Here is a 288,358-nt window from a genome sequence, read left to right as displayed (position 1 = left end):
CAGTGCTAGCTGGGGCCTGATATTATGCCAGCGGTAAATGTGAACCTGTGCACCTTGCACTGACAGGTTGTTTTGCCCAGCAGCGGCCTGTGGGTTGCAAAAGCCTGACTTTTGTCTGTTGGCAGCGGTTTTAGTTTGAAATTAGAACGAATAAAGCTCATCATTTGGGCACTCTGCTCCTTGTTCAGGCTAATTGGTGTGGCTGACAACCTCAACACCATGCATACTCTTTGACAGGGACCAATAGGGAATAGATTACATGTCATGAGTCATGATGCAGTAAATTATTTAGTTTTAAATTATTTAAAAATTTTCAAAGCAAGAGCATAGCTGGAGCAGAAGGCTCCACATAGATCTCTTCAGGAATGGAGCTTTTCAAACTCCTAATAATAAGTCCACTGCCATCATTTCAATATCAGTAATAGAAAGAAGCATGCAACAAGAGTTTAGTTATTTCTCATTAGCTCCCGGAGCTCCACAAGCCTTTCCATTCCCACATCTGCCTCTAAGTGCCAGTATGATTCATGATAATTCTCTTGAATATGCCAGGTCTGAGTGCATGTCGGAGATATCCCTGTAAAGTCACGTGCCATGTTAACATTAATCTCCACAGTCTAATATAAAACCTTCAGTCCAGTAAGATTTCTGGAATGGCACTGTGCATGTAACCAGTAAATCTGCTGTAAACCAAATGGATATTGCACAATAATAATAATCTATTCTTAATCTTAATCTTTTTTCTCAATATGACGTACCCAGAGGATTCAGTATTATGCTGCATCATATTTAACACGTTGGAGTGGAGCAAATTATAGCGCTCCTCAACCTCAGGATGGTCTTTTTGACTAAAAATCTATTTCATGTCAAATTAGCCTGATTAAACTCTCCATGAAAAACTGTCCCATGTTCTGAAACCTGTTCTCTCCAAAAAAAGCAGAACACACTTACATACAAAAGAGAAATATGAAAAAGCATAATTTGATAAATAGTTGGCATAAAAAATTGTTTTCCTCCTAATATCAAAAAAAAAATGTTTTCCTCCTAATATCAAATTATATACTTTAACATGTCACGTTTATGTTTGTATGTGTGTGTGTGTGTGTGTGTGTGTTGATAGTGACCTTTAAAGTTGATAATACAATCAAAAGCTCTGGAGAAAAAAGAAGCATTTTGAGATATGCTGCCAACAATGATGGGCACTGGCATAGTGCCAGTGCTGTGGGTATCCCACACAGCAAAAAAGTCTGAATTTCCTCAAATCAAGCTTCACCTCCTCTCTTGAGGGAGAAGGTTTATAAATAGCAAGAGCTGTCATCTTTGGATTAATCACAGATGCCAGCTGGATTCTGGGTGGATGTAGGACATGGGTAGAGTTCATGTGTTCTCAGGAACAGTGCTCTCCACTTAGTCACCACATCTATCAAGAGGAGTCTATCGTGCGTCGTTAATCTCTTTCAAGCTTTTGACATTTCCCAAGAAATCCTGTGACGCCTTTGACATTTCTAAATGAGCATATTTGCATTTGTCTCAACTGACATTTATTTCTCACAAATCTTCACACATATTGTTGTCACCTATAGGAGTAATTCATGATAAATTAAGGTATTTAGATACTGTAGGTAAGGATTATTTATTTATTTATTTATTTATGAATACAATCCCAGACACCTTCAAACCACAGTAACAAATGTAAACAGCCATCAGCCATTGCTAACAGGTAAAGTTGGGGTCAGTTCCACAGTTTCAGATCAGTTCTCTCTTCAAATCAGTTCCTTCAGTTCAGTTCAAAATCCCTTACAGTAATTTCCATCCAAATCCAATTACAGTTGTTTCAAATCAAGATGACCTATGCCAATTCCGCTTAAATTTCGATCAATACAAGTGTACAGACAGGTATGAGTGGGCTGTACTGCTTTAGCAACTTGCATGTATAAAAAGTAATGCTATTATCTTTTTCTCTCTTTTTAAACTATTTTTGTGTGTGAAAGTGTATGTGATGTTTTGTATGTTTTGGACCCAGAGAGGAAGGTGCATGCAGAGAACATTTCATAGGCGGGAATTCAGAGATATGGAAGGGTATCTCTAGAGGTTCTGGTGAATAAGTTTTTCCATTTTTTTAAATAAAACAGGAGGATGCTGAATTCTGATAAGGAGGAAATGTGAAGGTATGTGTTTAATTAGGTGTGTGTTTCTGTTCTTCCATGCTCACTACTGAGATACATTATATGGACAAAAGTATTTGGCCACACCTGTTTTTCAGGGTTTGGGCTAGGCCCCTTATCTCCAGTGAAGGGCCATCTTAATGCTTCAGCATACCAAGACATTCTGGACAATGCTATGCTTCCAACTTTGAGGCAACAGTTTGGGGAAGGCCCTTTTCTATTCCAACAAGCCTGTGCCCCAGTGCACAAAGCAAGGACAAAGCGTTCCAAGAAGAGTGGAAGCAGTTGTAGCTGCAAAAGGGGGACTAACTCCATATTAAAGTATATGTATTTGCATACAATGTCATTACAATGTCATGGTCTGGCGTCTGAATTCTTTTGTCCATATAGTGTACATGCTTTACAAAGTAGAGCAAAACCTTTATATTACTGGGAATTGACTATTATGCTAATTTTAAACTCTACCCAAAATTTGATACTCACTCACACATACACACACACACTCTCTCTCTCTCACACACACACACACACACATACAATTAAGTCCATGCTTCTGCACTACAAATGTTCCAGTTCAGGTTGGAATTGATACTTAAGTTTGCACAAAGAAGACAGATCAAAGCAAAGATCATGTCAACCTGAGTTTCTGAATACACTTAATACACACAAATTCAGACAACCACTGGCCACAATTTTAGAACTGTGTAATGCTGTTCATCACAATCATAGTCCTTTTCTCAAGGACTGGAATTGGCACAATACAGTGAGAAATACACAGTCACCAAAAGATGCCACAACAAATAGCCAAGCGTCCATGGCAAGTTTTTATTTTTAGTAGAACAACATTATATTTTTTGTGGATCTAAAGGATGAAAGTAGAAAAAAAAAGTAGAAAACGTTCCATGGAAACATGGACCGTGTATTTGGTGTAAGTTAGGATCTAAAAATGTTTCACTTTGGCAAAATAAGTAATTCAGCAATTTTATATGATGATGTAAAAGTTCCTAAATCTCATGCAAAGGTCATTTTCTTCACACATACAATAAACACTCTGCTAGGTCAAAAAACCCATGTGCAATGTCTGGGTCAGCCACCTATTAGAGTACACTGCATTAGAAATGCATTCTATCTTTCATAATCATATTTCATAGACAAAAGAATTACATGATATCAGTGCAAATAAGAAATAATTAAAACTGTTAAATACTATACACGTCACAATTTAAACTCCAAGTTTTAGGACAGCTTCAGATGTAATTTTTGTCCAAATTTAATGTGTTTACGACTGAAAAAAGAGAAAATGTTTTAGAAAGGAAATGTTTTAAAGCTCCATTTTATGAAACATCTCAGTGTTCTATGGCATTTTATTTGATACGTGTGATAATATCTGATTGGTAGCTACAATCCACATCTCATCCCACAGGTCCAGGCAAAGGCCTTGGCGTTCAGTGAGCGTGAGGTGGCTGGTGATCCAGGGGCCTCTCAGGGACAGCACTTACAGTGCTGACGACTATCTATGTAAACACCGTGGTTCGCCAGTTCTCTCTGGGCCTTGGGCAAGACACCATCACACAACACATTGGAGCAACAAGGGTCACCGCACAATCGCATTAGGGTTCGGACATAATGCATTTCCTTAAATGATACAAGGCAAGGAGGCAACCAGATGCACAAATCTCATAAGGCCAAGGCACTGTTAACAGAATGCTAAATTCCTTTCGACTTTGCTCAATTACTGAGGGAGAATGCAGTTTTCTTTTAGGATTAATGTCCATAAGTAAATTCTCAAACAAGGGAAAGAATGTGTCTGGTGTATATTTGTACAATTCTTAAGTATAAAACAATAACATGACTCATGGTAATTTGGAATGTGGTCATTTTGCCATGAGTTACTGCCGCTTTGAAGGCTACAATGCACGGATGCAGTCAATATACTTGACTAAATTGTTTCAACCAAATAGTAGTAATGGCGGGCTACATAAACTCTACCGCAAACATGTCCTGGGGAACAAGTGGCACCTCAAGCACAGGTGCCTTGTGGCTTCGCATTTTGCTTTCCTTTCATTTGTTCTTTATGACGTTCTCCTTGGAATGCCCACTTTCTCAGATTGGTTTTAAATTGCTCTCCCTCAATTTTGTTTTTTATTGGACTTAAGGAGTCCTATGGCTCAAGAGAGCATCTTTTTCATCAGCAGAAAGTGTCTCTCTTTTTTTCCTGCCCTGTCAGCTTATATCCAAGCACTTAGCTAAACTACATGTTTTTTTGTTTTTTGTTTTTTGTTTTTTTCTAAAAAATATGTGCTAGGTGCATTGGTGATAAATGTGAGATCAGACATTCACTGCATTCTAAATGCGCATAAATTTCGCTTATAAGCTGATTGCTTGACTCTTAAATGTGGAATATTTAAGATCAGCTATTACAGGATTGATTTTTTTCCAGGTGTTATTGACCACTATTTGTGGTTGATTCTTGTAAATCGATTGCATTGTAATCGATGTTTCAGTATTTGGTCTCAATCTATGCAAGTACAGAGAGAGAATGGCACAGCTCATTCATGAGGAAAGCATCCAATACTGTTTTGCCGGCCATCCAATGTAATATAATTTCCACTGACAAGGCTGGAGGGCATCTGTCAGCTGATATCAGGGGTCTTTCTGTCATGATCTAAGTAGTGGCATACGCACAGGTAATGGCTATAAAATAAGCTCATGTACATCAAAGCTGATACACAACAGTTGGTTGAACCTGCAGATTTTATGCAAAATTCAAATCCCAATAAGTTACATGGAGGAGAGCCAATACTAAAGATAAGAAGCAACAAGAAGCTCCCAGCTACACTTCCCTCGCATTCTCCCAGAAAAAAAAATAATAATAATCAGATCAGAATGGCTGCTTGAGCACATGAGAAAGCCCAGACTTCATTTTGTAAAACAAATCTGCAGATAGATCATTTTATCCTAATCAAACAGACAGATGGTATTGTTTTTCCCCCCAAAGTAATGTGTTTGCATATCCATGCTATGTCTTACGTATTGGCCAAATTCCAATGCGGAATCTGAGAGATAAGAAAAAACATAAATATAACATTCTGCCAACAGCAATCAGAGCCAAAGTCTGAAACTGCTCTCATCTTGGTATTACATTCAGGAACAGGTGAACCACTCTGGTAATCCAACGGGATTCTTTGATTGTTTGTTTCATATTACTATGCAAATTCTCATATCCTCTGATGGAACATGTTCTGTGCAATGTAGTATTGGAACATGTATAATGAAGAGGCTTGCAATGGAAGCTAATAACGCAGTAGCTGCATAAGGAATCACAAGTGTTTTTGTGTATGACATCAATGCAACAGAATCAAACTTTGATTCTTTTTAATATATCTGAAAAATCTGCACTATTTTATACAATAAATAATACATGAACAAAAAAGAAAGGTACACAGAGCACCGCTGCCACCTGCTGCCCTGAAGAGTGATCTACGAGTAATGTCAGTAATGTCATGGAAGTGTATGGAAGTGATGTATAGCTGCAGTAGGTACCAATCAGACTTTCTGTTGACCATGCTATTAAAAGGGCTCACATAAAAGATGATGTCGCATGAAAAGTGTTTTCCAAAAATTATTTTTAAGAGGGACGGAATATTCAGAAATGGAATTTTAACACTTCCAGCCAGGGTTTGCACTCTGAAGCATGTCACAGATCGTTTTACATTGCCTAAGCGGTTGCAGCGCAATATGTTCCCAAGCTTGTGAGCCACTGTCTCATTTCTTTCATATAACCATTCTTTTCACTGAAAATATATTTGTGCCTAAATAATTTATTTTTCTATATATACCATTCTTTTCACTGAAAATATATTTGTGCCTAAGTAATTTATTTTTCTACATATATTTTCATTTTTATCTTTGCTGCATTTCAGATTTTTCTTTTGATGACTTACAAAATATGTATAGTTTCTATTAACCAGATTTCTGGTCCCAAAGAATCACACAGTCGAAATAATGCACTTCCCCCAGGTCCGGTGCCACACATTCTGCAGCTCTGTGGAGCTCAGCAAACCAGGGAATGCAGTCTGGAGGAAAAACAAAGGTGTGACCTAGTTTGATGTTGTGAAAACTTCAACTTAGAGAGCCATCCAGCCCCAGAAATATGGCAGTCTGTATTCACAACACCTCACTCTGTTACACTACCCACTGAGTAGTGAGTTTTTTTCTGAGTTTTGCACTCAGAAATGAACTAATTGTCTGTTATCTAGGGAGTTTTCTCTCTGAGGACCATTTTTCAAATGAGGAGCACCTGTTCTTCCTCAGAAAATGACTTTGCATAGAGCCTTACATGGAGGAAATGGCCACGGGGACCTCAGCTTTAAGAAGCTACAGATGAAAGAAAGATTCAGTTGAACAGTTCATATGAAGTTCTCCTTTATGGCACTTTCCTTTACCAATAGGTTCCACTTTCTATTCTTCAGACTTGTTAGACTTGTCTATACTTTATGTAACTGGGTTGGCCAATCCACTGCACACGAAAAAATCAAGGAGGAGTAAAAATGCCGTTTTAAAATAATGTAAAGAACCTGTCTCAAGCACAGCCACAGCATGAATTGTTCAGTTCAAAGCTTGCCTTCCTGCCACACACACACACCAGTATTTCACAGGCTTCTAATCAAGCAGGTGGGGCTTAATAGGCAATGGCTAGATTAATACAATTAGACACAGACAATGACAATGACATGACTGTTTGAAATGAGAATAATGGAGGTCTGTGATCAGCAAGGTTTAACTGGTGATTTGGGAACGCTTTAACATATTTACACAAACATCTAACAGTGTAAAATACAATTAGCAAGTTATCAAAAAAAAATCTTCATTTGAGGACACATTGTCTCAGCTGAAATAACACACGTAATTTCAAGGAGGCGCCGGCTGAGGCTCTGACAGCAGATGCCAAATTCAGGCTTTCAGAAACAGGAAGAAGTGTCAACTATCCAGAGCAAGAGAAAAATACCTGGTGTGAAGTCGAGAAGCTCTCAAATGCAAATATCATCTGAGCGTGTACTTACTCGTTTAATTTTATGCTTGTACAATGACAATGTAGCTATGTAAACTATGATTTCTCACACAATTATTCACTTTTTGTGGCCACTAAAGTCATACAAGTAAGGAATAAACTAACACATGCATTTATTCTGAATGCAAGCTCAAAACAGATCAAAAAAGCTCACATTCAAAATGACTGCAGTGTGCTTTATTCTTACCTGTGAATTGGGAAATTACTCCATTTTTACACAGCTTGAATGCACAAGCTCAAAATTTGGGCACTTATGGAGCTAGCAATAGACCATGAGTTCAAAACTACTTCAGTTATAACAGTAATGTACTGAAAATTTTGTGCAATATAAGGATTGCTCGTTTTTCTCCTAGAAAACTGTTTTCTAGACAATCAAGGTACCATCCTTAATGCGTAATATGTTTTTATATATGCTCATACACACACCCAGCACTCAGTCAAAAACTGTTGCGGCCATATAGTCATGCCATACTGAGGGAGCTATTCTCTTACCTTAATTGTAACATTTTGACCTAGCTGTCTGAGTGTACTGTAACTATACAGGCCTCATTTTCCTCACAGCAAAACGCTGATTAAAACATCCCAAATGATCCCTCTCCTTCCTTCCTCCAAATGCAGCCAGTGAGCTTTTTTAAAATGCTTGAGCTGAGTGCTAGTCAGTCAAATACAGGTGGCAGCCATTTTCTTCTCCAGGAGTAGAATGCATGTAGCCAGGAGACGATAGTTTCAGACACACTCCACCAACTCCACTTGACAAGCCACCCTAATACACATAATTTATATGTATATATAATAATATTATTATATGTATAAGAGAGATGGGAACAGAAGAGAGAGAGATGGGGGGCACACCTTTCTTTAAGCACAAAGTCTCATGTTACATGCAAGGTCCGTGATTTTCATTTATCTCCTTCTACTGACAATGGGACATCAGAATGCAGCGCATGACTTAAAAAAGCATCTCAAAGCATCCTATGCTCCAGTGCATGCTTACACATAATAAGTGAGGTGTCTTGTCATGTGTTAAGGTTAGGAGTTTTGTCATGTGTAAAGCTTAGGAGATGTGAGGAAAACGTGCACATGACAGAGAGACACTCTGGCTCCCAACTCTCTGGAGTTCAACTTTTAAAAGGCAGAGCCAACAGTCTTTTGTCAACGTTCTTCTTTATTTAGAGCAAATGGGATAACGTGGGTTCTCATCTGTCATGGTGACGGATGTGTCCAATTTTTATCCGTCAAAGCTTACACATGTTGGTAGATTGCATTTACAGGGATTGTCAGGTAACTGAAACCCAGATAGAAAACAGTAACCCAGCAACAGTGGCCACCTTATACAGAAGCCTGAGAATGGGAGGGGTTTTTGTTTTAAGTAGAGGAACATGCTTAGCTAAACTATGCACATTCTCATTAGGGGCATTTTTCACCCTCAGTTTAAAATACTTCCAGGCCTTGATGTGTTAAAAATACCTACCGCTGAATTTCAGTCAAAACCACTAAGTCATCTTATGAGAAAATGCCTTTCAATCAAAAGACTCCAAAACACACTGTACAGGATAAACCCACCACAGTATTCAAATAAAGAATGCAGGAAGCTCTCCTTAAAACCAATGACCTTTCCCCTAGCATTTTGAGAGCAATATGAATATAAAAATAATATGATGACATGAACAATATGTTACCATAAAGAAAACATTAATTTTAGTCTAGAACCCCCTAGTAATGCATACCATGGTAGCACACCTTTCCTTGGAGAAACTTTGCTAATCTCTCCTAAATTAGCTTGACATAGGCATATTTGGTGGTCATATTCTCATACTCATATAAGTTTTTGAATCTGTTTTTCTTGGTACATTTAAACCAGATACATCGCAAAGTGTCTTCACTCAATGGCTTAATGTCATACCTACATTTGTTTTACTTAATCAGGCACTCTAATGGTTCGTCAAAACAGTAAGTGGAGTAAACAGTAGAATGGATGTAGAGCATATCAATAAAAATCCCATGCTGGCCAGATCAGGGATGCAAAAATATGCTTTGTCAATGATCACATCTGAACTATAGTTAAGATGTCCATATCTATGTCCATATGTTATGATTTTCTAGCATAACTTGACATATCATTTGCTGCACTCAACCCAACACCATACTAACCTAAGTCAGGACATGAATTGCACTTTGTTTATGCATTCTGACATATGGAGCAACTGACTGATTAATTCTGAGTAATTCATATGTAAACCGCTGCAAATTGTAGCATACCTGTATTCTTGTGATGTGAACTCTGGTTTGAGTTGCCATTAAGTTTTATAATGTGACTCGCTTGCCAGCTACCTACCTTGCCTTATCACCTTACAGCGACAATGGCAAATCACGCTTTCCTTGTTCATAGAGTAAAATACTGTATGTTAGACATACCACATTACCACCAAATCCGTAAAATCCGTTTATCAGTCTCACCTGTATTGCTTTCAATCAGAAATTCTACTGCTTATAGTTGTTAAACCTGTCTATGAACATCTGCTTTTGAATTATCAACAGCCTTCCTTTTAATTATTGGATCAAAACAATTGTCTGCATATTATACACATGAAGTATTACAGACAAAAGAAAGAGAAAAAGTACATAAGTTGCCTTGTAAATGCTGTATTCTCACAGACTATATGAACTAGGTATGACATTCCTCAGTGTATTGCACTTTCCCTTCTTTGTGAGTGCCTGACACATTTTATTAAGGAGTTAAAACAATGGGGACTGAAAATTGGAGAAAGCCAAACTGACTCTTTGGACAGAAGCAGTTACTATTTCTTCTTTCTCTTGAGATTGTTGAAACTGAAAAATATCAGACATTTCTAATAATTTTCTAACATACACAGTCTGCTACCTGCCTTGGAAGACAATACATCTGTTCCAGCAGAAAAATTGGCATTTGATTTGAACATCAGCAATCAACCCCCTGTCTGGAGAACCTTCTGTAAAGATTCTACATCTGACAATTCCAAAATTCATTTAACTCATTATGATATTACACACACACTTCTCAAAACAAGGCCTCTGACTCCTGCCCACAATGTTTAATGCCACCAGAGACAATTACCTCCACACACAATGGCTTGATTATCCCTTCTGGAAAAATATCCCTACTGAATGAAATAAGGTCCTTGGCATTCCTTTCACACTCTCCACCTGGCTATTGGGTAATCTCTCAAAAACATGATATCAATATCCCAAACTCCTGCTTCTTGTCTAACCATAGCTAAAAAAGTTCTTCATTGTCTCTATAACAATAATGAACATATAATTAACGTATAAATAGAGAAAAAAGATGACAGAAATACATATGTAATTCAGTATTTTTGTTAATTAAACAGATTAATTGTTAATTAGCCTTCAGAGAAGCTAAGCTTCTCTACATAGTTTTAATTAACGTGTAACCTGTTTAACTTTACCTTGTGATCCTGCCTGCCATCCAATTCACATAGAACCACAAATAGGCTAAACTCATGACTCATAGGATATGATTGGTTTGTGTGACGCAGAAAGAGGTGGAAGTCTAAGCGTCACACAGCCTGCAGCAGAGTTCTGATGTCTCTGCAAACACGCCGTACCCCCTGTCACCGCAAAAGTACACTGGGGAGTGGTAAAGCTAAAGTTGCTAGAAATCTGAAATGGAGCTGCCTAGGGCGCCCTCTGACATCCAAGACCTTGCAAGGACTCTGATTCATCAGGTTCTCAGCCCTCTCCATGAATGCTTGAAGTCATAGAGTGAGGAATGAGGTCAGATTAGCACTAATTGGGGTCAAACCTTGGACTCTATTTTGACTTTTTTTGGTGCAGATACTGGTGTATCAACACTAGCAGGTATCTTCTTGCTTCAAGAGACAGGGTAGTTTCCTTTCAAACAGGACTGAAATACAGGTCAATTGCATCCCAATTAAGCTTCTCTCCACACAAAACATCTGAAATTAGTTTATCAGTTTATCATAAGACCAGGGTTAAGGCATAAATGTTATACTGTTTTTCCTAGATCAGACTGAACTGAAGTGTCTTTGCAGGGGACATATTTAATAGCTGTATCTTCTTTTTCAGCTTGAGGCTTATTTGCTGTGTAGCTGACTAGTCTGTATGTACAGGTATGCTGTAATGTAATCTAATGTATCCTGCTGTGATAATCTTGTAAGTCATTGCAGGTCAAAGTGACTGCCAAATTAATACAAATGAAACCAACGATGGCTTAAACATTTTAGATCTGTCATTCACTGATATGCCAATTTAACACTGGCCACTGTGGCAGTGGCAATGGAAGCTGTTAGTTAAATCAAAGGTTTCATTCTCTGTGTGCAGAGAAAAAAAATACTTTAGGCATTGTACAAAAACAATTTCTAATGGCAAAAGTCAGTTTGAAGTCAAATTTACAACACTGCAAAAACTTGTTTTTTCCCCAGTACAGTTTGGCTGCAAAGGGACAGATGTTCACTTGAGAAAAAATGAGCATTGGATTGAAAGGGGAACAAAAGTTAAGTGGGGAAAAATACAGCAAACAGATTGAGAAGAACTACTTCAGTTTGTTGTCTACTTAATACAAACAGACGAGATAACCCTTCTCTCAGCGGCTGCCTGAATGCATTTCATCAACGTGCACTCATAACACTCCACTATTACAATAACTGTGTGCTATGTACTGAAATTATGCAAAGCATAAGCAATTCAAACCATTGTTCAGGCTCAGGCCATAGACACATTCCTCAAAAGCCTCACCAAGGGACATTTGGAAGGTAGTGTAAGATAATATTCCCTCTGCAAAAAGAAGCTATACTGCAATGGCAAAAATATAAATGATTCATAAACAAGAGCGTCATTTTCAAAGCTTTCTTTTGATTTCAGCCGGCAGGGCATGTCATATTTGATCCACAGTTAAACACATTACACAGAGCAACAAAGTGCAAGCTATCCGAGCCTAAATAAAATACAAGACACAGATGGATAATTCAGTGCAGGCATGAAGAGGAAAGTACATGCATGAATGAGATGCATTTTGCAGGTAGTCACTTGTTTTTATTTTTTTGGCCCAGATGACTGCAGTTTTTTTTGTTGTTGTTTTTAATAAAGCTCAACTTGTCAATCAGACTCCTCAGGCAGGCTTGCAAGGGTGTCTGGATGTCAAAAGTGTGTCAGTGCACTCATCCATATGACATAGAAAGCAGTTGACCTGCTCAGTAACTGCTGAGAACTGATGTCCATACCGGCTTTGAAGTTTAATATCTTTCTTATTACCATCACTGGGCCCTCCCACCCCAACGATCGCCATTTACATTATTTATAGTTGTTTTAATCTAGTGTGATTGCAATTCAATGGTAGAAGCAAAGGAATTGCATTGATATGCCCAGTCAACTATTCTTCATTCTCCAGCTTGTTAAGACACCTGGTTAAGACTGTGATGTGTCACTTTACTGACATGGATTTTGGCATTTTGGACAGTATTCCTACCATTGCCAACAAATGCCAAAGCAGCCAGAAAATCTCCTGGCATTCATCTTCATGCACCCCTAAACAGTGGTGGTATCTGTATTTCCCCCAGATTTAAACTTGTTAAACTTTAATGCATGCACACCAAAGTGACATGGATGCCCCCAAAGTAATCTATCCACTTCAGTGGTCAGCAGCTAGACCCTCAGAAAATATTAAAACCTCCTGCTTATTAAGATTGCACTGCATCTATTTTTTTCTGACTTTTAATACCTTACTGGTATAGAGCTTAGCAATAACATGGGAACGTTATTTTTTTAAGAAGAGTGCAGGCCTCGGCAGAAGCCAGTAACACACATGAACATCCTCCTTTCTTGAAGGATTAAGGCTGTACGGTATCTCTGCTTTTTCCTCCTGCTAGTTTGAATAAAATAGAGGAAAAGAAACACATAGTTCTACCCAATAACAAAATGTTCCTGTTCTGCTTCCAAGTGTAATGAGATCTGCAAAACACAACAAAACAGGGTCATATGACCTATAAAACTAAATACAGCATATGCAGAGTAAGACAAGAAGAATTAAATGTTCTCACTGTTCACAAAAGACCACCTTCAGAAATATTAGTCTCTGCTTCTTCAAGTGAAGGTCGATATAGAAGCTTGTAGACGAAACAACATTCAAACCTGAGCAGAGAAAATGTCTGCACTGTCCAAAAACTTTACAGTATCTTTTATTAGCTCACCAAAAGGAACCAATTATTGTTTTATAGCTGTACTATTTACATTAAGCTTACTTACAGGTTATGAATCATTACTGCAGGGATGGGCAATATCAGTCCTTATGACCCAAACCCTTCCTTTGCAATGGTTTGGTAATGGCTCAAATTAAATAATAAAGAGTAGAATCAGAACCAACATAATGTGTATCCCAATAAAGCGTGGAATTACCCACTCCTGAGTCAAAAGAGTTTCACATATTTGTATGAGGCATTATTTTATTATTATTTTATCTATGTTATTTCATTATATTAATATGTGTGTGTGTGTGTGTGTGTGTGTGTGCATTAAAGAAATGCAAATTGTTTGCTCAAATCAGTTTTATAGACATACTGTGTACCAGGTTTTTGATCTCATTTTAAACCACTGACAAGAGCCAGCGGCAAAAATATACAGAGCTCTATTCATGCTGATCAGCCAATACAGCAATGAGCCATTAGCTCAGCACCAGAAAGTATTCAGGCTCTGAAGTTTTCCATCCAGTTTCACCAGATTCTGAAAGCCCTGAATACAGTCGGTGTGAAATGGCTGTGTGTCATCCTTAGGAGCTGTAGATTTAACAATGGACATAGTGTCATTACAGAGTAATTACACATGTGTTAGGACCATTTAAAGTAAAGTGGAACAGAAATACAAGAGGTGGGAACGGGGAAATGGGGTGTAATTACACGTTCACCTTTACTGCCCGCATATTACTTTAACTATGGCATGTTCTTTATTTTGCTATGCAGAAAACTCCTCCCAGCTTTTACAATACATTCTCATTAGCTCCGAGAGAATTTCACTGTGGAAGTAGCAGAAATGGGAAGGTAATTACATTATTGCCTTGTCAATGCATTAGCGGGCAAAATGGCTGGAACTACCACATCAGGAGATAGTGATTTTATTCTAATGGGGCTGCAAATGAGGCCCGGGCAATCATTACCGATCATTTGCACCGATAAACTGCCTATCACTGTGCAAAGAGAAGCCTCTGTTCCACTGTTTGGGCAGCAAAATAAATAGGTTTGATTTAAGTCATAAAGCCTGGCTTGCAACCTCACCACAGAGTGCATTTATTGTCCCCATCACTTTCCCAAAACATTTCTCCAGTCATCTGCTGCTTAAACAATGCTGCAAATATTATTGCTTTCATGCAGGCCTCGCTCGCTACAGTTATTGCCACAGCGTAGCCGAGCCTCTGGTTAAAATGTGCATATTTGTCATGTGAACACTCAGTCCTGAGACAAGGAAAAAGATGCTGAATGCCTCCTTGTATTGAGTAATTTCACTGTAAAAATGTAAAGAAGGCTATCAAAATGTATTGTTGCTGTATTTGTATTTATTTTTCTGCCAAAGGGTATGAATGCACTGGAAGCTAATACAGCCAAGGGATGGGGAAAGGGAGATTCACTAGATAAATATGTATTGACTCCTTCTTCTCCAGAGACAAACACTGAAGGAAACTGCAGCCCAAAGCACTGACTTCTGACATTTATCTGTAAGAGACTATGAGCGGTGGCACAAAACCAGAGGTCAAAGGTCAGGCAAGATGGCTGTAGCGAGGCTGTAGTGATACTGATATGAATATGCAGGAGGATATTTGTTTAGCATCCTGATATCGCACCACAGTCCCTCCTAATTCCCATATTAGTTTGCTTTGCATTCAAGCTGATTCACCTCAGACAAAAAGAACACCTTCAGTACCATGCAGGATCATAATTCAAACTCACCTAAGCATCCTTGTGTCTCTGTATGACCTCCACATAGACAGCTATGAATGATAAATGTCTCTTTAAATCAGATGGGTAAACATCCTTTTATACATGCACAATAACCATGAATTTAGCATTTTATAGTAGGTGCTCTGGACCAGGAAGGAAGCTCTGTCAGAATGCCCCCTTAAAATATGGTAAAACGTGGCTGTTTGTTGGTCGGTCAATTCCATGCTCCACGTCAGGCCAGTGAGGGGGAAGACCCATTATGGGTGGAGGTACATCTGTGACTTATCTGAACCACTCAAATGGCATTTTGCTCTCCACATCAAAACCATTTGATCCATGCATTTTCAATTGTCGTTTATATTATTGTTAAAATGTGCAATGTATTAAATTATTTTAAACTAAACTATTGTTAAAATCTCTGTCATGACAAATTACCACGTATAATTAGGTATAATTAGTATACATCTGAAATATTAGAACAGTTTTGTAACTCCACATGTAACGCTGCATCAATTGTGTATTGGTGATAATGTCAACAGCTGCCACACCTTACCTGGAGCTGGGAGGTGGGATGGGGGTCTGCGGGGCCCGACACGTGAAATTAAACAAGGTGTACCGGTTCCCAATTATGAGTTAGCAGGGCAGGGAGGATGAAAATAGTAGTCTGGGGAGAATAAAGCAAAGTGCAGTTAGGGTTTGGAAGCTGAGTCTCTGACAGCACTGGGGGAATGTTCCTGTGTTATTCTGAACATCAGCTCAAAATTGTCTCATGTACAGATCCTCAATTTGATTGTCAAATTATTGCACAGTTTGTAAATGGGCCTAGTATTTTTCCAAGTAATCCTACCGCAGTGCCCTGGCAAAGCATTCTTTTTTCTTTTTTAAGACAACTTCATGAACAATAGCATAATAATAGTGTTTAAGCTTGCCAAAGAAGGGGGAGAGGGTGTGGGTGGGAATTTAAATCTGAGAGAGACATGTTTGTTAAGTCTTTCAGGGAAGAAAACACATTTTTAATCCAGACCCGTGGGTATCTGCTATTGTCTACACATTTTAAAAGACCAGTATTTGTTCCTCATCTTAAATAATCTGTTGTCTTTCCCCCATGCCCTGAATCTATCCTGTTACCTCAGAGTGACCTCTCTTTACTCTCTCTCCATATTTGCACAATGTATCCGCAATAGCACTGTTTTCATTAGATTTATGTGTTGCTAAAATGAAATGTGAAGGGCAAGCACTCTGGTATGAAGTTAAATAATGAGTGAAAAAAGTTGTTTTTTTTTTCTAAATTTTGAAATGGTCGGATGTATTCAACAGTCAAGGTCCATCGAGCAAATAAAAAGATCTGGAAAGTCCATTTCTGAGTAACTGAGTGTGAGGGAAGATAACAGAATGGCGTATGCCAACAGTACTGTTACTTAGCTACAATAAAAACTCATGGTTTAGAGGATACAAATGTAAATGTTACATGACTTAGCATGAAAGTGACACAGCCTAGATCTGGACTGGCAGTACAGGTTTCATGAAAAAAGTATTTCTGGATAATGATTTACTACTTATGCTTGTTAGCAATGATAGCTAGCTAGCAATAAGGCTACACAGAGATATAAGTATGCATACTTAGACACAGCTGATTGTGTCAAGCTCATAAATTTGTGCACGAATAGCAATCATCATGATCATCATCATCATCATAAAAAATAAGACACTTTATAGTAGCAAGATTGTGAGGTAGCTCCAGTCCGTTCTGACATGCCAGACCTACCCCAGGAGGGCAAAGTAAAACCTTGATGTCTCCTACCTCCACGTTTTTGTCTGGGGCCATGCATCACAGACATAATTTGTGGCCTGAACTCCAGCTACAGCTCACAGGATGGTGCCTAATCTCTTTACCAAAGGCTTTTGATGTCCTTGCATCCAGTTTGTGGTCCCAGGATGGGTTTGAGACATGAAAGCACACATAACGACTACTTTAAAGGTTAGGAATATCATATCAAATAATGTATCATGCATTGTTTCATACTGTAATATGTATAATACTTTCATACTGTAATATACCTTTCATTTTTATCTCCATATCAAAGTGCCTCTTTAATGTGCCATTTACTGTCCATTCTGCCAGACACATCTATCATTTTTGGTTGAGCATGTGAGTATGCCCTTATAAGAACACATGCTGTTGTGTGATCTGATCTGAAACGCTAAACCACACACACACACACACACACAGAGAAGGGGGGGGGCATGAAAAGGTACCTGCTGTCTTTTTAGGCATTTTAGTATAAAAATGTAGATTCCCAGGCAAGGCCTTTGTTTCAAAAGTCGAGGAAGGAATCATTTTAGAGAGAAATTGCAAATGAGACCACACAGTACATAGTACATTTCCACAATCAGAATAAAGGTAGCAGATTTTTTTATATCTGTTATATTTTTACTTTTATTTCTATTCTTAAACTTGCTTCAGTGCATTTTGTTATACTGTTTTAATTGTTGTCTAACGCTTCAGGAGCAGACATTGTGAATCTGGTAATAACTCTCCAGGGGAGCTTTGTGAGCTGATGCTTACATACAGATGACTTATTGCTGGTCTCCCTAGCAACAATTTTTTGCCTCTGTATTGATCTGAAAATACATGTGACCCATGCTTTCGTCCACCCTGAGAGAAATGTTTCTTAAATCATTTTACCCACTTCAATGATGACAGAGGTTCCCCTTTTTTCACCCTCAGGGTCTGAACCCTACCACACCCACAAAGTCAAATTTGGTTCAATTTTTTATGAAAGTTTTGGTTTTGGTATTTTAAGACAAGGTGTTTTGAAAGTACCAGTGTGCTAACGGTAAACAGGGAAAGATGAGCCTTTTCTGCTACAGTTAAATTCGAAACTTGAGATGAGGCATTTATTAAAGTATAGGGATAGATTTTATTACAATAGTCAACTCACAATGCAAATAGGTATCTGTAAAATATTAAAACCAAAAGCAGTAACATATGATTTGATAAGCTGCCAGCATGCTCCTGATAACCTGAGGATTAATTCAGACAGGACAATGCCTGGGAAAGAGAGGAGGGGAAGCACCCACAGACACATTGTAACTTTCGGACAACATTGGATTACTCAGAATTTCATCACAGAGTCAAGTGAGCATTATGGTGTAAACAAAGCATACCCTGAACAAAAGATGTTACCCCCTACACAACATAAAGCCCAGCAGCAGCAAAACATCAGTAGTACACCTCCAAAGCTAAGTGACAAGACATTTAAAAACGCCTATTGCCTATTCACACCGCATTAAGCAGTTTAAGGTTGAGAACAGGCCATTCAGACCAGCTAGGTTCATCATTCTGCCTACATCCTGAGTCTTGGACACTGTAATGGTCTCTGCTTCCACTAACAATCCTGCTAAGCTATTCCAAGCGTTTATAATTCTGACTGAAAAATACTTCCTCATATCAGTATGAAACTCATCTTTAATTAATCTCTACCTATGCCCTCTTGTTCCGCTGACAGAACCAATCTTAAATAGAATCTTAAATAGCATCTATAGCCCACTTTATTTAGCCTTTATAAAGATGTAAAAACCTTGATTCAAATCTCCCCCTGACTTTCTCTTTGTTGAGACAAAAAAGATTAAATCTCTTCAGCATCTCTTAAAAAACGTAAAACGTTTTTTGATACCTGGAACCAGTCTTGGTTTCTTTCTCTGCAAATTTCCATCAGCTTCTATGTACTATTCATAGTGTGATGTCCAAGGCAAGAACAGCAAATGGTTGAAGACTGCAATACCTGGATTAGTTGCCACCTCCTTTGGCACAGGTCTCTCATTGTGGCTGCTCCAAAGACTCCCTCCTCCCCTTTTGTGGTGTAAAAATGATCTCCACAATGGTTGAATGAACCAGTTCCTGGAACTCACATTTATTGTCAAGGCCAGGATCAAGGATCGAGAATGTTGCTCTCTGGGTGCTCAGCCAGCCATAAATAGTCACAAATTAATTTGTCATAGATGTCTCCATTCAGACATTCTGTAGCTCATACACTGCATTTGCCACATTTTATTTTAAAGTAGAGAACTTTCCCTGAACCTATTATGTATAATGCCCAGACAGCGATACCAAGGTTATCTGCTGGTGCAGATTGGTAGCTGACTAGATGGATAGCTAGGACCTAGCTTGCCAAAGTAAACTAATGCTTCTCTGTCGACCTAATCTACCTAAGACTGAAGATTTACTCTTGAGAGGGTGAAAACCCACCAAAAACCGTTCCTCAGCTGGATATCTGACCGCCAAATTCATTAATTTGCGGAACGTGAGGGTAAAATGGAAAATGGCAATGAAAGATTACGTTAAGACCAAATCCAGGTTATGTGGTACACCCAAACTAACATAAGCCATATTAATGAACAACAGGAAAAAACACACAAGCACTTTCTGCCACAGAAACTCTTAACAAGGAGGATGTGACAGATGGAAAACAATATACTCATTTTGATTCTTTCACACAAGATACTTGTGAAATCACTACTTTGCAACAACGCTTTGATTAACAGCAATTCAATGAAGCTTATCTGAGATAAATATGAAAATCAGCTGTGGATTTCATTCTTTAAATCAGACAGACAGTACAGTGGAAGCAAACGTTCCCCACGTGGGCCAGGTCTTGTTTTCTGATGAACTGAGTGACCTTATGTGAAGTCAGAAGTCTCAAGTGCACATGAACTTGTGATCCAGCAGAGCACAACAACCACAGGCTGTGTATGCCAAACGCCTGCGGATCTCCAGCAGAGCTCCGCCACTAATTAATTTAATTAGCATCCCATAGCCAGGAAGGGATTCATTAAGGTGATTGGTCTGCAGCAGATGAGTATTAGTGGCTGATGTGAGTCACTGGCGAAAGCGACCTTTTCCATTCACGCTGTGGCAGATAAATGAAACCGTAATGCGACTGACAAGGGAAGCCATGTAATGAGCTTTAACAGGATACATACCTACTGTACAAAAAGCCTGAAACAGAATAGCCTTTTTTCCCCCAACAGTCCCTTTCACTCTTTCAATGTCACACCAATTTCGAGGTCAATAAAGGAAAGTCTACATTCAGTACTGTTAAACATTCAGTACTGTTATTATTGTTAGTCACTGTACTATTAACCAGATATGTAAAGATTACATATTAGGTGATTATTATTGCAGCAAGCAAACAATGTTAAATGAAAAAAGGTCAACATGAAAACAATGTGAAGTGAAATAAGGTCTAGAACAGTTCCAAACCATCTTGCTCAACTATTACTTTCAGTAGTCACACACCAGAGGCCTATGTACACTATTTCCTCTACCAAAACTGTTGGACAGTGTTCATGAAGTATATCGTCAGCCAATAAACAATACAGGTTGAAGTGACAAAATGTTTGAAGGATGAATAAAGCACTAAAAATTCAAAAGCTACAGATGAGCATGAAAGGGACATCAATTTATACATCAGAATGTAAATATTCTAAAAAGAAATATGTGAGGGGATAACAAGTAAACAATTTGGAGTAATATAATCAGATCATACTAAATTTTTGCTAAATTAATTTCAAACAAATAAAACTAACACAATTTAAGTAAAAGTTCTAGCCAAAGGGAAATATGTGTTTTATATGCCTGGAAGCATTGCTAGTGAAAGTGTTCATCCAGTACTACATAAATTGCTGAGATGAGCAAAATATATCATAGAAAATCTATTAGCAGGCTACCTCAATGGTCCCAAGTCCTGGATACCCAGTGTGTGCAATATGCTTTGCTTTCTTCAAACTGCCTTTAAATAATTTGGCCCAACTGAGCCATTAACTGAATGCTGATCTGGAATGCAGCTCATTTCAGAATTAGCTGCTCAAAATCCTGTGGGCTGTTTTGTTATGACAAGTCTATAAATGCATTTTGTCAGTTTATTTTAAAATCTGCCCTTCAAACAATCGTGGGGTGGCTGTCTCAATTAATTAAGCTTAATTATTTACATAAATTGTTCTAGACAAGAAAACAACTAATTGCACACTGATTTGTCTTAAGCTGAAATCTAATTGGGAATTTTAACTCGGGAGGGAAATTTATAGACAACTCCATATGCAATTACCTCAGCCTGCTAAACCAGTTTTCTTTACATGTCTAAAAAATGGCAAAAAAAAATGTGGTACCTTCAACCTCTCATGAGTTGTTCCAGTTATTCTAGGCTCTTTCTGATCTTCCCTCACAAATTTGTTGCACTCCCTCTGTACCAGTTATGGATCTCCTGCTCCATGTTTATAAAGACTGTCTCACCCATGCATGTTTTTGACTGTGGCCCCTTCACAGCATCCAATTTGGCCTGTGGTCATTATGTCTTTCGGTGATCATCTTTTCCCTCCATCCTCTGTAACGTCACCCACCAAGATCTCTCAATCATAGTCACTTGTTTATAGAACCTCCTTACTCTGGTTCCTCACCACTGTAGTCTGGTCTCTACAGATATCACCTCTGCATCAGAAATGTGCTAATGTCTCCTTCTGCCTCTTCCGCCCAGCCCAGCCCTGACAAATCTGGTTGTAAGAGTGATTTTTGTCTGCCCAATCCAATCTGTTCTGCCATTAATGGCCGAATGGACCTTTGTCTGTCTCCAGAAGACCCTCTCGCCATCGTGTGCACGCTGCCTGCCGAGGACATTCTACAGATGAAGGAGTGTGCTCGTGCCCACGCTCATTTCTCATCATTATCTCTGCTTTCCCCAGTTTGGCTCTTTTCTGACCTGCTTTTAGCACCCAAGCATCCATGTCTCCTGTCATTTTCTTCTTTCCCTTCTCCAACATCCTACTTTGTGCTGGCCGTTCCTTGTCTGCTCCTTTAAAGTTTGCCACAGTACACTTTCATCATACTAACACCATCATCGCTTGCATTTCTCTCATTCTCTAAACAACCCCCTATTTAATACAAATTTTGCTGAGCAATCACACTCTAGTCATTGATAATTGCCTTCAGTTTCCCAGCAAAACAAAATTCATCCCAGTCCTTGAGAATCAGTGGTGACACCACAAGAGCTCAAAGTGTGCTCCTGGAACACACAACCAAACAGCTTGGCTTCTGGTCTTTCAACACATACTGTACCACATCTAGATGCAGCTATATTCCCAAAAGATCAAACATACTCATGCCACTCTAAATCACAAAAAGATCCAATCAATGAACTTCCTTTGTTCCCTGTACAGCTGAAGGAGCTGTACTCAATTTTAATAATGCAGAACAGTTATTAAATCAGTACTGCTGAACACTAACTTCTTGTCTTAGCAGTCAGGTTGGTAGACATACACTCCTCATCATAATAGCCAGACAGATCTTTGCAGTTATAATTTGGTCGACAACCTTGTACCTGTCCTGGATTCCAAGCCCAAGTCAAATGTATATGGGGTCATCATTTGTTAATATTGAATCCATATTAAAGAAGTGACTGGACACAGAAATCGAAAGAAAATGTTTCAAGGATAAAAAGCTTTGCTTTGAACTTTTTACAGCACAGACACATTTCAGACAACATTATTTCATAAAGGACTCAGCAACAGTCAGGAGATGTAACATAAAGAACATTTATTCACTTAACAGCTCAATCAAACCAAGTTAATTGAGTTCATTTGGAAAGAGCACAGTGGGTGTCCAGGATCAGGACTGAGAAGCATCTGTTGGGGTAGGTTAAATGACTTATTCAATCAGACAGTCACGACTATTGAACACTGTGTATTCATTTCCATTTGTATTAGACCCGAAGTTCACAGAGGCAAGGCGTGGCATCTGAAGAGATCAAGGTTTCAATTTCCCTTTGAGAAACAGTAGTGAAGTGAAAGTTCCACTTTAATAAACAGTAAGAGTATAGCTGTGTAAATTTGTTTCATAAAAAAAAAAAAAACACTTAAGGCTGTTGTATTGACGAGTGAGGCATCATGAACCCCAAAATGAGTGCTGCTATTGTGTTTGTAGTGATAATAGTGAGAAATGATGATTGTGTTGTGCCGTTCTTTGATTGGTAGAAGCAAGTCAGGGATGGGCCATATGTGGTGCAGTAGCTCCACTCATTTGGGGCTCATGAAGCCTCACTTTTCCATGTCTACTTGCAAGGGCTCAACTTTAATGTAAAAACACCCCTTTCTGCGCCAATATTCATAAAGTAATTAAAAAAAAATGAAATAGCCTCTCCCATCTCAATGCATCACTCTAACATTTTATTTTCTTATTGGCTAGCAAATTTCAAAGAGAATGTGTATTGTATGTTAGCAATATTACATTAAGATAAACACTGCTATCATGCATACATAGCTAAAATGAATGTACTGAGCTAGTATAGGACACTGACCTGCTTGCAAGGAACATTCTGTCCACGTCTATCAGCAAACATCGTTTAATAGAACCCTTACCAAACTACTCTTCTCTCATACCAGTTGTAAAAAGCCTGCTCTAACGCATGGCAGGGTAGTTGCCCATAACATCACTTTGGACGAGCACAGAGGTGTGTTAGACAGCAAGACTTTGTGTTATTTGATGTCATCAGTACTACAAATATCATCTATCTGAGCTCAAATATTAATCAAATGAGGAAAGGAGAAAATCCAGTTAATTCCTGATTTTTTAATTGCCATATTGAGTCAATGGTGGACTATATCTCCTTTCATTTTGTAGTTTGCATAGCCCGCAGGGATGAGCAATTCCAGATATAAATGTGTTGGGAGGGTTGCAGGCACCTTTCAGCTAGCTGCCCACGTGCACCTGGAGCGCTTAGCAAGTCAACTCCTGCTCTAACAAGGACTTCAACTCGACAATTAAGAGCCGAGGCAGAAGGAACGCCCAATGAGTCTGCGGTCTTCGAGGACCAGTAATACACCTGTTTGCGCCGCATCGTCAGTTCCACACCAATCCTCACGGCTCCTTCCCATCTCAGCTCTAGAGTCTCTGGCCTCTAACAGTGGTGGAGAGAGAGCTCTCCCCCTCACAATCAGAGCAACGCTCACAGTAATGGGTACAGGCCGGTGCAGCTGCCGAGCCTTTACAATGTCCTGGACATGCAACATTAACTTGGCTCAAAGCAAAGTGGTTTGTCTCGGTAATGAAGTGTCAAAATGAGAGGGAATTTAATTCTGTAAACAAGCCGCAGAAGACGAGCGCTGGATGCATCCGCCAAAAATTTCGACGCTGCATCCAATGACATATTGGGAAAGTGACTTCACAGGTGTGCAGAAAAGTGTGTTTTTTTTTTACAAATTGATGTAAATGGACTCTGCCTGTGCTTCTTGTGTTATTCATTAGCATACAGTTAAATGGATTAATGGGGTCCTGTTTTAATAAGGCTCATCAGCTGTAATTATGCAAACACAATTTTTGAGTTGCACTCACAAGTGGAAATCAAAATTGATTCCTTATGAAAGGAATCTTTAAAAGCCTGATTATCTAAACCCCGTAGCTAGATTAACGGTAATTATGTGCATTTTCCGTACAGAAAAGTAAATATGTAAAATGGCCGCCTTTGTGGCTAAGTAAGAACAATAATGCTTGTTTTCTCCTCAAACAACAAAATGTCCGTCATCCAAATTTCAAAGGAGGGGATACACACTAGTGAACGAAGTATAACGGGACATTGAGTGGGATGAATAATTTACAGTGACCTTTATGAATTTTAATATAATTATCATCTGGGGAGCGATGGCCAGACGTGGCCAATGGGGGGGGGGGGGCGCGGGGTATTGATCTTGGTGATGGATGGCGGGAGTCGCGCTCCAGACAGTTACGGCGATGCGGCAGATGGTTGCTGCGTTGATAGAGTGCTTCTGTGGGGCGGAGGGAACGCGGAGGGAAGGACAGGGGCCCTAGGGGCCGTGTCATGCCGTCCCGTGTCGGTCGCAGACAAATGTCCCAACATGCAAAGGACGTTTTTCTAGGCACTCTGAACACAGGAGGGAGGCGAACAGGTGCTCCAAGCTGGACTCTTAAACTGCCCCCACTCCAGCTGGCTATAACAAGCCAGATAAACACATTTATGTAGTGTTACCGGCCTCGCTGCGCTCATCCTTATAAACAAACGAATGTCCTGCAAAAAGCCTTGAGAAGGTTTTTTTTTTTTTTTGTTCTCGTTAAGAGACCTTCATGATGTTACTGTTCTTCTGTTCTTAGCTTACCAATAAAAGAACCATTCACAATTTGAATGCTCTCAAAACTCCCTGGTGTCTTAACTTTGGTCGCCATGTCATGTCCCATGCCCAATGTCTAAAGAACATAACAACTCTGCTCAGAAGCAAGAATGAAAAATATGCATGAACCTATTTTATATAAGCAGATGAGTCATTTTGCCCTTTGCAAAGGTTTTTTTTTCTCATTTCTGAACTCAAAAGGAGGCAGCTGTCCCCTCAAATTTTTCTCCTCAGTATGTCTTCATTTTGATGCTTAAAAGCATTATCAGTTCAAGACAGTGAATGATATTAATTGTTATTGCATTTCAAAGGTTTGTCTGCTCTTTAGCATGTGTGTCTTCAGATATTTTACTCGGTTTACCTGTTCAAAACGATACAGCCATTCAAATTCAATACATGAGAAACCGATATATCAACAACTTCAAAAAATAGGGTTTTTTCCTTCTTGTCATAATGGAATGGATATTTACCAGATTTACAAAAGTTGTTTGTGTGTGGGTGTTTTTGCTCTGGAACAGAAATCTCCAGAGTGAAAGCTTTGGTAAAGAACACTGGGGTTACACTGAGAACATTAATATAACCTTGTAAACACTATAACAAAGCCTATGTGTCACTCTGCATCATTTTTGTATGTTTGGTGAAGTACCTTGTGGATTTTGAGGGCAGTATGTTTGTGAAACATGAGCCAGCTCTGTTGCAACCAAAAAAAGTATCTTTATGACTATAGATTTGATTTTGCAACTCTTGCAGTGTGCAATTATGTATATGTTTATCATGATCACCTAATTAATTGTGCTCTTATAGATTCATTTGTATACAAGTCTTTTTCTCATTCGCAACATGCATGCTGCAGCCTCCCTGGATGTTCAGTAATTTATCTACATGAGTCACATAAGCTATAGGCTTCTCCATGACCTCCTGTCCCCCATCTCAAGACAGTCCAAGACACACATGGACATGGAAAATGGGGGTAAATAATACAAATGTTGTAAATAGGGCTGTCACCGTTAACGCGTTAACGCTCGTTCGCGATTAATCGCGAAACTTTAACGCTTTAATGTTTTAACGCAAATTAATCATATTATCAAGTTTGACCGCAATTTCCTTCCGTAATTCCAGCACGGATATTTACCTGGCTGAATTACTGAAAGGCGTGGTAAACGCAGATATGCTGAACGGCAAATTTCGTATTAACCCTTTCATATGTAATTTATTTGTTATGGTATGTAGTGCGCGTGTTACCTTATATGGTTCGTTATGTTTTCAATTGCGTTATTAAGTTTCTTATAGATTTCAGTTAGAATTTGCTATATTTTTAGAGTTAAATTGCTGTTTCCTCAATGCTAAAATTAGCTAGAATTTCTCCAATCTAGTGTTCTAATCGCACCAGTTTTAGCATATGCCCTTAAACAGCTAATTACACAGGTGTGACCGTATGAGCGAAAGGGTTAAAACGAAATTTGCTGTTCAGCACATCTGCGTTTGCCACGCCTTTCAGTAATTCCGCCAGGTAAATATCCGCGCTGGAATTACGGAAGAAAGTTGCGGTCAAACTTAATTTGCGTTAAAACACTAACACATTAAATTTTTTGCGATTAATCGCCAACAAGCGTTAACGCGTTAACGGTGACAGTCCTAGTTGTAAATTCATGAATAGGTACACATCAATCATTCATGCTTTTGACTACTTAAGTCTCTGGCATGATTGTCCAACAGAGCTCCCAGCCTGTCGCAATTCATTCCCAATTAAGTCTTCTACAGGTGTGTAACTCATTTCCACCACACAAACATATTATATATATATTATTCCATTACACCCCATTTGGGTTAAAGTATTCCAATTTCCAAGCTGAATTTTACACTGTACACAACTGTGAAGGAGAGCCTTCATCTCCCCTAGAATTGATCAATTATTAAAAATGTTAAATGTTCAAGGGTCCTTTGTTGTCAATCAAATTCAAACCTACCAATAAAAGATCATTCCAGCAATTGCATTGAAACCTGTTAATTGTTTGCATGAACCAGCGTTACAAATGATTAATGAGAAGAATTAATGAGCCACACCCACCTAATTGAAGGCCTATTAAATAAAGGTGTGCGGCACATTTTTGTCTCTGGTGATTGTGCAGGCTGGTTCTTTTGTTTGTTTGTTTTGTAATTTTTTTTTTTTTTAGTTTTTGTTCATCTGTTCTGCTCATTTTTGTGAGAAGTGTTGACCCGCTCCCATGGCCGGTTCAAAGAGGCACACCTGTAACCTGTTTATAGTCAGTGCAGTTGTAGCCCCACCCCCTTCCTCACTCCCCCAGGTAAGCTCCTCTGTGTTGGAGACAGCAGTGTACACCAGCCCAAAGATCATTGCCTAAACACGGAAATGAGGCAGTTCACCAAAGTGAACGATGCAAACAGTTCAATCTGTGTTTTCCCAGACATGTGCCTCTCTCCTCCTCTGTGCACTGAGAATCTCACGCACACACACGGACTTGCAAATGAGGTCGCACTCCACTTCGAAGGGAGAGGAGCTTGTTGAGTCGCAAGCAGCGTAGCAAGGCACAGAGTTCAATCTCTACATATTAGGTGTTCAATATTTCTGACATATCGTGGGCGGCTTACAAATGTTAGCCTAATTGTTGTTGGAAGCAATTAGGGCTGGAGGTGTTTGTGGATTGCCCTGCTCTCCTAGCAGTGTTTTATCAATTTTGACTTGCGGAGAATTAGCTGTGAAAAACTCAGCAAGACAGTCTGTCAGGCCACATTGTTGTAGCCACCACCGCCACTGTTTGACAAAGCAAAAATATGACTCACTCCAAAAGGTACTTAATAAAATCAAATGTCAGGTGAATTGTGGATTACTAATAAAGAGGAAAGGCAGGCTATGAATTCCATGTGTGAGAGTCAGTTTTGTGTTGACTCAAGCATGATTTTTCTCTAAGTTTATTGTGTCAGCAGAGGCAGTTCTAAGCACAGCAGAGAAACTGAGATGTATCAAATTGAAATTGATACATTACAATTGAAATTTAGAAGACTAAATTCAATATTGACAAAACGATTCAGCATAATGTTAATGTGAAACATACCCTGACTTTTTTTTAGACTGAGATCTGTATTTAATCATGTTAAAATGTCTCCCTTTACCAGAAGTAAAGATCCTCTGACCTGCGTCAAATTCAGCTGCCTAGAGAGTTTATGAGACCTGGAGATGCTGGTTCCACCAATTTATCTCTCAAACACTGGAAGAATGGTGAGTTCTGCATGTGTCTTCTGAAAGCAATTTCTTGCATTACCTATACTTTGGTCACTGAACCATGTGAATTACATCTCGAGAATACATCTATATCTGTATATTTATATCTAAACAATACAATTTTTCTGCTATAACGCTAAAGGATCGATCACAAGCTCCATCTCAGCAAAACACCACTGACCTTGTTAAAACTAATCGTTCAAGAATTGATTCATAAATCACCACACAATCGAAAAATAACTGATGGAAATGTCTGAAGAGGCTCAAGCTGTTTGCAAGACATGTGTCTCACAACCTAAGTGAAAACCTATACGATATCAGACTGTGAAACTGGAGTGACAGAAATGATGACGCAGATGAGGAGCAGATGTGTACTGTACCTGTTGGAAAAAGACACCGAAAATTGAGTGTTAAAATCAGACTTTATTTATATGGGCTCCTGGTGGCTTGGGTCGATCCCAGCGTTGTCATCAACTGACAATGCCCAGGAGCCAGAGCGGCAGGACAAATTGGCTTCATTCTGCTGGTGGTAGGGGTGGGTATCTCAGTGGATATCCCTCATTTCTCTAATGCGCTGCCCCTAATGCCTCATAAAGTGCCTGTGATGTCCCTTGGTGAGGTCAGTGGGGAGCCTCCCATCTGCCTGCCCCACTGGTGCATTGTGGGACTTGTAGTATAAAAAAAGTAGCCATTGGCCTGCATGTGAGTGTATCCGAGGATTATATTCGGCTTGCTTCGATGTTCCTTCCCAAGCATAGCAGGTGTGCAAAGAGTGGAGGTGAGTGTACAACTGGCCATTTCAAACTTTGTGTGAAAAAGGAAGAAGCATTTCAAACTTATTTCAACATTGCCTTCCTTCTTTTGAAAGGACTTTTCACAGACTGCTTCACAGCCTTTCACATAAACAATACTTACTGAGAATGATTCTGGTGCCGGATCATTGTGTTACCAATTTCTTACTAAGCTGTTCTAAATACAGACTGAGTTATTACTTAAGTGTTAAAATTATACAGCAAAGAGCATTATGACACACACACCTGAATTTTACCTAATGCCTACAGCACAGGATCCCACACGATGTAGCGACAGGTAAACCTGACATGGTTTCCTAATGCACTGTCTGATTCTCTCTGCGCAGAGCTGAAGCCAAAAGCCTGCTGCAGAATGATTCCACTGCTCACGTTTCCTCTCCCCAGGCTTAGCGACAAGCTCCTCCACAGTACTGGGAGACACTTTTCATTATCAAAACAAACGGATTTGATTGGCTAGGGCCAACAATCACAATATATGCCAGCATTTTATAATTCAATGAAAAAAATCAATGTAAACAATGAGTGTGAAATGACAAACATCAGGCGTTGTGCATTTCAAAACACAGTAATTACCGACTAGGATGGGAACGCAGCAGAAAATAGACAACAGGGTTGTGTTAGCAAGTCCTGACGGATGGGCTCTTTTCAAACCAAAGAACAAAGGATTTGATGGATGCCAGGTGCTGTGCCCTGTACCACGGGGCAATGGACCAAAAAGCGCGGGGTGCTATGTTGCAAAATAAATGGACAGAATTTGTGAGACTTGACAGACAGTCAATTAAATGACAGCTGTAATTTTAATAGCTCTTGGCTGCTTGAGGAAACCATGTTTTCATATTTTCCTCATTTACAAAATCCTGATTTTGAAGTGACGTGAGGATGTTACTTATTCATATTGACAATGTTAATGCCTTCAAACTAGCAGTAGTTGTTCCAGTGTCAATAATAGCAGCCAGTAGCCACTCTCCACCCACCTAAAAATCACTGTGCCTTTTTCCATAGACAATTACAAAAGTAGTGCTTTAAAATAAATAACTTGAACCTTGGCAGGACATTCTTTCTGGAATATATTAAGTAACATGATATAAACTGTGATGTAAAAATCTGTTGCAAATTTGTCTAAGGTAAAAGACTTGTGCACTTTTCTTCACCAAAAAAGCTATACCTACTGCCAAAATGGGGATATTCCAGCACTTCTGGCCAACATCACTTCCAATTACAGCCAACTAACTCCTGGCTTCCAACATACCTACCTATGAACTATATACAAGAGAGAATCAAATATACACAGCATGAAAATATATGGGGAGATACAGTATATACAACACAGTCTACTGTGCTATGCATTGGCATTTTTTTTTTAAATTTCTTTCAGGTGCTGCTATATAAAACACTACCCTACTCTTACCAGCAAGTTTTCAAGCTATGTTCTTCCAAAGCATATTGAAGTGATGTCACTGGCAAAAAACCTTTTGTAATAAATTCATTATCGATGAGTGACTCGTAGAAAATGAAAATAGAGCATTGCCAGGGGTCATGGACCATAGATTTTCAAATAAACATGAATAATTTCCATATTGGAAAATGAAATTACAATCCTCTAGGGTGAAACGTTGCTGCTAGATGGCAATAGCACAACTCCCCTTCCCTATAGTTTACAAATAAAACAAGTTTCTGTTACTCTACTTAATTTTGTGCAATAGCTGGCTAGCTGCTGTGTGCTTCTGTTTAGTCTCTAATAGTGTGTTTTCTAACCTTTTTTTGGGTCACGGACCCCTTTGAGAATGCGATTAAAGTTATGGACCTCATCTTCAGAAAAATGTACAAAAACACATGCACACAATTTTGAATGCATTTTATTTGAATGCACTGGAAATTGATTTCCTTGTCATAAACAGATCTTCACATAGACACATTTTCACAAAAATTTTAGGCCTTTGTCTGAAACAAAAATTAAATAAATCCAAATTTTAGAAATTAAACACATAAAATAAATATTAATTCTGCTCAACAGTAAATTTTAATGAGAAGGCTGCTGTTTGGCTTGAATGAGCTGAAGTTGTGGAGTGGTCTATGACATGGCAATGGAGTGAAACATCAGTTTATTAACATAATTTGACATTTTCTTCCACAAAGGATATTTTCAAAGGAAGGAAATCAAAGAATAGTCTTTTAATCTTTACTTCACGGACCTTCCTGGAGCCCATCCAATGACCTCCTAGGGGTCCATGGATCACAGGTTAAGAACCACTACTGTAATGGGATTTTTTTATTGGCACCAGACCTCAAATTCAAGAAATATCAGTTTTTGAAATAAAGCAGGCAGAACTCAAATGACAGAAACACATCAACGATGTAACAAAAAGGTAGATTTCCAATGATGAACATTTTGATGAAACAAAGTTTTAGATTTTAACTATGTTCAACGTCTACATTTACATCAAGTTGTATTCAAGACTGTTGATGTTAGTGCAGCAAAGCTCACTGAAGTGAGACTCACCCAGCCCCCAAAAGAAATTGTACGCCTGTGTGTTTGTATGTGTGTGTGTATGCATGCATGTGCATGTCTGAATGTGCATGTGCAAATGTGGCCCCTCCATTACAGCCACTATTATCCCCTATGAACTGAAGTGGTAAGACAGCAGGGAGACCAGGAGGAGCTGAATGGCCTAATTCTAGGAACTTTATGGACTTCTCTGAGTTCATGGTTCACACAGAGAAGCATGTGTAAGGACAGCATGAATATATGGCACAATCTAGTGTGTGAATACAGCTGGATGGCTGCCATTGCTATATTTTTTTAAAATGTCTTTCTGTTCCACGGCTTGCCTCTTTGCCAGAGGGATGCTGGGAAGGGGGAGGTGCTCGGCTGGGTACCTGTAGATGGATTCTGGAGGGGAAGTGTGGGTGCAACTATCTTTGTTTTTAGTGAATAATTTAGAACTAAAACCTTGGCCACCACAAATTACCTGCATTGGTGTTGCTGGTGTTGACTGCATTAAGATGACTAGGGGCATTTCATAGGAGGGTGTCACCAGCAACCAGCAACCTCAAGGCCCTTTATTGTCTTTAAAATTTAATTCAGCTTTGTGCACAGGACTTGAAGCAATATTAGTCAGCCAGCTCTCAGGCTGAAAAGCAAGGTTACTAAAAAAAAAAGAAATGAAAAGAAAATCAACCCAGCCTGGGATAAGGTGTATTTTGAATGTTGAATCATGAGAACTGTTGGATTCATGCCAGTCTGCAGATAGCACCTAGAACAAGCAGTGTGAAGGGATGTATATAATACAAGGTCAGAGCAACATTTTGAGAAGTATCTAGCTGCAGAAAAAAAACACTTCTCTAAAAAAAAAAAAAAACATTCTATTTGAGCAAAGGATTGTGACACTTGCCTCCACTGCATGCAGCCTGAGACTGCATTCGACTATTGGATATCAGTTGCTGTTATGGAACAAATATGATGCTTTCCAGGTCCCCTGGTAAGACTCGTATTTCTGAAGGTATCACCATATTAAATGTATGCACAACTGTAATGGCGTCATGCAGACTATCACCTTCCTTCCTGTCGAACGCTGAGGCACTTTTTCTTACAAAAAGTGTAATCAAAGATCAGTGTACCCCACCCATTACCTCAATCTCAACATAAGAGAAAATAGTAGACTGGTCTGGGGTGAGTGTTTGTCATTAAAATGTAACATTATGCTTCATGCCAAGTGCCTTGACTGATGTCCCTTGAATTTCTTCTTTCATTTATTTGGCAGATAATCTTATCAAGAGCAACTTAATAATGTGTGCATACATAAGATGTTTAATGACAGTGTAGGTTTGCAAGATGTTCTGAGCTAGGTTTGTCATTTTGGCCATCAAATATATACAGCTACAAGGCACTGTCTGTACATTAAAATTCACTTTACTTCAGGGTGGATGTAATGATATCAATGTCAGTGGAGGTGGTGGCATAATGAGTTCAGATCAATAAACACAAACAAAAGCGTGGGGTTGGAATTGTGCATTCAGTTACACCCCAGATGCATAAATATTCCCGGGGACCTCGTTTATAAGTAATTTGCTAGGCTTGATTCTAAATTAACCATGTGACTGGACATGTGGCGAACATTCAAACGTGTTTATCGATCACGTCTCAGATACACAAGATTTCAGCATTTTCATTAATGGATGACAGATTGTCCTATCGCTGTGCTTGTGAAGATTAGCATTTGAAGATTAGCATAAAGCGATAATGATTCGTTTTTAAATGTCCCATACAGCCTGAGGGAAAGATGGGGGATTTCCTGTGCAGGCAGTTTTGTCCATTATATCATTTGACACTGACAACAAACGAACTGTCCAGCAAGCACACCACGTTCATCCCACCCCCACATCATCTTGACTGGGTTGTTTATGCTCCCTGCTGTGCTGCCACTGAACCATAAGAAAATGGTCAGGAGCATGCGTGATAAGCGGCAAATGTCTGTGCGACTTTTTCCTCTATGGATCACATATTTTCTGAGACCATGAGCATATGTGCAGCTTCAGATTCCTGGTTGCTGATGACACCCTGCCACGCCCCATCTTGCGCGTATGAGCAATCGATGAAGCCTCTGATTTTAGCGCAGTGCGATCTTTGTAGGTCGCTCTGTATTAGGATCGCAGCTACAGAAACAAACAAACGCAGCTATGGAAGTCTGACCTTTATGGGGATCTGAACTCTCTCTGAACCCCTCGGGAGAATATCAGCCGTCAGAAGACAGCCTCGGTGTCCATGGCCCAGTTTCTTAACTGGCTTTTTGTGAGCCAAAGACATATTTGTCTTGGGCAAGAATTTTCAGATATGGAGAAAAATAGTTTATGACTGTCCAGAATTTTTTCCAATTCGCTATTTTTGTTGGTCAGTCAACCAGAAGTTTGGTCTTATTAGGTATCCTCCTGTTATGCTATTAACCAATTCATGAATTCAATGAACTATGTACATTTAAATGTCATTAGTTTGTCTCAATAAGAGTCTGACTTACATTATAACATCCGAAAAATATGTAAATACTGACAATGTTTTTTTTTTTGATGAACATAAACTGCTTAAAGAGTACTCAGGACAACTCTAATGCACAGAAAAATGGGAGGTTGAAATGCTATTGGAATATGTCCATTAGCAAGAGCAATTCTACAAATGAGTCACTAACTCATTTGTGGATAGAGGTCTTAACATAATGATAAAGATAAAGATTAAGACATAGAATTCAGTCTTAACTTTGTCAGGCATTCATTTTCTGTACAGTTGTGTGAGGCAGTAGGGAGGAGGATTTTCCTGTGTTATTTTCCCAATTTTGTTGTTTTAAACATAGGGAGCATCCGAAGAACAAAGTTACAAAGCCCCTCTTTTGCAACTTATAAATTTGCTTCCTTTATTACAAATAAGGGAGCCCTCTGGACTGACCCTCAGACTGTCTCCTTTGGCACGGCACATCAAAGACTGTCCTTAAATCACCGATGCAGCAGGAGGCCGTCTGATTTACAACCCAGGCCCTCGCTATCCTTGAATTTACAGCCCGGAGGTAATTATAATGATAAATAAGAAGGGGTGAATAAATAAGGCCACCGTTTCAATGAGGAACTACCACAGAGGCCTTATCTGTGCATCCCGGTCAGTTGCTCTGGCTGCCTGGCCTCCCCACACACACCCCCCCACCCTCTCCTTCCCCAAACCTACACCCCGATGATCAATACAGATTTAGTGAGGACAGATTAATAAAAAATGTGTTGCCAGAATCTGAATTACACCCACCGAAATTGAATCTGATAACCTTAAAGGTCACTTTTCAGGGAGGAGAAAGGCGGGAGGGAGGGGAAAGGAAGGGGGGGGGTGGAGATGAGGGGAGGCTGAATGGAAGGAGAAGCAGGGGTGTATTAAATCAGGGGAGGAGACAGTCTCGTTACAAAATGCAAGAGACGCAGCCCACTGCCGCCATAAAATCCGTTTCGGCTGATGCATGCATCCCCCTTGCATTTTTCTGCTTCCCTTCCCGCACAATGATCAATATTTTCCCCTGAAAGAAAATACTGCCTCTGGATAAGAATCATGCAACACAAATGCCATCAGTAATGTTGTAACACCATAAGTAATACGTTGTGAACAACCCTCAATTACTATTTGCAGGGCTGAGGACTGGCTTTAGAGAAAATAGACAGTTGTGGCTCCAGGATAGAGCTGGTCCCAGAGGTCTTCTCCGTACAACCGCTCCAGGTTAACCCCACCTGTAGTTGTGATCAAAGGGTGACTTTACGGGGGTGAGTAATGTGCCTTTGCATTCTACCCATCCCTTTCTCCATCTCTGCATCACAGCCTGGATAAATAATGGATACACCGCAGCCATGACGCACAAAGAGCTGGGTGTGGGCTCAGGCAAAACGTGACAAATCACAGCTCCACATTAACACTCAGTAGAAGACTCTGCACAAGGATTCATCTCATCAGCTGACTGTCGACATAGTTACAGCAGCGCTCGCAATGCATTTAATGGCATCTAGCCAATTATGAAATGAGAATTTTTAAATATTTTATTCGACTTGTTAGGAGACGAGAGATGAGCAGGCTGTGCAAAGCCCCTCTTCAGAGCTGAGAAGAGGAGGATTCAAACTTACCAGCCCCACATGATTCAATAATACAAGAATATACAGTAGTTGGAGATGACAAGATGGACAAGGACATCGGCTGCAACGGAGTCCTGGTCCGTCCAGTAGTGGACAGGGTTGTGCATAGCGATGCAGACAATGTGCTGGATGCATGACTGATGTATTGGAACACTGATGGTCACACTCAAAGGTCACTGGATCCGCTTGCAGTCCAGAGTACAGTGTACAGATTAGAAGTATTCGGTTGAGCAAGTAAGTCCCTTGTCATTGTCAAGCGGCAGACTGCAAAAAGAGGTGGAAAGTGCCCAGAGCTGTGGGATATGATGACAGAGCTCAATGCCAAAATTTCACAGAGAGAGGGTGTGCTCACTGCGGTAAGCAACAAACCTCTTGTGCTGTAAATGCTGAGTAGCCCTATGTATTGAATGCTTCAAACCCTTAGGCACATTACAGCTTGCAGTGCTACAATATGATGGAAAAATATATGTATTAGCTTGATCAAACCATTCGAAACGTACACAACATGTTAAAATAGTGTGCCAATCAATCAAATTTGACAGTTGCCATGTTTCTATAATGATTGTCAAAAATTTGCAAAATGGACATGTGAAGTATATCTTTCTTTGCGAGTTTCCCAGAATGTCTCTCACACATAGCTGAAACCTCAAACAGTATGTCTCACCCTTTTGAATATAACAATAGCAATGTTCACAAATTCTGATATGAAATATAATATGCAGTATCACTGTAACCCATTAATAATTTTCACCCTCTGCTTGCTATTTTACCAGAGAGTTCATTTCCTCAGTGTCATGTGAATCTTTTATATGTAGGGTCAAAACAAAGTCCCAAAGTAAAATTCTGTTGTCATATTGTGTGCTAAATTAATTCATTCATCCTTCAACATCTTAACATCTGTTTACACTGATCAAAGCTGCCTTTGATAGGCATGATTGGAGGAAAGCAGCATTAGCATGATAGACAATCTGGCAGGAACGCTGACAGAGGACAAACACAATGCAACCAACATAATGTTTCCAAAGGGTCATAGGAAAATAATATAAAATGTAAAAGATGAAAATGATTGATGCTTGCGTAAGCGATACTATTATCCATACATATACACACAATGCACACAACAGTAGAGGAAGTGTTACATGGCTGACAGCTCATTCTTAATGCTGGCTTGCCTGGTAGCTTGGTTACCCTCCCACCTCGAATGTGAATGCAAATTGACTGTGCTACCTTTTCCCTCACGTGGATGTGCATGTGCTCCGCTGTGTGATGCGCCTGATAACAGTCCTTCTCGCGCTCTGCTCCCTGCAACCGCGGCGTTGCTGATGTCATATTTTTATCTTTAGAGTGGAGAATGGATCTGCCCTTTGTGATTTTTTTTTTTTCCAGCTGCAGGTTTGCAAACTGCAAACCAAGCTGCACACAGGCTGCACTCTCCTTCGTGTTCCCCCAGTCAATTTCACGTCGCATGCTTTTACCTTTTTACAACCTGGTAATTCGGGCCTTTATGAACAGAGTGGCTATTGTTCACAAGAGCCGCAATTTTGCACCATTGGTGTTTCTTTTTTTTTTTCAGTGTAAAAATTGTGATTGATTCCCCATGACGCACTACAGCCAGCATTCGGCCCTCCTCTCAAAAGCCTCTAGCTTCTGAATCTGAAGGTGACTCCATCGGCTAATTAATTCCCACCTTATCTGCCATGGGATAAAACAATAAACAAATGCTTCTAATTAATATGGAATATCTGATTCAGGGCCTTACCTGCTCAGCAAACATTTCACACAGGCACGCCAACGGAGCAAGCTGCGAAGGCGTCCGCCGTGCAGCTGTCTGATCAAAACATCTGACAGGAATTCAATTTTTGCATCATGGCAGAGATTGCGTTTGCACGGGGGCCAAACTATAACAGCGACTCACAGAAGCCAGACAACCCCTAAAGGCTGGACTCCTCCCCTTATCACTTCGTAAGCAGTCGCCTGCATTATTAAAAGCTCTCTTGGCTGTGCAGTGAGACAGAGGATTACGCCAAGGCTTGTTAAATCCGTCCAAGTATCTGCTAATGTTGCCGTCCAATCCCGGGAAGCACAATGGCAAACCGGCTCGCCCCGATCTCCTCCTCACTTTCTTAAGCCTTTAATTACCGATGCAGAGCATCGATCGTGCCATAATCCTTTTATAATTATGTACGTTATCGTCCGTGACATCTTCAGCGGGCGCGCGATATTCGGAAAACGCGCGGCACAGGGGTGCAAAGTGCGGTCAAGCGTTCATAAAAGCTACAGTGCGTTACAAAGAGACGTTTTGCTGCTGTTGTTGTTGTCCTGATGTTCCTTTGTGCCCGTGCTGTTTATTTTCAATATTTTTTTTTTCCCGCCGTTTCTTCTTGATGTGAAAAATATGGCACAGATCATGTGGAGCCCTTTCGGAACGCCCCGCATGAGGGGCTAGTCTTTATTGAAGAGGCCCTCCAAAGATTTACCGCTTAATTGAAGGTTATTTATGAACAAATGAGGTCTCTGCTGACAGGTTATGTTTTATACTTTGGACAGCAAAAATTGAAATGAGTTTTAAACCCTGGACTTACTAGAGCTTTCACTAGCAATTAGGCAGACCGGGCCTGTGCGCTGATGAGCTGCATTTAATCAGCCGGCTTGAAGAGAAGGTTGTTTCGAGCCAGAGCTGTAAAGGCGGTAATTTGAATAGCCAAGCGCAGGCATGCTAAATAGCCATAACGGTTTCATTTCCCTCTGTCTGGTTTTTATGGGGCTCTGGGCACAGTGAGTAGGGGGCTTTCACTCGGAATGACACTCGCCGTCCCGCGTTTTTCCTGCCCACATTTGGAGTAAGGCAGCGGCGCCGAGCGTGCTAAATCTTCTTCCAAAGTTGTGCCTTGAGCGCTCACCTAATCTGAATAATGTGCCCCGCTCATCTGCACATTTGCAGCCCCGGTCACGGATTTGGGAAATGGGAGATCTCTTTTTTTTTTCAGCGGGCTGAGATACCGGAGATGAAAGACGAGGACTCAGCCAGCAAAAAAAGGAATAAAAAAAGAGGTCAGCTCTCCTCATACTTTCCGTGAGGGGTTCAGGGTTCCCTCTGCAGCTCCGGGCTCGAGCAGAAGGAAGCTGAAATTAAGGCTTGTATACAGAGCAGGGGGTCACGCTTAGTTATTGAGAGAGAGCCAGTCACGTGACCTGCCAGGCCCCAGTAAACATAACCTGCCACTGTGCACAAAACCCCTCTGCTCATTTGGAGCTCACAGTTTTGTTTATGCAGTTCTTCCCGGGCTAAACTTTGAAAGGATGCCTGCCCCACGAGGCTGGATTGTGCAGTTCGACAGCAAGGCCTCAAGAATCTGGCAAAGCCACAAAATCTTATGTGGGCAATTGAAAAATGTCACTGATTTCCTCTGTCAATGACTGCAGTCACTCTGGCGAGGAGATAGACAGAACACTATGCAGATATCTGTCAGCCATTTTGTTCTGTTAACAGCCAGCAGTCCATCTCATTTCCAGTTCATCAGCTTGCATAATCCTGTTTGCAAATGCAAATACTAAACACAATCCCAGTGAACTTGTATGGTCTAGACCACAGTGAGCTCCAGGATCACAAAGGCATTGTTCATTTATTGTAATAACTACATGCTTTTAAGGAAAAAAGGAAGAGGTTGGGACTATTACTGTGTGGAGATGCGCTCCACATTCAAGCTTACTAGCTTCTTATAATCACTTATTTTAAAAATTGGCATAGAAGTGAATCATCTCCCTCAGTGCTCCGTGTGAAGAAAAGGCCCAAACGGCTCCAGTGGCTGTAAGCACGCGTGGCCAATCCGCTTCTCTCTTTCTTGCTGGCGCCTGGCATCCCTTTGGGAGCGATGATCCCCCTGCTTGAAAGTCTTCCTTTCCCCCTGAAGCTTCTAATACCTGCATTATGGGAGCCAGGGCTCCGGTAGCTGCAGTCACGCACAAGCATCTCTGGAGCCCCCACCCGTCCCTTCCGCTGAGTTTGGGGGAAAATGCTGCTGCCGCTGCTGCTCACACATGGCTCTCCAGAGCCCTCTTGTGGCTGAAAACATAAACTGCAGGCACTGACCACATTGCGTTTGCAGCCCTTCCAAAGGACTGCGTGGCTCTTTGGGGAGGTGTCTGGTTTTTCCTCCTGCTGGGCTCTTATTGACCTATTAATTGATTAATTGTTGGATGAGAGGATGCCATTAAAGTGCCATTGTGTGGCTGTAGATAAAGAGGACACAAGAGGACCACCACTTGCAGGCATGGGGTTTATGTTGTACCTGTAAATCTGTAGAGCTGTGGACCCTGGACTGACAGACTGACACCACTATCATTTTGGTATTGTGAATCATAAAGGCATAGAATACGTACGTGGTTGAGGCCCTTAGATTCTGCATATGTTAGAGTGTGTCTGTGTATGTATTATATTGTATTCAATTCAATTGTAGTTCAAATATATTATATATATATAATATATATATAACTGAACCAATGAGCTGAGATGTGCTGAAATGTAATGTTATATTCTTACTATGTGAACAGGCTCTTTTCAGAAAAAAGTGAAAGTCATCATATTTACTGAATTTGAGTTCATTTGAACTGAAGAGGAGAATCAGGAAATCCAGGAACATCGATATGAAAAAAGAGAGCAAAGCACTGCAATGCTTTGTGGGGTCAGAAGCCCAATCTGGCTGTAGCCATGGTTCTCTGAACAGCCTTCTGCAATGGCTGGAGGGCAAGCCACATGAGGCCAGAGTCCAGACCCCCCCTCCACACGGCTTCCGGGTCTGCAAATGACAGGGCTCAACATCAAAAATGTTGAATTTTCTTCTTCAGGGGGTCCTCGCCTTACAAGAACGGCATCAGTGGCGGATTTGAGGAATCACATTCCGACTGCCTTTTTCGGCATGCCCTCCACCTGCAGCAAATGCATTATGGATGGGCGGATGGCGGTGCCAACAGAATTTAGATTCGCAGGCAAAAATGTGCGACCCCCCTCCGGCGCACATCCCTCTGCTCTCCTGAGGATCCTGGCTGCTTCTATCCGTTTACCGGCGGGGGAGGGGCGACGGGCGGCCATCGGGAATAGGCTGAATCGCTCGAGGAGCATGAAAATGAATCCTAAAATGAGCCGGGGCTGTGCTTGAGTTGACGCGGAAAGGGGACATTCTCGGAGTCGGCCATTGGAAGTGTGCAATCTCCCACTGTCCCATGAGAGAGGGTCATGACGTTACTGAACGGGCAAAACAAGGCAGCAGGACCTCTCTCACCATCCTCCTCCTCCTCCTCCTCCTCCTCCTCCTCCTCCTTCCATCTCTCTGCTCCCATTTTACTTGATAAAATGTCATTTACAAGGCAAATCTCGTTATGCAGAGTGAATCACGGTCCATTCACTTGATGCATGCCCAGTGTGCAGCACGCAACACCGAGTTCAGTGGCCTGCCTATTGTTTCACATCAACGGCGCACAAAATCACTGACACTTCAGGTTAGGCTGCCATTGCAGTGAAATAAAATTAATATGACAGGCCAGTCCAAACATTGGAGATTTCAGGGAAGTACTGGTGAAAGTTTTAATCAAAATTAAAACTCCTGATAATCCTCCCCCACTTCCTCCACCCTCACTGTCATCCTTCCCTGACATAACGCAGTCAGCTCGGTGTCTGGTATCTGCGAATCTAGGAAGCTTAGCTGAGGGGTGTGGTGATGGCTGCCGTATGGGAGAGTGTGATGTCTGTAATGTGGGAATGCCATGCACCCTCTCCCATTTGTATAATTGTTCCCTGCTGGCTGCATAGAGCTTAAACTCCTCCCAAAGCCCATAGCATCTCATTCATGTTTACATGAGCCAATGGTAATTTTCTAACCGCAGTTTGCTTATCAAACCACTTGTGTTTTCCTCATGATTAAATCACTTACCAGGGGAGATCTCCTGGGAGGGCTGAGGTATGGCTCTACGGGATGTAGGATCAAAGCGCAATCTAAGCTGCATGGTCCCACATCTCTGTGAAGTCAAGGAGGCTGGGAGTTTTTTAGGACGGTGACATCCAACCCCAGGGGAAACTGTCAGCTCAGCTCCTTTACTTCAGGAGCAATCAACCCATGTCCTGGAGTGCTGTAGACAAGGTTTCCCAGCTGTCTGAATCCGCAAGGCCAGGAACGGGTGGCGAATCGGGGCTTGTCCAAACAATGATTCCTTTAATCACATGGTTCAGTGGTTTGGTTGAATAAAGACCTCCGGGTCCACAGTTGGAAACCTGGACATGCAGGGAGATGGATAACATGCACAGAGCTCTCCTTGTGTATTTGGACACCTTTTCACTTTTTTGGGCTTGACCCGTGGCCAGACTTTTCATTTTCTCCTCTAATAGAATGTCTTCCTGGTCTTCAGTTTAACTCTCCCTCACTGCTTCCTGAAGAACCGGCTGTGACACATAATTTGAACATCTTTGTTTAGTGTTTTCTTCTGCCAGAAAGTCCCTCAATTTTGTTTGGGCAAAACTCAAGGCAGTGGTATATTGCAGCTGCCTTCTTCTGTGTGGCCCAGACAAGGAGATGCAGGAAACATTGATTGCAAAGAGTGTGATGCTTGCTTCGATGCTGAAGGTTTGCTTGCTTAATGCAGGTTTTGGAGTCTTTCCAAAACACAGCTCCTTACTTTTAGCTACCTTATTCGTCAAAAAGAGTTTGCATGAGTTGTTCTTTTGCCCTGCCATCAATCGAGAAAAACCGGCTTCTCCCTGAATGTCCAGGATCAACGTCAATGCCGGATAGAACAGAATAAATCGGCACAATAAATGTGACCTACAGAGATAGAGAACTGCAGATTTTGCCGTTTCTTCTCTGCGTAAATCAGTTGACATCCTATAAAAATACATGAAAAGAAAACGAAGTGAAAGGAGTGAGCCGCAGAGTTTCCGGGATCGTGAGTGCTCCCGCTGGTCTGAGGCCAACGCAGGCTCAGAGGCGTGCTTCCGCGAGGGCGGAAGAGCGACACTCACATCCACAGCAGAGAGAGAGAGAGCGAGGGGGAGCAACGAGAGGGTCTCGTTGAGATTCATGGCCACGACCGGCGCTGTTATTAAGAGTAGCTTTGTTCTGGGCTCCCGGTGGAGGGATCATACATATTCACCAGGCCCACAAGTGGAGATGGCAAAGGGGGGAGACTTCCCGCTGCCGGGCCACGTAACTCTGCGTCTCTCCCTTCTCCCTTTCCTCCTCATTTTCTCTCTCTCTCTCTCTATCTCTCTGTCACTTCATCTCTTCCAGCCCCTGTCTCACTGAACAGCGCCCTTTCTTGCCTGAAACACACTTTTCACCCAGACTGTCTTAAGCGCAGTCGGGGCCGGTCTTATCCCCAGCGGTTAACCTCGGGTTCAACTTGTCCCAGGATTCAGCTGTTACAGCATGATTCAGCACAGATTCCTGGGCGTGAAATGGATTGTTAACACATTTTGAGTCCCTCTACATGCTGTTCTGTGTGTCCATGCACAAGCGATGATACACAGCTGTGTGTACGGATCTATGGGTGTGTAGATATACATACGTGTGTGTCTGTGTGTGTGTGCGTGTGTGTATACACATCTCATTACATGTTCAATGTCAGCTTTAACCCATAAGATCTAAGAACAGCCTCACTTGAAATACATTATTCCTACATTATAGGAAAATGAATTCACAATGTCTCTAACGCAGCTCTTTCAGCACCTGTAAGCTTATTATGTACATTTGAAGTGGACGACGAGGCTGTGTAAATTCAAATGTAGGCTTTTACAGAACGCAGCATTTTGACACACTACGACGAGCAATTCCCGGATTAGCCCAGACAGAGGGGCAAGGCAGCAAGGCAAACGAGAGAAACAAAACTGCTTTCGTGGCATAATCTAAAGGAGGATTATCCTCCTGAAAGGAGAGGACCGCAGAAAGGAAACCGGCAGGTCTCTAATTGTGTTCTGTAAACACCACTTCATGTATCTTGTAAAGTGCAGCCTCTTTCTGGAGCAGGACCCGGGGCATGGGGTGAACTACAATATATTCCACGTTCTTCAATCGCTAAAGGATAGGCTGGTCCTTCCCCCTTTTTTCCTCATTCCTCTCTCCCACCGTTGCTCGCCACGCACAGCAATTAGCATGCAGATTTCTCTTTGTGTGTGTGTGTGTGTGTGTGAGTGTGTTTATTTATTAGCTCCTAACGTAATACAGGCGGCTCTTGGCAGTCTATCATCCTGTTGCATGGGAAAAAAAAATACAATTACTCCTTGAATAGGTGCCTGATACCCAATGCAATTTGCCTCTCCTTGGCTGGGGATTGCATTTCCCCTGTTAACCCCATTAAATGCAATTTTCTCATGATCAGAAATCCTTTTAAAATTCCAAGTGTAAACACCCCCTGATTTGTATGCAAATGGGCTAGCCTCTATTAACTACCATAAATCACAATACCGGATCCAGGGGCCAAAATAATTTCCTGAAACAATGATGCCAGGGTGGGGCCTAGCGGTGCAGTCCTTTGCAGGGTCTGGCCTGCCCCTCGCAGGCCTCTGTAGGTTACTTATCATAACACATACAGCAATGTCTTGCAAGTGAACACTTACCTGCTCCTTTACGAGAAGAGAATTATGTCACTTTATTTTATGGAAGGGGTCATTAGACTGTCCCTAAATGTGCGTGAAAATGGCACAGGTCTGTTAAATGGTCTGTTAGCAAATAAACTGCAGTATTAGAACGTCTTTCTTTCTCCCTTTAGGACTGCGTTGAAAGTACAGTGATGAATGTAGGAAGGAGAAGCAATAAAGCAAGCTTATTGTATGTTATTATAAGAATCAGGGAAGAAAATAACATGACATTAGGACAACTGCAATTCTATCGAATTAAATAACTAGACACAATCCAATATAAGGATGGTACAAACAGCAGGTGGAAACAAGAACAGAAAAAAACAGAATCATAACAACGTAGCACAATAATGGCAGCGAAGCAGCATTAGAAAGTGTATAACGTGACACTGAGATAAATATTCTGAAGGCATGAGTCTGATGTGAATAACATGGAATAGTGTCATGTAGGGAAAATCAGATTAGACTAGGTTTGGTCATTCCAGATAATCTCACTGTGAACATATGCTGTGCAAGTAGATAGCAAGAGGCCTTTCAGGATGAAACCTGGTGTCTCACAAAGTGCCCAACTGCCCATACCATCTACTGTATGTACTAGATCCCTTTTCCATTATCCTGCTGTTACTGGTGCATCATGCCAGTGACAGCGATTGCCCTGTTATATCAGTGACAGTGACAAGTCGCTGTCAGCACAGAGTGCACAAGCAGGATGCCTGTACAACCCGAAGTGTAAAAACAGACTGCCCACTGAAACAGATCTTATAAAGTACGTTCCTTAAGGGTTTTAAGGGAGGAGACACTGTGTGCTGTGTCTCCCTATGAAGAGCATGTCATACTCGGAGTGCAGTGTGAATGTAATGTTAACAGCAGGAATGACATGAATTGGCCCATGCCGTTTGTTTGTTTTTTCATTTTCACCCTGTCCGCAGATGGTTAGTTGGTATGCGGTTTGCAGCGCAGTGCTTGTCAACATGTTACTTAATTTATTGCTTGGTCTGCGCTGCAGATGTAATTATCACCCGTGTAGCCTCTGGCGTTTGGAAAATCAATACGGGAATCATTGGCTATGTTTGATTATATTTTAAGAGCGTCCATTTCCCCCAATTTGAAACTTGACCCTCGGAGGGCTGTAAGCATTTAAATGGCACCTTGAATGTTTCTCGTTGGTCTGAGGTAGTAATTAGAGGTAGCAATTAGAGGTAGCATGTGGTCATTTGAGGTAGCTGATTGTGGTAATGTGAGACAGTTTGAGGTAGCAGTTTGTGGTAATGTGTGGTAGTGTGTGGTCATTTGAGGCAGCTGTTTGTGGTAATGTGAGCTTGTGTGTGGTCAGCTGAAGTCACATTTTGTGGCAGAGTGGTAGATTTGGGTGGCAGTTTTAGTTGTTGATACTACATTCTAGTGCTGGGTAATTCACTGTGTATGAATATTACTGAATATTAGTAGTGTACTGAAAAATGAGAAATAGATGTAACAGCAGGTAGCCTGTATCTCTCTCGTGTTCTTGTAAAAGTAATGTGTCAATATGTAGCAAAATATGAAACCTAAAAAATCAATGATTTAATAGCTCTGAATACATCAATTATTTGCAGAATTATATGCGCAAGTACATGTAAAATGTTTTTAGCTTTATACTGCGTGCATTTTTGCAAGGCAGTTACAAGAAAATTTACTGACATGACAGTTTTGATAATTGATATATTTCCTATTATCCCCAATTTGGCAATATGTTATTCCATTAGCTGGGTATAATGGAAAACATATCCATTTTATTGCAACTGTCATATCTGTCTTAATACATATTATAGTACTCATAAACATCCCATAAAATTGCATTACATAAAATATACTCTACTGCATGTTCTTAATAAGTCTATAATATGCTTCATAAAGATTGGTTTAATGCTGGTTGGTTTCTTTTTGTAGATTGCATTGAAATTTACATTTTTATCTATTCAGACAGAATATTCCTGGACAAGGAGGATAATGCCATGGTTAAATTAAAATAATAATTTAGAATTTTATTACAAATTAACATCTCATAATAATGTATTTTACAAGGGAAAAAACAGGTGAGACTCATACCGTTAATTGCCACCCTCACTAAATTTAAAATTATACCATGGGGAGATTACTTTCTTTCTCATTTGTAGTTACTGCCATTTTCAAGCCCCATCTAGTGTTCAAGAGCGGTAAATGGATTAACAGAAACCAAAAAGGGTGCTTCTCTAAAAATATTGCATGAGTTGGTTTTATTTGTATTGCTCATTGATGCAATATTTATTAATTTATGTTATTGGGCTGTTTTATTTAAAAATATATCTTGAAGTATTCTAGTAAAAAATGTTATGAAACATCTTTGAGAAAGTACAGACACATGGTGCTGTATCCTTTGACTCCAATGTGCTCTTGACCACATCCACAAAATGTAAAAAATAACAGGTCTCTTTAGACGCATACCCATAACCACCTCTAAGTAAGAGGAAAGTGAACTCAATTTGAAGTCACTGACCATGAGCCAAACGATATGAGGATTTTGCTAGGGAGTCCACTAAACATCCTGGCATTACCCTGCTTACAAATCAAAGTAACTAGAGAGATGCTGTCAGCTGAGAAAATGCAGCAATCAGTATCTTCTTTACTTTACAGGTGTTGTGGTGTATACTGATATATCACTCTTCAAAACTGCTTCATGATAATACAGTATAGTCTGACTATGCATTCTTACACCTTTTGATATATGTCTAAAGATCTGATAAATTTATTGTGTCAATATCCAGCACTTGTTAGTGTCATGATGATATATACCACCAGTAACAATTTTGTGCTATATGTGCATGTAGAAAATTGAAAATAGTTTGAAAAGGAAGCATCTACATTATAGCTCTCTGAGAAATATGCTGTTAACAATATATGGCTGTATTACAAATAGTTTCTCTTTTATTACCTAAAGGTTTGTTCACATGTTACTTTGAAAACTGATTTTAACAGCTGCTGATTAGGGCAGGTGTGGCTCATTATCCAATAGCTGTCAACCAGATAGACAATTACAATAATAACCAATTACAACAACAACCAGTTCACAAACAAGTTGATGGGAAAAGATATACTATTGTTAAAACTACATTTGAGATGTGGAGGGATTCTTCTCATATACTCACACAAACATTTAACACAGTTGGAAATACAATTAAACACCCGGCTTACAAATCGTTAATTTTATCATTACTGTTCGAATGCATTTGTTCCCAGAAAATAGGCATAGGTGACCAATTCTATCCTGGAAAAAAACAGTTGTGTTCAAAGGGAAAAACATCTCTATAGTGGTCCTACGGGAATAGAAAAATGGATCAACAAGACACACAGGGAAAACAAAGGGCATTTAAGTTCTGAGTTCCAGTTTTAAAATATCTTTTTTTTTTAGCAATTGCAGTATAGCATCTAACTTCATTAGAGATGCAACATCATTTGATACCAGTAAAATATTTTATGATAGTGTGCAGTAATCCATGTCAAGATGTTGTCTGATCCATTTCCAATACTAGTGTGCACAAGCTTGATGTGTGTCATGGTCGTCAATCTAGCTTCATTGCTGTCAGCCATTTACCTCACAAGAGTTACACATATGTACATATATTATAGGAATGTACTGTTTGATAGTTAAAGACACCTAGCTGCTGACGGTTGCTTCTCATTTTAATTTGTATAGCTTTTCTTTGACAAGGTTTTTTTTTTTTACTCTGACAAGGTCATATTCTCATTACTTGAGTAGGACGGATATGATGTGAAAATATCCACTGTGAACCACACTCGGATGTCATTATCCCATTGGTGATCTTGTCAGACGTCCTTGTTTTCTGCCAGTGTGATTTGATTGATCTCTGCTGGTTTGTTTGTGTTGCTGAGAAAATAGTTTCACAATAATGGCTAATAATGGGCACTATTGCAGTTGTGTGGACATATGTTCAAGTTCTACTCCCTTCATGTAAGTTGTTACATACTAAGTTTAAAAGTATCTCTGGAGTTCTGTTATTGTCATTGCCACCTATACTGCACTTCAATTGAAAACATGACTCTAAGAAGTAAATTGTAGTAAAATAAATTACACATGCTCAATCTTACTATGCCGTTATGATTGATATTAAGGCTAGCTGCAGCCTAATCTTTCACCAATGGAATGTGTGATCGTGTGCTTCACAGTTATCACAGTAAACATGCGACCAACATCGGTCATGTGATCTGCAGCATCAGTGACCTCGGTAGCATGTTTCCTCTGGTTACAGCCCTGGAGGCTACATGTACACATAGCATGGTATTTTACAATGCTATACACTAGACTGAATCCCTGGACAGAGATGAAGGTACAGCAACCAAAGCAATGCTGAGATGGCGCTAATAATTTTAATTTGGGGAAGAAAAAAAATTGTATAACCCTCCAAGATTGTGCACAACCAGATCTAAGAGCTAAATCTAAATGAGTATTTCATCTCTGCAGTTATCATTTTAATGCATGTAAACAAGGACTGTATTTAAAAAAAAAAAAAAACCAACAAGATGTGCATTAACATTTTCAAATGAGGTAACAAAGCAGATTGAATGGAGGAATCTCATCAACTCTCTTCCCAGAAGTAGATCTCATCCATATAATGTACATTAGTTGTATCTGTGTGCATTTAACTTCACTGCTGATTAAGCTGCATGACATTAAAACTCAAGCACATTAGAGAATGGAAGGAGAAGGGAGAGACGCAAATATGAATTTTAATACCTTTCTTCCCCTAGATTCCTCTAGTGACTATTAAAGTTTCATAAAATTCCTTATATGCTGAACCTTGTAAACAGATAAAGGTATTACCAGTGAAAACATTCTCTCTGCGTCAAAATCTGAAAGTAAACAAGGAGAACTGAGAAAGTCAAAAGTGCAGCTCCTTCGACTGAGGGGAATCCCTTCTGTTTCTAGATGCTCAGCCATGACTTGCAGTAAGAGACTGCAAATAGTCAATCTTCTCCCCCGGCCCTGACCTCCCTGTTGCCCTCCTCTTCCTCATCCCTGCCTCCTTCTCTGCAGACCAAAAAAAAAATTTTCAATTGCAGTAATATCAAGGCTGCTCCAGTCCCAATAACCTCCTCCTCGAACAGAGGAACTTCCTTCCTACAAAACTGATAACACCAACAAACACTACACTCTGACTGTTCTCACTTCTCACCCTCTTTCTCACACGAGTCGCCCGCACTCCAGACATCCTCCACAGGCAAACACTGCATCCGTCCTTGCGCTGCACCGGGCAGTTGGCATTTGTATGTAAACTGACCACTGATGCAATGAGGCTATTATTAGGTGTATGGAATATAGCTGAATTGCTTCAGCAATTGTAAAATGTGCTCCTGTTTTCTGTGTGCACTTTTTGATTTTTTTTTTTCTTGAGCCCTGCAGTTTTATCTACTAATACTATGGAAAAACACTAGATGAGCTTTTAATGTGACTTCTAATACTATTATTATTAATAATCACAATGGCAATACATTTTAACTGAATTTGACAGCCAAATATGTTTTATACCTTCATTGTAAGGCGAAATTTAATTTTAGAACTTATTTTAAAGTTGGACTCTGCCCCTTTCTTCCTCTAGATTGTATGGAAAATGGTGACTCATCTTTGCATTTAATTGAAAAGTCTCACTTGATTAATTAGAGGTTTGGACTCCTAATGAATCAGTGTAACTAGTTTATTTATTTAATCTCTCTGTGCAGAGTTTTTAATTCCATACCATTACCACAAGGCAGCATAAATCTATAAAAAAAATTATTTATGCATTTTTTAGGCAAACAGAACATTAATAACTGCCCTTTTGTCTTGTTACGTCCATACATTTTCTATCAAGATGATTTTGGAGTTCTCTACATTTTCAAACTTGGATATAAAAAGTTATCTTTATTTTACTTTTTCATTTGGGCACCTTGACATATTTGTTTTATAAGGTTTAGAGGTTAGATTTAGGTTTATTTTATTTCATTTATTTTTTATTGTATTGAAATGCACTCAGTAGTGATACTGTCTGTGCTTTGACAATATTCTCTAGGCAACATCTTCATTGCCACTTCCATCAGTAATAAGGGTGATGTTTCAACTTCCCATGGTGTTAAATACTTAAAGACTCACAAAATTGTTGATAAGATATATTTTCCTTTCAGTGCATTCATCAGTGTATCCAGGGAGGCTACTCTAGTACATTGCAAGAATTTAAAATATAACTTGATGATCTAACTGTAACTTCTGAAACCAAGGTGTCTTTTCTCAAGGTAAGACATGGATCTAATGTCCAGTGAGCCAAAATGTTGATAGTACTTATTATAGTACTACCCACTAATTGATATAGACTAAAAACTAAATTGAACCATGGATGATATAGTGGGGTTTTGGTGCAGGTTAAAACCTACAGCTAGAAGCCCTAGTTACACATACTGTATACTACTATACATTCTGAAATGTATTGTAACAGGGGTATTTGACCAGGCAGTATGTGCTACAGAAAGGGTTATCTGTGAACGACTGTGTTTCAATATATTACATCTAAATGCAATCACCCAAATATAAACCAGGCTCCAGAAAATGAATCAATAAAACTGTACGAAGAAGAGCACATGGAATTATATATATGTTAGTAACCACATTATTAAATAGTTTAAACCACAACCCCATCAAATCAGCAGTTTAGTCCAAGCAAGACAAGCAGTCAGCAACATCAGAACTGCTGATACCCTGCTTCCAACAATAATGGCCCAATAGCCGCGTGCTGTTTTTACTCAGCTATCGATGGGGGAAATGAAATTAAATCACTCGGGGCGACTCATCAGTCTGTGTCCCAAACCTTTCACGGGGTCAGCCCAGGGCGTCCTCCGCCGAGATCATCTTTGAAAATGAAGCCGCTACATGCTGCATGCTAATGGTGTAAGCGTTAGGCCTTTTTTTTCACATCTCCCGCTGATTTTATGGAATGGGGATCTGCAAACTCGGGGGCATGTTGGAAAATGAGGAAGCGTGTGCGTGTGTGTGTGTGTGTGCCTGTGTGTGTATTTGTATGCTAGGGGAAATCTAACAGGAGGTCATGGTTATCATGGCCAGTGGCAGGAGGCATCAAACTTTACCAGTTTATTACCCTCATTACAACAGATCCTTAAATCCCCATTCTTGACAGCTTTGCAGAAAGCCCCTATGCCGGGACATACAGTACCAGCCAAAGGTTTGGACACACCTCATTAAGATAATGGGAAACATGCGTTCAGACATTTTGACCTAAAATTTATGCTTAAATGCTTGAAATTTGTTTCTTAGACGAATATAACTATGAAGTTAGTGCCTATGCATGAATTTCTTTCCCCAAATTTTTTTTTTTTTTAAATTTAAATATTTTTTGGCTACTTAAATCTAAACTATAAGATAGATTTGATTTGCACTTTTTTTGGTCACTGCATAATCCCATTTGTGTTATTGTGTTATTTGATGTCTTTAAAATGTGGAAAATAGTAAAAATAAAGAAATACCCTATGAGTAGGTGTGTCCTGGCACTGTAGGTCACTGGTCTTTGTCACATTTCCAAAGCAACAGCTTTGTCCAATGCCTAACCCACCATAACCCCCCAGGGCTCCCAAACTACCTGGAAGTTTCTGCTATGTTATCAATCTACTACCTGTGCAAGGCAAAGCAGGGTCAGCTTGGTCTGCGCTTTGTAGCTGAAACAGGACTGTGCCAGATGGAATGAGTCTGGTAGCAGGCCCAGCAGACAGGTGCGTGGTATAAGATAATTAGTTCTCAGTCTGGAAAGGATCATTCTATTTCGGTTCGGTCAACTGCATCACGATGTGTCAGCCTTGGGCGTTGCTTTACCCAGAACTGGATGCCCTTTCTGAATTACAGTCCAATCACAACAGGTAAAATTTGCCCATTTTTTGCCTTTCACCGCCCTTGCCCAAAGGCGAGTGTGATTGACAGGACAATTACGAATCAGACACCTCCCATACCAAATAAAACAGGTGTGAAGGAAGCTGAATGATGGAGGTGCCGTTATATAGGATGTCAGCGAGACAGGATAGGTGTGTGGAAGGGGGATGGGGGATGGTGGCTGGGGAGGAGGGTAATCTAGAGTAAGAACGCCTACTCTAGATTAATCATCATCTCACTGTTACCAGTGAACATCATGTATTATCTAAGGCATCGGTGACTTGCTCATGCTATATTTACATTACATTATATGTGTGCACAAATAGTTTGGGTGCCATTACAGATCTAAAATGTGGGGTTGAAAAATTCAGGTGTTTATCCTTTCCCATACTGATTCAAACTCTCCTCCTCCCAAACCTAAATCAAATAAAACATGGAGACCTACACTGGTATGACATGTAAACAATTAATATTCTAACAACAGTAACATGCAAACATGTAAATATAACATGTACAAACTGTAATCTATATAAAACACTCTGGATAAGATGTAAAGTAATGTATGTGTGCAGAACCGCCATATGATTTTTCTTGCCCTGGCATAACACCAGCAGAGTTGGCATGATCAGAGGCTTTTGGGAATGGCTGACTAGTCAGCTTGGACTGTCCACCAAAAAATGACTTTGTCTGTCATTATTGGCCAAAGATATACTGGCACTTTCCTTCAGGATCTTTCCATATGTGTGTGTGTGTGTGTGTGTGTGTGTGTGTGTGTGTGTGTGTGTGTACATCTGTATTGTTCAGGCCTTATCATGGTGGGGTTGCCCTTAAGCGTTTGCCAACTAGAGAACCAATTCAGCCAATGTTGTTAATGCTGAGCACAGCAGATTCATGTATCAAAATCCAATTTTTTAGTCATAGGCACTGTGAAACTCTCTTCATACAAGCTTTGGTGAATATGGCTCATCGGTATGTACACACACTGTATAATCTCCTTGCCAGCACCATCAGTGCCTCTTTTAGTAGTGCCTCTCCCAAGAGGCTTCACGGATGAGTCTCCTCCAGCAGACAGCCGTGGAAGTTCCAAAACGGGACAAATGGGTCACCGGGGTCCTCTCAGAAACACTCACATCTCCTGGGGGAAATTGGTTTGACCTTCTACTGCTCTAACTCCTCTTTCCCGATGCAGTTCCCCTTAAGGCACTTATAAAAGGGTTGGAAGAGGAGCCCTCATAACCCGCGGCCCTCCACTGAGGGCTCTGTGTTTGCAGATTGTGTCCCCAGACCTAGCAGAGTTATTCTTCGATGCCGGGTGCCTTTGAGGCCTGTTCAAACGCAGCTCCTCTGCCAGCCGGTTCTGAAACCAAAGCCGGGATCTCTGGTATGTTGAGTGGAATACCGCGGGAGCTGCGACACGGCTAACTTCCCGCCGCAGAGCGAGACTCAAAGAACAAGCCATACCACTAGTGGACGCTGAGCCATTTCAGCTAACACCCCACACTGAGATAACCCCCCCATTCAAAGTTCCTTTACAGCAGCAGCCTAAAATCAAAATGAATCGATTCACCTTTTTTCACAGCTGCAACACTGGAGACTTTCAGAACCTTCAGGAAAGGCCCAGGAAATCTTCATGGCTGTTAGTTTTTGTTTGTTTTGTTTTGTTTTTTTCAGTGGGACACATGTTGAATAACAGTAGTCTTGCTCTTTCAACAACGCACTTTAACAGCAAGGCTAAATTGATTTGCTTCTGTACCAGAAGGAGGCTTTTTCAAGCCGGAGGACGTGGCAGTCAAAATATCACGGGATCAAAATGGGATCTATGCAGCCAAAATATTTGAGCTGGATGACCGTCTGCTCAAATTCAGAACAACTAAAAGAATTGTTCTCTTTTCATCAGGTACACGCCTGAATGTCAAACCCTGCCAAAAAAAACGATGTCTCCATTATACTGGGGAAAAAGCTTTTGCGCTGCAGCCTGGACTTGCTGACCGCAGCTGTTTTGTTAGCAGCGAGCTTCGTCTGACGCTGCCCCGAGGTTTTCAGCTGGGACATTGGGTCTTCGGATGACATGGAAAATCAAAAGTGATTATAATACAAACTGGCAGTTAAGTCTGTGATGGGGTCACGCAGCTTGCAACAGAATCCAAAATATAGACAAAATTGGAAATTGAATGCAATGGATGAAGTTTGTATTTACATATTGGGAGCGCAGCAATATTTCCTGCACACGTAGCATGTTTTGCCTGGAGGGTGCCCCGCCCCCCGCTGTTGCTGTCATTCAGTGCACAGGCATTGGGTCACCAAAAAGTTGAAAACCTGATAGCTCTAGAAAATCTGTTTGGAGTAGGCAGGTCAGAGTACATGTATGGAAAAATGCTACAGTGTGTCTGATCTGGCCAGGGCTGTTGCTGTTTCTTCTGTCCTGATAAATCTAGTGGTGGGTGCAGTTATAATGTATTTTTGTTACATTGTTGTTGTTGGACTGACACTAAAATATGTACACTTGACTCGGTACTCCCATGACATGCCCCAATTTATGAGCAAACAAATGTTTGTTTTAATTGCTGTTTTGTGAGGAGTTGCAGTAATATAATTATGACATTGCTGAATTGTTTAATGCTCTCACATATGTAAATCCGTGACTGTGCCTTATATAGAAAAACAAAAGCAAAAAACTAAGAAAAAACAGTATTCCAAAATTCACTTGAGCATCATCACAACATAGATCATGATTCCCTGGTATTTGTCTCTCTTTGTGCTGAACTCATAAGAAAAGATCATGATTATGGTTGGTTATACTCTTCTTGGTGCTAAGTCCCTGTATAAACCTGGGACCTTTCAGAGCCCATATGCGGTTAAAATTCACTTCACACATTTATATAATGAGGTCATGTGATTTGATAATAATTGGTAAATGCAAACAATGTTCACTTGCCAATCAACCAAGCATCATAAAGGTGTATTTCAAGTAAGATTTTCAACAAATATTTTTGTAATTTTAATATTTTTCCAAATCAAATTAACTACATATCAGCCAATATATTAATTTTTGATTAACTGTTCTGCATTGGTTCAAACCTTAAAAAATAAGTGTACACAATGTGTCCACAAAACTGAAGACAGATGTATATAACATGTGGCCCCAATTTAATAATCAGCAGTTTGTTCTGTGTTGAAATGGGAATTATAACAGTAAGAGTACTGTTGCTGCTGCATGTGTATGTGGTGCTGATAGTAGAGCTGGTAAGTTCTACAAGGAACTAGATCTGCGTTACATCCTACATCACACTCACTGGTCTGGGAATGGTGTTGGCCTGGTTAGTCTCTCTGTTAGTCATTCAGCTTGAATGGATACACTTCTGTTCTGTTGTGCTGGAAGTTGCTCTGGATAAGAACATCTGCTAAATTAATGCATTGTAATGTAATCTAAAACAAAGAAAAAGGAAAAAAATATTTGCTGAAATTGACAAAAAAAAATGCACACAGCAAATCAGCAGTTGATGACTTTTTCCATGTCATTTGCAAGAAATAGTTTTCAAACAGATTACCATTCAGCATTTCAAAGGCGTCTCACTAGAGGACAACCACCCCCCCCCCCCCCCCCCCAATGGACGTCAGGCAGCATCAGTGAAACAGCAGACCCGCAGACGCACCGCTAATGCTCAAGGAAGTGGAGGTGTTATCACCCATTAGCGGCGAACCGATAACAATAACATGGAAACACCGAGCATCAGCCAGCGAATTGGATGGCCCCTAATGCGGTTAATGCAGCTCACATTTATCTCAATCAGTGGCTGTCCAAGGCAGCACACAAGCACAGATCTTACAGTGCACCGAGGATCTGATTATCTTCCTCTACATAAAAGCTGGCTGACAATGCAGAACAATGATCAGTACAAACATTCCCCCCCCAATTCCTCACAGGTCAAACATGCCAAGACTGCACTGCGGGGAAAGGCGGGAAATAAGAATGTTTACTCTTGTTTGTTGACATATGGCTCCAAACACAGGCAATTAAATATACTTTACACATTGCTTATCCGAGGGTTATTCGATTTCTTCCTCAAATATGCGAGCTCGTGCTGGGAATAAATTCCGTGTTAACAATCTGCCAGAACTGCGCGATTGAGTGACAAAGTCAGTTTACACCGATAGCCCGTGTTCTGCGGCGTCCATGACCGCAGGTCATGGACGCCCGATGAACCATCTTGAGGAATGGCCAGACAGAATTCTTTACCATTGACCACTCTTTGGTCATCTCACAAAAAATGATAATTGCGTTTATGCAACATGAAAATCAGCTTCTGATAGAATGCTTCAGCACAGTAATCATCGCATTTTGCAGACCACAAGACCACACTCTACACTGCACTGCCTTCAAGTCACTGACAATAGCGTGAAAAGCTTTTAGCGAGCTTTAGCGAGAAAAGCTTTGCAGTGGTACGGTGAATACAGCAGCCAGTCTTTGTCCTCCATTGACTTGTTCTTTGATGCAAAAAGCCATAAAGTCCAGATATGTAACTATTTAATTAATTTGCTAGTTTTAAAATTAATTTTAATAAATGAAATTTAAACTTTTTCTCAATTTCCCATCTGCACAAAAAAGATTAAACGAAGTCATATCTACATTTAACTTATGCAAATATGTTAGACTTTATAGAATATTTTAGTTGACAATATCAGATGATTCACTTTGCTCTAAGGCAGTATAAATGACATACAGTCATATCAGTTTGCTTCTCTCTGGCTGTACAGGATATAATATAAAAATACTTATCATGCCTTCTCATTCTGAGAATGTGTGTAAGCTGTCAGAAGATAAACCCTACTAAGACTGGAGTAATATCAGTCTCTTCTATCATTTCAGACAGTTGTCAAACACATAAGCTGACAAACATTTCAAACATATAGAGCGTGTTGTATAGACATCAAGGGGACTGATCACAAAGCAAATATTGACCAAAAAACTAACACAAAAGCAAGACAAAAATAAGTAAATTGAAGACTGAACACTGAAGAGTATGTTTCATATGGCAGTTTGTATTTGGGAAAAAACACCAAATACAGCTACAAAGGTGTCTGACATAGTACACTGGAATTCATATCCAGCCACATCTTATTTTCTTAACCAAGCAATATATTCATGTACACATACCAGATCTACATAAATACATACAGTTGACATATCGCATACATATACCAGTCTATACCATGTGCTTAGTTTAATTCAAACCGTGTTAGCGAAATGCTGCATCAAGAGTTTGCTTATCTGGTGCCAATCCAAAAAAAAAGGTTCACGAAGATGGCTTAGAAATAGACCTTTCAAAGATTTTTAAACTTCTTGTAATTGAAAAAGTGTTCATAAAGTATACCATTTTTTTCCTCTTAAGTAGCTGACATTCTGCCAACTCATAGTGAATTTCCTGTGAAAGGGCATGTGCATATGTTGCCACATTCATATCATAGCATTAAATATCAGTATATCTGTGGAGATTATATGAGGGAGGGTTTGAATACCAAACATAACATACTCTCAACCCTCACTCCCTTTACTAATAAAAATGCTACTGATCAGAACCCTTGAGGCACAACTGATAAATGTTACTGCCATCCTAAACTTACCACCTGACAAATGAGAAAATCAGGTTGACTTTTTCAGGCAGCTAACTTGCAATAAAAGCTAATGACATAGCAACAGATGTGCAAATGTTCACGTTGGCTGACCAAGGTCCTCATTTAAGAAATACCATATGTTGTAAATATGAGACAGGATTAACAATTTCTACAATCAGGGCCCTTCAACATAAGACAAATGGCAATGGCCACAGTGCAGTGAAAACATTCTCCATCATCATGCTATTTTTAAGCACTGAATGTTGGAGGGAGTCTAGTACTGGGGTTGAGCAGAAGGCATCATTTTCCAAGCACCAATACAGAGCAGGCAAGTGAAGTAGGAATGTACAAAAAGGACTGTGAACCAATACAGAAGAGTGCAGAGACAGCGGACACTGTTAAGATGCTTCTTTAGAACAGTTCTTTCCTTGACCAAAAGCAGATGTTTGCATGCGCGGAACAGTTTGTTTGTAATGCTGATCACATGAACTGGACTGGGATAAGCACCAGGATGCAACATATAACCAGAGGTTTTAGGATTTTGTTTGCTTTTACTGGACCTTAAATGGATCTTATTGATCAACTTAGTCTTGCTGCTGAGGTCATGCCAGGATTTCTTCACTGTCTTCTCCAGTTTATATGATGCAACTGCATAAAGTGACTTAAACTTAACTAAACTTAACTAATGTATCATATGTGATTTTTCTGGTCCACATACTGGTGTAAATACTTCTAAGACAGTGCCCTCATTAAGCTGTTTTTACAGTAAGACTAATTGTATGTAGATGTTTAGTGCAATACAGGATTACCTGGTAATGACTAAGCAGGATCAAAGTACACTGCTGCCATCTGCTGCTTCAGAGAGTAAATTATAGCATCAGCAACGTACACCAGGAAATGAGGTTTGGCGATTATAAGTTTTATAGCTTTATAAACATTAAGAGGGCATCATCCACAACTACTTAAAACAGCAAAACATAAGGACTCCTTTGCAAGGGAATTCTGTTTTCTTTCCTTCACCACTCACTTACCACTCAGAATGTTTAATGTTGTCAAAAATGTGTATGTCCATTTTCACACGGGTTTAATACGAGCCCTCGTTTTGTTTACCAGTTAGCTAACTCTAAGATTACAGTGTCAAGTGGTGTCAGTAATCAGGCTTGTAGTATATCTTAATTACATCATGAAAGGTTAAATTACTTGTGAACAGTTTAAGTGCACTCTTTTGCTTCATGACTTAATCAGCCAAAACTGAATTACGGAGCCTTCCAATTCAAGTTATTCTTCTGATAAAGGTCTGAATATACTGTATGACTAAAGCATAAACCAAATGCTGGGTACCACACAAGCTGTTGGTCAGAAAGACTGAACCCTTTCCTACAGCAACTAAAATGAATTTTTAACACACCTGGGCATATCCTGGGTTTCAGCAACATTCTAATACACATGTACATAATAACATATGTCGCATGCAGTACAGTCGGTGTTTTATGTTCTTGTTTAATCTGGTTTCAACGTAATAATACAATTTTCTGCTGCCTCTACATTAAAGTCTGGATCATAACATGAAGCCATCTTTGGATTCTGTCTGTGAGATTTGTGCCTGTTTATAACATGACTTTGTCCATTACACAAGTGAGAGCAGGGAGAGTCAACCCAAATGTGAGTTAACCCAAATGAATAACTTAGGACTGCTTATACTGGAAAAACAATGTAACCATATATTCACATTTATAAATCAACCATGCATTTTGACCATGACAAAACCTTTAAATCAAATCCCAATTTTAAATAATGTGTTCATGAGTCTTTTTCCACATCCCATGGGACACTAAACATGAGTGTACTGAACAGAGTGATTAGAACTACTGTGTGAGAAAAACACCACATGGAAACAGACATGGAGCTGCCTCCCACTGCAAATGCCTACTGAAAACTCTCTCAACCCCCCAAAGTACAACTTCATAACGATGGGTTAGGTGGGAAGCTAGCTTCTGAGCTATCCTTTCAAGCAAACCCAATAAGATGGCAAGACTTCAGTTACAAGTACTAAAATTCATTAACATTGGGCACAAAATATTGTTTGTATCAGGTGTGACTGTGTGTGGATGTGTAACATAAATATATAAATGACATTTAACATCACCTTTATGAAGACTTTTTTTTCCATGAAATAAATTGAACATCTTTAGCCCTGGTGGGAAAAAAAATCATTTCCATGAGTACCCTGTGTAAATTCTTGGAATGTAATGTGCTTTCACCGAATAAGCTGGAGTTGAGTTCACAAGGTCACACAAATCAAGCTGCCTTCACAGAACTGCATTATCTGCTTTAATTGCTATAACTCAGACCAGATGATTTCAGTTAATCCAATCTGTTTTTTTCCCCCTACTCTCCCACCTTTGTGATATATAAACAAAGGCTTCACGATCCTGGTCGGGCCATTCAAACACAAGCGGCCAGTCATCACCATCATCCTGTTCAGCTGTCACCACATGTCCCCACAGTCCTGAGGTTAGTTTTGACAGCTGCAAGTGACAGATGTAGATGCAAGTGACAGCTGTAAAGACACCAGCTGTATTGCGGTCCGTGAATTCTGTACCAGGCTAGTGAAGCCCTGGACAATGCCAAACAGCGGATGCGACTCTCGACCCTCGTCAACACTGAGATTTTTTGCCTGTGCCTGCTGAATTCCACTCTCAAACGCCACCCTCTCGTTTAAATAACTTTAAAGCACATGCACAGTTTGGTGTAGCAATCATTCTTCTTTTCATCCTTTGCAAGATGGAGTGTTAAGTCACCGTTTCCGTCAATGCCGGACAGTTTCACAGAAAAAAAGGCCGCACTGGTAAGATGTTGTCATGCTGTTAACAACAAAGTATAGCCCTAAAAATAAATCCACGAACAAGCTTTTCTGTTTTATGCTCGACATCATTCAAAGCGAGCGACCAGATCCAAGATCTCTCAGCTCCTCAGAAAACAACTCTTGTAAATTGTGCTGTAAATTCTTGTCCCCAACCGCCCCCCCCCCCCTTCGGCAAACAGACAAAGCCTGTTAGGGTTCAGCTCTGATACCATGTAAAAAAAAAAACCTTAAAAAGCCACACATCGTAAAAAAAAAACCACAATTTTATGATCTGAGGAACTTCCGCTGAGATAAATTAGGCTGAAGCACTGATCCAATTAGAGGTGGAAAACAATGCAGCCTTCTGAAAGAGAGAACACACTATAGCCTTTTGTTTTAACAACTGGCAACTGTGGGTGGCTCTGAAGACAAGCAAAACAAAAGAGGAAGTAAGTGTCTCGACGTTAAGCACTGCAAAACGCCATGTTCTTACGAGCAAAAATTTTCATAATATGAGATCTTAATATGATAAAAGAAAAGAAAAATATTTTAAATACCCTTAAGCTTTTCTCTTCAGTTTTATTTCAATCAAAATACAACCAGAACATTTTCTTGAGAAGAACATTTTTTTGCAGCGTCAATAAACCATGCCCCACCTGAAAATCGAAGTAGTCAGTCACAAATCACCATAATCACTCACAGGTAAACTTGCATAAGATTTTTGGATTTTTTTTTTTTAAATAGGCAAAAGCAACACAAACATTTTCTTTCATACAGTCTCTCTCCTTAGTCTTGTCAGTGAAAAAGAGGGGGAAAAAAGGAACGCATCATTAAATAAAAACGGTACAGACAGCTTGAATGCTAACTGCGACCATCAGTAAGGATTCGGGACTCCGCTTTGAATTGGTAAACTGCCAGAAAGGACTATTGAAGCTATGTCCAGAAGGGGAATCATCTGCAGTCTGTGTCGGGTCCTGTTTAGCTGCATTAATCCGCTGGCAAGGTGGTTTCAGAAATAAGAAACTTTAAAAAAAAGGGGGCGTGAAGGAGTGTGGCACAGAGCGAATGGGACAGCGGAAGGGTGTGGAGGAGTGTGGCACAGAGCGAATGGGACGGCGGAAGGGCGTGGAGGAGTGTGGCACAGAGCGAATGGGACGGCGGAGGAGCGTGGAGGAGTGTGGCACAGAGCGAATGGGACGGCGGAGGAGCGTGGAGGTGTGTGGCACAGAGCGAATGGAAAGGCGGAGGGGGAGGGGCCTACTCCCAGCCGGTGTCCAGCCTCCGGACGCGCACCTTCTGCTTGTAGTGGTACTCCTTGAGGTGCTCCTTGAGGGCGTTGGGGATGGGCAGCAGGTCGATGCCGTCGTAGGTGGTGCGGCTGCTGATGACGGCGCGGCACACGTGCTGCAGGCTGAAAGGCCGCGTGCGGTGGATGGGGCTGGAGAGCAGCGGCTCGAAGAACATGCACGAGTTTGGGTCCTTGTAGTGCTCCAGCAGGCCCGTGACGGTGGGCGCGTGGAAGACGCTGGGGTCGTGCACGTCGAAGCTGAAGTTGTGGTTCCACTGCTCGATGCGCGCGTGCAGCGAGCGGCCGTAGCGGCGGAAGCTGACGGAGAAGAGGTAGTCCTCCTGGGCCGAGTCGCGCAGCAGGAAGGTGCCCTCGGGCTTGCCCTCCAGCAGCGTCTCCGCCTCGTAGCGGTCCATCACGCCCCAGTAGCAGGGCAGGTTGGTGATCTGCAGCAGGTCCGGCACCAGGCAGTGGATGTAGTCGATCTGTGTGTGGACCCGGTAGCCGTCCTGGGATTTGGGGCGGTCCCCCTCGGCGGTGGCCGCGTTGGCAGGGCTGGCGGCCGCGGCCCCAGAGGCCCCCGGCGGCCCCGCGTCTTGGTCAGAGGGGCCGGAGGAGGCCGGGACAGCGGCGGCGGAGGAGGCGGCCACCTCGTCCAGGGTGTCCAGGCAGCTCTGGAGAAGCAGCTGGTGCTGCTGCTGCTGCTGGAGGAGGAGCTGCTGCTGCTGCTGCTGCTGCTGTTGCTGCTGTTGCTGCTGCTGCTGCTGCTGCAGTGTGGCCCGGTCGTCCCCCGCCAGCTCGTTCATGCCATGCGCCAGCTTGGGCCCCAGCTTATAGAGCGGGTTGATCTGCGCCGTCACCTCGAAGGTGTGGATCTGGGCGTTGGGCGGCGGCTCCACGCCCTGCTCGATGCTGATCCGCCGCCGCTCCCGCAGCCGGTCATCCTCGTCCTCCACCACGGCGGCAAGAGGGGAGCCGGCGCCGCTGCCACCGCCGCCGCCGCTGCCCGCCGCCGCCCCGCCCAGAGTGTCCAGCAGGGCCGGCTGGGAGATGGGCGCCGTGTGCTGCTTGATGAGGTACCACTTCTGTGCCAGCTCCGAGCCCGCCGGGAAGGGGCAGTCGTCCAGCATGAGCTCGCTCAGGTGGATCTTGCGGCGGGAGGCGGCGCTGGAGTTGGAGGAGGAGGAGGCGGAGGGGGAGAGGCCCTGGCCCGAGGAGGCGCTGTGGGACTTGATGGGGAAGCACTGGCCCACCGCGTCCTGGATCTTCTGCCGCAGGGAGCGGCCAGCGCCGGTCTTTCCTGACCCCGCCCCCGCGCCCTCCTCACCTTCACCCACCTCCACCCCCTGCGCTAGCCGTCCGACCCCCGCCTCCTGCAGGACGGGCGTGGCGGCCCCTGGCCCCTGCCACCTCCTGGGCCCCCCCAGCGGCGAGCCCGACCCCCGGTCGCGGGACTCGCGGCCGCTCAGCAGCTCCCCGTACTCGAACCCGTCGCTGACGGGCCGCGCCAGGGCCTGCTCGTGGGACGCCCGGCCCTTCTTCTTGCCCCTCGCGCCCTTGCGGACCGCGCCCCCTTCCCGCCTCTCCTCCGAGCGGCTCTGGCGCACCTTGGGCCGCGCGCCCCGCTCCTTGTCCTTCCCGCGCTCCTCTCCCTCCTGGGGCTGGGACATGGCGGCCTGGGGAACGACCCCTGACCCGGAGCACCGCGAGGTCCCTCCTTCCGAAAACGAGGCGTGTGTGACGTCAGCACCAGGGCTCCGACACAGAGGCAGCACGCAGGTCGTCAGTTGTTGGTCCCACATCCACCCATCCCTGTCAGGATCACAGAGGAAGGTGGCTACAAGACATAGACAACAACTGTGTCAGGTTTGCTACAAAAGTACCAATCATCCAAATGCACCCCAAGCAAACACTCAGGAGTGTTAGGCTTCTACATTCACTTTACACTCTAAAGGTGATCCCTTTTAATAAAACATTTCATATAACACATACTAATAGTTGTATGCATGCATCACTTTGATGAGACTGCAAATTTAAGCAAACATCCCATAAACAGTACAGTGTACCGATTGCTTCGATCTTAGCATATTTATCCCCTCTCATCCGCGACGATGAATACATCCCATTAAGAAAAACACTTTTTAAAAGGTAACGGTCAATGTATTTTACATACCGCCTAGATGCTGCAGTATGCTCAAAAGATGGGCAGAAAGTCCATGAGTTCCGAAGAGTCAGACACTGATGTAACAAACGGCAGCAAGATTGACACGTTAATTGATTTCAGACAGTTACTGTATCACATATTCGCTAACAATTAGCTCATCCTTCATATCCTGACCCAACAGATATTTAACCCTTTAGACATTTAACCCTTTTCAGGAAACATTTTGTATCTTTCTTGTTTTTTTGTGTTTGTTTTTTTTTTTGTTGTTCTTTTTCAGACGGTGAGACTAAATAAAGTTACAAAGAAGGATTACAACAACGGTGCAACATCCTGGCTAGCTACTGTAAGAAACACTGGCTACAGTCACGCAGGGGTAGCAGGTGAAGTGACCGGCTTGCTAGCCAGCCAGCTAAAATTCAATGCGGACGTGCGTAGCTTGTAGCTAGCAGTATGGACTCATCGGAGCGACACTTCCACCCATTGTTCTAGCTCACAATGAAGACATGAAGCTAGTGTTATTTTCTTAACAAAACCAACAACATTTAATAGTAGATATCGTTTAGATGAGTTGGTAAGTCTACCATTTTCTACATAATTAGCCGACAATAGCACCTACGGAAATGTCAGTCACAGCTGCTGGATGTTAGAACTATAGCTAGCTAGCAAGCTAGCCGATACAACAATTTCAAGTCGCATTTTAGTTCAGTTGATGCTAAAAAGCTAGCTGACTATTCACACTAGATTTTACTTCTAAACTCCAAAACAGTCGTATGATGCGACGATGTCATACCACAAACGTAGACTTGTTATTAGATTCAATAATAAGACGTGCAAATTACACAAGCCTACCTTTTGTTATAAACACAACAAATAATGTCAGAAGTACAGTTTGTGGCAACGGGAAACGGACAGCGTCTACTCTTAAAGAGATACGTATACGTGGATTTAAGCTTGTTCTGACCTGATGGCACGTCGTACGACGCCCACTGTTGTGTGGCGGACCAAACTGCATCCATGCGGTTCAAAATTAATCTCTCTGGACTGAAACGGCCCTAACATTTTGCCACTCCCTCTTTGCATTGAATCGAGCAACGCAGCCACTTCGCTGACTATACTCCAACACCCTTACTTCCTTGTACACCCAGAAAGGCTGCTGAATAAACCTGCATAATAATCATTATCAAGTCATTATCAATAATCAAGTGGATATAGATGACTCAGTCATACTGCAATATAATATATAGTCATGACATAAATGTTGTAGTACTTCTTCATGTGTTGCAGTAGACTATAGCATACCTATTATTGTGTTTAGCTTCATCATTTTATCTTCAGTAGTTTCTTTTGGCAGTTTCAGTTTCAGGTAATGCTAATGTGGCTCCACATTTTATCAAATGATATAAACATGAGAGGATCTGTCACGGTTGCTCCAGTTTTGTTTTGCTTAGTTTGCATGTCAGCTGTCATGGATAATTACTGGTTACCTGTGAAAAGTGCACCAACAGGAAAGGAAATCCACTTCACTCTATTGCTTCACAGGACTTTAATGTGTAGCCAGTCATCATACAGAGTACCTTTCCAAGTGATCGACACTGGCAGTCTTGTGCTCATTACAGCATTATCACGCCTGCACTGTATGGGACTGCTACCTACAAAATGCAACAAATGTGAGCAGCTTTCACTCCCACTCCTACATTTTTAACTGACATAAAAATGCCAATGTCGTGTCTATTAATGATGCACAGAGGACCTCGTCTACACACCATACTAAGAATATTTAATTAATTGATAGGAAATTTAATCACATTGTTGAAAGGTTAATTAGTAGCTAATGGAATATATGGCTGGCCTCTGCACTGATCGTCAGCTGTGCATTTTGATTACAAGATTTAGATCTAGATTGGACTGTTCCCCTGAACATCATGGAACTTCAGATCCCCGCTGCAGGTCATTATGAAAAGTTCAGCTGACCCCTGCAGTCAACAGTCATTCAGTACTGGAACATGGAACAGATCAGGGTTTAGAGACTTGAGAACAAAATGGTGCAAGTTTGAATCCCAACGTAATGATTTAGCATCATGTCATCCACATATATACTGTAGCTAAATGAAAGGTGTTAAGATATGTTTGCTTAAAACATGTATTTGCAATAAAGCAATACTCAACACTTTCAGTAACTTTCATTCAAAAAACACACACAACCCACCTTTATCAATGGTGTCACTGGATGAAGAGGCACATGCTAAAGCTGTCCCATTTGATTATTGGTTATCCATAATTAATCATGAAAAAATGGCAGAAATTTTCATTCTGGATACACGAGTCTAAAAATTCCCCAAACTGTAGAAATGTTCTGGGAACAGGCCTTATGTGAATGGTGGCCAGACTTTGGTGTGTACCTGGGAACTACTTCATGTCTACAAATCCAGTACATATTCAAATATGTGTAAATTTTACACACACACTCAACTTCCTGCATTTGGGTGGATGTTGAAGAGGGCCAAATTTTGGTAGACATGCTGTCCCTCTCCTTTAGAAAAGTGGAACAAGACTCAACATGGGTAAATCTGCATTCGCCTATCATTTATGCCATGTTGGATATAAGATTTACTGGATTCCAATGGAGGACATATATTGCATTTCTGTTGAAAAATATTCATTTTGTTTCTTTCTACAGTTCAGTATTTCATGTGACAGATGGAATGTGGTGTTACTTTTTCCACAACCTGTGACCTGACCAGTTGTCCCAGTAAAAGTTTGGTCCATTAGCGTCATACCACCAGTTTGACTACTTTTTCTCCAGCCAGATGACAAAACCCAAGGTGAAAACAAAGTCTATCTTCCAGGCCAGCTAGTCACAAAAATGGTGAACAAGCTGTACCTGAATAAATTCAAATGTAAGATTAACAGATTTCTGAATATGTGTGATATGATTAAGAGTCCAACAGAACAAGGTGACAGGTCACAGATGGATCAAGTTCCAGCTACTCACAGTGGAAGCAGCAAGTAAATGAATGATATCTATTTTAACTGTGGGACTTCTACAGTGTGTAAAGTACTGGTGTCCACTGGAGAACTGTTGGTTCCTGATAACCACAGTAACATCAGTATTAGTACTCAACAAGAGCAACTTATTGTATGGGGATCTACAACCATGTGATATTCCAGGTATCAATCAGCTACTTGTTGAGAGGTAAAACCTTCAGGACCAAGAATGAACACCACTTATTTATGGGGACATTTTTAGGGCCCCTTTCTGACCTTAAGATTCAGCAAAACACATGGTGTACTTTAGACTTTTTTTCAAAGTGCAACTTTAAAATGGGTGAAGAAAAACAAGGAGACAAATATCTTTTTAAATGTATTATAACAAAGGTATGAATTTCCTCAAAATAATATTTCAGACTTCATAAACCAGCAAAACATGAACAATTTTAATAAAAACCTTTAGATTTTTCTTGTTTCCATTCATGTAACTAGCATATCAGGGAAGGGCAATAAAAAAAAAAGAAACAAATACATAAGTGACCCTTTCCCCTCCCTTTCAAAGTAACATATGTGTGTTAAATAATAGTAAATAATTACAACAATAACAATTATAATATTAATGACAATAATAATAAAAGGTTCCACTTCCCACTTTTCAAGGCCGGTAATGCAACCTTATGCCTCTGTCTTTAATGTGTCTCTTTCTTTAACACACAGGAGAGAAACAGCAGTACCAACTTTAAAAGGTAATGATAGGAAAGAAAAAAAAACAAATCTCGCCAACACCAAACACAAAACTGGTGCGTTCCTCTCCTGGGTGCGTAAATCACAGTTGTAGGTCTTCGCTTCTGTTCGAAAAGGCTGCCGCTCTGCAATGCTCCACCTCCCCCACCACCGGGGGGCGGAGGGGGAGGGGCACAGAAGCGGTAGCAAACCAATGAAAGGACCATAGACTTCATAGCACGGGCTGAAATGCACACCTCCAGTACCTTGCGGAGTTCTCGGGCGCCTGGCGGCCGGCGAGAAAGAGAGACGCGGGTCCGTGGAACCTCGTGGAGAGAAGAAAAGTTCTCGTTTCGGTCGCAGCGAGCGAGATCGGGGCCAGGGAAGCCGAAGCTGGGCCCGAGAGAGCACCCGGACGCTGTTCTCAGTAAATCCAGCTGTGAACAGCTCCCGGCGTGCTCCTTCCGAGGCGGGGGCTCCACCCTCCTGCCCCCCTGGTGGCAGCGGTGGCGCCGCGGTCCCGCCCGTTTTCGTATGCCGTCGTTTCGGACAAACAGATGGACGGGCGCTTTAGCTTATATCAATTAAATCGACCCGTCCCTCCGCCGCTTGCCCTTCCCCGATCACTCATTTCTTTCTTTTTTTTTTTTCCTGCGTATTTCTTTTCTTAACAGGGATCAAAACAAAAAAAAAAAATGTACAAAAACACAGGATAAAAGGCACAGCCACATTTGCATTAACAGGTTGGAATTTTTTTTCATTTTCTCTTTTTTTTTTTTTTTTTAACTCTCTCTTATGCATGCAGCAGTAAGGTATACAAATAATTATTAAAGATAGGACAGAGCTCTGCACCTGTTGCCAGTACAAAACACAAACACGTAGCTGCGTTTACACATCGGGGTTCACAATGCGGTACTCATGGTTAGCGGCAGCCCCGCCCTCACTCTACATCGTGTCATCCTGCGTCTCCAGCCCCCCCTCCAGCACAGCTTGAGAACGGGCTCTGTATTCGGGGACTCTTTGGACAGCGGAAAACCAACGGCTCTGGGAGTCCTTTCCAATTTACTCGGGATGTGGCATGAGAAAAATCCTCATGTTCGCCCTCTTCCCCTCCCTCCCAAAAGAAATCAGGCTGTGTTTTTGGCAGAAAGTGAGACTTTACATTTACCCTAAAAATATTGATGAAACGGGGATAGTGATAAGAAGAGAGATGCTAACCATGTTTAAATGAAACTTGGGAAAACATGGTGTGACTTGGTAACGAGACTTATGAATGCGTGATAGTGTGTTAAGCTTCTGTGAACAAACCTCAAACCTCAAATTCTCAATATCGGAGTGGAAAAAAAGAGGGGACAGATAGTGTGCAGTAGCGTTGAATGGTATAATCGTGACATTAACGATGAAAATCAAGGGATGATGAAGCTTGTTTACAATTAGTAAAATTAAAACTGTGCAACCAGTTGCCTGTGATTTTCAACACAACTAATGGCATAATTAATCATGTGAAAAGGCTGGGAAGAATAACTCTAAATTTGATCCCAAAGTGTACTACTACTGATAACAATAATAATGACAGGAAAGCCATTACAAGAGCTGTCCTGAAACTGTGCATCTCAGGAAGGCAATTGTCAATTGGTGGAAATGGTCAAAAGTTCTCAGTATTAGATTATTATATTACCATTTAAGCGCTTTATATTAGTTCTCATCTAATGGATCATAACCAAGTATGACTTCTTGGTAAGTATAAATGGTATATTTTGTAGGCTCGCTGTTTAACTTGTCTGAGAATGATGACATGGGGGGAACACGTACATATGAACATATGTACCAATGAGGGGGGGCAAACAAAAAGAATAGCCATTATAAAAATAAATACTCAAGGTTCCAGTTTTGATTTAACCCCATATGCAGCCACATCTATAGTCTCACAAACCTGTCAGAACACAGTGCCTCTCATGACCTTACTCGCAAACACTTTCTAGCAAATCCAAAGGTGCCAGATAATGCCGTACAAACACAGCATCAAGCTAACAGCATGATGGCGTTCTTTAAGTGATCTGTTTAGACCCCGTTACCACATGAAGCTGGTTTCTTTTTTTTCTATTTAGTAGATGCATTAGTGTCAAATGTAAAGGCAGTTTCAATGAGGGTGGTGGTTCTTTAAACTCACATTGATACAAACGTTTTAACAAAATAAAATTATAAAATAAGCACAGCTCTAAACATGAAAACACAAAAAAATAACAAATTAAACAATCACTAACAACTGTATGCTCATTTGCCTTTACAAAGCAAAGCAATAGCAAAGCGCTAACAAACCAAGCAACTACACAATAGATTTCATAATGTTCTCATGGTTACCAGCCATCGCAATAACAAATGTTATTCATAATAAAATGTATCTAAAATAACATATCTATTTTTGATAAGGGGACCCACCCTTATTTTATACTTTTTTTTCCATTTTGTAGAAATAAATAGTTTACTATAGCCTCTGTAAATAGACTGTGGATGTCCTGTGTATTGAGGCTCTTGCACGCACCGTGATTACCTGTGTCTTCAACATCGGAACGTTGAAAGCAAACAGGCAATCCCTAGCATTTCAAAGACAAAGCTAGCCACTAAGTGCCTGCATCTCTCCCACTGAGGCAGTTTTTTTTAAAAATTTTTTTAACAGGATTCCTTAGCGTTCATTACAGTTAGGTTACCTTTAGTATTTCCGCGAACGCCATCTACATAGCATGCATATATCCCAGCCATACTCCGATCCCAGCCAATGGCTACAACCTCTCCACTGTATTTGGTAGTGACCTCTCTCGGACTGCGGCCAGGTTCAGAAAGTGAAAAGTGTCATTCGAGGTAGCTCTAGTATTCTAAAGGTTCGCTTACTTCTCAGGGTCGCTTTTCGCTTCATCGAACCCACATCGTTCGGGGCGAGAAAACGTGGCAGACTTGCGATAGTACTTTACACGCTAAGTGCGGCGAAGGAATGCTGAACTTCAAAATGGGCAGTGTTTTGGGTTCGGTTTAAGTTTCAGTTCTACGTGTATTTCCAGGTTAGCACTGAGGACGCTGATCCTGCTCCTGAACTCTCTTTTGGTCATAAACAAAATCGAAACCAACAGTGGGCACCGCTGCCCCTCCAGGGCTTTGATGACCTCTCCTGCTTCAGACTAGCTTAACCGGGAGCTTCAAACTTAAACGGCTGCTGACTCAAAGAAAGTTCCAGCAATTGAACTGCCCACAAATGAGGACCATAGTGGCTCACTGCTGGTCTGCACAGTGATGGTGGATAACGGCTTTATAAAATACAAATTTCAATTTTGTTAAGTGTTGCCACACAGTCCACTGAGGGCTGATTGTGTTGATTGTGGGGCCACTGCGGACAGCATAAACTGAACAATGGAGACAAAATGCACTCCTGCTATGTATGCATTTATTCTTCTATATGCACACAAATCCTGACTGTCATAGTCAAGGCTGAAAAGTTTACCCTTTGAAAGTACAACTGGTTGGTAATTTATTCTTTCATAACTCAAATCCACTGTTTTTTTATGTGCTGTCCACTCTCATTAACATACAACTTCCTTTCAAGGAAAAAAAATCAAAACTAATAAATGAATATGCATGCATCCCTTCAGGTTGGACAGTGGAAATGGTACAGCCACTGATCAGTGGCTGGCACCTGCTCTCAAGACACCTCAGTGTTCTGACTTTGAGGGGGGAAAAAAATCAGGATGTTTCATTTATTTCACATTTTGTCTCATCTTTAACAACTTCCAAACACAATTTTGTGTACAAAATGACAAAAGTAACATTTGCTTAACTGTGCTGCTTAAAGTTAAGGTCAATGCACATTATGGTTAGACTGAAGAGAGGCCTACTACTGGAAGAGTTCAAACAATTTTCTTGCTAGTTACATCTGGCATCAGGTTTTCAAAATGCCAATGGTCTTGAAAAGTGGCCTTCTTGCACACAAAGAAAAATCTATGGACTCAAATGTTTGAAATCAAAGACAGTGCTGGATCCACTTTTATCTCCCAAATGCTTTGAAAAGACTGATTTGCAAGCACTTGACAAATAACTGCCTGGGAGTTTTTGAGTCAGACAGTTTTTGAGCCCACTGTCAGGCCAAACTTCAACTGAATATCTGACAGCGATTTTGCAACATCGTCTGTAGTGGTCACGCTTAGAGTGTCATTCATGGAGCAAAAAATGGCATCTTGTCCTAAATCGAGTGCATAGTTTCTTTTGTCAGCTGAATGCAAACAGTCTGCGTTCCAAGCTCCAAATCAAGGCAGCATGAGTGTCCAGTCCCAGGCCCATCTGATGTCATTTCACCTCAGACTCAAATTCAATGTCAGAGGTATTCAGAACAAATGAAACATCAAAGCTGCTCTGCACAAAAAAAAATCTCTAGCCACGCTACAGTCTATGGTCATGTGACTTCGGCATTACAACAAAGCAAAACTCAGAGGAGCCCCGTGGTGTTGTGAGAGGATTTACGCTAAACAGAACCCTCAAAAAAAAACTCAACCCTCACTGTGGGCCTTTAAGAGCTTCTCCATCTACAGTGGTGAGTGGAATCTGCCATGTCAGATTTAGGAGTCGAGTACCTACAGGGTTTGGTGGACAATTCTGATGATGTACCAAAGATGGAGCGATCAAAATGGCACATCTGGCGGTGTTAAAACAGGAACACTGTTTTACTGCTGGCGGAGATCTGCCAGGGCGACCCGGCCAGCAGTGTAACTGTGTCACAACAGAGAGCGACGGTCATGCAGGGAAACCAAGGAAAAGCAAGGAAGCCAATTTCGCCTCATGTTGCCTTGAGCAAATGTTTGGGAGAAGAACCCAGTAAAGAAAGACAAGGGCCATGTTCTAAAAGGACCCTTGGAACTAAATTTAAACCCTGCATGACTGCGAGAAAAAGGGGCTGCACGATTTAACAACAGGGTATTGCCATCTGTGGGGTGCTGAGATAATGGGCAAAAAAAAAACTTGTACAGGGCTCTGAGACAACCAACAAGCGCATACAGCCAAGGCGTTCAGCAGATCGCACAGTAAACACTTCAGGGCCAGACAGGGCTTCACACACCTGAAGCCACCGATCCCGCAAAAGGTACGAACTGTGCACGCAAGCACAATCGTTGCCAGCGCTGAACGGCAAACGATAGTAAAAAAATTTAAGTGCCCTGACGTACAGTGCTGTACAAACATCCCAAGAATCGCGAGCTCGCGCGCGCGGTGAAATTAGACACCCCCTTCCCGTCTCGCCACCGCTTCAGCACTTTGAGCCACCGTCGATGACCCAGTTTCTCTTCGAACTTCAAAGGAGACGCCGCTCCCTCAATTAGTTCGAGAACGAGCCCGTTTTCCCCGCTCTGTTCCGCTCTCTCCCATCAAACCGCTTCATTATTGTCTGAAGCGCACACAGCGCAATTTACATTTGATCACAGCAAATGAAGCCTGGCTTATCAGCAGGCGACAGACTGCATTTAGCGGGCCCGGAGGAGGCAGCCAGATGGCTCGCCCTCGGTGAAGTGCCAGTCCCTGGCGAGAGGGTCCCCCCACAGTCAAAGTTCTCTGTGGCCGGGGTTTGCTGAAAGGGCACCCGGGGTCGCTGGCAGAAAAAAAAAGATTCATTTCCTCTTGTATTTCATGGACAATGTTTACATTTAACTAAAGCTTGCAAATTAATTTCAAGTTCTCATGAAGAAAGGTTTTCGCGTATTTGGATATTTGAAAATAAAACCCAGAGAAGGTATCATGTTGGACATGCCAAATGCATGCCAAGTAGACAGCCTTTAAAAGGCAAAGGAGAACTTGTTCTGTCCAGCCATAGGCGCTCTTTAACACAGTACCTCTCTGATGGTTTTGTTAATGTCCCCACATTAGCTGAACGCGTATCTATTGTTTGTGTAAACAAATTTCAACTTGACGTGACCGGTTACATAGTGAATTCCTGTTGCTGAAGTCAAAAATTGTAACTGAGAGCTTACTCGCACAATAAAGAGCAGCGATTTGCTCAAACGCCTGCAAGTACATGACCACGACCCACGTTTGAGAGCAGCATTTTGCATTGGATTGGGATGGAATGAAAAGACATGAATGGAACCCTCTCGGGCTATGGCTGTATGTTCCTGTCTGCACATCAAATCTCACCTACCCGTGCCACCCGATAGCTAACCAAAAAAAAAAAAAGTCACCATCTCATTTTCAACAGATATCTACAACTGGTAAACATCATACTCTTCTTCGTTTTCTCCTTTGCGCTGTATCGAAATGAGTCAGGGCTGAAGGATAAGGGACTTCCAGTTCACCGGAGGTGGTGTTTACTTGATCAAAAATATCAGGAATTTTCAAAGGGGTAAAGGGAGGTCTCTCCAAGTTAAGCCACAGCAACATAAACTCAGGAAACATTTTCTTCCCTTCAACCCAAACACACACACACACACACACACACACACACACACACACAAAATCCAATTTATATGCACTGCACAAACTGGAAGGGTTGACTGATACCCGTTTGATCGCTGGAAGCCGGAACGCACAATTTAAAAAGACTTCTCTGTCTTATCAGACAATGGTCCCCTTTCAAGTGCACAATGAACCGGTATTCAGGCGACAGGCTGCGGAACCGGCTGCGTCCAGCTTACACCATCTGCACTTTTCTCTCTACTCTCATATCATTGGCCCAGAATGACAGACAGGCACACGCCCTCAATGCCCCCAACTACAGCTGACTGGGTCAAGGTGGGTGACGTGGAGCTCCGAGATGGGACATTCGTTCTGCGTACGCGAGAATCATCAAAAACAGGGAATGGGCCTTTAGCGCCTTTAACCTCACAACTTTTTTTCGAAGCTAGAAATTTTAAAGAAACAAGCCTACACTCGGACCTGCTGGTGTATCGCCGCTGTTGTGTCTACGCCCTTTGTGCTCAACGTTCAAACATTTTTTGGTGCCCTGCTGGTAGCTAAAAACAGCCATGAATGTGTTGCCCGAACAGTGTACTAGCCAAGATCGTTTCATAAACAAAACAAAAAAATTAAGTTCTAAACCAAAACGACAGAAATCTGAGTCGTGTGGTGTGAAATCTTGTCTACTTATGCACAAATGGAATATTAAGGCCCAATCTGTATAAATATCTGCTCTGATACGATGATGTCTTTAGGTTTTAAGACAAATTTATTTCTGATTGAAAAACCCCAATAAACAACAGTGATCTAGAATAATTGAAACAATAGCATCACATGAAAGAAGTGCCAATGAGAGTATATTAAAGCGGTCTGCTTAATCATATCTGGACACTGGGGTTTAAATGTAGGAAGAGATGTGGAAGTGGGTAATTATTCAATTCTGACCGGCAGAAACAGATTCTTAGCAATTCATTCTTAGCAATAGAGAAGGGGTCAGAAGGTATAGAATGTATTTATTTTTCTTGTTTCTCTACCAAAAAAGTGCAGGATCATTACTTTGACTTTTCAACATACCTATGGAAAATAAACCTGTCATCCCTATCAATGAGATGTCACACTCATTCCCAAAAGGTCCAAATATCACCAGCCCTTATTGATATCATGGAGGGTTCTAAATGCAAAAAATTCCTCTTTACCATTCCCCTTAAACGCTGGGTAGCTAAACCAAAAAGCTGACAAAGCTGACACTGGCTGCGTGTTTCAACTTGTTTTTTTTCCCATTTGCTATAGTTTTGACAATTATTGAGAGTTTAAATATATGTTGCCTTCCCCCCTAAAGAGAATTATAGGAGGCACAAGGAAACCTTGTGTTTCTCTGCACTGAGGAATGGAGGCAAAGGGGGTGGGGGGGGGTGAACGGGTGCAAAAGGACCTGTTTAAGCTCTTTATAAAGTCTCTCAGAATGCACCACGGCACTCTGTATCAAAACTACTCCACCCCTCCCATTCTGAGGCTACTCAAACACCTTGTGTTTTGAATTTATGCTGGGATGAAAAGGAAGGAGCAATTTGGGTACAAAAACCCTTAAGACAGCACCAGTCCTCCTCTTTTCTCACAGACCTCTGCTTCAGTGACAGCAGCTGAACCAGCAAAAAAAAAAAAAAGAATCTGACACAAGATCTCCCACCCATTTCAGACCTGCCGTCTTTCTCTCGTTATGCAATGGGCCTGCAGAGGGAGACACCGAGCAGTTTGGAAACTAAACAATTTAGCATTCAAACTCTCTTGCAAATCTTTCTTCTCTTCTCTCACATAATATCATAGTAATCTGTATTCCATTTATAATAAACCTTAGTTAAGTATAATAAAGTAGAAAAATATCAGAGAACATATACATAGTTAGTTTTTGACTTTTTGTAGTGACCATTATGTTTGTGTTCTGATTTTCGTCCTGTGCCCAACAGCCAGTCAGGATTCAGTTATAAAGTGAAGTATAGGTTTTTTGTTTTAATGGATAATTTTTTTTTTTAATTTTCATATTGTCGATGTTCTGTCCATTCCATCTGTAGGGAGGGAGGAGGGAAAAGAAGGGATAAGGGAGAAAAGAAGAGATGCCCATTTAAAACATTACCACACAGCTTTTGAGAGGCAGCCTAACACTCACTGACCCAGCAACACATAAGCACAAGACATGTTTCACACAAACTTTTGTGAGTGTTTCTTCAAAAACATTTTAATATGCTGATTAATGATCAATGGTTAATTTTTTTCCCTCAAATGATCATTTTATATATTTATACACTTCACACTAAGGTATATATATGTCTGTACTTCATGCGATATTATTGTAACAGCTTTGCAAGAATTGCATTTATTATTGATATATAATGTGCAATTGTGTGTGTAGTGAAAGTTTCCACATTTTTATTTATTTATTTATTTATTTTACTTTTATGAAACCCCTTCTCCTGGTTCAATATGGTTAGCAGTCAATATACCAATTAAAAATATGACAAGACACAGAAAGGCCAATGCCAATGTGACTATGCAATGTCCCTGAATTAGAGAATTTTTACCTTCAGTGAGGAACCAAAAGAGTGCCCTGGTATTTAACATAGTATTAGGTGTGGAAAGACGAGAATTTAACAATTTTTTTGGAAACACCTGTTATCAAACAAAAAGGTCTTGATCCAGAATCAGGGTTTCCAATTCTTTTAAACGTGAAAGGCCAGCCAATCAGATCATGCGGAACGTGACCACTGGGTGGGTCAGACAGCAGTAGGACAGCGTCAGGGCTACACTCTGACGGCCCGGTTTGCGTGAAGGTCAGTCACTGCAATGGGGGGGGGGGGGCGTGGCGCGGTGAGAGAGGGCCGGACAGGGGCCTGTTGGGTGCACTCACCCCCTAAGGCGTGCTCCGTCATACTGAGGCACAGGGACTCCAGCGTGGGGTTGATCTCCAGATCTGTCCCCGGAACTTGGCATTCTGCAGACGGTGGGAGAGAGCATCAGTGGTGCGCGCTTCGGGATGACGCGTTACATACGCGGTTTTGCCACAGCGGGGCGGGTAAAGAGGAACCGGGGGCTCACCTGGCTGCTGGAACAGGAGCATGGTCTGTGGGGATGTGTGGACGGGGAGCGAGTGGGTCCTCTGTACTGAGCTGCGGCTCTGGCTGGGCATGCTGTTGCTGCCGCCGGGGTTAGCAAACCACAGGTTCTGCAGGGAGAGAAGCAACACAGACACAGTTTTCACCCAACAATTCCCCTCCATGCCTAGTTGTATAACTGTATTCTGTCACTGTGTAACAAAGTACCCTACATTGCCCTCATAACAATTTACTGGGAACTTGTTCATATATGTACATCAGGTTTATAAAGTGTCATTACATTCTGCAAAGGTAAATAAATGAACAATATTTTTAAAAAATAAAGATAATGCTCCCCTGGATTGCCTGGGGTGACTACTGCAATCAAACAAATACTAAATCCCAAAAATGATGCTCTCATTTTCACATTACCTTACAATATAAATGTAGCAGGTTTTTGTTCCCAAGCATTTTGCAATGAGAAAAATTCATCTCCCACAGTTTTTTTTACCATATTTTAAAATAATTGCAATGTTGATTAAACCTGCCATTTCACTGGTACAACTAATTCTCATGTGGAAAGTTAAGAAAATGTACATTCTTCTTTTAGGATAATTTTGTGATAAAGTTTTTTCTAGAAGAAAAAACTAGAAAATCTAGATAAGAAGTTCTAGTGAAACAGAAAAATTCAGTTTTTGCTGAATTATCCTAAATTAACACTGAATACTGACTGAGGTTTTCCTGGGTTCTCCTGATATTAAAGATTACTGAAAAGAGTATATATATATATATATATATATATATATATATATATATATATATATATATGTATATATATATTTTTTTTTTCCCCCTCAACTGGCACTCATCTGCTGGGCTAGCTGACACCAAAGACCGCCATGGTAATGGTAGCGGTTTTCCTGGAGTGGGACTGACCTGTCGGCCCTGGCCGCCCAACGCAGGGCTGGTGAGGGTGTGGCGGGGGGAGGCGCCCCCGATGCCGCCCGGGCTCATCAGCCCCATCCTGCTCGGGGGCAGCCCGCGGGGGGGCATCTGGAACTGCCTCTGGCCCCTCCTCCCCAGCCCTCCGCCCACAGAGCCCGCTGTGGGGAGGGAGTTGGACCCATACGCCCAGCTGGAGGGGGGTGGTCAGAGAGAGGGAAGTTAAGAGTCACAAACTTAAGAGTGATCTCAGACACACAAAGAACTGGAGGGACTGGTGAAGCCACAGGGGATGAGGAGTGATGGAAACATATACAGCGACTGCCTCCCAGCATGGTAAGTGAAACTCCACTCTGTCCAAGTGAGTCGAGACAGGGCTTCGAGGGACTTCAAATGTCCTTTCATTGGTTTAGCAATTTCACTCGAGGCTGTTACTCTGTCTCAGTCACTCGTGCGCACACACACGCACGCGCGCATGCGCACACACAGACACACGATTTAATGGTACTGCTTCAGACCTGAGCTGTGGAGAAATGTTTCAATCCCACTAGGTACCCCATTTGAGACGGTTTGGGACAGGTTCGGCCCCCTCACCCTTTCTGTCGGTACACGGGCATGTCCAGCATGGATTTCCGAGGGAACAGGCGGAGCAGCTTTAGCACCTGCTGCTTCCAGGACACCAGCCTCTTCTTCTGGGTCTCTGTGAAAGCCTGTAGCAGGAGGGGAAATATCCGTGTGAAGGAGTCCTTCACTTGTCCCCTACAAACTGAACATTGTTAACTGTTCGCTTGGGTTAATTATTAAAAAGCGAAACGTTCAAGGGCTCTTTGTCTTCAACCCAGTTCAAACTTACCAACAGCAGATCTTGTTTTATCAAGTGCATCCAAATCTGTAAAATGTTAATTGTGTAGCTGTTTGTCAATGTAATTATCTGCGTGCATGTGAAGCCAGCCATTGGTTAATGGACCACACCTGCCTAATCAGAGGTGCCTGAAATACAGGTGTGTCAGTGAGGCTAGGAGCCTTTTGTGAGCAGCTTGTGGTGCTTGTGTCAAAGGCTGGGTTTCTTTGCTCACGACAGAGCAGCAATGTGGCAGGGCTTGTAACTGAAGGGTTGTCGGTTCAATTCCCTGCTAGGGCACTGCCATTGTATGCCTGAGCAAGATACCTAACACAAAAAATTGCCTCACTTAATAGCCAGCTGTATAAATGAAGACATGTAAAAACTGCAAGCTACGTAAGTCACTCTGGATAAATGACAATTTAATGCTTTGCATTTTAAAATAACTTATTTGGTTGTTTTGTAAGTTTGTTCCTTCTGTTTTGTGAGAAGTGTTGGCCAGCTTCCTCACAATCCAGGAACCAAGTGTGTTTGTGTATCCTTTTCTGGCTTTTTTACTGCTTTTAAAACAACTTTTCAGTTTGAAAAAATGTGTTCATTTTCATTCAACAAGCATTCTGGGAGGATCCAATGTTGGAACCTGACAATTTCACCTGCCATCACAGCTTAAAAGTCTGCTGCTCCAGAGGCCTGACATTATTATTTTGATAAGTATTGTCAACAAAGAAGAAATTCTTTACCAAATGGAGAAAACTAACTGCGCTGTTCAGCAAAAAGGCAAGCACAGAACCCATGCAGGGGACAGAGGACATAGTTACACTGATAAGAATGAAACCATTTAAAAAAAAATCTCCACCCTTCTAGAGAACCTTAGTAGCCTAAGCGAAATTCTCAGGACAAAGCTCCCAGCGTAGACAATGATTTGCGAAATCCATGACAGCGACAGCCTTCTGACTGACCATGAATTTAATGCTGAGGCTTTTCTAATGTACCTTTAGCATGCTAAGACTTGAACAACATGTAAATCGAAAATGTCTTGCTGTGCCAGTTGAACACCGGTCAGTTTGCTAAACCTGAGAAAGCCTATCTTGCTACTTCTGTGGGAAAGTCTCACCTCATGACTCAGACACTTCTCAATAAGCTGCAGGTAGCAGCTGATGTTCTCCTCGTCTGGCCTGGACACCAGCAGTTGAGTGCACACTATGGGACAAAGCAAGGAGGCCGCTCAGCATGATACAACAGAAATAAATATTACCAAAAGCAAGGTGTAACTCTTCTGCAACCTCTACCACACTGAGCTGAATTCGCAAGTACATGAGAATAATCAGTGAAAAATTGCAGTATGCTGTTGAACCTAGAAACCCTCTCCATCTGCCACCTGAATACACAAGAGTATAAAAACACACTAACAAGATCAAACATGCAAACAAGCACATGTTTAAACCAAAAAATAGTTTTTTCCCTGAAGAGTGTCTTGTGAGACATCTTACATGAGTCAAAGTGGGATTCTTGGAACCAATCACCTCACAGACAAAGCCAATTACAGTCAGAAGTGTGTCAGAGTGGGATGCACTGAGCTGCTCACTTTGCTGACAGTTACAGTGCCTGACAAATTTTCAGAACTGCTCTGAAAGACTTCTGAAATTTAAAATTGCATTTAAAATTTCAACATTCTGTTTGGGGGAAAAAAATCCTGACATGTCCTTACTTGTCTGAGAAGAGTGACACTAGAGCTGTGAGCACACCAGCCCCCTGCATACACATGTATTTATCAGCACATATTGAGAAGTACCCAACCTTGAGATATTACAGCTAACATCTATCTTTTTGACGTGCTTCACAGGTCTTCCGGATTGGCACAATCTGACCTCTCTGCCGGCTCACCTTTGCCCATGACACGGGTGAACTGGCCAGCAATGTCTCCATCCGAGATGGGCGCGGCCGAGGACTCCCCGTCGCAGGGCGGGGGGTTGTGTGACTGGAAGGCCTCGGCGGCTGCGCCGTCCTTGTCCTCCCCGGCCTTGGGGCTCTTCTCGGAGGGCGGGGCGCTGGGCTCCGCCTCCTTCTGGGCAGTGGCAAGATGGGAGTAGGCCTTGATAGGTGTGATGATGATCTGCTGGAGCTCCTGTAGGGCGTTCCGGAGGTTTCCTCCCTCCAGGATGTCCTGTAAAAGGCGCAAGAAGCAAGGAGAAGGAGCACAACAGCTTAAAATCTCACCCGAAGGGCCGGGGCTGGTAAACACTCTTGGCATGCATCTTTCTCAATACCTACTGATATCATGTACTAATCCAGCACATTCGTCAATGTAGGCATATCTGTCTACAGGGAAAGAAGAAAAATGTGTGTAGGATTTGCTAATCAATGAGCATGGCCCTACTTATCAACCAAAACTACTCTGCATGGCAGCTTCATGAACTAATACGGCCATACCGATCACAGTGGTCAGGGAACCTGACAGATCAGCTGTCCAAAGGTGCGTTCAAACCAGATCCTACAGATCAGTCCGGCCCCGTGAGAGCGCGGATCTGACAAGAACCTTGGAGAAACGACTGAGATTCATTTTAAGTTATGGCATCATTTAGCCTGGTCAAAACGTGCTCTGGTGCTGTGCTGAGGTGGCTGACTGCTCGGCATTCTGGGGGAAAAAGGGGCTGACCATGACGGCCTTCCACTGCTTTCCGGGCTTCTCAGACTGCATGCCCTGACATTAAGCTCCTAAAGAGCTGCCCTACACAATGTCTGCTGTCGTCAACAGTTTTAAAGTTGAGAGAGGCGTACCCTCTTAAGGATAAAACACTGGTTTATATCAATTTCCACGAAAAAACTGACCAAGACTATTTTTAGAACCATTAAGGTACAAACTCGGATCGTCTGATACACCTACGACAAGGATTTCAGTATCAAAAATTCCACAGCAATACCAGGAAAGGAAATCCCAAAATAAAACAATGTGGACTTTAAATGGGGCCAGTATACACCTGTAAGACTTTCTCCAAAAGCCCTTACATACACAGCCTCCACGCCACCTCAACTGTTCTCGGCACGCAACGCTACGAGCTCGCCCATGTTATGGTAGTCTCGCTTACCCCCCTTCCTGCCATAACTTCACACGGGGAGGAATTTTATAAGCTACATACTGAAGTGGATTTGCACAGGTGTTCCTCTGCCCAGCAATGTCTCAAGTAACACTTAGTTTGCAGTTGCCCCGCTGTTCCGAAACACGGCCTAGCGGGAAGCTTGTAGAGCAGGGTGTGGACGGAATAAGGGATTGAATGACGGGGCACGCCAGACAACACAAACTCAACCTGAATTTGTCACATATTTTCGCTCTGCATTCAATTCGGCCGCTCGTTAAGCCGCCGGCCGGAAATAAACGAAGGCCGAGCAACGATACTCTGGAATAACACGACCCGTGCTTTCCGTCGAGTGTATGGCGCTCTGAAATACCGATTAAAAAAGGAGCGGGGCTCTAGTCATGAGCATCCTGGCAAGGGCTTACCTTCTCTAAGGACTTGAGCACGCTCTGTCTCTCTCTCAGCTTCTGGATGCTCAGGGCGATCTTGTGCCGGGCCCCCTTTGTGACATTCTGAAAACAGAGGAAATTATTTCTCACTATCTCTTAGGCGGACACATCGGGCAAATATTCACAGTTGCACGTGTCTGAAATATTACTGACACTTGACCCACTTGAAAATAATGATGCTTTCTGTAAACACAGAAAATCAAACTCGTAAGTGCTGGCTGGATGTAATAAACCCCATGCTTCAAACAAGACATGACACAGCACCAGCATGATTAGTCATAAAAAAACGGGGAATGTATTTACCATATTTAATGATTTCCACAGGATCATACTACAGTTAACTCTGAACTCTATGAATATTAATTTTGTATGCAGACACAGTGAAACCCTTTGAGCAGGCAATTTTAGCCTGCTAGGTCAGGACTCAAAAACAAGGCTTCATTTGCATATGCAACAATCCTGGCTTCTTCAGCACTTCCCTCTTTTCTTGTAAAGATATTCCAGATTTATGAACAACATTCACTTCAGTCCAGCAGCTTTACTGATAAAAACCCAGTTTCTGCAAATGTTCTGCACAATAAGTAGCCAACTGCTCCATCGCAACTGAAACCAGCTACACTGCATCACTGCTAGCTAAGGTACGACAGAAAGACACTTTATTATAACTACAGATATCACCTGTGATTAGATAACTTATGAAAAAAAATAAGACGCTCTGCTAGTTAACTCTACAGTACTAGGAATAATGTATAAACACACAAAGAGGGCCTGTGTAGATCCAGGCTGTATGACGTAAGCCTTCCAAGTAATTCAAGATCTGCCTAATTGTGTGGGTTCAACTGGGCTTAACACAGCGGACAAGCTTTTGGTTTTGAAACGGTGGGCCCAATTCTAGGGACACCATTCCTGGGTGGGGGACAGAGGGGGGAGAAAGAAAAGATGCTTCCCCATACCTGCGACTCCAGGTGCTGCTCCGTCAGGATCATCATCTCCTCGTACGTCATCTGGGAGAAAAGTGCTGCGTACTTGTGTAGGCGGAGGCTCTTCAGCCACGTGGGAACATCTGCGGAGCACACGGAGCGCACGGTGACACGCGGCAACGACACGGCCAACTCACGATGGCCACACACATGCAGGCTGCACGTCCACCCTGATGCAAGGAAAAGCACTGACCACACCAGCTCCGTTTCAGCTCAACCCTGAATTACTTCTTTGGATCAATTAGTTGTCTTAATTAAACTAAATGACTCGATATAAAGGGCATTCTTTGGGAGGAGGAGAGACCCACTGAGCACAAGCAGCTGCCAGAGCTAATGACACACAGATTTTTGCCTTATGGCAGGTACAAGCCATTTCCCGCTTGTGACAAATGCATTCAAATTAGGCATGTGAATCAAGCTGTAGTTTACAGATTTAAATACCCAAAAGCTCCTTTTAGGCCCAACGGCGATCTTGTACATGAGGATAAGAGTACATTACACTTCCATGAGGACATGCACACCCTAAGAGTTTAATGTAATTCTCACAGCTTTAACTCCACTGAGGAGGTGAACCACCTCAATATTTCAGTTTATTCTCTGTGGCAGCCTGATCTTGCATGTTGAAGTTACAGCCAAGGCTATATCCCTCAATAATAACTGCTTTACAACAAAATACCCACGGCTGTAAAATGTTAACATATGCATTTGGTGCAGTTCTATAAAAAAATAAACAAAAAGTGATGCTACACAGCTGCAGTAAATCTAACTGAATGAAGGGTTTTTGACATAGTCATTTCGCTGTGACAGGCATGGCAGTTTCCTATAATGGCTAAGGCTGCGCACCCAGACATGAAGGCACTGATTAGCCTGTCAGTTTCAAAGTGAAAATTTGTAGGTAGGTCTGTATTCAACTATTTTACTGCCTTTCAAACATTCATAAGATAAACACGCAACATTGCATGTACTACAATAATTCATACTAGTCTTGCAGTATATTGCACTCAGATTTGAGAGATGAGTATGTCTACATTAAATTTATATTTTACATTTTCTTCAAAGTCCAATATATCATTTCTAAAAGAAAAGCAGACAAATACCATTTCCATTTACAACAGAGAACTTTTTAGACTTATTTCCCTTAAATCACACAAATGTAAAGAAAAAATATACGTAGTAACATAGACACTAAAGGTAAAGTCAGACTAATAATATAAAATAAAATCTCTACTAATGCAATTTTTAACTGTGCACATATATAATTTTGCATGCTTAAAACAGATCGGTTTTAAAAGGACATTTTAAACCAGCTTTGTAAAATGCAAACTTCACAAACACTTGATAAGTCTGCCCTTTAGTGATTGTGTGACCTAGATAATTTGTACAGAACATGGCTCTAAGGGCATACTGTTGCCTTGCACTTCAAGCTTACAGACTGCTAGACAGTTTGTCAGTTGAGTTGCATATTGAATAGGCCTAAACTCCAAACAATTTCGTAATTCCATAACAGATCCAGATGGCAAATTATGAGAATTCACCCAATCTGAAGGCTATTTTGGATAAGGCATTGTGACGTACACCTGATGGAACATACACTTATGTCAGGCTGTCAATGTGGTAATGAAGGTGAAGAAGTGATTTGATTCGCCTGGTTCAAGGTGCCACTTCTGCCCTCGGGTTTGAACCCATGACATGCTGATGCGTCAATCCCCCCCCAGCTCCACTGCAGACCAGATCGCTCTCACCTTTCATACCGCTTCCTTCTTCCTGGAAGGTGTTGCGGGCGGTGCCCTGGTCCTCCGTCTGCTCGCTGCCCGAGGACGCCACGCTGCTCTGGGGGGACAGGGGGGCGTGGTCCGGGGGCACGAAGGCCGGCCGCCCCCCCAGGTCCTCCTGGCTCGGCCACTCCGTGCCGCACGCCTGGGGGCTGGAGGGGATCAGCGACATCGCCCTCTTCAGGGGACTGGGGTGGATCTGACTGGACAGCACTGGACGGGGAAGGAGACAGGGAGCCAGGTGTCAGTATCACAGACCTCGTCAAGAGCCTCCAGCCACCAATCCCATGTCATCTTAGACCACAGTGCCTGCGATTTTTTTTTCCCTCTTCTGTCCGCTGATCACACCGGTACAGAGACCATTCAGTGAATGCTCCTCCATACCTGGACATCCACAGGATGATTTAGATGATATGCTCAGCCTGCAGCTACTGCACACATAAATGACTCTCATTAAATATCACGTAATTTTTAATTTGATGCACTTCATGAGTTACAGTATAACAAATGCTCTGTTCATACACTGTGAAGTTGCAGTTACTGCGGTGCTTGCGCTGTGATTTCACATGGATATCAGTCCGCTCCACTGCTGACCTTAGTTGACACTGATTGTTTAAATGTAGAACATGATCCTTTTCAATGGTATTACAGTGAAAGAAGTGAGAAAAAACAAACTTTCTTGCCAATGGCAGTGTCAGTTTAGAAGGTCAGCAGATCACTGGTTGGAGCAGACTGATATCCAACGACCTAAAACAGTTGCAACCCTTTTAAGTTTACAGGCATTACTGACAACACCATGAACTTTTAGGAGTCGGAAAACCCTCCCTTAACATTAGCGAGCTCATACTTGTCTGTTACTTACAACGTTTCAAATCAAAGTAAGTTTCTTATACTGCACTCTTCCTTAGTTAATGCAGGCCCTTTCTTCCTTCTAGAGGTGAGAGCTCTGTCATCAGAAGGTTTTCACACTTCAACATTTGAAATGCCGAACATGACAACCTATGACTTAAGCTATCTGCGGATTTGTGGCAACTGCCACCCGTTGTGGCAAATGATGGACAGTGGGGGTTAAGGTACCAACGCAAACGGCAGCACTCATGGAGAACCAGGAACCAGGACAACAGAGATCAACATTCCACTTCCCAAAGGCAACCCTGCCCAACCAGTAAGATCCAAATCAAGTGGTTGGGCAGGCTAAAAAGTAAAAAAGTATCATTTTTCCCAAATGTGCATGTGCTTTAATCTCTGAGAGGGGATACTGCACAGAGATAAGTATTTTCCCTTTTGGTTTTAAAGGTGCAAATTTCTGGGCTTTGAAACGAGCATCCAACTCACAATAAAAATGAACTCCAGAACAGGCAGAGCTAGCCTGTGTTAGTTACCCCTTGATATGAAGCAATCCTCATGTTTTGCTGTGTCGACCGAAGTCTCTTGATTTGTGCATTTAGGTCAGTGATTGACAGCACATGCTAGCTCCACGCATTACAGGGTTCATGACACATCACTGCCCCCTCACTAAGCTCTATGGTCTCTTTAATATGCAAATAATGTCCATCAAAATGCAAATGCCTGTAAATGTAACCATTTCATCTTCGTGAACTTATTGTTACCCACCTTGTTTTTTATTTTTATGTGACAGCCCTGATGACTATATCGCTACAGCAATGCCAACAAAATCCACTAATTTCATATGTCCTGTACTCTGATGTACATCACAGGTAAAATTCTGCACAAAAATTCTGCTAAAATACGAAGACTGTAGGTATTCCAGATAATAGGTTCACCGAATTGTTACTTTCTGCATATGACACAAGCTTGCCTTATGACTTATGACTTGACTAACTGACCTATGACTAAAACAAACTGTCTAACTGATTTGGGTAGACAACTGCCCACACACTACAATAACGGGAACAAAAGGCACACCCCTGAGAGTTCCAGGCACAACTGCATCTACTTCAGGACTGGCACATAATCTTTATAATATATCCCCTTGTGATTCTCTTTGCTGTATTATGAAACACACACCTATTCTATAAAACAATTTGTGAAGGTAAGGTTCTGTTTTTGCAGTCTAACAGAAAATTTCCTTTGGGTAACACTTTTCTCCTTAGCCTGGATAACAAAATGTATGCTTCAGAATTAAGTGGCGAAAATCAGTGGTGACAAATGTATGTGTTCACACTTGCAATACTTGCACTTGGATCTCTGGGGATCAACAGCACGAACAGACTAGGTCTTGAGGAGGGGAATGGTAAGGGGGGGGGGGGGGGGGGGGGGGGCAGACTGACCTGTGTTGGTGCCAGCGCCGATGCTGTTGATGGGCGAGGGCACGCCGCCAGGGCCATGGAAAGGCAGGTGCCCGTTCTGGCCTGCGGAGGAAGAGGCGGAGCCGGAGGAAGGGGGCTTGTCCTGCCAGGCATGGGCGGGGTCGGGGGCCTCGGGCGGGCCGGGCCACTCATCTGAGCCCTGCCGCGGGTGGTGGGGCCCGATGGGGGGCCGGCCGGAGGGCGCGTAGCCGCTCGACAGGTGCTCCTCCAGGTGGTTGAGCCACATGGCCAGCGAGGTGCGGTCCTCCAGGGTGGTGGCCGGGTGGATGAGGGCGTAGGACAGCAGCTGCCGGCTCTCCTCCACGAACAGGCTGCTCTCGATGGTGTGGCTCAGCACTTTCTGCAGCAGGTTCATGTACTCGCACTTGGCCTCGCTGTTGCGCGGCTGCAGCAGCGGCAGGTGGGACAGCAGCAGGGACACCGCCTTCTCCTTGGGCTCCTGGTTCCACTGGCTGACGATGGCTGAGGGTAAAGGTCAAGTCATAATCAATCCTGTGTCTGTTCATGTATATTCCTCCACCTATGATCTAAACCTAGCACACACATTATATACAATACCTAATAAACTATAGTCAGTTCTCACCAGGTAGTGCCAACAACACGCAGCCTTGTGGTGACTGAACGATACACTTGGTGTGATATCCAACACTTGATTTTCTTGTAAAACTACAATGTGTACAGTGTGTAAGTTGATGGTTCACATTTTTCAAACAAAAGGGAAAAGGGTAAACTTTGTTGTTGTTAGTGGAAGCTGTGGTCAAACCAGCAGCTTAGCATACCCAGTCATCATAACCGGTGTGTGGCTGCCAACATTAAATGGCCAAACTCACAGACATTATGGAACTCCAGAAACACTACACACTGCTGTCAGTAGCTCTGCGTTGCATATTTGAGTGGCGTGACCAGCTTTCCTTGACCCGTGAAAAGAATAAGGGAAAAATTCCATGAACTAAATTGCACTTTTATTCTGCCAGAGTGTTTGAACTGGGTCACGGTTGAGAGCTGATATATTTAGGCAGGCAGCTAAAGAACCCCAAGCTACATTTTAACTTGGGCAGAAAGATCCTGGATCTATGCAGTGCAACCACAAGAGAATTAAATAAATAAGAAAAAAGTCAGAAAGGAGCAGAAAGAAGTTTTGATGGAAAATGCTGATGAATCCTAATGGCGCAGAAAATCCTCTTCCTAATCAAGACGCTACTGAGACCTTAAAGAATCCTGATGAAGGTTTCTACCAGACCACGACGGTCATCATGAGACTTCACTGTTCCACTTCCACTGAAAACAAAGAGGAGTGGCTAAATGTAATAGGATACTATCTGAGCTGGACCTGCTTTGCTGAACAATGGGAACCGGGGGGGAAACCTGTCCACAGCATTAGTGTTGTCAAACAATTTAAAAACGGAATTACAAATACTCTTGCAATTTTTATAGTTTACTGTAATTAATCACTTATTTAATTATTTCATTGCTTATAGAATTACAGTTTGACCGTGTAGCGAAGGGCGAGAGCAAGTCACCCCACCTGGCCTCGAACCAGAGAGCCTGGCTCTTTGGCGTTGTGGTCAAAACCGCAGGTCTGGTACCCTGTAGACCTGGGTGACTGCTCTTGCCCTTCACTACAGACCAATAAATCTACACTAGCTGGCAAGAGGCCCATAAACTGCAATACTTGCTACTTAGTGATACTTGCTCCCTGTGACTAATTCAGCATGAGTCGGCACGACTACTTAGATCAGGTGATCGGCTGACCAGGGTTGAGTAACGTAGTAGTTATAAAAGTTTACAGTCTAAAAGCTGATTTTAAAAAAGGGGTTGGTTGTTAAAAAAATAACATCGATTATATTTAGAAGGACACAAGTGAACAAAATTAGAACTGTAATTGTAGAATTGTAGAATTTGAATTTAAAAAAAAAAATCCAATCCAGTGTATAAAAAAAAGCCTGTACTTCAAAGACACGTTAAATTCATGAGATGAACCGGAGGCACAGTACAAGAGGTCACCCCTTCTCCTATTTCTTTTCACTAAGACGGTTACTTAGACAAACAAGTCTGAGAACGCAGACCCAAGTGCTGAGCTGCCTTAAGTCAACTGCGATGCACTTAGCATGACTGCAGCCAACGTAGTTTGATTTATCTTCTAAGATGGTGCTCTGATTAAACAGGTCACATCTCTCAGTATTAAAGTTAGCATGCGTCTCTCGTAAGCTGTAACTCTATGTATGGCTGTAATACTGGAATTCCACTTGACAGACACTGAATATTTCGTTGCTTTCATCAACGAAATATTCAGGAAAAGAGGTGTCCAAAAATCCAGTTTAATTTCTTCTGTCCATCAGCATCTGACTAACTAGCATAAAGCCTGCAATGGGTGACTGATTAATTTATTTATTTTAACATGGGTGAGAGGTAGGGTCAAAATAACTCATCTGTGTTACTCATGTTAATAAAAAAAAAAAACTATCTATTTGTAATTTAATCGCATGCATTAATGTGTTAACATTAACGTGGAACACTGACAACCCTAAATACATATACATACACTATATGGCCAAAAGTATGCGGACCATCACACCTATATGAGCTTATTGAACATCCCATTCCAAAACCATGGGCATTAATATGGAGTTGCCCCCCCCTTTTGCAGCTATAACAGCCTACACTCTTCTGGAGTGTGTCTGTGGGAATTTGTGCCCATTCAGCCCAAAGAGCATTTGTGAGGTCAGGCACTGATGCTTGAGAAGGCCTGGCTCACAGTCAGCGTTCTAATTCATCCCAAAGGTGTTCAATGGGGTGGAGGTCAGGGCTCTGTGCAGACCACTGGAGTTCCTCCACACCAAACTCAGACAGTTTGGAACTCTGTAGCGAGCAATTCAACACAGGATAGGCGGTTTTTACATGCTACGCGCTTCAGCCCTCGGCGGCCCCGCTCTGTAAGTTTGCGTGGTCCACCACTTCGTGGCTGAGCTGTTGTTGCTCCTAGACGCTTCCACTCGACAATAATAGCACTTACAGTTGACCGGGGCAGATCTAGCAGGGCAGAAGTTTCCCAAACTGACTTGTGGCAAAGATGGCATCCTATGACAGTGCCACGTTTAAAGTCACTGAGCTCTCCAGTACGACCCATTCTACTTCCAATGTTTGTCTATGGAGATTGCATGGCTATGTGCTTGATTTTATGCACCTGTTAACAATCAATGTGGCTGAAACACCTGACCTCAATAATTAGGAGGGGTGTCCACATACTTTTGGCCATATAGTGTATATAAACAAAACAATATACAATTCTCGTCAAGTGAGTTCGAACTAAATTACTAATTACCTCAGTGATACTGTGACTGTTCAAAGAGCAGAACCAAACAGAAGAGCACAGGTGGCCAAGTAAGGTGCCATCTGGACAATTAATAATAAATTTGCCTAATGCATTTTACCTAATTTGCAAGGGGCTCAAGATGTAAAAATTTCAGCCAAAAACCTAAATTTGATATGTTTATTATTTTAACTGAATCGCTCATTACTTTTTCACCTGTGGATTTACCCATGGAACCCCTGCATGATTTTATCATGTTAGCTTATGTACTTTTTTGGGTAAATGTATTCATGTACAAACCTTTATGCACCCCAAATTGATCACTGGAACCATAGAAGTCTACTAACTGACTGACAGAAGACATACCTTGTGTACGATAGAAGGCTCAAACTTGCAAGTTTTCAAAGAATGTTTAAGCCAAAGAGTCATTTCAGACAAATGTGGGTAGGATAAAGTTAGTCATCAAAGTCATCAAAAATTCACAAGCTGATTCTGTATATTTCGAAACAAACTGAAGTATCTTAACTGTCTTGACTGCAAGCCTTTTTTGAATGTATGGTCTTCCTTCCATAAATCTGCAGATCTAATTTTTTTCAGATCCCCTCTGTTAGCTAAGTCGCAATATCTGACCAATGAGAAAGGTAAAATACAACACCTAATCTACAGATTGTTTTGTGGCCGCTTTTTATTTTCTCATCATCAGTGCCTCTAAGATCAATGCAAGGTCGTGGCCTACCGCTTGCACTTATCAAGAGCTCTAGCACTACCTCCTGGAGTTACCAACATCCATCTACACAATAACAAGCATTTCAATGGCAAGCATACAGCAGATCCACAAACTACTCATTACAACACTGACAAAGCACCAAACAACACAGCAGTTCCAATGTAGTCCACCCTCTTCAGTTGCAACACTGAACATGACTCTTCTCATGGGAACTAACCGCTGTCCCATCACTGGCGATTTAGCATGATACATGCAGGCTACACTCGAGGCTGACCAATATCCGCTGAATGTTATTACTCCCCGATAATAAGCGTAATTGGCGTTAGCCTCCAAGACTGATAATGGGCACATAATGCTCGTCCTGTCCCTTCTGCTAACGCGGTGCTCCTCCAGGCATCCTCCAGCCACGCTGCTCTGTGGATGCTCACTAATGACACTAGTCAGGTGGTCACGCTACATAAGCCATTTAACCGCACTTAGATGCTTTTGGAATTAGCTGAAGGCGACTGGGAGGAAGACACTCACATTACTCATCACACACACTTCGTTCTCAACCCATTCCATTAAGGAGCTATATTCTGATACATATCACACTTTATTTTACCTAACAGCCACAACTGGCATAGTTATCTTTCCATGTAAGGAAATGGATTGTAGATGCAATGTTAACGGCTACCAATCGAGTAAAATTCTCAAAAGACTGAGGTATGTAAGCATTCAAACATGGAGTTTTTGTGCAAAAATCTATTTTTTAACAAGCAGTGTTCTTCCTCAGTGGATATAAGAATGCCACGGCACACAGTATGCATTCGGTATACTTCTTTATGTACAAGTTTAGGCATATTTTTTACTATTTCTTTTTCTTGATATATAAATAGATAAAACTATGAATGTAAAAATTTGCAATCGTAATATTCAAGCCTATGTAGGTCATTCTGGATAACAGCATCTGCTAAATAACAGTGACATAATGGAACAGAATGTGGAATAGAATGTACTGTTTACATGACTGACAAGCAAAAGATGGTCAGCAGATGCCAGGTTCAGCATCGTTTTACCAGCATAGTATCACCCTATTCCAGCCAGCATTCTTTCGAACAGTGGCTGTCGAGCTGAACCCAACGCATCGCCTGTCACGTGAGGGTGCGGAAGACCAAGAGGCAGAACGGACGAAGACGCAACCGACGAGCAGCGAAGCAGAGGCAGCATCGGTCCCATCGTCAGCATCGGCTAGAGAACTGGGCGCTTCCACCTCCCGCCTCCCTGAGAGGCGAGCCGTTCCTCTCAAAGGTCCACAGCTCTCAGCCGGGTAAAGCTCCACCTCCCGCCTCCCTGAGAGGCGAGCCGTTCCTCTCAAAGTTCCACAGCTCTCAGCCGGGGAAAGCTCCACCTCCCGCCTCCCTGAGAGGCGAGCCGTTCCTCTCAAAGTTCCACAGCTCTCCGCCGGGGAAAGCTCCACCTCCCGCCTCCCTGAGAGGCGAGCCGTTCCTCTCAAAGTTCCACAGCTCTCAGCCGGGTAAAGCTCCACCTCCCGCCTCCCTGAGAGGCGAGCCGTTCCTCTCAAAGGTCCACAGCTCTCAGCCGGGTAAAGCTCCACCTCCCGCCTCCCTGAGAGGCGAGCCGTTCCTCTCAAAGTTCCACAGCTCTCAGCCGGGGAAAGCTCCACCTCCCGCCTCCCTGAGAGGCGAGCCGTTCCTCTCAAAGTTCCACAGCTCTCCGCCGGGGAAAGCTCCACCTCCCGCCTCCCTGAGAGGCGAGCCGTTCCTCTCAAAGTTCCACAGCTCTCCGCCGGGGAAAGCTCCACCTCCCGCCTCCCTGAGAGGCGAGCCATTCCTCTCAAAGTTCCACAGCTCTCCGCCGGGTAAAGCTCCACCTCCCGCCTCCCTGAGAGGCGAGCCGTTCCTCTCAAAGTTCCACAGCTCTCCGCCGGGGAAAGCTTACACAGGATGTCATCCTGTGGTCTAGGCAATGCTCTGCGTTTTACGGAGTCTGACGCGGGAGAAGCCAGCCGTACATCATGAGTGGAGTGGCTTGCGGTCTGACCACACAGCACCTGGCCTGGTTTCTCATCGGCCAGGCTGTTAAATTTAGAACCGTTTCAAAATAACGTGTACAGGTTGCAGGCCCTTCGATGGTTTCCTGGTTTGGCTTAGCGCCTGAGTCGCACCCCCCAGAGAATTCTACATTCTCAGTATTTTAATGTTTTTCTTTTAACCTTTTAATATCGCTACAGAGTACCTGTAGGTGCTTGTATTATTTGCGTATCCATCTGTCCCAGTTTTCTTCCATCTTCTGTCTGCATTACCATCTGGACTGTCTGGTTATTTATTTTGTGAAGAAATGAGATTATCCAGTGAAAGATGCTTTATTAATTAAACATATTAAGTGGTTCTTCTGATGTTGCAGCAAAGCCAGACAGTAAACAGCTTTAAAGGTCTCATAAAAGAGGTTACATAAGACACTAGAGGGGAAAAAAAAAAAAACACACTCCTGCATTGTAAGTAGCATTAATATAAAGCGATGACATTGCTTTGATATTAATTTGGAAATGCAGTACAGAACTACAGTCTGTTCATTATAATTCAAACTGTACTTCATGCATTAGTCCTGTCTATGGCTGCACCTCAAAAGAAAGGCCAGCTGCCTATTTTGATTAATTGTTGAGAAATACAGAAAATACAGAAATACAGATTTGAAGTAAAGTCCCTGGCCTTCTCTTTTACTATCTAGCCTAAAACTATTATCATAATGACTGGTTTTCTTTCATTTTATCCCACAATCAGTGTTCAGCTCCAGTTATTATACTGGTGGTTTTGCTATAATGTTTGGCCAAAATAACTGGATGGAAAAAATGTGCAAAGCAGTCACGGCACAGTAGAAGAATTTTCAATATGAATGTAAACACGCTCTGCCCGGTTCAAGAGGGTTATCAGTCATGGCAGGTGTCATGATGAGCCGATACCTGAAAGTGTGAACCGTCAGCCACAACAAAGCGGGGTTAATGGGGCAGCGCAGACATCACTACCCTCCCTCCCGTTTCCCTTTCTGCACGGCAGCAACCCGCAGCATCGTAAATCAGGCCTCCTCCTCCCCATGGGGTCGCAGTGAGTCAGTGCTCTCTCGTTCCTCTCACTCCCCAGCCAAACGCTCCATGCGGTGCTGCTTTCCTGAGTTCTGACGCGGGCCAGGGGGTCAGAGCGGCCCGGGCCTGTCCTCTCAGATCGCAGACAGGCTTCCGTCTGAAATGCAAAACTCGATTCTATCGTCACTTCCCCGAGCGCAAGGCCGGCTCGGGCTCAGGCAGAAACGGGGGGTTTCCTGTCGCGCATCACAGCGGAGCCAACGCGGACCGTTTTTTTTTTTTTTTTTTTACTTGTTTCATGCTGTCGGGTCACCTCTCCCAGCGGGTCGGCTCGAAAATGGGCGCGGGTGGCTGTCCGTCGCCCTTCGCCCCCAACCGTGACCCACACCGAGCCCTCCTCAGGTGGCTGAAGTAAACTGCATCAGACTCTGTGACGCGCAAAAGGTGGAAAGCGACCTGTGCGCTTCCTCTCTGAGGAGCAAGCGCTCCTGTTGATCGATGACTCGCATTACTCAGCCGCGCTAACGGCTGCTCCCTCTTTTTTGGGCGCCCGCGCTGACGCACGGGAGCCCGCGCGAGCCGTTAAGCTCTCCGGGTTTTTTTGGGGGGATGGGTAGAAACAGGCCTCCTTGGAACACTGTCAGCGTCACTGAGTCAGACAAGCGGGGTTAGCATCTTATCTGCCTGTTTGAACTTGCAAAGGGGGGGGGTAGCGCGGTGAGGGAGGACAGCCGGCGCCGTGCCACCTTGGCCTGGCACGGCTTTCCCACGCGGGCTGTTTCCTGAGGAAAAAATAAAAGCAAACAGAACGCGCAGGCCGACACGGCAATGGCGAAATAAGGGAGGAGCCCGCCGGCTTTGCGGGATGCTTAACGGCTCACGCCTCTTCCTGTTGTTTAATATCCCAGATGCGGCGCATCCCTTTGCCATGGCCGTGTGTCTGTCTGACCTTACCGTTCTTTCCAGCTTTGAACTAACAGCGTTCTCCATTAAGGGAATAATGAAATGACTTTTTCCTGTCATAATGTCTCCTGTTTCAATGAAGCAGCAGACAGGCCTGACTGCAGTGTCTCTCATCAGATCTGATTACCACCACTTAGTCCTCATTTTCGGGGGGAAAAAAAAAAATGACATGAAGTGACCTGAATAAGCAAGACTGCAGACCGTAAGCAGACAGGGGGAGACAGTTGATGTGTGACGGGTACGGTGGGGGCTGGGGGAGGGGGGGGGGTGCGTGTGCAGGATTCGGAGCGGTTAGTCATGTCGCCGGAGGGCTGGCTCGGGCGAGGCACTGCAGCGCAACGTCAGCTGTGTCTGAGGCGGCGACGCAGCCTGCTGCGAGTTTGCCCGCTGAGGGGAACCCGCCCAAAAAAGCCTGAGGTGGGAGGGAGTCAATGATCAATACACCAACGGAAAAAAGAATCAGTCCCCTGCTACAGCCACCATATATCCAGCTAGACGTTGTGATTCAGATCCATTGATATTTTCCTAAATTTAAGCAGCTGAACAGGCCCTTCTCTATAGCTAAAATAATGATGACAATATAGTGGGGGAGTCTTTGCTGCCTCTGTACCACATTTACCCAAGATTGGGTGGGTTCAACCATTCTGACAGGTGGATGGGTCAGGAAAAACTAAAGAAAGGGACTTGTGGAGAGAGGGAGAATGGAAGAAATAGAGGTAGAGGGAGAAAGAGAGAGGGGGAGAGAGAGAGGTAGAGAGAGAGAGAGACAGAGAGAGGTAGAGAGAGAGAGAGAGAGAGAGAGAGAGAGAGAGAGCTGGAGGAAGAGCTACAGAGCTGCAGGGTTCTCCTGGCTGATGGTGGAATGAGGAGGGAGCCGTGTGCCTCAGTGCAGGCGCGTGTGTGTGGAATAATAAGCAGCTTCAGCTTCGGTTCTGAGCAGCAGACACAAGCCTGTGTGGGTCTCTGTGTATGAGGCATGCCAGGATGCCAAATTTCACACGGGGGGGGTCAGAGGGGGGCACGTGGAGGCTCCCCCAGACTGCCACAGCGCAGCAGGAGCCTGTTTAGTGCCATTGAATAGCCAGTTTTGTTCTCTGAGATATCCTTCTACATGAGATGTGGACATCTTTATTCAATCTTACTGCATTGCCCAAAAATATCACTTCAGCTGTTTTTATATGATTATATTTCCAAAAGCATTAACATTTCAAAAATAACACCTCTGACCTCCTAATTAGATTTTAATGCCCATTTTTATGCACAGCCAAATTGTTCACATTTTGAAATATACGTACACAAAAGCATATCTGTGAAGCCTGTCATTCAATTAAAATAGGGTTACTTATTCTGCAATAGTTCATCTGTTGCTTATCAGTGTATTAATGTAACAATATTCCAGATCTTACAGGTTACTGACCTATATGCTAGTGCTTTAGCAATTAAGAGATCAGAATGAATAATTAATCCAAGCTTTGATTAGAAATGCAAATGCATGCAAATACATGGATGTGCTTTAGGGTTGTGGAAAAACTGGTTTGGAGTTCCTAGTGAAATATTTGTCTCTGACAGGTCCTGTCCCTCTCCATGGAGAACCTCAAGAATGTCAAAGTTTTCACCGTGATCATTTCAGAGAGTAAAGCTTAACATTCCACGCACACAGATGCTATTAATTACTCTAAATGTTCAGTGTGGACCATTGTGAAATAACCAAACCAGGCCAGGGATGCTGAGTGAAAGTTTTGCTCAGAAGATGCTGGCAAATGCAGGTAGAAACACTGTGGACAGAGTTGTGATGAGAGCGAGCCGGCAAAGGGTCTGTGGTCGGCCTTCTCTGAAATGATGCGTTTCCGAGCCGAGGGGCGAGGTCTACCACAGAGATGAACTGAGACCACGAGGCTGTGCTCCTTCTCGGTCGTCATTACTGGAAAATTACTGAATGCTGATGATATTTTTCATGAGCTGGGGGTCGCGTGCATGCGTGTGTGTGTGTGTGTGTGTGTGTGTGTGTGTGTGTGTGTGTGTGTGTGTGTGCGTGTGTTGGGGGGGTATTTCCTGGCGGAGGGCCCGGCCTCTTCGTCATCTCGGGGCGGGATGTGCGCTTTTCCACAGGGCTGCGGACACGCGGACGCAGTCAGGAAACACCACAGGCATGATATCATTGTTGCAGCTCGCTCGGCTCCCCACTGGAAGCTTCTGTAGGAATGTGCCCGGCGCGGTTCCACCTTGGGTTCCGCGGGAGATGACGCTCTCGGCATCTGGTGGGGATCCAGAGAACGCCGGCCGGGCTGGAGGGCCGCCCCTTTCGCTGGCCGAAACCGAGTCACAATGTCTCGGGTAGCTCTCTCCCCGCGAGCTGCTTAGCGGGAGACTATCCTGTACTCGCTGGTCTTAAAATATTCTCAGCACGAAAAAAAGCATGATCCAGAACCAGTTTCGTATTTGTTCACCGTTTCTAACGTCAATGTATGAAATGGTTGCCGGTCAAGATTTCAGGGCCTGTACACGGTGTCCTCAGTTAAATACCACATAGCATTCAGAGAATATATTACATCATGATATCTATTCATGAGCGAATGTGTCAACACTAGCAATTGAGCACAGCCTTCTGTGTTCACCAAATACTGAGGTTTGCGGTAGGGTGCATGGAATGATTCGTGAATCGTTACTACTTAAACATTACATTATTTATTTGCTTAGCAGTCACCCATTCCCAGAGTAACTAGAATAAACCAGCCTGGGACTCAAACTGGTAACCTTAGGATTATAAACCAAGCTCCTTCCCACTACGCCACACTGCTGCTCTAACACACCGTTAGGCCTAGGTCTGGATTACAAGCCTTATATGCAACCACATTTCCATGTACTTTTCTCGACATCTGCACAAAAAAATTATCATCAAATAAGAGCAACTTTGCTAAATTAAATCTGTTGTAATTTAAAAGAGGAAATCTAATTAAAGTTTTCTTATGAAAAAGGTCCTTTACACGTAATAGAGCTGTGACGGGGTCACAGGCCGAGTCCTTCTCAATGGGACTGTGAACACAGGCTGCACACTGACGGCGGAATGAGGACTTCCTGCGTGTTCCGTTCCGGTTTTTTTCTTTCTTTCTCCCATAATGCAGTATTTATGGAGTTAACGTGAACGGCTCGTCTGGAGCAACCCGCTGTGAGCGCGCAGCTCTTACGCTTATTAATTAATGAGTACAGCGTGAGCGGAAACTGGCTGACCCTTGGGCAGCGAGAAATGCAGAGAGCAGAAAGCGTAGCCAAACTGCGAGGTGCATGTGTATGCGTGTGTGCGCGCGCGCGCGTGTGTGTGTGTGTGTGTGTGTGTGAAGCCGTTTGTCTCTCTGTGGGGGGTTGAGGTTCTGAGAGCTGCGTTTAACCTGCGCCCCTGCGTCGCCCCTCTCTCGTTCTCCCTCTCTGGAGAGAGAGTGAAAGTGGGAGCCCCCCCCCCCCCCCCCGGGGCCTGCCCGCGCCCTGCTTCCTGTGAGCTCAGAGCGCTGAGCACATTCCTGAATGTCCGCATTCCTCCACCCCCGCACGCCGGCTCCCCGGGGAGTGGGCTGCCGTCTCATGACTCAGGGGCCGCGCGTGGCAGCCAGCCAGCGAGGCAGCCAACGGGCGGCCACGGGGGTGGGGGGGGTGGTGACGCGGGGCACCCCCCCCCCCCTCAACCCACCCCGCTGTCACGGGAGCTGACAGCGAGCGTCTGAAACCCTGCTCCTGCACATCCCCACGCCCTTGTTTGACCCGCTCTCATCTTCCCGTTCAAGGACTCCGAGCTGGTGTGAAAATGCCAATGTCATTCTTAATCTAGAGCCTGACAATTATGGCTGAGTGCGTTAACGCTTGCGATCACAGGAGATGCATGCAACAACATTACAAGCAACTGCACATGGCTGTGGATATACAGTGGAAACAAACAACTGAGCCACTCATAACACCACCTGTGAGCAGAAACTACAATCTTCATAGAACAAAAGCTTTGAAAACAACATCTGATCTATGGCCACTCCTGTACAATATCCCATGATTCCCCTGTGTACAAATATGCAAAACAAACAACTAGCATTCACGGTTTGTTAGTGTGACATAGGTAATAGCAGAATTGCTTGGTTTATCACCACTTCAAACAACGGTCATCAAGCAAATGCTTGCGGGCGTGTCCAGTACAACAATCAAAGGAAAAACTGGACCCAAGCATATCAGCAAATATATACTACTTCAGCACTCTAGCTATTCCATGCTCTCCTGAAGCATTTTTGTTTTTTCTGTAAAAGTGTATGGTAGTGTAACACGAGAAGGGTGAACGGTTGGGTCACACCTCTGTGCAGCATTTCACAAAAACACACAAAACGGCCAGCCTCGGAAAGACTCAGAAACAGCGCCCGCGCGGCGGTGTGTGTTCAATATGTAACTCTCATAAGACGGAATTAAAATGGGGCACCCCGGGGTCATAAGGACTGGATTCCGCAGGGGTGCACGCCGTCTGCTTCCGAGGTCCAGTTCCACTTGTTATTTAAGACCGCATTCTTGAATTCCAGCTCTTGGATGCGTGCCTGGGGCCCTCGCTCGAGCTCACTGGCTTGGTATGTGACAGCTTTCTGCTTCGCAGCGTTTTCCGCGGAGAATGCGTTTCCCTTGCCGCTTCGGCGGCCGCGGCGGAAAAGGGAAAAGACGCCGGGGGGGGGCCGTCCAGCAGGCAGGGGGCTCACGTCCCGCTCCTCCTGACCCGACGCGGCCGGGCCGTGGGGATTCGGCGCTGGCGGACGGCGGCGGGTTTTCTCCGGTTCTGCCCCGCGTGGAACCTCGCGCCCGCTCGCTTACGTAAACGGTGTACGATGGGGCGGACGGCTCCGGGCCAAACAGATGGCCGGGGCTGGGATCTGTGCTCTGAAGCGGACGCGCACAGAGGGAGGAACACACCCCTCGGTTTCGCCGCGCCGCGAGCCACGTCCCCCGGGGGGGGGGGGGGGGATTAAACACAGCACAGCCAACACCTTAACAAGCCACTCTGATCGTTTAATCAACCTCACCCTCCAAAAAACTCCACAATCATTTAAAATGTGACCTGCAGTGCACTGCCTCCATAAAGGACTGTTCCTAAATGGAAATCTATCCTGTCGCATCAGCTGTTTCCAGCTTTATACTCCAGCCATAAAGATAAGCATTCTGAATGAATGATAACTGCAAATCAATCCATCATTATATTGCCTCCACATCCAGGAAACACGTGTGCTCAGTATTTACTGATAATTTCTGTAATGAGTAATAGGTCCCTTCAGGTAGCCAGTTTACATGGAAATTTCAGATTCAGATTTTAAATTCAAAGGCAAAAATCTCTGTCGAACCAAACTCCTCATCACCAAACAAACCCATAAAAGATGCAATATGAAGTGCTGAAACAAAGTCTGAAAAGAATGCTTGAGTAAGAAGTCTGACTAGAAATAAATCTTGTAACTGTCGGACAGCATGTTCGTGCATTCAAATCAACATCCACTGTAAGCCACGGAATCTCCTCTCTGTGGCATGGAGGCTTGATACCAAACAAACTGGAATGTGCTGAGTGTTTCTCAAGCAAAAAGAACACAACTACAGGGGCCCTACTCTGATTAATTTGTACATATGCGTTTCAAACTAAATTGCTGGCTTACAGACACCAGATAGTGCAGTCGCGGGACTGGTAAGCTTGACCAAAGCGTTTCTGTGTTTGTTTTTTGGTAACAGATCCCCTCCCACTTCTCTATTCCATATGACAGTTAGCCACGGTGTAACCCTGCCTGTATCCACTGTGTAACCATGGGGATACAAATAGTGAGAAACACTAAGCCAAAAAATCTGGGAAACAGGATCACGAGTTTGTTTCTTCTTAGGTTAGTCTCATGTTAATGCACATCAGTGGTTGGCTGGCGACATGGAAAATGGCAAATAGCATATCTGACCGAGATTGAGCTAAAATGTCCTTCCACCATCTCAAGCACCACCTTCATCAATCTCCATCAGAGAACGCAGAGAAAATGTACAACGTTTACATTATCTGTGCAATACGATAAAAAGGCTGCGGTCTGCTAGCAACATTAATCAAAGGTACACTCCGTATGACTGCTCAAGCCCTGAACTGACCTGAACCCAACAGGACCTGATGAAACGGGTTCTCCAAGGATGCACTGTACCGTGTTAATGTTAAGCTGCTGAATGTTACACATGGCATTTATTATTCACTGAGTGTACTGTGTTTTACCGAAAAGAAGAGGGTTGGGTTTTGATATATGCAAGCTGCTGAACATGATCTTGATTTCATTTCATCATTACCTGTTTGGTAACCGCTAGATTTTTTGCACAAGCAGCAGACCCCCTGGGCCGAGTCAGGCGATACACAAGGTTACCATCTTTGGGCCGGATTTGGTTCAGCAGAGCATGGGTTAGGTTGGGTTCGGGATTCAGACTCAGGCTCATGCAGACCTTTAATGGACACCTGTGTATCCTTTGCCACATTGTTACAGCAGCATTGGGAGAATGTTTACTTTACATTATTGGCTTTTAGCACACATTCTTATCCAGAGCAACTCACAAAGGTTACAATTTTTTACATGTTACCCATTTGTACCGCTGGATATTTACTGAGGCAATTCTGGGCTGAGTTCCTTGCCCAAGGGTACAGCAGCAGTGCCCCGGCGGGGGAATCGAACCAGCGACCTCTCGGTTACAAGTCCTGCTCCTTACCACTACGCGACACTGCTGCTGAAGGTTTGGTGGAGGAAAGTCAGTGAGCGGAGCAGGCAGGGATGCCGTCTCTTACCTGCGTTGTTGGCTTCGGCCTCCAAGATGTGGATCTCGGTGCAGTCGGCCAGCGAGTGCTCCAGGCAGATCTGCAGGAAGCGGGCCTGGGTGCGCGTCACCCTCTTCAGTAGCGACAGCAGCGCCACCGTCTGCTCACACTCATTCCAGCCCTTGAACCAGTCGGTCAGGATGCCCACCTGGTCTCGGAACATCATGGTTGGTCCCCCTCGGGGAGGGGAGGGGGGGAAGGGAGAGGGGGAGGGGGAGGGGAGGGAAGGGGGCACGCAGAGAATTCGGGGGGTGGCGGAGACTCCTTGTTTTTTCCGCGCGGGACGGCGCGTCGGCTCGCTCACGCCCCACCCACCGGAGGCGGCAGCGGCTTTTCCCAAAATGACGTTCAGATCCCCTCGGCTCAGGAGGCCGGAGTCCCTCACATGGTTCAGGGGACGGGGAGGGGCGGGGGGCGAGGAGGGGAGGGGACGAAGGACGAGCCGCTCCTGTCAGATCCGGCCGGCGAAACCTCCGACGGGCTGCGCGCCCTCTCTAGAACATTCCAGCGAGACAGAGCGGTCAGAGCTCCGGCCGAACCTCCTGTTCTGTCCTGCTCCCAGGCAGGAGGGCTGCCGCTGTCGGGGAAGAAGAAGACAGGATGTCATAACCTTCCCACTCCAACACAACCCACACAACCACACACTCAGCCCAAAACAGTCAAACAGCCCTGCGCTTCTGTGAGAAGAACATCAACCATGAAGACAAGCCCTGAGTGAAACTGTAATTGGTTTCACAAAACAAAATAGAAATTATTTTTAACAGCAGCAAGCTGTTTTTTGTAATTTAGTAATGCTGTACTCACCCCTGTGATCTCGTACTGCACTTTCTCTTGGTAAATGTACCGATGAAATATGCTAAAGAACATTTAGTCTTTAGTAATTCAAAGAAGCAAAGAGATGCCTGGTCCCATAAGGCCATGGTACTCAATGCAGGCTTTCATTCCTGTTCTTACTGGTATAAAGCCCCACTGGAAATGAGAACCAGAATGACTATACAATGATTCTCAACTTTACAAAACGCCATAGTACCCCTTTATAGGATACAAAATTTTCAGACAGACCAAAAATCTCCGTCAGATGAATTAAGCTGAAAGTCTACTCAATAATATGAAAACACATTGACTGTATGAGCACCCTTAACACCAACAGCATTACACTCGAAGACGGAAAAGATTAGCAACTGACTGATGTGGTAGCTCATGCATACAGCCAGGTCTTCATTAGCTTTGGAGATGAGTAATATCTTGCTAGATTTGCTTACTGGCTATTTCACTTCGGACATGAGCTAACAAGCTGCAAGTATCAAACCTAGGTAGCTATCCATTTCAAAATGTTTACATTTTGTGTTAATCCATGCTTGACTTCTTTGTGCAGCTCTTATTTTGCCATGTTTTGTGATCATTTGAATTTATTCTTAATTTATCATAATTGTGCCATTTGAAATTGTTTATTTGATTATATGACTATTTAACTCACTAATGAAAAGCTTAAACTGTGAAGATAAATCTTTTTGATACAAAGCCAGTAATTAGCCTCTTCCTGTATTTCACTGCACTCCCATATGCCTTACAGAAAGGCCTATGTACTGAATCACACAAGTTGAGAAACCACTGTTGTAAATTATAATAATGATTTTCATTAGCTAGCATGTCTCCCTCTCCATGGCGATCTCTGCATTTCTTAAATGGCACTGACTGGTTTAATGTATGATGGGTTGAACACACAACAAAAACGATGGGATGCAATTTAGAATACACTCACAGACATCAGTGAAACCTGACCACATACTGTGGTCTTTGAGACCTCTTGTTTATATGATGATCTTTCAGTCACTGGGCCTTCATCTTATGAAAGTGTACAGACTGAAGCCCATTCTGGGCTACAGCTCGTCCCTCGGGGATGGATCAAGGGTTAATATGTACCACAGGAACACATCAGGAAAATACCTCCAGCTGCTGTGATGAGGTACCATGTTGTACAGCCTTCTACAGCTCTCACAGACCAGAAACTGCGGTGGGTCTGGACTAAAGCTAAAATTAACACTGGAGATGAGCTTTGCAGATCTCTGAAACAAAAAGCTGCTTGCTCAGACATTTTCAAATCCCTCCAATGATTTGCAAAAGGCTTCCCTCCCCCAACAATGCTGAAAGTGTCGCAATTTCAGGATCCTAACATTAGCAGAGCATTAGGGCGAGTACACAGGGCTGACAGGGGCAACAGCCAAACTGAGGCAGACACACACATTTTGCTTTTTCACTTCTGCAGAGGCACACAGCAAAAGGTATCAACCTTTTACATTACATTACATTACTGGCCAGCCTTGATGCAATAACCATTTGTTTCGAATTCTGCAAAAACATCATGTGTTAATCATATCAGAGATTGATATAATGTCATCCTAAAGGAGAACGCCTAACACCACATGAGATAACATGACTCATTCCCAACAGTTTGCCCTCCACCTCCAGACAGATCAAGATATGCTTTGTAGAAAAAGATGTCTAGAAACAAAAACAAATTTGTGAATTCATATTAGTGTATTATTCACACGGCCAAAAAAAGGTCAGCTGCCCACGAAACAGCCCAACAAACCAGACTGTAAAGTACCATCACAGTATGAAAGCCTACAATTATCAGATTTAAAAGCCTGGCAGTGGCGTGTTCTATCCAGCAGAGGAAATTATTAAAAGCAAGTTGTAAGTTTTATACGAGGTCTACCCTCACCACACAAGGTTCCCTCTGGTCTGCTGTCTCCCGAATGCAGGCGGGCTGTATATAAAACGCTACACTGGGAATTGCTCATTTTGGTGCTGGAATCTTTCCCATGTGCGCTCAAAAAGGACGTCTCGCCGGGTGCAGCGCGCATTCGTGAAACAAATCCCAGGCCCGAAGGAGACGTGACGACGGAGCCCGGCGTGCTGCCGCGGCCGCGTCCACGAGCGCGGCGGGGGCACGAGGCCGGCGCTGGTCATGTGACACATCGCCAGGCGCCGTGGGTCCCGTTAGCCGAGACGCTTTCTGTGCCGGGCTAACCCGAGAGAACTGAATGCAGTCGTAACAGAGGGAAAGGAGGCCGGGGAGCAGCCACATGTTGGTGAGTCTTGGGAATAAAAGGACTGGCCCAGAGCAGGGTTGCAACAGCCTCTCTCTGCTTTCCCAGAGCCTGACAGTGAGTAAGACCTGGGAAGGGAATGATGATGGTAATTATAAAGTAATTAGCCTTTGGCGTGTCACCATCCGTCAGCTTGTATGAAGGTTGTACTAGACTGTGAATGAATACTGTATGGCTAAGGCACTGAATGTGTCAACAACTACACATTTCAAGAGAGAATGCTTTGACTCCTATAAAAGAAAGCTAACTTTAGGTGTAGAAATAGCGCTTCTTGCCCCAGAAATATGTCCACAGATATCATTTGAATTTACAGACCAACAAAAAAGCCAATATACTAATACTGTAGCATCCTTAGCTAAGCTAAAATCATCACCCGTTTGAGCTTTTTCCTAAAAATACAACAGCATGATGTATGACACAGCATCTAGCAACTAGACATGAGGTCACCACACACTTAGAGTGAATTTGGTTAGTAAGAATCACATCAGTTCCCAAGGACTTGACTTGATTCTTCCATGCAGTTGATTCTTAAAAGCAGAATGGCAAATTAATGGGCAAAATATGGGGCAAAATATGTGCAGTTCATGTTTTTCATATTCCACTGTCTATGGCCCTTAGCTAAATTATACAAACACAGATCAAAACATATTTGACTGTACATTTCTACACAGTAAGCGCAGGAATAAATCACAGAGCATCGGCCGGCACTGCAAGAGTTTGTGATCAACTGCACTGCAGCTGAGAAGGGGAACTGAAGAGCCGTTCAGCTGTGAAGCATCTTCAGCTGGATAAACGGCTGCAACCACACAGTCAGAGGATGCAGGAATGCTGAAATTAACGGAACATGAAGTTAATCTGCAGCAGCCATTTCAGAAATGAAGATGCAGACCACCAAGCGAGTTTCGGAGAGCTCCTAGAAGGAGTGAAGGGTGCATTAAAGGAAGTTTTTGGTACTTAAAAGGTGCACAGCGCCGTATGTTGTATGCAGCATTGGCACTGCAAAGAGGGAAAAACATTAGCCAGCCTTGCATACAATGACCAACAGGTTGACATCTTGAAAACAAGGAAAAGCTTTAGAGAAAAAAAGATCAACTTACAAGGTGTCAGATGCAAGACATGGAATTTATTTTTTAATTTGAACTGCGTAACAAAGTGCACCAACCATAAACCTATTTTATTACTTTCTTTCCATGATGAGAAAGCTGAATATATGCAAAAACTATTGTACGCTGCAGACCACAAAACATGTGAAAGGGAAGACTACTCTACCACATGTCACAACTTCTCCCAGTATCGTAAATACGCATCTCTAATGCATCCTCATTGATCACATAGGCGTGACTATGCACAATTCAGTGGGCCAATCGCTACTTTAATATCCACGCAGCATATCACATTCAGGGAGTGCATGAGTCTTGCTGCCCCCCCCCCCCCCCCCTTCTGACCGACGCGTTAGTTTACAGGCACGGATCGACGTGATGTTATCCTGCGAAAACACGAGATATCATCAGAGGCCCTGGTGTAGCATTTCCCCTAAAGACACGGCCCCGTATTACAGCGGGCTGAATCAATCTCCTTTATTCAGGTCAGCTTATCTTATAATGCTGCGCTGAGATAATCTCCTTCGTAGCGTAGTGAAAGTAGAACGCCTTACTGCCAACACCAGCACTTCCCACAATTAGATTATTAACCGTCCCGGCATTGCAGGTTCACCTCGCACATCTGTTAACGGCAGGGTCGCCAATTACGTAAACGATCAGACGACCTTACGGAGATTAAAACAACGCACACGAAATGCCAGTGCCGTGAGTGGCACCGGAGCCTCAGTCTGCAGACAGCTTTGCAGGCCAGAGGTGTGGTATTTTGAACATTTATGCCTGGCTGCCTCACAGAAATTCAGATAAACTCACGATCCTTTGAGACACTGAGACAGAAGACTACAAGGAAAACATTCCCAATGCATGTGTACAGGTTATTGAACATCAAATTCAAGCAGCATTGAAGTTTTTAAATACAGACGTACTGTACCCGCTGAAACACATGCTAAGAAAATGAGAGCAGTCAGAAGTTTGAATCCAAAATAAAAATTTAATAGAAATTTTACTTAAAGTATCTAATACACGCAGCTTAAAATGCAATCCAACAACAGACGCAATTTTAAAACTTTCACAAGAAAACACAGCATTACTTTAGGTTAATGGTATATTATAGGTGAGTACTCAGCATAGAACACTTGAGCATTAAAAGCACAACTTGCCTGCTTGTAATATGCTAATTAAATAGGTCAGAAAAACTGATAGTGGCTGGTATAAACTGATAGTAACTGGTATGGTATGAAGATACAATATGTTTTGTACAAGTCATGAGAGACTGCAAATGGATTTCATTATTTCAGAGCTGGTTTATAATGAATGATGTTTCCCCAGCCACTCGAGAATGCAAACACCTACTAAATTAACTACACAGTTCAGTGGTGGTGCCAATTAGCACAGCTGTTCTCGTGCACTGCAACTATGGAATCTAGAAAACTGAGCTTGAGACACACGATACAGTTTCACAAATTTAGCTGTTGACCCAACAGTAGACCCTTAATTTCTGACAACTAGAACTAGCACAAATTTCAACCGGTTATGCACAAAGCTCCTGCTGTCCTGCTACACTAAAATGTGAATTTAAGTGAGAGTTCAGAGGTAGAATTACCTAGAATTTGAGTGTGGTAGCAGTAATAAATTACAAAACAAACGAGAGGTCAGCTAGAGGAACAGCGGCATAACCACTTTCTCTCCTTCGGTTTCAATGTTTTAGTAGTTTTCATGCCAGCTTCCACTCTGACAACTGCAACACTAGCATGTAGGTGTAAACAACTGAAATCCCCAATCGCCACTTTGCTTGGTATCTTGCTGGATCACATGAGTTGTTTTGAAAGTTTAATTTGCTGCCTTGCAAAAAAACTCGCTGATACAAATGGAAGATGAATATTTTAAATGCTGAATAACATCTGAACAAATGAAAACCATTATAAATAAATAAAACAGAAAATGTTACAGGATTTCATTTTTAGATACTTACTTTTCCCCTACTGCCTCCCATTTAATCGTCAATACCAATCAGTTCAGTGACTCTACAAGGAGCAGTTCTGTATATTTTTAGTTTGACGCGTCAGCCATCCTGAACCTGGCCCTTCGAAAGGAAGAGTGAGCCAAAATGTGAGGGACAGGTGGTTTGCAGAGGAAAGCAGGAAGCAGGGAAAGGCAAAGGAAGAACAGGCCACTAGACCAGTGGAGTCTGGACCACAGCAAGCTACATCAGACAAACTTGGAACTGTATGTTAAATCCATTGGAGGTTACACTGCATGGAACAGTGATCTTTGTAATAATACATGACAGACTGGGAATATCCAAATTACGGACATCCTTGTTCCTTTCAAGCTGCTAAAATTTAGTAAATGATGGGTGGTTCTCAGTAAATGGATACCCTGGATGTAGTTAAAATGTACCACCTGAAGTATAAAAATTGTTTTTGTAGGTTTTGTCAACATATAGCAAAAAATTACAGACAAATCTGTGTAACCAATAGTTTACCGTCTGTTACTGACAGCAACTAACAGGTGCTATAACATTTTATGCCGCATCAGTCTTAGAAGTAAAACAAATTGATTAGTGAAGAAATGTACTAGTATATAAAAACATAACCTTAACTGTCAAGATGAGCTTATTTAATAAAGACCACCTCCCTACTACGAAGTCTTACAGGCACAGCATTGCCAGCTTAAAAACTAACAACTTTTTACAGCACCAACTAAGAAATCCACCTCCAGCATATAAAGGATTGACACGTTCACACACACAGCATGGCATTTATTGTTGTTGTGATGTCACAACATGCATATCATCACGTTAGCTAGCACTTTCTAGTGTTAAATCAAGGTCTCTCTAGCGAGACTCCATGAAAAAAGCAGGAACAGTGAGCTGAGTGCAATAAGGAAAGGGCGAAACATCTGCTATGAAAACAGCAACACAGGATGTAGAGAAGCACATCACTGGGACACATCAAGCGCTCACTGACAATTATATCCCAGTGTTTCTCCGTAATGTGTAACATTTACTTTGGAGACCTTGCCACAAATGGAAATAGTAACCTCAATGGTCAAGGCTGCTTCTGTTTAGCGGAGACTATGTTTCTGCCCAAACTGTGCAGTGGTGTCCAGACCCACCTCGCTGTGCTGTGAGGTTAGTGGGCTGCACTGCAATGGTTTGCTAACACTTACGACACATCTAAAATCCAGGTATGAGCTCAGACTGAAGCTAACCTCACTGCACTCTGTCATTAAGTTTCAATAACAAAACTGAACAAGCATTTCCTTCATGCATTCCTTACGTAACATATACTATTGATTTCAGCTCTGTAACTGAAGGTTTTCAAAGAAACCAACCGGTGAGGTAGTACTTGCTTAATATTGTTATACAAGGTTAAAGGCAACATGCATATCAGTTATGCTGGCTTGATGAAGTAGTCACCTGAATCAGGCGGCAATCTTCCAAAATGCACAAAAACTTAAAATAAAGTAAAAAATTAAATAAAAATTAAATAAAAGTGAGTAAAACATACAGAATTTTAACATCCAAGTTCTGTGACATATTCAATCCTTGGGAGCCACCACCACATACAATTACCAAAATTTGACTGTCCGATGTGATCCTGAAATGTTTTGAAGCACAAAAAACTGTTGATTCCTCCCAACCCCAACAGACAGTTTGCTTTTGGAAAAATCCAAGAATCCCTTGTTTCTGCAAAGTCCCTTGAGGGATTGGCTACATCCAGGAAGTGTTGCATTATCTGTTATGGTTTATTTCCCCAAGCATAGTTGTAACTCACACTGCGGACGGCATGGAAAACAAGTGTTTTTTTTTTCCCTCATATCCAGGAAACATTACAAATGTTTTTCTAAAGTGTATTGTTACAGGAAGTGTGTCCAGCGAGCTATTGCTAAATCATATCTACAAGTTGTTAGCTAACACGGTGCAGACAGGGTTCAATGTGTCATACGATCTGTCCTAGAGATCACGTCACGCTTCTTTTCCATTTGGGTGTTTCAGGAGTGAACTCCGCAGCAGCACCGTTTTTCCGAATTGGAGCCAAAAATTTGTCAAAATCCAAAATATGAGCCTACTCCGTCAACAAAATTTGAAAAAAACTTTAATACGCAGTTTTTGGGAAAAAAAAAAACCCCACTTCCTTTTCAGAACAAGCTTTATAATATTGATGATAAGCACGACAGATTTCTGATTCAATGGAAGATGCAATTAGGATCCTCCTGGAAAATACCTATCATTTCTACTGTAATAAGTGATCTAGTCATACTGAATACCAAGGAGATCACACTTCTGTTTGTCACCATCAAAAATGCAGACAACATAATATTTATTTTGAAATTTTAACCCACAGTGATGTGTGTAAAAGTCCTCAAGTGAGTGAGAACACCTCAATGTGTAAGTCTCGGCTCTGAGTGTATAGAGACCAAAGAAAATTTAGCCTATGCACTCCATTCTTTCATCCTTCATCAGTCTTTTTCTGACTAAAAAAAAAAAGTCACCAGGAAGCAATGCTGGGGATAACAACCCTCAGAAGGTGAGAACATTTCCAGGGTCAACTACTCATTGAGAAATGACTGACAGAATGCCAATGGGCATTCAACACCTTGCACAGACAGTGCAGTTTTGGTTGTGTTTAGCCGAATGAGGCCCACGGACACAGTGTCATCACTGCAGTATGAATCTGTGCTCACAACTCCCTCGAGAGGGCCTAGAAACGCGTTCGGTAATGCAATGGTATTTTGTGTGAATATAAAATATAAAACAGCCAAATTTTTTAATAACACCCCAACTGACAGGAGCTTCACAAATCAGCAATGTGCCTTGAAATGGTAGGTACTTCCAGAGAGCAACTGTGCAAAGAAATATTAGATAAACAGATAAATGCCCTGAGACAACAGCTGAAAGGGGAAAACACTTGTGCTGTTTTGCAGGCCTGCTGCCCATCTACTGTAATCAGGAGCTCAGTCGTATACAATCCAGAAAGATACAGAATAGAGGTTTCTTCTCATTAAACGGCAAAGACGAGACACGCTGCATGTTAGTGGGAGAAAATCAGTGTGGCAGTCAATGGTCACAGGTACTGCAGCTGTGGAACTGTGCCTCAGCACAGTCCTGTCATTTCACTGATCGCTGCAATGAACTGACATCCCTTAGCACTGCAAAATGGGAATTAGAAACCTTTTACAACATCCTTAGCCCAAAAAAAGACATCTTCAAAGGAAAAAGAGAACTTCTGTTGTACATTACTAGCTAAAGCAGACCCTGCAAGGCACCAGATTCAACCATACATTCAGCCTTTTTCAGGTTTCACTGATTGCAGATGGTTCCATGACAACACAGGTGCTGAACATTTACCATAATTCCTTATATTCGGCAAAATTACAAAAATAAGGGTTAGACTGAATTCATGCTCCTTGGTTCAACATGGCACAAAAACTAAAGAGAAAACTGATAACACAAGTACAAAGGACGTTTTTCACATTCCCAGACTAACCAGCTGAAAGATTTGTCGAAACTTGCCATCTTCTTAATATACTGAAATATATATAATGAATCACAGTTTGGACACAATTCCAAATAAGCATACTACTGTTTCTAAGTGGATGCTTAAACGTGAACAATATGAGTACGAAGGAAATCAACACTTAAAACACAAAGAACTTGACATAACCATTAGTGCACTATTTGGTGCAGACTATGGACTCGTGTAGGTGTGCAGTACTGCAGTATCCCCCTGGCTTTGGACGCAAACCTTAATCAAATGAAATAAAAATTGCATTTGTATGGATATGCATTTCGTTCAGGCCAAATATTAAGTACATTAGAGCTGGATTCCAACATCATATAGCCTATCTGTAAATCTCTCTGCCACACAGCCAACGTGACAATATTCCAGTACGACGTTCTTACGTTAGCTCATCTCCAACCGAAAACTGGAAATTTTGATAAAATAAAATGTAGATGACATTAGCTTGCCTTTGATAATTAGCAGTTTCGGCTGTGCTTTTGATGCGTTGGCGTGATTGCAGAACGGACTGACCACACAGAAATTCGATTTATGGCACCGTATTCCCCTACTGTAAAAAAAGGCTTTTCAAAGATCTCGGTGCAAAATATTTCTGACCACCCCTCCCTTTTTTAACTATGCAGCGCAACGGGCTTGCCTAATACCAAGCTAACTGATGGCTAAACTGCTAGGTAGCCAGCTAGCTAGGTCTGCTGCTGTCATTTTACTTTCAACAATGTGCAACAAGGTAGCTAATTGCCAATAACAATTGCACCAAACGTACACAGAGTTGAAATAAACTTGTAGTTATGTGAAGTCTTTCACGACGGTTCCATGTAACCGGCGACAGTTTTTTTCCCCACATTTGTGTGCCGTTTTCCTTTCCCAAGCTCCCTTTGCCTGCTTAACTAATGTTAGGCAGTGGTTTGATATGGATCTTCCCTCATCCAGTTAACGTTTGCTGAATATAGCATGCTATACTAGCATTGTGTTACAACACCATCTAAATTTGTTTAGCCATCTACCTAATATTTGCTTGTCTAAATTAGCCAGCTAATAAACAAGTGTAGCAGAGATTTAGCCAGCTAACGTTAGCCAGCGAGCTAGATAGCATTCCGCTCAGCAAAACGTTTAGCTAAATCAGCTAGCTACCTATCTGGCAATGGTGTAAGGACAGCTCCGTGGACAAACATGAAAACTCATCAAAATGTGTTGAGGGAGAAACATGAGATACGATCAGCTACTTTGCAGCTAGCTAGTTCAGTAACTGCGTGTAGCACTAGTTTACGTTTCCTAGCTACCCAAACCAGTACCGTCCCTAGAATACAGCCTGGTAGCCATCCCCATTAGCAGCTAGCTAGCTCCCCATTAACTGGCTACATCCATGCACGCTTATCATTCCCAAAAAATCACGCACAGCAACCAGGCTAGCTGTTATGTTAGCTCCCTTGGAACCATTCGACTGTAACTACAGCTGTCCAGCATGTTAGCAATTAACAGCTAATTAGCTCGCAAATTAGTCAGGCATAAGGCTAACTAGATTCTTAGCTAGCCAAAATAACGTTAGATACTTTGCTACTACAGCTAAGGTTAGCTAGCTACCTATCTTTTTTCCACACTGTAAACAGTATCTAGACAGATAGCTATCAACACCATCTTTAGCTTAGTTATATGAGGTGTTGCTGCTTTGCTACGTTCACATCAGCAACAAGCAAGCAAACACTAGTTTGCAAAGATGTCTTGGCAGAGGCACGGAAAGGAGCTGCTGGCTAGCTGGGAAAACAACGAACAAACCTGGTGTGGCGTCGTGGCTTGCAAATCCAGACAGTTGCAGTGAACTGCTGGCTACGGGGTCTTACTGCTTTGTAGGCCTTCTCTGCTTCTTGTTGCTTCTCCAGTGGATGGGAGGGATTCAACGGGTCTCTCGGTATTGAATACTTTTTTTTTTCTTTCGCGATACTGTTGCTGGTGGGGTAGCTATGACCTCCTTCCCACTGTAGTGTTGGATGATTTTTCACGCTCCTCGCGGTTCAAAGTTCCTCCGTCATTTTTTTTCCAGGCTGCGTGTGTGCTTTCTGTGGTTTCCCCCGTTGATTTGTTTATACAGTATTTTATGGATATCGCTTCCTTTCAACGAAGGTATTTTTTTTTTGTTAGTGCTCAGCCAGTTTCGTGCATTCGGATTATTATGTATATTATTCTTGCTTTTTCGATTATTACAACTATACATGCAAAATAAATCCACAAAAAAGCAATTATTAAAACACAAAAAAACAGACAGGGAGAAAGCTTAAAAAAAAATCAACTCCGATTGAGACCTGACGTAGGAGACGCAAACAGACACAATACGTAATGGCGTCTAGGCGGAGTGTGGCGAGTGGGCGGACCCGAATTCTCCTTTCGGGGTTGTTATTGGCTAATACCTATATGATTGACGTACAACGAAAACTGTTGACTGAGGAGGTGTTAGGCTTGGGAGGGGTTAAGATAGATTTGAGTTATGGGCGATGGGTGCTGGAAAGCAAGTTTTTTGATTGGTAGATGATTAGTTTGATTGTCATTTGGTAAGAAAAAAATTAACATTAACGTGTTGATTAGATGAATGGAAGACTCCGACGCTGAAAAAAGACCATTTTCAATTCTTAGTTAGTAACCCACAGTTCTATAATGTGAATATGTCTGGCCAGGAAAAGAGCAAGCAATCATGCATAAATGATTGTGGGCTGTGGTATCCAAAAGTGTATAGAATAATTGCAGAGTAATTACAGTTTAGATTGTGATTACACTTACTGATGCATGTAGGGGCAGAATGTCATATATGAAGTCATTTGATTGGCCTGGACTGTGTTTCTACACATTGAAGTTAAAATGACTGGCCAGCACTGTATTTTCAGGAAATATTGCTGGCTTACATCTGGTGGTAAGCTGCTGATGTGTTGTGATGCATATTTTTGCCCCAGACAGATCTCAGCAACACTGTCCTCGAGACCCCCTGTTGGATTTGTGCCGCAAAACACAGGTTGTTCTTTGAGCTTACCACAAGCATGTGGACCTGGTATTTCTCTAGGCTTATGTGTCATGAGTCAGCCAAAAACTAGTCCATGCAAATGAATGAACGTGGTCTGTTTTGAACAGCTTTGTCTGCCTCAGTGGTAATGGCAGGATCGAATCATGCCAGAAGAGCTGACAGTGGGTTTATGAACACACTCCTGTGTGTTCTCAGATTCTGTGTGTACCAAGCCTCTCTACACCCATTTGCAAATTATGGATGGTAATATATAGTGTAATACAATAATATCAGGTGCATGAACAGGCTTCAGAAGAGACACCTAAGCTCTCTGCTACAAACAGATAATGCAGACAAGACAACATTAGAAATATTCCTCTCACAGAAAAGTAATTATACTTGACAGCACATTCATTTTGGGCAAGTGATGCATTTGAATAGAATAGTGCAATATATCGCACACCTGTGTTCAAGTATGTTTCCGAATATGGAACAATGCCTTCTGAGGGAATGTTTAGGGAATATTAAAACTGCTCCCATTTTAAGTTCCGTACCTTGGTCAGAAGATTTATGAATTAATGTAGGCAATAAGGTAAATTATACTGTGTAAATTGAACAGACATTTCCAAAAATTTCATAATCTGTTTGGCCCCAGATTTTGGTGGGAAAACTTTACATTTCTTCCTTGGAAAATTGCTGTGATGTAGTTAATTGGTGTTTTGGTGCAAACCCAGACCTTCCACTTTCCACATAGGATACAGGCACAAACTTTGTCTCACATAAAATCTCTCAGCAAATATTCTTGAACATTTTGTTCCAGCACATGTATACTTCAGACATAAACAATGGCCAGTCTTGTGGAATGACTTACAGTGCGTTTAAAAATGGCTATGTCACTGTGCAGTGTTAAATCAATGAGAATAGTGCCACCTTGTAATATGAGGGGAAAAACACTGATTGATTTGTCATTGATGTATAAACCCCTATTAAGACATATTACCTCAGAGTAAAATGTGCACATTATGTGTATAATTGTGTATGATAAAAACTGAAATGATTGAAATGATTCAGGAAATTATTTACTTCTTTAATATTGTATTTTTATGCACTTCTGCATATTGCATTGTTGCTATTGTTGGCTCTGGTTGTTGTTGGTCCCATTTCCACAACCATTGCTCTCCTCCTGGAAGCTGGCAGCTCTCTGGTGCTTACATTTGCACTGTCAGTAGGATATCTTAAAATAGGTAGTGGCGGAAATATTTTTAACTTTGTTTTGATGCATAAATTTCAAGGTCAGATCCTGAGGAAGGCAAGACGCGGTTCCCTAGGAAACGGCTCTCGGCACAAGTGATAAGCGGCAGCTACAAGTCCGTTGCAAGTCACGCTGCAGGTCTCTGGGCAGCCATGTGTACGGTCTTCTCAAAAGAGGGCAGATAGGCATCATTAAACAGGAGTATCTCCTCCTCATAGACATGGGCAAGATGATTTGCCCAGTTTGCAACCCCTGTGTTATCTGTACACCTCTCCTAATGAAAACATCAATTTCCTGTGCCCAGTGAAGAGCAGGCAGGTTTAAAATGAATTATATGCAGACTGTTTCCGGTTGAAACATTTTTCATGCTTCAGAATCCTGTCTCGCCATTTCTGACAAACGATTCCAAAAAAAAAAAAATGCAAATAAAGTGAAGAGGTAAATAAATCATCCTTTATTTAGCAATGGCCCAGGTATTTTTGTCACCTTTGTTAACATAGTGGAAGCTCGAAGTTTGCATGAGTCTTCCGTGGAGAGTGAAGATAAATGCTTGATTATCACTTCACTGTTCTCTCTTCCCTCCCTCCCCTTCCCTCCTTCTCCATCATGCCTGCTGAGTCTGCTACATCAGTCCTCAACACATGTCTGTCTCAATCTTTGGATGCTCTCTGCCCTACTGTTTCCAGACCATCGCGACCATCACCCTCATGCCCATGGCTGACCGACTCCCTCCGCTCCGACAGGACTGCGCTGCGAGCTGCTGAGAGGAAGTGGAGGAAATCCAGATCCTCTGTGGACCTGGCTGCCTATCACTCTCTGCTAACAGCATTTACCACCGCAACAACATCAGCTAAGTCCTCTTTCTTCCAATCCAAAATCAATGCCAATATAACTAACCCACGAAAACTTTTCTCCACCTTCTCCACCCTCCTCACCCCCCCTCCTCCTCCCTCCCCCTCCCACCTCTCTGCCAATGATTTCAGGGTCTACTTCGAGGAAAAGGTGACCAGCATCCGGGACTCCTTCTCTCCCTCAACAACATTCTTGACCACCACGGGCAACTCCATCAACCAGCTGTCTTCCTTCATGCCGCTCAAAGACTTGGAAGTACTACAACTCATCACAGACCACCACGCCACAACCTGCCCTCTGGACCCCATCCCCTCTACCCTGCTCCAATCCATATCTGGTGAGATCGCCCCATTTCTTTCCTCATTTATCAACTCCTCACTAACCTCTGGCACTGTCCCCACAGACTTCAAGAAAGCTCTGGTCACACCGCTCCTCAAGAAACCATCTACCGACCCATCCGATGTTACAAACTACCGACCGGTATCTCTTCTCTCATTTCTATCTAAAACCTTGGAACGTGCAGTACTTAACCAACTCTCCCCTTTTCTTCTCAGGAACAACCTCCTAGACCCCCATCAGTCAGGATTCAGAGCTGGACACTCAACAGAAACTGCACTCCTGGCTGTGACAGAGGCTCTCCACACGGCTAGAGCCTCCGGCTCGTCATCTGTCCTCATCCTCCTCGACCTCTCTGCTGCTTTCGATACAGTCAACCACCAGACACTATTATCAAAGCTGTCTGAGATGGGCATCTCTGGAACTGCCCTCTCCTGGTTCATGTCCTACCTGACTGGTAGATCTTCCCAGATCTACTGGAAAGGCTCCACCTCTGCACCCACCCCCCTCACTACAGGAGTCCCACAGGGTTCAGTACTGGGACCCCTACTCTTCTCAATTTATATTAACTCTCTTGGCTCAGTTATCAAATCGCATGGTTTCTCCTATCACTGCTATGCTGACGACATCCAACTCTTTTTCTCTTTCCCTCCCTCTACCCCCCAGGTCAACGAAAGAATCTCTGCATGCCTGGCTGACATCTCCAAATGGATGACATCCCACCACCTGAAGCTGAACCTCAGTAAAACGGATCTCCTCTTTATCCCAGCCGGCCCTTCCCCCCTGCATGACCTTTCCATCACCTTCGATGGCACCACAATACCATCCTCTCGGACAGCAAAGAGCTTGGGCATCACCCTCGACAGCAACCTGGACTTCAAGGAGTACATTGCTCGCACGTCACGGACCTGCCGATTCCTCCTCCACAACATCAGGAGGATTCGCCCGTTCCTAACCACATACGCGACGCAGCTCCTTATCCAGGCCACAGTTCTCCCTCGACTGGACTACTGCAACGCTCTCCTTGCAGGCCTCCCAGCATGCACCACCCACCCTCTCCAGCTCATCCAGAATGCAGCTGCCCGACTGATCTTCAACCTCCCCAAATTCTCCCATGTTACTCCCCTGCTGAAATCCCTCCACTGGCTTCCTGTCGCTGCCAGGATCAGATTCAAGACCCTGACCCTCGCCTTCTCTGCAGTCAACAGGACAGCCCCTGCCTACCTCCAAGAACTCATCCAGCCCTACACACCAGCCCGACCCCTACGCTCAGCAGCAACTGGACGCCTTGCTCCCTGCATGGTCAAGGCAGGAGGTGCTCGTTCTGCCAGACATCGGCGTTTCGCCTACATCGCTCCCCAGTGGTGGAACGAACTCCCGGTCTCGCTACGGACAGCTCCTTCACCCCAGTCCTTCAGACGGGGCCTGAAGACGCACCTCTTCAGACTCTACCTGGACTGACCCAGCACACAATTGCTGCCCCCCCTCCCCCGCCCATCAGTGCTGTAAATTGCTGTGCTTTTTAAAAATTGCTGTGCTTTTTAAATTGTGCTTTTAAATTTTGTCTCTTGTTGCCGCCTTAACCCTGACGCTCATTGTGCCGTTTTGAAGTTGTTGAAGTTTGCCGTTCGAAAGTATATCGTACTAGTTGCCCTTTAGGCTGTAATTGTAAAAATCTGATAGTACTGCGTCCTCAAACCGACCTTGCTCTCAGCTGAGAACTGTCTCATTGTGGAACTGTACACATCCTGTCCCCGTACTGTCGCTGTACCTACTGTATGCACTTTTGTAAGTCGCTTTGGATAAAAGCGTCTGCTAAATAAATAAATGTAAATGTAAATGTAAATGTAAATATGGGAGACTTGGATATGCTGCACAGAGAGCTAGTCCCATTGTCCTGTGTGATTGCAAAGGATGCTCATTGTCCTGCGTGATTGCAAAGGATGCAGGTTCAGTGTCTGCTAAGACAGGGTTGCATACGTTTCAGTACCTTCTTGAGTATTCTGTAACTTTTGTCAGAAGTGTTAAAGACTCTTGAAATTGCTTTTTGAATCAAACCTTTAGATAAGGAGATGAAGTCTAGAGTGACGGTGTTAAAAGCAGTAAGATGTGTTCAAACTATCATGGTCAGTGGACAGAGATACTCCTATTATCAACGACTTACTGCACCAGTCCAGTTTTCTTTTGTTCATCTTCTCCTACATGCCCCCAGCTGCCGAGTTCTGTTGAAATCCCACATCCGTGTCAGTACCTACATTATTCCAGATCTACAAATGGCAGCTCAACCTTCGATTAATACAGAAGTTGTGAGTCTCGCAATCTAACAGATCATGATGTCTGTTTTTTATAGGCAAATAAGGTGTTTCTTAAGGTGCGTAGTGAATTTGATAACTAACACATGTAGGTGTGCGCCAACACTGACCCATAGCAAATACGGCAACTTAATATGGTTTTGGTTCAAAAATTGTTAGCGTGTATGGACCAACAAGTTTTTTCAGGTGTGATTGAAGCCGCCCATTCAGAGATTTATTAATAAGGATCAGAAATTTTAAGTTTGTTCAATATTTAATGGGGAGCCAACAATAAAATGCCTTTTGTTTTGTATGGCCTAATTGCATGATGGACAACAACATCAACATACAGTTTTAGCTACAAGACAGAAAGGCATTGAAATAATCCAGTTTTCATTTTTGCTGTGTTTGAGAGATGGGGGGATCATACAGTATTCATAAGATGAAAAAGGTTACAGTTTTCTGGAGAGTAAAGGTGTATTACAGAAACTTAAATCTCTGTCCTCTGAATAAATGAAAGGCAATCCACTATCAAATCTAACACAAATCTGTTGGACCTTTCCGGGGACCAAGAAGCAACAAATTCTTGTAAGAGTTAAGTGGCAAAAAATTGATAGTCATCCAGTTTCCTTTTGTCATTACAAAACATTATTAGTTATAAAGTTAAATCATACGGTATATGCTGCATGTACCAGCATGTAGCATATAGCTGCATAATTATCTGCATAGTAGTGGAAACTGACATGTTTCCAAATAACTTTTCCAAGGGGTAATATGTTCAGGAAGAAAGGCAGAGGCCCAAGAACAGAACCATATGGGACTCCATATTTCACCGTAGAAAGACCAGAGGAAACCTCTTTGAACTGCCAAACTGCAATTTGTCTGATAGATATGAGCTGAATGAGGGCGCATCCCCGCTGGGTGTTTCATTCCAAAACGACGAGTACAAAAACATACATCAATCACAGGACAGAAGTGCTTCTATCATTTTCAGCTTTCACAAGAGCAGACTCTGTACTATGAGCCAGAAAAATGGCCTTTCAAACACCTCTCACAAACATCATGACAGCTGAGATAAGTGATGTTCAAAGTGCATTTGCAAAGAGAAAGTTCTTTTAAAACCTTTACACTGAATGCTTAAAATAAAGTTGAAATATTATCTTGTTCTCACTGAGGAAGTGGCGCTTATTTGTGCAGTGACACAACTGCATGTATTTGTTTTTCATGTCATACATTAACAAAATTAATGACGAATAAAATCATTACAAGTAACTGTGGGCGTATTAGCGAGGATGGATCGGATTGTCTATTTATGAGTCCTGTCGCTGTGTGAAGGGAGAATTCTGGAACTGTAGTCAGCGTCGATGAGGTCAGAAATAGAAAGATGGCCTTGAAGAAGAAAGAGCTTTTTGTATTTTGCAAAACTGTTTTTCCATGCCAGGAGTAAGCCCGGCAGATCGATTACTTTCTATTTGTTCACCTGTTCGCTCATGGCATCCGTATGTATGTATTGGTTTCTTTTTTTTCTTATTTTAAGTCAGGCAACCCCATCAAGAGGATCTTGTGGAATTACATTGTAATTGTTCTTGTTGAAATTGTTAACATTATAACTATCAACAAGCTGGCTGCTGGTATTTATTTATTAAGTGATCAGATTGAAAGAAAGCTGTTAAAATATGGCAATTTAAGTCACATGAAATAACCTGTTCAGTGTATGATGGTGAATATCTTGAGTTACACTGGTCAGACTTTACTGAACTGAGACTAGACTGAATGCAGTCAACAATGAATTGCAATCTGGCTGGTACTGTATGATCTTAATATAAAATGCTTTAAGCATACAGAAATGTCATTCATACATGCTAAGTATTTAGTCTCCATCAGTCAGCAGACTTGCAAAGATAGGTCTGCTATTCAAATAATTCATATCAAAATGAAGCTGCACTATACAATTTGGTTGACGTGACCTCACACAAATCACGCAAGCAGTATTCCAAGGTAATCCTACCCACTGTCCCCTATGCTCTTTTGTGTGACTTGGTCCTGTGTTTTCTCGTCTTACCATCCAGTTTTCCAGCACCCACTTTATGTGTGACATTAAATTCTCAAATTTTAAAAAACTTTCAAAGTCCAAGATGTCTTGTCTCCTGCTGTACTTTGCAGTGACATGAGCACACCATTTAAAGTCCAAGGCTCATAATCAGGTAGACATGTCTCTCCACAAGGTGAGACTGGTGACATTGCACTGTCCAAAGGCACGGCTATTATGCTGCTCCCCACTTGATGTATATATGATGTATTTAAGTGATTCACAGTCCCAGGATAAGCAAGGTCACAGCTCCGAACATCAGCATGCTGCAGACAGAAAGATGTCAGCAGACTGTACTCCTCAGAGCTACGTACCCATTTTGTGAATGATATTTTATAAAACACAACAAACAAGAAGTGTGTTGTAGAACTGTATGACACAGTCACATTGGTAAAATGTTAAATCCCACAATCCCTCATGGCTGCCTGCACCAACCAGCTCACTCACCAGCAGTTCTTGGCTATCATGAAGAGATGTGGTAATTGGCTGAGTACAGGGAGAGACCAATAGTAAGAAGTGTTGTTTGGTGCCCGGAGCTTTATTGATGATGTAATGTGACAGGAAACAGAGGATGTGCTTTTCATGCCTGCTGGCATACCGTGGGGGGTGTTTGCATTCGGTCAAACACACAATTGGTAGACACACAAGTGCAAACTCTGCCCACTCAGGGTATGCTGGCATGCAAAACAAATCTTACCCTTACCCTACAGTCACATGGACAACACAGGAGGGAAACAAAGTGACCGGCTGCCATGCAACATTTTCAATGAGAGCTGGCGATTTACAACGACAAGAGACAAAAGGCCGTTGCAAAGCCAACTAGGCGGGGCTAAAATAGACTAGAGGTCTATTTGATGCAAATACTGAGCGATGCGACACGGCGACTACCAATGGGAGTGAAGGCAGCGTGACACACGTTGCTGAAACAAATGATGCAACATTTTGATTAGTTCTGTAACCTAGTAATCACAAGCCAGGAACGCCCATGAGCGACAAGCGCCTGTGTCGTCCGTGTAACTGTAAGGTAAGAAGGGGAGGGTAAAGAAGAAAGGGAAAAAGTCCAAGTCTGTGTGTTTATTCAGGGGCCATATGAAATTGTATTCAAATTACGTAGCCTATGTTCGAATGAGTTTACAATGGAACAGATTTTAATATTTGTAAAGCTGTATAGGTATGGGGTATGCTCTGCCAACACAATACATAAATTATATTTCTCTGTAAAATGCACCTGTATGAACACCTGCTAGTCAAGCACCAGTCTAGAGAGGACGGCCTGCTGGTTTTCTCTCCTATGGTGTCAGATATAAAAAGACAAATTCTTGTTTATTACTACAGGCATATTTTCACCATAATAACTGTCTTAAACTATCTTGTGTAAATGTCAGCCAAGTAAAGTGACAGTATGTCAGTTCCTGAATTCAGGAAGTGGTGTGTTTCTAGCCCAGCGCCTTTCATGTGCAGAGAAGTACGTTATGTTTTATTTCCTGCCGCGGAGGTTGGACCTCCCCCTTTCGGCAGCGCCTGCATTCGAGGAGGAACTGAAGGGACCCTGTCAGCATCCTGTCACAAGAGCTCTGTCAGAAGGTGAACCGCTGCAACAACAAGCCGCCGCTCGGTACCAGGCAAGGGACGCACACACCTCTCTCACAGAATGGTAAGGCAACCCCTTTTGTTTGCTTGTACGTTGAACGTCTTCCCTTGCAAAACACCTCGGATCGATTTTCTACCCGACGCGAGGTAACCCCTGGTAGAGGAGGTGATCGGCACGCGTGCCCCCTACTGCCTACCTTGGTGCCCATCCCCCCCGTGCCATCTTGCGGAGGCAGCGGCCTGGCTCATTGGCGTCAAGTGTAAGCCGAGTGCCGCAGACCCCACACCCTGGCCTCAATCTGTCACTTTAAGAGCCCTTTAAGAGTTTATAATGCGTTGCAAAACTGTTCAGGCAGGGTGCACTAAAGCTCGCCTGCACCCGCAGCAGACTTCTCTGGGGCTTTGCTCTATCACTGAGAGAAACAAGTCGAAGACCAGCTCTATTTTCCTTCTGCCGAAAAGGAGAAGTGGGCTCTGTCAAGTGTTGGAGGGATGCAGCAGTTGTGAGTTTCTTGTTGAGCGTGTAGCCTCAGCCATCGTGAACTGGAGACAGGTGTTTTACATTATGACATGAATCCAAATGCTTGACTCTCCTCCACCGGAAGCACAAATAGCATTGTGAGTCACGCATCATTTCCCTGTATACATAAAATAATGTTTAATAGATTATTTTCAGTTAATTTATTATTTAGAACACCTACCAACTTTGCGATCGGTGGCATTGTCAGGTGTTTAACTAACCATTATTAAAAAGATAAATATGCAAAGTAACAATTATGATAAATATACTTCCCTTTTATACACATAAACTTGCATGGATTTCTTGATTGTTTATGTTTTAATACTTATGACATATTAACTTTTTCATGTTTTAAAACATGCATAGCATTATAGCATTACCTTACCCTAGAGTAATAAGTTTGTACATTCACCTTTGAAAAAGCAGTTCACATTCAAATGATTCCATACTTTAAACAGGATGTGATTAACATGAGTGACTACCATGATTATCTAGGCTTTACAAGCAGGTATAGATGGGGGTGTGACTTATCAGATAAAATGGATTAGACTTCAGGGATTTTCACATTTGAATCTTGGGTGGGACACTGCTGTTGTGCTCTTGCACAAGTCACTTCACATGAATTGCTTTGGTAAATATTGTGCAACATAAAATGTGAGTGATGTAAGGTGCAGATTAAAAATAAGCATGCAATTATTAATCATTATGCAATGAAATCTGTAGCCTGCCAATCTGCAAAGCGGCCACAGTTTGCCTTTATTTTAAGGGGCAGAAATGCAGAAACCACGCTTTCACACTTTGTAATACAAATTTCATCATACGTAAATACACTGTACTTATTTGGAACTTGTGTTTAGAGAAACCTAAAAGAACCTCACCCTTTGAAAAAAATTATGCTGGTATTGCTTGTTCAATAGGAAAATGGCTCAAGAACTTGGTGTGTAGTTGAAAACTGTGGACTTCCACAGCTGCAACAGCACCTGAGATGTAGGTTTGGAGTACCACTTGGAGAGGTTATACCAGGTGACAGCACCTGTTTTTCCCAGGGGAAAGCTACTTAAACCCCAGTTACTCTAACAAATGTCCACAATCTCCCCTTCTTCTACGAAAGTCAGCACCTCTTCCTTCCTTTTTTCCAGTCTGACTCCCTGGTGGTGTGCGATGTGGACGAGAGTCTGAAAGAGAAACTGAAAAAGTTCCGTTTCCGCAAAGAGACCAACAACGCCGCTATCCTGAGTGAGTATTCCGTGCCACAGAATCTCTCTGACTCATTGCTCCCTCACTGAAAGAAACAATCAGTATTCCAGTCAAAGCTGGTATTGTGGCTCCGCAGACCCAAGCTTCACCATCCTCTGCAGCCTTTATCATTATCAAACTACTTCCACAGATTGCCACGTAAAGTAAATAGCTTCTATGTCCACATCATTGATTCAGATAGAACTCACTTATAATAATATTATGATAATATTGCTAATATGCTAATATTATGAAAAATGTTAAACTCCTTATGAACAAATGACAGGGATGGAATCGTTTCAGTATAATTTTTTTCATGGCATGGTCAATTATTTATTTATTTGACATTTTCATCCAGAGCAGCTCACACAGGCATCATTGAAGGATAGAAAAGACGTAAAGCACATATCACAGGATGAACAAAACCAGTAAGAAGATACATTCGGTTCAGAATGGCAAGAAACGCACTGAATGAAAAGCAAGATGAAAAACAGCACTAAGACAGTCGTTTTAAAACAGTAAAATTAGTGTTTAGCAGTGATTAGCTCTGCAGCCCATCTATAATAAGGTCAAAAATAATTGTACTTGCTGTAATAGAGGGTTGAAGAACATGTTTAGTGTAAGTCCTTCTTCAGAGCTTTACTGTGCTTTAGATCAGGATTGGGGATGCAACCGTTCCTAAAAATCTTTGTTGATATGAAAAAAACAAATCAGAGATCACATTATGGTATAGAAATGACAAAAGTAATAAGTAACAGTTTATACAACCTCAATAATGAAAAGATTAATTACAGCTTTATCCAAGCCATCTCTATGAGCTCTGAGTAAACTGAGTCAGAGCCCCTCACTGTGTAACAAAATGAATGCATTTGTCCTTTGTAATTTTAGTGAAAATTGACAAGGATAAACAGCTTGTGATCCTGGAAGAAGAATATGAAGTAAGCGCCTTATGTCTTCTTATGTCTTGCTTTCCCTGTTGTTTACTCTAACATGGTGCATCAGCCAAGTTCATCATTAAATCAAGTACAAAAAAAATATTTCCATTGTTGTGATTTAAATTTCAAAGCAAAAAGATAAAGGCAGGTATGTAAGTTTTAGGACTGAACCTTTAATTCCTGAGAGCGGTAAGTCAGTTTAAATATCTGATTTAAACATTTGGTTGGTCACCTTGAATACCCCTGGTATTTTTGTATGAATTTGGTTTTGTCACATTCATATGGGTAATATCATGAATACACTCTACAAATGCATAGCATGTAAAAACAATGCTCTGGAAAGGAGCATCTGCTTAGCAGATGTAATGTGATGTAATAATGAATATTTTTTGAGATTTGGCATATACTGTTTATTTTGAAAAATACCATTGTAAAATATGTTCTTCATATTACCCTTTAAATTTCAGGACATCTCACTGGATGACCTGAAAAATGAACTCCCAGAGCGGCAGCCAAGATATCCTCCCTTACACTGTGAACAGTCTTCATCAGAACTGCAATAAGTGTTGAGTTCAGATACTAGGTTGTCAAAGTCCTGAACTCAGAAGGCCACAGTCCAGCCGGCTCTCCACATCTCTTTAAATCACTTTGACCGGGACCATAAAAAGGGGGACTTTGTTTTCCTTACAAAATGCCTGTATAAAGAGCTCAACTATTACCATACAGGGAAAAAGTCAAGTGACCTTGTCTTGCATTGAAGGGCAAGTGCCAGTTACTTCCCAAACTGCGGATTTAGACATACAAATCAGTTAGATTCACCGTGTTGAGAAAACAATTCTCTTCAGATAAAAAATTTTGATGCTGGACAGTACAGGATGCAGCAAGGAAAAATGATAGCTTGAAACGACTTAGACTACTTAGAAACTGCTAAAAATCAGAGAAATGTCAGGAAGTACTTACAAATAATAGCCAGTGAAAGTGTAGTTATGCGTACCAGACACAGAACAGGTTAGTGGCGACACATGAATGCTTTATGTACTTAAATGTTTCAGTAGCTTTATTTTCAAATGGGGAACACCAGGTGCCGTGTCAGCAACCTTTCTTTGGGTAATGCTTTCTTCTGTCAACAAGATCAGTGAGTTCATAAGCGCTGACAGACAGCTGGCAGCAACTACCAAACCAAGAGTAGCTAAGACTGTGCACCTGCCCAGTATCTAAACTGCAAGACTCCTTCTTTCCAAATGGTTCCTTGACAGTGCTTCACGTTCATCGTCTACAGCTACAAGTACAGCCATGCAGACGGAAGAGTATCCTACCCTCTGTGCTTCATCTTCTCCAGTCCTGTCGGTAAGTGCTGTGATCCTCTTGAATTGACCAGTAGGCTATACATTACATTACACTATTGTCATTTAGCAGACGCTCTTATCCAGAGTGACTTACACAGGTTACAGTTTCACGTGTTATCCATTTATACAGCTGGATATTTACTGAGGCAATTGTGGGTTAAGTGCCTAGCCGAAAGGTACAGCAGCAGTGCCCAAACAGGGAATTGAACTAGCAACCTTTCGGCTACGAGTACCCGCTCCTTTACCACTATGCTACACTGCCGCCCCATCTAAGAACGCTCATCTCAGCTTGTGGTTCAGATGATATCTTCATCCGCAAATGCAGATGCTCGAAATGAGATAGAAACCACAACTTTTGAACACAAGGAGCATCTTATTCTGGTGAAAAGGGGAACTATAATGAATCAAGTAAATATTGATTTTTATTCCCTCCTCATAGCAGGAGAAAAGATAAAAACACAAGTATTACTGTAACATTTATAGGTCAGTATTGATGTAAAGTGTCAAAAAGAAACTTTTTTATTAATTTTCTGACAGCTCAGGGCTGGTAGGAGACTATAGCATTGTTACTGGCTCTCTGGGTGTACAATGATATGTGAAGTAACTCAAACAACAGCTTCTTTATGCTTTACATTTGCATCTTTTTGCTTTACATTGGCCAGTTCTGTTTCTCTCAGGCTGAACCTGAAATGACCTAGTGAGGACAAGGGCTTATGAATATTCATGAGCAGCAATGCTGCTACAAAAGACGGTTCATCAGTGGCAACCAAGATGTCAGCCTCTTTTCATTTTGCAGTGAAAATTTTGTCCTTGCACTCTTGAACTTCTTGAACTTCTTTGAAGTTTCTTTCTTCTTTGTTTCATCACTGAAATCAAACTTAACCTGAACTTGAAGACCTTTGCCCAGGCTGGAAGGAAAATGTAAAATATGTAGTTTCCATAGTGACGAATGCTCTCTGCTGTTTCTGGTTTTATTCTGATTCAAATCATTATGGAAATCATTTTGCAACATCCAATCATTCAGAACCAAAATGCCTTCCAAGCCTGTCTTCTCATGAGTATTCATACAGGCAACCATCAGCAGAACTATGATATGGATGCAGAATATAGCTTTCCTCATAGTGATTGACAGGTCTGAGTTGTAACCCTTCACTTGCTGGTGTCATACACAACACTTGCTTCAGCACCTGACAAGACACTTTAGGGAACCAAAGTTCATAGCAAAAACTGATTCTTTGTGTGTGAGCACGTGAGCAGTTATGATTTTTGCAGTTCAGTGATCAAAAAACACAGCTTAGGGTCTAATTACCAAAATCCTAAACTCCTTTATCTTCCATCTCCCCTTAATTGCAAAATCCTCAAGAAAAACTTTTGACTCATATCGCCAACGTATCAATTAAAAGAAAACCTCATTGTGTTTGATCTTTAAATGCAGTCTTCTCTGAATGTGCAGGGTGCAAGCCAGAGCAGCAGATGATGTATGCCGGCAGCAAGAACCGGCTGGTCCAGGCGGCTGAACTCACCAAGGTAGAGCGCTCGGCCTTTAGCTCTCATGCGGTGAGCCGTAGACAGCCCACCCTGGAGAAGTGTGTCTGCTACAGCATGCCCATCAATAAGTAATGATGACAGGAACCATTTAGCCCGTCCTAAACGGAGTTACCCTACATTAAGTAGGTAATACATCACTGTTCCATACAGCGGTGCATGTACTTGCATGAAAAAAAACCATTCCAGGCATGTTTTAATAAAAATAGACTGCCTGAATGTGATGCTGAAACTGTATCTGTCCCTGGCAGGTGTTTGAGATCAGGAACGCAGACGACTTGTCAGAGGAATGGCTGAAGGAGAAACTGGCCTTCTTCCGCTAAAGACGTGGCTGGAGTGACCTTTTTTCGGAAACTGTGATACATTTGTGCACTGAAAATGCAACTATAAGGACTTTTAATTATTACCCAGCACTGCTACACAGTTCAACATATTCTAATGAGCAACGTGGCATAAGAGCAGTCTCAAAACACGTATAACTGAAAGTTTATTTCCCGCCCCATCTTCTGATTTCAACCAATAAAGCGCTTTGTTACACAACTCCAACAGCCATGTCTAATGAAATGCATGTTTCAGAGTGCTGTACCACTGAAAGAAAAAAAAAAAAACATAGAACCACAAGCCTTTACAAAAACACCAGAGGATTTATTTACATTGCAACATAAACATACAATGTACACAATATGCGGAGGACACTGCGGCCTTACACAAATGCTACGGAGATACAGGTATTGTATGCATCCCTTATGGAAGATTTTTCACGAGCGGCCTGTTGTAGAACTAAAACTGTGGCACCAAGAAACAAACAAAACAATGCTATTACCAGAAATCTATACAGCAAACCTTCTCTCTGTATGACTTAATTACATTTGTGTGGTTGCTCTTATTAGATTTTTTTGAAGCGTTTTTCACTTTACAATGCTGAGTATGGAGGAAAAAGCACATTTTAGATTTAGACACTGCAGAAAATGATGCTTAGATGGCAATATCTTTCCGTAAGCAGCCAACAATAACACACTTCCACACAGGCGCACATAAAAGGTAAGCAGACCTACAAAAGCCATCATTTTTTCCCCCCCAACTCTCTGGGTTTCAAGGAGGCTAGCAAAAGACTGACTGGGAAGAATTCTAGTTGCATATCGTATGTGGAACCAGATGAGTTGGCAAATAAAACTTTCAGCTGTAGCGGAGTTTTCATACCACTGTATTTCAGACTATTTCAGACCACTGCATGAACAGACAAACAGGAATCTCTGTTACATTTCTGAAGAATTCACTTACTTTGAGTTTTCATATATAAATGTGCACAGTACTATGTAAAGCAATGCAACCCCAGTTTATTGGTACACGCTAATAAGTGAAAAGGAATTGATGAAAACCAAAGGAAAGAGTTGTCAAAATAGGGCAAGGGACTAACTTATTTAAAGGAACATGTTGGAGGGACACTTTGCAGATGAAGTCTGATGCTTGTAGCTTATGAACAATGGAAGGACCCCCAATTTTAACACAGCAAAAAAAAAAAACTGCCACGAGTCAAATGGTGAAAATCTATGGAGCAGAAGCAGTTATGCACAGGTGCACACTTGCCTTGTGGCCTTCTCTCAAAAAAAAAAAAAAAAAGTTGCCCCTTTATGCACGATCCTTAATAAATGAGTGACTCCCCCAAAGGAGGCTGCAGTCTGATTATAATGGTTAGCATAGACCAACCAGAATAAGAGAGGGGCCGGACCAGGCAGGACACGCCCCTGACTCCGCCCCGCGAGCTGGGAGGGGCGGGGCACCTCACTCGCTGTCGCTGCCCTCGCTGGAGTCGGAGCCCTGCTCGCTGCCGCTGCCGCTGTGGCGCTCGCCCTCCGAGCGCTCACTGCTGCTGCGGCTCCTTCGGCCGCCGCCGCCGCCCTCCTCCTCCTCCTCTTCATCCTCCTCGTCCTCGCTGCCGCTGCCCTCCTCGCCGCTGCTGCGCTCGCCGCCGTTCTTGGCCTCGTCCTCGTCGCTGTCGTCATCGCTGCCGAAGATCTCCTCCTCGTCTCGCATCTCGCGGGCCTGCCGCTCGTCGCCGCTCTCGCTGCCGCTGCCGCTGGCCTTGCGCCGCCGCCGCTTGCCGGCCCCTTCCTCGCCGTCCTCGTCCTCCTCCTCATCCTCGTCGCCCCGCCGGCTGCCCTCCTCCTCCTCGTCGCGCTCCGACTCGCTGCCCGAGTTCTCGCTCTCGCTGCCCTTCTCCTTCTCGTCGCCTGGGGGAGGGGGAGGGGGAGGTGGGGAGGACAAGATGGAGACACCCGTCAGGCCAGCGGGCTCGAGGCGGGGCCCGTTTTGCGAATGTGAGAGGTGGGCGGGCTCCCGGGGAGGGGAGAGGGGGTACAAGGGCTTACCGGAGTCCTGGGTGTCCTTCTCCAGCTCCATGTCCTCCTCCTCGTCCTCGGGCTCGTGGTTCTCCAGCTGTGCCTTACGGGCTTCCTGTAAGTGAGAGCACATGCAGAGTTGAACAGTGAGCAACTGCTGCCAGGCAACCAACAACTGACAAGCACAACACACAGTGCCCCGAGTCCAGGAAACACAACACAGGGCCCTGAGCCCAGGACACGCAGCACAGGGCCCAGAGTCCACGACACGCAGCACAGGGCCCCGAGTCCAGGAAACACAACACAGGGCCCTGAGTCCAGGACACGCAGCACAGGGCCCCGAGTCCACGACACGCAGCACAGGGCCCCGAGTCCACGACACGCAGCACAGGGCCCCGAGTCCACGACACGCAGCACAGGGCCCTGAGCCCAGGACACGCAGCACAGGGCCCCGAGTCCACGACACGCAGCACAGAGAACAGGGAACATGTGAGGGGCTCACCTGGGCCTCCAGCTCCTTCTCGTTCATGTCGCGGTGCTTACACACCAGCACGGCGTTGGTGGTGGACTGTGCTCCGGCCTTTGCTCTCCTCTTGCTCAGACGCACTCTGAAGCACAGGACACGGCAGTCAGAACACGCGCGGTCATCGCGTCAGACCAGGACCGACACACTTTCACATCCCCATCGTAAGCGCACAAACTACACAGCGTAGGAATCGGTCCGTAGGGCTGCCCCTGTCTAAGAGGCCACACTGTAAATGCCCCTCAGTCTGGGAACTCGGTCAGTAACAGCGTGGCAATAATTGTTCTGACACACTGTGAAAGACCACCGAACACTTACAAGGACCGTTTCACCACAGAAGGGCAGTGTTTTGGTGCAGTTTCATCATTGTGCGCACTCACACCATGTGCTGACTGATTTTGCCAGTGGCCTCGCCCTGCTCACCTGGTCTCCAGCTCATTGTAGTACACCCCATCGCCGTCCCTGAAGATGAAGAAGTAGTTCTCCTCGTAGCCCTTGCTGGCCTTGTTCTTCACATTCCAGTTGTACTCCCTGGCGATCTTGTAGTCGTACCTGCCAGCACAGGAGACATCAGTTTCTGTTCTTTTCAACATTTTTCTGCCGCCCTTCAGGATTTCTTTGGGCATGCTTGCGTGTCGTAAGAAGTGCTGAAACTATTTTTTAAAAGTATAAAATATCACAATGGACAAGAACAAATGCTGCTGCATTAGCCTGTGGAAATGTGCAACAGTCTAATATAATTATATTAATATAAGCACTTACACTACATGACATATAGTAAATTCTTATTACACTCACACAATATTAAACAACATCATTCTTGCAGGGTTACGCTACCCTGCCCAGAAGTCGAGATACATAGTATGATACTTATTTTACAGTGAGTTTCAGTTGGGGATACTGTGTTATAATGTTTCAGCCTGGAGGTTGATTCTAACATTTCTGAGCTATGGTCTAACCCCAACATCTGAACTTCCAAGTGTTCCTAGTGTTTGTGCTTTTCCCCGCCTTTGCCCAGATGCATTGGTGACTGACAGGACAATAACCAATCAGATGCCTTTCGCTGAATACAAACACAGAGCGTAGCTGCCCACATCGATCAGCAAAACCTTTGCCAGGCAGCGGTGGTCAGCAAGGCGGGTTAGGATTAGGCCAATTAAAATGGATCCAACATTACTGCACAGAGGTGGCTGTGGACACTGCATAATGCAACACTGCTCAGTTAAAACATCTGACGACATCAGCCGCAAGCCTGCGTGCCGACACAACGGACAGGAAGCGTGAGGTTTCTTACACTTCCTCTGGCATGTAGTCCAGGTCCTCCTCGAAGTCTCGCTTGCGCTTCCTCATGGTTTCCTCGTTGGGCAGGAAGTAGGCCACAAACTGATTGCCCTCCTCATCCATCATGCCCCTAGGCGGAGAGTCATGAAGTTACCGATCAAAACAACACAACTGAAAATCAGCTGGACACATTTGAATGATCAGTAATGATGACTGTAACTTGTAACCTTACCGGTGTGTTGCAAATAACTGCCTTGTCTTAACTGGAACTCCGATCATTCACCCTGATTTGCATGATTACAGACACCCGTATCCAGTGTGACTTGGGTAATCATAATTCATGTTAAGTGCCGGCCTACGGCGCCAGTGCCTCTACCAGATTCAAACCTGCAACCTTTCACTCTAAAAGCTCAGCTCCCTGAAATCTACCACGTGTCCCCTTCCCTCACCTGATCATGGCCTGGGACATCATATCCACAGCAGCTGGGCCTGAGATGTCTTTAGGAGCCGGGTCTGAGTCGAAGATGACCTGAGCGCAAGGGTTGATCCACATCTGGGGGAGAGAGGTGCACACACTTGCCTTAATGGAAGAGTCTCCCAGCCTGAGCTGTAATCACTCATCGATGCAACAATCACTGTGTGTGTTGCAAAATTTAAAGAGCATTGACAACATGATTGAAGAATTTTTGCATGTTTGGAACCGCAGAATGTTGCAATTGCATTTCATTCCAGGAGTTCCCTACTGCTACCAGTAGGTGGCAGAAACGACCCTCAATTGATGCTAACTTTGAAACCAAAAAAACAATGGATGGTTTGCACATTTCAGGCTTTAACACAGAACAGCAATCCAGTGCTGTGCAGTACACATGAACAAGTGAAAAGCTTATATAATTGCATAGAGTAATGTTTCTTAACTTCCCGTGCTTTACCCATCTAGTATTAACTTTCATTTCAATTTATTTATTCATTGACATTTTGTACTCATTTTTGTAACAGAGATTATTAATGTATCTGTTACCTTTGGTGGAAAATACAACGACCAATTCAACAGATTTCAACCATAAAACTTTGACACAGAAAATGAGCAAAGTGCTACTCCTAAGTAGAGAATTTTTGTTTTACTTAAGGGATTTGCTTATTTGCACTGCTGCCATACTTTGTATGTTTTAGGTTTTCCATGCCTGATATAAATATCAAATATAACAATCAGAAATGATTGGTTAAGCTGTTGTTTGCTATTGTAAAAGGTCACTTGCCATTTCCCCCCTGTCTGCCAGTTGAAAACACTGAACGGCACTTTATTTACCCTAAGCACCTCACCTTAAAGTCAGGGAACACAGGCAGGATCTCCACTGGCGTGACTCTTGGTTTGCTGTAGTGCTGTGAGATCTGAGGAAAACAATAAAAAAAGCAGCAACAGTTTATTACCACACATCATGGGGATCAATAATTCTCTGCTTATCTGCCAGAAATTTGCTCTGTTCTATCTATAAGCGTTGAACAACATAACTAATAGTTAAATAGTAAGATACTGATTTAACAGGAACAGTGAATCTTACTTATGAAATGTATTTTCCTATGTCAGACTCAAACTAGCAAGCACAAATGTGCAAATGAAAGTGTGTTAAGGTGTTATTTCGCACACCGGTTTCTGAGCGTCCTCAAATGTCTTCTCAATGGCCGCGATCTGGCTGTCCCTGTCCTTGTAGATCTCCTCTTCTGTGAACTGCTGTTTGACAGACACGCCGATCCTGCAGAAGGTGCGGAAGAGACACGCATTGTGTTATGTCAGCTGTGCTATGTCATTCAACATGGAGACACCCTTAACTATGACTGTGAATAACTTACATTTGCCATTCAGTAATGTAGTTGGGTGTTTACTAAAGCCTCGTTCTCATATGTACATCAGTTACTGCACCCCAAGATCTGACCTACAAACATCTGGTGTCAGGCCCCTTTCCCCAAAACACTTCCGCACACCACCACCATGTGCACGCTGACCCTCTTTCCATCGTCTCTGGTATGTGGGGTGCCAGCAGTGTGGTGTAGTGGTGAGCAGCAGAGCTGGCGACCAAAAGGTTTCCGGTTCAATTCCCTGCTGGAACACTGCTGTTGTACCTTTAGGAAAGGTATGTAACCCACAACTGCCTCTGTAAATATCCAGCTGTATAAATGGATAAAACTGTCACCCATGTAGGTCACTCTGTATAAGAGCATCTGCTAAATGACAATAATGTAATGTAATGTAATGTAATGTGTGGAGCACACCCTTCCAATGTCTAATTTCACACTCACTTGACTTCCACTTTCTCATTGGAGACGCCATATCGGTTGAATTCGGTCGAGATGTACTCAGTCTTCCTCATCCAGGGGACGACCTTGGCGTGCTGCTGGGACCTACAATGGGATGAAAGGGTAAGGAAGCTCAGACAAAGCATTTATCACACCTCAGACAGATTTCTCTCGACTGATTTATATTTCCATGAATTTGAATTTTTGTCACTACGGGCCTGTTCCTACCGTTTGGAGCTGGATGGAGCCTGGATGTCCTCTTCCAGTAGCTTCTCGTCAGCAGAGTCCAAAAGAACTGAGGCAAAAAAATCACAAGCATGTGTGGTCAAAACAAATCACTTGTCAGATTATTCAAGCTAAAAACAGCCTCAGCAATTTACTCAACTATGTATTTTTCTGGAAAATATGGGCTGAGTCATGCCAAAACAAAAACTGGGGAAAAAAACTGAATCAATCTCATAAATGTCTGCATCCTTTGCAGCTTTACACACCTGAGGGATTTCTCAAAGGTAATCTAGGCTAAGACTGACAATTGTGGCTGGAAGCAATCCAAGTTCTGGTAACTTATCCACACTGAAGGCATAAAAAGTTACAGTGGAATTGCAAAAGATCTGCTGGTCTCTCATATTGATAAACTTAATTTATTTCACTACAACATCAATACGTCTGGTACACAGAAGGAGGCAGGTAGTTCTGCAATGTTGTTATCATTGTCTCTTCGCCTCCTTCTCATGCACAGCTGCGGACACTACCTGTTGCAGCTCAGCTCTGTCTCACAAGAAGACATTAGCCCTTGATGGACAATGCACAGATACATAAAACATAAAGAGTTTGGTTCCTGTTATGACTGTAGAGCCCTGCCGTTAATTCTGAGTCTTGGGGGGCCTTTTGTTCCAGCCACATACATCAAACCCAATTTACCTTGCCTTGACTGAACCATATCGGAAGCACCTAGAATGTTAGCGGCTTAAAGGACAGCCAGAAAACCCGTTTGATTCCGGCCCTCTATGACCAGAGCTGCGCAGCCCTGCTGTAGGGGATGCCTTACTGTTGGGATCTATGCGGTAGGTGTCGGGGTTGATGAGGTCTATGGTGACGCCCAGGTCAGGCTCGGTCAGCAGCTCGTGCTTGTGCTGCTTCTCCAGCGAGGTGGCCTTGTACTGCACAAACCTGCCGGGGGCAGAAACACATCGTCCACACTGAGCGCTCCTTTGGGAAACGGCGCGGTTGGATGTACAGGCACAAACGGTTTATGGATCAGCATTGCTGCAACCACAGGGCCTATTCCAAAGTCCCCTATAAAGCCCTCAAACGCTCATTGTAGGAGGCTGAAAAAACACAGCCGAAGCATTAAGGGCTGTTCCAGTCTGTAGTCACTGAGATGAGCTAGCTCAAATCAACCATGAAATAAGCCCCCATCAACAGGCTACCATTGCGTCCTGAGAGCATATAACCATCATCTCAGAAATCACCAGCCTACCAAGCAAGTAGTGGGAGTCTGGCTTCTTATTTAGGCCATGTGTTGACCTGCTACAGAAATAACGATGCAAGAAGGGGGCAAAAATGACGGGTTAATCCACTAAATGCTATGGCAGGTTGGTGCAGACGTACTTAACGAACATTTTTGTACATAGTCATAGTCTGGACTCATCAAAGTGTGCATCCTCAATAAGCTCTTTCAACTTTAAGGGTGGAGTCTGGAGTTGGCCCGCTATATTGATCTGTGTCTGGGGGCCGTCTGCATACTTTCCCTGTAAATAATTTCATATTATAAGAGGTTTTAAGAGCTACTTGTTAGGCAAACTACCGATGATTTTTCAAAACACACCATGGAGCCACTTTGTTATTACACCACTTGAATCAATTAAAAAAAAAAAAAAAACTTCAAACACCAGTTTTGCTGGGAGAGCCTAACCCTGTTTTTGAACATGAAATGGATAAACATATCTCTTAATCATATGGGCCTTTCAGTATTAGACCCGTGTACCTGGATATTGAAAACTGCTGTCTCAGCCAGTTTCGTCGTACAACAATGTGCAATCACAATAAAGGCATTCTATTCCATTTAAAGGTGTGATATCACTCCTGTTGCTGCAGTTGTTAACACAGTTGTGGGCACATGAATGGTGAGCCTACCTGTGCTGGTCAAAAGGGTAGGTGATGAACTTGGGGTCAAAAGGGATGTCCGGGAGCCCATTGCAGTATTTCACACGACAGACAACCCCAGATCTGAGAAATCATGCAGGAACATAAGGAAATGATTAGATCCATGGTCGTGTGTTCAGCGCTGAGGTCTTTATAACATCAAAAACATATACATATGACACATTCAGACCCCGTGTGAAACTACATGTTACATGCATCAGCAGTACTTTGATATTGTTTATTAATTTCTTTCTTTACATGGGACTGCACTTGTAAATCGGGTCACTGTAGTTAACAGGGCTTACCTTTCTGGGACAGTTCTGTGTGAGCTACTCCTGCAAAGAAAAAATAGACCAAGATTAATTCCTCCCCTCAACCAATCATTCAACCAATATTTGGAAACGTGCACTATCCACGCAATTACTATAATTAGTTCCCAAGACACAATAGAAGACTCACGAAAAGAATAATGCCACCGGCTTTCGTGTCAACACGTTGTAATACTGAAGCGGTTTGCTAAGTAACGTTGGCCAGTATTGCGATTAGAAAAACATTACCCCTTATATAACAAGATCTTTCAAATAATGACACTAGCAAGTTGGATAGCTACAACAGTTAGTTACCTAGGCGGCTACCACCGCAGAAGACTAGCGAATTAAGCTTGGTTAAACAAGACACATTCGTAAACTTGCAAGCTAGCTTGCGTTGGCTAAATTACCTGTGTCCGTCCTCTCGTTGAGCTTGGGTCTGGATAGTTGGCGCCATTATGGTGGGACCACAAAGCTGAACGGAGAATCAGAAATCCTCCCAAGAAAAAGACCGTATATACAAGATTGGCTGATAAATAAGATTACTTCACGATGCTCTTCTAGAGTCGGACCTCGCGTCTCCTCTGCTATCAAGACCCGTTTAGAGACGATTCATTCGTGTGGATCCTACCGAAACCGTGCTTTTCCGCTTTCGTCATTAAAGTTCCGAATTTATTCTGTAAGAGTCTACTTGAGAAGTTCCGGTAATGGTAATCTCAAATGTAATTGCGGATGAATACTCCTTTTCTACTCTGACGACTTCTCATTACGTTCGTTTCATAGATTATCTTTTACGGTATCGTTATATGGATAGCTACGGGGAATGCCTGAGTAAAAAATAAAAAAGAGTAACTATCGTAGGCTACTGTAAGCGATACATGTCCATAACATAAGGAAATGTACTGACATTAATTCTCTGTTAATTTTTGGTTGAATTGCTTTCTATTTCAAGTTCCTTATTTTTTAAAGGACACGTTTAAGGCGCCTTCTACTATAAATTTCTCATGGCGCACCAGATATTTACGGGTTAACAAAGAACTGTCTAACCCTAACCCTACTACACAAATTTATCCATAATATGCACGTGCTGGTAAATTATATACGGTACTCTATTATGCACACATTTTAAAGGATTCCAAATAACTTTCACCCACTGTCGAGTTACCCCGAGTACGAGAGGTCCACTAAAGAGTACGTCATAAAAACAACCCGTGTTACCCGGATGTTGATGTAGGCCCGGGCAGTCAGAGAGCACCTCGTCCCAAGATGGCATCGCAACAACAAATGAACCAGCCCGGTGCAGCTCAAGCCCAGGCTGGGATGCAGGCGGCCACGCTGCAGCAACAGCAGCAGCAGCAGCAACAACAACAGCAGCAGCAGCAGCTGAGTCAACAGCAAGATTTTGACCCTGTTCACCGATTCAAAATGCTCATACCGCAGCTGAAAGAAAGTCTCCAGGTACCTAGCTAACTAACGTTACAACTACGATGTCAATAAGAAGCTGCCTGGTGCGTAGCTTGGTAGCTAGCTAGGTAGGTCTAGTGTAGTTTACAGTCGCAAGACAGGATGCTAAAACGGGGAATTAGGCGTTTGATCACTGACCTAACTCCGTGTATGTCTAGCTAGCGAGCAAGATTATGTTTCGCAGCTGGCTGTTTTCCTACCACCCTGGTTTGGTGGTAGCCAGAATACCAACAATTTGTGGCTTGCCATCCCAGTGATTTTTCAGCTTCGTGGATCTCGCCGTTGAGACTTATTATGGAAGCCGACATGGATTCTGTAGGAAAGCCCTTAGCACGATCAGGACCGCCCAGAGCATGTTTTACAATATCAAAACAGACAGGCAGAGTCTGATACTCGTATTCAAAGTCTCAATCATCTGATACGGTCTGCTTAATTTTGCACCATGAGGTCACAGAAAGATGCAAGTCCCCGATGAAACGACATGATCCTCAGATTAAGAGTGATGTAGGCGCTCTCTTGGAAATAATTCTTATCTACAGTTTTATGTGTCGTTCACACATGCAAGCACACACAATTGTTGAAAACAAGTTTAGTCATGTGTGTTATATGATGGGACACCGATATCCCGTTCACTTTTGTAATGCGTATCGCACTATCACAATTTCAAATGGTGACGTCCATTTTATATTTACTTTCAGAACGTCATGAAGATTGCCTCGTTGAATTTAGGACATAATACAGCGATTGACAATGGCGTGTAAGTATGCCACATTTACCAGGTTTGGCCTGTACTATTATAACCAACAGGAGTAGTGTAGTTTTGTTTAATTTAATATTTTCCTCTGTCTTGTTGTAGCAAAAGCAGTGATGCTGCTGTGCAGAGATTTGACAAGAGTCTGGAAGAGTTTTATGCACTGTGTGACCAGCTCGAACTCTGTCTGGTAAGTTGCATTTATGTGCCCATGTTAAACTGCGTTTGGAGTTTGCGTCACTCGTCTGCGGGCACTGACATTAGGGGAGCAGATCCTTTAAACAACATTGCACAGTTTCATGGTAGAAATATACAGTACATGAGCTTTCCCTAATGGAAGATCTGTTTCAGTTTAATGGTAAGCAAAAGACTTCAGCACAGTCCAGAAAATGAAGTATTACATTCCTAAAACTGTTTAATCTGAAGTCAAATATAAATAATAAGATAATAGTATGGCAGATGAAATTGAAGCAGCCCATTGTTTCATTTACATATCACATTTTTTTTCATTCAGCCCACAGTCTTATCCTGAGTGATTTACAAAGTCAAAGTGCAAAAGCTCTTCTGATAAAGTCACAGAAACATGCAGAGCACAACCGAGCACATCTGAACAGCATTGCAGTGCTGTGATAACTAGTGCTATCATAAATACATAAACCACAGTAAACTCTAAAGTAGCACAACATACTCTTACAGTAATACAAGGACTAGACAGGTAAGTGAATGTTATGACTGAGTATGGGAGGCAAGGTGTAGTCTGAAGCGTCCACTGTCTCCTGACTGCTTTGGGAGTGACTGCTGACTGCTTTGGGACTGACTGCTCTGTCCTCCTGTGCATAGCTGCTGCAGTACCTATGGTCAGTTCACTGTCACTGATGTACCACCGTTCTCTTTTCCTCGCAGCGGCTGGCATACGAATGTCTCTCTCAGAGCATCGACAGCGCAAAGCACTCTCCGAACCTGGTCCCCACGGCCACCAAGCCAGACACGGTGCAGACCGAGAGCCTGTCATACTCGCAGTACCTCAGCATGATTAAATCCCAGATCTCCTGCGCCAAGGACATCCACAACGCGCTCCTCGAGTGCTCCAAGAAGATTGCCGGCAAGGGCCAGCCGCAGGGCATCCTGTGAAAGCCAAGGACAATACGCCCCCCCCCCCCCCCCCCCCCCGACACACACACACACACACACACACACTTGTTTCCTTTGTATTTTTCTACTTTTTCTTTTCAGACAATAAACATATGCATTCAAACAAATGCAACACAGCAGCTCTCACTGAAATTTTGTTCTGACTCATCTCACAGCCATGGGGGCTTTGGAAGCATTTTATTTTGAATGAGCTCAATGAATCAGCTGTTTGAGATGGGTACCTTCCAGGAGTCTAAGACTTTATGAGAAGGCTCACCCATTTGATGAAGTGATATCACCAACATTGCGTGTCACTTCAGGTTAACACCATGTGTACACTAGTTACACAGGATTAGATGGGGCTAAGTGAGTTGGGGGGGGGGGGGGTAATAAGCTGCAGGTTATTTTAGCAACAACTCTGTCGTGGTATCTTACAATTAGATTACTCAGTTTTTTAAAACAGTTGAAAACTGCACTGTTCAGGGACACTGACTTCTTTAGTGTACAGCTTATTAAGTGCTTTTTTGCCATATAGTGAAAACACAAAGGCACTACCATTTTGTAGAGCCAGTTACCAACTCTTTAAGTGAGTGAAGGATCATTTTGTCACTGAAATTTAATGAAAAAGGAGGTGATGTAAACGTCATTTTATCTTCACTATAAACACTATGAACCTGACTGTTGGATTGAGATCCTTTCATGTCATAACTCAGAAGCATATGTCATTGCCCTGTATGAAGAACTTGAGAGAGATTAGAAAATGAGTCGCACTGCAAAATACACCAGTTCAAGATCAGGTTTTACAATACCAGTTTTGTGTGCGCAAAGTGTTGTGACATTCTGAAACACTATTCATTTAAAACCAATGTAGCAACAAAATGTTAGAGACCCGTATTATATGTTTATGTCTTATACACATCTGATCTCAGTTATGCTCCTGTGCAATAGGGTTGTGAGCCTATCAGTCTGGCTCAGATTGTTACACTATCCTCTGGACAAAGATCAAGCTAAGCATAACCACATTATCTGCTTTTACACCTCATAAAGTATTGGCGGCATTGGTGATATTAGATGTTTTGCTGACATATCCATGTAGAAGGTTGAAGGAGAGAGAAGTGATGACAAAGATGTTTTTTTAAACTAATTCTATATGTCATAATTAAGCACACTCCATATAAAATTACATCACAACCACCATTGTATAGAACATTTTCATCTCATTAAAAAAGTTAACGTATATTGAAGAGGCAAAATAGAACGTGTAAGATACCCGTTGACCCGCAGAATCTAGAGAGAAGGTGTTTGATGTGAAAACTCTAATGTATTGCTTCTGAAACCACAGAAGGTGTTCACATTGAGCAACTTCTAATTCATCTTACAGGAGATTTTCTTATCTTTAGCCTGAATCATCTCTCCATGGATGTATATAAACTGTTTATAAACAACTGTTGTATGCGTAATAATCATTCAGAAAGTCTTTACCAATTCAAAACAACACAGAAATGAACTTACAGGGGAAATACAGTTAAATTGAATTATGAAATCTAATATATTTACGCTCAAGAGGTTATCACGAGGTAAGCTTCATCAATTACTCACAGATACCATGAGTTTGAAATTAATTTCGTCACAAGACTTACCTGAGTGTTTCATAATCTGATGAAATCTATTTAATCAAATCTGACCCCTGCAAAAGTAGTGAAATCAGTTTCCTTTTGAATAGTAAACTTGCTCCTTAAGGGATGAGGACAGCACTTAAGACTATAATATTTAGAATAGAATACTGACAGACATATTGCAGATACAAAGAGTACAGTACGTACAGCTTGATACAGCTCCACGCTTGGAGTCTGTATTGATGTGTTAGTTTCATCTGTATTGAAGTGTTTTTTTTTTGTTTTTTTTTTAATAAGCAACAACAACAACAACACAGTTTGCAAATGTGGTTGCTACAAACTTAATTCTTGGGCTGTATAACTGAACTGAATTTGCAAAACCACTAAACTGTATGAAGAATGATGGTCTTGGATACCTAAACAATAAGGATTTACATTTCATTTCAATACTCTTAGAAACCTGTAACAGGTAAGGAAGAGTATATTCAGGTTTGAAGTTACGCTGAAATTATCCCTTATAAATTGAGTTTTGTCTTACTTCAAATGTAAGTAACCGTAAGTAGCAATATTTTGGAACATAATTGTAGAGGCAGGTAGCGTAAACATGGCCCCATCATAACCTGCAAGTCTCATTCATTATGACTTTCGACCTTGTGTTTGTCAGTTTAGTGAATTAAGGTCAAGTCTGCAGAAATGCATGAATGAATTCCAGTGCCTCTGTCTCCATGAATGAGTCTGTCCCTCTGCTATATGTCACAACTACCATGTGATTATAGGGACATGCTATTTTATATTAACTAGGACCCCATATGGACTCCTTGCCCTCTCCTTTTCATAATGCCATCACAGGGCAGTATATGGGCAGCACTATGTGTGCACTGAAACTGAAAAATGAAAACACTAATATATATACAAATCTATAGGCTGAAGCTGAAGCACATAATTTAATGGTAGTCATGTCATACCGTGTAAATACACCCGCGGTATTCCTCAACTGAATTGAGCAGAAATCAGTACTTTCCTCATAGCAATTGGCTGACGTATCCTGGTCGTTGTTGTGCTATACAGATTATAAACACAAGATGGCGCCATTTTAAACATAATAAACCTCTTTTTCATTTGCGCAAAACTGAACAAAAGGCACTGGTGAGCTTTGATGTATGGTTTTATCATTTATATTATACTGTTCCTAATTTATCTTTCAATATCCAGTAGGGGTGCTTGCAAATTAATTACTCCATATTAAGTGTTGAATTATAATGATGCTCTTATCCAGAACGACCTTCATCAGTTACAGGTTTTTTTTTTTTTAACAGTGTCATCCATTTATACAGCTGAATATTTATTGAGGCAATTGTGGGTTATGTACTTTGCCCAAGGGAACAGCAGCAGTGGCCCAGTGGGGAATAAAACCAGCAACCTTTCAGTTACAAGCCCTGCTCCTTACCACTATGCTACACTTCAGCCTGTGCTGTGCCGTGCATATGTATAAAGCTTTCCCTCACAAAGATTTCTACTCGGCCATTAAATATATATAAAATACTACATTTGGCTGTTTTATGGTTCATTTTATCAGACAATAAATTTAGACTATTCTACATTACAAAGTTGAGCAGGTCAAGGACATGATTTTAATTCCAGCAGCCCAGATACTCAGGGCTAGGGTCGATATTGGGCGGGAACAAGGCAGTAGTTTTTTCAGCAACAACCAGGGTCCATGAGGGGACTGCAGGCCCAGAGGGAACATCTCAACAGTTCTTGCCACTGCTTATTACAGAGGCATTAATGGACTGCACAGTCACTTAAGAGTTTTTTTCACACATGAAAAGCATTCCATTTCCAGCATTCCATGAATGCTCTCTTTCTCTTTTGAGGTACTTTGCTAATTAAATCTATTACAAAGTGATGCAGCTCTCAAAAGATGCCTGGAGGGGACAATGGTAGGAAATGAAGCTGGAAGGATAAGGGGGAGGTATTTTTGAGACTAAGTAGAAATAATGCTATCAGATAGGGGGGAATTATCACCCCTTTGTCTGAACTGTCATGCTAAACCACTGGGTTTTTATTGAAGCAAACCTGTTCAATGTTTTCACAGTAATACGTTTGGATTCTTTTGCTCATCCTCTGAGTGTATCGAGTGTATCGATATTGACGTTCCACCCTGGTAATATTGCAGTCACTTTTATATGCTGAGAGGCCAAAATTCAGTTTATCGCTGTGGACCTTTTCAAATGACTTGTGAATTATGATTTCTTTGTTTGGCACACACGTTCAGAAGCCCAGTGTTTCCTCACAGAATTTCACAGCATGGTGACAATGAAATCAATCAATCAAAGGTTACAATGATCACAATTCAAGATCGGAAAACTCATGACATCCCTACTCTCTTAGGCCTAACACAAATGGGCCCACAAAATGGGAGGTGAAGTTCTTTTAGCTGAGGTCGCTCAAGGCTATTTATTACTGAAGTCTTTTATTGAAAACATATTCTTTACATTCTCTAATTGGCATGACAAAACAACATAAGATACACATTTGTAGCTGCTCTGAAAAAGACTTGGCTCTACAGTCAACATTACACTGCATTCAGTTATCAGGCGGCACTATCCAGAGCAACTTCCACAGCTTACAATGTTTACATGTTATCCAAGTACACATCTGAATATTTACAGAGGCAATGAGGGTTACTTTGTAGGAAATAAAGGAATAAATAGGAATAAAGCTGGAAACTTCTGGGTAATGAGCCTTGCTCCTTATCACTCTTCAGTTTAGGAATTTTCTTTGTCTAGCTACCCCCCACCCCAACATACATTTTACAGAAGAGGCCACTCAGCATGACCCAACTGAAAATCACAGCTTATGCAGCAAATTCAGTTTATACTCAGCAAACAAGAAGAGATAAAGAAGTAATTATGCTGGCTAAGGTGATCTAAGAGAGTTACATGATGATCAAAACTCAAAGCGATCATGCTTTTTTTTTTTTGGTTTGCAGCTGCTGGCTGACCTTGCAGTATTTATGCTGGGGCAGCAATTGTAAGCAAGCAAAGTAATGCAGCACCTTTCATATGGAAATTTCACTCCAAAATGATATAGAATTTTTCTCAATGGCTAACACAACAGTGAAACTAAACAAGGTTGGTGAGGCTTATGTAAAGCTAAAATTCATAGATTCTCTCAAATAGCACCAGCTTGGCTGTCTAGTCATTAAGCGCAGCAGAGTTCACAGATATACTTAATTTGGTTGTATATGAAGTCCTGTCCAGAAAATAGTGTAATATATCTGGCAACATGGCCAACAATGTGTTTTTTTCCAACAATAAAATTGGTAATCATCAAGATTAGTAATAGGTACCTAGCTAATGGCAACACAGATGTGTAAAATTTCCATGGATTGTGGTAACTTCATTCTGGCTGTCCGTTCTCCATTTTCAACTTCAAGTGAAGTTCAACTGGCTAGCTTCCAGGCACTACCAAGATGGCAGTCATATCTTTTATGCCAAGGGCAGAGACTAACTTGCATTTGGGTACACTGAACAGATTTATCTACTGCCTGAAAATGAGGACAACCAATGGTGAGAGGCATAAAAAAGAGGGGACTGGGACAGTTGTGTTGATGTAATATAGTGAAGAAAGAGAAGCAGAGGAGGAAGTAAAATAAGAAAAAAGTACAAGTAAAAATTTAAAAAAAAAAGTGAAAAGTGTCCGAATTTGGCACATTTATTGTGTGACCACGTGGGATTGTTTCCAAATTCTATATATTTAAGTGAGCTTAGATGGTAATTTTTTGTAAAGAGCCAGAGTTCAGGGTTATTTAATCTGTTGTTATTTCTATAGAAAACCCTAAAAAGAGATTTCCCATAAGGTACTGGATGCGCCCCACCAACCCGCAACTGTTTTGGCAGCCTTGATGGCACATTTTCCATTTCAATTAGTTATGTCATATAATCACAGTGACAGGCATGGTGGTGAAAGCGCAGAGTTTCGGGTTGAAGTGTTTCCAGTGCTGACAGCATATCGGTTAAATTCATCGGAGACGCAATGAACTGCACAAAACAGCGCATACTCTAGCCACCCCTATCACCACCTTGCCTTTGCAAACACTGCCCATTTTAGGCCCGCTACTTTCAACTAGTCAACACATTCAGCCCACACACTGCTCCTTCATTTTCACCAGTGACCGAATATGTAGCTGCAAACAGTTCACAGGGTATCGCACCAAGGTGGGACTTCATTAACGGTATTCTCCAGAATAATTTCTGTGAGGAAGTAGCTAACAGGAACATCTCCAACAGCTTTCAGTATTCTCCTCCCTGAATTTATTGCCTTAATTAAGGGGTTGTCCAGAGTTTTTGATGATACCTGGGTAAGTGAATGCTATCCGGTGAGTGCTCAAAGGGCAGGAAGAAAATAAATTATGTACAAAAGAGCTTTCCCACAAAACTCATGTGGTTACACTCGACAGTAGTGCAGGCATTTGAGCAAGTCTCTCCCATTTGTTTGCAAGTCTCCTCACAGCACAAACCAAAAGCTGATGGACAATTTGCATTAATGGTGGCAAAAATATAGAGCTATTGAGACAAGATGCATATTCAATATTTTGATACAACAGAAAATGACCACTTAACCCTTCACATTTCTGATGTCTGATCCTTTCTGACAGATCCTTGTTATTCCAAGCAGTTCCGGGCCTCTAGTGTTTGAGAATTCCTTATGTTTCATGGAGCTTTGAATCTGTTTGTAGCTTGCACAATGAACAATTCTATTTTCAGACAACAATGTATTTCCATTGCATTTATTTACTTTTTTACAATCATGTTCATTTTCCATAATTAACAAAATGATTACAAAACACATTGCACTTACAAAAATAGCTCATACATGCCCTCTTCTCCACATATGCATGTTTTAGTTTTATCCTCACGCTACATCTTCCGATAGAACTTTTAGAGCAGGTGGTTTTGATCTCAATTTTAATAGTGTAAATAGAATATGTTTACGTCAGTGTTTCTCAGGACTGGCCCTCAGGGCCCACTGTGCATGCTATTTTTTTTTCTTTCAGGTACTTTGAAGTAGAAAATCCTGTTTAATTGCATTTTTTGACAGGGGGTGTGTTCACACTAATAAGATTCAAGTGAAGGTGTTTCTTCAACATATTGCTATCAGCCTTCTAACCTTATCTGCTGTGTCAATTCATCGTAATGCTTAATTCTGCTTAACAAACTTCTTTGCCCCAGGCCGACTTTGTTACCAATTTTCCTAAGAGGCCAAAATGAACAGAAAATGCCACTACTTGTATTTTCCATTGAGCCAAAACATACATCCAATGAATTTCTTTACAGGCAACTGTGAATCCCAAGATCGCTTTACTTTCACAATGCTGAAATGTGATTAAATTATGGTCATCTGGTGGCTGTTTGAATTTATGTCTGAATTTGACTGAAACATTCTTATTAAGGATGACAAAATGGTGTGCAAGCACAACAAACAAAAGAAATGTCTGCTTGATCTTCAATGCAAATATGCAAAATTGCAATGTAATGTAAATCAATTCCCCCACATTTCTATGCAAAACATGTTTTTTAATGAACAGAAATTAAAGAAATCTGATGAATAATATTAAAGTCAGCATATCTAATAGAATGAAAACCAGGTTGCACAGTGAGGCCCTGAAACCCAGACTGAGAAAGACTGGACTGCGTGTAGCTAGTGGACGTTACAATTACGAGATAAATTTCACGATATCCGTACAACCTTAGTGAGTGTGCATGTTCATCAGTCCCTAAGCATATCAAAGGTACAGATATGCACTACTGACAGTAAAGTACTCATGCACAGAGTTATTTCTAAATACAAGACTTAACATTTGTTTTATTATTCTTCCAGGTGAAATGTTTCCAGCAGTTTAAAGATCCCCATCTGAAAGCAAAACATTTGAACTAGTTCTCCAGCCTCCTTGAATGAGAACACCTTATTCTTAACACAAAACTGGTCTTGCAAACAGAAAACTACCAGGCTACCAAATCTTATTTCATATCTGAGAAAATATGGAAAAAATGTTGTCTGCCAGCTTAGGAGGACTTAATACAGTGACAAGCCATGACACACAGCTGTAAAAATATTTAACATTTAACATCATTAACAAGAACATCAAAAGGTGAACAAAATATGCACATTAAGATAGCATCTGGCTAGGAACTGCAATTCGCAAGTTTCGCAAACACTTTCACTTAGGTCATGTTTCTGTCATTTCTTCAAATAGAAAACTGGACAAGCTTCATGGCAGCTACTGTACGGTGCCTGCTGACTTTTTAGCTGGCTAAATTTTTGTGCACGCACCAGCAATTTGTGACTAACTAGCTGCAAAATTAAGTATGAGAAAACATTTGCAGTCTCATTACAAAAGGTTAGCAACTTAAGATGGGCATTTGACGTTCACATGATTCTCAACCCTTCACCTTTCCTGGACATTTAAATGGGTCCTGATCATGTACATGGGCATCTCTCTCTTTATTCACCTCTAGACTCTACTCACTGGTAGGAAAGCCCGGAACCAGCCCGGAACCAGCCGGGACAGGTGTTACATAAAGCGGTCTTGCATCAAACCTCTCCAGATTATGATTTCTATGTTGTATCTGATTTTCACTCATTCTGTATAATTACATTCATCTCACACAATCCTTTTCTCTACGGAAAGGAAACTCCAGGTTATACCCCAATGTGGCAGTTACAACAGGACAATATTCTCTCGCAAGACCTGGAAGGAGAATACCCATGGTGAGCTAAGCCAAAACAAAGAAAAGAAAAAAAATAGATCTGATTAGCAACTACTTGTGCATGAGGATCAATGTGCAACAACGATACGAAAAACTGCAGAGAAACAAAACTCAGTCCTCGGTCCTTCACATATCTAAACAAACATACTCATTTGTGTTTCAGGACGAGAGAACTGAGTTTTAAAACAGTTGTTGATATTGAAGTATCCAAAATCCACACCACAAGAGAGGAACAAAATACCACATATTCCTCTCCGCTTAATGCTGGACTATTGACTCAAAACTCTTGTTCGAATCTGACACATGGCTTCATGCATTAAGCACTGGGACAGAGAGATGTTCAGGGCCACGAAGATGTTCTTACACCCATTCCACCTGTAGTAACAAAGAAGAGTAGCCAGGACCCAGCCTTTCCCTTCTCTTGATGGAGGTCCGTGGCCAAAGATCCAGGCCTTGACACACTTTGTGGTCCTGTTCACGGTCTGATGATCACAGCGCCGCTCTTCATTCAACAGTGAAGACAAGCTGTTAGGCAGTGTAACAGGCTGGCTGGCAGAGGGACAGTGAATCTCTATATGCATGTTTGTGTATTTGAAACAGGGGGTCAACACCCCTGCCCAGCCCGTCCTCTACAGTTAGGTCCTCTACAGTCCTCCTCCTCCTCTTCCTCCTCCTTCTCCTCCTCTTCCTCCTCCGCCCTCCTCAGGTCTGCATCCGCCCTGATCCCTCCACTCTGCGGGGAAAGTCCAACAAGCAGAACCGTTAGTCAAACAGAGGACCCCAGTGTGTGGAAATCCTCTTTCAACCTATATTTTTAAAATCACTTAACAATTTAATAACAGAAAATTCAATTTTTACACACAGGAAATTATTCTGAACTATTCTCAGGTTTTGGCACACATAATGTGAGGGCCTTTTTCTACACTTGTGCTATTGGGATTTGAACAGAAGCTCCATGATTTTCTCTGGTCAGCTTCCACTTATACAGCTGAGCTGCATTTCCCTGCACCGAGTACCAAAAGACGATGCCAACAGTTTCTCTTACCTGCCCAGCATGTACAGCATGTGACCAGGGTCATCAGCAAAGACCCTGCGGGTGAGAAACAGAAACATCAGGGCTCCTTCACCTCTGAGATCTCTAGCCCTTCACCTTAGGCTACAACAGGGCTTTATCAACATTGTACCAAGCCATTGAATGACTGAATTCTGCTGATCTAAGGGGGTTTTGCTCTCCCTGGGATTAAAGCTGCTTTAATAACACCTCGGGAACAATATTCAGCTTCAATTCATCACTGTTGATTTCTCAAATACGTGACTTGCTTTGATCGAGGCATTCCTATGAAGACACTACACATGTAAAACATCCCACTTGTGCAGATTCTCAAGGAACTGGTTTAAAGAAATTGCATGCTAAACGGTTACTATCGTTTCATCTTCCAATGGTAAAAACGTATTCACACTACTCAGCACAAGTGCAACTGCACAAGGAGACATCACCGTCATCAGTTTCACTCCATTGTTATTATAGATACCGAAAACTTTTTCTGTTGTGTATTAATGAGTTTCACTGCAGTCAGCTCAAATCTGTTTCAAGTGGTCCAAGTATAAGAAGAGTAAATAGTTAAAGATCTGAACTTGGGTGTTTTAATTCATGCCACATGGGGCTTTAATGTGACAGGAAAACAGAATCGTTAACAGAAACTCTAGGCTTGATTTGAGTCCTGATCCACAAGACTGAGTGTTACAGGATTGTTCAGAGTCTGGACAAAGGACCTTCACCAACCTATAATGTTGCTGTGCTGGCCATTTCCAAACCAAGACATCTGAGAACACATTTTCTCATACTATTTACCAGTCATTCTGCAAATCCAGAGTAGTGGATTCACTAAAACGGAAGACGGCAGCAGATAATCAGCTCAATGTGATGAGAACCCATTTGTGGATTTAAGCCACTGACGAAGTGCTGTATTTATGTTCTGGTATTTTGTTTCACTTTCAGAGCAACAAAGCTACACCCTGGGTACAACACATTCAACAACACCACCATCTTTGAACATCAAGGCTGCGCTGCATTCTCTCTCTCTGAAAATCTGCCAAATATGAGCTCACTCACCCATCTCCCCAGTGGTAGAAGGCCCGGTCCTGGTAGAAGTTGCAGAGAAAGAGCCAGACACTTATGGTCTCCATCCAGAAGATGACAAAGAGGAACCACACGGAGGACAACAGGAAGAGCTCACACACCATCATGGGGAGGACAGGGGGGTGAGACAGGGGGGCAAGACAGGGCCAAAACAGAGAGACTTGGGGCGTCTCTCACTGCTGTAGTCTGATACCACAACCCTGTTGGAAGACGGACAGAGAGTGCTGCAATAAATGGTTGTGTGTTTTCACGCTCACACCAATTGGTCGTGATGTCCATGTCCCATTGTGGTCATACTGTGGCTGTCATAGCAAAATGGCGATGTTGCCAAACAGGACCACGACCAATGTCACCATCATGTGTTTTTTGACTGGATTCTTTCAGATTCTTGAAAAGTGCAGCTAAACATCTCCATTTTCAGGAGACGCAGAAAATGTTAATGCCTTTGCCTTCCTTTTTAACCAGACACCATGTCAACCATTCTATTAAGGGCATGTGAAATGTCCAAAAGGTTCCCATGATAATTACTGCACCCCAGAATTATAAGGGAACCAATATGGCCTAACTTTTTAAATAAAATACACTTTGAGGTTTTAGTTTTTAAACAGGCACATTCATTTACCTGAGTACAAGTTGTAGACCAAATTTTTGCATAACACCTAGTTGGACTAGGATTGCAGAACTGCAGGATTGGGACACACATTTGATTATATAGATGCACTGAGCAATTTCTCCCAAAAGGATTTTTAAGATGAGGCAGCTGTGGCCCAGATGCCCACTCCTGCAGAAGAGCTCAATCACAGCCAGTTCTCGGACTCTGTGACTTCTCAACTGCTCATAGAGCTTGCATCCTTGCGTTAACAACCGTCTTTTCGATCCACACTTTGTTGCATTGTTTCATACATCCCATGACTTTGGGATTGCAATTATTGCATAACTTCACTTAATACACATGAGATCCTAATTACTTTCAACACTATGCTGACTGACAACAGTATTTTCAGCCACAGCTAATGCTGGGATTAAGCATATTTTGCCATCTCTAAAACTAAAAAAATGTAGTATTCTGAAGCTGGCTGAGCATAAACCAAGAAAAAGTCTTAACAAGCATGAGATTAGTCAAATATGCTTGCAGGACTGTTAGAATGGAAAGAATGGCAGGGCCCACACTTCTGTTTTACTTAAACAGCAAACTGAAAATGAAGCTTTTCTCTGGGCCAAATGTACCTCTTTGGAGATAATATGTATACAAATGAACTTGTTGTGAATTAAACTGTTTTTGAAAGACTTGTAGTTAATTTACCAAAAGGAATGCATTTGTTGCTTTGCCTTACATGGAAATCCCACCAGTCCCCAACCATCAGACAGTGGGTCAGAACTAAAGAGGAAATCTATCCTACGCTGAAAGCATGGTCATACAACAGCCTGTAGAACATCCGTCCATAAACAAAAACCTACAGGAAACATCTGCACCCTGAGTATTTAAATTTTGATTTAAAAAAATGTACAGCTGTTTAGCAAACCTGAAGGGAGGATAACATAATGAGGCATATATTACAATAAGTCTGGCCCAATTCTCCACTTAACAGTTGATGCTATGAACAAAAAGCATGACAACAAATGTGTGGCAGTGTGCATCTGAGAAGGTGTGTTGAAAGGGATTCATGTAGTCTATTTTGCTGGTTAATGTAATTCTATGTGTAACATTAAAATTCTCTGCAGGCAGCAGACAAATTCAAGTGAAATTTGAGGAAAACATTCTGTCTGGCTTTTTAATATCCCCCGAATTCCTGGGCGAGATGTGTGAAATCTGTGACTTTGAGCTCTTCAGGTGGCAACCTTTAATTGACCATCTGTTCTGCTGGCAGAGGGCAGCTGCAGAGTTAGCTAACTGAATGGAAAATACGGCAAAGCGATGAACTTTTCGATCAGATCCATTAACAGAATTCTCTGACAGTTAAGTAACTCCAGACAGGAGTAACACTGCCAGTCCTCAATGTCGCCAGCTCTCTGCTACAAGGGGAAACACATAACTAGATACTAGGCATCTGGCAACCTCAGCTTATTCGTACTGCAATAAACATTAGTGAGCTAGAGTAAAAGACCTGACAGTGTGGCTAACGTTAGCAGACTAGCTAACGTTAGCTACTGCACACGACCTGACATTAACCAAATAGATACCTAGCTAGCTATTTGCCCGCAACATTGGCAAGCTATGAGGGTACACCAGACCTAAGAAGTCTGTCTTACCAATGTCTCGACCGCGATCTCCACTACGGGTTAAGCAGCACGCTAGCGGGTTAGCTGTCTTATTCAGTCCGCGGATCCCCAAGGCCTTCCTTGTGTAGAAAACAATGTCTCCAAATAAAGCATTGGGAACTAGCTCGCTAGCTACGCTAATTCGTGTAGTTTCAACTGTTAAATGGCGTAGCGAGGTAGTGAATATCTGTTGATTTATAGAAAACAAGAAATCATACTACTCTAAACTAGTAATATTTGGGTTTACTGATTTTCTTGCTTTGGTTTTTTTCAACCCACTTCTCGACGATTGCCGACGGACGCCTTGGGTCAAAACAAGCCATCCAAGGACCCACAAGCCTCCACGGCTGTCAACAGGAAGCGCTCGCTCAAGGTACGGGCGATATCCGCCGCGTTTCACAACGTGCGTGTCGTGCCATGGAATTGATTGAACTGGGAGGATAATATAACCTCATCAAAAAATTTGAAGGGATCGATCACCCAAGAGACGAGACGTGCCATCTAGTTAAAGATGGGATTCTTTTGAGTAAAAATAAATAAGGAGACGAATAACAAATAATTAATAACTAGTCTAAATCAAGACAATATAACTTAAGTTGTTCGAGTTAGTGTATTTTACCAGTAGGCCCATTGCTATTATTACTGATTACGATTGAATATTTTATTTTTGTAAATTTAAATTTAAGAAATTATTGTATGTGTGGGGTGTGGGGTGTGGGGTGTGGGGTGTGGGGGGGGGGGGGGGGGGGGGGATGTTGGAGCAAGTTGCCACATTCATTTTGGGGTGCACTTGTGTCAACCAACACTAACAAGAGTATTTATTTAGCCACCTATATGTTACAGCTTCCGACCAAGAAGTAGCCTCAAGAAATGGTTTATAACATAGAAAAAGTAAAATACCCTTCATCAGAAAATAAATATACCCAAAACAGGTTGAGAAATAAAAAAAAAAAAACATCAAAACAAATTAGTAATAACTGACTGCAGATAGTTATCAAAACCACAAGAACGGAATCATTCCTGTACTAATACTGTTTAAAGACTCCTCTTAAGAATCAGGGCTCACTTATACAGCAGGTAATATGGTACTCAATGAAGTGCAACGGCATAATTCATTTTAAAAAGTTTAACATTTGAATGCGTCTGTCGCTTTGACAGTAATTACAAACAAATCAAATAAGTAAAAAATAGTTTGGGAGTTAAAAGTGGGCAGTTAAAAGCCCAGATGCCAGCTGGCATAGTACTAGAAGCAAGAAAGACGTTTTCTACCAGCAGAAACTCTGCCTTTATTTTATGGTAGTATTTAAACCCAGCGCAAGAAATGCAGTCGAGAAAGTATCCAATCCACAATCTGTGCTGTCTAAGATTCTATGGTGTGTTGCCTTGAGGTAAACATCTTATCATAAAAATGAATGCCTACTGGCAATGCACCACGGCACCATTTATCAAAGGAGACACCTAAATCATGTTTTATTTATTTATTTAGGTAAGGACATTGACTGTGCTACAGCATTGGGGAACCATGGGTGCAATAATCCATGAGGGTCATATCAGTTTTATTTTGTTGAATAAAGGAAACATACTAAAAATATGTTTTATTTGATGACTGAAGAATGTAACTTTAAGACATTTCTCAGTTTACCAAGAGAAGACTGTGCGAAATATAAACGCCCATATTACCCCTTCATTTGTAACTGTGCTTTGAAGAATCTATACTAATCTATACTCTCTGTACTCTACGCTTCACTACTGATGGCGCCAGCTAGGGTTGCACTTTGTACTGATGTATTCCATTTCATTTAAAAATTCAATGTTCCCACAAACTGTACCTCGTTGACCTTTAAGGTAGCTGGCCCGCTAGATAAAATGTCAGATAAGAAGAATATAATAAGATAGGTACTGCACCATAATCATTATTGCAATAGAAACTAACTAACTAAATGGATAGAAATCTTTTTTCATAATTGCACTCACCACCAGGCTTTTGCATTTATTTATTTTCCCCATACCACGATTTAATTATTTATGAATTTACTCACTACACTGTTTAATTATTTATTTTGACACTTAATAGCATTTTATTTGTTTCCGTAATTATTTCTTTACCTAATTCGACTGGTTTCGTCTTCCATACATTTTTATCAACGGCCTCTAAAGTTACGCCGTTCACCAACTGCGCACAGCCTGCTACTCATGAAACTGGTTTTACCTGTAGAGTGCACACACCTCTCACATGACGTGCACTGCATAGTATTTAAGGTGAGGTGTCGCCCAGGTTCAGGTGAGCGAAGCGGAACCTTTGCAGAATTGGCTGGAAAGCGCTCGAATTGAATGGATTTCACCCGGCCCAAAGGTCTATTTTACTTATTATTTCAGGCTGTTTAACTGTCTGCTAGCACTAGGACGATTTCTTTTCTTTAGAAATCTCCGGAGTACATTTTTTTCTAAATGTCTCACTTCTGTTTACTGAATTCGTTGTTGGTCTTGCAGGACATGTGTCAGGATGCCAATAGAGTTTGCTATATCATGATGGGCTCTAGGCTTAGCAGAGATTTGTCTGATAGTAATATGGATCTGGAACCTGAAAGGTTTATAGTGTTTTGCAACAAATATAACATCTACAGAATATATTGAATCTGTCACCATAAACCGCTATCCGGGAGAAGAACTAACAATGTGTTGAGATGAGCGCTGGTTATGTTTGCCCGAGATTTCCCAGTAGTGCTAATGCTATGGTGACTGGAAAAGGTACTTAACCCCTGCTGGTTTGAGGATATCTAATGAAATGCACAGGGAAAATGAAAAGTGCTGATGAACTCCGAGAGGGTTCAAATTAATTTCTACGATTAATTCCACAGTAATTTCACTCCTGAACATTAGTCTCCTCTCGGTATACTGAATGCATGCCATTGTATTTATCCCGATTGAAAACGTGGCTGTTAAAGTCAATTCAAAGTTTATACACTGATCTCACAAGGGGTCCGTGTTGTCTTTTCTCGTGCAAGTAGTTTCTTATGGAAAATTCCTTCAACAAGATACTTTGAAGTGAGGTTCTTGCAACAAGTCTCAAACGCGTAAGGCGTGGCAGGCAAATCTGTGCTCGCTTGTCTATTGTGTTACTGGTAGTGTTCCGATTACACAGGATGAGGTCCAAACTGCAGTGACTCAACGTTATGTGATATGTTTTTTTCTTGTAGTGCGGTTAATTAAATTAAGTGGGAGTGCACAAGCATGCACACACGGTGAAATTAATGAAAGAATAATTTGGGGGAAAAAAACGGCCTTGGGAGGTGGCTAAATATTCTGGCCAATGTAAACCTCAGGTATTTAGGAATTTTGATATATGAAACTGGTTTTACATGTTAACAGATATTCTGCTTTTTGCATTTTTTCTTTCTTTCAGAAATTGACATTAAAATCGTACAATGACCCATCTTTCAAAGCGCAGACTGGAGTGCTGTTTCAAAGCAAGCAAGAATTTAGATACAAAAATCGTAATGTTTGCCGGACTTTAGCTGTCTGCGTACAACCCTGCATGTCATGTTTCCACTTGCGCTGCGATACCTGTCATCAAAGCATGCGGTATTTATTCACACTAGATTCAGTTAGCAGACGCTCTTATCCAGAGCGACTTCCAGCAAAATATAACATAAGTGTATCCCTTCAAGCTAAATGAGAAACAGTGTCAGAGCAGGCTAACGACACTCCCAGACCAGTGAGTGTGAGCATAACACTGTTCAAGCCCTAACCCAAGTTAACTTCTGCAGCCTGACTAGACAAGGAAAGCCAAGTATACTACCATAATATTTGCTCAGTTGAGGTGGCGGGCAGCGCTATCCTTGCGTGCGAGCACTGTGCTTTAACAGGTTTTATTTTACCAGCGGGCGGGTTGGAGACGGACAGGACCGCGCAGACGATCCGTGACGGGGAGGGGGTCGTCAGCGGTCCTCAGGATGGGGCGCGGGACGGCGGCGCAAGCGATGGGTACAAACCTTCAGGCGTGTCAGACAAGACGGGCACTAGCTCCGAGCTGAAGACCTCTGGAGGAATTGGTGACAAGACAGGGACACAGAATAAGAGTGATGTCATCGGGAAAAAGATGGTGAGCTTACCTGAACGTTACCTTGTTTTCTCATAACACGTTTGTGTAATTGGTGAACACCTCGGTTGATAAGAGGCAAGTCGGACTCTAATGCTGGAGCCCTGGGTCTTTTGGTTTAGCAGCCTGAGGGTATCTTGCCTGCCTGCATTGCACAAGCATCCTGCCTGCAACTGAGCACAGTTGATTTTTATTTCTTTAGTAAGCACAATACCTTGCACAACGGGAACATGAACTTTCTATTCTTCTTGCACTCTGTCTTCCAGGAGCCTGCTTATTCTTGTGATAGCTCATTGTCATCCTCTGACAGTGATGATGAAGGATACGTAAAGGAGAAAAAGAAGAAGAAAAAGAAGAAGAAGAAGAAACACAAGAAAAAGGTAAGCATGCAATGAGAGGTTTATTGAACTAGTTGGGCCTCCTGTACTTTTGATCATGTCTTAGTGATGCACTACTGTGAAAAATAATTCTCAGAATGTGACTACAGCAGATCTTGGTTCTGAATGGCTGCTTACCAGATACCCATAGCCTTACCAATATATGTTGCTGGAAGTTTACAGAAGCAGCTCAGGTCTAGCACAGTGTTCAGAAACACATCAGGGGCGTGAACTGTCATGCATACTTATGAACTGTCAGCTCCCATGCAGTTCTCCATTGTGTAGCCCTTAGTGAGATCAGTAATACAGCGCTGGTGAATACTGAGACCCACAACCCAGAAAAGCGTTGGCTTAGAGCACAAGAGAACACCCAGAGGGCTACATTCCTGAGCAAAGAAAGCCTGTATTTCATGCGACAACCTGTACTGGACACACAGTAAAACACACAGAGGCACACAACTGACTTTTTTTAAATTAACAGCCCCATGGGGGAAAGTCAACAGATTGGTATGATGTAACCAAGGAACGACCAGAGAATGTGGGGTAGCCTATGTCTGATGGAAAATGCATGTTTCTGCAAGTGTGGATGTGTGGGAAGACCAGTTGTGCAATACCAGTTTACTCCTTGCCCTTTTCTCTTCTACAGGACTCCAGCTCCTCTTCCTCCTCCTCCTCCTCCTCCTCCTCTTCCTCCTCCTCTGACAGCTCGTCCTCTTCCTCAGACAGTGAGGATGAGGAGAAGGTGCGTCAAATCTGATCGACTCACTTAAAGTGTAGAACACTTTATTTTTACCATCCAGCTATTGATTATTCCAGTGTTTCCTTGTATGTTTGTATCTGAATTCATCAAGAACAGTCGTAGGTCAACACTGGCTCCAAAGAGCATCTGAACAAACTGGAGTGGTGCAGGCTAACCACTGGAATGTAGATCAGTTGCCCTGTGGTTAGTTAATCGGTCTTGATGTTATGCATCTATAGCTTTTTGTGCAGTAAGTTGCATTACTGTTTCAGGATGTCCTGAATTGTTTCCCTTGCTATGTCTAGAGACAGCACTGCACCATAGTTTCACGTATTGCTCTGTCATTATTTGCATTAAGTTTGCATGTAAATTACTTTCACACAGTACTATTGTCAATCACCCAGTGTCTCTGGCATTGTATACTTTCTAACACATTTTTATTAGGTTGATAAACAGTGCAGAGATTTTTGAAATTACTTGATATCAAGACCCTTGCACAGATTTCTATGATATGCCCTAAGGTACTGTGGCCAGCTATCTCTAACTTCCAGCCTGTACTGGAAATTCCAGAATTGCTGCTGTTGTTTTCCAACTGATGCAGTCAGGACCACGTGTCTTTGCCACAACCGCTATTATAACTCTGTGGAAATCCAGGGCTGAGAGGTGTAGAGAAAGCAGTGAAGTAACATTACATTACATTTGCTTAGCACACCATTTATACAGCTTGATATTTACTGATGCAATTTTTGGTTAAGCACCTTGCCCAAGGGTACAACAGCGCTGCCCCATTAGGAAATTGACTCAGCAGCCTTTGGATTCTGAGCCCTGGTCATCACTACTACACCACACTGCTTCCCAAAGCCCAGCTGTGGGTTTAAGGGCCCGTGACTGCACTGGTGCCCTCTCTTAAACGCAAACTACCCCATTTGTATTGAGCAAAGCTGGAAGTAGAGAGGCTGTCACTCGTCTAACTACGTTTGACTGCGTGCTTGCATTTCAGCTGTTGAAAAGCTACTTGGAATCTGTTCTGCACTGACATGTTTAGCAAAATAACTTTTTCATGCAGACCACAGGTCACGCACACTCATTCACATGCACTTACACACATACACACACACAAACAGAGAGAAAGTTCAACTAAGCTTTATCCTTGAGTATATGCAAAGGGATGCTTGCAGAGTTACAACAAGGGAGAGTCTCATTGATCTGGAAGAACCTGATCTCAGGTTGAAAACCGAGTTTAGATAAGCAGAATGACTCAACAGGTTGCGGGAAGCAGAATGACTTGACTCGTTTGACGAGTTGCCATTGCATGACAATGCATGTATACAGTATCAGTCAACAGTTTGGACACACTTTTCTTTCTTTGATTGAACTATTTTCTACATTTTGTAATAACAGAACAAACATCAAAATTAAAAATGTTTTTTGAAAGAAATTCATATGCAGGCATCAACTTCATAATTTATATCTGTCACCCAAATTTCAAGCATTGAAGCATAGGTTTTTAGATCATGATGTGTTTGAATACATGTTTCCCATGATTTTAATCAGGATGTTTTCAGCCTTTACTGATAAGGTTTTGTTGCTTAAGGAAATCTGTGTGTAAATCTTTTATGTTTTCATATTTGGACACAGAAGAAGATCCACTGAAGATAATCTGTCATGTAGTCATGCCCATGTCAATGAAAAAAATCAGAGCTTAAAGCTGTAACAGTAATGGTCCATATACAAGAAGGGGCCAGTTGAGTAGATCATTTTGTTTTGGGGTCAGAGAAAAAAAAAAAAAAACTAAAATCCTCAGTGGATTATTTTCCTATTTTCCCTGGCACATTATTGTAGCTACAGAGTTGTGGATCATGACTGACACACTCAGTGTCAGTGCAGCTCCTGACCCAAACTGATTTGTTTGAATAGTATGGAGAGAAGAAGAAGAAGAAAAAGAAAAAGAAGAAGGAGATGAAGAAGAAGGAAGTAAAAGATGGGCAGGATGGCATATCTGATATTGGTGAGTGAAAAACAAGCAATGGTTAATATTGCCCTGTTGGTCCATTTGAATTTTATTGCTGTTATCAAACACTCCTGAGGGACTTTGAACCACATTATATATCCTCTTTCGAAATTATGGGAGACACTCAATAGCTAAAGAAACACAGAGAGAGAGAGAGAGAGAGAGAGAGAGGCTGCTCCACCTTCTCTTGTTTATTTACTGTCCGTTAGCCTACATGGGTAACCTACAGAGGCAGAAGGACCCACTATCTCCCTCGCTGTTATTGTGGTGATATACTAAGTCACTAAGGTCGACTCAGTGTACAAGTGTGGGAGTGTGCTCCTGGGTGTTTGTGCTTGTCTTGGACATCAAGCGTGCATATACACACAAGCACAAAGGCACACTCACTCCCATACACTAATATAAACACAGATTGTCTGCCATGACGGGGATGTTTGCCTCAAGGGTGTAACTGGGAGGAGGGAGGTGGGGTGGGGCGGTGTTTGTATCACCTGAGCTATGGTGACTTCATATCTGCTGTTTGCGGTAAGGAGTTCTGCATGATTCATGACTGAAATTTCCAAAGGGAATAGTGTTCAGTTTTACTGTCACCGGCCTAAATGGCTTGGAAAGTATGCATGTACAAATATAAAGACACTCGCTCTCTACTACCACACTACAGACATAAAGACACATGCTCTTATGTACTAATAAAGCCATTATGTGTCTGTAGTTATAGGTGAGGGAGGCATAGAATTAATATCCCTTGAAGATCTAAGCGGTGAAGAGAGAAAGAAAGAGAAGGCAAAGAAGAAGAAGAAGAAGAAGAAGAAGAAGGTAAGTGGATTCAGAGCAATGAATAACCTTTAGACCACTCTGTAAAAAAAGCAAACATTAAGATGAATAAACAAATTATGCCAGCCAACATCAACAGTGTGGTGGTGGGAAGAAGGTCAGAGGGGTTTACAGTAAAATTTTGATGAGCATGTTCTATATGTGAATGCGTTTGAATGCATACTGTTCCCATTCTCTCGCAGGACTCTGGCTCATCTTCCTCCTCTGATAGCTCCTCCTCTTCTTCGGACAGTGAGGATGAAAAGAAAAAGAAGAAGAAGAAGAAGAAGAAAAAAAAGAAGAAGATGAAAAAGGTGAGAAGAGTTTACAGTAGAATTTTTGAGAATGTGTTCTATGCGTTACAGAGACAAACTGCTGAAAATAAAATGACTGTCTACTTGATCTTCCAGGACTCCAGCTCGTCCTCCTCTTCTTCATCAGATAGTGAGGAAGAGAAGAAAAAGAAGAAGAAAAAGAAGAAGAAGAAGAAGAAGAAGCTGAAGGTCAGAGTCACTGATAGGTTCAATCAAATGTGTGGCTTGATATGCAGAAAGATTAATAACCTTCTGTCTCTTTCTTCTCCTTTCCAGGACTCCAGCTCATCTTCCTTCTCTGATAGCTCTTCCTCTTCTTCAGACAGTGAGGATGAGAAGAAGAAGAAAAAAAAGAAGAAAAAGAAGAAGAAGGAAAAGGTATTTGCATACACTTACTAGGTGAATGTGTAGCTTTTTAACAGCTGTTCTGTCACCAATGCATAGGTGATGTCTTTAGATACACATCACACTCAGCATTTAGTCAGATACCAGAGTATATATTAAAAGAAATATAGTGTTTTGTAAAATTATATTAATCTGTAATAGGATATTGTACTTCAGTATGTTACTTAATCAATTGCAGCTTCTGTTCAAATACTGTAACTACAAGGATTTAGGATTGTATTTCTCAGGCTCAAATTTAAAATGACACGCCTGCTTCTGAGGGCTTCTGTCTTAATTAGTGTGTCCTGGAACATTGAAATAAGAACCACTACATTTATGGTTCTGAGATTCAATTTTGGCTTCAGTACTTCAAGTCAAGTCTGAGGAAGGTCATAAGTGAGACAGTGAATTACACAGTGACGATACAGGCGGAACAGACAGTTATCCAGTGTATTTGTAGTGTGAACATGTGGGCTGGTAGTGTGAAACAGAAAGGGTCTTTACTATGTTTTATCTGAAAGGATGGAGAGAAGAAGGAGGAAGAGAAAAAGGATGAAGAAGGCAGCATTTGTGCTGGTACTTCTGGGGCTGGTAAGTCATATGCATTCCCGTGTTTGCATATACAATTGTCACATTGACTTAGTACTTATCCACCCATTTTATCAATTTATTGAAATGGTTTGATAATTTCTTTAGCTGCCTAGGGCTTCAGAGCACTATTGAACTGATGGTTATCAATCAGACATATTGCATCTGGAGATGGATGCACTGTGGCAGAATGTAGGGAGAGGAAATAACAGCATGTTTCCTGACAAGCCAACTGTAACTGAAATATGGAAACTTCACTTATGTGGTCACCATCATCTGGTGTACATATGCAAAGCAAAGGGTGAGGCAAACAAATTTTACCGTGAGGAAAAGTGGCAAATCTGAAGCCCTACAATTGTCCCTCTGTAGGGGAGGTGTGTATGGAGCAGAGCCTTGGAGAAGTAGAGGATGTAGGTCTGGAGAAGGAGAAGAAGAAGAAGAAGAAGAAGGAGAAGAAAAAGAAAAAGAAGAAGGTGAGGCTATTATTGACAGGGAACAAATTACAGTGCATTTTGACTCTCTGGTGAAGAGCATGTTCTTAGCGTGTGATACACCTATGCATCGAGATGTCTCTTGTCTGCTAAAAGCATTACAATTGATAAAAACTACTTGGGAGTTACTTCCATTTCCAGGGGGTTTTCAGTCACCATTTTATTCGGGCATCAGTAATGATACCAACATTCTGTTCTCTCCCAGGACTCCAGCTCCAGCTCTTCATCCTCTGACAGCTCCTCATCTTCCTCTTCAGACAGTGAGGATGATGATAAGGTAAGACACTCTCAAACAATATCGCTGTTTTTGAACTGTGGTTTGGGCGGGGCAGCGGGGCACCAATACACCAAGTATAAATGACAATAAAGAAACTATTTCATATGAAGTCCTGGTAATTGCCTCTGACAATATTACAACCCTGAAATTCTATTTATTCAAAATGTTCTGCTCTGTGCTGATAATTCGTAATCTCTTTTGTCTCAAGAAAAAGAAAAAGGAAAAGAAGAAGAAAGATGATGGGACCATGGATGAAATTACTGCTGATCTGACTGGTGAGTCTTATCCATAGCCTTTACATGTTTACCATGGCATTGTTAGCTTTTCTGAAGCTAAGAAAAGGAGACCGGGAGACTATGCAGTCTGACCAGAAATGAAAGCTTATTGCTTACAGTAGTCCATGGCAAGTTGGAAATGAGGCTGAATTGACGGTTTCTCACCCAAGTGTATATAAAGAGTGATAAACGGTGTATGTGCCTGTGTGGCACCGACAAAGCAACAGTCTTTGATTATTGGCAGGAAACATTTGCGTCTAATTAAATCACACATTCCTAAACAGACATGGTGTGCCACCTTGACAAGGTCAAGTAGAGAATGCAAATGTGGTGTGTCACCTTGATGAGATCAAGCAGTACAAAACATTGTAAAACAGAACGCAGGCACAGTTCAGCAGTATTTTGCAAAATTCCTGTTAGAACATTCCGCGTGGTTGTACATGGGCTTTCACCATGCAAAACATCCGAGCAACATTGCATGTAATCTTATCACGATCCTCTGAGGATCCTGCAGCAAGATTTTGGCACATAATCCCGTGGTTCAGTTTCTTTAGAGGCCACACCCTTTTATCTCCGTCACATAAACTAGCTGCTACGCTTTGCAGAAATCTAAGCAAAATTAAAAACCCCAAAAATTTCCCTCTCTCTGTCAAGGTGGAGGTGCTGAGGCATACCCTGATATATATGATCCTGGGCAGCTGAGCGATGATGAGGGGGAGGGGGAGGAAAAGAAGAAGGATAAGAAAAAGAAGAAGAAGACAAAGAAGAAGGTATGACTAGCTGGTGGTGGTGCTCATGAGCTGTACACGGTTGTTGTTTTTTTTTGTTTGAGCTCTTCTGTTTATTGCTGTCCTAGGGCTCTCAGAGCTCCTCCTCTTCAGACAGCGAGGATGACGACAAAAAAGAGGACAAGAAGGACAAGAAGAAAAAGAAGAAGAAGAAGAAGAAGAAGGTAAGAATGCTCTGTGTGAGGACTTCATTTTTGGGGGCTTGTTTGCATCTCCCTCTATTCATGCTGTCATTGTGAAAACACACTTCACTTTACAATGTTACAAGCTCAATGTATGAGAGTTTAAACTCCAATAGTTTATGTAAGTCCAGAACTCTTGGTGTTTAAAGGTTTTTCTATCATTCCTTTCAGGACTCCAGCTCCTCATCCTCCTCCTCTGACAGCTCTTCCTCCTCAGACAGTGACGATGACAAGGTACTGCCCAGTTCTCTCTGGTCACCGCAGTCCAAGTACATCAACCTTCTGTTTCTTTGAACTGAATGCTGAACTGTTAGACACACACAGCTCCTCTTCACCTGGGATTACAGGTGACATGCAATAGCTCAGTGACCCTGGGCTTAGGGTACATGCTCTGACACAAGAAGGTTAGGGGTTTGAGTCAGAGCCAAGACATACCAAATATTCAAAAGTAGTCATAGATGGGTCAGGTGTTACTCTTGTGCTGACCAAGGGGTTGACTTGTATGTTTGGTTATTTGTTTGCATAGATAAGAAGTACTGGCAACAAGCATTATGTCAATGTCATTAAACCTTTATTTATCTGAAAGTTTATGGGAGGTGCCTAGAACAGCTCTACATAATTCTAAAAGCTATATGTAACTATAGTGATGCTTTGTCTGCATTATTTCTTTAAAAGAAAAAGAAAAAGAAAAAGAAGAAGAAGAGGAAAAAGAAGAAGGTGAAGAAGGTAAGAAAAGTAATTTGGACTTCATGTAAAAGTTTATTGTGACAGTAAGCATTATGGAATTGCAGACATTGTTGCATAATTATTTACCATGAGGTTAATAACACTGACTAAAATGATTTCTGCTATTCTTTCCCAGGATTCCAGCTCATCCTCCTCTTCTGACAGCTCCTCCTCAGACAGTGATGATGACAAAAAGAAGAAAAAGAAGAAGAAGAAGAAGAAGAACAAAAAGAAGGTCAGAATAGCCCTTTTGTCATTTCACCAGTCCTTCATGCATCATTTTTATATCTCTCCCTCATTTTCCCTTGCTTTAGTTCTTCCTTCAGCTTCATCCATGGCATTTCTTTGTGCATTATATGAAAGTCTGAAATCCCACGGAAACTCCACTGTGCCTCTGCTTTCTTTCTTGTCTCCCAGGATTCCAGCTCCTCGTCCTCATCCGATAGCTCCTCTTCTTCTTCAGACAGTGAGGATGAGAAGAAGAAGAAGAAGAAAAAGAAGAAGAAGAAGAAGAAGAAGAAGAAGGAGACAAAGGTGAAACTTTCAAGGAAACTTTCACAAACTATCTTTGTATTTATTTTTGCAGTTTTTTTTTAATATGTTCATCTACAGTCTTGGCTTTTTATCTTAAAAAATGTTTGGGATGTCCAGCTAATAGCATGATAAGCATGTTAGAAACTGTGTTAAAACACCTTGTTAAACTCATTCTTCAAAAATCACAACACATTGCAAGTATTTTAATGCTGTCCTAGCTCCTGAACAGAACTAAATATTTTTTCACTGTTTTCCCCAGGATTCCAGCTCATCTTCTTCCTCTGACAGCTCATCCTCCTCAGACAGTGAGGATGAGAAGAAAAAGAAGAAGAAGAAGAAGAAGAAGAAGAAGAAGAAGAAGAAGATGAAGAAGAAGAAAGACAAGGTGAGAACAGTACTGCCAAATTTGAGGGACACCCTAACAAACTGTCTTTGGACCCATCGTTGTGCTATGTGGATGTTTTATTTAAACGTGTAATGTTTTCGTCATATCAAATGCCACCCTTGGCATATCTTTACTGTATGAGTGTGCAGCATACAGCATAGAAGATGCTTGGAATACAAGCCCCATTGGAGCTCTAATGGCAAGGCATTCTGTCTGTAATATTTAAACATTTTTGCAGTTTTGCTTAAATCTGGGCCTAACTCCTAAAGAGTTATTAGCATTAAGTACGGTTTAATGTTTTTTTTTACGTTTGTTTTCCCCAGGATTCAAGTTCCTCGTTTTTTTTATGTTCACCTACAATCTTGGCTTTTCATCATAAAGAATGTTTTAAATGTCCAGATAATAGCATGACAAGCATGTTAAAAATCAGATGTTAGAACACATTCTTAAACGCATTCTTCAAAAGTCAAAACACATTGCAAATAGTTTAATGAAGTCCTAACTCCTGAACAGAACTAAATGTTTTTTGCTGTCCTCCCCAGGATTCCAGCTCATCTTCCTCTTCTGACAGCTCATCCTCCTCAGACAGTGAGGATGAGAAGAAAAAGAAGAAGAAAAAGAAGAAGAAGAAGATGAAGAAGAAGAAAGACAAGGTGAGAACAGCGCTGCCAAATTTTAGGGACACCCTAACAAACTGTCTTTGGACCCATCATTTTGCTATGTGGCTTTTTTATTTAAACATGTAATGTTTTTGTCATGTTCAATGCCAACCTTGGCATATCTTTATCATATGAGTGTGCTGCATACAGCATAGAAAGTGCTTGGAATAAGCCCCATTGTTGCTCTAATGGCAAGGCATTCTGCCCGTAATATTTAAACAAATGCAGCTTTTGCATTTTGTGCTTTTTGCAGTTTGCTCTTTGCTGACATTAACAAAAACATGTGATGAAATGAATACGTGGAATGTGGTTTTTAATATCTTCATATACAGAAAAGGAAAAAAAAACACATTGCAGTCAGATTGAATTTGGGCCTAACTCCCAAAAAGAGCAATGGGTGTATATTCTCTATGTTACAGAATCTCTGGAGTGTGTTCTGACTTTCTCCTGTATTTCTGTAGGATTCCAGCTCCTCCTCTTCTTCAGACAGTGAAGACGAGAAGAAAAAGAAGAAAAAGAAGAAGAAGAAGAAGAAAAAGAAGAAGAAAGAAAAGGTGAAGAGAGCTGACCGTGGTTTCTGGAGTATGTTCCATATGTTGCAGAAATTAATTCTTAGCTTGTTACTGACTTTATCTATCTAGGACTCCAGCTCCTCCTCTTCTTCTTCAGACAGTGAGGAGGAGAAGAAGAAGAAAAAGAAGAAGAAAAAAGATAAGAAGAAGAAGAAGAAGAAGAAGAAGAAGGAAAAGGTACTTGTATACATTTATTAGGTGAATATGTAGCTTTTTAACAGCGGTTCTGTCACCAATGCATAGGTGATGTCTGACAGACTCGCTAACAGTACTGTTTGCTCCTCAGGTAATTTAAGGCTTTTCAGATGAGTCACAGAGACACCTGTAGGTGTTGAATGTGTAGAGTTTCAAATTAATTGGAAGATCAGTTTACAGACATATTATAACTCCTTACCTGTCTCTCATAGGATTCCAGCTCCTCCTCATCTTCAGATAGTGATGATGACAAAAAGAAAAAGAAGAAGAAGAAGATGAAGAAGAAGAAGAAGAAGAAAAAGAAGGTGACGACCTATAAATCTTTAAACGTATCCTGCAGACACCGTCCACATTTAATATCTAGACAATTCTTCCAATGGAGATGCAACAGCTTTAATGGCTGTGGCCAAAAATGACCCATATTAATTACCAGCTACAGTTTCCGTGTACATCATAAATATGTTTTTCCACACAACCTGTCTAACACAGTTACTTTAATCATCATAGCAACATTCTGAGAATTTTGGGTGGGAAGGAAATGTATGCCATGAGTCAGATTACAGGCTGATTGTGGACTATCTGACAAAATGTCAGCATCCCCATTGTTACTCAAACCCGTCCGAACCTTTACGTAACTCCGTTGACTTGAACAGTTTTCATCTCCTCAGACAAACATGTCCAGGGAGGTATGTCAGTGATCACATACTTGAAAGTGGGTGCGGTTCATGAAACTGAAATGAAACTACAGTAGTACTGTGATAAATTATTTACATTTACATTTATTCATTTGGCAGACGCTTTTAGCCAAAGCGACTTACATAGGTTACAATTCTTTACAATGTTTTCCATTTTCCGTTTTCCATTCATACAGCTGAATTATACCACGCTTGTGTAAATAGTCAATTCCAGTTACAGTGACTGTAAAGTCACCTTCCATATTAATATACAAGGAGATTCAACATTAAATTTCAACTGAACATTCTGTTTATAACTGAAAATTAGTAAAAGATACAGCAGCAACAGTGCTGAATTATTTCTGTTACAAGTTGCTGTGGGTTAAGTAGAATAAAGAAACCAATAGATGTGCTCTTGTAAATGAATACTTACTGGTACTACTATAAAACGCTAATGTTGTACTTCCATGTAGCTATTTCTACAAATAGCTACATATACTTGGCCCTATAGCCAAGTCTAAATACAGTAGCAAATTTATAATTTATAGCTTAGGATATAAGCTGTGACATAATACAATACCTTCTTGATTAGCTAATGACAATAAAAATGCTAAAAGTGAACTTATCAAACTCATTACTTTCCTAGTTACATTTTAGCAGACAGTGTCTAACATTATGTTACCACTGAAAAGAAAAGTCCAGGAGCATATCACGGTGGTAGGCTACATGATTACTCTGTTTCCCTTGCTGGTAGGCCCCCAATGCTCATCCAATACATAAATTAAAAAACAGTATATTGGGTAACCTCCATAATGTTAGTTATGAATGAACAGTAAGCAGGCGGGAGTTAATGCAAGTGAAGAACCACCTCCTCATCACTATGTAATGCAAATTCTGCCCATTTCAGATGAGCTCCAGTTCACAATGGAGGCATTGATATTGTTACCTAACCTGTATGACCAAACAGTCTAGTCTTGTCCAGTCTGGTTAAGACAGGCCATAGACAGCCCAATGGAGATGAGGCAATATTGTCCTGAAGAAAAATGGAAATGTCTCCAAGCTCATCTCACAAATTCACAGCAACTACCTTCATGAAAGCCATTGTAAAAATTTCTGTAAAGTTTTTTTCTGAATGTGTGCTATCTCAATTTTGCAGGACTCAAGTTCCTCCTCTTCATCTTCATCAAGCAGTGAGGATGATAAGAAGAAGAAGAAGAAGAAGAAGAAGGTATGTTTAGTGTAACTGGGGTGTTTTAAGCAAGGGTCCAACTCTTGAATCTTGCAACCACACGGCACAAGAAGACCTATGTTGCATACTTGGTGACAACTGGTGACTGCGAAGTAGGGGGTTGTGGTCAGGTGTCCGAGTGTCTGAAGCCCATATGCAGTCAGCTCTGTTCCTCTCCCTCACTAAACATTCGCGGGAACCTCAGCCTACCTATTCATCAGCCTCCATTACCTGAGTCACGACACCAGTTTTACTGGACAGGTAGCTCACTGCAACCAAGGTCCTGTGACCTTTGTAAGTGGAATAGTCAAATTGCCTTTGGCTTCACTGACTATAGCAGACTCGCCTAAGCAGTAAATTCCTGTATGCCACCTAGAGTGGAGGACTGTACAATACTTGGCTTTATAACCAGTACCGTCATGTCATATACAGAGGTGATTAGAGTGAATTGAGTATTTGCCGCACCAGTAAAATAGGTTATAACTTGATATCTGAGGTTAGGTAACAGGCTTTTCAGTGTAGGATTTTTCAAAGAAGGATGTAACAACTTAGTATCTGCATTCTGAAATTTTCTCATGATAGATGTACAAAATGGCAGTAGTAGACAGGAATAACCAGTTGTTTTCCCTTCCCATATAGGACTCCAAATCCTCCTCCTCTTCAGACAGTGATGGGGACAAGAAGGTACACAATGTATTATTTTTATACTAAATATATTTTTTCAGCACATTTTCTTACATTACTACAGTAGACTCTACATGATGAGAATTGTATATTATGTACTTAACTAAGACTTCATGTACAAATTGCTTGTCATCACATATTGTGCAGCTAGTACACAAAATCACATCCTGTGTGGGAAACTTGACTTGCCACTTCAGCACGAATCTATCTGTATATGAGGACTATAGAGCATACTAGGTGTAAATATTGCTTGTCACTCTGTGTAATGGTGTCCTCAGAGGAAATAAATAATGCAATCTATAATTCATCACTTACCAACAGTTCTAAGCTTTTTATTGCCTATGGATAGTATCAGACAAACACATGGCTTTTCCACCAGTTGACACAGAACTTGCTAACCCTCTAAACTCTCTTTCAGAAGAAGAAAGATAAAGACGGGGAGGGAGGGAGCAAGAAGGAAGACGGAGAGACCAAAAAGAAGAGATCCGCATCGTGGGAGGTGCCCTCATTAAGCGACGAGACAACGAAGCCGGGGGATGCGGGCGTGCCCTTGTGGAGGCATGGTGATCCTGCGCTGGGAGGGGGATCCGATCGGAGCGGGGCCCCCGAGACCGCAAAGCTAGACGCAGGCCCGAAAACGCAGGCCCTAAGGTCCGATCCAGCAGCAACGGAGCAGCCGTATGACGTGGGCAGGCACAACTCCCGCTACGAGTCCGTGTTGGGGCCTTCATCTTCGCTGAGGCCCGAGGCCGACACCTCCAGGAGGCCCCTGAGCCCCATGGAGGCGCTGATGGGGAGGCCCTCCCTGAGAGGGAGCGATACTGACAGGCCGATCGGGCGGAGCGGGGGCACGAGCAGGACCACGCTGGTCAAGTCAAGCGACCTTCTGAAGGGTCCAAAGCCTTACCTTTCTTGAGCAGACAGGTCCTTTTCTTCTTTAATTTTATCTGTGGAATAATGAGAGGATAGCGTGGCAGAAAACAAACAAACAAACAGTTATTGCAGTGTGAAAGCGTGTCTCCTCTGTTGGTTGAATTGGCAAAGAATCAATAAACAATTTTTGATCTCTAAAATGGTGTGCTGTCTCCTGTGGTCTGCTTCCTGAATGCCCTTGTGACTGTATGAGGTAATTACAGTCACAGTGAGTTAACATGCAGAAAATACCACTGTGCCTGGTACTTAATGTTCCAATGGTTTGTGAAAAGAATTTCTTCAGTCCTCCAGGTTTGAAATTGTATTAACTGCAAATATCATTTAGTTGCTGTCAGTAGTGAGGAAACCTGGAGACAGACCATGTTACTTGAGTGCCTGTGTCAATTAAATTACTGTGAATGCAGAACAGTGGGGAAATACAGAAAACATTCTCTTTTAGCATTCCTGGCACAAAATGGAAAACCCACAACTGAGGTTATGGACATAATTGGAATTCTCATAATAATTTATCACACAAACTATATACACACAGAGGTAACATTAAAAAAATGAATATTTTGTTAAGTGTACCATTCTGCCCATTTTCACACAAATGAAAGGTGGTATGCAATACATAAATTACCAATTTTATTTGGCCATATGCAGTCACACCCTGAGAAGAGTGAATTATGTTAATATAATTCATATGAAAACATTACAATGACTCCTCATGAGACGCCAGTCACAAGAGTATAATTACTCTACTCAAATTTATTTGCCTGTTTCATCACCTAGAGCGTTACTTTAGGGCTGACATCTTGTAAATATTTACCTGAATGCAAATCATGAATGTGAATTAGCATCTACTGTGCATATTAAATATCACTCAGTAAACTGGAACAGATTCTGTAACCCTGTGCGCATGCCTCTATTTTACAAAGCTGGCATGTTGCATTCAGGTTCAGGTGGTAGTGTGTTCGTAATTTCTTATGGGGGTTATGGTCCAGAATGCTTTGGTCAACTTTGCTAATATATTTGCACATCCGAGCTCAGTATTCTTCCACGTGAAAATAAATCATTCACTCCAAAATGCAACAGTACATAGTTCATGGGTACACCGTAATGCGAGATATATTGCTATGCTATTTACAGATTTATAATAACTCGTAAGCAAATCACAATGCATAAAACCGGAAATGCGTACAAATAACTGAGCACCGTAATGCCGTAATCATGTATTAGTATGTCCACTAGTGTAATCTTTTCTTGAGTTTCGCGTACTTTGAGTAAGACGCAGCTGCGCACGAAAAAAATTAAATTAAACAAAAATAAAACAAATAAAATAAAATAATAAAAAAAAAACATCGGTTATCTTTGGCATGTAAAACTGCAAACTCACGCGTTCACCTGTACGACGTCCTGGATTAAGAAATGCAACACGCATTAACGTCAATAATTGATCGTTATCGTTCTACGCCACGGATCACAGCTCGTTAAAGCGAGAAACGCTGACCGCACCCGTAAACGGAATCTCGTGGCTGTCTTCCCTCAAGGGAAAACAGGTTGTTCATGCAGGTTGCCCTGAGAGTACATATAACTGGGTGTAGCCGTATTGCCACACAGGTAACACAGGTCGAGTAGCATCAAGGTCCAGGATAACAAGGCTTCAGTTGCAAAAAGTCGGTCGATCCAGTCGTTTCATTTAGCCTACAATTAAAGTTATCCTCACCAGAAGCATGGATTTCAGTTTGGATGCAGGTATGATTTTTGTTTCTTCATACAATGGTCCATATCGATAATTGTTGGCTGCGAATGTTTTCTCATGACGCATAGTTCATGTTTAGGTACACGTTACGTGAGTGTGATCATGTACACAACGAGGACCTCAAACTTTGGGGGTCGTTTTATAATGTAGAGGTTAGTTCACAATTTTGCAGTTTGAAATAACCATGATCGCATGTCTTGGTGAAGTATGAAATGGGGAATTGGGGCAACGCTCATTACGTTTTGTACATAACGCACAGGTTTAACAATTTTAAGGTGTAAAATATCTTGTAAACGAGAATTACTCAATAGGACGAAGAATGTGCAGAATGGTGAGCTATGAAACTAGAGGTCCAAAAAATATACTGCTGACGCTGTAAACGTCCGCACACTAGTTAAAATAATTGGGTTCAACCCAGGAATCGTGTGGCGTTTTAGATGTGTATCTCTGCAATTATCTTCTAAAGATGTGGTTTGTAAAGTTAATCTGACGCAAAGTCGCTTTTAACAACACCGTAAACCACAAAGACTACTACATATCCACCCCCTTAGGAACCTCTATCGGGTGTGTTCGTTTACCCCTTGTTTCCTTGCTTTTCTTAAAGGCAGCGCGTTCGCGTTTTAATTTCTATGTTTGACCGCATCGAAGTGCAGCATCGCTATTAAGCGTGAGTTCAGAATTGAAATACTTCAGTAGTTTTCCTTCTGGGATATTAATGACACGTTTTAAACACGCAGTTCCTATGTAGAGGCATAATCGCGGAGATTAATTTTAAATAACAAGAATCCAGTAACTGAAGCGTTTAGAGAGCATTGCAAAACTTTTCAGAACTCAAATTTTTATTAAATTGTATTTTTGTTTTATGCATTTTTTTATATTTGATATGTGCATTATGATTTTACTTAATTTAATTTCCAATTGAAATAACTCCTGCAACATTCAGGAGGGAGAAAGCTGACCCGGTCCTTTTGTCTTGTGTGTTCTAAAGCTGTGGATACAGATGACAAGGTCAAGAGTGAGTCCAGCCAGGAGGTGAACTCCTTCTTTGGGTTTGGTAAAAAGGACAAGGACAAGGACAAGGAGAAGGACAAGTGTAAGGTATGGCATAGAGAAGGGTTGTCTTCCAGTGTGGTTGTCCACGGAGGAAAAGTGACTTGCTTAAAGGATGTTTGCCATGGTTTGGTTTTTACACTTGCTGCATTACAATTTATTTAATACAAGTACTTAACATTAACACTTATGTTTTGGAGAGTAAGGGATGTTTAAGTGAATCAATACTTTTTGATATTTCACTTGGGAAATTTATTTTGTAAAATTTAGATACAATTAAAAAGCATACAATGTGTGGCTTTGTGTGCTTCACTGTTCGTGGGTCAGCTGTAAAAGGCTTGAGCAGCGTGTAAAGCAGTCATTTGCAATGCCAATGAGCAGCTGTTTTCTGTTTGCTGGATTTCTCACAGAGTGACTCAAAGGACAAGCACCATGACGAGCACGACAAGCACCATGACAAGCACCACGACAAGAAGGACCATGACAAGAAGCATCACAAGGACAAGTCCCACTGTAAAGAGCACAAGAAGGGAGGAAAGAAACACAAGGAGGGTGGCCACGGCAGTGACTCGGACTCTTCATCTTCATCTTCATCCAGCAGTGGAGGAGAAGGAAAGGTACAAAGAGCAGTACCGACCTATTCTATTCTCATTTCTATTGACAGACACCAGTAGCAAACTGTTCTACTCTATCCTATTCTATTCTAGTTTCTATTCTGAAGTCTCATTTGCATTGATTCATTTGTGCCTGGAATTGGAGGACAAGCAAAACTTAACAGAAAATGTGTAGGCTACATTGAGTGGCTTCACTGAAATGTCTCTGCATGTGTCAGTACCATAAAAATAGCAGAGGCTGCCTCCTTGGAAAGGAGACAAACCTGTTTCATCCAGCATTTGGGGCTCAGCTGCAGTAGGTGTGGTTATCAGTGGCATCTGACATTCCATACAAGCCCACCAAATTCTCAGAAGAGCACAAAGGGAAGTTGTTTAGTAAAAAAAATCAACCTGATACGCCATTTAATACCTTTTAAACAGTTGGTGTGTTTTAGTTATCTTCTGTAATGTCTCAAACGGAAACTACTAATCTCAAGGAAAATCATTTCCACATTTTGCGCGCACAGCCAAATGTTTGTTCACGTTCAGAGCAGGTGCTGTGTTGATGCACTGATCTTTATGTCATTCAGATTGACAGATTTAGACACTAATGATTACACTAACACATCCGTACAATACTAGATCTGCACACGGTCTGCTTTAAACTGATGCTTGTGTACAAGCAGAAAGCCTGTGCAGGATTTGCATGGCTTCAATGATCCTTATCTTATCTGGATCAACTTATCTGGGCTGGGAGTGGGCACAGAGCAAAAGGTGAGCTATCCAAATAAGTTTAGGATTTGCACATTTGTGCACCTTGTCGTTAGGTGGCAACCAGATTGAAAACCTGCCTTATATATGAGTAGATACACAAAATGGGAGAGAGGATGGAATAAATACATGTGTAAAAAATGAAATGAAGGTAGCTATTCATAGGTAGAACACACAAGGTGAAATTAAACCAAAACTTACCACATCCACTTGACCCCGAATAAAAAGCAAGAACTTCTTTTAATCAACTTTGTGATTAAACATTCCCCAAAACGCTTCATAAATTTAAGGCATACAGTAAAGGCAGATTGTGCATTTAGTTGGAATTTCAGTTTTTTTGTCCTTGTGGTAACTCTGACACTTGATCTGTTAGTATATTCATAATAAGACTCTGGGTGTGTGCAATGGTACTGTAAATGGATGACTGGATAGTGTATTATGTGGCCATAATGTAAATGTACGATTGTATAGTACCTGTAAGCAATGTTAATGATAATTATGTGAGTGTAAACCCATATGTGACCTATACAATCGGGAGAATCAACTCCATAACAGCACTCATAAAACCATGGCATGACCCTGCTTCAAGATGAAGTGGAGAAAAGACTGACCTTGGTTTTAACATGGCATGAACTATAATCTTGTTTTAATAGGCTGTCTGACTACTCTGCTGGAATTTTTGCCATGCCATCTAGTGGTAAAATTACATGTTGCCGAGGGAGCAGTTCTGTCACTTGGTCTAGAAGTGAATGGCGCTGCTTTTTTGAGGCTGCATACTCCAGCTGTAGAAAAAATACTTAAGTGCAGTGTATTGAAGACATTACCCTTTGTTTCACTTGGTCCTGATTTATTTTTCTCTTTTGTTTTAGGAGAAACACAAGAAGGAGAAGAAACACAAACACAAGCATTAACTCCATGGCATTGTGGCAATATTGCAGATATTCATTAGATCTTAAGGGCTAAAATGTGATTAATATGCCTACTTATATAAAAAAAAAAACTGCATACATTTATTGATTCTGCTATAGCCATGTAGCCGACTTTGCTGATTAAATGTAATCACTTTGACTCCATTTCTTTAAAAGACCAGTCTCAATCATTTTTTTTTCTGTTTTCTCTTAATCTCTCTGTTTTGTGACTGTTGTATCTATCAAGAAATTAACTGGCAGTATAATCGCACAGTTAATGTATGTAACCACCTTTTCGGTGGAAACAATTCACTTCAGGATGTGAAGTGAGAACTGAAGGCCCAGGATATGCAGTATAGTCACCAGCTAATAAATAAGTTGGTACTGTCCTTGTCACCTAACGGCACATCACCTTCAGTACTGTATTAGCTCTTATTCCTAACATCACCAACAGGTGGAGACATTTGCCAGCTCTCACCATTTCATTGTCGCCACATGCATGACCTGTGTATAATATGCAGAAAATTCCATTGTGATATGAAAAGCAGTGTGGAATGGGAGAAAAACCCAATTTTACAAGCTATTTTTCAGATTATCTTGGTGAATTCAACATCTTCATCATCATAGATGGTATTTTCCCTCAACTTTAATTCCAAAACAACATCATAACAAAACTAATTCTTATCGCTCGTAAATAATATTACTAAGCCAGCAGAATATATTGATACCTATTTACATACACACATGTATGCTTGTTTATTTTAAAATCATGACCCAAAATATCAAAATGACAAAACACTGCTCATTTAAATAGCCTCAACATCAATATATTTTTCTAAAGGGATGTACCCAAAACATTTGAAAAAAAAAGTCTTTCAAATAAACTGGAAACACTGATGCTGGTTAAGCCAGGTTTAAGTTGAGAACATAATGAAAGCAAATTAGTGGATCCTTATTGTTGGAGTTTGTCAAACAAAAAGACAAAAGCACCAATCAGCCCTACAGCTAAGTGTTAGCATCTGAATCTGCCTGACACAGGTCAACTGCCAGCAGATCATGTGCTCTACACAAATGAAACAGGAAAAACAAGGAAAACGAAGCAACCAAATGGAAAACTAATAACAAAAAACTTTTTTTCCTGTTGCCTTTGTGTAAATATTGAAGTGGAGGCAAACTATTCAGCGAGGCCTTCAGGAAAGGCGAATTAAAAGTTTTAACATAGCGGATCTCATTCACCATCTTTAAATTTTTATACAAAGCGGAAAAAGGAAACACAGCAATGACAAAATAAATCAATAATATATAAAGTGTATTTTGGATGCAGTCGTTGTAGTTACTTGTTCATGCACTGCAGGGACACTGAAAGGAAGAGGATATTATGCATTTCATTTATACTTCACCTGTGTTCCATAGTGTTTAGCCTCGTGTTACATTATAAAACATTACAAATGCTGCACATACACACACACACACACACACACAAGGGGGAAAAAAAGGATGAACGGCAGAGGGAAAGTTAAAAGAACACCATCATTTTCCCTTAACCTGTCAGATTTCTACATCTTGGCATAGAAAGAAAGTATGATAGACTGGAGAAACTGTTGTGGGTTCATATTCAATAGCTGTATGATTTTGAGGTTTGAAAGCCTGTCTTCAGGACTTTGAAATACATCTCAAACTCGACACGTTTTGTAAGTATCCCCTAGGTGAGCTGAAGAGATGGAGGGTGGGGAAATGCGATATATTAAAAGAGGTAAGATAGTTTCCTCATCTTGAGAGTGATGTGTTTTGTACAAGACGACTGTGAGAGCGAGAGAGATGAGGAGAATGGAAGTGCTTGAGGCGATCGGCAGCCAGAGAAGTATGGTACACCTCAGTCGACTGTGAAGAGGTTCTGCTTTGTGCGGGCTGCCAACAGCCCACGGGCAGAATCCAAGAACCCGTCTGAACCGTGCCCTCACCCCGCCTCGCGTTTCATCATGAATTTTTCATCGCTCTAAAAAAGTTGAAAAGTCTTATCAGTGGAAAAGTTTTTTTATCAAAGGTTGGCCTGCAAAGACTCGCAACGGCTTGCTTGGAAAGCGCCGGGGTGTGCCATTAGCATAAAGCGCCTACAGCGCCTTCAAGCTATGGAGAGCAATTTATGCTTACCTATACGGCGTTTCAGGAGATCACAGCCTCCCCAAGTTAGATGATTTGAAGTTGGAGTCGGTCGGAGAGATTCACTTAGTTAGCTGAGCTTCGTTCCCGCCCCAGCTGCGTCCTGACAGAGAGGCTCAAAGTGGTAAGAGGCATACGCTCACTGAGGGAAGAAATGAAAACCTCACTGACAGCTGTCCATGCAGGAACTGTCCGTCAGCGGTGCCAGTATGAGAAGCGGTAGCCAGCGGCATGGCCGCCCTGTCACTTTCAGCAGAACACTTTCAGCCAGTTTGGATGCAGGAAATGTGCATCAGCTTGGCCTGATAAGCAGTATGGACAGGCCCGTGCCAGTTTCACGGTTGGCGAGTTTCATCCCTAATGCATATTGAAATATACATAAGTAAACATATGCTCATATGCACATGTGCATGGATTGAGTTTTAGATGGCTGCACACTAATTTGGTAAAACACAAAAGCATTTAAGCCTAAACAACTAGCATTGTGCCAGTTTTTAATGATGTGGTGCATGAAACACCCAATGGATCATTTTTAAACATTAGATATTTCTGCAATGACCTACATTGGTCAATACTTAAAACCAGCTTGGAATCACTTGTTTGGCACAGTTGTCCTTGAACAACATACTGAAGCCTGGTATGTATCAGGTAGTAACCAACAGGATGAAGTCAATCACGTGAAGCCTAAGTTGCCCATGACAATGATTTTTGGTAAGCAAGTAAATAAATAAAAGTGCTAACTATGACTCGCTTCTAGTAAAAGTATCATGACAAAATGTTAAATGTTTAAAACATTTTACAGACCCTTAATAATAAAGAGTGTACTGTGTTGAAATGAGTGGGAGACACTCACTGTAAACTTCTGTGAAACCCGAACATGTGACATAGGCCATGATTCATTGAGCTATTTTAGAAAAGTCAGCAGCATTGGCAGTATTTTACACTCCTCAGAAAACTAACAAAATCTTTAGAATAAAAAAATCTGCTTTGAAAAACCTACTTCAGTCAGCTATCCAAAGATGAAACATCACCTACACACAAACAGGTTAAACATGCTCAACTTGATGGCCACAGAATCAGTGGAAAGGCTTAGGTAAACTATTCATAGTAATAAAGGTTATGATTTCATGATTCATGATTGTGTGCCGCACAAACAGGCATATATATCAATACACACACACACACACACATATATATATATATATAGAGAGAGAGAGAGAGAGCGAGCGAGTGAGAGATGCCAATGCATTAATTCACCAGGACAACAGCAAAGTGTTGTGTGACCTTGACCACTCCCACCCCACGCCTATCTTGTGCTACTTTCAGGTAATTTCACATGCACTTATTTGACACTGAAGCTCTAATATTTCAAAGATACAGTAATCAGCAATGTATGTTTGGCAGAATGATAACTGGCACCTAACATTGCTAACCATGACAAACACCCCTTAATGAATACATTTTAGATATAGAAGATGAAACAGTAGCTAATGTCTAATAAAATGGATTGGCTGAACTTCTTGCATTTTGTGCATTTGATGAGTACAGCAGTGGTTACAGCTCAAATTTACCTGTTAACAGTCACAATGGTATTCGGTGCATCCAATATTAGCCATAAACCGTTGAACTGTCCTTTGGAATAATTAAAGTAACATTCAAAGCAGGCAGAATAATTTGTTTCAGCTGATCTTTCATATAATGGAATGTTTCAGATCAAGCTAACAAGTGGCAGTTTGAAAAGAAAGTGAAATAATCACAGGGAAATATGACAGAGAACATTAAAATTTTCTTCATGTGCCATGAATTCTGTAGGCTGCTGCATTATGGAATTGGCAAGGTGGAAGCAGGACTTCACTCATAGTCCATAATAAAGCCATTCCGGACTTCAAACAAACATTTAAACCAAGCAACACTTTCATAAGGTTCTGTTAATTTGCAATCATAAAATGTAATCTAAGTTATCTAAGATGGAATCTAAGTTATGCAGAAATAAGGAAATATGCAAAGAAAAAAGCAAACAAGCTCGTTCATGAAGTAACTCTCATCCAAGATGTACACAGATGTTAGTATGACATAAGGAATTAAAAGAAGAAATGTGTTCCTTTAAATTTTAAACTACTTATACATGCCAATACACACGAGACAAATTTAAATGATCAACTGAGCATGTTTGGCAAGATTAATTACGCCCGCGAACACAACCACATTCACGTAACATTTCAAACTTGCAAATACGTTTCAAGTCAGAGGTGGAAGCGCATTCATTATGGGCGTTGCTACTTGGGGCACGTTTCAGTCGTTATGCTGAGACTTCTCACACCAATAAATTGTGTAATTAATACAATGATTATGTAAACTTTTTTATTTTACAACAGTTGAGATTTATCAACTTAATTTGATATCATCATGTCATAATAATAACATGATATAAAAATGAATAGGCCTACGCAGGGTTAATAAATACGACTATGTGTACGCACAACATAACAAATATATAAATAATACAAAATGCATGTGTGGGGGAAAGGAGATGTAGTCTTCCAATCCTGCCCATGACTGATAAAAACGGAATGTTGAGTGAGGTGCACGAAGCAGACAACAGATATGATTCATTTTACAGGTCTGCCAGCTGTACGTCGCCATAAGGAAGCTACAAGTAATCAACTGCTCGGCCATTCATGTCATTTCATTAATCACTAAAACCATTTGTACTTTAAAACCTATCACACTGGCATTTTCTTGGGGCGCTGTGCAATGCTGAACACAAGTAACTATTTGTTACACTGTATTTACAAATTTTACAGTGCACAATCACGTCCTCACTCTACTGGTTTTAAATGCCAATAAAGAAAACCCGTTCCGTTGTTACGTAGGCATTTTATAATTTAACGTCAACTTCAGGTTTAATACGCAACACAGATCTGCAGTCTGCATTGTGCCAAAGGTGTTTACCTTGTAAGGCTTGCCTCTGTGTACGAGCATGCGTGGAGTTTATATACTTTGCTATCCGAATGAGACGCAACTTGTGCGTGGGACACCCCGCATGGACTTTTCGTGCAACCTCTGTATCGGGATCTGAACGCTCACCAGGCGAAAGGTTTAGCGTCTTGGGTGCATGCCGCTCCAAGTACGTGCTTCTGAGGACAACCTAGCACGTTGTCACCAGAGGAGGGCATAATTTCCTTGGTTTCCGAGTGGCGTCATCGGTTTCCTGGCAACGGTCCGGGCGACCCATCAATCAGTGTTACAAATAGAACACTGAGCCTAAGAAGAGTGCATGCTTGCTGATGAAAATCCCGGGGCAGCAACCAAGCAGAGACAACTCTACATTCAGCTATGCCGCTGCTGCAAATCTCGGTTGAATTTACATTACCAACACTTTTTTACAGATAATTAGAAAAGGTGCAGAAATCAGTGTACCAAAACGGAGGATGCCGAAAGGTTTCTAATGACATAAAGCAACGAAAAACCGAACAAGCGAAGAAGAACGAATCGTAATAAGTTGACCTATACAAGTTGTCAGGAGCACACAGCAGCTTTGTCTTTCTGTGAGGAAATGCTACCGTATTTTTTTCCTTGTGTGCTTCTGAAGGCTTTATTTCTATCTAAAACAGGCGCTGCGGTGGACTGCGTGAAACACTGATAGCCGTTATTTTAATGCGTTGCAGCTAGCTTTGATTTTTTTTGTTTGTTTGTTTTTCTTCAAAGAAACTCATTGTGGAAGAATATAAGTTATTTTCTCCAAGAGGTTACACAAAACGGCTGGCCAAGTAGTCACGAATGATGGTGAAATTCCATAACTCTGACCTATGGATTGCTTGGGTAGCTTTACTGTGTATGGAGGGTAAGTTCATGCTGTTTCTGGTCTTTTTTTTTTGAAAAGTTCAAGTGTTTTTAAACCTGATAATTGCCGTCTTTATCATGGTGGTTGTACGCTGGCCTACACGAATACATTTCCAGTGTTCTCATTTGTTCCCAGATACTGTACATTGACATCTCTTATCATGTGTTTTCACAAATATATACAAACAGAATCTGGCATATTTTTGAATCCGAATATTTATCGGACGTGTAACATTTAAACGTTCCATACGACGGACAAAATTTTTTTATCAGTCAATTGGATGAGAAACTTTGCAACAATAATGACAAGCGTTACAATAACTGTTAGCACTTTCCTAGCAGAAAATTCATATTCGACAATAGGCATGGACATTTGAGTATACACGTTTGTTATATTTTTACTGTTAAATTATTATTTTTGCAATTAGCATTGTATGGAAGTTAACAAGGGCTGTAGCATGGAGCCATGTGGAACTGACTGTTGAGGTGGTTGTCCACTTAACGGTTTGCTAAATCGTAATTAAATTTCACCCACCCCCTTTCATGCATTTGTACCTCCGTTTGAATCACCACCCGTGTCCAAATGGGTCGCATTTGGCAAGAAATTAACGTAATTTTCACTTCCCCGCTCTATACTGTCACCCATGCCTTTCCTGCCTGCATGGAGAAAGTAACACGAATGCTGTTTTTGAATGTCGTTTGGAGAACACAAAGCTGTACATACTGTAGATACAGAAGAATACATGCAGCGGAATACACAGGGTTTGAAACTGAAACTGAGGTCCAGACGGTGGAGGTCTGCACTCCGCTAATCCCGGTGATTAAGAGGAGCACTCGCCTCCACGTGAGGAGCTTTGTGGTTGCCTGCAGCACGTGAAGGCAAAAGTTCCATAATACAATATTTGAACAAAACACACGAATTTAATTGACTTACAAAATTCTATTTTACGTTTGCTTTCCATTGATATTAAAGTAAAACAGCTTTTAGAATTATTCATTTAAAATTGTTAAGCATTCAAATAGATGCCGTGGATATGAAGTATTTCCAAACGTATATGGATACCGTGTGGAGAGTGGACACATGCATGCACTCGCACGAATAGGGTCTTAATAGAGCCGTTTGTTAGTAGTGGGGCGAGAACATTTAAAACACAGAGCACTTAACTTAGAATGCGGTGTTCCTGTAATCCTAGACAATCCATTGGTTTTAATGTTGCCTGTTACTTTAACACAAATATTAAAGCAGAGTGGAGCGTCGGGACTGTCTCGCACTGTCTCACTTGGTGAGTCTGACATCCCTATCAGTCAAGTCAAGGCAATCTGTTTTATTCCCCATTGACAGAGCAGTGAAAGGTCATAGCAGGACAGGTGATTGATACAGGCTGACATGTCATGGTTTGGATAAAAATGTATTGATTTTCAAAGTGAGGGGAATAAACACACCTGCTGGGTAGCTATCTTTTTATTGATCCATGTCACAGATCTGTACATGTGCGACTCCCTGAAGACCAGCAGTGTTTCTTGTTAACGCCACTCTGCTTGTCTTGTTGTTATTTCGCATTTGGGCCTACATTGCCGTGTTCATTATTTATTTATTTATTTATTTTTTTCCCCTTCTGTTTGTGTGAAAATTATTTAAGGGATGGCGGCATGTAGATGTGTGCAGTTACTGTGGCAGCTGGTCATCTGCAAACAGGAGGAGAAAGTGAAGGGAGGGGAGTGGCAATGGAAAGTCAGGAACCAGGGTCATGTATTGGGAGGTCGTCAGACCTTGAAAGGCAATTACATGCAGGGTTATTGCTATTATTTAGCTAATGACTGAATTAATAGAGCTCAGTCATCAAAGCTGCAGAATACACAGGGCGCCCTGCTGACTGCTCTCTCGACCCCTTTGGAGGTGAACCTCAAATTCTTTTTCAGTTTGTTTGGTTATTAGGCAGCGGTTGCAGGAGAGAAACGTGTCCCCATGGAGTTGTACGCTCGTGACTCATTGTCATTGAGCACAATATGGAGATAGGATGGTAATGAGGACCTCCTCTAACGCGCCAACGTTTTCAGGGCGAGCGGAAAAAGAGGGAGGCTGTCAGTGTCCTTCTCAGCAGTTGTCTTTGATGCAGCCCCACAATTTGGTGAAAGGTTAGGGGTGCCGGCCTTCCTTTGGGTGCGTGGGTGGGCAGTAAGACGTGAAGTTTCCCCTTCCGTGCTCTCAGTTCAACAAGTTTTGGTCTCAGATCAGCACACTGCACATAAATGGGTTGATTCATTATGATGCGAGTATTCAAGGTCTGTTCAAGGCCCAAGGTGATGGCCGACCCTCCATGCACCGCCTGTAGATTGTGTTACATTCACCTTTGACTTTCACAGTTGTAAACTACTACAAGCACTAGTACTAAATGTCAGTCAGCTCCTTCAATTGACAAATGGTTAATCCTTTTTAAGAAAACCTTTTGTGTTACTACAGTAATACAAAATGTACAGAGCGTATACACACACATTTATATATATATATATATGTGTGTATATGCAAAATATTTATTTTTTCCATCTCTCATCTTTTTTAACTGTGAACTGTATTGAATGCCCTCCGTTGTGTGTCCGTTGTTACTGCATATTGTCACTTATTTACGTAAGTTGCACTGATTTATCGAATGTCTTTGCCATCCCAAATCACACAATGATTATATTTTGAATGTTGCCATCTCTCAGCCGCATGGCAGGAAGTTGGACTGCGGAGAGGGTGGATACACTTTGTATCTGCATGGGTAGTGTCAGTGTTGACTTCTGCGAGACACTTTAATTTTTCCAGACTGGACCGTGTCTCTTAAGATAAACTTTGTCCAGTGTTTCGCCCCCACGCCTCTCTGGCAGAAACAGCCTCATCGCTTTCCCTCCCAGAAAGCCTTGCAAATGGGCTCTATGACTTCAGAGCAGAGAAATTAAACTGTCAGTCCCACTTTTAAAAAATGCCTATTCAGGAGCTTTACATCTCATTCATTAATATTTCATTGTTCATATTTACAAATGACCAGAAGGCAGATGGAGTCAGGGAAAAAGTAAGGCCCTGAGAGAACAGAGATTTTAGGAAAAAAAAAGTTCTCAGACGGGGAAACATGATTATAGGCTTTCAGTTAAGTTTAAAAAAATAATAACATATGCTGTAAAGACGTTGGATGGGACAATTCACTTTGACAGAATAAATGTCTGATTGGTTCCGCTGTGTAAAAGTGGAACCTCGGACCTCCCATTGCTGCGCAGTTCTAGGGAGCATGTTCTAACGATCTGACAGTAACGCTCGAGGGACTTTGGGAACCAAGCCGGCATGCAGATCAATTCTGCAAATTAATTTGATCTGAAGTGGTGGCCCTGAACTTTTCAACTAGCTGTTAAATATAACAAGTTGCAAATATGCAGTGTGGCCAGTTTTCTGTAGTTAAACTTTACCGTGTCGGTATTATAGGTTAAAATGTGTGTAAAAAACATAGAAACTATGTGTTTGTGTAAGAAAGGGGGGAGGGAAAGAATGATGAAATATGTTTGAATCATGTAGAGGAAATGAATTATTCACTATGTACCATGCATAATGTTTTGTCCCTCAGACATTTATTTTGTTTGCTTGTCACTACAAATTGTTGCTTTACACATGGGACATACATCACGCAATGGTAACTGATCTGTAAATATTGGCTTAATCAATAGCTGTCAATGGATAACAGTGAGAAAATACAAAATATATTTCCCACAGGCTTTGATCTTGATGTATCTTATTTACACTTTCTCATATTCAGAAATTCTGCCCCGGAAAATATTCTTTATGAATCACTGAATTTGGAAGCATTATCTGTGTGTTTCATATACATGTCTCTCAGGCATACGCTATGATGTGTAATTTTTCTGTTAACCTTAAAATGCTTGCAATTAAAATGAAAAAGTCATTGGGGTAATTGGTTAAAGTGCTTTAGACTTTAAATCTTTTAAGAACTAATGCTTTTATTAGTTGGATTTTCTTTGGCCGAAACAACCAAAGAATCTTAGATTCAAATTTCAAATTTTGACACTTTCAAAGAATTCAAGTTTTCCATGATTCTTCCCAAAGCAGTTTTAATATCTGGAATAGCTTCAAGCAGGGCCTGGCCTTTCTCGACCTGGACTTATCTGGCATGGTTCTGAAGTGAATTTCTGATGTTTGATTGTTGGGTTCATTTTTGTAAATAATCACAAATCACATAAATAGTCCAAATGATCTACCTTATGCGCTTCACAGCAGCCCAGAACAGTTCTACAGACAGCTCTCGTCAATGCACCATGGCATTAAAAGTGTTCTCAGACTCTGTCCCTGACGGCAATGGACAGGAAAGTAGAACCAGGTGACCTTGATGCAGTCCTTACGCTTCCTTGAGCCCCAGGATGCAACAGCTGTGATCCTGAAACCAAAGCACCTCTGGTCGGGCACGCACCCTCAGAAATGCCGTGTTCAGGGAGACCTCCAACAGCAGGAGCTTTGGGGAAGTGAATTTCAATGAAAATCTTTTGAGGTATGGTGGCAGTGGCCTCATGATCATGTACCCTCCATGTTGACTGATGTAGCCTGCACAAACACACCTGGTGGTGACAGAAAAAAAAGGGAAAACCTTTCATTGGTTTGAAGGAGGGAAGGTTTATTCTTCAAAAAATAGCTTTGGTGAAAAATCTGTTCATGGGCGATCCAAAAAAGAGAAATAATACAGAAATAGACACAAAATCTATATTTTTTTCCCTCTGAAAAGGAGCAGCTGGAATGTGTGTAGGACAGATGGAAGTTTCCACCTCGATTATCTTAAACTATAAATAGCCTCTCAAAAATTAAAAGACCTTTGGGACTGCTCGCAGAGTGCACGAGCGTGAACGACAGAGAGGGCAGAGGAAGAGAGCAAAAAGAAAGGGATGAGGGAGAAGTACTGCGATCACCCGTTCCGTGGAAGTGTATTAATAAATGATTGGGGAGAGGATATTTGAGAGAGCGACAGCTTCCTGCGAGGAGCACATTGACGTAGACCCCCCCCCCCCACCCCTACCCCCACCCCCTGCAAAAAGCAGCTCTCACTTATGCTGAGTTCAGATGTAAACCTACATCTTTGAATAAACGCATTCAGATTTTAATTTGACTTGTTTTGTTTCGTGGCCTCGCTGAGCCCAATTTGACACTGTGTGGCTCTGAATTTGCATGGCCACCGGCAACTTCCTGCTTTGGAAGTGGTGAAAAAGAACGGAAAGAGCATCTTTTGATGCCATTTAAATGGAGTGTCACCTGCGTGTTGTCCCTGGTGCTGAAAAGCCTTTTTAGGCCCATTTCCCCTCGGTTTAGAGAGCACAGGCTTGAGCTTCCCTTGTGCGTACGCCTGTAGTGGAGACACTTGCATCACAGTTTATTGGTTGAATTTAGGGGATTGGGAAGTGAGATATTTTTGATGTCATAATATGAAGAGGTATGATTGTTTAGTGATGTGATTCATGGGTTAGGAAGGTACATATACACATGTACATATACAGAATGTCTAATGTTTTGGTCTACTATGGAGAGCATTCTGCTGGGAGGGTCTTGAAAGTGAAATTGAGAACATGTACATTCTATTTCTCCTACAAATGCAACCTGAAACCATATTATATGACTTGTTTTACTAATATTGTTATTGACTGAATTGCCACAAAATAGTAATTTGGCAAATGGCAAATAACCGCCACAACAGCAAAAGACCATAAATTGCAAGCTACATATTCTTTTTCTAGAGCAGTCGTAGTCATTGTCCATGGGGTCCACTCAGCTTGCTGAATGTCCTGACAGCCTAGCCTAAGTCTTAATTAATCAAGTTTATTTGAACTGTTAATTGAAAACACCTGAACAGCCTTATTGAAATAAGTTTGTCACTTTTTGGAAATGAATTTGCCCCAACAGAAAGGTTTAAGCAAGGGTATTTTAACCCTTTTCTCCAGTACTATAGAGGACATAGAACAATAAATGAAACAATTCATTCAGTTACAAAACATAACTGAGATAACTGACCTAATTTGTTTAAGCAAACACACCTCTGTCAGTACATTATTATCAAACAGTACTTACAGCTGATTAACTGCAAAGAAATGGCAAATCCAAATGTGTGTACAGTTAATATTTTAAACAAACCTAACTCTCTAAAAGCAACTTCCAGCACATACAGTGAATCAACATACTGCTCTAGAAGATCACAGCCCATCTATTGTACTAAAGCTGTTTGCATCCTTGAAGCAAGTGTGCTGAAATGATGAGGTAGAGTGCATAAAAAAGACGGGTCAGTGGGTCAAAAGCCAGTGCGTATATTTTGTTCCCTCTGTACTGGGAGGTATTTAACAAGAACCCCAGAGACATAATGTGTTTTCAGTGAAACATGGCCATGGTGTAGGACTATCATCTATCCTACAAAGCCGTGGGAGCCTGTATCAGTTGTGGTTCATCTTTTGAGGCTTTTTACTGAGGTAGTCCCAAGAACCACAGATGTGAAATTACAGTGAGTGTTGCAATCAGTTCCTCCTTTTTCAATTTCGCCTTCCAGTTCTCCCTGCTCCATTCAAATCTCATTTCCATCATGAATATTCAACAGAACCTACTTCAGCTTACCTATTGAGCCTATCAAACCTATTCCTATACATATACATACATATATATATATATATATATATATATATATATATATATATATATATATATATATATATATATATATATATATATATATTTGATACAGGACAAATTTATGACCTGTACACCAGCAGGACATAAACCGTATGCTGTCAGACTGATGCTAACCTCTTTGAGGCTTCAGGGTGTATGTTCTGTAATATGTATGCCAAAGGTACAAATAAAAAAACATGCTCCTTATTAATGAATTTAGTTTTCTGCAAAGTAGAGAAAAAAATGATGAAATATTCAAATAATATACATTTTCTTGAACAGCCAAGGGTTAGGGGCATTGTTGTGGTAATGCATCATTTAGGAACGTGTCACTGTATCATTTCTAGTTTAAAATGACCCCAATGTTAAAACTGTCTCACTTTTCTGCTTTCATCCTTGTACACATTTCAGTATACAGCTTAATGCCTGAAGCATGACTGATGTTTTCAGAGTGCTTTTTATCAATACGTTTGTCCGTCAACAAGTAGCCTAGTCTCCGGTGTGAGGACAGACAGGATTTTCTCAGACATTAAAGTGCCAAGTTGAAAGAGAGGAAAACACGAAGCGTATGCATCTTGACCAGATAATTGCCATGTTCTATAAATACGCCAGGGCTAATTTCATATTCGCAACAAAAAATGATTTTTCAAATTACACATACTCGCCACAAGAATCCCTTCAGGCGCACAGCGTGGGGCTGGGTCTCCTGTAATGGTGGCCTCCGCCGCTCGAGGTAGGCACCTCTGCTTCTGATTGCCTGCAAATAACCCTTTGTGCTAGAAAGCTTTTAAATTCCAGCAGCTGTCTGGCTCCTCGCTGTTGCCTGGATAAATCTGTTTGATACATTAGGTGTGAAAGAAAAATGGAACAACAGGTTTTGTCATCCGCTGACTGTTATTTCCATGAGACAAATTTCTAATGAGGTTGGTGGATGTAAGGTTCAATATGTTGTATGGAAATTATGCGTGTCCCCAGTCTTTTTCTTCCATACCCATAAAGCAACAGCACAGAATATGTCATGGAGAGTGCAGCCACAGCTATTGTCCTGATTTTGATTTGTAACACTTTATATTTGTATTTTTTTTCTTTTCAATAAAATTCAGTTGCACATACAAAAGTTGACTGTGCTGCATTATACATCTCTGTCTGCATTCAGATAGTTGCTTCTATGATTTCTCTGTCACAGTTCTCTCTGAAGTCAGTCCCAACAAGAACATGAGATGTCGCACCTGTTTCCTAATCTACAGTGCAGATTTTGGGATGAATTCAGTTGTGAATCAAAGATTTTTTTTTACCCTGGTTGCCACTTCCTTTGGTCCTTACATAAGCTGTTTGAGATGCACATCTTCCTGTTCCACTCAGGTACAACTGGGATATATGTCTCCAGAACAGAACATAATTTAATGGGCGATATCAAAAGGAAAATAAACTATTCCATTAAACATGAAGTTTAAAGTTTAATGGCAAAGTAGCGATGAATTTATCATGAACTGGATAGCTTACTGGTTCACACGAGCAGCTGCAACTACCCTCCGCTGTCATTACCAGGCTCAGAGCTCAGTGCTGCTTGTGAACTGATCAACAGCTCACTGATGCAAGGCTCACTGATCAATGTATCAGCAGTGTGGCTGTTGGTTAGAAAACATTTTGACATGAGTTTTGAGCGTTGATACTTGCTCCTGTTTCCTTTGTCCCAGCATAGGGTACATGCAAAAGCATGCTGATGTGTCTGGTCTTATGGATACCTTTTGTTATTTTGGGAAAATATTCAATAAATATAACCTTTAGTTTTGGGTCTAGCAGCATCTAACATTGCCTAATGGTGATTTTTTTGTCTTGGCCACAAAACCAAAGACCAAATGAGAAATAAGAAAACAAGTGTACCTACTGTAGATAACATAACAGAAAAGGCGTATAAATGCTGCATTGACACAGGCATCAAAATCAGTAACCTGTATCTCAGTGTACATTTTGGAACCAGAAAGCTCCCTTTGAATAACATACATTTGTCATAAATATCTAATTTGTCTGCCAGGACAGACTATGAAATGCCCAGCAGTGTTACGCAGTTGTGGTAGGAACATCTGAACAGATGTTGTACATATCTCTAAAGAGCTTCCTCTTCAGTGACATCACTCCACCCACTCCCTTTTGCAAAGCAAAATGAATGTGTCAAGTCGGATACAAATGAAAATGAAAATGAATCAGTACGTCAAGTTGGCCAGAGAGTTAAACGAACTAGATAATTATTATGAAAAATGCCCGACTGTTGCGTGTGTGCGCGGAAATTGAATTGGAGTCCTCGTATCTGCAGAACGTTATGCAGCTACTGAGTATATTAGGTTGTACGCGTAGCTGATGCATCCATTCAAGGAGATGGCTTGCAAATAACTGGGTGATGATATCGTGTGGATCTTCCTTAGCATTATCGCGCACAGGAAGGAGACTGTCAGCACCCCCCTGATAATTTCTTTCCCATCATGCACTGCTCTATATTTGATGGAGAACTGTTGCTGTGTGTTTCGGTTGTGGGACTGGAACCGAGGCAGCGTCACCAACGGATAACTTTGCTTGCCTACGTGGCTTTTGTTGTCCCTTCCTCGTTTGATCACGCATTACATTGCATTGCAATACATTACATTACATTCATTTAGCAACATTGCATTACCTTCATGCAAGCATGTGCAACGCTCACCGCCACTTATGCAGTGATCTGTGTCACAAATCCCTTGGTTCCCTTTCCTCTTACAGGCAGGTATGAAAGTGCAATAAATACACAAATGCCACTGAAAATGCTTGACCCTAATACAGCGGTCTGTGTGGTCTCCCTCACAACATGACCAGTCTTCATGCATGCCAAGCATGGTAATTCTCTCAGCTCCGATCCCATGGAATCAATAAGACTTATGCAATGAAAAAAAAAAAACAACAATACCATAATGTAAGATTTATCTATCGGCTTTAATATGAGGTGTGACACTGATCCTGGTACAGCGATGTGTAACCCATTAGTGTGTTATCCCGGAGCAGAAAGGCTTTTAAGTAGATTCCCGGGCTATTTGAGAAGCTTTAAGCGCGCGCTGGGGTAAATGGAAAAGGCGGTGCAGCACGTTTCGAACAGGGGAGCGCGGAATTAGACAATGTGTAAAATATTAAAGTGCTCCCCTGTTTATTTGCCCCAAATCTTCCGCTAAGACAGGCTTTTTGGCAGATTACAACTCTCAGTTCCCTATGCAGTGATTTATAGATTACGGATAGCGTGGGTTTATGTATCTGTGAAGTTCAGTGGAGGGGAAGCCTCTTTCCCTGGCCCGGCTTGAACTAATGCGAAGGCCAGCATTTTCAGCACGTCACCCATCTCCCTAAGAGCTCCTGCCAAGTCAGAACATGGCTGATGATATCACTATGAAATAATAAAGGCACTAGCACTGCCAAAGCACAACCAGGCAGTAGCATCTCCTGGGCTAGCGTTCATGAAAAAGCATGCTTAACAGGAATCTCAAAGACTTGAAGTCCCTGGCTGTAGTTTAACCCAGTCTGAGATGCAGGTCAGCAAAGTTCAGCAGGACAGAACATCAGCATTACATTTCAGAACGGCAGATCGCGAAACAGACCTCAGAAGCCGCGCAAATTTACGCTGTTGTAGAAATACAGTTTGCATCCAAGTGAATATGAAATTGAGCTCCTCCCGACGAAGTTATTTGCGCAGTATATTTGATTTCCACATCCCAGCGGGTTCCAGGAATGTAAAAATGGCGGGTCGGGGAGGAAGTCGCTAAACTGAGCGCGTGTTCGCGGGTGCAGAAATAGATGCAAACGATTAGATTACGTTGCATAATTGGAATTTAAGTGTCATCGAAAATTATGAGAGGGAGTGGTTCTTTGAGCTTCATCAAGGCTTCCATTATTGGATTCATAATGCCACGAGAGATGCTATTTTCCATTGTCTGAAACAAGCTTGGAAAGGAGATGAAAGCCCTCTCTATCTCAACTTCAAATGATAATATGGCTGAGCTTTGCAAAATGAATGCAGTTATAATTAATCTGTATTTAATTTGGGATGAAATATTAATTAAATATTAGCATGCAAATGAGCCTTTATGGTTTTTTGCATACATTCTGAATTAATAGACTTTTGACAAGGCGAAGGGTGTCTTTAATTGTGAGCATCCATTTTTTTATTTTTAATTTTTAATTTTTGGAGAGACAGTTTTATTTTGCAAGAGCTGCTCTCCAGTTTTCTGCAGGTGTGTTTGGCAGAAAGACTGTTAGCCTTTTTGTTAGCAGGTCAGAGGGAAATTGTTTTAGCTGTTAGTAAGGTGCTTGTGGTTCAGGTTGACCTCCTAATGGAATTTACACTCAGTAGCACAACAAGGTATGTGGTTGGTCTTCTCTTGGGTGTTGGGAGTGGGAGGGTTGTGACTCAGCCCACTGAGACAAACTGCCAAGATGGAGGCATGTGCCATCTCTCACCCCCTGTTCCTCCCCCTTTCTTCATCTTTTGGGCTTGTTGGCTTAACCTTGCCAGCTCTCGCCACTGCTATTCCCTTTGGTTTGTGCTTAGTGGCCTCGGGGTTTCGGGGCAGAAGGTTCTAAACTCCAAACTTGACGTTTCTTGACTTTTTGTCTTGGAAGGAGGGGGGGGGGAGCCCGTGAAGTCTGTTTCCTTATGTAATGCTTTATGTATGCTACATTTCCTTACCAATGGCTGCAGAGGATTCAGGTGTGCTGTGAAAAGTAGCAGTAATGTGTCATGTTTCTGACAGAAAAAAAAGGCGCTTGAGGGAAGTGTTGTTCTCATTTTGAGTTGATTCCTCTTGTTTATTTGAAAACTTATTAAAAGGAAAACTGGGAGGGGAGGGTGAAGCTTTCACGAAAACAGCGGTTTAAAAATGCTTGGTCAGAGCTGCATAGAATTCCTGCCGTTTACCTCCCGGCTATCGGGGTAGAACTGGTATCCTTGGCGATGGGGCTTTTCAGTGGGGTAGTGGGTACCAGACACAGGGGCATTGATTGCTCTGGCTCATTTCCATTTGAATACATCATGACTTCCAAGTTTCCTGCCAGTGTGGCATGAAAACAAGTGGCCCTCTGTTCTAGCATTAAAAGCCTGGTGAAGGCCTGTGTGGCTCTCTTTGTATTTGCAAGTTTTTTTTTTTTTTTTTTTTAAAGTGTTTTAGTGGTCGGGGGATTCAGGGTGTTGAGATGAATCAGGCAAACATCTCTTGTTCAATATAAGGTCTCACTAAACCCCAAAACAGTCAAATTGCTGGCGTAAGACAGCAGCAAAGCTGGTATCTTTAAAATGCAAAACAGGTATGCATCTCTGTTATATTATCTACAGAATTATGTCAAATACTAAAACCAATCCTTTACATGAAAGATCTTCTAAATGCTTGTAGCCCTTTTAAGACTTCCTATTATGGCAGCATGGCTCAAAAAGAATTCTCTGCTCGTGCTTCATGGTTGATAATCTTGCTGAATAAATGCCCTGCATCAATAATAACATATTGGTTCAAATGTATTGGAAGTTACTTGTTAGACCATGTGTTCAGAGGAGAACAAGCTGCTGAAAGAGCATAACCCAGACAATATACACCATACTGAGACCACTCTATTGGTTGAGCAAAACATCAAGAGAATGAAATGTTTTTGCTGAGGGAGAAGTGAGTTTTTACACTCAAGCGAAGTGGCAGTGGCATTCAGGATGTCCGATCTGCCACATGGGCAATGTCAGCTCAGTGGCTGCCATCTTGCCAGAACGGCAGGAAGGTTCAATGGGTAACCAAGACTTTGTCTCCATGGTCCAGCTCTATAGAAACGGCCCTCTCCAGATGCGACTACCCTCCTAACAGTGCGGCCAACAGCTTTAAAATTGAAACACTGTTGCTTTTCAGTTTCCGCACTGGTCCTCCAAGCAGTAGCGAGAGGGGGGTAAGACAAAACATGATCAGACAGGCTGTCACAACTTTAAAAACAATGCTCCTCATCACAGTCTTGGCAAATGATGCTGGGCTCCTGCGGGATGGAGAGGATTGTAATATGGGTGGTCCTTTGAGCATTTTTGCTATTTATGTGGTAATGTGAAGCACTTCAATTACATTCAAACTGTGGGAGCCAGGTAAAGCTTCTTGCCTTGGGGACATTGTAGCAGTGAACCAAGCAACCTTAGGGCAGTCTTCAAGCATGTCTACTTTGCTCGGAGTGTTAGCGTCGAGTTTGCATGTGAAGGTGCCCAGTCGTCTGATCTCTTTGCACTACATTTCTAAAATATCTGTGAGGAAATGTGTGAGTTCAACTAAGTGTTTTTTTTTTTTATCCCGATAATTTGGTGACGCAGTTTCTAGACTCACAAGATCACCATGGAAACAGATATATTTTCTACCTGATCTTGAGGTGGCAGTGTCAAAGTTTGAATTCCAGTAAAATCTAAATGCTCTCATAATAAAACGTCTGCAAAAATGTCTGTTTGACATTTTGCTGGCAAAGTGTTGCACCTGTGAAAATATAAAAGCATTGTTGTTAAATATGCATGTGTGGTTCATTGACGAGCTAATTAAGTATATATGAGCAATAATAAAAAGGTCTAAATCCTTAATGATTAATGAACCCTTAGTGCTATAATCCAGGTTAAGACCCAAGAGGGAGGGAAGAAAAAAATACAACTAACAAACCATTTCCATTAAGGAAAGAACATTTTAGCAGCCAAAACCCAGGCAACAGTTATCCATATGAAGTCAGATAGGCTGCATATTTTTTGAGGGTCTCTTTGTATGCTAATGTATAGCGTTGTAAGATCTGTGTAATTAGGGTATGTGATGATAAGGTGAGCAATGGGGGAGCATTTCATTTCGCAGCTCAGACGCAGTTTTATGTCAGTGTAATTGTGACTTTGCTCTGGGTACAGGCAGTGCACATGTTCTGGAGGAGCCTCACATTTGTACTGCAGTGGCACCACGTTGTTATCATGCCTTTGTCCTGAGCTGCAAAGTAAACCGCAGCTGAAAAGGAAAAGGGTGTAGAATAATTCTGATTAGTAGAGATGTGGGGATCCTGGAAAAACAGGAAATTCAGGTGAACTCTCAGGGAGGCAGGAATAAGGTGTAAAACACCCCGAGACCTCATCCAGAGCACATCTCCAAGCAATGTGTTCCCCTCACCCAGGCAAAAGCCGTAAACTGATATTTGAACACGCGTGGTACATTATTAATATCTGTCATAACTGGGAATTAGCCCACAGAGGCGTCACACCTCATTTGCTGGAGAGTCGCAGACGACGTGACGGGGATTGGTAATGAACTGGAAGAGCCGCGGCTGAGATTGGCAAGCGGCCTCCCCTACTGTCCTGCAGATCATTACCCAGTGTCTGTCCATATGTCATAAATAAAGAAGTGCTCATTCCACTATGCTAAACCAAACAGAACTAATGGTCGCTTCATGGGTTCAATTGAAAGTACAGATTGGGGTCAGTGTTTGAGGTGCAGCGTAAAAAGGAACATAAAAAACAGAAAGCTAGTGCACTCCACAGATTTGTCATACCTAAATGGTCCAGCTGCAGAGGTTCAGGTCCTCCACTTAAGAAGAACCGAGACTGCGAAGGCCACATGGTTTCAATATGGGCACCAAGGGTTTGTGGTTCAGCCACTGTGAAGGCCGGCTGTCAGCATTGTGCTCTGGATTCGTTTCAAGCGAGCAGACCAAAGTCAACCGTGGTCTGCTTCTAAGGGTAGTGGGCTCAGCTACATAACATGGTTCATTGGTCTTGCCATGAAGATTAGACAAGTCCGTTTTGTTATGAAACTAAATGTGATCCAGTTCAAGGCTACCAACTGTGGTGGTCTCCTAGTGATTGAATATGCACTTGACAAGTGAAAGTAAGGTCTGAGGGATAAAAATGGGACCAGCTGCATATATGCAATGAAACATTTATCCACTATGCAATTATACTGTGTTATAACAGCAAATGCAAAATCCTGCTGGCGTAGTCCAGCACATGTTACATGATGTACATGATCTTTCTTAGAAAAATGGAAAATGGGGTCAAAGTTCTTGCTCTTGACTCTGAGCTCTTATTAGGTCCAGATTAGGTGACCTATGACCTGACGGGCTGCTAATAACTGTTCCTGTGCTGATAACAGATTAAGTCTGGAAACAGAATTGACCAGATAAATAAAAGGAAATAGGAAAAAAAAAAGTTTCGCTATTTACGACCATCTTCTATGTCCTGGGTCAGTGGAGACCATCGTACATGGTACACTGTTTGCCATCTGCATGAGAAATCTCTTTCAGAGTAGATGCAGAAGACAAGGACTGGATTGATAGGGGTATCTGGCTCCTTGGATGAACTCCAGCAGCTAAGGTTTCAGATCATCTCTCAGCACGTTTTATGGGAGAAACAATGTGCAACTGTACTATTTAAACACGCACAAAGAACTGCGGGTTCGAAACAAATGGGGGCCGGACGTCTTGAGAGACACGGGAATTAGAAAGAATGTCAGCTTTCATAGTTGTTTTGGAGAAAGTGTTGGCATGGACAGATGGTATAATGCAGGAACACAGACTAATTATTGAATAAGACTGTCTGTGCACCATTTCTTTGTCCTTGCAGTAGCTTGAGGCTCCTTTATTTTCTGTGCACACAACAAAAGCAAGACTAGATCTTCTCATGGCATCAGAAATGATAGTGACTCAATACTCTTGGGAACTGCCAAGTTTTGAGAGAAAGTCTCACTACCTATAGAGTCCTTACGGTTAAAATGAATTGTAGTAGACATTGCCAAGATAAGTCCTAGACCTACTGAAAGATTCTGACGTCCTCAGGGAGGTAAATCGTACGCAGTCATAGAAATTCAAAGGAAGGCTAATGTGCATCTCTCTTTCCTGTCATGCCAGGCACAGGATGAAAAAAAAGGAAAACTAGTCCAGGATTCAGTCTTCAATAGTGTAATTCATTAAGCAAGTGGTGCATTTAACTATCCCTTATAGTTAGTTGTTGTTTAACTGAAGTGACTGCTGAATTTACAATGTTTTGAAACTGTAGCGGAACATAACATGTCTTCAACTTCAGTGTTCAAAGAGGTAAAGAGAAAGCGCATGATAGGGCTTGGCTTGCTTATGATTGCTGAAGCAACCGAATGATTTCCCTTGTACTCCAAGATTCCTCTTATTTCTTAATAATTGCTACTTTTTTGGAGGGGTGGGGTGGTGGATGTTAACAGATGCCATATAACAACAATAACAATAATAATTGTAATAGTAGCAATAACATTAGCTCTACACTCTCAGATAAGACTAATAGAGAGAAAACCTCTTCTTATGGCCATCAGCCAGCAGGCAACGCAGTTAGGCATTGTGATCGAAGCTGTGTGTCATCAAAGGGAGATATACCGGTCTTAGACATTGCAGGGCTGTGGTTCTTCCATAAGGGTAAAGCGTAAAGTGTTCTGCAAACTTTCTTGAGAAATAATCCACAATCACCCTTTGCTGGTTATTTGTGAAAATAATTACATTTGGATTATATGGAAGGAGACACGTACACACAGAATCGTCATTAAATGGTTATGCTCCTTAAGTTTCCTATTCTCTGGGAATAGCTCTCTGCTCGGAGTCTCCTTACTGATTTGAGTTGTCCTCATTCTTCACTGATTTTATTACCTCTATAATTTGCAGTACATGCTTTCTTGTTGTTCGAGGGCTGGTGGTAAACACAGTAACTAGATTAGCTGTTACAAACAGTGCAGGACTGTTTTGCTATTTTGATTTTTCATCTCATTCATTAGCTACCTGTATGTTGTCTCGTTATGACCCGTAACATCGGCGTGTGTTTTTGGGTCCTCCACACAACACTCTACTCATAAGAGTCACACCCTTCCCGGATGATTTCATTCTTATAAGTGCTTGATTCTTAAAAGCAGAGTTAAAAGAGTTTCAGATGAAGGGGTAAAATTGACATTCATGTTTGAAGCAGCTTCTTAATTCAATTATGAAGTGTCCTCAGCTAAGTTCTTCAAAAAACGGAATGGATTCAAAGTGTTTACTGTTCATATAAAATCTTTTATCAAATAAAATAACAGTGACGTGACTCACGTGAATTATTGGAATGTCATCATGGGAATTGCTGGCACTGGCCAAACTTCGCTGTAGTGCAGTGTCCTTAACTAAATTTAAACTTAGGATAATGTGTTAACTCATGTTAATTATTTTGAGAGTCTCCATGATCATTGGTGCTGTGGTGCCTGCCATGAATTTGCTTTCATGATGTGAGGCCTCTGTAGTTGTGGTATGCCCAGTTTTTGAGATGCATTTCTTTCACTGGTCTTACGACTATTAAAAGACTCAGGAAGAGTATTCTTTCCACATTACCATCCAGGCACTTAGCTAAACTGCATTCTCAAAATATTTTACAATATATTCTTTGCTAATTAGTGGGATATAAGAGATTTGTTGTATTTGTGAACAGCTTTGAACTTTTTTCATTAATTATGTACCACTGGACTCAATTTAGTACTTTTATAGGTGCTTTATATATTGTAGCTAAGCCCACATTGATTGTTACCAATAGATTGCGTGATTCTTGCAAGTAAAAATTTTAAATAGAGATAGTATGATAATAAGTCTCACCCAGTTTTTTGATTACTACATGCATTTGGTTCAATGCAGCCATTCCAAGCCGAGTTATTGCCATCCACTGATTTTGACTGTTCCTTTCAACCCAGGATTTTAATATGCCAAAACCCACAAAAATAGTTAAGAAATCCTCCCAGAATAAATACCAAAGATACTTATGCAAAAAGGATTCATAGTTCATAAATAACAAATTATATCAAAAATATTATACAGCTGCATCATTATTTAAAAATGGATGCTACTCCCCCCCAGATCTGCAGACAGACCATATTGTGCGCTTGTAGACACCTGCCTGATAAGTGCTGACATCACATCACAGGAGATTACGAGATCACACGCAAGCTGCTCAGCAAAATCACTGTTTTTTAAATATGTATGCCCTGTTCTAAATATAACAATAATATATGTACATTTAGCTATTGAAATATGGTGTGCTGAAGTGTAGGTCCAGACAGTCTTAAAACACTATTAGGTACTGCGCTGTGGAATCTGCAGTGTGGGTTTAATAGCGCTAATTTGCCTGGTGTCGACAAATGTAGTTGAAACTTGCCATCTTAACGCTGCACCACACCCTCGTTTCCTGCTTGCTTGCCTCATTACACTGTTTTTTTTTTTTTTTCATGACAATTAAGATTCACTTTTCAAACATCACAACCCTTGCGGGAATGGCTTTGCCATGACAAAAGACATAACATAACTAAATATGCAGAGTTCCAAAACAACTAAATAATAAAGGACACCAAAACATTAAAGGCTGTTATTTTTTATACATTTCAGTGGCTCATACTTGCAGTTTAGTGAGGTAATAGCCCTTGTGCTGCACAGTCTCCATGGCAACTAACATTTTTTTTTTAATGGTGCATGCTGTTAGTACCAATTGTCTGCCTTGGAAATAGTTCGGAATGCTCACCAACTTAAAATGAAAGTAGATGATTTCTGCAAGCCTAAAAATAGTGGAAGAAAGCCTCTGATGGTTCAAAGCCGTTGTGTGGTCAAGGATGTCACAGACATGGAAAAAGCATTTAAAAAAGACTTCAATATGTGAAAATGATAACACACCCAAAAATGTTTAGACGAGCAGGGGCCGGTGAGCTCCCAATATATACTATTCTTTGAAAGGCGTTGTTATGGATTCAAAATCTCTAAATGTTACAGTCCTCATACGAATATTAGCCCACCTCCACCTGCACACCTCTCTTACTGAGCGAACAGAAGGGCATGGGTTGGCCGTTTTTTTTTTTGTTTTTTTTGACATTTCACTCTGGTTACCATTCTTAGCACATGGATTTCTGTGTAGCTGTCATTACCAAACGCAAACTGTCAGGATTTCATCATTTCGCCACTCAGTCTAGTTCGAGTCGACATTCCCGATGCGGAGCGGAGCACTTTTGCCCTGCTTGACGTCTGATGAAATGATTGCGTTTCTATGACACTGAAATGCAGCCACTTAATCTAGAAAGCAGCCGCCATTAGGCTGAATGGTGACAGGCTTTGAATGTCCTCTATATCAGAGCAGTAAAGGTAAATACTATCTTTACATTCTGTACTTTGTTCAGCTGGAAGATGGGCAAAGATTTTTTTTTTTTACAAAGAATTTTCCTGCAGTTTGTCTTGTAAACCTAAATTATGGGATTATTTTAAAAAGATATATATCTGCATATGTGTATGAAGTGTATATGTTATAATGGATGCCATAAATCTAATTCCCATATTCATATGTGCATTTGGGGTGGACAGTTTTATTCACAACATATGAAACTAGTACAGTATAATGGAATGCATCAGGCAGTAAATTGGATTTCACAGTATGTGGACACTAAAATAATGTAGACTGCTTAATATGATCGATCAGGCTTTGAGCTCTGTTCTGCTTTAAGTGTCTGACTAGGTTCTCTGTCACTTTCGAGTCGTTAAGTCAAGGATGAAGTTTTTTACATTTCACCATGACCTTTTCAAGCCCACTATTGCACAGGAAATTTCAAATGGTCGCTCTATAGCCATGCTGTTTACTTTGAATACATGAAACAGCTGGACAAATAGATATGGACATCTATTAAGGGAAAATGCAGCAACAGTGAAACCATTTAAAATAAAAGTGCTCAATGTTTAATGGCCTATGACAAGATGTCAGTGTTTTTCATTGGACTTGACATGCATTTTCTAAGAACCAGGTGGTGAGCGCTGTAATATTGCTATGTTGAGTCAGATTTTATGTTGGAGGATTCTGCCCTAAGAGAATAAACTTAAGCCGAAGAAGATCAAAGGTTTTTCATGCATTGCTGGAGTAAAGATTATAAAACCATGTGTTTTCACCGCTTTCCCTGCATTGTCTCCCTGGATAGATTGGAGTTACCGGGCTGGGAGAAACAGTCTAGCCTAGAGTTCAAAAAGAAGACAATTTGAAAATGATCATTATTAGTATGCTCATCAGACAGCCTTATCTGGGTTATCATGAGTTTTATCTCATAAGATGTTATTTCACTGATGTTATTAATTTTAGGGTCATGCGCACCAGGGAGTGAACGTGAATAAAGTGAACGTGCATTTAAGTTTTTTTTTTTTTTTGGTAACTTTTTTTTAAAGGGGCAGGAGCAGGAAATTAGCACTGACCAGGTACTGTTTGAAGGCTATAACTACTTTTCTGGCCTTTTTCTCCATCTAGAAACCCCTAGTGAGAGGCTTCCATCACTGCAGGAGCCTCTCAGTGAGGGAGTGATTGAAGGACACAGCCATTTCTGTTGCAACTTCTTTCAGTTGCAGCCAAAGAGCACAATTGTCAGTTTCAACTAAGGCATCAAAGGATAAAGATTTGTTTTTGGTGGGGGAGGTAGGGAAACAACCTGTGTTACACTGATGTGGTTCTCTTGGAAATGAACATATAAGGAAATTGTAGGAAATAGCAGCTTCCTAGTCATACTCTGCATTTTATTGCATTACAGGAATTCATACAGAATAGCCCATGCACAGTCTTTTGTGCTATTTAATTTCTTATTTAATGATTATGTACAATAAACACAGCTAGCAGTCCACAACACATCCAGAATTTTCATATATTTTTATAATTACATTATAAAGCATGGTAGGAGTTATATAACTTAATTTTCGTATTGCTGTACAATATCAATGCGGGTAGCCCGGAGGTTCAGCTGATATGGTCAATTGCAGCCGATCGTCATGGCGACAGCACTTCTCATTCTATTGGCAGTTTGGGGAGATCAGTCAATGCGGCAATTGACTCAGTTGATCTGTTTGGTTGCTGCTGTCTGTGGCTGTTAAGGCAAAGCTTGATCCTGGTTTGCAATCTAAATTTCGAGGTTATGGCGTGCTCAGATCTATGTGCTGTAATTACAGTACGTACTGTACCGGGGGAAGTTTTTAATTAGTTATCTGTTGGCATATCTGGAGAAAAGTCAATTCATGGATTGCGACATTGCCTTGCGACATGAGGTAAACAGGACGTATTCGGGTTTCTTGTTGTTTTTATGGATCTAAAAACAAACACTCCATTGCGGCGGGGACAGATCAGATGAACAGTGTTTGAGTACACTGGTTTACCCTCCTGCAGCGTGATATGGTCAGTAAATGACTTGCTTTTAAACAGAACAGTCCTAACAAAGTAGTACCAACGATCGTATGGCGGCAGGTCTTTGTCACTGCAATACTGACCATCGGGCATGTTTTGTTGGGCACATTACTGATTGTTGTCCATGTTTTGTCCCTTGGAGACCATTGATGGCATGAGATCAACAAGAAGTTCTCAAAAATTGGTATGACATGCACTAAAGCCAGGAATCATGAATATGCAAGCTTTTCATATGGATGCAGCAGGTCAGACAAGCCAGCTAGTCAGGTACATATATGTGATACATAAAGTAACACTTTAGCTCTCAGAAATTTGAAATGGGTTGTATTTTAAAGAATAACAAAAACATTTATAATAATATAAATACCGTTTCAGGAATTTGTTCTGATATGCCAAAACGTGCATTCGGAAATGTAATATACCAACCTTGTGAGTAACTCTTAGTACCTACCTGAACTACCTGAACCAATAAATCATAATAATAAGAAATAATGTAGGAATCACTGCCACTTTCATACACGAAAATCTACGTTTTATTAAATACATATTAAATTGCATGTATTGCCAAATATATTTGAAAAAATATACAGTATGTTACAGTGTACACATAAAATTGTGTATTTATATGTCTTACCTACTGATGATCATACAGAAATAAGTTGAAATTGATATTTTGTAATGTATACTGCATACGGTGACATATTTTAATAACATGGATTTATGTTGAGACTTAATTTGTCATCCTTAGTACTCAGCATGCTACAAAATTTTAATGTATAAATTACATATATATTTTTGACGCAAATATTTATGTAAAGGCAAGACCTGATGGGTAAGGTACAGGTAAGGTAAACTGGAACACACCTGTTAAGTGTTGCGATGTGCGTTGTGAGTGGTTGTTTCATACAAAGGCATGTTGCCACCAGAGAAAACAAGGCACCCAGTAAGAAATCTCACACTGTATTACAGAATTTGAGGTCAGCTATACATTTTGAATCAGCGCTGAACAATGTAGCATTTATGTAGTTTCGCGAAAAATTGCATGATAAATGGCCTGCAGATATTTCTACTCGCGCAGTAGAATCTAGTGCCCTCGGGCGATAGAGGTTCATGCAAATAAGCTTAAAGCTTTTCATGGAAACAAACGGCAGGGCAGAGCATGAGGAACAGCTCCAGGGTGGAGGGGGAGGGTATGTGTGTGCATGTGCGTGTGCGTGTGTGTGTGTGTGTGGGTGTGTGTATGTGTGTGTATGTGGTTGTATGTACATGTTTGCATTTGCCGAGGAAGAGAGGGAGCAAACCTGTTCCCAAAGGATAAACTTCCAATCGAAGATGAACGTGCTCATTTTATTCCTGAGAAATTCAGAACATACACATTCATAGCTCAGTAAAGACACAGTAGGCAAAAGAATGTGGATGTGGATATGTTTTGTTTTGTGTTTTTTTTTGTTTTTTTTGCTTTAACATTTACATTACATTACATTTTTTTGCTTTAAGACTCACTGAATGGAAATAACTGGTTTCTGCCTTATTTGTTTGTTTGAGGACCGGATTGTGTTCATTTAATTTCTCTCACGGTTGTGTTCATTTGGTCTCTCGCGGTCATGTTATTTCTTTCAGTTGCGTTTGATCTGCTGGACCAAGCCCATGATGAGAATGTCCTAAGTCCAGCAAGGTGAAGGTTGACAAAATGCTTGCTCCTTTAGCTCAGTCTGGTGCTCCCTTCAACATTCATATAAGCTCGCCACTCATGCTGTGCTCTAATTACATTTTTAAACTCAGTAAAGTGATGGGGAAAAAGGTGATGTGGGATGTGAAAAGATCAGTGTTGCCACAAGACATGGCTCCTGTCTTTGAGCTCAAAGATCGTTATTACAATAGATTTGCTCTGTGGACATTTCTAATGGCTGTTGTGGGAATTCCCACAGCCTGTTGGCTGTTTCATTAATATTCCATCAGACGACACAACTCACTTACAGTACACGCATAATGTCCCTGCTGCCTGTAGGAGCTAGTCTGCTTATTTGTTTGAATAATGAAGGACTTCTAATGTCAGCATATCGCGACTAAGGTAAAATCACAATTATTTGTTGATATTATGGCACATCTTTCATTTTGATGGTTCTTTCCCCTTTTATGGGCCTTTCTAGCAGATGGGAGTTTTGCTGCGATTTATGTTGCTGGCTTCCCTCAAAGGATCGCAGGGTATTTTAGTCCAGAATAATCCCCACCATCTGCTGTCTCCTACAGTACATTTTAGCACTCTTCCTTTATAGCAGAAGCAGGGGCCTCCATTCCATATGCTGGGAATGCTGTAGAATTGGACAACACCTTGACAAATCCAATCGCGAGTCGCTTTAGGGTCAGGGGCTGCTGGCTGGCGTGCATCCTCTCTGCTGGCGAATGGATTATGGAGACCCCAGTACAGTGTGAGGGCTGCCATTTGCTGAAATGTGGCAATTTGCACTGACTCGGGATCAGCACTTTGGGCCCGGCGAGTACCATTTCCCTGCATTAATACGCTTACGCAATTGGCCATTTATGTATTTTTGCATAACGACAGACAGCAGTGAGTTGAGAGTTCTGCCTTTGCTTCAGCTGTTGTCAAGGTTTTTTTCATATTAATCAAAAAAAAAACATTTTTGACTGTTTGCAGCATGTTTTCTTGTCCTGATCAATGTTTTTGGCAGAAGCATTGTGGGACATCAGGATTTGGGGCCTACATCTCATGGCTCAGATGGACAGATGGAGGAGTTATGACAATGAAACAGGGGCCACAGTGTTGGTATAGATGGAAAATGTACCATGATTTAAAATTTTCACTGTGATTCCTTCACAGAACTAATTAAAATATCTTAATATCCTAACAGATGTTGTAATAACATCCAACAATGGAGCAAAAGCAAATAATGTTTTATGTTCTCTAGACATCAATTGGGCCGTAACATGAATCACTGCTTTGTATTGTTAGTAATGGATTCCAGCGCAATGTAAAGAATTAGGCACAGATGAAGTGTGGGCCTGACAAGAAAAACATGTCCAAAGCAGTAAAGCACAGAATACCTCACACTTTCTGTCTTTGCGTTGCTTCATACTGTTACAATGCTGTTGCATCAGTCATGCAAAATTAATATGGTTTATATTTGCATGATTAATTGATTACAACCATCAAATTTGTCAGGTCCTGTCAGTTACAGTGTCGGCTGTATAATGATGTTTGTTGTAGTATTGACATACTTCAGTACTTTAATGACAGTCGTTGGCTGGTCCATGTCTACGAATGTCCGTCTTACATATAGGAATACCCACAGTACAGAATGCTGCATAAACAAACATGTATTATGCATTGTGCTATCATGACCATATTTAGATTTCATTCATTACACAATAGGGGTTGGATTGAATTTGCTCTGCTTCATTGCCTTGGATACTACCCCCATGGGAGAATCTGAACATTCCCACACTGGGTACAACAAAGGCGCATTTGAAAAACAATTGCACGCTAATTATTAATGGCGGTGAATTTCAGATTCATATCTGAAACAAAAACGTGTGCATGCACTGTTCGCGTCTGGCTCCGTTCATCGCTCCATGTGATCATATGCATGATAGATGGTGGTTGTGATGGGGGGGTGGGGTCGCTCCTGTCAAGGATTTTTTTCCGTAGTCTTGTGAGGGTTTCCATGAATATTTCACAGAGGCCCTAAAACTCTGCATGACAAGATGAGGTCTCCAGCCTTAGGAATCTTAATGGAGTTGACATTAAAACTTTCCCATTTCCTACATATCTGCTTTTGCTATTTGTATTTTTTTTTTCTTTTAATTTAATGCCAAAACATTTATGAATTAAAAAAGACTCATGTTACTTCTGTAATTGAATTACTACATGTCTTCATTTACATTGTCAAAGCTAATCATTCTAAATCTTTGAGTCCTGTTGGAAATGGAAGACCCAGAGTACTTAATCAGAAGTCTTCCCCTTCCAAGAGGTTGCTTATGAAAAGAACAACAATGACAACAACTGCAGTAGCCGTAACTTTGACAGATGGGGCAAGTAAATGAATGCTATTTAATGAAATGCAAATAATGTACCACACAAAGAAATATATCCATATATAAGGAAAATGTATATATACTCCCCCTTCACCTACTTCTCTGTACCTACCTAAATGTTATATATTCTGTGGAAGATCATTCTTTCCTTTGAATGGATTTCCTTTTATCATATAATTGTGTTTTACACATCGATGGCATCCAGATAAATGTACATGTGACTGAAAAATAAAGCTTTTGGAGGAACAAATACATCAGAGCTTTCCTGGCTATTTCTTTTATTAGAAAACGTAGGTAAGGGGCTCGATATTATAATGATTGGTGACTGTGATTGCTTTTATATTTTAAGTCCTGTGATGTGCTTTTTCATTCATTTCTTGATTTTGCTGTTGTTGATTTGCATTTAATGAAAAATAATTTGCAAGTACTAGCAAAAAGTAAACCTTTCTTCCAAAATAAGCAATTGTTAATCTAAAGCTGCACCGGTTTGTGATTGGATTGAATATACCCTGATGATTAGCTGTTTGTGGGCTGTGTAAGGAAAGAGGCAGGTAGGATTTGCTATTTTAAAGTTGGAGTGACTATGTCCATTTTTTGCATACATATGTTGCTCACAATGTGGTGAGTGGTCTGTTATGTTGCCCTGGTGCAAGGTCGGGAACCTCTGCTAGTCTGTTAACATGACTATAGACTGGAAACACTGTGAAGAGCTCAGCAGCTTTCATACACTTTTATCAGTTAAACCGAATGAGCAGAACTGAAAGGTAGAACTGACTTTCTGCAGTGCAAATGGGCTGTTCTGCTCACTCCTAAATGTACAAATGCTGTAACCGCTTGTAGCTGTTCATTCGCCTAGCTCTTTCCTGTGTGACATTGTGAATTACTTTCACACCACCTCTCAGATAGCGTACAGGTCAACTCTTATACAGTCTACTTTATTCAGCTCCAGCTGAAGTAACTTAAAACTCACTCTGCACAACTTTCATGCAATGCTTACATTGCAATATTCAGAGATGACTCAGCATAGGAGACAGCACAATCTGCTAGACCAATTATTCAAAATGTATATGTAATGCTTACGTATAATAGTGTTAAATGTGCTCATTGTCTGTTATAAACATAGCTCAGTAGAAGTCACAATGTGGGGCCCACTCTCGAAATGAATCAAAATGCAATCGTTGGCTTTGGTCTGGGGAGTCGATCTCTGACTCACTCGCTTCAGCGGCGAGAAAACTCGAGCACCTCGCACGATGCCCACGCAACAGACGCTGCTTGTTTGTCCTGCACAGTTTGCACATGCGGGGTTTTGTGAAGTGAATCCCCTGCTCTCAGGGTCAGAGGGTGTGAATCACATGACTCTGTGGCGGCCTTGAGCTGAGTTTCTTTTAATAATCGGAAAAAAAAAATGCTGCAAGAGCATATTAACAGCCGTCTCACTGATTAACAAAACAAGCTCTGTTAGGGGTGAAGATACGCCAACAAAGAAATTTGTTGAACGAGAGGCGAGAGGCGTTTTACTCATTTTATAGTTGAGTCTATACCGCTGACATCTGCTTGCGCTAATTAGTGCACTGGCCTGACTCGCTTGGAGGCACTGCCGTACAGGACTGAGGCAGCACGTGTGGCAATCACAAAACAGCTTAAATATCTGGAGCGCAAGACCTTTGCAGTTCGAATCCGAGTTGGAAAAATGTATACAGTTGCAATCTGTTCATGCATGTGCACAACTCTCTGTGTGCCTATTGGCCAGATTCTGGTGAGGTTTGTTTGCACCAAGCATGTAGATTGCTCTAAGTTTGCTCATCTCTATTTTCTGATTGCTCAGAGTCATTGAAAATGGTCAATATGTTAAGCAGCTATTGAGTATTTTGCCTGTTAACTGTCGCTGTTACAGATGGAACAAATGGATGTCTTTTTTACCATCCAAGATATTTTTCAGCTTTCCTGTAAAAGAGTGTGCAGCTTCCTTTGCAAGGATTGTGTTCTGGGACCCCCCCTTCCCTATAGGTGTATAGTGACAAATAGCCATCATTGATTTTCTATAATTGAGGCTTGCGGTGACAATTGTGGTTGAACATGGTTCTTACAGTTCTGCCCACTCATATAGGAATGCATCTCATTCCTCCTCAGGTACATAGTGCCTTTAACCCTGAACACTTTTTCTATGGGGGCAAACTTTGAAATGTCTTGTGGTTTAACAAATACCTCTTGATCGAATCATCTGAAAAGTTTAATAGCATGACAAGCAAGTGCGCCCAACTCCATACTTGCGTGTAGAATCTTTTGCTGGTGTAACAGAAGTGCTTTTTTTTACAGTGTCCTCTTAAGGTTATCTGAATAAGAAAAACTGTCACTGCAAATAACCCCACCAGCGTCCAGCATGAAGCTCGCAGGATGAGCCTGAATATGACTGCAGCATTTCCACCGAGCTGCTGGCATCGGGCGCTTTTGTGCTCCTGCTGGAGGACTGGAGCTCTCATCCGAGCGTGAGAGGTCTCTCCCGTGTGTGGCTGCTCGTGATGAGCTGCCACCTGGGCGAGGAATGACTGGAATGCTGCGACGGGCGAGCGAGCCGCTCTTTTTTGCCAGCCAATCGCACGGTGGCACCGAAATTGCCTCAACACTGCAAATAGTGCCTTAAAAGGGACCCAGCCCCCCCACAGTAAAGGCAACAGGGATCCGAATGCCATTATGACTGATTAACAGTCACTCTTGAGCCAAAAGCGGAAGGAGGAAAATCAGACAGCGTCTCTTGTACAGATACATTATTCGGTGGCGTCGGCCCTAAGTCTTTTTGATTGCTTCTTTTAAAGTAATTGCCCAATAATGATATGCCATTCTTTTAAAATCCCTGACTCTAAAAATAACAACGGGAAGCAGAAGTTGAGGTTGAACTCGCGACTCTGAATATTAAACGCACTGATTAAGAAATCTCATGCTAGATTGGAGTCATCAGGTTGCAGACACTCCGCAAAAGCTCAAGCGAGGTGTGAAGAGGGAGGGTTTTAAAACACAGTGTGTGATTTTTAATATGGGTGAAAAGCGGAAATTGTGCTGTGCCGAGGCTGAATTGATGCTCTGTTTGCAGATGGTTTATATATAAATCACCTTATATATACAGATGTTATATATGTTCTATATACAGTCTCAGAGTAGCATCACTATATTTTCAAGAGACGGCATACACAGCAGGCAATAATAGAGGCAATCTAAAAGCAAAAATGACTTCGCCATATGACTTTAACAGAGTGGCAAAGACCTGGTACATAAATAATAACTAGTGTAAGGGACAGGATTTGGTGACTTCATCAAGGTGGTTTAAGACAGCAGATTTGGACTTGTGTCGTTCCCCTGAGGGAGAATGCCTACACTGCAGACCCCTCCCCCGACGGTCCCGACCCCGCCTCCCTCCCCCTCCTCTTCCTCCCCGCAGAATCCACCTGCTCCCGGCAGTGGGGCGTCTTCACAGGGCTCGGGGGGTGATTAGCGCAGGGCGGGCTAATTTAGAACTCGCCGCGTCAGAGTAATAGGATCTGTAAACAAACTGCCTCCGCCCCATCCTGGCTAATTCTGGTTTGCGACTCCCTCACGGGGGAGCAGCTGTCCTGAGGCGTCCGTCTCCAGTGCGCCGGCGGGGGCTTGCCGCGGCGCGGGGCTGCCGACCCGGGTTCTCGGAAGGCAGGGTCACGCATGCGGGGCGCGGCTCCTGGAGTACGTGAGGAGTCACCCTGGCGCTGGCAGATGCTTGTCCTTTTGGAACTCTGCTGTAAATGGTGGTGGGGATTAAACAATACTTTACCTTGCCACCACCGGCTACTGTGTTTACATAATCTGGAGCCTGAAAATTAACCTCAATCCCTGGGGAATGCCTCGGGCCAAATCAACACACAAGGCATGTTAAATGCTCCTGTACCTGATAGGTGGTATTGGCTGATACATGTACAGTACCAGCCAAACGTGTGGACACACCTGCCCATAGAAGGGTTTTTCTATATTTTTACTTTTTTCCACACTTTAGCATAATAAAGACATCAAAACTATAAAGCAACACAAATGGAATTATGCAGTGACCAAAAAAGTGTTAAACAAATCAAAACTTATACTGTTTTAGATTCTTCAAAGTAGCAAAGAAGTATTTTTTAAAATTAATTCATTTTTGGAAAGAAATTCATGCATAGACATCAACTTCACTATTTATATTGGTCCAAGAAAAAAATTGAAGGCATTTAAGCAAAAGTCTTTAGATCAAAATTCCTTTGAATGCAGGTTTAGGATTTTATGCTTATTGTTAAATATGTCCATCTCACAGCAAAGTGACAGTTGGAGAGCCTAATAACAATGATCATACCAGACTGGAAATGGTACCAAATGATACAATTGTTCCAATAAAAATAACATTCATTCCCTGCTAGACATGCACATGAACTAAACAGTTTTACACAGTAGACATCCCCAACTGAGTGCTTAAACATATATATATAACAGAGTTTGTTTATGCTAACATCACTTGCTAATTTGAGTTAATTAGCTACACAGCTCTGCTCAGGCATGGCACTGCAGTTGTGCCAAACATTCCATGAAAAAAAAATATATATTGCTAAATTAGCCATCAATTTTATTTTTTTCACTCTTAACCTTGTTGAAAGCATTTGTTTTCTTGTAGAATGTGTAATGTTGAAATCTCAAGCAGGGTGGATGTCATTTTTTCTGAAAGAATAATTGGATTTATTACAAATAATAATTGTAAATCTAATAATAATTTAGTGAAATATGTAAATATTTCACTGGAAAACCCCGTATGGTGGTTCAAAAGATCTCATAGAAGGTATGTGAAGGTTAAAACTTCTGGTCAGTGTATATACAGTATTTCAGGATGTTGCTGTACATCATGGCCTACTTGTGCTAACTGGTGTTGACTGATGGAGACTTCTGATCTGTGAGATTCACAGTCATCCCACATTGTCACACATTTACAGGAATACAGCGCTATTGACTGCTTAAACGACCACAGGCACCTGTTTAAGCTGTATTTAGAAGCCACGGGCTCCTCAAACCTGACAAGAATGAAAGTTATCTGTGTCTTTAAGGTGTTGGAGCAGAGACTAACAGCTAGTCCCTATAAGATACAGCATGGGACATATATGACTGAAGAAAGAGTTAAAGTAAAGAAGGTGAAACCCCAACCCCTCCCCACTTCCCCTCAACCCAAATCAATTTTACACTGAAAAGCAGGAGCCATCAAAGGCTGGAGGTTTCTTTTCTGTCATTTTTTACCACAGCGGGAACAACTGAAGCCAGGCGAAATGCTTGCATTGATATACTAGCAATTATGTGGCAATTTGTTTCTGGGGATGATCGGAGCCATGAATTATACATGTTCTCTCTGGCGCAGCATGAGAAAAGCAATAAACATTCACAGCCTCTGTGTTCATTGTAAGATTAAAAAAAATACTTTTTGGATAGCATGGACCTATATATCATGTTGTCTAGATGTCGGCTTTAATAATAGCAAAGAGGATTATTGTTGTTTTCATTATCTGTGTATAAGAAATGTACGAGTCAAGGTTCAGTGTTGCCGTGGCGTAGTTTAGAATATTCAATTTAAAAGTGGAATGTCTTTGTGGATATGACTTGTGAATAAGACTGCACTAGAAGTCTTTAAAGGATGTCAGGATATTTAAAGTCACTCCTCAGAAATATCATTACTCAGCAGAGATGTTATATAAGCACTGTTCTTTTTTTTGGTAAAGGCTACTGGACATGATTTATTTACACCTAATACATTTTTAAAGCAGTATTTCTAGATGGAGCTACCGTCTATGAATGTTTGAGGAAATTATAATCCTTTCTTAATATTACAAAGCGCTGCACTGCACTGCTGTTTGAAGTAATCGCAGCATTAATCAGCTGAAAACATGTGTCTGGGGCCCCGCAGTATAGAAGGGAAATTTTCACCTCATTAGCGTGTCGGTTTGTTCAGTTGGTGAACCGAACAAAGTGGTCTGGGTTGCTGCAAGGCCTCCTGATGTCTGTCACTCTCAGAGTTAGTGTCTCCCCTTTGTGTGCCTTGCGCCTTGCAGGATCCTGCAGTTTAGCCCCTTTTTTTTTTCTCTGAACCTGTCAGATGTTCACCCTGCCCATCTAATCTACTCTCCCTGGCTCCGTGAACGACCACCACCCCCACCCCCCACCAGGCCAGGATCTGTGAGCTGTGCCGCCCCTTTGAAATGCACAGCCTTTTTCTTTTCACCAAAGACAACGGGGGAGATCACAGGGGCTGCTGTCTAGGAAAGAAAGCTGGGCAAAAGGATTCCCGAACAATATTGGCCGTGTTGTCATTTTTTGGGTAGGTGGGTAGGGTGTTTGGGGAGGGGGCTGTGGGGGAGGTGGTGGTCTGTTTGGACCTCTTATTGATGGCTTGTGATCACACAGACCTGCCAGCAAACCCAGCACTTTGCTGCCGGGGGTTTCAGCGCACGCACATCAAATGGCGAGGTCTCATCTCACCATCAGGGGCCCGCGGGGGGTGGGGGGGTGAGGGTGGGGGGGTGCGCTGCATCCATCAGTGTTCCTGCGCAGTCGGTACCACTGTTCCACTCCCATGCGCATCACGGCATGTTCCTTAGGTTGACACACGGGTTGCTTTTAAAGTGACAATTCTGCTTCTTTATATACCCTGCTAGAGACAGGCAGCTCTGCATCTCAGTGCTTTGGAATGGTTGATTTTCGGCCCACTTTAATTGGGAAAATAATCAGTCTGCCGGCGAGAAGCAATAGGAGATGGTCACTCACATCTATTGCCTCAAATAACCACTGATTGTACATCTTAATTGTTTTAAAGGTTCCTTGGGGGCTGCAGGATTTGCCTGCCGCTGTTGCATGAAGTGAGACGGTTATTCAGAAACTTACCCTACCTGACACAGCTACCAGCTCCCTACACAGCTTATTTTCAGTACCAGCCAGCTTCCTCGCCACCCGTCTTGGTTTTCATTTTGTGTGTTTGTGAAGGCATGAACACAAAGGGTAGGTAAGAATTTTAGGACTGGAGAATGAGACACATAGGCCTGCCTGTGTTCGGTCTCTTTGCTCCTCCTGCTGTATACTCTGATTACCCGATTCCTTGAAGCAAAAAAAAACTGTCCCGCAGGATGAATTAAGATGAGCGAGATCTTAACCACAGGGCCTCTCTCTTTCCCACCTTCTTGTTTCTTTTGGCCGAGAATGAGCTCTTATCTCGTTCGCTGTCTTGCCTGGACCCTTTGATAATTCAGCTCCGGCTCCTCAGATCCTGGAAGTGCAAGTGTATCTGATTACCTCCTGTCTCTGGCTTTCCTTAATTACCAAGCTCCTCTCCCCCACCCCTGTTGTCTGTTGCCTGTGTTGCCGAACTGCTCACCGTAAACTCTCAAACGTATTCAAAGTGCCATTAATCTCTCTACCCGGGGCATCAGATTAGGCTTTGCATATTGATGCAAGCTGTTGCTGCCGTTTTACTCGTACGCAAATATGCAAAACGCAGTTGCGTGTGTGATTGTTCACGAAGGATAACCTCCTGTGAACCAGTTTCAAAACTTGTAATCCACGGCGTGGTAAATAATGCCAGTTTCCTCACGAGACATCGTTGTCAGCAGGGATTGTCTGTAACTTCAGCAAGAGCGGACTCAACTTGCCTCCGCTAATCAAAATGTACATACGCTAATCAAATACGGTATGCTAGATTTGCTGCAGCTGTTAGCAAGTGGGTCAGAGCTTTGACGTACTGTAGATGTACTTGTGTATGGAGTATGGCCCTTGATGCTCTTGATGGGATAAGAAGTTTTTGTTTCTTTTAGAGAAAGGTTTCTGTTTTCAGTTATGCTGTATAAGGCATTTGAATATATTTAGGAATGTGATCCTGCATTCCCTGAAGCACAAATAAACGGCACAGGGACTTAGTGAAAGGACTGATTAAAAAAGTAAAAAAAAAAAAAAACATTTCAGCTGAACAAAGTAGGGGGCTTTCTCCCTAAAGGAAGATGAGGAAATCCAATACTGTTTACATAAACAGAAAATACATTTTACAGCATATTATACATCAGTCACCAGTGCAAGATATATCACTTCAAACTGGCACTGATATAATTGTCGTTACAACATAAAGCAATTGCTAGTTCTTACTAACCTACCAGAATTCAGTTGAAAACTTTTTGAAAAGACAATGATTTCTGATGAGTGGTTACTGGATATATGCCCTTCAGTTATATTAAATTGTTGTGGTTTTCATTGTTAATATAACAGTTTAATATAAATCAATACTTCAACATTTGTTGTCCTTTTTTCATTTAACAGCAACCAATGGATTTGAACACACAACTTTATCAAGTTGCTCCCACTACCTATAAAATAATTTTTCGAAACGGGTATTCCTGTGGTACTCCTTGCGGTAAGGTATGAGAATCACATTAGAAAATTTAACAGTCTCATTGGAATTGTGTTGAAGTCGTAGAAATGCAAATATGGCCGACTGCGGAACAGTCACACACAAAACACTATTGACACAGCTGGGTAACCAAGGACCAGCAGTATGATACACATCAAACAGATGACTGCATTTCTTCAATGATCTTTAACACACTTCAAAACCACTGATGTGATGTAGAAAAAAAGAAGAAACTGCAACCTTTCACAAGCAGTAAAACTGGTTTAGAGGAGTTTGTTGGAATTATGTGTGTTTTAGAGTGTTGATGTTTACCTCCTACTCTATTGTACAAAATCAGTTCATGCATGGGAACAGCAGGGTGGCCCAGTCTGAAATTCATTTCCATTTTCTGAATTAGGATTTACCTTCCTGGCTGGGAGTGAGAGCAGTTTCTAATTGCCTGCCGTCATGTTACACCTCTTCTACAGTACATTCCTAATGTGAGCGTGATGTGAGTTTGCATTTCACATGTGATTCTCACACCTTTGCTCAAAGATAGAAGTGCAGCCAATGTGTTATAGTCGTACAGTAGATATGTTTTGTAACAGAGTTTTATCAAAATGTTTTTTTTATGTCTGTGGAACTCTGTAGAAGTGTCTAGTAGGGCTAGTCAGGCTTCAGTCCATCTGGACATGGCAGCTCCCCCACTCTGTCCTGCTGGTTGGTAGGAAATTTTCCATGTGAAAAACTTATTCTTATGTGATATTCCTTGTCTAACTTTGTCAGTCTGTTCAGTAAAGATGTACAGCAAATACAAAAAAAAAGTCATTATTTGATAAACACTCTGCAGAAAACTTTCAGTATTTGATAGGAGACATTGATAGCTGAGAGAAAATACTGCAACAACCAAAAGCAAGTAATGCACTCTGATAACCTTAGTATGTCTTTTTCACAGGTGTTGGCAAAGGTTGTATACTGTATTAATGAAAAGCCACCTGAAGAATGTAGAGGATTATAATACTCTTAGCATATAGTCATTACATTTACATGGTGTTGTTTTCTTTTGCTGCCAAGGCCAAGGAATTCCATTTCAAGTGCAAATAGAGCCAAAAATGGCAATCTGTGTGTTTTCCATGTACATTTTGATCCCTCAGGAAAAAATGTAGGTGGTTAAATGATCAAAAACACCCATGTGTTTGACACAGTATTTTACACCTTGAGTGTGGAAGTTCATACTCAAGTGGAAAGCGCATCTACTTGCAAAAAGTCCATGATTATTATTAGTAACCTGTTATGATTCAAAACTTAAATAGCCCTGCCCATCTCATCTTCTCACCTTTTTGGTAACTACTACCCACACACACATACTGAGGCATGCCAAGGTGCTCCAGTGTTTAGCTAAAAAAAGGAAGCATCTCTTGTATCATACAGTTATAGGTTTGTCGGCGTAATTGTTCTTTATAACTGTTCTTTGTCACTTTATGGAAACTGTTGCTTGGTTTCAGCAGGTTTCACAATTACAATAGTATTTATGGAGGGTCCCATTTTGTTGGGACAGCCAATACAACTCTGCATGTAAACCAGTGAACACAAGATCTGAGTGGTTGTCTATTTTCATGAAAGAATATCCTTATTCCTGCATGGGTTTTTTCAAGGAAGCACTATGTCCACTTTCAACTGGGGTTGTCAGAGCTTATTATAATACCGGGAATAGAATCTTTGTAGTTCAAGGGTCACAAATGATCTAAAGTGTTCTTAGATTTGGGGATCAAGGTACATTGTTACTCATACTGATAGTGTTGCCCAACTCTTCATTAGATCCAGGTACTCTCATGCATCTTGTATTTTGTGATTTGAAAGAATATATGAGTTGATTATATTTGCAACCAGCTTTGCGGTTTGCCTTGCTGAGCCCAGACCAAATACTGGAAGGATGTTAGTGGCCCGTGTTCACTGATCTGTATGTGGGGCTGCCGTCTTTTGAGACACATACTCCATTTGTCAGCTAAGTGTTCCATGCCGCTCAACTTCACATCATTAAGTTTGCATTATGCGAGATTTATTCTCCCTTGAAACCTGCGGAAATGATTGTAAAGTGTGGATTAGGACAAGATAATGGTGAAATTGCACAAAGGAAATGATAATCTTTTTCGTACCAGTGAGGCCTCACGCAATAAGGAGCTAGGATGAGCCTGCCACTGTTGATTTGAAAGCACTTTGGTAAAGACACACGATAGAGCTGTCCTGAAGAGAAAAAGAACAGACTGGAGTACATTAAAGCCTATCATTAAATGCACAGCTTAGCTTTAGATACTGTGGGTTCATTATTTTTAGGACGAGAGAGATGTATTGAATGTCTCATGATCTCATGATTGTACCTATGATGTACAATCATACGTTTCCAAACACAGAGTATGCTATTTGTCCTTTTTTGTCGTTTATGTTAGGAAATTTTAGGATGTGGAAGACTTTATTTATTTGAACATTATATCTCAAGGATAATGGGTGTCAAGGCTTTAAATATCTATCTGATGGTGACATCAGTAATGCTCTTGTTGCTGGTAAGGGAAGTGTCTCTTTGTTCTTTAGTGTTAAATCTAATTTGGAGAAACCATGCCTGAAGGATGAGATATTGTGAAAGTTACAGTATAGAGAAGAGAGATCTTAATCTTTTCAGTCTGTAAAACAAACAAGGGTTTGTTAAATGCAAGGTTTTCTGACAGCTAAATCTGAAAAACAAGATTTTTACAAACGGTACAAGGTCTCTAAATTCTTTGTGGAGTTTTGCAATCACTGCTTAAAGGGAACATTTGCTATAACCATATGGGCTGTTTTTACACTCAAAATTGTCCTCCATTACATTTTATAATGTTGATACCATTTCCAGACTATGAATAGGCCTATGACATATTTTTGTTATACAGAAATCTGTAAACTCATTTCTAGCTCTATTAGATCTGTTCAGGTTGAAGTAACACCACTGCAACCTTGTTATTGAAACTTTTTCAACATTTGTTGATTAGCCCCCCTAGAGTACCATTAAAATGTTAGTTCAGTCCTAAATGTAGCTAAATTCAAAGCTAATGGGCACATTGGAGTGTCACACTTGTGCATTTCTCAGCTCCGGTTTTATGTGCCAGAGTAATGAGAAAAGCACAGTTTTTAGCATTAGCATAGGGTCAGAAAGCTCAGCTAACCTCCTATTCTTTTTCATTGCCCTGCATTTAAGATTAGTTCTCCCTTATGATACTGACTGTGGAAAAAATGTGGTCTCTTTCCTGTAATGGTCTCAATGGCTGTGGTGGAAACAGTGCAATTCCTTAAGGATTCACACCAAATGCCTTAATCTGTGTGCTTTTTTGTAGCTACTGTGCGTAGATACTTTTTATTAGCATACTGTATGCTACGGTGTTGTTATTGTTTTTTTGTGCTGTATGTTTTCAAAAGGCAATATCATACTGTGATTTCCAGAGGGTTATTTTTGATTTCTTTTTCTTTTTTATTTCTGAAAAATATCACACTAGCATCTCATTTCCATGTTTTTTTTAATCCTCAGTGGAACATATTAGAGGCATAGGCCTCTACACGAAATGGAAAGAGAGCTCCCTGAGGGAGGTAATTGATGTTATCTTATTCATTTTTATCTAGCCAAGGTAAGATACGTCATCCAGTTATGAAAACTGGAGTAGAATATAATCTTGACATTTCAAATTGAGGTTTTTTTTTGGGTGAGGGAGGGGTGCTTGCCAGCAGCTTGAATTCCTTTTTGGAACTTGTTGTGTGTTGGAATATTCGAGGGGCCAAGAGTCAAATTAAAGGCCCGCGAGTATTCCTTTTCATGCCGAGAAGAATGAAGCCCCTGTTCCTGTCAGAAATGACCCCATATTTGATTCCCTCTGGGTTATCCCGCATGCAGACATCCACTGTAATGTGGAATGCAAGACATTTTTGCTTATGGGACAAGGTTTGTGTGTGGGTCATTGTGACACTTGTGAGAGAGATTTTCAAAATCCAGGAGCACCATAGTGCATTTCAGCAGTTTGGCTTTAGACCATGCGTCTGCCAGCAAGCAATGAATCAACTGACAGCCTTTCGTACTTTGGAGAGATGGCATTTTTGAAGGATGACATGACTCTGCAGCAGAGTTTATAGGTCCACCTTTGGGTTAGGCTTAGTAACTCCCATCTTGTCTGTTTTGATGATAGAATGTCAGCAATACACAGCTTTGTATTTGTGCAAATCTCTAGAATGATGTTAAAAGTCTTCAATACTTGATTTTCAGAACAGGCAAGGAAAAGAAATTGCACAGAACAGGGAAGGAGCTGTTATACAGAATAAACATATGAATCCAATCATACCCATATTATATATGAAAGTCATAGAGAACTTTCACTCATGTAATACACCAATAACTTTTCCATGTTTCTATGGGTTTGAGCCCAAAAAATAGTTCAACAACAATGGGGAGTGTTCAAAGCAGGAGATCCATAGCCTGTAGGTGAATCGCTCAACAATATCACTGTATGAAGTTCTGTGTAGACACATTTATTCTTAAAGTTTTGCTTAAGCTTCTTTGAACAGAGAATATCCGGAGTTCTCCTGTAGGAATTGTTAAGCCTCCAAGCCAAAATGGCTGGAAGGCTATTATTCTTACAAAGTTTTTGTTTTCTCCTGCAAAGTGGGTTTCCATTAATTGAGAATAATAGTCAGGCAAGTGGTACTTTCTCCATTGCTTATGCCATGAAGTCAAAATGCTGGCTGCAGAATGAAAGTAGCATTTGCAAAAGTTTAGGGTGAACTTGTGCCTAAGCTTGATCCAAGTTCTTAGCCTCCTTTAACATTGCACGAGAGGAGCAAAAATACTTCCAGGTAATCTGAGATAACTATTATACATTTGGCTGTCACTCTGAGTGCTGTCATGGAAGCAAAACATGGAATGGCACAGAATATTTCATATTCTCTGCCTTCATTTATGACATTAATGAACCTTGCGAACGTGTGCAGGTAATGTGTCTATGTCAAATTCATTAGCATTGAATGTTTAATTTAAGGGATTACCCAAGCCCCTCGACCTACAGTGTATATTAAACTGTTTAATACAGTACAATCTCACTAACAATCTTGTACAGTAAAAAAAAAGTAAAATGAATGAGTCATGGACCATGAACTAGAAATGATTAATGGGTAAAAAAAGAAAGGATAGCAGTAGGAGTCCAGTTAGCATTTGGACTACAGGAAAAGAGTGCGCTGAATCATTACAAAGGGGGGGGGTACAGGGAACAGGTGAAACCATTTTATGAGCAAGAGGGCAAACAACCCACCACTCTCATGATTCTGCAAAAAAAGCACAACAAAGCACGGCTTAAGGTTAGAACAGGGAGCGTTTTGTTTGGATTTCAATTGAGCTCTCCAAAACCAAACTGAAGCAATCAAAGCATGTGTCCAGAAGTGAAAGAAGATGTAGGATCAGCCTCCTTTGAGTCTCAGTGGGATACAAGTACATGCGTGGGCTTCTTTCACAGCCATCCTAGAAACAGCACAGGCACAGAGATGTTGCTGAACTGGGTTGGGTTTTATGAGAAGAGCACACCAGCACTGGTGTTCTGCGTTAAGATGATTTTTTTTTGTGTGTGTGTGTGTGTGTCTTATTCAGATTTTTATGCCATCCCCTCATGTTAATCTGCATGTTAATGTCACAGTCTTTGGCGTATGTTTGTCACATCTTGATAGCTTTTTTGTTTTGTCAATTAGGATGAGTGATATTTTTATAACAAGGAGCAGATGGCGAGAGAGGATGAGGCATTATGTCTGCCGAAAGCAACCAAAAACCATCTCCTGCCATTTGGGAGCAAAGATAGCTTTGCAGTTGGCGACGGGAGGAGATTCATCATGCACATAACCGTCTCCCGTTTGCGGGAGAGAGAGAGAAAGAGCGCAGCGAGGCTCTCTCCGGCCCCTGTAATGCTCCATGACTGTGTCAGCTTAACGCACCATAATAGTGTCTTTCACTGGAAGCGTTTAATGGTTTCTTCTGCATGGCTAGAAGTGCACACGCTCTGGCCTTCTGGCTGTTCACATTTTGTCATGTCGTCTTGCACACTTTCACATTTGTTAGCATAGGTACTTCTTCCTGCTATACAGCGCATAGACATTTGTCTGAGGCATAGCACAGGCAAACAGCTGAAGACTAAAGAGTCTCTCCCACTCTCTTGCAATAACATTTTGGCTCAGTCTTTTCCCTTTTAGCGCAGTGGGTACATCATGCCATAGACCCCATTTTTTTATAGTTGCTGTGGGATGGGAACGCTAACTGGAAACATTCTCACAGGCACCTGGAGAGATACTGTTGTTTTGCAGTGGCTTTTGTGTGGAAGATTTAATATTAGCCCTGACTCAAAGTCAGCCATTTGTCAGGATTTATTTACTGTACCATTTCTTTTATTTATTTTTGGATGATTCCCATATCCAGAGCGGTTTACAAGGCCACTGTAGAACAATACTGAACTTTAAATGCTTATCATTCAGATAATTTTATTGCTTTGGCATCAGCCTCAGGCTTGTCCAAAGGCCTTGTTTTCAAATTTCAAGCAGGTGTATGTAGAATGATGATAGGTAGTAGGCTAGGCCAGTGTTTTTAGCATTGCAGGCATGGAAATACCCAATTTCTTGCTAGCTAATGAAGCTTATAACACACAAGAAGTATAGTCCTAATGTTTTTCATTGGTTAAGTAGTTAGCTGGTAACCAGCTTGAAATGTACAGGGGATTTTCCTAAGAGTTAATGTCAAGTTTCCTTCCTATGCTTTATTTATTTTTTTTTTTACCAGAATTACAGCATATTGCATGTTGTTGATGCTGTTAATGAGCCACTCTATCTCATGCCATTGTACTTAGAATTTAATTAAAGATGTGTGATAGTTAGGCCAAAAGTCCCAGCATCCATGGGTGAAACCAGAACCCGTTATTATGTATTAGGGACATATGTTTGTCGTATAAGTTTGTGATACATTGGTTGCAATAGCCTTACATGTGTAGCCATTTCCATCTATTTTTACAAATTGTTTTTTTTATTATACCAAAAGATGTAGCTGCAGCTAAATGTTTATGACATAAGTTGCAATGCAGGCCAGGAATAAAGACGCTTTAGTCTCAGATTATCTAAGAAGTCTTAGATAAAAGGACTTAAATTATTAAATCAACTGTAATTCTGTTCCTTTACTGAGTGCTCTCTTGTGATTATTGTTGTATTGGACGACCTGATTTTCAGTAGTTAGAAGAATTGTGTCTTTGTGAAACTGTCTGAATATGGTTTTCATTCTTTGTAATACACAAACAGAAACACACACACACACACACAACAATTAATATGCACGCATTCCATCGTTAATTTGGAATGTGCTTCAAAGAGTGGGGCTCTTGTCTTAAGCAACCAGTGCCTAAAGTTAAATGAGTTAAGAACACTCTTGAAAAACGTACAGAGCCTATGGGAAAGAAGACCTCACAAAGACTTCAGAGGTTGTTTTGTTGTATTAGCCTTCAGGATGCATAAATGGACTACATGGAACATTTAGTGAGGCTTTTAGTTTTTTTCTTTCTGTTTAATCATTGGTTAGCCATTAAAGCATATTTAGACAAGTTAATTTATTGTTTTGTGTTTAAGGTGTACTTGGCTCCCTTTTAATAGTGATGCAGTGGATTAAATATTGTGCCATTTTTTGCCAGCTTTGAGGTTCCAGCATCCTTGGCTTGATAATTTTCTTACACCTGGCTGTTTCTCCCATGTTTTCTATGTTACATGCATCCAACGCTGCTTACACAAGTCATTAAAAGACAAAACAATTATTGTGACATAAACATTTAACAGTGACTCAAAGCAAAAATATTTCCTTGGGCAGAAATGCACTTCAACAATATTTTACATCTGCAAAATATACACAGCTCTCCCAGAAACATAGCTCTTTTTTTAACAGAAGAATTCATTTGTAGGCCCTACTGATTTATATTATTCCATTGTAGTTGTGTGTTATTTTTACCCTTTTTATATTTTGAACAGTTTGTTCACACTTACGCTTAAAGAGAAGTGGCCTGCAGGAGATAGTTAAAGTGGTTTTCCAGAGAGTCTGTATTACGTGTTTTTCCAACACGATTTGCAAATGATAATGTGTTTATTATTTGAACTGATGACCCTCCCCATAGCCACTCCGAGGTTCCCCTGGGGTCTGCCTCACCTTGTTTTGCTACTTGTGGGTTTTTTTTCTGGGGCGTCTTACATTGCTTTACATGTTAGGCCTCCCACTAGGCCTGTACCCGACTCAGAATATTGTCAGTTGAATCGGATTTGGCTGTTCAATATGAAGATTTGACTATTCGTTCCTTTTTTTCCATATAGACTATCTGCCAATCAAAAAATCCATTGGCATGAGTTTCAGTGATGGCAACATATTTCTGAGCATTTAACCCTTTTGCGTGTACGGTCACACCGGTGTGATTAGCCTTTTAGCGCGTATGCTAAAACTGGTGCGATTAGAAAACTAGATTGGAAAAATTCTAGCTAGCTTTGAGGAAACTGCCATTTAACATTAAAAAATATAGCAAATGCTAACTGAAAACTATGAGGAGCTTAATAACGCTAATGAAAATGTAACAAACCATGTAACATAACACGTGCGCTACATAACATAAAAAATAAGTTATGTGCGAAAGGGTTAAAGTAGCCTTGTAAAAAGACTTATTGCCTGCATTATATGTATAGTAAATCTGCTCAGATAATTGCAGAATGGCAGCCTAGCTATGCAACTTACCCGTTTTGGTTTGCCGTGTTCGATGTTGTTCAATGATAAGCAAATTCTTGCATACAGAGTTTGCATTTAACTTTGTTAGGGTTGTCCTTCAGGTTCGAAATGCTGCCATACTTTATACTTCTTCTGAGACATAGTTATAGCTAACCATGTCTCAGAAGAAGTGATAGTTTACCAACTACTCCACCTCAGGTTTCAGCTTCTCTCATCGGTTACCCACCAGCGCATGTTTCACGTGGAATTTTTTTTAGCATGCGCGCCAGTGAGGCCTGCTAGAATTAAAAAAATATATTTATGATTCCACTTATTTATAATTCCTCATTGAAATGTTATCCCTGTGCATTTTTGTAAGCTTCTATCTGTTTTATCCTGTTATTGTAATGCACGCTGACTGACCAAAAAAAAAAAAAAACACTGCTTGACTTGAAGAATCTCAGTCGATTGACAGGTCTCCGACAGATGATTCAACTCATCGACTTTCAGGAGGCAGCCCTACCTCCCACGTTCCCTGTGACCCATTTATACAGCTGGGTCTTTACCGGAGCAGTTAAGGTGAAGTACTTTGCTTCTAGGTGCAACAGCAGCATTCCACCTGGGGTTTGAACCCATGACCTCTTGATCATGGATCTAGTGGCGGCAGTGTAGCATAGTGGTAAGGAGCAGGGCTTGTAACCAAAAGGTTGCTGATTTGAATCCCTGCTGGGGCACTGCTGTTGTACCCTTGGGCAAGGTACGTAGCCCACAATTCCCTCAGTAAATATCCAGCTGTATAAATGGATAACATGTCAAAAAAACTGTAACCTATGTGAGTCACTCTGGATAAGAGCATCTGCTAAATGACAATAATGTAATGTAGTGGTGTAAGCACTACTCCGCATCCCTGTAACAAGCCTGCTAGTGTTTTTAGGGGAGCTGTTAAGGCCTTGAAATCAAACCCTGCTGCATCTTTGCAAGGACTCTCATGTGTGTCTTTGAGTGCCACTGAGATGACATTTCCACAATGGCCAGGGAGCCAGCGTTAATTACCCAAGAGCTGTAGGATTTGCGGGGGTCGTCCTCGGCGTACGATGCAACAATTCACCCAAGCACGACCCTAAACAGGGGCCAATTGTTTTGATTTCGTACCTGATATTTTCATTTGCGTTCCCAGCCCACCTGCTTGGGTTTGTGACCCGTAACAGCTGTCTCTCTCTCCCTCTCTCTCCCACTTGCTGTGGATCAGGGTGTATCCGTGATGCGATACATCGTCTTTCCCTGTGTGCCACACTGCGTGTATTACAGTGTCAGAGAGATCTGGAGAAGAAGGTCACAAGCTTAATCTGCAGTCTGGGCACCATCAGAGGTCACGTGATCAGTCACATGACCCATGATCCCTCTCCAGCACCATCACCCCACCCCAGTTGTGCCAGCTGTCACAGCGTGGAATGGAAACATGACAAGGGTGCAGTTTCACTTTAAAACAGGCCACTGTAGCATCTTCACAGTGAAAGCAATGAAAGAACACAACTTCACTTTTCACAAAGCCACTTTTTGTCACTGAAGCTAGTCTGGGAAACATATGTCATACACGCTGTGGCATATATGTCTCTCAGTATGTCCAAATGAAACAAAGATTGATTGGGAGGATGAAGAGAAATGTCCAGTGTATGTTTTCCAGGGTCACTCCAGGGTGATTTGGTGTAATGGAAGACTTTTGTTTTACCATGAGGCGATTTTCAGTTAAATTATGTAACAAATGGAAATTTGAAAACTTTGACGGGCTTCTCATGTTTAAATGTTTTGGGGAGTCACACAAGAACTGTGATTTAAGTAACAACAATACCCACCAGAGAAAATTCAAGTTGATTAGTAAATATACCCAGTACCTTACTCAAGCTTCCAACAGGCCACCAAGGATATTAACAATGATGTTATTTTTGTCTTAATATGGAGAACATGACATAGCTGTGATAGTCTCTGTGTTTTGTGGCTTTGAAATTCTCTATCCGTAAAACTCATTTCCTTCATATTTTTATTAGTTACCTACCACCTGTAACATGGTACACATTTATTTTTCAGGAGAGAATGGAAATAAAAATGTGAAGATACAAGCGTGCCTCTATCCCTAGATTTTGCCGAAAGGGTCTCGCGAGGCATTTGATTGGCTGTAAGCTGGTGACTGATGAAAGCGTATTCACATGCAACAATTGGGCTGCTGAGGAGCTAAGCTGTTGTGATGTCACCGAAAATCCATCTGTCCAGAGCACAGGGGAATCCTGATGCTGTGTCCTCTCAATCCGCCATGTAGCAAATATCTTTGTAATAACTTTTACAAGCATATGGGGGCTTGTTATGGTCCTTTTCAGTAACCTGTCACTTGTTCTCTTTTTTTATCCCTCTTGCTTGTCCTCGGATGCACAAGGAGTACTAGAATGCTTAAAAGGAGTAAGCTTCTTAAAATGGACAACCGATGGGCAAATCTTCAAATGACTGCATGCCGGAAGAATGAGAGTGCATTATTATTTTAAGTCCATATATGTTCTAAAAGAGGTGTTGACCTTTTTTCTTAGGAAGAATTAAAAAATAAGAAGGGTTCAATTGGAGAATAAAAAAGAAACTCTTAAAGTACTTGCTTAGAGGCAGTCAGACTCTAAGACAGCCATGTGATTGGTTAATTGTTGTTATTTACCATCAGAGCTATGGACAGTGATACAGATGCCTGTACTTACAGAGTGATAACGCGGTGTCCATGTTAAATGAACAATCCATGTGATTTATTTGTCATGTGGAAAACATTTTTGCAATAACGATACTCTCCCTCGTTCCTAATTTTATGTGGTACTGGGGGGCTGCCATGGCTTTATTGAGATGAAATGTAGCCTACTTCAAGCAACCTTTACAGTCTTAGTTTTTTTTTTTCTCATTTTAAATTTAATGGCTGTTTTTTTGGCTGCCCCAGGGGCTATTTTTAATCTCGACAGCTGTGGTGTTTTGGAAGACGGAGAAATTGTGTCAACAGTTATTTACAGGAATGGCAAACAGAGAGGGGATCAAAAACTTGAGCGGCCAAATGGATAACATGGGCCTGTTGTGCCCGTGCTTGCAGACGTGCTGGCCTCTCTCGCTCTGGAGACTGGATTCCTTATCGTGCAAGACTGAAGAGGCTATTCCCAGACCGGGGATATTGTTACATCTTTGTAATGTTAAAATACCAAGGGCATTACCGTAAGGACCAGTGTGGAAGGGTGCTGTCCTTCTAGCATGAGTGAGAATCTCTAGATAGGACTTCTAAATCTGAACCAGTGCCTTGTTTGATGCCTGCAGTGGCTTGCCCTCAGCAGCTGTAAATGTTATTGGAAGTGTTAGATGATGCTGAGGTTTTTTGGGCGGTTATTAGGACATTATTATGGGTGTTGGGTAGGGTTGGGAACCGAAACTTGGTTCCAAATTAGAACTGAGTCCAAAATGCCAAGTACCGGGTCAACGCAATAGCGTGTCCATTTGTTTAGCAAGCACAACATCGATCTGAAAGACTGTACAGTGTTGCGATAAACAAGAATAAGCAGAATCGGAATCGATAAAATTCAAACCAACCCTAAGTATAATCCCTTTTACATTTGCTTGTTTTGACAGTTAAAATGACCTCTGAGCGAGGTGTTTATTTGTTGATAGTGGGGATAGTGTGTGTTGTACGTGACTAGTAAAATACAGGACAAATAAAGATGCATGTGTTTGTCACCAGAACACTAAAATACTCTCTGCAAAACAAGTTAGTTTAATTAACTGCTCTAGATAGATCTTTATCTATTCAGTTTTTTTTTTTTTTAATGTACGTCTGTGGGTGTAACGTTTTTATTGTATGTATTTAGTAAATATTAGTAAGTAAATACTATTTACTTTCTGAATGTTCAGTTTAATGCTTAAAAGAATAAAGATATTTTTGTTATCTAAACATTTGAGCTCTTTTTTCACCATTTTGGAATCAAAACGGGGAATCGATAAGAATCGGAACCAATAAGCAGAATTGGAATCGGAATCGGAATTGATAAAATTCAAACGATACCCAACCCTAATGTTGGGGGTATTGCACAAGGGTACATTGGTAGTGTAAATTGGAAGAGTCTGCTGTTGAGGATTTAACTGGTGAAAATCAGCACAACTTTGCATCAATAAATGCATGTCTTTGTTATTGACTCAGTGTGGTTATTGTCATGTGCAGATACACCAAAAATTAGAATTACACAAAATTGGAGTCAAATTGATAATAGCAACTCTAATTGGATGGTGTTTATGCAATTCAGAAATTAATTCAGAAAAATTGGAAAATTATTTACTCGCACAAGAAAACAAACTAAGAATCCAGTCATGGCTGGGATCAGTGAGACCTTTACCTTTTGCATTTGCGATGTGAATGCTTGTTTTTGGATTAAGGTGTTGCATTTTCCTTTCTGTTCGAAACTGCAACACATGCCATGGTTTTGCACCCAAGTCCTCTTGTAATTATTCATGGCGCAGAGAGAAATGTTTTATGCATCTCACGTCTACTCCAATTAAGCAAGTGCTTATTGGAGCTCCCTATGTGTGACTTTTCACAGAACAAGCGTGAAATCCTGGGGATGAGATCAAAATTAAAGCAAATCTATATTCAGCTGCCGAATCAAGCAATTTGTCTACTTTTCTGTTGTGGGAATCAAAAGTTTCTTGCACGGTTAGACTAATATAAACCGTGCACAGGAGCACTGCAAACGCAGCAAAAAAGCTGAGGCCAACTGCACGGTGGTTATTTAAGCTTCGGCCATTATGAAACCGCAGATACATTCATTGCTGAAAGAGATGCCTTGTGTGTTTCTGTGTTCTTTGCTCATTGAAGTCAACTGAAGGACATTGTATTTTATATACTGCAGTGCAGGCAGTTAAGGTTAAACATGTTGTTATTGTGGTCATTCCCATGAGAGTCTTTAGCTGAGTTCAGCCTGTTGTAGAGGGAAAACAGAGACGTTAAGGAGTCTTCTGAGCAGCTGGCCAATCCGGCACAGAATGGGGAGAGCTGAAATGAGTGCAGTCATTTGCCAGCTAATTCATGTGAGTGGTTCCTATGTGCTGAAGGTCAGACTGATGAAAAAATATACCTCCAAACTCAGTCCTCCTGTTGAAAAGCTATTGCTAAGACATTGCTTTCTGAGCAGTTGGGAATGAAATAAGCAGATGAGCATTACTGTAGCACTCCAAAAATAATAAGCTCACAATGTTGATTAGCCCACTCACAGCTCTGTGTCCGAATTTTAATGAGTTGAGTCTAAGAGATCAGAGTGCGATGTTTTTGCTGTCTCCAGGAACTATTACTTATTGGCATGTGGTATCTTCAACACTGCAAAGTCTTATCAGTTTTTATACCAAGGTTAATAAGTACACCCTTAAAGCAGAGTCCTCGATTCTTAATTGGTTGCTTAATTGTATATTCAGATTGACCCTGATACTCTCTTTGTGGTTTGTTGATGTTCTTTACTGCGGAGCCAGCGTATTCTTTGCTTCAACCTCTGCCGTGCCTATAAATTCACTTACAGAACTACTGAGCGAATCTTTGATTTTTATCAGATGAAATAATGCCCCCCAGCCAGAATGTGGGTATCGCCTTTTAATCATCAAAATGTACCCCTAATGGGGCATGTCCTTTGATGAGAATGTAAGGTTTCTCTGCATTTTCAATGTGGTTTCTATTTCTGGTAAGGCACGGAGCTCTGTGCATTCATAAGCTATTAAAAATAAGTGTCGTAACAAGGTGTTTCAAATCCCTTTCATACATGTTTGAGTCTCTGCTCATTTGGAATCACTAGTGAAACCTCTCAAGAATATAACATGCAGTTAACACAAATGACAGTGCATAGAACTGTACATCCCAGATGACCATCCCTATAGAGAATATTTTGAAATATATTCTCTATATTTCACAGCATGCAGTGTTGTGATTGTGTTTGTCACAATTATACTTTTTTCATGGGGTACAACTGTCGTGCTATGCCATAATATGGTTACAATACTGTGAAGCAGCAGAAGTATGAGCTGGTCTCAAACATTGAGCTCCTGTGAAAGCAGCACCATTAAAATTTGAGAATAGATGGCAAGTCCCAAGTAACAGTTTTCATGCAGTTTATTGGGCTGTCATCTCGTGCCAAGCAAGAGATGTAGTTATAATTTGGGATGATATGTAAAAATATTGAAATATTTGAAACTTTTGAAGTTTTTTGGTATTTTGCTGAGGCAACATTACTGAGGTCACAGGTTACAGGTCACATTTTCCACTACAGTAGTCTAAAAAATTGTTCTAATTTGTGTCTATTATGCAATAAGTGCTTTCATCATGGAGATGTTTGCACGATCATTCTGACTAATAAACATTAGTTATAATGTATGTCAGACCTTTGCTGAAGGCATAACAAACATTTTAATTCAGTACAAAATTGTAGATAATAATTAGCATTGGTTAACATATTGCAGTTTATTTGTGCAAATAACAGGGTGGGTTGTTGTATAATGTTTAATCTCTAATCATTACCGTTCTGCTTTGTTTTTATGTGTTTTTTTAAAGCCCCCTCTCCTTATTTGTGAGACGTTATGAAAGTTTAGGAGAAAAAAAAAGATAAAATAGAAATAGATTTGATTTGAAATTACTCATTTCAGCACAGCCTCAATCTTCAAATCTTCAGGCACTCTAAGCACTTTATCTGTAGTCACATGAGCAGTGGGGCATTTAAGTAGCAAATAATCTGGGGATCGTAAAAAAAAAGTGCTTTTTTGTTTTTTGGATGATTCCTTTGCACACATGAAGTGTATGCCCTGGCTTGCTCAAAACTTCTGTGAAATTTGAGGCTGGTAGCAATGTCAATAAGTATTCAGTCATTCATCAAATAGTTTATGGCCATTTTGTAGCTCTAGATTTTTTTTTTTTTTTTGCTTAGTCCAGACAAGTAAATCATGTGATAGTCATAACCCAGTCGGAAATGAGTGAGGATAGCAGGGATATTAACTGCAGCGGACAGTGCGTGAGTCATGTGAAAAATGTTATGACAATTTCTCAAGGCTTCTCAGACTTGTGTCATTGAAATCTGACCATTTCTTAAGCAGGATTGAAGTCAATGGTGGCCGGGGAAGACTCAGGATTTACGGTTAGACTACCTCTTTAAGTCCACCTCCAGTAATTGTGCATCACCAGCTACTGCCACTTAAAGTCTTCTTTGCAGGTGAATTCCCTGTATTCCTTATTTTAGATTAACTAAAGAATAATTATTAGTCTGTCAGCTCTTAGTCTTTTACTCGTAACACTTTCCCACCACTCAGCCATGTCTAAATGGTCTCGTACTGTCACTTGTACATCCGCAGGTCTCCCATAAACACTCACCAGCAGTCGTACTGTTACATCACCCGGTAATTGAACGTCTCATTTTACTTTCGAAACCTGCTTTTACGTGACAAAAGATTGTGTCTCCTCTTTTGTCTTTGCTTTCCATTTTCAGTGAAAATAGGCTGTCACCTGCACAGGGCTGGTAAAGGACTCACTTCTGTAGTTTTCACGTCTTAAGATCCTTGCCGATCAGAAGAGGGATGAGAAAATGAGATGGGATCTTCACACGATAATGTGACATTTAAACCATGAAACAGCAAAGGTCAGAGGTCACATCACACATCAGAGGTGCGATATTCCATACTCACCAGATAGCCTCAGTGCTTTCTATCGTTTACAGATAGAAAGCACTGAGGTTTCCAGAAGATCTAATTTAGTCTGAACCAAAGCCCGCCTTTTCTTCTTTCATGTAAATGGTTAAAGAAGAAAATGTTAAAGAATGTGAAATTGATATTCTTAACTTGTACATGTGCGCCTGGGGGTAATCCATTTCTATTAAACTGCTTATTGAAGAATGCAAAACTTTTATCTTTTCTTGTCCATCTGTGCAGAATTTCAGATAGGACTTGGATTTGAGTAAGAATGCCTCCAGAGAAGTGAAGCAGTAAATCTTGCCCTATAGTTTTGCATTCTGAATGAGTACATTGAAGGGCCACCCAGATATCCCCAACCTGTTTCATTCAGTTTGACCTATGGTACTGTAATGTTACTCTCCTAAATGGGCACTATATTGAAGTATTTTATCCTTTTGTCTTTTCCCTGAATTACTGTTAGTAACCTCCTCTGCGCATACAGCATCTCACCAACAGTTGTATTCTAGAAGCAAAATTTGGGGTGTTACAAATGTAAAATTCTACTTGGCAGCTCAGCTCTGTGAGCCATCCTGTGTCATCCAGTGTTGTTTAATTCACAAACATACCAATGCCTCCATGGAAAACAACAGGAGACAGCTCGTTGCTAGGAGTTAGCACATTTGTGTGGAGTTCAGATTAGACCTGGGGAAAATAATCATTTTTACGATGCATTGCGATACCAAAGTGAAGGATTCTGCATCGATGCAGAAAAAAGAAAATAATCAATTTTTAAAAATTGTAATTAACCCTTTCGCGTGTACAGTCACACCGGTGTGATTAGCCATTAAGCACATATGCTATAACCGGTGTGATTAGAGCACTAGACTGGAAAAATTTTAGCAAATTTTAGCTTTGAGGAAACAGCAATTTAATGTTAAAAAATATAGCAAATGCTAACTGAAAACTATAAGAAGCTGCTAATGAAAACATAACAAACCATGTAACGTAACACGCGCACTAATGTAGCTGAAAATATAGGCAAAAACGAGCTTGACAAAACATATGCTGTGTGTAAGACCTGCTGAGCCAAGATTAAATACTTCGGCAATACAACAAAAATGAGGAATCACATCACCTACTTCCACCTGGAGCTAAGCTTAGCAAACCCCAAGTATGTAGCTGCTAGAGCTGTGAAAGCATTTTATTTTCTATGTAAAACCATTATTTTTTACTATATATTTACAATGCACTAAAGACAAAAATGTTTTGTGTTACTGTTTACATATACCTTGTGGTAATCTTACTTGAAAAAGATTTTTTATGTTATATGACTTGATTTGATTTTGAAAACAGCTGTTAAACAAAAAGTTGAAAAGTTCAAATCTGAGGGCAGAATCGTTTTGCAATCGAATCGATACCCTTTGAATCGAATCATGAGACCAGTAAAGATTCACACCTCTAGTTTAGATGGTCTTGAGAATTCATGATGGTGCCTTTTTTTATCATGGGGGATTTTGGGAAGGTGTTAAACTAGGTAAAAATTTACCTGTTCTGCTTGAAAAGCAAAAGCAATTTGACCCTTAATAATGCAGAAATCTTTTAAAGATTTAAAGATAAATTTTAAAGTGTTATCATTATCATCTCAACCACTGTGACCACCACTACAACCAACACCACTATCATAATTCTTATAATTATTGTTGTTATAATTATTATTGGTTTTACAGTTCTGTGACTACTAATATCTAATTTATGTTGCAGACACTAACCTTTTGTACCTTGCGTACAGAAAGACTGGAATTTTCTCATGTCCAAATGGTTGACACAGAGGGTTAGTTTACTGTTTGAACAATTCTGTTTGCCTGTGACCATTTGCACGCTCTCATTTATTATGCAGAAGCTTCATTTTTCACAAATCCTAAACATGTACATGACTGATTTATGAATTGGGCTCCCAGTGCTCCAGAATACAAGAACAAAGGTGATTGGCTTTCTGAATGAAGCACAAGGAAATAAACATTTATTTATTTATTCATTCATTTATTTATGTCAACACTTTTAGCTCCATTTACATTTCTAGTAGATCCAAAATGTGAATACAATACATACAAAATATTAATGTAAGATACAATTCATGAGTCCATCTTGCAGAGGAAAGCATTTTCCCTTCACATTATAAATAACCTTTCTGACAATGCCTTATGCATCAAGCAATGTAAGCTCTGACTGGGTGTTCATCTTAAGATCAATTAAAGAATGCCTGACTTTGATGAGCAACAGTAGTCGTGCTGCAGTGTAACAGGAGTTTCTTTGATGGCTTCTGAAGTCCTCGATGCTTGGAAAAAATGATTGTGCCAGCTGTCACTTTGATGGTACAGGTTCAGCCATTTTCTGTGACATCTTTAATGCAATGTTAATGAAGCCTCGCTAAGTGAAACTCTCTGGACCCGGAGCACTGCATCACCATATAAGATTTTCCAAGAAGCAGTCCCTCAAAGACCGACGTCTGTAAAAGAAACCCCCTGATACACTGCGATAGTCCTCCGATCTAATGGGGGTAGAACAAGGTCCCCTTGAACCTGCGTGTGGGTCAATTAATTAGAACAGCAGATCCTTTCACATTAAAATGTATAACTTATCATGTTATTAATGGAAGTCTTTTGAAAAGGCGTACAATGTTACTTTTCCTGTTAGAGTATTTCACACTAACAGTTGTAAAATTGTCTTGCTGCTTTATCAGTACAAATATATATTACAGTAATGCTTTGAAAGTGGGGAGTTCATGTGACTTTAATTTTTTATGTCTGCTTAGTTTCCATCTTACAGGCTCTGATGCCTGCATAATTTTGCCATTCCATTTGAACACGTATGCATACATTTAAACTGCGTATGTTTATCAGGTGTATGTATGAATTCTCTGACATGCTGTGAGCATGTTTGAGTTTTGAGTTTGGGAACCTTTATTTTAGACATCTGTGCTGCTGAACTCATGAAGCTACTGATATTCCAGTTTTTGTGTCCTAGAAAACACTATTGAAAATCCAGTGACTGGCATTACCAGGTTTACAGTGCTGTGCCGTGTCTTAGCTAATGGTGGACACAGTATGGAATGTAGCAGTGCATGTAGACAAGGGTGCATGCTACAGTGTATCTATAATTGAAAAGGAACTGAAGGTTACAAGCCAATTGCTCCTTTCCAGAGCAACTTACAAGGCCATCATGTCAAGATACATATGGTGCAGCTCTTACGGTATGCTCTATATTTATCTAGTCATCATAATGGTCTAGTAAGTCACTCTGAATAAGACCAGCCAACAAATTAATATTAAAATAAAAACGCCAATTTTTATTAAATAAAAGAAATGCTCATCAAAATCAAAATATGAGCTTCATGCAAATTTCATACTGAATGACCCTTTAAAACCAGTTTATACCAGTTTAAAACCAGGTTTTGTGCCTTTCCTTTGAATGTCAGCTTCCTAAGCACATATTTGTGTCAGATTAATTATGACTCAAAACATCGTAAAAGTAAAAAAGTCAGTTAAGCTATATTTGAAGCAACATTTGGAAGAAGAAGGCCATGGATCCCAATGCCTGAAATAGCATGTGTTAAATTGGGAGCATCGACGCTTATTGCCTTTCATTTTCTCTGCAGCCATGGTGAAAGTTAATGATCTCCTCGCCTTTCATCTGTGCTTTCATCCAGCATTGAATCCTGGATCTCGTGCTTATAAATTATGCCCTTGCCATTTACCGGATGAGGAGCGCCACGAAACTCCACAGGCCCCTCGGTGCGCCGCTCCAGCGAGCGCCAACGGCGGAGCAGAAAGGGTTGACAGGACGCGAGAGACGGAGTGGGGTGACACTTCCACCTTGGCTCGCTGTCATGACTTGGTCACTGAGGGGCAAACGTTTCACTGTCCTCGCCGGGTTGGAAATCAGCTGAGCCTGAGCGCCACCAGTTGGCGGGTGGCAGTACTTCTGCTCTAGCCCCGCCCCTTTGCCCCTTTTGTTCAGTCCACATGCTGGTGTTGCTCCCCTCCCCTGATAGGCAGGAGATGTCGGTCTTCCTCAATTTTCAGCAGGCGAAATCTCTTCAGGACAGAGTGCCTGTCTGCCTCACTGCCTAATGACACAATGGGGAATCTGCGAAATGGTCACTTTCACACACTTTTAGTCATGAAAGACTGACTGATCAAACCGAAGGCTCAAACACTAAATTGATGCCAGAAATCAGCATAAAGCGCTTTCACAAAACTCACAAAAATGCACATGCACAAATGCAGTGATGCGCTGCTTCCGATGCCCGGTAGCTATTCGTGCTCTCGCAGGATGTGCTGTCACCAGTTCCTGCTCTACTAAGCGTCGGGATTGCACCCTTCTCCTGCTGTCACGTCTCGCCAGCCCTGGCTCCGAGAGGCGCTTTTTTGTGGTTAAAAGTTTAATGGGGGGGAGCTCCGCGTGTTCTCATTACTCTCTGTCATCGCACATAAAAACGCTCCCGTCCTCTGCAGCCTTGAACGCGGCCCCTGCTGCTCGCAGGGAAGGCGCCCAGATCTGTCCGCTGTTGTAAGTTTCTCCGGAGCTCTGGCCAGAATAAGGAACTGCTGTGGATCCGGCGTTTTTGCTGGTGTTGAAGCAGTCGCTCAGCCAAGCCAATCAAGATGTATCATCGTGAAGTATTCTTTGTGCTATCCATGACCACCATGGTCGCATACATACTAATCTTTTGGGTGTTTGTTTCGATTAGAGATGTGTAATAAATGCTTGCTGGCTTTCCTCAGCCCAGTCTTCTGGTGTCATTGTAAGGCTTTGCAATCAGTCATTATTAAACAGAAGAGAAGTAAACAGAATGTGCAAGGCTGTGCGTGATCCATGCTCGGTGGTGTGCCTCTATCCTATCAAGGATATTAATCACTTTTTTAGGCTCTGTGGCTTAAGCAGTCCGAAAAGAAACACCGCAGTAAGTCCTTGTGCCCAAACCCCAGGCGGCACCCCACCCGTCACCACTACCCCACCCCCCAACCCCCCTCCGGCGTCCCTGATCACGCAAAGGGAACAGGAAGTGGTCCATGCGCTGGGCCATGGAAAGCAGTACGACATGAGACTCCAAAAGCAGAGAGCACGCACGAGGACCCAGTTCATATTCACAGTCTCAGATTCAGCACAATGCAATGTGTGAGTGAGAGAGAGGGGGAAACACTCTCCCTTTGTCAATGATTAGAATATATATATATATATATATATATTCTGGAGGTTTTACAGCTGTTCCCATGCATCCGGTCAGGTATCCCTGTACAACTCATACCGACTGCACGTTTCCAGAGACTATAAGATTATGTAACAGAGGGCAGAGTCTTAATAGTGGGTAAAACCAGATTATGGTGGATTAACTGTGCGGGCCCCACCCTGTTCCCCCTGCAGCCGGGGGTGCACCGTAGTGACTGATGCCGTAAACACTCGAGCCAGATGGGGCAGGCTTAATCTGCTTAGAGTCACATTAATCATGTGGCTAAGATGCCATCAATGGTGCGGAGGCTCTCGCTAAGGCGGGGGGGGGGGCTGCTACCCCAAGCAGCAGCCAAAAAATTGGGGAGAGGGAAGGGAAGGGAGAACATCGCTGCGATGTCTGAAAGTCTCCCCATCTCGTTTGCTTCTGTGCACGTGCCTTCAAAAATGAGGGTGTAGTCGTCCTGTACACAGTCAATGTCAAAATGACTGAACTCTGCTGAATATAGTTCCTAATAGGTGACAGCCCCGTACCTTATTAAACATCTGTAACACAGTGCATTAGGAATACAAATGACCACCACCTTTATCAGTCTCCAAATCCTCTTAGATTATGGACCACAAATACATTTAGCCCAGTCAGGGAGAGTCTTTGGAATCAAGATTGTGATTGAACATTGTACATGGTAAAACTGTGTCCCTGTTAGTTCATTGAGGAACAGAGAGTATTACAGATTCATAAAAAAAAGACAATTGAAAACTGCAGTTCATATAATGGTTTAGCATTGTGTTTATTTGAGAGTCATTATACCATACATTATACAACAGATGATATCGCCCTTTCGGTGAAACAGCCATGCAACCTTTGTGCGTCAAAGGGAGCATATTGGCCACAAACGCTTAGCCTCTAAAATTAGAGAGTCGAGCTGCAGATGTGTCACTGAAAAAAATGAAAGAAATGAATAAATGAGCAGCTGAAGCTGCTGTACTGCAGTAGCGTGTGTTCCATCAGCATGTTTACTTGCATGAATATTCAGATGCCAGGTCGGACTTCACAAAGGAAGTCATTTCTAATGTATGTATTTTTTTATTTTGAATGCATGCAAGTATAAACATTTGCACAGGACAAATGGTAAAAGTGGAAAAAAAAATGAGTGGAGTAGATTTTTACTGACTTCAGTAGAATTATTACATAATTAATAATGTAGGTGAACTGTGAATGCAGCATTAGTTGTTGATGGCTGTGGTGAGTTTCTTTCTGATTTTATCTATTTCCCATCATTCAGCCAGTGTAGGAAATGGAGTCAGTAGTGAAAATATGCCATTTTCCCTCTTTAACAATCTTTTTTATTACTCAGGTTATATGGAAATAATCTTTGTGTGGCAATTGGCACTTGCAGAGTCTCAAATAAAATGTTGAGGATACATTTCAAAAACATTCGCATTGAGGAACAATAAAAAATCAGCATGAGGGACAACATTGTGCTAATGAGAGGGGGAAATGTGACAAATGAAAATTGCATGGATTGAATAAAGTCCTGCAGGTAGTCAGGTAGAAACAGGACCACCTGGGGCAAGCACTGAAAGACAGAGACAGCAGAAGACTCTGCAGTCACAACAAATGGAGCAAACCTTTGGAGGGAGTTGTCTGGAGGTAAACTGCTTCCTGTTGTTTAAAGGGACGTGCTTCTAAAAATGAAATGAAATTCATCCGTTTCCCTAGGTAGACGAGTCCACGTTTAGGTCATAATGCTCTGTGCTTGGAAAATTTGAGATCTTTTGTCACCTTGGGAAATGTTTCTCAAAATTGCTTGCCCTAATCCCATCATTATGAATCACAGTTCCACCCTTTCATACTTCGAAAATGGACAGCACCTCATAAATTCAAATGAATAAAACTGCAGGAATAACCAGTGTCTTTTAAATGGTAGAAATGTGAGGCTTCATTTGCTAATTGATCATTTTTAATAATGTGAAAGGCACTACACTTTGGTAAAAAGGTCAACAAATGAAGCCCAGTAAGGACCCTACATGAGGTACATGTATTATATAAGGTAGATGTCATACATGAGTACATGTAGCATTTGTTGTGATATTTTTGTGCTGTTATGACAATGTTTAATTTGCTGTCACTCGCTAACATATGGCCAGTCTGACTGACCATTTTGGGGGCAGCTTTATTTTAGGGCTTTATAGGGTCGCATTATTGCTGATTACATTGGTGGCCCATCTGTTGATACTGTTACTTCCGCTATTTTTTCATCCCTCGTTGCTGCCGTAGCCTCTCTTTCCTCCCCCTTACCTCCAGTCCTCCCTGCTGTGTTCTGCTGAAGAGAAACGGAGAGGATCCAATTAACTCACTGCCTTAATTACCTGTAGCTCTCTCCTCTCATCATTTTACTCCTTACAGATCTCGGCCGGTCTGGAAGTAGCAGTCCAGGTGGAGAGTTCTTTCCTTTTGCAGCTCATTGCCATCCTCTGCCTCCTCCCCATTTTTCATCGCTTTGTAGTGATGACTTTGCTCGTTTTGTGCCGCCTAAAGTCTAACATTCATTTCTTTCACTGATTCTCTCCCTCCTCAAGATTTCTGGTTCTTTTCCTGTATTTTAAACTGGCTTATGCTTGTCCCTCCCACTTACATTGCCTTTTGCCATTGAAAAAAAAAGTTTCATCTCTTCACTTACTTTCAGCTGAACACGTCAGACGTTTCTGCGGGACAGCTATGTCACATTTTCTGCGTGTTTGAAAATCTGTTCCCTTTTTGTGGCTGGATACGGCAGGTCGTATCCTTAATTACACTCTGGTTATAGCAGTGAGAACATGCTGTACAGTATATGTCACTGGCCTGATACGGCCATTTTGTAAACTGCCTTGAGGAAAGATGAGCCAAAACATGTTGGCTTATTTTTAAACTGGGAAAGTTCTGACCAGAACTTTCACTGCTCTGACAGATTCTGCGCTCGTGACTCTGAGGCTCTGAGCCTCCAGGACACAGGATCTGTTCCTCCTCTCCCTGCTGCTGCCTGTGAACTCCAGCCTTTTATTTCCGCTTTCAGTGATATGCCCTGCAATTTGAGGCTACCTCCATTTTGTTCACAAGGTGGCTTGTGTTTCACCTTCTCATACCTGATGCTAGTCTCACAAACATCTGCTCATCACTTCCTTGTTGCTTTTCTCTCTCTCTTCTCTCCAGAATCCTTGGCTGTCCAAAAAGCTATCCAATGCCATTTCTCTGCAATTCCAACTGAGCATTTCAAAAATATATGTGTAATGGGTAGTTATGTGTCCAAGTACATGCAAAATGTGTATTATTCACTATATTCAGAATATGGAATCCAAATGGAAATCTGCACAATTAGAGTAACAATATAATTGATGCATAAATAATCACTAATCATTCAACTGGCAAAGGAAATTGGTTTTAGTGTTCCTTTTTTTTATTCTGATTGCCAACAAAAAATCCAACAGAACTGAAAGAGCCCTGTAGTAGATCACTCAAATCTTGAAATTCATGTTCACCCTGGAAACAGGTGGTTCTGTTTGTATCTGCTGTAAGCACACTTGTTTCCCGTCTGACCTCGTTGATTGTGCTTATCAGGTCCTCAAGAGGGGTCCTCTCTCCTCATTAACCTTTTTGCCTGAGTCTTGGCTCTATTTTTGGTCTGCTGGTGTTTTTTCTCCACACCCACACCAGTTCTTTTACCATATAATTTCTTCTTGGTCAGGTCACTGTGCTAGTATTGTTCATATTTTTTCGCTTCTTGACTAAGAGAACATTCATGCTAGCACAGTGATATGCTGTAAGAGAATGCTAATTCTAGCACAGGGGCATGTCCTATGAAAATGCTAATGCTATGACACTCGTCTGACCATTACATTACATTGTTGTTGTTATTTAGCAGAAGCTCTTACCCAGATCAAAGACAATGCATATGCTAGCACTAATGCTAGCTTGATAGAGGAAAAAGCTGTTGCTTTCATACTGGCCTGACCAAAGAAAATGCTAGTGCTAGCACAGTAGTCTGCCCTGAGAAAATGCCAAAATTAACACAGTTACCTAACCAAAGAGAACAATACTAGTGCTAGTCCTGGGAATGCTAATGCTAATGTTAGCACCATGGTCTACCATGAGAAGACATTATTGATAAATGAATTGCTATGGACAGAAAACATGAATGGACTCAAAACAGAGCCCTCAGAAACACCAGTAGAAAATTCAAATTATTGCTGAAAATTCATTATAGCTTTGTCAATGTAGGTGTTTTTGCTCTTGAATACTGTGTGCTCATTTGCTTATGCAGTTGTTACTGTTTGTAGTCTTCTTTCATCCTCAGTTCTCCCATGCAACCCTCGGTTCTCTCAAATGCCTCCTTGTGGCTGTTAGAATTCACTTTGTAGCCATTGATTACTGTCGACTGCATCTTTCTACATTATCTCTGCCTGCTGTCAAAGATTTATGAAATTTTAAACCTGTTGTACCCTCTGTTCTCCACAGACACTTCTGTAAACAATGGTCATGCTTCCTAATGTTTGACCTTCCCTGTCTCATTTCAATATGAAAGGATCACCACAAAGCTTGACTGTTATCTGTCTCAAGGCACCCACATTATTTCCATCAATAAGTGTATGCCTTGAATGACAATGGTATTTATTAATTTACTTCCTTGGTCATGTCATAAAAGAGGAAGACATGTCATGAAAGAGGGAGAAAGAATATCAACATTGCCATATTGATATTCATATTGAATGTCAACACCATATGGATATCATCTGACGTTAGCTGAAGCAATATTGTTTTTTTAATCCATCTTTTGTATTTGTTGGAGTCTTTTGTACGGGGCAAAAAATGTGAGAGCTTGTATTTTCAGTCATATGCTTTCAATGTGCTTTTTATCATCTCAGACAGAAATAGTCTGTCTTGTGTGGAAGATAATTAGGGAATGAATGCGTTTATTTTAGGCAGAACCTAGGGGAGGGAGTTGTGTGAATAGCACGACTGATTGTGGAGGGGCGGATGGAGGGAAGATGATGGGTGAAAAATAAAAGTGGAAAGAAACGGACCGGTGGGGTGTTTTCAGCCGTCAGGAGCTGCAGATGAACCCGGCTCCATTCGCGCTGCCGATCTGAGAAGGTTGCGAATCGCGGCGATCGCGCCATGTAATTATCACTTCATTTCCGAGCGTCGCGCACTCGTTTATTTCAGTCACGGTGATGCGCGGGCACTTCTGAGTTTCCGACCACGGTAGATATTCACACATCCATGTTGAATGCGCCTCAATTTTTTTTTTTTTACAAAGGCAATCAATGGTTTCATCGTCACGTTTGGACGGATGATTTCAGAACGTATTTTTTCATCATAAGCCGGTCCTATGTTTTGTAGAAGTAGTAAGAGCTGCTGAACTTGCAGATACTTGTAGATCTAGAAGATACACGTCTAGTATCCTGCACTTTACTCGTTTTTTTATTGCTCATTCTTACTTTACTTTTTCTTCCCTCTGTGTATTCATATGAAACATATTTGCACAGATTGCTCCTCAGGCCTATTTGATTATTTTGTTGGTTATGAGGCTTCTGCAGTGCTACACAAACTGAGTTGGGAGATATATTTGGTGAAATAGTGCATTTTATATTGCATATTTTGCGTATTTTGCATACAAGCATTCAACATTTTAAATTGCTTTATTAAACAAAGGAAACAAAGCAATAACTGAACAAGCAATTTAATTTCTTTTGTAAACTTGGGACATTTTAATTGTTTTTTCTTCCCAAACAAAGCAGTTATTTTCTAGTTTTTTTTTCTTTATTATTATTTCATATTCATGCATATTCATGAACTTTTATGTGTATATATGATTTATATATGTGTGTATATACACATATATACATAGACATACATCTCTCAATGTAATTACAATTACAAGTTGTAATTACAGTTACATTTTTGCTAGAGAGAGAGCAAAGGTAAATATAAGTAAGGAAAAAAAAAGTTGCATTTGCAAATTGCAAAAAGCACTTGCATTGTGCTGTTCTTGCATTGTGTTGGAGGTCAAAGCGAGCCACAAATGGACAAAGACGTTATTCTGTCCTTAACCCAATGATCCCGTTTATGATTCAGAGTGGAGCGCCAAGGTCTCCGCCGGATCTTTGGCTATCACTCTCGGCCTGGGCCTGCGGTTGGATTCCCGTTCACGTGTCAGCGCGGGCGGATCGATGCGCCCGCTTTTGAGGAGAGCCTCGTTAGGTACCCGCGGCTCGGGCTGCATCCGCGCATCGACTCCCACGCGCTGACACTGCCTTCATCATAAGCCTGTGAGCACAAAGGGCGCAGCGCCCGTTGATACGCTGCACTTCAAACGGCTGACAGATCAAGTTAACGGAGCAGACAGAAGTCAATATACACTGGTGATTTAAAAAAAAGATTGTTCTGTTTATTTCTCTTGTGGGATGAGGGGCTGGGGCATGACGGATTTACTTGTAATATATAGTCCCTATTTTAATGCAAAGCACAAAATGCCATACACCTCAGTTGCCATTTGATGGGATGAGCTTTGAGATTTGGAAGCGGCGTAGCCAGATCACGGCGATGATTCGGCTTCCGTGGCCGCCGCACGTGCCGGCCATCGCACGGGCGACCGAAACGTTCTAGGTTCCCCCTCTTTTTCCCCCTTTGCGGAGGAGGAGGGGAAGGCCGACCATATGGCTTTGCCAAGGGCTGCTGAGCAGATGCGGGCTGCATGGGGGGACACAACCTTGTACACGCCTGTTATCTTCACTGGAAAGGTCACCCACAGACAAGCTGGCTACTTTCACAATGCAGCCTTGTGTTAACCGCAAGAACAGCCCGGGGGCGGCTGGCCGATATTCCTCTGTACCAGTATAGAACGTTTCTCACTTTAGGTCCAAAAATATCAATGTTTAACATTACTGTCACCATGTATGATAAACTCGTAAGCCAGTAAGAGCTCCAAGATGAAATCCACTAATAGCATGGCTGGATGCACATGGCTACACAGTACCCAGAAGTCTGTATGATGTCTCTTGGAACAGGCATGGTGCTGCACAGAATCTCAAGTCAGGGACTGCAACTAAATTAAATTTTAAATACTTTTTTCTCTGCATATCCTTTGAATTTTAAGCTTTTATGGTATGTCTGTTTTTGAGGATCATTACGTGAACAAGTTCTGAAGGTGTTTTCTGGAACTTCCCCAAAATCATGGCTGAAATTTGAAGCAGAGATTCAGCATATCCATAGATCTTCTGCGTTTTTACATATTTGCTGAGTGCGAAAGTGGGCTGGGGGGGTTAGGGGTGGGGTCTTAAAACTTTCTGACGACTAAAATAGAATGCAAATTGGGGCATCATGCAGCATTCATCAGACTTTGCTTTGACACCTGCTTGCTCAGCATTTGGCCAACACGGAGGAGATAGAAAAAAAAAATACAAACAAAACTTTTCACGGTCACCGAAATCGGCTGTCAGAGAAAAGCAAGCCTTCCCCTGATTTGTAAAATATGCATTCTGTTTCATCAAATGGCACTGATCTAAATTTCCAAACAACACCCGATGCACCGGGGCAAATTGCGGGATTCATTTTATGCAGTGCAGTGACAGCCAGATAGCAGGTGCCTGCCCTCACGAGGTGTTCCTGTTCAAAAGACGCTGACATGGAGTCTGGTGCAGGGTCCCTCGGCAGGAAGACATCAGTGTCACAGTGAGTTACCCTAGTTTACCAAGGCTGCTGATTTCACAGGAACATTCAAAGTTATGACTTTGGGGCCAGATTAGATGAAGCTCATGCAATCAGTAATCATAGCACCATTAGCATCCTTGGTCTGAGGCAGAACCAAATTCTTTGAGGTGAACACACTAATTGTTTTAGTTCTGTGGTATGCATTTTTTTTATTAGCGGGTGGATCAGAATTTTTATGTAATTCTACCTCGGTGCAGCCTAGGAATTTCAGGTTATTTGGTGTCCAATCCAAATCACATCTTCAATCCAGTAATATATTAGTTATCATAAGCGGAGTATGAACAAAAGGCCTCCTGTTCCCTGAGGACTTGCCTACCTCCTGACTTACTGTATGGACTGCACCTGTGTATACAGATTATGACCATGTGTGCTGGCATCAAGATCTCAGTTCACTGGCATTTCCTGCCCTATTCCCTTTCCTTGTCATTCAACTTTGATTGACGAGTAGTGACAGCTAGCAGACGACTGCCCCCCCCCCCCACCTCCCACCGCGCGTTCGGGTTGCGACTGGCCGGCTCCTGCTTGGCGTGTTGAGGTGGCCAGTTTGTCTGCCCGCGGGAGTCAACCTCGCCGTTCGCTGACCCTGCCCCTCTCCGTCCCTCAGATCCTTCCCAGCGAAGAACTGTTGGAATGCTCACAGGAGCCAGGCAGAGCCGAGCCAACCCGCACTCAGCCTGTTCGAAACGTTAGCTGCAGCGTCTGAGGCTGTAGAACAAACGCTCAGTGGCAGCTCTCCGTCGCCCGCCTTAATTGCCGTGGCGACGCGTCCCGTTATACCAGCTGGATGGGCTTAGCGACTATTGTGTTCTCAGCACTGACTCACTGACATCGCACTAAGTATCTGAATAACACCCCGGCGGTATTTTAAGGTGCTTTGTCTCGCCTGTGCTTCCTCTCTTGAATTCCTAGCCCTCCCTTTAAGAGAGTCAGTATTTGTCACTCTGAAATGAAAGGGATAGAAGGTGCCTGCTTTGTTTCGGGAGGAGAGCGCACCCACCACCCCCCCCCCCGAATGATTCCTCCTGCTTTTGTCAAGAAATTCAATTCCAGCACTTTCAGACTTTGTGAACATTAAGTAAGTCAGATGTATTTTTTCGACTGCCATAGCAGGGAACTGAGGTCTTATTAAGATGGAATTGTGAGACCACAGATAAAAGGAGGTTCGCAGCTCCTGAGACTTTAGAGAGTAGCTGAACAATTTCACCTGCAGGCAGTATCTGACAGTGAAAGGAAACCCAAGGGAAACAAGCTCTGGCTACGGACTAAGTGGTCAAGGGAGTCTCCGTCTCGGCATTATGCACGCGGAAATTACCGCGCCAAACGCATGCTTTGAAAGCAATTAATGGCATGGGCCTCGGAGAGGAAACGCGAGTTGACTGCCACGTTAAGGAGATCCAGAGCTGATCGAGCGTTTGCGCTGCTAATCCCTGTAATAAAAGGGGCAACGGCCTCACTCCTTCAGCTCATAATAATGCGCTCCCTGTAATCTGTAATTGAATTCCATCTGCGTTTTGTTCTCCATCCGGAAACACTTGCCTGATATGACGGCTTATGGGCTGAAGGAAGTCTTTTACAAGATCTTTTCACGCTGCACATTGCGTTTTGTACCCTGGGACAGTTAACAAGACTCTCACAAAAATGCGTAATCACATGTGTTGAATTACATATTTTAATGAATTTTTTTTATTATATTTGATGGATACAGTGTGTTATTCATAGGGTGGAATGATTAGAACTGGAGTGTTTGCTGTATTAGGAAAGGCAGTAGTGCCTCACCCTCCCAGGGTGAAAATAGATATACTGTAGTTATGAAGATCTCCCTGAAAAGAGCACCTGCCAAAAATAAATTCATGTGGGGAGTGGGACAGCCGACGCGGGGCGAGGAGGAGGAGGGCGGGGCGCGTCTTCACTCCGACGTTGACGGGTTGCATGTACGCTCAGCGGGCCATTTGCGAACAGGCGGTCACCCGTGTTGGGAAACACTCTCGCGGTGGGCTGCTGTAACCCGCAGGCCGCTTGGACGTAAATAATATTAAACTCACAAAGCACGGAGCAGGGCTTTAAGACGTTTGTCACTTGATGTTGGGGCCCTTGGCTTTCTCCTCTCCCTTCACTGGATCCGGCGCGGGCTTCACGCTCGAGTTTCTCCGGTTATGAAAGAGCTCGCTCTAACCCCCCCCCCCACCCCCCCACCCCATTCTGCTACTTGGCGGCTCTGAAAACGCAACTGTGTCAACCGGTGAGGAGCGGGAGGAGCTCCGCAATGCGAAGAACGGCCCGGAGCGCCAAGACCGGCGTTGCTGGGGACCCAAGACGCGCCGCTGCCAGGCTGCCACCGCAGAGCCATCTGGCCGCTGCTTTAGCCGTCTTCCAGCGCAGGGGTTAATCCTTGCGTGGGGGGCCCTCTGGCCTACTTTGCCTCTCCGCCTCACACGCGGAACGCCACGCTGCGATCCGCGGCGGAGCGCTGAAAAAGGCCATCTCCCCCTAGAGTATCCAGAAAGCTTTCAGCGCTCGGCTCCCCCGCGCTCACCCTGCTTAAAAAGCCCCGCTGATCACAGCGAATGATATTCGCGAGAAAAACACAGGCGGCGACAGGCCCCGCTGCTCCGCCAGCCCCGTTTGGACAAAGCCATCGAGCGCCTTTATTTATTCATTGGCGCTGGGGTGGCTGAGCAGCAGCCAAGCGCGGAGTCACAAACGGCTCCGGCAGCCGCTGCTGCCCGCTTTCCAGCGGATCAGACCCTGTTCGCCGTGCTGGAGAGGGGAACGGCGGATGTTGCCCCGGGTGATGTGGGTGAGGGCGTTTTGGGGGTGGTGGGGGGCAGGGGGTGACTCGTATGTTGGTTCGGGTACTGCAGCAGAGCAGCCAGATTAAGCGGGGGGGGGGGATAGTCATGCGAAAAAAGTTCCTGGCAGCCGGCTGACATCATCCGGTGACCCCTCCGTATCCCCCCCCAGCCAATGAGAGAGCTCGGCAGAACCGAGCGAGGCCCTTTTGTTCCGCTCAGCGAGGGGGGTTCGCAGAGAGGGGAGCAAGGGGTGAGGAGAGGGGGGAAGGGGAGGGCCGGCTTTTTTTATCTGTAAAATATTAATTACTGTTTTTCCCATTTAGCCTCTGTGGCGTTTCAGCACACTGGCGGCCCCATCTCCGCTCGCTGTCAGTCATGTGTGGAGCGGCGCGTACAGAAATGTCCTTTACAAGTGCTGTTGCTTTCCATGTTCAACATTTGGGTTGCACCAAACCGCCCAGATTCCATTTGCACATATTACAGGTAACTGCATTTCAAGAAAAGAAAGTGCATTCCAGATACATATACATATACAGTGTATATATATTTTATGCTTTTAAACAGAAGTTGCTGAGATAAACAATGCTCCTGTCCTTCTGTCAGACGCTGCCGTGTGTTCTGTGGCTGACAGGCCAGGCGTAAACTGGTGTTTGCGCTCAGCATAAGTGGTTCAGAGCGATGGGCTGTGTGCTGTTGGAGAGAGTGAATCTGGGGGACCGTGTTCACAAAAAAAAAAAAAAAAAAAAAAGAATAAAAAAGGCTTCATCCTTGTTGTTTATGGTCTGTCAGGGAGCAGCTGCCGAACTGCAACCACCTGAGTTTCGCACTGAAAATCTCAGAGGGGGCTGTTGTCGCTCATCCATTTGCGCAGATCAAAGGCCCCCTCTGTTCCGCAGGCCGCACCGCGAAGCCCCACGGCATTGGGGAAAAACTGGCCATGAATAATGCCGTATTTGTTCAGAGCCGTCAGGTTGCTGCCATGTGGTCTGTCTGTGTCGCTTTCTTTAGGAGTGCCCGTTGCTATGTTCCGTGTTCCAGAGTCACTGGCCGCACCAAATATGCGTAGGCATGAATAAATGTATGGAACATTTCCTCTACTCTCAAACAGGATTTTCCCAGAGTTCCTACTGCTGTATCCAAGATGAAGCAGTGGAATTGTGACACAGGTGTGGATATTTTGACTGTAATACCCACCTGATTGAGGAGGGCCTTTATGTATTGTGTAGAAGTACTGTTGGAGACAGTACATGAGTAGAGTGCATGAATAAGGCCATTAAGAGCAATGATTAATCAGTGAAAATAAGGCCACACAGATACCGCCCTGCCCCCCTTGCCATCTACTGTAACAATGCGCCGGTGTTCAGAGAGTTGCTCGATTCCACAGACAGCTGTCACTCACTCGGTCTGTGATTTTAATCCGTGGTGCGTGGAGGAGTTAGCCGCAAGCTCCGATCGGGGGGAAAGTGCCATCCACGCAAAGGAGATTATTGCTAATACAGTATTGATCCATCTGTCAGACACAATGCCTGGCTGCCCTTTATGTACGTTGCACACTTACAGACCGCATGCCGTCAGGGACTCAGGGGGAGCTTTAAGTGAAGAGAACGCTCCATCCTCTCAATTTTTTATTTTTTTTTTTATCCCCACTTTCACAGCGTCATCCCAAAAGATAGCCTTTTATTCCTGCGGCCTGGGACAGGACCAAAGTGGTCATCAACTTGTGAGATGGCACCTTGGTGACAACAGTCGCAGGAGGGGGAGCAGGCTGTCCAGATGGCCAGACACATCGGTGTCATGTAGCAATTGGTGCACATTACCCGTGAGAAAGGTGCTTTTTCAGACCTTCTGCGGCATAGAAAAGCACTTTAAATTGCCCAGGATGACGGCTGCAACCAGGCATTTGAACGGTAGCAGGAAATGAACAAGCAACGCGGGCTACGCGATAATGCAAATGAGCCAATGGAGAGAGTTCCTTCCCTGAGGTGCAGATGCTCCGGACAGGTAGCGGAGACGTGCTGACAAGGATAATGGGGGCAAAGACACCGAGGGGAGCTGTTTTCGCTCTTTCTCTCTTTCTTTCTTTTCCTTTTTTTCCTTCCGGAGCGCGGCCTCTCATGCATTAATAAACAACATAAATCCTGACGCTTAGCCGGAGGATAAGAAAGAAAAGGATGCTTCGTTGGTGCCGCAGCGGGCCCCCCTCCCCCCCTCCTCTCCCCCCCTCCAAGCCGCCCGGGGTGACTTTTTCAATTAGCGCCTCCTGGGAGCGCGAGCGGCCTCCTCCGAACGGGGCGGCTGAGGGGGGAGCGCCCCGCCGCCGAAAACACCCCACGATCGCGCACGTACTCTCGGGCCGCCCTTGGGGGCGCCACAGGACTGAGAGGGAAATGGCTGTTTGGCTATTAAAAAGTAATGTGCCGAGCGGCGCGGACAAACACAGACAGACGGAAGAAGGGAGGGGAAGTCGTTCGCATTATACCAGTCGTGAAGGAGACGTAGGGAGGGTAACATGTAACAGAACTTGAGCTGGCTGTTTCTACATTTACATTTACTCATTTGGCAGACACTTTTATCCAAAGCGACTTACAAATGAGGCAGTGTACAACACAAGAAAATAGCCATGTAAGTAGTCAGAATATTAGAGGCGCTGTGTGACCACGTTTCAGTAGTTGGCCAGGCAAGGTACAAGCTAGCTGGTAGAGATACAAGTACGTGAAACTGTGGATTTGAAATTTTTTAAGGAAAACAAAGTTTAAGACATACAATTTTGCTTAGGTGGTAGTGTTTCAGGTGTTCAGATGAGAACGGAAGAGCTGTGTCTTCATATATTTTTCTCATGACAACAATTTTTTTTTTTTTCTGTGAACTGATGGGGGGTTGGGGTCGCCTCCCTTTCCAGACGAGGCAGAGGCTCCCTTAACAACATGTCCACGGACGTTCCTCGCGTTGAGCAATAACCTTATCACCCCGAGGAGCAGAGGGGGTGTTCAGTGTGGCTTACAGCGGCTGTGCCGTGGAGTGCCAGAGAGCAGAGGCGTGCAGCGTGAAATCAAGCAGCTAAAAGACCCACATTGAGCTTGATTCGGTGGCACTCGTTCTGCAGTGAGATAAAGCATTTTGCATTTGCATTTTGAATCTGTTTCTGTATACTTACAGCGTGGGAAAAGTTGCATGGACTGCATGGGTCATGGCGGTAGACGGATTTGCAAGTTCATATGTACAGAATAAGCAGTCACCATGGACTTGGTGAGGCTGTTGCTCACTGGAATATGTGAAGTCTCTGTAATTGTTTTCCACAATGATAAAGTTTTAATGACAATATTTCAGCCTCGCAAAATTGTGTAGGGTGTTTGAAAGTTTGACCTTGTGGAAATTAAATCAGGAGTCCAAACTGGATCACGAATTGCAAAGTTGATACTGATCCAATTTCTCTCTCTCTCTCTCTCTCTCTATATATATATATATATATATATATATATATATATATATATATATGTGTGTGTATGTATATATAAATGCTTTCATATGTGACAGCACACGGAATGTTGGATATTCTTCACTCGGTAGTAAAGGTGTAAGTCAGCAATTGCCAGCTCCACTTCACCAGGTTAGATGACTTCACACGAAAGCAATGACTTTAATTAAACAGGAGGTGGGCGGAATGAAACCAACAGGCAAGCAGTGGCTCTCCAGTCAATGACATGAAAAGACATTGAAGCACATCACAGAAGGAGAGTTCTCCAAAATATCTGCTAATAATAGCAATGAAGATCAGATGAGGAATTTCGGACCCTATGTAATGATGAAATGCACTGCAAGCTGGATATGTGGATGTGTGCACTGGGGCAAAGCTGCTGCAGTGCAGTATGTTGAGCTGGAATGGAAACTAGGTGAAGACGAGCCAAAAGGGGCAAATGACTTCACAGATTGGGGCATTAGCCACATGTTAAATAAATTTCAGTTCAGAGGATAGGTCGAGTGAGATGAAGGCAATGGGTCAGTTCTCCAAAATTGTGTATCGTGCGTGTTCCCTCATACTTACAGTAAGATTGGGTCAAAGTACTTTTCAAGTCATGATGGCTTAGGCTCCAAGACTCTGGTCCCCTAATCCAGTGTTTTGGACAAGTTACTCCATCTGTTCTGGGCAAAACTCAAATGCAGAATTGTGGGAGTTTGTGAAGATAAGCTTTTGTGGCTCCTCTTTTTGCCTTGAGGTCCTCTTTTTTCCTGAGAGAATGGCTGGCTTTTTTGCGCTGTTTTGTTTACGGTGTGTCAGACTCTGATTTTATTTTGGACATCTGATGAAAAACTGCCTGATAACTAAATCACTGTGAAGATCTGGCGATCAAAGCTGTGAGGTTCAGCGCGCAAGGGTGTGAGATGTGTTAGCGTGTCCCAGGACTACTCTGTAACATGACATCTTGTCCTCAGCTCAGACTCAACTCCTTTCAGACTGCGTCTTCAGATAAAAAGCAGAGCATTCAAGCCTTTAGGGGATCAGAGCCCTGCTGTTATTTAAGATTCTATTAGCAAATGTCCAAATAGCAATCACAAGCAAACGATTCTTACCTGACTTACAGTAGTAAACAATAGACATAGACACCTTCAGGGGGTGCACTTGCCCTTGTGTACTATATAATCATTCTTGCCCTTGTGGACTTAAGCAAACCTGTGTGGTTGTACTAAAGGGACTATCTGAATGTCACACGTATTCTGCTAAGTCACCATGTCTATTCCCTGAAAATATCTGAGGACTGAGACCACTGGCTGGCCGTTGAGTTCTCTTTTTGATCAGGTCCGTGAGAGACAATGTCCTGTTTGTCGTTTTGAGGGACACATCTCATTCACTGTCTCCCATCATTATTGGCTAGCTCATACAGTTCGGGAAGCCTTGAGAAATAGGAGGAAGATAAGATTAGGACCTTCCCATAGGTGCTGTACAGTGGTCAGAGAATGTGTCTGAGGAGGGGGCAGCATGCAGTGTAGAGTTGTTTGTCCAAACAAACAAAAAAGCTGGATTTTGTATTCATTGAGCATTAATTTATGCAAGCAGTGTTCTTTTGTTTCTTGAATGACATTGTGAGCGTTGTAGTGTTGTGTTTTATCTATTTTTAACGATCACATTCATTCAGTATGCACCCACTAGAAATATGTTCATGCATTTTTGAACATAATCAACAACAATGAACAGGCACTGTGCCATTGTGCAAATGCTGCCACTGTTTTGGTGGACCCGTGCCTTATTACCATCTTGTTGTAACAGGAAGGTGGTGGCATTACTTTGAGGGAGCTTATCAGACAATCAGTCAGGAAATGCATTGCATATCTGGTGACACACAGAAAGATGCATTTTTTTATTAGATGCATTTTTTTTTATATGATGATGGATGACAGTGTGGGTGTGTTGTATTGATTGTCTTATGGGCTCCTTCGAGATGTCATCACGCATAAGAGCCATCCGCTATTTGTAAGACATCCAGACAATCATACTTTGTCATTAGAAAAGGATGTTTTTTTTTTACCACAAATACAAAAATAGTGTGTGTGTGTGTGCGTGCGTGTGTGCGCGTGCATTTTCCAACAGCTATATTATCATAAAGGAATTCAAAGTAAGAAAAAGACATTAACTTGAAACGAAAACCAGACCATCAGTCTGTGCATAACATGTGAATGATATGGATTGATATTAGTGCAGCCTATAGGAGGTTTAAATAATGTATGATGTCAAATGAAATGCTCAGTGCTGTTCATTTCATATGACTGAATATTACTGAACGCTGCCATTTTCTGTTGTAAGTTGTCCAAGCAGCATATTTTCCTGAATGCTAATGAAAACTGACGCTTTACTTATTCGTAACAATTTCTGTTTCACATTAATTCACACTCTGTCACCTGCTGCTAGTTACTTAGCACCATGTGGGAGCAGTTTCCTCTGTTTCATTTCAAACAACAGTGTGTGCTTCACTGTCACATGCAGTGTATTTCTGAGCCCAGATCACATTGCATTTTCAGTTATTTAGATGGTGTGCCGGTCTTTGCGACATGTACCAAACTCTAACATGGAAACGTGTAGCATGGTAACATGGAAACATGTTTAATAAACCACTCAACTGCAGGCGTGCAGAGATAACACGCCAACTTAGTTTCCAGAGGAATGAAACAAACTGTGACACAAATGCCAGTGTTGTTTCTTGGCGAAGGTCCGCCAAGGCGGCATGTCCTTTATCTAATGTTCTTTGTCTGAGAGTCTTTCCTATGTTTTTTCTTCTCCTCGCTCCTTCCTCTTTCCTCCCGGAGATGTTGCCGTAGGCCCAAGGCTCTGCGGAGAGAAGGAACGCGTAGGAAGTGGATTTAGGGTTGGTGGGGAGGGAGCACCAGGCAATCTGTCAACGATACAGTGGCAGCTGGTTACCGGCGTACTCCTACCTATGCAGTTTGTAAATGTTATCACCACGCGCCACTGCAGCCAAGGACTCGAAACATGGACAGTTTATACCATTTAATTACAGGCATTGTGCTGCTTACCGAGCTCAGATAAGATTACTTGGGTTGGACCTTGAGCATGGGCATGTTTTGCTGGGAGGGCTAACCCAATTTGACCTGTAATACATTTAGCAAGCACTGAAATAGGATGCTTATTTTGTCAATGTGTCTTTGTCTCTGTTCTGTTCCATTTTTTTCACTCCTTCATGGCAGCACAACAGGATACTGGTTTGGTCATTCTGGGTTATAATTGCTCCCAATTTGGTGTATTTAGCTGATACATTTTTCACCATATGTTGTATTCGCCCAGTTGTATTTTCAGTTCTCCAACTGAACAGCTGCAATATCATTTTTTTTTTATATCTGTGTTGTAAATCCTTCGCTGAATTGCATTGTTTTTTGGTCAGAATTCAATTCATCTGCACACCATCAAGGCCATAGATGCTTTTGCTTTTAGAGGTTCCAGCCCTGATGGCAGCAAATTAGAGTAACACAAGCTCCTTAATAGTACAAATAACTTCAATACTCAATGCATCCCCCCACCAAAGCTGGTACAAAATCACTGCATCATTTCATCTTAGACCATAAACAAGTCTCTCATTTTTACTTCATTATTTTGGTGCTGCTGTTGATTACAGAGCTGTTTAGCTGCGCTGCCTTGTGAATCAGCTGTGCCTAGCAACTTGCATTCCACGTAGACATACTGGTATCTGAGCTGTTGAAATCAGCTCAGATGGAAGCTCAAGTATGCTATCGCATAATCATGCTGCCGATGGCATTGTTCAAAACTGGCTCCTTGACTAGCTTGAGTCATTGAGATGAAAAAAAAAAAAACAATGAGAAACCTTGAGTTTCTCTTTTTGACACTGGATGACTTTTTCGGATCGTGTCCCCGTGGGCCCGGGGTCCACGTTGCCCTGCAAGTGGCGCGATTGCAGTGACCTCCGTTTCAAATTCCTCTGCGCAGCTGGCTGCCACATAGACGCATGGCACATCTGCCCATGTGGCAGCGATCCGGGGTCAAAAAAAGCATGCGGAGAACGAGCCGTCTCTCCCCAAAATGCTGGCGCGGCGAGCCACGGCGCGTGGGCGCATCCGGGAAACGGCCGGGGAACCTTGGACGGCTTTGAGTGGCCGCTGAAATGGTGGATGAACCTGTAAATAGGAATCTGTCATGCGTGGCAGGACTGGCTGGCAGAGGGAAGCAGACAGGGAGAGGAGGTGCCATTTGGTCCCATTTGGAGAGGAGCGCATGCTTGCAGGTGGAGACAAATTGTCCCCATTCCTGGGGAACGAAAGGGGTATCTTTGGCCTCGGCGCTTTGGTGTCAGACCTTTATAGAGCATCTGTGGGCGTGCTCTGAACCCCCGTCCCTCTGTGGCAGGCAACGCCGCAGTGCGTGTTTACACATGTGTGTGCGTGCTTCTGTGCCTGTCATCACAGGAGTATTGATGAAACCTACAGTCAACGCAGAAGGAACCAGCAGTGTTTCATAAATGATTCATCAAAGGAACCATCTTCTTTGCTGTTGTCATGTTTTGGAAGTTTGAAAGGAAAGAGACATGGGGTGATCGATGAAATATTAAGAACTACGTTTCCCAAATGTCATTGGAGAATACAGAATAATAATAACACAAATACTAATTCTAATACTACTACTACTACTACTACTACTACTAATAATAATAATAATAATAATGCTAATGACGCTGATGATGAATGTATTGATGGCAATACAGATATGTTTTTTTGAATATGTCACATCATAACTATGTTTTTGGGTTGACAGTTGATCAATTCCATGTCTGTGTCCCCTCTGCAGGCTGCGTGAGGTCCCTGGAGGTGACAGTGAGTCAGAGCAGTGTCCAGGTGGCCCGGGGACAGACGGCCATCTTGCCCTGCACCTTCACCACCAGCGCCGCCCTCAACAACCTCAACATCATCTGGATGGTCACCCCCCTGTCCAACGCCAACCAGCCCGAGCAGGTAGTGTGCCTTTCAGAATACCTGCATGTGTCACTCCTCACACACACTTCCAGACACCCAGTCTAGCACCTGTAACATTCTCAACAGTCTCAACAGATGCAGCAGTGTAGCATAGTGGTAAGGAGCAGAGATTGTGACTGATAGGTTGCTGGTTCGATTCACCACTGGGGCACTGCTGTTGTTGCCCTTGCTCAAGGTACTTAACCCAGAATTGCTTCAGTAAATATCCAGCTGTAGAAATGGATGACATGTAAAAAACTGTACCCTATGGAAGGCACTCTGTATAAGAGCATGTGCTAAATCAGTGTTTCCCAAACCTTTCCTGGAGGGCCCCTTGTCCTGCATGTTTTAGATCTCTCCCTGCTCCAGCACAGCTGATTTAAATGATCAGGTTGTTATTAAGCAGCTTCAGGAGTTCATAATGAACTGTGTTGGAGCAGGGAGAGATCTAAAACATGCAGGACAAGGGGTCCTCCAGGAGAGGTTTGGGAAACGCTGTGCTAAATGACTAATGTAATATAATGTAGTCTGTGTATCATATTCCACACATCTTTCACCTGGACAGGCATCTTCCTCCCTGTCTTTACCAAATCAGCACGTAACACCTCACACACGTTGCCCAACACAAGACTACCGCCTCTAACGCTGAATCTTTACAGATCTGCATATCATATCTCCCACATCTCTCACCTGCACTAGCATCTCTCTCTCTTTCACAAATCACCATGTGACACCTCACACATGTCACAAAACACAGAGACTAGCACCTCTTAACTCTGCGGATCTGAATGTCTACTTTATCCCTTTCATACGTACCTTGTTTTTTATGCTATGTAGCGTGCGTTACGTTACAGGGTTTGTGTTGTTTTCATTAGCGTTATTAAGCTTCTCATAGTTTTCAGTTCGCATTTGTTTTATTTTTTAACATTAAATTGCTGTTTCCTCAAAGCTAAAATTAGCTAGAATTTTTCCAATCTAGTGTTCTAATCGCACCGGTTTTAGCATACGCGCTAAATGGCTAATCACACCGGTGTGACCGCACGTGTGAAAGGGTTATACACGGCACTTAAAAGCCAGACCAATATTTCACCCACTGTCTTAACAGATGTGTACATAAGACCTCACACAGGCTGTCCTAACACCCACACATCCCTCACTGGCTCTTCCTGTTGTCAAACCTGCACCACACACACAGTCTGACATATACTGCCTCTCACCAGCTTCAAACGTTCAAAGCATTCAGAACATTTAAGTGTTTAAGTGCTGGGGAGGCCCACCTCCCCCACTGCGACGCCCATTACGTCACTGATGATCCACAGCTGTGTCCCTCACAGGGAGTGCGGCGTACCTGTGCGTGGGCTACCGTCGTTACACGTGGGCTGCTTTAAATGTGGGCCGCCTTGATTTGGCCTTGCAGCTGCGGGCTGTGGCCCCCTCACCTGCCTCCCTCACTGTCAGACCTGATCCGTGCAATGTGCCGATCTTCTGCACTAATTAACCTCTGCCCGCGACGAGCCTGCAGACAGCTGCCTCTCACACGCGCGGGCGGTCATGCGCAGTGCCGCTCACACATGCGCACACACACACACACACACACACACACACACACACACACACATACACACACACACACACGCTTATACATGCACGCACACACACACAGACACGTATGCTTATACACACACTCACATGCTCATACATGCACGCTCTCATACACATATGCCTCTACACGCCATGTGCTCTCTAACACACACACACACACACACACACACACACAGCAGGCATACACTCCCACACACATGCGTGCAGTCTTATATGCAGGCCTTCACACACATGCACATACACGCATACCCATGCTTGTGCACACACACGCACACACACACACACACACACATGCACACACAGTGGGCAGAAAATTTGGAACACAGAGAGCTCCTCTTTGAGCGCGCTTTTGATATGGCCGAGGCTGGGGGGTTGAGGAACTTTGTGCTTGGATGAGACTCGGACAGGGTGAGATTATTCCACTACATTCAACGGGCAGTGCGGCCTGTGTGGAGTGCAGACCAGTGATACGACCCAACAGGAACAGTAACAAATGTGCCTCGCCACGGCTAGAGCAGAAGGCATTAAGAAAGAAACAAGGTCAAACTTGTGCAAAAAGAATGCATTGGAAAAAAAAAAACTTTCCTATGCACAGTCCAAAATCAAAATTCATACTGCTTTTGCATTTCTGCAAGACCATATGTCTAAAGTGTCATAATTCTATATATTTGCTCATGGGTTTTGAGCAAAGTCATATGTAAAAAAGACCATACATTCTATGTTAATACTTGAAGGTAATGTAAGGTAACTGTATTAATGAGAGCATTTGCATTAATGTGAACATGAGCTGTGTACCCGGCAGTTGGGTCAGGCTGTCCTTCAGATCTTGCCCAGATATAGTGCAAAAAAAATTCGAAGCAGTCTGGTTATTACATAAATTATTGTGCACAAGCACTGTGAGTGCAGAGTGACGGACAGTTCCAGTCTAATGTATTTTGCAGTGTAGGAGGCTATGGTCTTCACTTCATTTTCCAGCCCTTTCTCTGTGTCACTGCTTTTCCGAGGCTGCAGTGCATCGTCTCTTTATCAGCACGTAAATGCTGCTCGAAATGTCGTTCCAGTGGGGAGGGGAACTGCCAGACACGCACCGGGGCGGTTCACCCTATTTGTGTGGCGCGTATTCCAGATTTAAAGCATTAAAAAGCCATCAGAGCACTTTCAGGAGGACTTTAGAGCTAGCCGTGAATCATTTCCGAATATTAGGCTTTACGGTTTATGTTTTTATTTTTTTTTCCCCCTCTCCCTCTGCAGACTGACACTGACCCTCACAGATTTGGTCTTGAATTAGTCTGCGGCCTTAACGGCACTCTGGGAGTAGAAGTTTAGAGTGAAACAGTGGTGGATTCAAGCTGGTTAATACAGATGTAACACAACGATGTAAATATTCCCGCCATTTGTCCGTTTGCTCCAGATACAAACTATTTGTGACTTTTTGTAGTAAAAAAGAAAATAAAACTAAATAGTGTAATAGTAGAATGTGGTGGAAATTAATTTGTTGTTTTAAGAGTCCTGAAAGATTATTCATAATCTTGTAAATGTAATATTTGTTTAATTTTTCCTGAACCGTATTACTTTTTTTCATCATTTTATTTTCGTTATGTTATATATATCGTTTTTTGATCTCCAAAACCCCATTCTAAAAACATAGCGCTTTGTAACCCTGTTAGTTCCTCACTAACCTAAAGCTTGCCAGACAACAACAGAGATTTCTACCAGCCGCATATACCTTTTTATCTGCAGTTATCACAGTTGATCTTTCTGTGTATCATAATTAAATCACAGAGGTCTAATGACAAATAAAGCATAAGCACTTAATTAAACCTCACAGAAATGAGGATGAATCATTCATTAAAACAATTATTTCCGTGAATGGGACGTGACAGGCACAATTCCTGTGCAAATTGCATTACACGCAAATAAAGAGTTTGGCATAGCCGTACACCAGTGCGCCTAATTATGAAGTGAATCGCCAAATACAAAACTGTTAAAGGGTAAGAAGTATTAGAAAAAAAGAACCTAAATCCAGTCTATTTAAAGCAAGCTGTTGGAGCCAGAAATGCCTTACCGGGGTTTGTGTACACTGCTGCTCTTATTTCAGTTTATTTCATTTCACGAGACGGATGTAATTATAGGAGGCTATTTGTGCCATTAATCCTGTGTTTGATTGAATTTTTTGACGTAGTCTGCATTTTTTTTTGCCCGTGTCTCTCAGGGAGAATAAACAAAAAGACAGCAGTTGGGGGGGGGGGGGGCAACGTTACAGCAGGCCTGCCTCGAACAGTATGTCGTCTTGGCAGTTGCTCGCGGCGATGAGTGTAGCAAGATGTAAGGTAAATCCTAGTTGGACCACGACCAGCGCCATGGGGAGCAGAGATTGGAGTTTAATCCCATATCTCTTGCCGAGGAGGATGCAGGCAGCCATCGCTGGGCATATTAAAAAATGACAGGAAGTGAACCGTGGCTGTGTTCCACTGCAGGTTCACAGGGCCCTTTGGACTGAAGAGCGTCCCTGCGCAGGCTCAGGCTATCGTTTCAAATTACAACATGTGTCGTCCCCCCCCAAAAGAAAAAGGAGTTCCAATGACACCATGCGACGCAAATCATAATTCAAGTTGGGGGCATCCTTCAACCAGGTGAAAATAAAGATCACCAAAGCATGTGTGATACAAATTAGGACAGAGTTAAAAAGGAGCCGATGTTCGGGAGCACTACTTCGGAAGTCTGCACTGATTTATCACGTGGACAAGCTTTGTTAAATGTTTTTCCTAAACGTTTCTGATAAAGGGGCTTTGTCAAACGGCTCCATATAGGCTTTGTTTTTCTTTATCACTCCCACCTGGGCATCTTCCTAGCTTTTAATTAGGAGTTAGGAGCGCACGCGTTTACGAGAGGGGCCATCATTATTCCTTCATGTGCCGAGCAGTAATTAGTCCCCGTGTCAATCCACATAACCAGACACTATAATTCAAATGGTGGTTTTTTTGCACAGTGGGAGTAATTTATGTACCCATACAAAATTATGCAATTACCACAATCAACTCCTGCGCTTACATTTGCACTCACTTTAGAAAGCATGCATTTATATTAAATGCACTTGTTTTTCCTTTATTTTACGGACTGCTCTGTAAATAATATATAAAATCTGTATATACCTTATCTGCGTCGCCAATTAGCATTAGCAATGTAGCATTAACAGTGTGTGTCTACTTGAACGCTGAAATGTTGAAGCTTTCCAGAGAGGAAAAAAATTTCTCTGTTGACGCAATCCACCATGAGCCTCAAGAAAAGTATTCAGTTTGTTAAGCAAGCGCCAAATAAGGGGACATTACAATGCATGACCAACCAGGAACTTTCCCTGGGTTTTACATTCTTGTCGACCAACCCTTTGGTGCATTTCAGTTGCAGGCCCTCTCTTTTTCCAAGTGGATACTTTTACTCACAGTGACTTAAAAAGGTGACTTCTTTCACAAATGACCAGCTTTGGGATGTATTTGCACAAGGAAACAGCTACAGCATCCTTTGTGAGATTGGATCCGTGAGCATTCTGGTCACCATTCCACGCTGTGGCTTGGCTGTATCCTATTACCTTTAATATTCAGTTTTCAGACACATACACACACACACACACACACACACACACACACACACACACACACACAGAGGTAGAAGAAACAGACCCAGGGTGTGTGTATGGTGTATGGCTGGGGCTCAGTCTGTCAGTGTTTTATTTTCCCTTTAATGAAACATGTTGTCTGAAACCCCAGGTGTGCTGTAGACAGGGGCATGCACCATGTCTGGCAGGTGTCGACTGAAAAGGCTCCTCCCAAAAGTTTCAGACGATCCAATGAGAAGATGTGGCAGCTGAGTGCATCACCGGGTCGGCTGCAGTTCTTAGCGATAACCACCATCTGTATGTGAAGGTTGACCTCTTCTCCTCCCACCCCCATCCCTGCCCCCGCCCCCGCCCCATACGGTGCAAGCTGCTGAAGGGCCTCAGACAAGGCGATCCAGCACACACGTGTGTGTAGCGAAGTGTATCGCTCCATCAGAACATGGAGATTACAGTCAAAGGTCGCCTAATCCCGGCATTGCCCCCCCCCCCCCCCCCCCCCCCCCCCGCCACGGACGTCCCTATGGGAAATCAGCGCAGCACTCTGAGAGGAAAGAAATTCTCTCCCCGAAACCCATTATATCTCTGAGAAGTCATGGCGGATGTGACGGAACTTGGGTCATATTATTCTTCTCCTCACGGACAGGATTTCACCATTCCGCTCGGCTGGTGATTCCGGAGAGCTGGCGAGAGCAGTCGGGCTCGTGGGATGGAACGGAACCGGACAGGGTTGGGGGGGAGGGGGTGGTTGACGGGCCGACATGCGAAAACGGCCGTGTTTGGATCGCATCACAGATGACGGGCTGCCCGTTCATGCAAATACAAAGGGGACAAAGCATTCCACACGCAGGAAATTGTGAAATTGCAATTTGCATACAGTTAAACGCCACTGTGAATGGGGAATATCCATCCGGGCCAGCTCCGCAAAAAAGCTTTCGCTGTCGGTGAGAGTCTTTGAAAATCGCTGCTGAATGGGGTCTCTTTTAAACAGGGATGAGTAGTCCATCTGATTCCCTCTAGTGTTTTTATTTATTACTGGTGTTTGCCAGGTAGCTAGGTTAGGCATTTGTTTTCTAAAGTGTAAATATGGTAGGCTCTGGAAGCATTCAAAGCCTCAGGTGGTTTCAAATGTGGCCTTCTCTCTTTTCGAGACAGTTTGATGGTGCACATTTCTTTAACCCCAAGATCAATAGAACCCTGTATGTTCGAACTTCGAAAGCAATGTCTTTTTTCTGTTAATGTGGCAATGTATATGTTTGCTAGCCATCAAAGGAAGATACTGCAGTTAAGGAATTCTCTTTGCCGCCAAGTGCCTGAAAACCCTCTTTAATCTGCACAGATGACATTTTGTTGTTTTATAACCCATATTGCAATGAAATAAAGAAATTGTCACTGATATAAATTAAGTGCTCAGTTCAGGTGCATAAATGCATTTTTTGTGCATTTCTTTCTTGGTTTCTCTGTGTTCCTAATTTTCCATGACATTAGAAATGTATTTTTGCACAATGTTGCTCATCTCATTCTATGGAGGTGTGATCATAACATGACAGAACTGCCATAAGGGAACTTTGCATAGAGTATCAACTGCATGTATGGTGGCTGAGTCCCTTTGTCTTGTTTTTATATCTAGTAGCTAGTTTGTTTTTATACAACATCTCCCCCTTGTGGCTGCTGAACTGTTGTACAGAAAAATAAATGATAATGTACTCTTGATTCCTGTGCCATCACTATACACAGGGTTCTCCACAAGTAATGTTGAACATAGCATGTTTACCTTCTGTGTAATATAATATTATATTGCATTTATGATTGAATTAGTGTCAAAGCTAACAGATGTACATATGTACATACATATACCTAATGTTTCTAAATGTTGCTGTGTAACTGTACACTTGCAATAAATTATAATTGTGACTAATTTCAATCACTGTTCAGCTGTGGTAGCTTTCTTCTTGTCCACAAAAATTAACTTTCTGTTTTCTCTTAATCAATTTGACATTGCTTCACAGTAACAGTGTACAGATGATATACACCCAAATCACGGTATTGTAAAATATGACTCAAACATGCACATTGGTTGTTGTAATGACTTATGTCTTTGAATCCCTCTGTTTTCATTTTTTGTCACCAGGTGATCATCTACCAGGGCGGCCAGGTGTTCAGTTTGGCTAACCATCTGAACGGGCGGGTGGGCTTTGTCGCCACCATGCCCAGCACAAGTGCCTCTGTCTTCATCAACAACACGCAGCTCTCTGACACAGGGACGTACCAGTGCCTGGTCAACAACCTCCCGGACAGAGGGGGGCGCAACATCGGCGTCATCGGGCTCACCGTGCTAGGTACTCATTGGGACCCCTGTGTTGTCGAGCCCTACAGGGTTTGGGTTGTGTGCCAAAGATAGGTGACCTGCTGTTGTAAAATATCCATCTGCATCCATCCATCTGTTCTCCTTTGGCCCAGACTTACTGTTCAGTGGAAAGGAAGACCTAAGCGCTGTGTGCTTAAGTGCCATGTTATGTGAAGTGTTATGCGATATGCTGCTAAGTGCCATGCGTCGTACAGAGCATTGTGGAGTGCGTGGCTTCACGAAACCCAGAAATGGCTGAAGTCTTCTTGTCTCACTGGTGTCTCGCCTCTTGAACCATTCCTTACAGTTTTTCAAAGGAGAGCAATTGGCTGATTGGTTAAAGCAAGTCAATGATTGACAGTGTATTGCAGCCTCTCCCATTGTTGGGTTCATAAGGCATCAAGCTGCCATTACTAATTTGTGTGAAGAGGTGTTTCTGGCTTAATTAACAACAGATGGCAATTGTCTCATTAACTGCACCCTAAAGCACTCCCACTAGCACTGTCATTGGCTTTATATTGTGACTGGCAGTCTTCCTGTATTTTTCATTAGGTCAGATTTTACCCCTATAATATGGACTGCAAGTGGTTAAAAGAGTTTGGCTTGTACCATAAAGGTTGCATGCTCCCAAATGGGATGCTGCTGTTGTGCCCTTTAGCAAGATGCTGATGCTTTAGTAAGATTGCTTCAAAAATATCCAGCCTCATGAATGGATAATATGTAAAATGTCAGTTACATAAATTGCCCTGGATTATCCTCCAAACAAATAAGTAAACACACCTGTTCAAACTTCACCTCAGTTGCTGAAATTTGACTACTATGCCTAGAATCCATGCATAGCTGAGATATAGCATAATGCAGCTTTGTTGATTTGTTTAGTTACTATATTGTAGTGTGATTTGAGTTAGCTTGACTCTTATGTATCATAGTCTGGTACCCTATACAGATTTAAAATAACTTAATTTTCTTAATTAGTAGACACTATTATATATATATATATATATATATATATATATATATATATATATATATATATATATATATATATATATAATTTTATTTATTTATATTTATTGTTTTTAATTAGCACTGTTTTAGACTTACACAATTGTACTGTAATTTAGGTTGTTTGCTCAAGTGAGATATGTTGCATTCGACCATAGTGGCCTTGGAGGTCACTCACTGTAAAAGTTTCTGCCAGATAAATACACTGATAAATGGTAATGAAGATTTACAATGGTGATGATGGGGACAGGGATGATGATGGTCATGATGATGATGATGATGATGATGATGATGATAGTGATCCCCCCCTCCCTCAGTGCCGCCCTCCATCCCCTCATGCCGTATCCAGGGAAGTCTGGACGTGGGGAGTGACATTATGCTAATGTGCGCCTCGGAGGAAGGGATCCCCACGCCCACCTACGCCTGGGAGAAGCTCGAGTCCGTGCCCAAGCTGCCCAACACTGCCATGCAAGGTATTAAAGTGCAGGCTGCAGGAGTGCCCTTTTGCCCCACGTTCGCTGGTAAATGAGGAGTACTTGGAGTGGTGTGCAGTGCCCGTGGCTGCCCCCCGACCCGTCCCACAACCCTCTGTGGTACATGTGTGTGTGCGTGCGTGTGTGTGTGCGTGCGTGTGTGCGTGTGTGTGTGTGTGTGTGTGTGAGACCGAGCTGTTTGGTGCCTTCTCCTGCCTCTTCTCCCCGGCTGTGCTGTTGGCACGGCTTGTGGCTCTTGCCTTATGCTGCTACCGTTGACACAAGGCTACCCTCTGACCGACAGACGACAGAGGCTTTGTACTTTGTACTTTGTAGGCTTTGATTGTCAATCCAGGCATTCCTGCATTGGAAAAGCAGCATTCGCTCGTCTGTAGGAAGGACGAAGCTGTGCATTGTGGCTTTGTTTGAGATAATCGATGTGCGATACCTGGATTTTTTCCAAGCCTTTTTGCCACATGTCCGTCTGTACACAAGTTGTGTTCCATGGAGCCTTTTCTTAAGGGTAGCAGCATAACGATATTATTAAAAATGAATCTGCATCTGGCAAAGGCACAATGAATCATCGGCATATTTCATAAATGCGGCATAAATATGCATCCAACCCCAAGCTAATCTCTGTCATTTACTCAGAACGGTGCTATTTATGATGAATAGCAGACATAAAGTAACAGTATTTACAAACGTGTGAAATGTATGTTGTTTAGAGGAGAACTCTGGTTAAAAATTCAAAGTGGAGGGCGGGTATGTGGAAAACCCTGGTGGTACGTTGCCATCAAAGCCCCTTATTTTCTGTCGTCTTGGAAGTGAGTGACACATGGAAACAGCCCCTCAGCTGCAGAGGGAAACAAGGCAGACGCCATGGCTCCAGTGCCAGTCTTGGCAGCCCACCCAATAAGATTGAGTTATGCAAATGACGTACTTCGACAGTGAGTGCAGTAACACGCTAACAGCAGCTAGCTAACAACAAGCACGCAGTGTTCGGTGATGGAGAGATGCTGCCTGATTTGTGGTCCGCTACATATAAAAAACAACATTCAGTGTTAAGTGTTAATCTCTTGGATGACAAATGAGGGGAAGCTAGAATCTTGCTGTACACACAAAACAATGTTTTTTTTTCCATCAGGTCCGCATTGTACACTTATTCTGTAATATATGCTAAATTCTGTGGTTCTGAATTCTGTACTAGATTTAAGGGATGTGATTAGAAGTGCTCAGTCATGCCTTTAAGTCTTTGCCCTTGACAGCATGTCATAAGACAAGTTCATTTTTTGACCAGGGTTCTCCTTTAAAAAGTTGACATAAAAAAGCTTTTAATATGGCAGTGTTTATTTTACCTTTAAAGAGTTACATTAACACATTTTCACAGTATATATGTTCAATTCCAGAAATTACAGAAATTACACAAATGATGGCTCTAATTAGGAACCATTCCAAATTCCTTCTAATCAATGTGTTGATGTTGAAATGTTTACGTTTTCTCTACCTGACATATTTCACAGAGTGTAATGTATTTAAAACAGAAACACTTGTGGTCAGCTTTAATAACTCTTCCATTGGCCTACAGCAGGTCCTCAGTTCAAGTTTGTGTTAAGTGTCGATTTAACAATCCTTAGTGCCCTGCATTAGATTGTGCCCAAAATATTGTTAAATCATAATGTTAATGTCAATGTATTAACAGGTGAAATAACTACATTTATTATATTTAGCTGTTCTTACATTTGGCGTTCACAACTGAAATTTGTATTTTAAGGATTTCTTGTGTACAGTTGGTATTTTGTTTTTAATGAGAATTAGCAGATGGGTCAACAGTTTGATTCAGTTCCTGTTATTTGGCTATCTCAGCAGAGTCTAAACAGATCTCGGATAATAAGCCAGCATGTTTTGGGATCATTTATAATTCCGCTTCTGAGCACTCCCAGTGCCTGTGACGTCAGCACCCCGCGCTGGTGTTTTTCCGCTCCTGCTCCTGGCTCTGTGTTTTAACCCCGGACCCGATCTGTCCCCCCAGACCAGATGCAAGGCACGGTAACGCTGCGGAACATCAGCACCAGCAACTCGGGCCTGTACCAGTGTACGGCCTCCAACGGCATCGGGAAGAGCACCTGCCTCCTTAACCTGCAGGTGGTGGCACGTAAGTCCGGGGCAGCCGTCCTCCCGGGGGGGGGGTCGGGGGTTTTTCGGGGTGGCGGCAGTACAGACCGCCAGAGGAAACGGTAATCCCAGCGTGGGCCCGGTGTTTACAGTCGCCCATCTGCCGGCTAGTGCGCACGCAAGCTGCATCGCACTAACAGCCCTCCTCATCCCCGCCCGGCCAAAATTCCGATTCATCACCTGGCGCAACAGCTGACAGGAATTCACAAGCCCGCCGGGGGGGGTTGTGGGGATAACGGTAAAGCCGCATCGCTGCACTCCAGCCCTACATCTCCACAGGTCGCAAATCTCGTTACAGGAAACGCGCCCGCTGGCCGGCGGCTCAGACAATGCGCTGTTTGCACACAATGGCGGTCAGGTGCCGGCAGACATGAATAAATAATCAGATTAAATGAAAGACAGATGGCAGGAGCCATATAAAGGGTGGACCGCCCGTAAATTTAATCACATTCCCATGCAGCGAAGACCAAAGGCTGAGGCGCAGCATGCGGGCCCTGCTATCGAAAGCAGATAAATATTCATCGCCCTCGCTGGGTTTCGCGCATGATTCTGCTTCCCGCTTTGCTGAGACAGCTGTATTTGAAGTGCAATGCACTGTAATGCACCTCCCTTTCAGCGGTATGTGTAATCAGTGAAGGCAGTAAAGGCATACTGCAAATCCTTTCAGATGTTAATGCATGCGTTTATATACGAGCCACTTCAAGCATAGTATTAACGTGTAGAGATACCTTAACCACTTCAAGTGCATGTATTTCAAAATGTATGCGAGAACCCATTAGTCAAATTTTTCATATACATTGCTTGCTCAAGCAGTATGTTGCCATGTTGGTTTTGGAAGGACTGTTTAATCCATGCCAGTTATTTAACTGTGAAAAAGATACTATTCAGCGTTCATCTTGGAGAACTGTTGGGTAATGGTGTGTTTTATGAATCTGGACTGGCTTGATCATAGCAATTAAAGAGTAATTAAAGAACATTTTCATCTGCTTGGCAAAAACACTTAACAAGTGGTCAGTGTAGACATACTGAAGCATTTCTTCGCTGGCCGTGTCTCCAAAGGAAGTGTGGTCTGCTGCCTCAGCCACCATGTGACTGAACAAGCAGGGCGTTGTCCATCTCAGTCCCACCCTGAGAGTAACTCTTCTGTCAGAGATTCTCTTGCTTTTTCTCTCAATGTCTCTCGGTTTCTCTACCCTCTCTCTTTCTCTCTGTCTGTCTTCCAGTCTTCCCATCTCTATCTGTATGCCCCTGTCCCCTTCTCGTTGTCATTCTCAGTCTTGCCCTCTTTCTCTGTGCCATTCTCTCACTCCCTGTCACTCTCCCTCCCTCTGTATCCTCTCACTTTCTCAGCCTCTCTCTGTTTTTTGTCCAGTTCAGTTGGCTATTGGCTGTACTGCCATGACAGGTATACCCTTACTGTATGTTGCCAAAGCATCTCTCTCCCTCCCTCCCTCCCTCTCTCCAGCCCAGCCACAGAGCGTGGGCCTCATTGCTGGCACCATCGCCACGGGCGTGCTGGCCGTCATCATCTGCTCGCTCCTGGTGGTGGTCACGCTCTTCTACTGGAAGAACAAGAACAAGTACGAGGAGGACGAGATCCCCAACGAGATCAGGTAGATCCCACCCCTCCTCTGCTTCCATACATCACGATTCCACCCGCCTCATCGGCGTGCACGCTTCCAGCCCTCCATGTCCCGCGAATGAGAAGCGGTCGGAATAGGATGGAAAAGCTATTCATCCACTGCACTATGAGAATTAAATTGAGCTCTCCCATAGGCCTTGTTTTGTCATTAGCTTGTGCCTGTTGGCCAGCGGCCCTGCGGTGCTTTACATTCATCGCTGAGCTGTTTGAAAAGCAGCTGGCACCTGTCACCACTCCTGCTTTCCCTGCCTGATCTATGGTGGGTAAAGGTATAATGGGAGAAGGGATTCCTTCAGATATGCACAAAGCAGCCTGCAGTCTTGTGATCTGGAACTGTTGCTATCTGACATTGTTGGCATGATGTTTCCCTATAACCAAAGCTTCTGCTGTCTTTTGAATTATTTTTTTGTAGAGTATGTTAATAATTTATGGAGTACAAGTTAAATACATGATCGCTGCCAAGGAACAGACTGTTTTTGTTGACGAAGCAGATGTGCAGTATTAAAATAATGTGCAAAACATTTGGTTATGGCAAAAGTTCCAGCATTAAAATTGCTCTCTAAAGCACTAAGGCCAGCAGCCCTGCTACCCTGAAACTTTCTGAAGCTGTTTGGGGTTGGATGAGAGCAAACCAAGTCGCTGCAGGAAGTGATGTTTGTCGGCCAATCGAGGGCTGTCTTCCCTCTGGAACAAACACAGGACCAGTGGCCCAGTGCAGTGATGGGGCCAATGTACCGTAGGAGACCCTGTCGTTGGCGTTAGACATTAAACCAAGGTCCTGACTCACTGTGGTAATTAAAGACCCTGGGGCACTAACTGGAAAGAGAAGTATCCTGGCTAAATTCTCAGTCTAGTCATTTAATCAGCCCTTAGTTTAATTGGCTGAATAATTCCCTTCCTTTCTACCTTAGACGATGTATGGTGAGCGTTCTCATGCAAAACCGGTGCCGTCTGTCGGTCAGGTGGGTCGGACACAACCATGGTGGATTACACAAATCACGTTGCTTCACTGTAAAGCAACACAATCTTTTGTTTGTGAAAACAACTTAGCTGGAATTAAATTAAATCTCTCTTGTTATCAGAGAGAAACACGCAGCTTTTTACATGCACGCACACCTGGGCTCCAGACTCCAAACCATAAGAGAAAAAAAAAACATTTCTTATTCATATTAGAAAATAATAATAATAAAAAAAACATGTAAAATGTTCAGTAAAGTCAAATGCAGGGCTCTTCAGAGCAAGCATGTGGTGTTTAATATGTACATCTATATACCATCCTGTTATCCCAGCAGTTGATTATCACAGCGCACAGCTCCTCTGTTGCAGAAGCATAGCCAGCAGAGGTGAACCATGCATAAAGATCCATGCTGTCAATCTCGTAAATCCATATTCAATCTAAAATGCATTTATAACGAAGGAAGGAGATGAGCATCAAAAAGCAAATGTTCCGTTTAGCTCATCAGTTTCTTTGAAGGCATCCTTTAAAAGTTTGTCTCCATACATAATTAAAACTAACGAATGCCACCCCCCAACTCTCTCTCTCTCTCTCTCTCTCTCTCTCTCTCTCTCTCTGTCTCACACACACACACACACACACACAAACACACTCAAGTGAAGCAGTATGTTGATTTATAGTTGCTTATTTCTGTAGAGGTTCTTGAAGCAGTTAAATATATGAGCAACCAAGTAAAAAAAATGTACTTGGTAGGCAATTTCAGTTCCCCCCGCAGAAAACCTTTCTTACAAGGCATATGAATATGAAACTGCTGTAAAATGTATAGTTATAGTTCAAATCTCTATGAACCTGCTTGCACCTACCCATCAAACTCAAGGGTAGCACATAAATGTTCAACTATGATAAAATGTTTCAATCCTAAACCATTGCCCGTTCAACATATGTTGAAGAATCTGTTCTGGAACTGTCACCAAACAAAACTGCATTAGTGTATCACAAAAGCTGCCCTTACAGTTATTTACATATTGCTGGATTGCCAGACTCAGTGTTGATGTTTTCCTGATGTCACACAGTCTTCAGATCATCAGCTTACACCAATGGCATCGTACTGTAAGACATCAGGCCAACTACAAAGTTCGGTGGAAGAAGAGTGTTTCAAGTCCTTTTTGCAGTGCTTTGATTCATTTAACCAGTATTTTATGCCCTTGTATATCAGCATGTCATAGTTAATCCCATTCGTTGTACCTTCACCACAGGTAGCTAGCTGTGCTGTTGTGATCACAGCTGCATATCAATCAGTTGGACAGAATAGGTCTGTTGGTTTGATTTGATTTTTGTAACTTGGTGAAACAATAGGCTTATGATATGGACGAGGTGATTTTTTTAGGCTAAATATAACGACTTTTAATATCACACTCATTCAACGCAGATCATCTTCCTGCATCAGAATCAGGTCTGGGCTAATATTCATCAGGTGTCTCATCAGAGACATTGTCACTGTGAGAAGAATGTCACCGGTTACCTCTTTAATAAAAGTAATTTAAAGTGTGGTTCTTGGAAAGTTTTATTATTTTCAAACAAAGTTTTTCTTTGAAAATAAGTTTGCCCCAGTAGGATGTCACCTACTGGTGCTATTATATTATTTTTAACCATAATGAAAAAATAAACCAATATATTCTTTACAAACATTTCATTAATGTGATTATTAACAAAAATCATCAAGTAATGGTATTAATTATAATTTTTATTATTCAGAAACCAACTGTGCTAATTTGCTGGAATTCACATTTTTTAAATGCTTGATGATGTTCACAAATTACAGTGCTATGACAACACTACTGCTGTCAAAGGTTGTATTTATTGGGCATTTTCTCAACATATGGGACCAACTGTGGAAAAATGTCATCACTGCTCTTCAATTGTGGCACTTTACACATTGTAAAAATCGACTGAGATCTACTCATAGGAAATGGTCGTATTACCAGCTGAGAGCAGGAAGCAGGAAGCTTCATAAATAACACCCATTGCCTACTGTGAGATATGACTCTGTTTACTCCTAGAACTTCTTTTAGCAGGGCTTCTAGGTATAATTCTCAGATCCTTGATGAATATGGGCCCAGAACTGATGTTCTGTGAATGCCAAAATGAGAAAGATCTAGTTAGCTGGCTACCCAATATGCGATTTCCCTTTCTGTGTCATCACATAGCTATTACATGATAAAATATGTGGGACAGAAATCTTTCATTGTTATTTTTAGGTGAACTCATTTTGAAAATGCATAAATGCAGCCGTGCTATTACAGAAGCCAGGGACAACTCTGTAGAAGCAGATTTGTCACCCACAGCTAGCAGATTAAATCTAGATGCATTTGGATGAGCAAAATAAAGCATTGTCCTAAGTCTCTGAGTACATGCATTTTTAACCTAGCTAGGAGTGCTCTGCTGTTTGAGAAGGAAATGCTATACGCATTAGCATGTTGATTGTAATACTGTGTAGCGAGGGATGCCATGGTGCGTGAAGCGCATGGGCGTGCTTCCTGAAGGGGACGGCGGAGTGCTGTCACTACGGTTGAGTATGTGCTTTGACTGCCCGACCAACGAGCCTGGCTCTTTGGCGTCGTGGTCAAAGTTGCATGGTTGGTACCCTGTAGACCTGGGTTCAAGGCCGGGGGGGGTGACTGCTCTCACCCTTCGCTACATGCTGTGATGTAGTGAGTTTATTAGCAGGACCCAAAGCATGTCCTCAATATGCCTGTGTCACCCATGTTACCTGGATGGACTGAGGGTCAAGGCAAAACACAAGAGATGAAGCATCCATGTAATTTAGTAATCAGAGAATCTACTCAGCCTTGTGACACAGGCACACTGAGTTTGCGTTTTATCACTGGAATACTGGTCTCGAGGTTAGAAACAACACGTTTCATTAATTTTCATTATTATTATTATTTTTTTTGATGAAGTTCCCTTTAAGGCGTTTTGCATCCACTAACCTCAGCGAGTGGTCTCTTATGCAAGCTGAGGAGAGGTTCATTTGCATCCATTTACTAATAATAATTACAGAGTTCCTTTAACCTCCTGTGAGGCATGTCTTAAGGCGTAAGAGCACTTAATGAACAAGGCTGCAAATGTCTCAAAAGGCTGGAACTGAATCAGATGAATTACACCAAATAAACGGGAAAAAAAAACCCCACTGACTCGCTTAACTACTAATTACAAATCTAGCACTAAGAGTGCATTTCAGGCACTTTGCATTTGCAAATGCAAGCAGTCTTTATTGGTATTTCTTGGAAATAAGAGTGAGGAACTTTTTCCCAGCAGAACCCAAATTATCAAGTTAAAAGTGCACTGGAAGCTCATTTCCGTGTCTTCTGTTTCGATTAGGGAAGATGACCTGCCTCCCAAGAGGTCGTCGTCGGTCAAGGCATTCCACGCCGACGCCTCGTCGTCGGAGAACGACACCCTGACGTCCACCAACACCTACAACAGCCGCTACTGGCACAACCCCAAGCCCAACTACGACACCAACTCCTACACGCGCTACAACGGCGACACGCGGCAGACCTTCTCGTCTGGCCACTCGGCCACGGGGCCCGCCGCCCCGGCCCGCCCCGCCTACACCAACGGCAGCCACACCCTCCCCCCGCCCAAGACTCTGGTGGTCACCACCAACTCCGCCCCCTCCCCGCCCGCCATGGTCCGGAGCAACGGCTCCATCAGCCTGAAGCCGGTGGCCCCCCACGGGCAGCAGCACACGCACTCGTACGCCGTGAGCCAGGCCACGCTGGAACGCATGGGCGCCGTGCCCGTCATGGTGCCCGCACAGAGCAGAGCCGGCTCGCTGGTATAAGACTGCCCTCCCCCCGACTCCGTCCCCTCCTCCTCCTTCTCCTCCTCCTCCTCCCGTGTTCAACAGAACTGGATTTTACAGCAGTAGAGTTCGCTCGATGCCAACTTTCCGGACGCTTCGTCACAAAAGCAGCGCCTGGTGATCTTTCTTCCTGGTTTATTTTGTATTCTTTTCACATTATTTTGTTTATTGATCTTTTTTTTTCATTTGTTAAAACTCGGATGCGTTTTATACGCTAAGGGGAAGACGGAATGGTAGCCTGTAGGGAGGTAACCCAGTGAAAAAGGAGAGTTGAGTTTAGACATGCAATACTGCTAAGCTGTAACAGCACATTGTAAGACACAGCATTTTAGATTATGCTAATTTATGTGCACGCGTGCGTTTCATGTGATAGTAAGATGTACAATTCACTACAGGGGTCTTAAATACAGTTCTGATGATAGAAATGGCCTTAGCACTCCAGAAAGAGAGTAACATGGAGGTTTGTTCCGGTTCGTGTAAATAAAACAATGCATGGTTTTTTAATGAAAGCAAAGAATAATGTGAAGAAAAAAATTATAGATCCCATGACACTGTAGAACAGTTAGAATGTCATGGTAGGAGAACTGACCTCTGAACCAGCCAGTGGTGTTTAGGGGGTACTTGGCAGACAGATATAGAGGCTTCAGAAACTTAAATTCATGTCACCAGAGGAAAAAAAAAACATTACTGAACAAGGTTTATATGCTGTATCTCGTTCCCCATTTGAGATTGTTTTTTGTGGGTTTGCACTGTAACTGAATTTGTCAAAAGGAAAGTTTGATATTAGAATGTATGGAAGACGAGTCTTACTTTCTTCAGTCTTAATCTATTCATTAAATTCCACAAGCAGGTGTTCATTACTGTGGATGTAGAAGTTATGGGTTAAATGTTTCTGGAGAAATTGAGCTGTGGTTTAACACTCCTGCAAAAGACGGCAAAGACCAATATTAGCACATAAGACGTGGTATGAATGTTAATTTTGGTTTAACTGTAAGGTTTTTGTGGAAATCTGTCACGTTACCTGCTTCTTTTAATCTGATTTTTCAGTTCAAAAGCACAGTCTTACAGCAAAGGTTGGTTTTGTAGTTTATGTTGATATGTTTTTTTGAGTTGATTTGCTCTTGCAAGTTTTTCCTCTTGTAAAAATCCACTTTACACCAGCGCTGCTTTGGAAACATAACAGGGGTCTACATCTTGTTTCATATATACTTTATAAAAGATTTTATGTAAAGGGTTGTTCGCTCTATATATATACTTATGATTGCTGTTTTGTACTGTAAATAATATAACTAGTTCAGGTTATGTTTTTTGAAAAAAAACAAAAAAACAAAACAACAACAAATTTATTTGCCCAATGAATATAACTCTTGTGTCTTAACTGAAGAAGTTTCTTTATTTTTTAATCATAGAAACTTTACAAGGTTTTGTGGAAGGTGTTCTTGCACTTGTAAATAAGGGACTTCGGATCCATCCCAAAGTTGCCATTGCTAGTTGCAATTATGATTACAGCAAGGGATACATTCAGTAATTTTTACAGAACATACAGTTATGAAATAATAAAATAATAAATAAAATAAAATGACTACTTCTGGCTGCATAGTACAATTCCAGACCAGCATCATAATATAGTGCATTCAAGATTCCCCTTATCCAGTACAGTCAGATGAAGTACAGCATACGGGACACTTTCAGACTATTCTCACATAGGGCACACTGCTTTGCTAGCACATATTGTGACACTTAAGAGGCAGTTTGTATTTTTGGGTCACATATTTTTGTAGCAAGCCTTAACTGACACCCCCTCCAGAGTTTCGGAAATGCACATCCTGCTTTCCAATTTGATCAGGTCAAGGTGGTGATTCAGTAAGTTACTGGACATTATCTCTCACCATAATTTATCAAATGATTTTTCATTTTGAACACGTATAGAAAAATAATGTTCAATATCCCTCTTCTGGGATGACCAAAGTCACTTGATACCATAGCAGCAATAATATTAAGAAGCCACTGTTCTGTTACAGCTTGTCCGTTGAATGAATGCATACTAGTATTACTGACAGACACCTTAATCCTTCTGTCTTTGATTTGTTTCTGGGGGTTTGTTAAGCAAATTTAAGAGGAAGACATTGTTTGGGAGCACTCTACCAAAACTGAACTCCACTAAAACTCCACCAAAAAACTAAAACTATTAGTTTTTACATCCTTGCTTATCCACATATTCAGTACTTTTCATCTCGCATGTCAAATGCAGGTAGATCCTGGTGCATCCAGAATCTACACAAGTCATGCACATTACCATGGATGTGTGATCTCTCTAGGTCTTTCATACACTCATAATTTGACTTTTGCCCTCAAACTATTAAATAAGCATAGTTTCCACTGTTAAAAAAAAGTTGAACATATTTATATCCATAAGTCATGGAAACATCATGGAAAGTGATCAAATATCGCATGGTATTTTGAAAAGTCAAGGAAATAGTTATAATAGTAATAACCAACACGTATAAAAAATTAAAATACAATCAGTACAAAAATCTATCTTGCTAACTCACTCAAAAGTGTAGCAATGTTGTGCTGATGCTATTAACCCATTAGCTAGCGTGTTGTCTCATTGAGGACTGTGACTTCAGCTGTGTTTGACCCAAAGTATCCACAAGTGTGTGTCTGCACAGAAATTAAACCATTTCTTTTGAAGTGATGTGTCTGAGAATGCATTTTGTGGCAGCAATACAAATAGTCATTGAAAATCTTACACTTATCCTTAAAAAGTCATTGAAAAGGTCAGTTATGGAAAGTGTAAGTGTGATCTGAGTGGAAACCATAATAAGGTAATAAAGAGATGCAAATTCCAAGTTTTGTGGGTTAAGTCCCTCACTGCCAAGCCGACTGTCATTCTGATATAATATCCACAACTGGATTGGCCTATTGTGTATAATAAATAAATAAAATTAAAACACACACACACACACACACACACACACACATTACATTACATTACATTAATTTAGCAGACACTCTTAATCGGAGCGACTTCCAGCACAATAGGACATAAGTGTATCCATTATCCATTATGCACATACAATGCTTGAATGATTGAAATGAAAATTTCCTGCACAGATTCAATGACATTTCATTCATGCAGTGTGTCCATATGGACTATATTGGATAATAAGGACTGAATGCTGATGGCTGGCTTCAGAATGGTTCAGCCTTGAAGGCCGGCTTGGTGGTTTCAGGGTCAAAGACAAACTGGCAGATTTTTTTCCAAAATCTAATGAGGGAAAAGGTCAAATTGTGCAGGGAGACATGCGATCCTTGGCCAATGTCAGCAATTTCATGGCATGCTCAAGAGAGACAATGCAGATGGCTTAGGAGCCATTTTATGGCACCATTCTCTTTTAAGTGCACACTTTGATTGATGCATGAAGGTATGCGGTCCCTTTATTTTCCACAATTAACACAAAAAGCTCCACAGCTGACTCAACTGCAGTGCATAGCGATTCTTGATCTTGCTAGTTTTCATTTGAAATAAGATATTTCTTTGTCTGTGAAACAGGGGTGACCATACACTGTCTGAAGCAAGAGGTGTTCAGTATTTGGCCAAAGTAGGGTTAAATCTAACCAAATCTCAAATCAAGTACTCCAGAATTAATATGAAGCCATAAAGTAATGCTGTACTTGTGGAAAACAATATCAGTCTAGTTTTTATTTTCTTTATGAATGCCACGGTCCACATTGGTCTGTCTCAAGGTGTTGGAAAATAACCTCCGTGATCCAGTATTAGAATGTACGGGATGTCCTTTGCTACTGAATAAAGAAAATCCCATTCTGTAATGTAGTGGGATTTTTGAAAGCGTTGCGTAACGATGGTTTGAATCCCCCTCCATCCCTGTGTGGGTGATGCAAGGTGTGCACAATTCAAAAGTCATACTTTGGACCTTTTCATTCTTTTTGTATGAATTTGCACCTCTATTTGTTCATTTAAGTCTAAACAGACTGAAGTCAGTTTAATGCTCCAGGCAGAAGTCACTCATCTAGGACCAGTTTTGCTGCTGAGTTTAAACTGGTTAAGGTTAGAATTGTGGTTAGGGAATCTGGCCCTAGCTCAGCATTTGCTTGTATTTCAACTTGTACCTCGAGCAGTAAACTGACCTCACTAACGGTCAAGCGTCTGAGTGAACTTCATGTCCACCACAAAATATTACCGCTTAACAACAGAGACAACCAATACCTGCCAGGAAATATGAAAAGCAATGTCAGCATTGTGAAGAAGCTAGTGTGCCAATATAATGATATGGGGACATTCAGATGTGTACAGTATTTTCTATGTGAATCCACATAGATGCGTATACACAATGTGTGGGTTTATAAAGTAAGTTCGTCTTGCTGTCCTTTGTGAGAACTGACTGGCAGATTCCTCAAATTCAGTTTGTGTAGATATAAAATTGAAAACACACTATTGACAACACTGCAAAGATTGCAGTAGGTATTTCTTCCATCTGGGTGCTCACTGATCAAAGTCAAAATATATATGAATTACCTTTGTTTGTGTTACAGACACACAAGAGAAACTGATATACAGAAGCCTAGTTTTACAGTGTTCCGAAATAAAGGCGGAGACCCCACCTGGAAGCTACAGAGCATTTTTAAAATATCAGTTACGATGAGCCAATAAAGTAAAAAACACTCCTCTATCACGTTCCGAACAGCATAAAAATATGGTCATGAAACATAAGGCATAGCACATTCAAATGCTGATGCATATTTTTTATCTTTTCAAGCTCGATAGGTATTTCTACTTCTATAAACATGGAGTTTTACTTGTTTGATGCGAACTTAACCATGAAAGTAAAGCCAAGACACATTTAAAGACACCACTGATCAAACTTATGGACCTTGTGAACACTTTTTAGAGTATACTGGGTACATTGCCTGTTCTTTATAATTTTGTTAAATTATCTTAATTTACCATTGGAGGTAACTGCAAAACCCAGTCAAGCTGTGCTCCATATACTGTGGCGATAATTTCAACCAGTTGCATGTATATAAATATATATAGCCAGTAATCAATTTTGTAAATATGTAAAATATCTCTTGTACTTACTGTTGTATTGATGTAAAATAAGGAAAAGGAATTTACAGCTGTAGTGAATAATATTGTTAATAAATTTCATTTGGTGCTGACAATGGTTCTTTTTCTTTACAGTCTCCCAGGCAAGTTCATTAGAGCGTGTACAATATCATGTTATCTTTCCCCAGTGTCCTGTGATACGTTTTCAGCCATAATCTGGTTATTATAAATACACATAATCAGCACATTATTTACAAATTCTTACTGTGTCATGGTAGGGGATGTATGTTTAAGAGCAGAGTACGTGAGATCTATAATTTCACTGGTAATTTTATGCTCAATTTTCTACACCACAAGTGCAGTATATAAATTGTCCACTAGATGGCATAATATTATCATTGATTACCAGGTGTACGCCCTGTTTTAACAGCGACACCAAAAGATAGCTGGTGACGTCAGCGTAATCCTTTTAGATTCTGTATACTGCCAATTGCAATCACGTTTCAATTTCAATTCTAAGACCAAAAAAAAAAAAAAAAACATTATCATAATATAATGTTAAGTTTATGAATACAAAACCTAAGTTATATTAATCATGACTACTCCTAGCTCGGGCAATTAAGTAGCCTAGACATCTGACAAATTTGACAGATACCAGTATCTGGTAGCAGCTTAATTAGAAAATGCATTTTATAATTAAAATTTTAAACTGCTCGATGACACCACACATTTTCACAAGGCATACACCTTTTCTGTACTTCCTCTTTTAAAGTTGGGATTCAGCATAAACCATGAGCTTTCACTGATACGCTCTGCGCAGGTACTAATAACCGAGGAATGAAAAATGGCAGTCGCCATCCTGGCAGACACCTCAGCGTGTGATTTTTGCACTTGAACCAAAAAGCAGTAGCGAGTGTATGGAAGGGAGAAATGGAGATTTATGATTTCATCAGGTTGTCTGAGAATAGCATGAATCAAACATGTGTTAAATACACTGTGCTGTTAACATCTATTCTGTGGATTCACAAAAAAAGAACAGGATTCATAATCGCAAAACCGGAGCCGTCCGAGGAGCACTCGTATATTTATAGAGGAAAGAAAAAAGCCTCTTTGCTTATGATAGATGATCTTATAGCCAGGAATGACAATTTGAAGTATATTTTAAGTACCTGCCAGTGCTGATAGCCGCAGAAACCTTTTAACTTTATTAAATTGTCAGCCCTAGACATGATTTATTTCAGCCCATAGACATTTAAGATTTTACATGAAAAATCGTAAAGGTCTACTTAGAGCCGTAGTAAAGATCTGGCGGTAGGTCACACAGTATATAATACTCCTACGGCTGATCTGAGCCATTCTACACGATACATGTTGGAGCGTAGGAAACTTGGAAGTACCGGCATCATTCCTCACATTCGAGCCTACATTCATTTCCCTCAGAAATTCCATTCAGGTGCTTTGGTAGAATACATCTCCGAATAAAAAGCGGCGAAGGCTAACGACATCAAGTTCAATTTAATGACGTATGTGCAACCTATGAAGAAAAAAGGGAAGAGAGTAGCGTATGGATCATAACTGTGAACTCCAAATAGATCTGGCCATTGTTTGGCACGAAGTTTCTCTCCAAGTGCAAATAAACACATTCAGATAAAAAAGAACATTCATCACAAAACGCCGATTTGATTTATTTATGGTTATCCTAAGTGACAAACAAGTCACTACAGTGCCAGTCAGACACAAGTCTGCGGCGCTTTGTTCTAAAAAAACTTACATATCAGTATGTGATAAAGTTGTCATGTCCTTTCCCCTGTTAAAACGGACTGTATTTTATTGAACCACAAGGTGGCACTGTTCGACAAGTATTTTGAAGTATTCAAAATGAGTTGCTGATTGGGAAAACCTACGCATCTCTGTGAACACAAAGGGTAATGCATTTTCAAGTCTTGTCTGCCACATGATAAAACAGGAGACCCCTTTTCCAAAAGCCTCAAAGCCAGAAGATGCAAGGGTTGATTCCCGGGGGAATTGGATTGTTGGAAACAGCTGATGAATTTAAACACAATATGACATTGAAATGCTGAAAAGGCATATTGATTGTTCCAGAGCGCTCGGTGGAAGCTAAGCTGAGGTTAAGTAAAAATTGTGTTTAGATTTTGTCGACTGTTCGGCTATGAGAATGCATGCCAAAAGAATGGAATGACTTACACTGTGTCACATTGTAATGTTTTATAAGATTGTAAACAGGAAGGATTTCTGTAACTGTATGACGGCAGTTCTCGTAGAAGGCACTTTTGTTTGTAGCATAACCACAAGATGGCAAACAAACGTCAATCTGAATGTCTTCAGATTGTCTATAACTTCCTTGTAAAAAATCAAAATATGGATACAATGTTTTGTAACTAGTTTCTTTATGAGTTTTATAAATAAAATCTCCCTGAAACCATTAACATTATTCGTAATATAATATTAAAAATAAATGTCACCAATACATCGCTATTGCGAAATTACCATAGAGTGAAAGGTCAAAAAGAAAAAAAAAAAGAACAAATCATAATATCCCCACCCACTCATACTCTCTTGTGGAACAGCATGCACTGAGGTCATTTAAAACATTTGAAGGCAGTAGCTTGCCGCCGCCCACTTTTCAGAGTGTTTTTGAACTTTGCCGTTTCGCCTGAGGGTCTTCCCCCGGCGACTCCGCTCCGTAAATGGATTACGCAATTTGCGTCAGGTGGAACGGCACCCGCTGCGGAAAAAGGGCATCTTCAGATTGAAGCCGGTGATGCGCGGCCATTCGTTTTTGAATAGTGCCGCCGCTGACGACGTGACACTTTTACGGTGTGTAGTCCGGTGCGATTCTCCTCTGAGTGTTCCAGCCTCTCTCTGTCTGCCCCCCACCTCGCCCCCTCCCCCGGTGGATCAAGTATGGGGCAAAGCTGGCCGGTCAGGAACAGCGGGGAGGACGTGAGGGGGGAGAATGCCTTCCCGCTGTAAGACTCGTGCTCAGAGGGCTCTCGGTTGCTGGGAGGGCAATAGCAATGCAACATCATGAGGGTGATTCATAGGAGTCTGGGAGTTTTCCACCTGGCTCTATAAAAAATGTGGATTGGGGGGAATTGACAATGGGAAAAAAATCATTTAATCCTCACCTGTTCTTTAGGGGCTTGTTCGAGAACGCTGCTTCCCTGCTTGTGAATCATAACAGCTAATGCAGTGCTTGTGGAAACTCAGAGCTGTTAGTTCATCTTAAAATTTTCATTTGAGATGCATTCCTTATGGGAGCTTGGAATAAACTGTGTGCTTTCTAGAAACAATTACAGAGACTGCTTGAAAATGAAACTGAGGGAAAATATTTAGTTGGAAGCAACAAACACACAAAAAGTTGATGCCTTTTACAAAGCAGATTCATGTATCATCCGTCCAAACGGACACCTGCCCATTGAGTTTCAGCAAATGACGCAAGCTGCTGTGTAGGTCTTTCTCTTACCCAGACAGAGCTCTTCCCCAAAGCTGAGTGCGGCTTTCTAAATAGGCGGCCCATCCATTCAGTGGTCATATACATAATGACAATAGCAGGACTGTCAAATGGATTCACGGATTTAAAGGGGTTTAAAGCAATGCAAAAGGGTTGCCAATAAGCTAAGTAATCATTTTTCATGTTTTTTTTTGCCATAGGATTTGACAGAAGAGTTGTTTTTAAAACCCGTCACACCACTCTACACTCAACATTTTCAATTAATTGATGCAAATTCAAAGGATCTCCAGTCAGCCTGGCAGAAAGAAGGCGCCCAGATCCAATCAGATCCAGGTAATCTGAAACACGAACGTGATTACCGGTGCTTTCTCTCTCAGCAGTGACCGTCCGCTGCTATCCCCCACCCGCCCCCAAGCCACGCTCTTTCTCTCTTTACACCAGCACCGTGAGCGCAGCCGCCTGGGCCCACCCGGGGCGCACAAACCGGTCTGTAATCAGCGGACTCACTTGGTGGAAAATTGCCTCTTGGGTGGGTACAAGTTGCACTGATCACCGCAGTGGCGAGCCATTTCTCTCTCAGTTCATCACAGTGACAGGCTTTGTCGATAACCACTCTCTTTAGCTAGGCTTTTTTTTTTTGGTCTCTTAATTTGGGGTGTTGGCAAGACCTCCGCCTCCCTGCTTGTTCACGTCCCGTTGGGTGACAGTTTTGCCCATTTCCGTTCACGGCGATGGTATCACTGGGCTGCTTTGCATACTGCTTAATCAGCCAGAATAAAGGGCCATTTATACCAGCTGCGAGCGATGAAAACAACAACAACAACAAAAAAAAAAACAGCTCGCTAAATGAGTTTTCAGACAACAAAATGAATTTCAGACATTTGCTGATACTCAATTGAACAGTCGTAGAGCCTAGCGTGGAGGCAGTTAGCGGTGCTCAGTCCCTGAACTTTAGTTTAAGTAGCAAAAATCATTTTCTGTTTTTTTGGATGGATGCACTTCCATTGAGTGAACGGATATCAAAGAGATGTATGTAGCCAGTTGTGGGTCTGACTGTGAGCCAATTGCATTTCGACATACATTTCTTTCACGCAACCTTTATTTAATCACAAACGTAAAAGGTCATCTGAGAACTCCTTGTGACGACCTGGCGGAACAGGGCGGGTAAAGAGTGTGAGGTATTGCACAACCAATCAGCTGTGATCCAGCAGCAGCGTTGCGATGGCTGATTGGAGAATCTGACTGGGACACAAGGGGTTAACACCTCCCCCACTGGGCCAGTCAACATCCACAGTGACTCAGAACCTCTTTTTAGCATAAGTACAGTATTTGGTGGTAGGGGTTACACGTGCAATTCCTCTACCTTTTGTCATCATGGAATAAAATCTGTTTTTCATGTCTTCGTTCTACTTTTTATGGCTCCGTACACAGGCCGCCACCTGTGGCGAGCGGGAGGAGTCAGTACCTCGTAAGGAGCACAGAGCTCTGTGGTGACGTCTCCTAATTGCACCTTAATGAGAGGTCGGCAGGGCCCTCATCCCTCAGAGCGGTGTGTGGGGCTGCCCTCACCACCCCCTCTGCTGCAGCCTAATTTAGGAGGCTTTCAGAGGCAGGGGAAGGGGCAGAGGAAGTCACAGTGTCAATTTGCACCCACACGCCTCACCAGCCCCAAGTGCCCTCCCACCCCACCTCAGCTTCTGGACACTCCACTCCTTGATATGTTTTTCACCAGCTTCTTTATGCCAGACTGAAGAAAGCTTGAAACAAACCCTGCGACATTCAAGCTTGGATTGCAGTTTTGGGCGATACATAGCTCACCCTCATTTCTGTGGTTCAAATTCAAACATGACTATGCAATCATGACCAAAAATGGATGTTTGTCTTTTCTGAAGTCATTTATATAATTTTATATTTTACCATTAATGACCATCTTCTTCAGCCTCTGGTCTTTGAAGTCAAGCGCTTACCACTGACTAATGAGTCTCCTGTGTCAAGAGAAGAAAAAAATGGACACATCAATGTTACATGTAACTAGATATTGACTCACCAGCACAGTGGCAATTGTCTCCCATAGCACGTGTTTAATTTCTTGCTGGGTACCGATTAAATTGAATGTCAATAAACGTATTGTATTTACAATATTTTGTGACCAGCATTCTGAATGAAACATCCATAAGTCAATCCAGTGTGCTGATTTCATTAAATACCTCATGGATTGTTGCTTTAGACTATACAAAACCTAAACATTTAACATAAAATATTAGGGATATCCTTCAATATAATTCATATTCCTGTAGAACATCATGAATGTGGTATATGACTGATGTACAACATTTTGATGACTGAAAAATATATTGCTGATATCTTCTTTCATATTATCTTGTAGTAATATGAAAGTAGAGTGTTTGTAATGATGAAATGTCCAGTATATATAAATATGCCAGAGATTACTCACCAAAGCAGCAAATGCTTGTGTGTCTGTTCAGCCCAGAGAGAATCTAATAGAGATAGCCTTGCATTTTGATCATATTTAAAAAAACGACATAATGTCAAACAGAAATTTTGTTTTGCTACAAATTATGTTTTGCCTCAAAGAATACCGAACCACACACATACAGAGCCTTTTTGGGTAGAGTTAAAATAAATACTTAGTAGTTTATAAAAGTTTAATCATTTTCAGTTGTTATTGCAGTTGTTTTTTTAAGGCTTTCCGATATTTAAGACAGTACACGGATAACTAAAAAGAGTGTGCATCAGCAATAATGAATGAAGGACAGGCCAATTGTCCATGAGAAATGGTCAGTTTACTGGTTTCAACATATGTAAGATTTTCGATGCGGGCCAATATTTCACAAGCACTTTCAATAAACCTCCGGGCGCTGTCGAATGACCTTCTTTCAGAGAGGGAACAGAGCCGAGCCTCTTTCCCCCCTATGTCCCTCACCTCACTGGGTGCGTACCAAAACAACACGACTGTTTAACTGTGAGCAATAACAACAAACCCGCGGCCAGCCATCGAGCGGGTTCAAATTTCTTTTCCAAGCGCACTTTTGTTCTTGGGGAGGAAGCGGTTGGATTTCCATTACCCACACAAAGCGCCATTGATTACCGGCAGCGGGGGCAACGGCGTCCGTACAGTAAGGCCTGAATGATAACCCTCAGCTTGAAGTCAATTACGCCACCTCCCCTTTTTGCCTTTCATTATGAACAACTCCAGGTGACAAGGTGGCCCGACTGACAATGCCCGTGCAAAATAAATGGCTTCTAAATCAGGGCGCTCCACATCTCAAGACCTTGTCTTTTCTCTTCTCCGTAGGAGATTTTTTTTCTTTTTTCTCTTTTCAAATTTTCAAGGCTGTGACATAAGGGGAAAGGAAAGATCACGATCAATGGATATTCGGAGGAATGTGTTTCCTCAGCTCTTGATACGATTCTGACATGGCTGAAAAAATGATATGAGAAGAAAAAAAAATCAAAGAAAAATAACAGGAAATGATGCAAATATGTAGCACCAAATGTATAATATTTTAACTCTGCCACTGATTTCTATTTTCCATACAGGCATGTTGGCACAAGTACTTGTGGTAGCAACATGAATAATTGCTATTATTTAATATAGTATAAATATGAAATGGTGTAATGGTCTTTATTCTGGTAATGACACCATTGAAGATGAACCTTTTTCCGGCACAAGTTTTTCTGTGCAATCCCAGAGGCTCCTGAGCTGTTCTCCAAACGGATTCATGCAGCTGAAGGATCACAGTTACCAGAATGCTCCCTGTTTGTTTTGTGTGAGCGAGCCTGGTCTTCCATTTACAACTTTTGCAATAACCCAGCTCAGTCCTTCAGCTTCAGCTAGTTGACATTTTCTGTGTAATTGTGAGTGGGAGCGAGGCCAGTTATTGGTTAACGAGCCACACTTGCCTTAATCAGAGGCTTTAAAAACTGGTGTATGGCTGAGGATGGGTTTTTCATGTTTACTGTTTGTAATGGTAGTTTGTAATGGCTCCAGCAAGAGGATCTTCTTTGCTGCATTTAGGTTATTTTTAAAATAAACTACCATTTTGTGAGTTTCTCTCCTTCTCTGTTCCTCCTTTTTAATGGTGCTGGATGATGCAGTGCAGAGCACCATCCAGCACCGTTACAGTCCTGATGGTGCACACAGCAGTAATACAGCTATATTCTGTGAAGGAGCCTCAAGACTGATATTGCAATTGAGATTTCTTATTGGTGTGCTTTTTGAGAAATCTCTCCTTTGTACACAAAGCACTGCTTTTGTGTTACGGTGTCGAATGCACCGTTCGCTACGGCT

General features: G+C 42.0%; 9 protein-coding genes and 2 long non-coding RNA genes across 11 annotated transcripts; 7 read left to right on the top strand and 4 right to left on the bottom strand.

Moving 5' to 3' along the window:
* Positions 1–62,243: 62,243 nt before the first annotated feature.
* Positions 62,244–65,441, bottom strand: socs9 (suppressor of cytokine signaling 9). Its single transcript, XM_036536692.1, has 3 exons — positions 65,372–65,441; positions 64,532–64,596; positions 62,244–64,195 (listed from the first exon to the last, which is right to left on the bottom strand). The coding sequence occupies exon 3, from the start codon at positions 64,158–64,160 to the stop codon at positions 62,328–62,330; it is 1,833 nt and encodes a 610-aa protein (XP_036392585.1). The 5' UTR covers positions 64,161–64,195; positions 64,532–64,596; positions 65,372–65,441; the 3' UTR covers positions 62,244–62,327.
* A 9,325-nt stretch (positions 65,442–74,766) lies between these two features.
* LOC118783438 (protein Smaug homolog 2) lies at positions 74,767–103,246 on the bottom strand. Its single transcript, XM_036537310.1, has 12 exons — positions 103,015–103,246; positions 88,092–88,592; positions 85,771–86,013; positions 84,002–84,111; positions 83,025–83,111; positions 81,410–81,689; positions 80,640–80,725; positions 79,279–79,394; positions 78,679–78,877; positions 77,747–77,873; positions 77,559–77,642; positions 74,767–76,719 (listed from the first exon to the last, which is right to left on the bottom strand). The coding sequence occupies exons 1-12, from the start codon at positions 103,208–103,210 to the stop codon at positions 76,691–76,693; spliced, it is 2,058 nt and encodes a 685-aa protein (XP_036393203.1). The 5' UTR covers positions 103,211–103,246; the 3' UTR covers positions 74,767–76,690.
* Positions 103,247–123,547: 20,301 nt separating this feature from the next.
* gmfg (glia maturation factor, gamma) lies at positions 123,548–130,327 on the top strand. Its single transcript, XM_036537194.1, has 8 exons — positions 123,548–123,609; positions 124,081–124,239; positions 125,835–125,931; positions 126,820–126,869; positions 127,334–127,383; positions 128,131–128,213; positions 129,666–129,739; positions 130,009–130,327. The coding sequence occupies exons 2-8, from the start codon at positions 124,237–124,239 to the stop codon at positions 130,078–130,080; spliced, it is 429 nt and encodes a 142-aa protein (XP_036393087.1). The 5' UTR covers positions 123,548–123,609; positions 124,081–124,236; the 3' UTR covers positions 130,081–130,327.
* A 70-nt stretch (positions 130,328–130,397) lies between these two features.
* Positions 130,398–139,288, bottom strand: paf1 (PAF1 homolog, Paf1/RNA polymerase II complex component). The gene is made up of 14 exons (XM_036537193.1): positions 139,056–139,288; positions 138,643–138,672; positions 138,329–138,421; positions 137,241–137,362; positions 136,421–136,487; positions 136,196–136,297; positions 135,546–135,651; positions 135,221–135,289; positions 134,350–134,453; positions 133,914–134,030; positions 133,043–133,171; positions 132,599–132,704; positions 132,127–132,211; positions 130,398–131,988 (listed from the first exon to the last, which is right to left on the bottom strand). Exons 1-14 carry the CDS (start codon positions 139,100–139,102, stop codon positions 131,540–131,542), a joined length of 1,626 nt encoding a protein of 541 aa, XP_036393086.1. The 5' UTR covers positions 139,103–139,288; the 3' UTR covers positions 130,398–131,539.
* Positions 139,289–139,831: 543 nt separating this feature from the next.
* On the top strand, positions 139,832–142,011 carry med29 (mediator complex subunit 29). The gene is made up of 4 exons (XM_036537506.1): positions 139,832–140,103; positions 140,808–140,866; positions 140,966–141,050; positions 141,764–142,011. Exons 1-4 carry the CDS (start codon positions 139,912–139,914, stop codon positions 141,989–141,991), a joined length of 564 nt encoding a protein of 187 aa, XP_036393399.1. The 5' UTR covers positions 139,832–139,911; the 3' UTR covers positions 141,992–142,011.
* Positions 142,012–151,018: 9,007 nt separating this feature from the next.
* On the bottom strand, positions 151,019–155,113 carry LOC118783078. The gene is made up of 4 exons (XR_005005182.1): positions 154,771–155,113; positions 152,494–152,720; positions 151,426–151,470; positions 151,019–151,113 (listed from the first exon to the last, which is right to left on the bottom strand). It is a non-coding gene; the product is annotated as an uncharacterized LOC118783078 (long non-coding RNA).
* Positions 155,114–157,051: 1,938 nt separating this feature from the next.
* Positions 157,052–163,197, top strand: LOC118782936 (uncharacterized G-patch domain protein DDB_G0278987-like). The gene is made up of 8 exons (XM_036536563.1): positions 157,052–157,132; positions 158,661–158,881; positions 159,145–159,258; positions 159,803–159,997; positions 161,912–162,002; positions 162,718–162,821; positions 163,022–163,070; positions 163,184–163,197. The coding sequence occupies exons 1-8, from the start codon at positions 157,111–157,113 to the stop codon at positions 163,195–163,197; spliced, it is 810 nt and encodes a 269-aa protein (XP_036392456.1). The 5' UTR covers positions 157,052–157,110.
* Positions 163,165–166,721, top strand: LOC118782645 (protein FAM133-like). The gene is made up of 8 exons (XM_036536055.1): positions 163,165–163,510; positions 164,038–164,107; positions 164,474–164,577; positions 164,801–164,872; positions 165,081–165,147; positions 165,802–165,917; positions 166,004–166,099; positions 166,289–166,721. The coding sequence occupies exons 1-8, from the start codon at positions 163,205–163,207 to the stop codon at positions 166,409–166,411; spliced, it is 954 nt and encodes a 317-aa protein (XP_036391948.1). The 5' UTR covers positions 163,165–163,204; the 3' UTR covers positions 166,412–166,721.
* Positions 166,722–169,130: 2,409 nt separating this feature from the next.
* LOC118782560 lies at positions 169,131–171,032 on the top strand. Its single transcript, XR_005005160.1, has 3 exons — positions 169,131–169,170; positions 169,401–169,493; positions 171,019–171,032. It is a non-coding gene; the product is annotated as an uncharacterized LOC118782560 (long non-coding RNA).
* Positions 171,033–174,283: 3,251 nt separating this feature from the next.
* LOC118783221 (mediator of RNA polymerase II transcription subunit 19a-like) lies at positions 174,284–177,949 on the top strand. The gene is made up of 4 exons (XM_036536979.1): positions 174,284–174,444; positions 175,440–175,549; positions 175,912–176,118; positions 177,735–177,949. The coding sequence occupies exons 1-4, from the start codon at positions 174,423–174,425 to the stop codon at positions 177,774–177,776; spliced, it is 381 nt and encodes a 126-aa protein (XP_036392872.1). The 5' UTR covers positions 174,284–174,422; the 3' UTR covers positions 177,777–177,949.
* A 5,270-nt stretch (positions 177,950–183,219) lies between these two features.
* Positions 183,220–275,524, top strand: igsf11 (immunoglobulin superfamily member 11). The gene is made up of 7 exons (XM_036537113.1): positions 183,220–183,777; positions 257,663–257,826; positions 265,170–265,377; positions 266,708–266,863; positions 268,893–269,015; positions 270,501–270,648; positions 275,014–275,524. The coding sequence occupies exons 1-7, from the start codon at positions 183,714–183,716 to the stop codon at positions 275,477–275,479; spliced, it is 1,329 nt and encodes a 442-aa protein (XP_036393006.1). The 5' UTR covers positions 183,220–183,713; the 3' UTR covers positions 275,480–275,524.
* Positions 275,525–288,358: the final 12,834 nt, after the last annotated feature.

The sequence above is a fragment of the Megalops cyprinoides genome, chromosome 9, assembly GCF_013368585.1.
Source record: "Megalops cyprinoides isolate fMegCyp1 chromosome 9, fMegCyp1.pri, whole genome shotgun sequence".
Lineage (NCBI taxonomy): Eukaryota > Metazoa > Chordata > Actinopteri > Elopiformes > Megalopidae > Megalops > Megalops cyprinoides.
This window is presented reverse-complemented; position numbering and strand designations above follow the sequence as displayed.

What these genes read in the sequence shown, in the direction of transcription:
- socs9 (XM_036536692.1), bottom strand. Translation starts at nt 64,160, where the DNA reads ATGTGGGACCAACAACTGACGACCTGCGTGCTGCCTCTGTGTCGGAGC.
- LOC118783438 (XM_036537310.1), bottom strand. Translation starts at nt 103,210, where the DNA reads ATGATGTTCCGAGACCAGGTGGGCATCCTGACCGACTGGTTCAAGGGC. An exon ending in CGGCGCTGGCACCAACACAG is followed by an intron (nt 86,014 to 88,091) that starts GTCAGTCTGCCC and finishes TTCCCCGTCCAG; the next exon opens with TGCTGTCCAGTCAGATCCAC. An exon ending in AGAAGGAAGCGGTATGAAAG is followed by an intron (nt 84,112 to 85,770) that starts GTGAGAGCGATC and finishes TGTGCTCCGCAG; the next exon opens with ATGTTCCCACGTGGCTGAAG.
- gmfg (XM_036537194.1), top strand. An exon ending in CTCCCAGAGCGGCAGCCAAG is followed by an intron (nt 127,384 to 128,130) that starts ATATCCTCCCTT and finishes ACAGTGCTTCAC; the next exon opens with GTTCATCGTCTACAGCTACA. An exon ending in CATCTTCTCCAGTCCTGTCG is followed by an intron (nt 128,214 to 129,665) that starts GTAAGTGCTGTG and finishes CTGAATGTGCAG; the next exon opens with GGTGCAAGCCAGAGCAGCAG.
- paf1 (XM_036537193.1), bottom strand. Translation starts at nt 139,102, where the DNA reads ATGGCGCCAACTATCCAGACCCAAGCTCAACGAGAGGACGGACACAG. An exon ending in TTGAGGACGCTCAGAAACCG is followed by an intron (nt 135,290 to 135,545) that starts GTGTGCGAAATA and finishes TGTTTTCCTCAG; the next exon opens with ATCTCACAGCACTACAGCAA. An exon ending in ATGTCCCAGGCCATGATCAG is followed by an intron (nt 134,031 to 134,349) that starts GTGAGGGAAGGG and finishes CTCTCCGCCTAG; the next exon opens with GGGCATGATGGATGAGGAGG.
- med29 (XM_036537506.1), top strand. Translation starts at nt 139,912, where the DNA reads ATGGCATCGCAACAACAAATGAACCAGCCCGGTGCAGCTCAAGCCCAG. An exon ending in AGCTGAAAGAAAGTCTCCAG is followed by an intron (nt 140,104 to 140,807) that starts GTACCTAGCTAA and finishes ATTTACTTTCAG; the next exon opens with AACGTCATGAAGATTGCCTC. An exon ending in ACAGCGATTGACAATGGCGT is followed by an intron (nt 140,867 to 140,965) that starts GTAAGTATGCCA and finishes GTCTTGTTGTAG; the next exon opens with CAAAAGCAGTGATGCTGCTG.
- LOC118782936 (XM_036536563.1), top strand. Translation starts at nt 157,111, where the DNA reads ATGGATTTCACCCGGCCCAAAG. An exon ending in GGATTTCACCCGGCCCAAAG is followed by an intron (nt 157,133 to 158,660) that starts GTCTATTTTACT and finishes TTATTTTACCAG; the next exon opens with CGGGCGGGTTGGAGACGGAC. An exon ending in ACAGTGAGGATGAGGAGAAG is followed by an intron (nt 159,998 to 161,911) that starts GTGCGTCAAATC and finishes TTGTTTGAATAG; the next exon opens with TATGGAGAGAAGAAGAAGAA.
- LOC118782645 (XM_036536055.1), top strand. Translation starts at nt 163,205, where the DNA reads ATGACTGTCTACTTGATCTTCCAGGACTCCAGCTCGTCCTCCTCTTCT. An exon ending in ACAGTGAGGATGATGATAAG is followed by an intron (nt 164,873 to 165,080) that starts GTAAGACACTCT and finishes TTTTGTCTCAAG; the next exon opens with AAAAAGAAAAAGGAAAAGAA. An exon ending in AGAAGAAGACAAAGAAGAAG is followed by an intron (nt 165,918 to 166,003) that starts GTATGACTAGCT and finishes TTGCTGTCCTAG; the next exon opens with GGCTCTCAGAGCTCCTCCTC.
- LOC118783221 (XM_036536979.1), top strand. Translation starts at nt 174,423, where the DNA reads ATGGATTTCAGTTTGGATGCAG. An exon ending in AGGAGAAGGACAAGTGTAAG is followed by an intron (nt 175,550 to 175,911) that starts GTATGGCATAGA and finishes GATTTCTCACAG; the next exon opens with AGTGACTCAAAGGACAAGCA. An exon ending in GCAGTGGAGGAGAAGGAAAG is followed by an intron (nt 176,119 to 177,734) that starts GTACAAAGAGCA and finishes CTTTTGTTTTAG; the next exon opens with GAGAAACACAAGAAGGAGAA.
- igsf11 (XM_036537113.1), top strand. Translation starts at nt 183,714, where the DNA reads ATGATGGTGAAATTCCATAACTCTGACCTATGGATTGCTTGGGTAGCT. An exon ending in AGCTTTACTGTGTATGGAGG is followed by an intron (nt 183,778 to 257,662) that starts GTAAGTTCATGC and finishes TCCCCTCTGCAG; the next exon opens with GCTGCGTGAGGTCCCTGGAG. An exon ending in ACGCCAACCAGCCCGAGCAG is followed by an intron (nt 257,827 to 265,169) that starts GTAGTGTGCCTT and finishes TTTTGTCACCAG; the next exon opens with GTGATCATCTACCAGGGCGG.